The 242,803-nt window shown below is 37.1% G+C and overlaps 8 protein-coding genes and 2 long non-coding RNA genes across 14 annotated transcripts; 5 read left to right on the plus strand and 5 right to left on the minus strand.

Annotated features, from left to right (window-relative positions):
• Positions 1-11,953: 11,953 nt before the first annotated feature.
• Positions 11,954-19,822, minus strand: LOC137406458 (uncharacterized). The gene is made up of 3 exons (XR_010979874.1): positions 18,969-19,822; positions 12,518-12,642; positions 11,954-12,329 (listed from the first exon to the last, which is right to left on the minus strand). It is a non-coding gene; the product is annotated as an uncharacterized lncRNA (long non-coding RNA).
• Positions 19,823-46,374: 26,552 nt separating this feature from the next.
• On the plus strand, positions 46,375-51,109 carry LOC137405798 (RING finger protein 37-like). Its single transcript, XM_068092206.1, has 4 exons — positions 46,375-46,567; positions 47,654-47,803; positions 48,050-48,174; positions 49,779-51,109. Exons 2-4 carry the CDS (start codon positions 47,674-47,676, stop codon positions 50,865-50,867), a joined length of 1,344 nt encoding a protein of 447 aa, XP_067948307.1. The 5' UTR covers positions 46,375-46,567; positions 47,654-47,673; the 3' UTR covers positions 50,868-51,109.
• On the minus strand, positions 50,936-83,113 carry LOC137405800 (uncharacterized). The gene is made up of 6 exons (XM_068092207.1): positions 83,072-83,113; positions 59,993-60,210; positions 57,160-57,555; positions 56,576-56,751; positions 54,815-54,911; positions 50,936-51,563 (listed from the first exon to the last, which is right to left on the minus strand). The coding sequence occupies exons 2-6, from the start codon at positions 60,171-60,173 to the stop codon at positions 51,550-51,552; spliced, it is 864 nt and encodes a 287-aa protein (XP_067948308.1). The 5' UTR covers positions 60,174-60,210; positions 83,072-83,113; the 3' UTR covers positions 50,936-51,549.
• LOC137406967 (general transcription factor II-I repeat domain-containing protein 2-like) lies at positions 63,091-64,339 on the plus strand. Its single transcript, XM_068093567.1, has 2 exons — positions 63,091-63,650; positions 63,751-64,339. The coding sequence occupies exons 1-2, from the start codon at positions 63,091-63,093 to the stop codon at positions 64,337-64,339; spliced, it is 1,149 nt and encodes a 382-aa protein (XP_067949668.1).
• Positions 83,114-84,002: 889 nt separating the features above from the next.
• On the minus strand, positions 84,003-85,004 carry LOC137406968 (general transcription factor II-I repeat domain-containing protein 2-like). The gene has a single exon (XM_068093568.1). It carries the CDS (start codon positions 85,002-85,004, stop codon positions 84,003-84,005), a length of 1,002 nt encoding a protein of 333 aa, XP_067949669.1.
• Positions 85,005-89,451: 4,447 nt separating this feature from the next.
• Positions 89,452-123,386, plus strand: LOC137405698 (tetratricopeptide repeat protein 29-like). 5 transcript variants are annotated; one of them, XM_068092054.1, is made up of 13 exons: positions 89,452-89,550; positions 90,101-90,245; positions 90,889-91,194; positions 91,322-91,476; positions 100,063-100,314; positions 100,847-101,070; positions 102,586-102,768; positions 105,046-105,258; positions 111,038-111,123; positions 112,438-112,529; positions 120,472-120,595; positions 121,091-121,325; positions 123,003-123,386. In XM_068092054.1, the coding sequence occupies exons 5-13, from the start codon at positions 100,079-100,081 to the stop codon at positions 123,050-123,052; spliced, it is 1,443 nt and encodes a 480-aa protein (XP_067948155.1). In that variant the 5' UTR covers positions 89,452-89,550; positions 90,101-90,245; positions 90,889-91,194; positions 91,322-91,476; positions 100,063-100,078; the 3' UTR covers positions 123,053-123,386. The 5 variants fall into 5 exon arrangements, with proteins under 5 accessions (XP_067948155.1, XP_067948157.1, XP_067948158.1 ...); XM_068092056.1 differs by having other exon boundaries at positions 90,889-91,179; XM_068092055.1 differs by lacking the exon at positions 89,452-89,550 and having other exon boundaries at positions 90,069-90,245.
• Positions 123,387-123,510: 124 nt separating this feature from the next.
• On the minus strand, positions 123,511-211,916 carry LOC137405873 (uncharacterized). Its single transcript, XM_068092310.1, has 14 exons — positions 211,871-211,916; positions 210,554-210,703; positions 204,536-204,619; positions 204,271-204,384; positions 199,403-199,558; positions 195,542-195,619; positions 185,062-185,253; positions 179,925-179,992; positions 176,734-176,850; positions 174,014-174,203; positions 163,439-163,538; positions 132,267-132,373; positions 126,228-126,359; positions 123,511-124,031 (listed from the first exon to the last, which is right to left on the minus strand). The coding sequence occupies exons 1-14, from the start codon at positions 211,880-211,882 to the stop codon at positions 123,906-123,908; spliced, it is 1,626 nt and encodes a 541-aa protein (XP_067948411.1). The 5' UTR covers positions 211,883-211,916; the 3' UTR covers positions 123,511-123,905.
• LOC137406116 (carboxypeptidase N subunit 2-like) lies at positions 142,383-158,407 on the plus strand. The gene is made up of 9 exons (XM_068092648.1): positions 142,383-142,430; positions 149,836-150,175; positions 151,140-151,315; positions 155,637-155,773; positions 156,646-156,804; positions 157,002-157,117; positions 157,522-157,685; positions 157,973-158,179; positions 158,321-158,407. The coding sequence occupies exons 2-9, from the start codon at positions 150,079-150,081 to the stop codon at positions 158,405-158,407; spliced, it is 1,143 nt and encodes a 380-aa protein (XP_067948749.1). The 5' UTR covers positions 142,383-142,430; positions 149,836-150,078.
• On the plus strand, positions 158,608-160,829 carry LOC137405874 (uncharacterized). Its single transcript, XR_010979819.1, has 3 exons — positions 158,608-158,693; positions 159,116-159,308; positions 160,513-160,829. It is a non-coding gene; the product is annotated as an uncharacterized lncRNA (long non-coding RNA).
• A 6,102-nt stretch (positions 211,917-218,018) lies between the features above and the next one.
• On the minus strand, positions 218,019-240,269 carry LOC137405707 (regulation of nuclear pre-mRNA domain-containing protein 1B-like). The gene is made up of 7 exons (XM_068092066.1): positions 240,001-240,269; positions 239,561-239,693; positions 236,178-236,284; positions 235,686-235,795; positions 233,054-233,180; positions 228,523-228,698; positions 218,019-218,234 (listed from the first exon to the last, which is right to left on the minus strand). The coding sequence occupies exons 1-7, from the start codon at positions 240,146-240,148 to the stop codon at positions 218,088-218,090; spliced, it is 948 nt and encodes a 315-aa protein (XP_067948167.1). The 5' UTR covers positions 240,149-240,269; the 3' UTR covers positions 218,019-218,087.
• Positions 240,270-242,803: the final 2,534 nt, after the last annotated feature.

The following is a 242,803-nucleotide window of genomic DNA, read 5'->3' on the forward strand; positions in this document are numbered from 1 at the left end:
GTGTATAGCAATAGAGTGTGTATAGCAATAGAGTGCGTATAGCAATAGAGTACGTATAGCAATAGAGGGCGTGTAGCAATAGAGTACGTATAGCAATAGAGTGCGTATAGCAATAGAGTGCGTATAGCAAAAGGCATGTGCAGAGATTAATTATATTCTAGAGCAGATGGGGCCTGCAGTGTGAAATGGCATATAAAACAGAGGGCTTCTTTAGGTAAAGAGAGAAAAGTGTTGAATAGTGGGGGGCATATTGGGTGTGAAAAAGTTGTAAATATAGGACATTTAGGAAAAGTGGCAGGCATATTGGCTGGAAAAAGGGTGCAAAATACATTTAGGAAAAGTAGATTAATATAGAAAGGTGATACAGAATGAAAGCAAAAGTTCAAAGCTAGTTGTCAATCTTTAATCATCAGCTGACGCCTGCCCACTACGTATATAATGTATTTCACCAAACATCCTGTGTGAGATTTATGGGGTAAAACATCACGCAGGGCTGCTGATAACCATTTTGTGTAGCAAATATGACTTGAAACTATAAAAATGAAATCCAAACTTAAATTGTGGGATACTGCGAGTGGGGTGTGGACTGTACATTTGGCGGGAAATATAGGACATTTAGGAAAAGTGGCAGGCATATTGGCTGGAAAAAGGGTGCAAAATACATTTAGGAAAAGTAGATTAATATAGAAAGGTGATACAGAATGAAAGCAAAAGTTCAAAGCTGGTTGTCAATCTTTAATCCTGACGCGACACTCGCCAGGATTGCAGGAGCTAAAGTTATCACTAAACTTGTTGCTAATTCTGGATATTATCAAATATTGCTCTCAGAGAAATCTAAACTGTTAACAACATTTATCACTCCATTCGGACGCTATTGTTACAACAGAGTACCCTTTGGCCTAGTGAGCACAGGAGACATATTCCAACACTGCATGAGAGACATCTTGAAAGGATTAGACGGGGTTGGCTGCCGTATGGACGATCTGCTTATAGTACCGTCAGCAAAAAGGAGCATGACTAGACAGGATCAAATCAGCAAGCATGACTCTGAACCCTGCCAAATGTAAATTCTCAGTACAATCCGTCATTTTCCTCAGACAACAAATCAGCAGTGAAGGCATATCACCCGATCCTGATCGTGGTAGAGATATTCAAGAGTTGTCTGATCCTACAGATACAATTCAACTACAAAGTTTGCTAGGTTCAGTCAACCAACTAGGCAAGTTCTCACCTAGAATTACCGAACTAACCCTACCATTACGTGCATTGTTAAAATAATTGTTGCAATAAAATTCACATTACAGTTATTTGGTAACAAAAGATTTTCCATGGCTTACTCTGCTGTGTTGTAGGTGCCAAATATGTGGAAATGTGATTACAAGCTCTTAAAAGCGCCAAAACTAAAAGCTGTCGAAGATTGGAATCTCTTTATTTTGATGATGTAGCTAAGAAATTTGGTTATTGTCTTGTCATGTGATGTTCTTACGTGAATTGAAAGGCCAATAAAAAGCTCAATATAAAACTTATCGTAGCACTAGTTTATGACAAACACTTCGGGTTTTACCGAAGACCCCGTATCAAATATAGATGCTCGCTACTTTACAGTTTTGTTTCGGTTTGGTCTAATCGGCAAGTCATAATCTGATCATGTGACCCAATACTTCGCAAATAATTTCTGCAGCACTTTTCGATTATCACAAGTGACCAACAGACTCGTCATGATTATCAGACAATGATATGTACTCCTTCAAGCTAAGGCTAAAAAATTAAATGAATTTTTACGGTAAGTTATAGGATATCACTGCTAAAAGTGACAGCATTACGATGGCAATAAAACATACGCGTAAGAACAATAGACATGATTTTATTGAATGCGTGAAGTATATTTATAAAAATATTTTAACGAATAAAGTTGCATGAAAGTGTAAACAGAAACCATCTTTCACATTTGAGCCATTTTGGAAAGAGAATATAAGCTACGGCGGTCTCGTGTAGCTGCGATTTTCTGTTCGTTTTTGAGCTTTTAGGAGCTTGTAATCACCTTTTCATGTATTTTGCACCTACAACACAACAGAGTAAGACATGGTGAATCTTTTCATATCAAATAACTGTAATGTGAATTTTGTTGCAAGTCAACCTTTAAAGAAAAACACTCCTTGGTTGTGGGATATTATGCAGAAACAAGCTTTTCTGAACCTGAAACAAAAACTCTGTAAAGCACCATGCCTAACTTGGTACAATATAAAGCTACCAATCATAATCATGTGCGACGCATCGAATGCCGGACTCGGAGCAACAATATTCCAAATCCAAAAAGATGGCAATAGCCGTTCAGTAGCATCCAAATCTAGGTATCTAACTGATACAGAGCAATGCTGGTCCCCTATAGAGAAAAAAGCTCTTGGTATCGCCTGGGCTTGTAGCAAACTCGAAATGTATACTTTAGGCCATCATGACGTTACCATCGAAACAGACCATAAACCTTTAGTCCCGATATTCAACTCCAAAGCCGTCAATAATCTGATCATTCGTATACAACGTCAACGCCTACGTACTATAAAATTCGCATTCACCACTGTCCACATCTCTGGGAAAATGAATTACGTAACGGACTTATTATCTCGATAACCAGTGGGAGATAACCGATGAAGATGTTAAGTTGTCGCAAGCCATCAAAGTTAGCGCGATAACTGACATTACTCAACTACCTATTACAGAAAATCACCTACAACAATTGAAAATCAAATAATCGAATGACACCATTTGTCACCAGGTCATCGATTTTCTCAGAAGCAGATGGCTGACATATTTGTCAGATACTGACACCGCCCTTAAACCATACTGGAATGTTCAAAGTAACCTATATCTCGTTGATGGTTTAGTATTGAAAGATAACCGACTTGTAATACCTATCTCTGAACGCATGGGCTTGATGAGACGACTCCACAATGGCCACCTCAATATTGAGAAATGCCGAGAAAGAGCCCGACAATCAGTTTGGTAGCCAAGAGTGTCTATAGAAATAACTGAAATGATCAAATCATGTAACATTTGCTAGAAACACCTACCCAAAACAACAAAGCCACTACTACTAATCGCCTACCCCGATTGACCCTGGCAGTGAGTAGCGTCAGATCTCTTTTACTGGAAAGGCCATGAATATTTACTTCTTACTGACTACTATTCTAGATACATAGAGATTGCCAAACTCGACTCAACAGATTCGCGAATGACTATAACGCATTTGAAGTCCATCTTCGCTCGCCACCGAATACCCGGAATTCTTGTATTTGACAATGGTCCACAATACTGAGTAGCCAGTCATTCAACGAATTCACCCAACTCTATGACTTCACACATGTAACAAGCTCGTCACATCATTCCCAAAGGAATGGCAAGGCTGAGAGAGCCGTTCAGACTAATAAGAACATTCTGAAGAAAGCTGAAGATCCGTATCTAGGTCTATTGGCATACCGTAACACCCCAATCAGAAATGGGAAATCCTCAGCGGGACTGTTCATGAGTAGATGATTACAGCCAAACTTAACTGTTCACCCATCAACTTTACAACTGAAGCTCGCTGATCATGCTGACATAGCTTTCTGCGAACTCATTTATAAGGAAAACATGAAACGGAGTCATGACGACCGTCACAACACCAAAATGAAACCCAGTTTTCACGTCGACGACCCAGTCTGTATACCAGACCTCGACCGAGCCGAAACTGTTACCCAACCATTACCTGGACGCTCATATAACATCAAATCTGGAGACAAAATATTACTCCGCAATAATGGCGACCTCATCCCGGTTACCCCATCAACACCAAACAAATCGAACGCCCCAGCCACTCCTGATTCAGAGCCGATAGAACCCATCCGCTGTAATAAGTGCAACCACCGGCCACCTCAGAGACTTTGTAATGTGATTTTTTAAAGCCTTGCCTGTTTGTGACAATCATAAATAGCCTGTTGTTCATTCATGTTAAAATATTTATCAACCCGAATGTAAAGGGAGATGTAGCATTATCAATGACATTATGTTGAAGTTTGTTAGTTCACTATTTACTCATTTGTGTATACTGTGGTTGAGGAATGACCCCGCTTCCGTTTTGATGATAACGTGACTTAATAAATATTATCGTCAATTCATCTGCTCATTTAAATCTGTATACATCTTACAAAGAATACATCACCATAATAATCCTACAGGTTTCACCGTGTTTGAAGTTTAAACACTATTCATTTTCCCATCACTGTTATTATTACTTAGTTTCCAAACTTTATTATTAATCTTTCATTAGACTATTTTTGGCAGACACTGTTCTACTAAAATTTCAACTACAAAATACTACCATATTCTGTCACATCTTTATCAATCTGTTAAATACATGTATTCTCAGAGGTTTTATTGAAGGAGGCATTGTCTACTGCCTCCAGAGAAAAGAACCTGTCCTGCACAAAATCGTTTCCTCATGATATGAAGTTTGAAAGTTATAGCTGTTTGACAAAGTTTTAAAACCTTTACAGTTGTTATTAATTTTCTCTTAATTTATTTCAACTACCAAAACACTTCTATCATGATATGTAGTTTAAAAGTTAAAATGGGAAATGTTGTTATATGTTAAATACAAATCAATTTTCTGTCTCAAGACTTTTTTATTACCCGGGCAACGCCGGATAGCACAGCTAGTTGTACTATAATTCCAACTTTGTTGCTGAGTGGAAACGTTGTAATCAATACTGAGACAATGTTTCCCAAGTCACAGCTTTTGCTGGAGACTGTACGGGCGCAGGTAAAAGGAGAACACAATGTTCAGGAACAATTGTTGTTGAGCTTTGTGTTCTTCTTCTGTGATGGACTAGCCTCTATACAAGCCAAACAGGGGTTTATATACAGGCTAGTGATATACTGGTTGTTGTTGTTTCATCAATTTACAACAAGACACCACTTAGCAGCTACTCACCTCAGCTAGAGCTGGTAGCAAAATGAAGTTGGCGCACTATTTAAAAAACCATGGTTATTTGTTATTTTCTCAACCAAGTTCACGCAAGATGGGTGAGAGAAATAATATTGCGAGTAGTTGCGAGACTTTTCTGATGGGAACTATATTTTACCTCCAAACCGAGAGCTTGCAAAAACTAAGTAGACTAAGTAGTAACTATTAAACTTAAAACCCCTGGAATGGCAATCACATGACTTTCAGATTGATAGCGATACGTAATGCATGCACCGTATTGGAGAGCTAATAGTGAATTAAATCTGTATGTAAACGAACAGTGAAAAATGACAGAAATGTACATGTTGAATAGCTATTTTCCACCTAGGTGTTAATGAAAACTCCTCCTAAACAACGTTTAGAATGCCCTGATAGAAGAAAACCTATTTATACCATATGGAGTAATATATAATAAATGATATGTGGATGTAAAATAGATTTTCGTGGACCATGTTGTTCATAGAAACTGTTGTATTACATGTACATAAACCCAGCAAATGATACCTATATTCAGTCAAATAACAACTGTTTCATTATATTAAACATGATATTACATATGCATAAACCATGATGGAGAAACTTATCAAATGAAGTATTTCGATAAAAAACAACACATGCTACCAAAACAGAAACCGTTTTCAAGATTTAGGTGATAATAGCTCATAAATGTATGATATGTATAATACAGTATCTGTAAAAGATGGAATAAAGAGAAATTAAAAACAGTTGTAATAGAGGATAATTAAAATAATGCAAACAAGGAAATGCAGGAATTAGTGGAATCAGATGATTAAACCAATACATACGCGCACTGTATAGCACTGGATATTGAATTGAGCCACGGTGCATCAGACTTTCTTAGAACTACATGTAAATCAGATTAGGAATAACAGCACAACAACAGCTGCAGATGAATATTACAGTGATTACATTGTTACAGGCCTTTAAAAGGTACTACTTTAGTATTTCATGCCGCAAAGATGCACCTTGCAGTTTGAATGTAAGATTTTAGCATAATGATGCTGTCGGAGATCATAAAACGGCTGAATGAAGTTTTTTATCAATGAAGCACAGTAGCTGGACATGCCCTCCGCTGTGTCCGTAAGGTCTTTCCCAAGGCGTAGCACATGACTAGATCCTACACTACTGATAACATACACCACACAATGGAGTGTGTCTGACTTTGCATTAATACGAAAGTATCAATCTGCAACTAGCAGGATCCTGATGACACATCTGAAAGGCAATCCTCTATTGTTTTGTAGCTCGAGTAGAGTATAGAGATGATGGTACTTGATACTCGATTTAGTGGTAACCAGCGACTGACGGCCAATGTCACGCGGCAATACTTTAGTTAGCATTCACACAATGTAGCCAGCTATATAGACTATGCTGTTACCTGTAGCAGAAATGAATGTCAATGAATAAAAAATGAATGTCTTATTCACATAAAGCATAGTACCCTTAAGATACAACAACACAGCTAATAAAATAAGCAAAAATAAAATAGGTCAACATGCTACCATATCGCTACGTAAAATGAAAATGTTGCAATTTTCATTGGAAGTCGTTCACACACATCTTAGGCATGAAGCTTAATGAAAATTTCTTAATCAAGCATGGATCAAAAATGGACTGCATCCATGAGATTATTTCAATATAAATGACAACAAACAAATTGCAGAAATACTGCAAAGAAGTACTAACCATTGCCACAGATGCATAATGCATTATTAGAGAGATTCACATCAACATCTTCTGCTTAGCTGCAGACATTCAGAAGCACTTGCTGTGGCAGCTGTCGCTGTTGCGTGCTGCTTGAAGTTTCTGAAAGAAACTTGGATATATCTATGTTAAGTTGAACAACCTAGCAACACTGAGCTTGACAATATTGTTTTGAATTCAATCATTGAAAAGAACTATTCAACATTGAGAAATAAACCTTTAAATGACCGGGCAGTGTAAACAGTGTGGGCACAGTATCTGGTTTCAGTCGAACATTTTGGCCTGTTGTCAAAACATGGATCATTGAAATGTTCGTTGCAGATAAGTGCCCAAGGACCAGGCTTATTCATTCTTCCGCAGTTGCGATACCATTGTAAATAACGAGAGTTCTCAGTTACTTAGTTTGGAAATCTAAAAATTAAAATGAATCTTTAGTAGTTAGTTAGCAACAGTAGTAATAACAATAGTATTATTACTCTTATCTCCTTACTGCTAGATATATCCAGGTGCAACAATAAATAATATTATAGGCACTACAAACATTGTTTCCAAATATTTATTTAGAAATAACGCGATGGTTTGTAGTTCCTAAATATTAATATAATAAAAATGTCAAGTTTGAATAATAAAAACCTTCATTCTGAAGGAAGAAAAAGTTCACTCACTAGCTTATAAATTTATTTAAGCACCGACAACATACAGCCAAACTCATACACTCAGTAGTGACACCGATCTACTCTCATACCTGCCAACTCTCACGCATTGGGCGTGAGACTCACGCAATCACCCCAAAGAAAAAATGAGAATGCGTGAGAAATGCGTGAGATTTTTGCCCCAATTTCCACAATTTTATACATACTATCATTGATACATCAATTGCCCCAAAACCAAATCTCATCATTGCCCCACTCTTGGGTTGGCATATCTGTCTACTCTCACTCACCCATTGACTAGTGTAGTGGAACTAACCAGTGGCAGTAGTAACTAGTAGTAGCACAAGTCCAGACCTGCCAACCCAGGAGTGGGGAAAGGAGTGAGAGTCTATTTTGGGGGCAATGAAAACGTGAGGATTTGATAAGTGAGGTAAATTTTCATCGCGTATAAAAACACCACGGCAAAAGATAATATAACTCCATATGGAAACTACATGTCGTGGAGGTTATTGATATATGAGAATGCCACAACTACGTTTATACATAGTTGTTTATTAGTGGCCATTAGTAGTAAGTATATGATTACTACTCGAAGAATGGAGCAAAAAATAGGTTTGCTTGGGTAAAAGGGGCAATTGCATGACACCGGCGTGAGATATGGGACAATTGCGTGGGTCTCACGCCCAATGCGTGAGAGTTGGCAGGTATGAGCACAACTAGGAGTAGACTAGCAATAGTAATAGAAGTTAGAACTAGTAGTAGAAGTGACTAACTTGTGAAATGTCATGCTCATTCCTTTGAAAGTCCATTCTTGCGGGTTTTGCAGTTCATGGAATAGCAATAGCACTGTGCACCTACACCCTTCTGTCTCCTACATAAATTATCAGTAGTAATTTCAGTAGCCTGTTCCTTTGATTTAGCGGTGTACCCGTGATCTTCGGAAAAATCTAGTTCCTATCCAAAAAGTCCTAGGGGAGAGCCACGGTATACGGCATATACAGTAGAAAAATTTCCGTTCCCAACCTAAAAGCCTAATTTCCCTTTAACTCCCTACAACCCGCGAAATTCGTTCTCGTTGCCATTCCCGCTAGAACATTGTTGAGCAAATAGGTAATAACTAACGATCATTTATTGAGAATACTCGGAATACATAGTGCACCATCTTCATTGTTAATTAAGAGTGGTATATTGTTAATGTTGAGTGGCGTATTGTTGACCTTGAGTGTTGTATTGTTGACCTTGAGTGGTGTATTGTTAACTTTGAGTGGTGTATTGTTCACTTTCAGCGGTGTATTGTCGACTTTCAGTGGTGTATCGTTAACTGTGAGTGGTGTATTGTTGACTGAGTGGTATATTGTTAAGTAGTATATAATTATCATTTCGCCACCAGCCTGAGGTGAGTAGTTGTTGGGTGGAGCATTGTTGTAAATTGATAAAACAACAACAACTAATGCATCGCTAGCATTTATGGCTAGCGATACAACTGCCCTTGCATGGCTTGCATACAAGCTAGTCCATCATAGAAGAACTCAAATTTCAGCAACAATTGTTAGTGAACTTTATGTTCTCCTTTTTTGGTGGGCTGGTTTCTTCTTGGTGTTCTTGTTTGTCTTTTTCTTAGGCCTAGTTATCACAAGAATTTTTACATTACAAAATATTTACATCAACATCACGAACATCCACTCCTCTTTTTCCTTGTTAATATTATTGTTTGTTGTGTGATAGGTTGACTGCAGTGGAAAAATTTTGATTGTGACTGCACAGGTTTATTAAGACTGAAGGTTGACTTGCAACAAAATGCAATGTAACAGTAAATATACCCTGCACAACATTACCCACTTACATTAAAAGACCGCAGCTGTACCTTTTTGTCAGCACCACTCTTTAGAACAAGATTGCATAGGTCAGTACATATGCAATAGGCTTTGATGTTTGTTAGTAGCAGTCGGAGCCAAATACCGGTATTATTTCCTAAACTACTGTTACAGTACCCATTCTGTTTGTTTACAGCTAGAAGACCAGTGGCTATTCCATTACCATGTACACGGTATGTGCGTTCAGCAATTTAGATGGTGTTCAAGCATATATAGAAGAGCATGAGCTGAGATACACGGTGAAATATGTGGTCATAAAGCAAGACAAGAGCTTCACTGCTCCACTCAATGCCGGTACCTTCTTAAAGCTCTAAAACTGGTTAATTACAGGCGTAAATATGTAGTATATGTACCTAAATATATATAAATACATGTATATATAATGTTCAAACAGGCCTGTCTGAGCTAGAATAGAATCTCGGTGATAGATTTTATTGCATGTTTAACAAGCATGATTGATCAGCCTTCTGTTTCTGTTTAGTGATATTACACTAGGTTTTTCAGTTTAGTTACTAATAGCGTATGAATCAATGAATCCTTGAAAGATTATGCAATATATATATATATATATATATATATACATATATATATATATATATATATACATATATATATATAATATATATATATAATATATATATAATATATATATAATATATATATAATATATATATAATATATAAACTTTGCTTCTGTTTGGAGTGCTATAATTTTTTTCATTTCCTTAATCTTCAGAAAGTCTTGCAAAGAAGTTCAGGCGTTTCGTCGGAAAGATTCCGAGTACGATTATTGGTTCGAAGATAATGCTATGCAAACATGGCTGAGACATCAACAGAAGAAGAAGCAGCAATACAAAGTGCAAGTGAGTGACAGCAATATCTTTGTGTATAGGGCTGACGCATTGCACTCACGGTAGATGTCAATGGCAATGCTACTTTCCTACATGTATCAGGCTCGTCTGCTTTTTTCTTACCCAAATTATAATTTGTTGTTTCAGCGTAATCTTTGTATCTGCTTCACTCAGTGAGTTAGTTCATGCTTAGTTGGGTCATATAAAATATCTATCCAACTGTGTTGTAGAAAAAGATTAATTCTGATCATCCATCAGTGAGAAAACGGCGAAATCTGGTTCAGGACACGATAAAGATGATTGCACTGACAGATTGACAATAAAGAGAATAGTCAGTTATCCTGATTTCAAGGTTGGTGTTTCAAAGTTGTCCAACATTTAAAATGTCAATATCGCGCCAATGCCAGTATAAAATGATGATGAAAGAAATACAGTCAAACATGGATAACTCGAACTTCACAGGACCGAGCGAAAGTGTTCGAATTATCAGAGCGTCTAAGTTATCAGAGCACTGTCACAAGTCCATGTATTTACTTATTTATTAGTAGATACATGTACATATACAAACTATAATATAAATCAAAAGCACAAATGGCTTGTTTCAAATTAAATGCTTCTAATGTAAAGCTTAAAACGTTTTTATCAAAAAGTATAGAGATTTTTCTATCACTTGAGATTGGTTCGTTGTTTGAGGTGATGTTATTGCCAGGACGTTTTTTAGATTGACATTGGCAAAACTTGATCGTTGTTGAAATGCTCAAAAGAAAAGACATCTTTTTCTTTTGAGCGTTTTACCCACGATCAATTTTGTTGATTTTTCTTGAAGTTTATGCAAAGAATACCTCACTTTACCTTGCTTCCGAAGGGCGATCGCTAAACGGATGTTTGGTATAAATCAAATTTCACCAAACCCTTAGAAAAGTCGTTGACAAAAGTATTTTGCCGATTGTGGTAGTAACGACGCTTATGAATTACGAAAAGTTGAGGTTTACCTCTATGGCTTGGAATAAAGTGATTTTCTAAAGCGATAACAACCGTTTCGGTAGCCGTTGGGCAAAAAACAGTTCGAGTTAACAGTGTTGAGTTCGAATTATCTATAGCAATTTATCATTACGTGGGAATGGACCAAAGAAACCGTTCGAATTAACCATGTGTTCGAGCTATCCGTGAGTGAGTTATCCATGTCTGACTGTATTTATAATAGGATTTCCATACTTTCTGTTAACAAGCCAGACTATGTTCATTTTAGCTATTCTGCACAAGCCGAAGGCCTCATGACAACACGGGTTTGGATACGCCTGGTGGAGAGATGGTACTGTGTGGCAGTTGCAACGAATGGTTTCATCGTCGGCGCATCCTTTTCAAACCTACAGATTTGGACCCTGTTACTGGAGCTGTGGATCATGAATGGCAATGTAGAAGCTGTGATCCCTTATGTTAGGCTTTTACTTATTTACACACATGATGCAAGATTAACGTTATGGCATATGTATAAAGATGTATAAACTTGATCTACAGTCTAGGTAACAGTTCTAAGTTTTACAAACACGTATATGCTCATGATGAAGCATGCTTGTGTCAACAGCCACTGTATCCGTTTATATTTTGTAACTAAAATGTCTCATTTATATGTTGAGAGTTGTCTCATTTATATGTTGAGAGTTGTCTCATTTATATGTTGAGAGAGGTGCTGTTTTCTGTTTCCATTATGGCAAATTAGCACCACAAGCCATCAGGGTGGAATGTTTTTATGTGGTTCTAGTATGTACATGTTGAGAGATATTTGAATACTTGTTTATAGATTTATTGATATTTTAATTTATAATGTATTTTGAATTTTTTATGAGTGAGGTAGTGAATAAAGCCCTTTTATTGATATCAAAGATAATGTGGATATAACACAGATCTTGTGTCAGTTACGCTGGCCTAACATGCATATTCTATTTCAAAGCGACTGATTTTGCATATTATGCGTGTGCACAAACAAAAAAGAGACAATGTTAAGTTGTAGACACTACAGTAAAAACATTTAGCTGTTGACAATGATATCGTGGGTCCCTGTTGCTCACTAAACCTATCATTTGGCTATGGGCCACAATGACTCCTCTGTAAGTTTTGAGAAGCACAATTCTGACTTATTGTCAATCTGTCAGTGCAATCATCTTTATCGCGTCCTGAAGCAGATTTCGCCGTTTCCTCACTGATGGATGATCAGAATTAATCTCTTTCTACAACACAGTTGAATAGATATTTTATATGACCCAACTAAGCGTGAACTCACTGAGTGAAGCAGATACAAAGTGGGATAAGAAAAGAGCAGACGAGCTTGATACATGTAGGAAAGTAGCATTGCTATTGACATCTACCATGAGTGCAGTACGTCAGCCCTATACACAAAGATACCGCTGTCACTCACTTGCACTTTGTCTTTGTATTGCTGCTTCTTCCTTCTGTTGATATCTCAGCCATGTTTGCATAGCATTATTTTCGAACCAACAATCGTACTCTGAATCTTTCTGACGAAATTCTTTGCAAGTCTTTCTAAAGATTAATGAAATAGAAAAAATTATAGCACACCAAACAGAAGAAAAGTTTATATATATATATATATATATATATATATATATATATATATACGCGTGTGTGTATATATATATATATATATATATATATATATATACAGTGACACAAGGATAACTCAAACTTCACGGGACCGAGCGAAAGTGTTTGAGTTATCAGAGCGTTCAAGTTATCAGAGCACAGTCACAAGTGAATGTATTTATCAGTAGATACATATACAAACTACATGTATAGATAAAACTAAAGTATAGGTTTTTTGTTGTAAGTTAAAGGGCATCTGATGTAGAGTTTTAAAGTATTTATCAGAAAGTATAGATATTTTTATACACTTGAGATTTGTGTGTTGTTTTTGGTGATGTGACTGCCAGAACTTTTTCAGATTAAAATTGGCAAAACCTAATAGCGGTTAAAACGCTCAGAAGACATTTTTTCTTCTGAGTGTTTTACTCGAGATCAATTTTGCCAATTTTAATCTTAAAACGTCTTGTCAGTCACATCACCTAAAACTGCAAACAAATCTCAGCCCAATAGAAAAATATCTATTCTTTCTGATAATTTTTAAAACTGGACATAAGTAAACATTTACATGTATAATACATGTATATTTACACATCTGATCAGTTGTTTCATTTAAAAAACTTATCGAGTGTAGTCTGTGACAAGGTATTTTTTTGACAAAGATCAACAGTGTGACTTATTGTAGAAATAGATTTTAAACAGTTATTATAGTCCTTAAAAACTTGTTAGCCTTTTCTAACAAAATTGGCCCATCGATATGTACGCCTTCACTACGCACTTAGCTAAACCAAGTCAATAATACACCATCCAAATCATCGTGCGACGTTGAACGATCTCTTAGCCTTGATGAATTTTGGTCACATAACGATCTTATTCTTTTTTTTTGTTTAATCCATGTTGACACTGTACTTTTTGGAAGATTTTCTCTTTTTGATAATGCTAATAGCTTTTGTCCTGCTTTGATTTCCTCGAGTACTTTAAGTTTGTCAGAAGGTTTCCACGCTTTTCTTTGCTTGCGTGATGCCATCGTAAAGCGGATGTCTGTTGTAGCGGACGCCAAGCCACGAGCCTATTTGTGACATTTTATTTTTATGTATCCGCATATAATCACTGTTAAAATATGTATTTTGCATGCTGTGTCTATCTTTATTAAATTTTTATCGCTAATACCTTCTAACGTTTATAGCTTGGCCGTAACTAAGCGAACGTCTTAGCGACCCTATTAATCATTTTTATACGATTTCTTTTTCGGTTCCATTATACGGTACGGGGGAAATTATATGTACACTATACGCGTATAAAAAGCGCTTTCGCCAAGAAAGAAGTAGTCTCAGCTCCGCGACTAGTGGAAACTCCTTCGAAATAAATTGAACGGAAACCACGTTTGTGAATTCGGGAAAAAACTGTACGAGTTAACGGTGCCGAGGTCGAGTTATATAAAGCCATTTATCATTGCGTGGGAACGGACCAAGCAAATCCATTTGAGTTAACCATGTGTTTGATATATCCGAGGGCGAGTTATCCATGTTTCACTATATATATATATATATACTCATGCTACAGACAGTACTGTTTCGGCTATTGAAGCCTCATCAGTGCAGCTCAGAGCTTAGGCAAGGGACACAAATCCCATTACCAATGAGAGTTGACTTCCTGCCATGAAACAACAATGTTACCTCACAGACTTTAAGAAAGTCAATGTGCTGGCACCAGAGTGCTCAAATCACAAAAGTGATGAGCTTTGCACAAAGGCTAATAGTGCCGCACCTCTCAAAGAGTGCTCAACCAAACCGAAGTAAGGGAACATATACTCATGCTACGGACAGTACTGTTTCAGCTATTGAAGCGTCATCAGTGCAGCTCAGAGCTTGGGAAAGGGACACAAATCCCATTACCAATGAGAGTTGACTTCCTGCCATGAAACAACAAAGTTGCCTCACAGACTTTAAGAAAGTCTATGTGCTGGCACCAGAGTGCTCAAATCACAAAAGTGATGAGCTTTGCACAAAGGCTAATAGTGCCGCACCTCTCACAGAGTGCTCAACCAAACTGAAGTAAGGGAGCATATACTCATGCTACGGACAGTACTGTTTCAGCTATTGAAGCGTCATCAGTGCAGCTCAGAGCTTGGGCAAGGGACACAAATCCCATTACCAATGAGAGTTGACTTCCTGCCATGAAACAACAAAGTTGCCTCACAGACTTTAAGAAAGTCTATGTGCTGGCACCAGAGTGCTCAAATCACAAAAGTGATGAGCTTTGCACAAAGCTCATCACATATATATATAATATATATATATATCTACTATATAAACGGCAATCGTTGTCTGTGTATCTGTGTGATTGAGTGTCCGCCTTATAGAGCGGTCTTTCCTTTTATCGTCGTACGAAGTTCGGTGGTACGAAGCAAACTGAATTAATATGTGTAGTAACAGTAAATAAATTATAGAGCGGTCTTTCTTTTTCTATTCGGTCGTACGAAGCCAACTAAATTAATATGAGTACTAAATATCGTAATTTCGGACTATTAGCCGCTACTTTTCTCTGACGATTTGAGCCAAGCGGCTTATATAAAGGTGTGGCGATTCTGTTGTTTTTCTTTCACCACTAGGGCGCATTAACCGAAATCCCCGGTTAGCACGCTTTTTAAACAGCAAATTTTCTGCCGTGTTAAAAAGCACCTTCCTGAGTTCTGCGGCCTATACAAAGATGTCTATACAGCTATACAAATGTACTATTCATTAAATAAAATAAATTGAGTAGTTATTTACATGCAATTAATATTTACTGCCAACGTGTACCGAGGTCACGTAAACGTTTGTTTCTTGGAGCCACTAGAAAAACGCAGTTCTCACCTACTAAATTTCCACATCAAAAAGGTAAGTGTTTCTTATACAATGTTGCATTGTCTATGAATTGCCACATCTCCACTACTTAATAACGTTGGATTTGCCGCTATTCGTGATAGTGGGACATGTTCATTTCCTTCAGCAGCTGAGTTACTAATTTTTTTCCAGCTACGAGTAGGCCTACTGTCAATTACTATTACAGAACTTGCACGAGTACTCCGATGGTTGCGATACGCTATTGTGAAAAGAAAGAGAGCAGCTGCTATCGACTTACTGTCACCCTGCTTCAGCCATGACCAGCTATACGTCGCCTGCTCAAAAGTAGGCGCAAGCCGAAAACTGTTTCTTCATACCCCCGACAGAAAAACCAAAAATGTTGTTTATCCGCAAATGTTGCGTCCGAACTGTTGCATTGTTATTGTTTTATGTTCTTCATGTTCTGCTATACCACATGCAGCATTTTCTAACATATTTTTCAGTATATATATCTTTTCATGCATTTGTTTTCCTTATTGTATCTCATACAAAGGCTATCATGTTGGCGCTTTGCTTTATTATTGTAAGGTGCTAATGCTGTATCTGCCTTGACATCATACTGTCTGTGCTGTTATACATACAAATTTTATTGACACAACCTCATTACTGTTTGTATATGCCATGTCAAAACACAGGCTATAGACGAAAAACTGATGAGCTATGATTAGTGTTTCAAGAATGTAGAAGTCTCCATTCAATAAATGCTGGCGATAGCAAAATATTTTGTGTAATTTTTAAAAGATGTAAAACTTTTCAGTACTGCCAGTTTGAAGAACTTCAGTTTGCCTAGCAATGTCAATTTCGTTATCAGTTCTCTGTACACAAATAGGGCAACTCCGATTTGAGCGGTTTGAGACAGATGCACTGTAGGCTAGCTGTAAAATGTATGGCAGGTTTACATTGTTCTCCCCTACATTATTGACCTATATGACTGCATGTGTGTATGCATAGTGTGATCAGGGCAAAAAAATTCAGTAAACTGCATATTTGGAGTTGTTTTACAGTATGAAAGACAACTCTCAATAAACCTCTTGCTGTACATGAATCTGTTTCTGTGGACGGGTAATGCAGCTAGCGGTTTGGGGCCGTGGCGTCACTCGGGGATGCGCTGGAGACCTTTTTCGCCCCGAGTGCAGCGAGAGTATCCAGGCGCGGCTTTCCAGATGAGTTGGCGAGTGCGAGGCGGTTGATTGCGAAGCGATTGAGTGCTAGGCAATTGATTGCGAGGCGATTGATTGCGAGGCGATTGATTGCGAGTGCGAAGCGATTGATTGCGAGTGCGAGGCGATTGATTGCGAGTGCGAGGTGATTGATTGCGAGTGCGAGGCGATTGATTGCGAGGCGAGTGTGAGGCGATTGATTGCGAGTGCGAGGCGATTGATTGTGAGTGCGAGGCGATTGATTGCGAGTGCGAGGCGATTAATTGCAAAGCGATTGAGTGCGAAGCGATTGATTGCAAAGCGATTGAGTGCGAGGCTATTGATTGCGAGACGATTTATTGCGAGGCGAGTGCAAGGCGATTGATTGCGAGCCGATTGATTGTGAGGCGATAGAAAGCGAGGCGAGTGCAGGATCGCGATAGTCAACTGCTTGGCGGGTAAAGACTGGTCAGCCAAGGCGGGTAGACCCGCCATGGACGGGTATGACGGGCCAGGCCATAGACGGGTATGAACGGATGCATGAATCTAGACACATGAATCTAGAATATTTACTAGATTTTACACGCATCTAGCTGTAAAACACATTGTAGATTTCCATTGTTTTCCCCAACATTATTGACATCATAATATGTGTATGCATATTCAGGGCAACAATTTCAGTAGACTGCATATTTTGAGTTGTTTTACAGTATGAAAGACAACTCTCAATAAACCTTATGCTGCACGTGAATCTGTTACCGTAGGCGGGTAATGTAGCTAGTATATATATAGTATATATATATATATAAATATATATATATATATTTATATATATATAAATATATATATACAGTCAAACATGGATAACTCGAACTTCAAGGGACCGAGCAAAAGTGTTCGAATTATCAGAGCATTCAAGTTATCAGAGCACTGTCACAAGTCCATATATTTACTTATTTATTAGTAGATACGTGTACATATACAAACTATAATATAAATCAAAAGCACAAATGGCTTGTTTCAAATTAAATGCTTCTAATGTAAAGTTTAAAACGTTTTCATGAAAAAGTATAGAGATTTTTCTATCACTTGAGATTGGTTTGTTGTTTGAGGTGATGTTATTGCCAGGACATTTTTCAGATTGACATTGGCAAGACTTGATCGTTGTTGAAATGCTCAAAAGAAAAGACATTTTTTTCTTTTGGAGTTTTACCCACGATCAATTTTGCCGTTTTTTCTTGAAGTTTATGCAGATTACCTTACTTTACCTGGGATTCGTTAAGAGCAACACTCCGAGGCAGTTCAATTAAAAGTTTTACGAGGTTTTACGGTACATTCTATATCACTCACGCTTTTTCAATAGATACTTATTGAATGTACACACGTATTCTGTGTTTAGGTCAAACGATGAATAGTTTTTTGTAGCTCAGACAACGTATACGTTTAATTACAACATTTTGTAAGACGTTTTAAACATTCAACATTCCGACGTTGATTCAACACGGAATCAACGTCGGAAAACTATTCATCACGGGCTAGCCGAGTCACGCACTCAAGGATTTTCGCCACGCACATACAAAACAACATGCGATTTTTGTTTTGTATGTGCGTGGCGAAAATTCTTGCGCGCGTGACCCGGCTAGCCCGTGCTATTCATCGTATCGCAGTATAAATCAAATTTCACCAAACTTTTAGAAAAGTCGTTGACAAAAATATTTTGCCGATGGTGGTAATAACGACGCTTATGAATTACGAAAAGAAGAAGTTTACCTCTATGGCTTTGAATAAAGTGATTTTCTAAAGCGAAAACAACCGTTTCGGTAGCTGTTGGGCAAAAAAACAGTTCGAATTAACAGTGTTGAGTTCGAGTTATCTATAGCAATTTATCATTACGTGGGAACGGACCAAAGGAAATGTTCGAATTAACCATGTTTTCGAGCTATTCGTGGACGAGTTATCCATGTTTGACTGTATATATATATACACACGTATGTATATATATTGCGTAATCTTTCAAGGATTCAATGATTAATACGCTATTAGTAACTAAACCAAAAAACCTAGTGTAATATCACTAAACACCAACAGAAAGCATGTTATAAATGCAATAAAATATGTCAACCCAGACTCCTTGCTAGCCCAGGCAAACCTAATTGAACATTATATATATTTATACAAATAATATATATATATATATATACATTTAAGCCTGTAAGTAACCAGTTTCAGAACGTTAAGAGCATACCGGCTTTGAGTGGAGCAGTGAAGCTCTTGTCTTGCTTTGCAACCACATACTTCACCGAGTGTCTCAGCTCATATTCTTCTATGTATGTTTGAAGACCATCTACTAAAGTACTGAGTACATGTACTGTGTACATGGTAATGGAGTAGCCACCTTCTTCAGGCTGGGAACAAACATAATGGGTACTGTAACAGTAGTTTAGAAAATAATACCAGTATTTGGCTAAGACTACTACTAACAAACATCAACATCTATTGACCAATGCAATCTTGTTCTAAAGAGTGATGCTGACAAGTGAAAAAGGTACAGCTGCAGTCGTTTAAAGTAAGTGGGTAATGTTGTGCAGGGTATAATTACTATTACATTACACTCACTTTTGCCTGGGCCTGTACTGATTATTGATTGACTGAGATTTATGTTAACCTTTATTCCTAATAAGTCAACATAGTCACGATCAAAAGTTTGTCACCACAATCAGTCTGCCACACAACAAGCGATAATATTAACAAGGAAAAAGAGGGTGGGTGTTTGGGATGTTGACGTAAATGTTTCGTAATATAATAATTCTTAATATAAATACGCCTAGTGAACAATAAAACAACTCAGAAGAAACTAGCTATCACAGAAGGAGAGCACCAAGCTCAATAACAGTTGTTGCTGAACTTTGTGTTCTCCCTCTGTGGATGGTCTAGCCTGTATGCAAGCCAGATTTGGTGTTGGTTTATTATTTTAAAGCAAGGTTCCACTCACTAACTACTTATCTCACTTCAGGCTAGTAGCAAAATGAAGATGATACACTATTCTGAATAAATTACGGTTATTTATTATTTCCGATATCAATTACACGCAGGATTGGAGTGAGACGCGGGTCGTTTCGAGACTTTTATGATAGAGCGACAAAGCTCATACAAAGCGACATCAAGTGGCACGAGCATAGTTTAAACATTACTAAGAAAAGTAATAAGGCACTCGGACTTATCCGACGCTGCCTTTTTAATGCAAGCATATCAACAAAAATTGTCGCCTATAACACAATTGTTCGACCATTACTCGAATATGCCTGTCAGGTATGGTCACCGCACGCAAAAGGCTTAACTGACAAATTAGAAACAATTCAAAGACGGGGGGTTCGATGGATTTTCAGACTCGGGCCTATGGATAGTGTCACAGAGTGCATGCGTGTAAATAACATCCAAGAACTAAAAGATAGAAGAGAAGATTTGGATTTGAAATTTTTAAAAAGAATTGAGTTTGGTCTATATGAACTAGACCTCAATAACTATATCTCTTTTAACCCATCCCACCAAACCCGTCATGGAGTAGTCCACCCACATTTTAGGATAGACCAATATAGGCACTCTTTTTATAATAGAATGGCACCGAATGTTGTGGGTCAGGGCGTTGATGACTCCCTCAGTTTTTAATACGATCTTAGTGTTGCAACAAATTAGGTTTTAGCGTTCTTATCAATCATTTTATCTCAAATTTTATGTTCATATAATGCCCTCGGGCGTATTGGACAGATTCGAATATATATATATATATAGGAAATTCTTCTACCGTACATACCGTATACCGCGATCGCAGGGCTTTTTGAATAGATTTTTCCGTGATCTTCCATAGCAGTGTTATGGATTTCCGGATTTAGCGAATCGGTGAGATTTTGTGGCTTGATGGCCGTGATCCCTCTACTGCTGGTTAAATGCCATGTCCCCGCAGTAGTCTGCTTTTGCACTAAGGCTAGCTTTCTTAAGAAAGTCTCGCAAAAACTAAGACCGATTTGTTGTGTTTAGACTTTGAGATTTAAATGAGAGAGAGAGAAATCTTTATTTTATATATAGAATTAAGAAAACAACAACGCCTCTATTTGCAGGCAAGATAAAAAGAAACTGTTATATAATATTATAATATATATATGAGTATTTGTACTGTAATGTATTACTCTATGTGGCATTTGATAAAAATGTGCCAAGTGATTGTCAGATAATATGCTAATAAAAATGAATATATTGTTGCACTAAAGCTATATAATGAAATTGTTCGGTTTGAGTATCTATATATATTACTACTATGTTGAGTATTCGGGTCTTTGATGAGATTTCAGGTCCTTCTTATTGGTCTGTGTCCGCGGCCCTAGTCACCGCATACCCAAACCTCAAGCACCCGTTCATGACTATGTAGCTGATTTCACTGATAGCCAATCCAGGGTGGAGGTAATAGTCCATTTTTTGCCTGATCAGGGGCACATCTATGTGGGGTTAGTCAAGGTGATAATCTTTTAGTAAGACTTATGTATTCAATAACTGTTTGCCAGTTGTTTACATCTGGACTTGTGCGAGTTCTGACTACTTTGTAGTCCTTACAGTGATAGAGGAAGTGTAATACTGTTTCCTCATCTTCTAACATGTGCACACTGGGCTGAACGTTAGTTTAGCTTTGTATTGAAACAGTTGTAGGGCACAGTGACCTGTCAATAGGTCACATAGTGTTCCTAGCTCTTCTCTTGTCTTGTTAATTGGAAGTGGCTGTAATGTCAAGTGATCAATGGGTAGATGTGAAATAAGCCCGTAAGGACAGAGTCCGTTTGCCATTTGTGCTTTATGTCGGCGTGTCCATTCCCGTTGAATGCATTTTTTAATGTTATTTTGTGAAAAAATTTTCAGATTGATGTCATCTAGATTAGTCCCTCTAGGGACAATCTTTTGTGCATCTGCTATGAACATTTTTGTGAGCAGACTCTTGGAAGTGTGAGTCAGAATGTATGTGCACTTAGTTTTGCTTAAGGTTTTCATCAGTTGGAGTCTTTGTTTTGTGTAGAGTAGATCTATTGGTGGAATGTTGATAAGTAAGTGTAGAGACTCTGTGGGAGGATTAAAATGTGCTCCAAGAATTAGTTTTAACTGTTGTAATATTGTTATTTTCTTGGTAATGTCCCATAAATATGCTGCATGTAATGACTTAGGCAATATAACTTGGGTGAGAATACTTTTCGCAGTACTACATTTGAGGCCTGAGTATATGAAAGGTTTCAGCATGTTCATTTTTTGTTCCAAGCTTCTGATGCTGTTACCGTATTGTCTTTTGAACGACATTTCTTTGTCTATAACTATTCCAAGCACTTTAGAGTGGCCTGATATCTGAATGGTGTTTGATCCCATAGATGGTGGATTAAGTTGTCCGTTAAATACTACCAGTTCTGTTTTTTGAAAGTTGATTTTCAACTTCCATTTGTTCATCCATGTTTGAATTTGCTGGCAGTTATAGTGGCAGATATTTTGCAATTCTGCTGAGTCTTTACCAGACATGAGAATAGTGCAGTCATCTGCATATTGCAAGCCTGTTCCCTGCACATTCTGCAGCATATCTCTTATGTAAAGAATAAATAAGAGCGGTGATAGTACGCTTCCTTGTGGGAGGCCTACCTCACATTTCACAGGGGTGTGCAGGTAACAGTTGACTTTTAACTGTATTTCTCTAGTTGTTAGGAAAGAAGAGATTACTTGGAGGAAGTTTCCATTAACTCCTATCTCTTTCAATCTGTATATCATTTCTTGGTGTCCAACTGTGACAAACGCCTTTTGCAGATCTAGGAAGAGAGCCGAGCAATGTCTTTTGTTCTTTAAGAGATTTAAATACAATTTTGAATTGCAGAGCTAGGAAATGGTCTTCTTTTGACTGAACGTGGATTGATTTACTATTTTACCATATACTTTGGTCTGATAACTTATGTGTATTACCGACTTTTTTTTAAAGATTTTTTGTAATAATGATAACCCTAGTAAGCTAACTTTCATATCTATTTGGTGCTTAACCCTTTCAGTCCTAAATATTTTCCAGTTGACGGCCTGTCAGGCCTAATTAATTTTTCACACTCGTTATTTAATAAAGTGAGTTGGGATTAGATTGGGCATAAATAATACTGCGTTTAAGATAATTTAAAATGGCTTTTTGCAACTTGTTGATAACATTCTTAGCTGCAATTTGATACCAATATATGCCTATCAAGTTAACTTAAAGTAGATGTTATTGATGAGATTCAAATCAATATATGCTTTGGAAATTGAAAAGTCTGTTTTGTTGCTACTACCAGCCAGTTTTTTGGTTGATAACACTCCAATAGCATATTAGAATGACAGGAAAATGTGTTAGGAGGATGTTGCAAAAAATTGTTTGGAGTTCTAACCAGTAAAACTGAAGTTATCAGCCTATATGCAATATCGAAGCATAAAATAGCTTCTGATACATAGTTTGATTGATTGGTTTACTATGTCTATACATCATAATTACCTTCTATATAGACAACGTTTACATTCTAATGACTGCAAAAAACCATTATTGCAATTATGATAATAAGACACACAATATGCAAACAATTACAGTACAAAACTGATATCAACTAGAAATGCATGAAAGTGAGTAAAATAATTTGTATCAAAAGAAGTGTAAAATGAAAGTTTAACAGAAAAGGTATAAAATAAATGTTCATAAATTATAACTATCTGTTGCTGGTAATCACTGACAGGTGTGGTCGCTCTGGGTAGACCATCATGGTCACTAGTAAAAGAATTATCACTTACATTTCCATCCTCACCTAAAGGTAACAACAAAACGATAATAAAAATTATTATATAAAAATGGCATAACTTTATTGCTTCTAAAATTCTTGCACAACATTATTCAAAATTAAATGCATTTACTATGTCATTTGTATCTACTAAAATTATGAAAAGTTTTATCGGCTAAAAAAATATTTCAAAATAATAACTATAATAATTCAATAATTTTCCTGTAGTACATTTGAAACTTACCTTATGCTGCTGATAATTTATCATTCTGTTGTTGTGAATCGCTTTCACTGATGAATTGTTCACCTGAACTTACAATTAGTTAGTTAGATTGACTCAGAAATCTAGCAATGACTTTTGGTAAATGTATTCAAAATGACAACCTCCAGAGTTGAAGAAGTTGAAGTCTAACACAAGATTTGCCTGGTAAAATGTTTTTATCCAACTAGAATTCTGGTATCAAAATAAACCTCAGACTGTTATCTTTTGAAATCAAGCTTCAAAAAATGATATACAGCAAAGGAGTATCAATAAAGCTACTCAGATTCTGTCCTGAAATAGTAGGATCAGGCCAAAGTGAACACAACTTCTCCCGAAATAGTCGGGATCAGGGCTCAAAGGGTTAATAATTTAACTTGTCTTTATGTTAATTGTGGTGTTATTCTTTGGTTATTGCTACTGAATCTTTAACGTAGGCTCGTAAGACAATAAGAATAAATAATCACTGGGAAAGGGACCCCATTTACCGAAATGTGAATTGTCTGCCCCTAACCAGATCGAATTCAATTTCTTTGGTGGCAGCAGTGGGATTCCTTATTTCTCAGTGTTATAATCATCGCCATACTAAGTCGTTAGGTTATAACAGTAGCAATCTTTTAATGACTGAACAATTCTTGTCCCATTCAACTAATCCTTTTGTTAGTCCAACCCAATCCAATGTCTGTGTGAGTAGTCCTTTTGCTGAATTGAATCACCTGCCAAATTCATTCACTAACCCTTTTGTTGAGTATCTCATATGACCTGTAAGGTTAAGCTACTGCCATCCCGATTCGATGGACATGGCGACGTACACCTGTTTATAAAGCAGTTTGTAGAAGTCGCTAAGCTGTGTGGATGGGATGGCCATGTTGCCCTGGTGCAGTGGCGGAGTAGCCTAGAAAGAAAAGCTAGGGATTGCGTCAGGGGAGATTCTTTGAAAGAGGTGTTTAGTAAGTTATTGGCGATGTTTGGGTTGACCCCCTTTGCAGGCTCGGGAGAAACTCCATAGTCTCGAGCGCAAATCAGTGAAAGCTATTGCGCTTTTGGTGATCATATTGACCAGTTAAGTCAGTTGGCGTACAGCGGTCTTAGTCAAAGTGGAGAAACAGCTGGCTATTGAACATTTTGATCGTGCTATAGCTGACCCAACTCTCAGGCGACACCTACTTGCAGTGAAGCGGGAAAAGTTAGAAGATGCCATATAAGCTGCTGCAGAGTATGATTGAGTTGGGCCTTCTCCTTCGATGGTACTAAATAAGCCAAGAGTAGCACTCGTTATAAAAGAACATAATAGAATGCCTCAGCAATGCAGTTGGTTTAATGACACAGAAGAGGTGTTAGGTTGTTCAAGTACACAAAAAAATTCTATATCTCGTTGTCTTGAAGCATTAGAAGGCTTTTCTCTGCAATAGCAAAGAAGTGTGAAAAACTTTTTCTACTGCCAAAAGCCAGGTCATTTCAAGCGTAATTGTCCACTCTTGAAAACAGATTCTAGGGTGTCAAGAAAAGCTGATGGATCGGCGACTACTAAGGAAAGGCAGGGAAACTAAATGCGTCAATTTCCTGGTCTACGGGAAAAGGGGATGGATGTGATTTAAAGTCCTATGAATCTGAAGCCCCACTACTTTGCAATGCTACTGATGATTCAATTCAGATTAGTGTAACTTCTTCCGTGTAATCCTTGCACATGTCAGGCAAAGTAGAGCGCCTGCCTGTTTTGTTTCTTATAGATGGTGGTTGTACTCTAAATTTGCTAGCTAGTAGGGTGTTTGAAAAGTTGTTTCCTGATTGTAAGCACAGTCTCGAGCCATTCCAGCATCAGGTAGGAACGCTGGCTGATGGGTCAAGTTTGCAGTTTCTTGGGCAACTTAACCTGACTGGTCGGTTACGGTCTGAGTTTAAGATCTCTTTTGTCATAGCAGATATTGATTCGGAGGCCATATTAGGAATGCCTTTTCTGCAAAGCCAAGACTGCCATGTTCGATTTGCAAACTCTATCCTGTCCAGCAAGGTGCAGGTCATTCATAATTTCAACATACCCCCTTACACTGAACAACTGGTTCCATGCAAATTGTCGAACCCTGTCAGTTCTGATATTGGAATGGTAGAAAGCTGCAACGCTGCTGCGTCTTCAGAAATAGCATAGCATTTATTCAATAGATCATAGAAAAAATTTTTTGGCTAGGTGTCTAAACCCTTGTGATTGGCCAACCTCACTGCGATCTGGTTCTCTCATTGGTCGCGGTAACAGTGTGATGGAAGCGCAATTAGTGGAAGACAGCCAAGTTGTTCAAGTCTGCGAATGTGTTGCAGGCGTGCAACCTTATCAGGGCACACCAGAGCCCGCCAGAGCACACAATCTTTGTACCAAGAGGCATGTTGTCTCTTGGTACCAGAGTTGCATGTTCTCAGCCTCACCAAAAATAGGACATCCGGAAGATGTTGATCTCCTACAGCGATGTTTTTTTCTATTGGTGATAATGATATAGGATTGACAAAATTGGTATCTCATTCAATACCAATAAAAAGTGGCACGAAACCTATTAAACAGGCACCACGCCGTTGAGGGACGGAAAAGGAAGCGGAAGTTGATAAGCAGATCCAGAAGCTGCAGCATCAGGGCTTGATAGAACCAGGGCAGGGAGCTTGGAGCTCACGTGTGGTCTCATTTAAGAAAAAATATGGCAGCTGGAGGTTTTGCATTGATTACTGTCGCTTGAATGCCGTCACTGTGCATGATGCACATCCGCTTCCGAGAATTGACTAGAGCCTTGAAGCATTCGCCAGTACTTTACTACATTAGATTTAATGAGCGGGTACTGGCAGGTACCATTAGAGAAAGATGCTAGGGATAAGGCTGCATTTTGCACTCGTAATGGCTTGTAGAGATGGAAGGTCCTGCCTTTCGTTTTGACGGCGGCACCTGCCAATTTTTAAACGATTGATGGAGCGAGTACTACATGGGTTACACTGGAAGTCATTACTCCTTTACCTAGATGACATTATCCTCATAGGAAACAGCTTTGATAATCATCGAAACCTGAAGGAAGTACTAAGTCGACTTCGAGCAGCTGGGCTGAAACTGAAACCATCCAAATGCCATTTTTTTCAAACCAAAGTTGCGTACTTGGGTCACGTTGTAAGCTGTGATGGTGTGGCGACAGATCCTGATAAAACTGCTGCAGTAGCTAACTGGCCTTTCCCTCGGATTTGTCAGAGCCACAAGCTTTTCTTGGAACTGTTGGCTGCTATCGCCAGTACATACCAAGTTTTTTCCAGTAAAGCCCGACCCTTGAATGTGCTCACCTCAAAGCACGTCCAATTTAAATGGACTGTGGAGTGTCAAGATGCTTTCCAATCCTTGAAGCATTCTCTCATAGTTTCACCTGTGTTAGGATACCCTGACCCTTCCCTCTCATACACTCTCGACACTGACGCATTCTTCGATGGCGTAGGTGCGGTTCTGTTTCAGGTGCAGAATGGTCAAGAAAAGGTTATAAGCTATTACAGTCTAAGTTTGTCCATACCTGAACGAAACTATCGTGTAATTAGATGCGAATTATTGGCCGAAAGCTGTGGCACACTTTTAGCCTTACCTCTATGGTAAAGAATTCGGAATTAGGACTGACCATGCTTCATTGCTTTGGCTTTGTAGGAGGAACACTCCTGCTCAAATCGCCAGATGGCTGAAAATCCTAAATGAATTCAATTTTATCATAGAGTATCGGGCTGGAAGTAAACGCGAAAATGCTGATGGACTGTCCAGGCAAACCTGTCACGACTGCAAACAGTGCGACGGAATCACGCGCTTGAATGGATGGCCTAGCATAGATAAGCTATGTAATGAAATCAAACAGCAACAGTGTTTTGAGGAACTGGTAACTTTGAAAATCAACGGTGAACAACTGTGCGCTTTTATTATGGAGTCGACGGGCCATTCTGACGGCATGTTATCTCTCTCTCTGCAGTTCTGTTAAAGATCGCCGAGATGAGGTACCATCAGTTTACCTGTTGACTCAACGCCTCCTGTTGATCAGGGACTATCTCACCAACCAAGGTTGGTCATGACCTGGCATGGTCATGACCAACTACACTCTGCCGGAGATGGTGACCATGCATCCACAATGATGGAAAAACAGAAGCTGTCCGAGGATGTAGCAATGATCTATGATGCTTTTCTCAATCAGCAAGAGCTTGATCAATCAATTGTTAATTTGGGTAGTTTTAAGTTGAAGAAATTTAGCATGATGTTCTCTAATGAGAATAAGTGAGGACGGTGTGTTGGTAATTCGACTCATTCATCGTAATAGACCATGGAAGCAATAGTTTGTCCAAAGGATATGAGGACGGCAGGTTATGTGGTCCACTCACACCCTTGCTCATGCAGGAGTTTGGAGAACATTGCACCGGTTATGATTGACAAGGTACTAGCCAGGAATTACTGCTGATGTAAGACGACTAGTGAAGAGTTGTCAAGTTTGTCAAATTGCAAAGACAGGTGGGCTCAAGTGGTACAGCTGGTTATGTTAATGGTACAGCTCTCTGTAAGTAATAAGTTTCTTTCTTCTCTCACTATCAATGTAGCCAGTTGGACTGAAGAGGGACTCACTTGCCACAGATGATCGAGGACAGGCTAAATACCGATAAGCCACTGAGGTTGCCGTATTTTGTACGATACGAATGATACATTGTATCGTCAGGATCAAGTAAATGATAGATAACTTTATGCATCGACTGCTTAAATTACTTTCGTAATGCTAGTAAATAGAAATATTACAACGCATTCTTGTTTCGCATCTTTGTTATTTTGATGGTGATTGGCTGCAATAAATCGTATTGCTGTAATTGCGGAAATACCACACTTTGTGATCACGTTCTGACTAAAGCAAAAAGGTTCCTCAGCGGTGTTGATGTTGATCAGTATATAGTAGTGTTGGGCCGGTATTGGGTTATCCGCTCTTACCGATACCAAGGGATTATCGGTATCCGAGGAAACCAATCACTTTCGGTATCAGCTAGGTATCCGCAGCCGGTTTGATATGATCGGTATTTATCCGTAAAAGCCTATCAGTAAATGGTTATACGGATATCCGGAGAGATTTTTAAAACGCTTCATGACGAACATGCCAATCTGAGCATGCATTGGCGAACAAATTCAACGAAAATTTCCACGCTTACTGTATCTACTATTATATTACGCTACATTGATAATGCCACCAGCCTCGAAGGTTTGGGAGTTCTACACAGATGGGAGGACGTATAAAGACTCTAACGGGACTGGACTCTAATTAGACTGCGTATAATTATGTGATTACATTACCTGATTACAATATGTGATAGTAAGATTTTTTTAAACTGTTTCAGTATATTTAACAAAGAGAGCCCATTGCCATTATCTATCTGTTCTTTGTTATACATAACGTTTGTATCAATAACGATATTTTTTAATCGAATAAACAGTAAAAACATCTATCATGAAAATTATATTTCCATCTTTGTTGGCTTTCTAAAACAAGGAGTCTCTTTGCCGTAACAATATACTGCTGACTAAAGAATGTTTTTTTGCACAGGCTACTTTTTGCACAACGATAAAAATTGTTCGAGACAGCTATGATTTAAAGTTTAAACCATTTAAAGACACACTGATAACCACATACCGAACAATAGTACCGACAATACCGAACTTTCTTAGTTGGCAAAGGATACCGAAGATGGTAAATTCCGAGGATACCGATACCGGAAAAACTGATAAAAATGTGCAAGGATATCCGATCCGGCACTAAATTAGATACCGGCCCAACACTAGTATATAGTCATGAAATAAATTGTGTGACAGGCCCGGAATTCATTAGGTAATAGTAAGGCACTTGCAGCTGATGATTTTTATTAGTTTCGCGGGCTAAAGTACTGGTTTCGGATAAACAGTTGACCTGTAAAAAGTATCTGAAGTTTCAGATTTTTTAAGAAAAGATCGATCTGAAAAGATTCAGATACTTAACACCTATATCGGCACCGATTCCGATACCAAAATCGGCGCAACTCTAATACAGATGTTATACAAATGTTATACAAATGTCATACAAATGTTGTAAAAGTTATACAAAACTATTTTCTTACGTCCATGGTACTACTTACTCGATTTACTTACTCATTTACAAACTTTAGCCCGAGTGGCCTTGACAAAGTGCTTCAGAAGTGAAGCTTTGGTTAAGCTTTTGATTCACCTAGAATCCAGCGTTAACCTGAGTTATGTTTCAGTCTGAGAATTAAGTCTCAAGTCTCTAACGGTTTTGGGTAAGAAACTTTTATGAATGAGGTGAGTCATGGCCTATATTGATGTCGGTTCACCACGGGCAGCAGCATGTGTAATTATGGCAGTATCCTTTCTGTCAGTAGTAAGCTCATCATAAGCAGAAAATAGAACATGATACTTACTTTCATGTGCTAGGATCTTCATCAGTAAAGCTATTATCTGACTTCTGAATTCAAGCAATTGTAAACCTAGCTTTTCACAGGTGTTGCTGACACTATCTCTACCTTTAAGATTGGCTATGAATCGTGTTGCTCGGTTTTGAACTATTTCCAAGTTGTGTACTGTCTGTCTGTCACTCGGATCTCATACTGTACAAGCATATTCCAGCACAAGACAACACAAAGCTGTATAAGCAAGTTGTTTAGACTGTTATGGTGGATCATATAGTGTGTTTGATGCATCTAAAAACCTTGGAAGCTTGGTTGGTTTTCTCAGTAATGTGTGCATTAAAGCGTAGGTTAGGCTGTAAGGTTACACCAAGATATTTTACGGTATCAACACATGTAAGAGTCCTATCACTCAGTAAATATTGTGGCTGTTGTTGCTCCAAGTTTCCAAATATGATCAGTTCACACTTGGTTGAGTTGAAGGCATTTTCCATTTTGTTGACTAATCATAAACTGCATCAATATCAGCCAGGAAATTTCTTAGGTTTTCTGCAGTATTTACTTCTGAGTAAAGCAGTGTATAATCCGCATACAGACTGACTTTGCACTTCACAACTGCAGGCAGATCGTTGATATAGACAAGGAATAGTGTGGGTCCTAGGACAGAACCCTGCCGGACTCCTGAAGTTACTGGGAGTGGAAAAGATGATGTTCCTCGAAGCACTACGGCTTGGTTTCGGTTTGTTAGAAAATCTTGAACCTAATTTGCTATTTAGGAATGAAGTCCTACAATTTGTCGTATTTTAAGCTTAAAATACGACAAATAGTCGACAATAGCCGGTGTGGCACCTTATCAAACGCCTTTTTAAAATCAAGGGCAACAGCGTGGGTACAGGACCAAGTCTCAGCAGTCTTAACTAAGTCATGATATGTAGAGCACAGCTGTGTCTCACATGAGAGACCTGAGCGGAAACCATGCTGGCGATTGTGTAGCACTTTATCAAGAACATTATTTGGATAGTGGAGAACAATATGCTCTAGCATTTTACAAAGAATGCTAGTGAGCGAGATTGGTCTATAGTTTGATGGTTCATCAGTCAGGCCTTTCTTGTGAATTGGGGTGACATGAGCAGACTTCCACCTATTGGGCAGCTTGCCACTATCAATAGAAACCTGGAACATGTGTGATAGACACTGTGCAGTAATGTCTGGGGCTGTGAGCATGTCATGCTTTTTTATATTATCTGGTCCAAGAGGTTTATTATTTTTCAAGTTTCCGATGAGTGTTCTTACTCCTTTTGCTGTAAGTTCCATAGTTTTTTTGTGGTGCGTCCATCAAGGTGAGATCTGATATCAGCTCGTCTTGGCAAAACTTCATGAAAAAAGGGGTTCAAAGTTTCTGCACACATTTCTCATCGCTGGTAGTGAGATCATTTGGTAAATTCAATGACAATAGGATGGATTTGGAGGTATTTTGAGATTGTCTGACATGCTTATAGAAAGGTTTGCAATTACCCTTTTTAAGAGGCTTACAGACTTTATATAAGAGATAGTCTTTCTTGAGTGTTTTCAAAACATTTTTACTTTCCCGTCTCTCCTGCTGGTAACGACAAAAAAAGAATGGATCCCCTGTTGCCTTATATTTTAGATGTGTTTTTCGTGGTTTAGCCAGCAGTTTTTCCCATGCTTGTTTAGCCATTTTGGCTGACTGTTTTGAGCTGGGAGTGTTTTAGTGGGTACATGTAGTGTGACATCTGATCGAAATGAACTAGAAAAAAGATCCCACATTGCCTCCACATCATCCATAGTAGACAGTTGTTTTTCTACCAACTGCATATCATTTTCAACAGCTTCAACAAATGATCAATAAGCCCAGGCATATAAATGTCTGTAACGGTGACACATGCAGCGTTGTTAGTACACAGGAGATCAAGTATGTTACCCAACACATGAGTAGGTCCTCAAACTAGCTGACATAGGTTGTTTTCATTCATCATGCTAATGAAGTTACAATAAATTTTTTTTGTACTGGGCATTTGGCTTTACAGAAAGAGTTGTCCAATCAATTCCTGACTGGTTCATATCACCAGCAAATACAACGTCATGGTTTGGAAATTTCGCATAGACATCGGTGAATATGTCATTTAGGGTATTAATGTTCGTGATAGATGCATATGGACGATAATAGCAGCATATTATAAGCTTGGGAGAAATTTTCATAATCATTTTTCCGTCATAAGTGTTAATGACAAGACTTGAGGCTTGGAGAGACTTTTTAGCATCTATCAAAACACCACCACCATATACTTTACGGTCTAGTCTAAACAAGTCAAGGTCAGTAGAAACTATAATATTGTGATTATTAATTGTACAGTCAACATACATTTCAGTTATACAAATAAGATTGTACTTAAGAGTGAGACTAGAAAGTTCTGAACATTTCAGAGACCTTTTTTTTCAGAAACATTTAGACCCTAGTTGAATATCTGTTGTCCGCCATCAGAGCCACCCATTCCCCCGAGTTTGGTGTTTTTTCCTGAATTTTTTAGTTTCTTGTTCTATACTCAGTATTGTTGCCATTGCTGTTCTGGTTAAGGATGCCTATGTTCTCTCCAAGTGCAAATTCTCTATCACGACTTTGTTTGCAGAGGTTCAGCTTACAAAAAATGTTTTCATCGCGAAAGCCAGAGTAAGCTCTTTTGAAAATTTTTCATTTGTCTTTTTCATCAGAAAAACGTAACTTTATTCGTCTTGCTTTGTCATTGTTTTTGCGGCCTAGGCGAATAGCCTGGAGAGGTTTATTGTGGCCCTTGAACAACTCTTTTTTCATCAGCTGATCCACCTGATCAATTACAGATTGGTCAGACTCAAGCAAACCATATAGAATGACATTTACCACCCTACTTTCATTGTCTTTGTTCTCTAAGTCATGGGAGATCATGGCTTGGGTGTTGGTTGAAACTGCAACTGCTTTCTTTACTTTGTGAGCCAGTTCACTTTGATTAGATTTTGCAATATCTGCCCACGAGGTCTTAAACTTATCGACACTTAGAGATGATTCTTTTGGATATTTTGAAAGTTTCTCATTCAATGTATTGACAGCATGTTCATTAGAAGTTAGTTACTGAAGTGTTGTGTCCTCTGTTGCTGTGCTTGTTAAAGACAAACCAAGAGCACATCTTTTACAGTGCCATCTCACACCACGTTTGTTTAGTTTGGTGATCATAGTGACTTGCTCTACTTCAAGACTTTGACATGTTCCATAATACCATTGTATGCATGTGTCACACTCAATTCATTTAAAGGGAAGTTTTTCTTTGTTTTTGATTAGCTGTTGTGGTACCAAAACATTCTTCACTCTTGAATTTGAAGCATATCCTATCTTTATCGTTCACTTCAGCACTACTGGCGTAGTTAGTCTTTTTAGCAGCACCCCCTCTTGTCATGATGTAATTCTTTTTAAATGAATCGAATTGGTTTGCCTAGCAATGTAACTCTAATGTGAACTTAGGTAACAGAACAAATTCTGAGAGCCTACGGAAACCAATTGTGTCAAGTGTACTATCACACACGAGTCAACGGTAGCTCCGATAGCTAACCATCGGTGTCTATCCACACTGTCTATCCACAACGTCTAAAAGTTCTAACTACTGACATTATTACATATAATTGCCAAAACAGCTACACATTTTTCAAACTGGCAGGAACTCGTTGCCTATTATCTCACAAAGAACTGTCCTAATTATACCATACCTGTGTTCAATGGTAGTACCTAATTGCTGTCACTGGGGCCAAATAGCTGTCGTATAAAAAATCTGTCATATTTTTGTGTGTAAACCTGATTGGTTGATTTGGCCAATTTTGCTTCGCAAAAGCAAATATTGTTCACTCATTCTAGTCACCCTTCAAATTACTAATGATTGCTGTTTAACAATGGTATTACACTGGTAGGTATGATTAAAAAGGTAAGTGATGCTCCGACCTACCTGTTAATTCTAAAACTCGTTATACCCCATGGTCCTGCCTCCTTAGTAAAAGAATGACACTACAATGCCCTGTGCAAACCGGACTATTTGGAGTGATGAAAGTTTTTGTTGCAAGGTTATTTAGGGTGTATTTTTCTGATGAGAGCATCAGCAAAAGTTTATAATATTGTATGAATTACATATAGTTTTAAATACCACTATTTCTTCATGATACGATAGTGCAGTGTGTCTACTGTAACTTGGCGTCCCGTACCCTCGTTTTGACTTGTCTATCTCTCCTCTGATTACCTTTATTCCACATTTTGTCACCGATCCTAATGACCTGTAAGCGTGGCCCATGCTAGTTATGAGTTTGTGTGTATACGTTATATATAAGAAAAGAGCTAACACTTGTGTTTTTTAAATTTGCTCATAGTATTTTTTCCATAGGCTAACTGCTAGACATAACGATAAACGTGTTCATTTTTTTGCTTAGTTTAGCTTTTCTGTAATGAATCTGTTAATACTGTAGTTTAGTTTATGCTGAAACTACTACGAAAACCAGGCTACAAATATTATGTGTGTTTTTGGAAGAATCATATTGTAGGCCTACACAATTGTTCCGCATACACAGTTACATCAGTGTTGAATTTCCTTTGTCACGTTATTCTATTTTCAGCTATGTTTAGTTTGTGCACCTTTGCTTAGGTTATGTGAACCAACTTGATTAATATTGGTTCAGACGCAAGTGAAATGCTAAGCAATTTCTACAAGTCCAGCACTTTAAATATACAAAATAACAAAATTGTAAAACAATATTAATAGCTACTAAATATTAGGAACAGTAAATAAAAGTTGCAGCCTTAAGCGAGCAGTTGTCTCTTTTGCTCAGTCTCGCACCTTTTTGAGTCTCGACAATCACAATAGGCCATGACACAACGCCATGATAGTGGTAAAAAGGCCATGAGAGTCAAAGGAGAAAACTGTTTTTTTAAATGTCTCTGTGAGCCATGTAAAGATGTTTAGGTGCTAAGGTTCTGTTCTTTTTGTTGGAGAGGAGAGGTAAATGATTAAAGTTGCCTTGAGTGCCAATCATGGAACTATTGTAAAGGAGTTTACTAGCCCTTTACTTTTGGCATGATCTAGACTATTACATAAAGACGGGAGAATGAATATGGTTTCGTTCACTTTTATTAAGGAAAGAAATTCTACTAGCCGAAGAGCGTACGGCTATTGCTCTGCTCAACTGAGTGAGCGCGTTCCTTTATATACATTCATGTCACCCATTGTGGATAATTGAACCGAATAAAAACCACAAACAATAAATGTAAATGGAGTCGCTAACACGTTGGCTTAGTTACGGCCAAACTAACAAAGTATTAGAGATAAGACACAATAAAGACGAACACAATATGCAAAATATATATAAGAGTAATTATATGCGAGTATATAAAACATCAGAAATAAATTCGTGGCCCAACGTCGTCGGCCATAACATTAACATAGCATTTAATTTACTAACAAATACATATTATGACAAGCAACACTTTCTTACCAATTGAATAAAACCATAATTATTTTGCACTCAACTATGAAAACACTAAGTGAGTCGCTAACATTAAACTTGTTTATACAATACAATGCACAAGCGCCGTGCCGATCTAGCCATAAGCGGCCATGTTGTTAGCTGTTGAAACATGTTTCTCGGTAATAGCAACAAAAGCGATTTCAGTATTATTTAATACTTATCTTAGTCTTTTTTTTTGTTTATTTTTAAAAACTTTCTCAAGTAAATTATATACGTATTTTAATTTTTTTTAAAGTTTGAGACTTTATTGGAACATGAAAGCAGAAAAAATTCTTCCATCTTAGGCAGCACATTTCTGTAAGTTGTTGGAAGCGTAAACAAGAAAGCGAAGTGCAGTATATGCCAGAAAGAATTTGCTTACCACCACAGCACATCATCATTAAGATTTATTTTAACTAATTCTCATCCTACCGCGCAGAAACCATCACTAGCTGTTGCAGACGATAACTACTACTACCGCCCCCTGCGAGTGACTATTCTCTAAAGCTGGCAATAATGCATGTAGGAAGAGAGCATCTCTTTATTCAGATAATGTGAATAAACTGTGCTGCCTCAACTCTTGGCTGACTTAATTATAGACTTTCATAGACAGTTTTCATACTCATAATAATTATTACATTGTAACTTATGTACATTGTACATAACATGTACTACTGCTAACAATTGTCTCAAATATAATTAATTTATATGTAGCTGTATTATTTGTTTTTGAATATGCAGGTTTTTGCTAGATAAATTCTAAGATTAATTGAAGATTAACTGGTTCAGACCAGTTATTAATCGCGATTAATTTTTATAATCATTGTGCAGCTCTAGTAGTAACACACATAATAATGAAATAACATATTGATATATGATAAATATCAGTGGAATAATAAAAAGTAGGTTTTACTGATTTTATGCTTGTGTCCTGGCAGTTTTTTCTTCTGCCGTAATAAATATATGCTAGGACATTTTTTTGCTGAATAATCCTGTCTTGTCACAATTAAAAACTTGATTCTATGTCATTAACAAGCTTTTCAAACCCTTTCACAAACTTTTCAGCCATCTTAATATCAGCGCTAGAGGCTTTGCCATGATGAATTACTGAATGAACGCCAGTTCTTTGCTTAAAACTATCAAACCAGTCGTAACTGGCTTTGAACTGTCAACCGCCGATGATTGCGACTATTATTCCTCGGTCTCGACTGCATCATGCCTAAGGCCGTGGAAAATGAGGCCAGTCTTCGCACAGAAAATATTTTCAGAAACAGAGTCACCAGCCATTTCCCTGTTTTTGATCCATAATAAAATTAACCATTTCATTTTATCATGCACATTACTTCGTAACTTCGAAATAAGGATCATACCTTCGGAAGGCTACAGCTTCTTTATGGCATCTTTCTGCTTAATGTCTGTGGATACTGTAGAAGGATTGCGGCTATTTCAATTTGCCAAGTTGATGATGCGAACACAACACTCATGCTTCGCTATAATTTCATGCTTGTCCTTCACCGATATCAATTTTTTAGGTTTTTTCTTTTCACTACCTTTGTCTTTAGCTTTGAGACCCATGGTTCATAACATAATAAGGGTAGATAATCCAAAATAAAACACAACGAATAAGCACGGACATGTGAATAGAGCAACGGCGACAACCTAATAGGCTGAACAAACGCGCAGCTGCCTAGCAGCACTCAAAATTTTCATCATGTGTCAGAACATTATTGTTGGAAATTTTCATGTCGAATCTCAAATAACTCCTATGTCCGAGCAATCATTCCTCAAGGTATGATTATATCATCAATCCTGCACTGGTTTGCACTAGCACTCTGCTGGCGCCAACAAACTTAGCTCATAATTTGGCAGGTTGCACTTTTGTAGCTGGTTATCTTCTTTGTCTTAACCTTAGCTGAAAGTGGCATTGTTCTTCAAGCCATATTTGAGTTACTTTCCTCTGACAAGAATATCGCTGATGATTCATACATGCAAGAGAAAATTATGACCATTTCACATACATGTATATCATTTAATTTTTTGTGTTTACAAGTGTAACTGTTCAGATATTGATTATTGCATACTCATTTCAACCTTATGGTTCATTGTATTTGCCTGCATTTGATTGTTCTTTTGCTGATGTGCCTGTCCTTCATTTACAGTAAGGCTTGACTCTTGAGGCCACTTTCGTTTTTTCCTTGGTACAATTGTGCACAAAAGCTATCACTCACCCACTTGCAAGTGGTTAGTCAAAGCAGACTTCTTTCCTCTTTACATAGTACCACAAACGTAAAAATTTGATACCATCAACAGAAATTATCAATTACACAACACGAAAATAAAAAACCATTTAACATCATTTTATATTGATATTATTGTATTTAAATTTCTCTTTTGGTAGTGGCCACCAGAGTGTTGTGATTGATCGATACAAATTATCTATGCCAAGCTAAATTGCTTTTGTAATATAAACACTGGCAAGGTTGTGACGCTGTGATGCTAGTTGGTGTTTTGTTCTCACTCTCAACAGACTCACAAGAGACTCTTAAAGATATGATTGCACAAGTTTTAGTAGACTTTAAAAGATGGACTGTTTTTGTAAATCAGTTGATATGTTGTTTGTTGTGTTAGGCGATCTCATTGTCAAGATATTTGAAGATTAAAATCAAAAGAAATTGTTTGCGGTAAAAACACTCGGGCCAAAATAACATGCCCAGACTTGCCCAAAATGATGTAACGAGTGATACAACCTGTCTATCTCTCGTATTCACATCGGCTATTGCGATAAAATTCTAGCGCTACGCGGCTCTATTGGCATATATTTTATTTTGTATTTGCTCGTGTTGGCTAGAATAAAATTTTAAATCCAGCTACAGATACATTATTATGAATGTCTCAAATGCCTCAAATAAGGGAAATTAAAAACTTGTCATATTAGCTTCCTCTAAATGCTGTGTAAACATCTGAGTATTGACTATGATTCTGCCGGTCTACGGTAATTAAGGCGTCCAGTTAACTTGTTTCATCAGGGCATTTGTATAAGCTAAGTTTTCAGTTGCTACCCACACAGGAAACTAGCTACTAAACAAAATAAGCATGCCGCCATTTCTAAAAAGAATTTGTTAGAATATATGGCGAAACCAACTGCATCCCAAAAGTCATGTATAGTCAATGTTATTTAGTCATTATCAGTATCAATTTGTAGAAAAAAATTTACTGGTCACCTTCAATTAATTAATTCCAGTACAAAACAAATGGTTTTATGAGTTGATCGAAATAGTGAATGCGAAACAACATCAATTCAGTTAAAATCAATTAACCCACCGATTCTGGCAAAGGATTACTAAAGCCATTCTTGCACCTGGTTGGCGGTTTGTGGACTCACCTGTTTTCACTTAGCAGGGTAGAGCATAACATTTTTTGATTTTGATATTTGGTCCGTTGGAATTGAGTCGAGCTATGCAGAGGTACCTGCCAATACAGCTCTGATTACACTTCATAAATCCATCTATCAGAGAAGATTTCGGCACAGATGGCAACAGGGCTATGATGTGTTCCATGTTCTGCAAATCATGTTTTGCATTGTCTTCAACAATATTATTTTATTATATAATTTTTACAAACCAAAAGTTTTTCATCGCAGCATAAAGTTTTTATTAAAACATCCATCCAAGGTGTGGCCATTCACATACATTGTAGTTTCAGCTCATATAATAGGACAAATTAATCTACTGCAGCAAACTCAAACAAAACATATTATGGTTTGTGCAGCACACATTCGTGTCTCTTTTTCCCCATTTATGGCAGTTTCCAGACCGACACGACTGCTCCATTAGTGAACTGCATAAACATCCTGTAACAATAAAACAAATGTGATAAATGTCATTTATATATTTCGTTCTAATGTGTATCTACTAAAAGCTTTCAATTTGAAATTTAGATTGATTGGGAGTGTAATTTTCAAAATGAATAAATGTTTAATAAAAGCAGAAATATGCAAAGCCAACAATTCGAAGCTTTGTTTTTGAGAGTTAAAGATGAGCATCGATCAATCGATGTTCCTCACTTTCTACAAGTGAGAAATGAAAATAAGTTCTAATCATAAATCTAATTTACTAGCTAAAACGCCAAAGAGAATTTTAAGCAAATGTTATAGCTAGATGAAACAACAAAAAGTTGTGAAACGGTTAAAAAGTTAAGGAATGACGATTCGTGATAGCAAAAAGTTATAATTTTACTTATTAGTAGATGTATTCATGAGCACTAAAATTATTACTGTTAGTTTATGTAAAAGATACCAAAAGTTAAAGATAAATTTACCTCCATTCTCCTATCTTTCTCTGCAGCATAACGCTGCTGACGCCTGTCAGCTCTAACCATAACCTGTCTGCCCCAATCTTTAATCAACTGACGCTCAGAGAACTTTGAGTCACCTTCACTGAACATTGTTACAATTCTGTTGTTCGCCAATAAAACGTGTAGTAATTCAGTAAATTAACGATGTCAATTAAATCAGCAAATTAAATATTGATGTCGATGCACGTGGCCACTAGAATCTACTACTAGTCGATGCGCGTGACTAACTAGTAATAGAGTAAAATCCGTAACAAAGAAAATCTTCGAAATCACAGACAAACTGTTTTCGAGCGATAACATTTAATTTGACCTATATAAAGATTTTGTGCTGATGATTGACTAATGAAGAGATCTTATATTTATCGCTTGTGGACTCTTTTCACATGTATTACTCGTTACATCACGAATGAAGCACCCGCTCGAATCTGAGTTTTTTAAAAGATGGCCTCATTCAAACGCATATATCTCTGGAGAGGGTTAGTCTATAAAAACCAAAATGACATCAAATTGTAGCTGATGTTTTAGCCTTTTATTGGTCTTAATTTCATTAAATCAACCTTTTTGACACAATCACATCTTTAAGCTTAAATGGACTATTTTATTCCTTGAAGAATCTTGCAAATTCCTTGAATATTTTCTCTAGGAAATAATAATAGTACATTAGTACATCAAGGCAAGAATTAGCAGGTGATTAAATTATTCTAATGATAGCTGAGTTCCCTCCAATTGGGTCTAGCAGGTTGTATTTTAGGTATGCTAGGGTGCAGCCCACTCTGTTATATGTTTGGTTGCTCGCTTTTAGGTTGGGTTGATGGTAATTGGTCATACTTGATAAATATGCGACGTATTTAATACATAAGCTTTAGGAGAACATCAAGTGAAAAGAGCAAGATCATAATGGAAAGTGAGCATAAAAAGTATATGAATTTATAGTTGTGGTGGCTTTTGGAGGCATAACTCTGTAATTGTGAATCCGTGGTATGGATTTTTATCTTGACCCCAACCTTTTTGTCTGCATTTAATAGGAATGCCGATTATCATAAACAATACTGAGATTTTATAATATTTAATGGCTTAGACAAGCATTTTATATGATAAATACATGTATATAAAATAACTAGAAATTCCACTGTCATACAGCCCACGATCAAAGTGATATTGGGCAAAAGAAAGGGTACTGATGGTTGAGAAATGCAATATTAGCAGTCAAATAGGATAACTGCAATGGTAGCTGTAATGTACTGGGTGTGGGTGTTATTATATACAACAAATAGCAATAATGAAAGGAAAATATTATATGTTTATATCTCTCCTCCTGCAAAAAGAGAAATGCAATATTGGCCAATATTAGAAGGAAAATGCACCGATATTATTAGAATAACCAATATTATTAATATAGTAATAATAGCAAACCAGTGCACAATTTTGTTTACATTTCAAAACGTCATAGCTAACAATATCACGAAGTTGTGATATTTATATAGATTTTTAGAAAAGCTGTACTACGTAGTCATTGTTCTGTAGTCATCCAAACTTATAATTAATTATTGTAATAATCTCATTAGAACCGTTAGAAAAAATATCATCGAATATCCCTTTACTTACACTGCGTTTGATTTTTAGAAAATCTGTACTACGTAATCATTGTTCAGTAGTCATCCAAACTTATAATTATTGTAATAATCTCATAAGAACTGTTAAAAAATATCATCGTCATTTCCTTTACTTATACTGCGTTGGACATCAGTTAGAATACCAAAGTACTCAACTGTGTCGGCAAATGAAATTGAAAATGAAAAAATTGAAATCGGCAAGAATGAAACGATTTCTGTACTCCTATATTAATTGCCGAAACCTTCGGCAATTCAACAATGCTATAGACTGCTGAAAAGTGCACGCTTTTTTTCGTGAAATGCGCAAGACTTTATCGTTATATTCTCTGTCGCTCGGCGTTTCAATTTCCGGTTTTAACTTTTATTAAACCAAGCTTTTCAAGCGTTTTCTGGCGATTTTCGTCCAAATTAATCTGTATATTTGTGTATAATCCGATCAGATGGGTTAGTTTTAGGAATTTGCGGTAACATTTCAAAGGCTTGGTAACATATTTAAATAGGTTTATATGCGTTTTGTATGATTATTATACTTAAACGACTTTACTGAAAAATAGTTAAATTTGTTGATAGGATTTCGTTGCAAGAGTTTGATGACGGCCGTTAACGGATAATTTTTCGGGAGTTGTGTGCACATGTGCATTTATCATAAATCTCCCAATCAATCGCTTCACTCTTGTTTGGTCGTGGGAATATGTCCTGTCAGCAACAGGGTTGGCTTGGTTTAAACCAATGGTTTAAACCGAGTAATTTAAACCAGGTTTAAACCGGCCCGAAAAAACCAGTTTTTGTTTTTTTTCGGTTTTTCATTATTTTTTGTGAAAAAACATAATATTTTAAGCTCCTAGTAGTTCATGTGCGGTAGAAATGCAATTAAATGTAACTATCAGCTGTGGAAGTTTATTTAGGACACAGTTGACGGCAGAGCTCAAGTTGAAACTACATGAAATCCTAGCACAACAATGAATTAGTGAATTTCATTTTCAATTGATATATCAATTCAATTTATCAAGTGATATGATGATCTCTTTACTGATGAAATATAAAAACCACATGAAATATACTAATCCAATCATCGTTTCTAATAATGAATGAATACTTTCTCAAGTCTGGCTAGTGAGAAAAGATTACTTATAATTAGAAATTAAAACAATAAGATCCTTTTGGACAAAAGCTTCAAGTTTGCAAGCTAATATTTCATTTATTGGGCACAAGCCAAAGTCGTTGGATTGTTAGAATTCAGTTTATCAAGTTTGTTGTGTTTTTAAAAGTTTTGAAAGGGAAAGGCTTTAAGGCAAAACGTAATAGGTGTGCTGTCGTAGTGCGAGGTCACGCAGATAGGCTTAAAGCTCACGTAGCAAAATGTCAAGCTGAAAACACCAATTAGGCAGTGATGCTAATATTCAGGTGATAGAAGTTGAGTCATCTGCCACTGCTGCAAACACTAGCAATGCATATGCATTATTGCTCTGCTCTACACTACCACACGACTAATCACTGGGATTAAAGTTGGTACTTATACATAGAGCTGTATGTAAAATATTCACTTTATGTGATAAGATTTCTGCTCTGTATTTCATCAAGCATGTTTGATTTAAGACTCATTCTGAAATTCCCATGTTTTCTCTCTTTTTTCCCATAACAACTCCCACAGTACCATCTTTAACAGATGATTCCACATATGTATGTTCAATACTCAATCATGCAGTTATAGTAAGTGATGTTAATTAGGCTTAAAATTGCAAAAACCTTGGTAAAATTATAAAAACCATAAAAACAGGTTTAAACCATAAAAACTGGTTTAAACCGAAAAAACCTGGTTTTTTTCATAAAAACCTGGTTTTTTCATAAAAACCTGGTTTTTTTCATAACCTGGTTTTTTCATAAAAACCTGATTTTTTCATAAAAACTGGTTAATTCATAAAAACCATGGTTTTTCCGGTTTTTCATAACCATGGTTTTTTCCAACCCTAGTCAGCAACTAGATTATTTTATCCTTGATATTATTAGATTAATGTACAGTATTTAAATTTAAACTTTTATCTATTAACCCAATGATATGAGCCCAATGATATGAGCCGAAAGCAATGTCAATGAAAAACAATTCGTTAAATTTTATTCACCAGTTTTGAAATGCAACTTTGAGAAAAAGATTCTCAAGTCATGTTTATAATGGTCTAGTATTTGAGGAAGGAAAAAAAGTACTAACCCTTAATAGCTAAGTTAGGCACCAGGTATGATTTTACCTGAAGCAATCCGATAAAATATATAGATGCTCTGTTAGGACTCATCAATTTGAGACCTATAAATTTAACATGGGATCCTCAATGGGATTCAATGCTTCCAGTAATAAGATTTTCTGAAAATCAGTATTATATATTGTGGTGGCTTTTTACAATACTATGTAGCAGCATAGCATGTACATTTGTTATCGGGGTTAATCCTTCTATCATACATGTATATTGCTTGTATTTGTCACATACTATCATTATCAATCATACAGTGCTGCCAAAGTAACTACATGTACCTATAGTTTTTACTTTGTGCTGTTTTTGTCTATTCGCTTACTTGAATGTGTGAATGCTTGGATTTAGCATGTAACATTGATATAATTAAATTGTTTACGCATAGAAGGAAGATTGGAAGATAAGTGACAGTAATATTGAAAGTAAATCTACAAGCCATTATGTCTCTAAAATGATTAAAAGGTAGCTGTAAAACTATCAGATATCGTCGGCGAATGAGATGACAACAGGTCAGGAAATTTTATCGAATGGCTCGAGGCGCTTGTTACAAAGCTGCAAAAAGTAAATGAGCTTACATCCTTCCTGCCACTATTTTTGCATGGACCAGTCTTTGCTATTTTCAAACAATTAGGCGATGAGAAAGATACTTATGAAAAAATGAAAGTGACTTTGCTGTCAGCATTTGGCATGAACAGCTATGCAGCTTATGATCATTTGCAAAGAAGAATATTGCAAGACAGAGAGACTGTTGATGTCTATTTAGCTGACTTACAAAGGCTCGTGGCCATGATGGGACAAGAGCTCACTAGAACCACTGTTAAAATGTGCATTTATGGTAGGTCTCCTACCATTCGTGTATTGCCAAAAATATGCCTAAAAGAGCTCTTCTCAGTGTGTAGCAAATTAGTTGAATACTACTCTGTATATGGATGGCTGAGGGCTGCCTGCAGTTTTGTTAAGATGACTGCAAATGATGTTGGCTAAGATGAAAAGATACCAAACTATGCAAAGCATGTTATGAAGGAGGTGGTGTAAAAAGAGGCAGATGAGGATCCAGTAAAGTGTGTGAGTACGAGAAGTTGAGAATGCCAAAACTTGCAGTGTGATGCAACAGCAGTAGGTTGTCAATTAATTGGCTGTTCTCTGGAGATAGAGGGTCATGTGGTTGAAGACTGCATGACTGAGAAAGGATGCTTTTCACATCGATGTATTGGGGCTTGAAGCACCCATCAAGGGAGTGAGCCTTGCTTTGAAGTGGGAAGCGAAGGAGGTAGCTTTAGTTACAGATTCGGTGAGTGTTTATGGTTGTCTCCGCTCAATTTTGGAGGACATGAAGAGACCAAAGGTTAGTGGGCTGTGTGAGGTAGTCATCAAAAAGAGATTGGAGATGGTTACTCAGCTGATTAAAGAGTATGGGCTAGCGCTGTCAATAAAGCTAGTTCTATCATAGAACAATGCATGTATATTCGATGCTTTCACCAGTGTTCCTAAAAAGTAGCTGCAAATGGTCCCCAAAACTGGAAATGATAAGGTTGCTGCACTATACATTATAGAGGAATCAATAGCTCTTACTGAATTGCATAACAGGCACCACTTGGAAGTGAAGTGAACCTTGTGTCAGGATGCAGTTATCAGTGGACCGAGAGGTTGTTGCCGAAGTTGTTAAACCCTACCAGGTGTACAGGCAGATAGAGCCGGCACCAGTCACTTGGGAGCATGAGCTATTTAGATGTGAATCTGATTTTTTAGAGAATAGCAGCAAATGCAGAATTTGTCAACGGCAAACCGTATCTGGCTGTAGTAGACTGAACCTCGTAGGTTTGCAATCTGGACGACGTTGAGCAATGAAACTGCAGCCTAGGCAATCAAACACTTGTACAAAATCTTCCTTGGGAGGGGTTCACTCCAAGAACTGCTGTGATTATGGGCTGTGCTTCAGGAGCAGTAAAACTAAAAACTCTAGAGAACTGGGGTGTGTCACTGGCATTTTGTCGCGCATACAAATATTCCGGAAATGGTATTGTGGAAAATAACCATAGAAAAATAAAGCGGATGGTAGCAAGGACAGATATCTCCTAAAGACATGTGTTCTGATGCACACCCACCTCTGCCAACATTGCAGCTACCAAAGTTGCAGCTACCTAAGTATACTAACCAAGGTTACCAGGAAAACCTGCAGTAGCAGGTTTACCAGGAGTTTTTCGTGATGTTTTGAACAAAAACCAATTGCTACCGAGCCGGGAATAGGGTTTTTGTGATTCTTGTCTGGGCAAGATGTAACAAAATGTAGGCAAGAAGCGGTCACAAAGCTTGTGTCAGATAAAGTACTCAATAGATGGTGTCAATAGGCACATCTCTCATGTGAGACTAGCCAATGTGGACACGCAGGTGTCACAGACTGATCATGATGCTGTTAATGGTGGAGTCCAAGATATCTATGGACAACATGGTCGGTCAATATGATCTACAGGGTGATGGAGATGGTGGCAGCGATTCCAGTAAAGGTGACAGTGACAATGATGGTCAGGGGGAAAGGGAGTCAGAAGCACTTCCAATCAGAAACAGAAGGCCACCCAGATAGCTAGCAGACTTTTATGCTGGGGGATTTACATGTACATGTATGTCATTTGTATTAAGGCTTTTTACAATACTATGTAGCAGCATAGCATGTACATTTTGTTATCGTGGTTAATCCTTCTATCATACATGTATCTATCATACATGTATGCTTGTATTTGTCACATGCTATTAATTATTATCGATCACACACTGCTGTCAAAGCAATCATCTGTGGTTTTTACTTGGTACTGTTTTTGCCTGTTTGCTTGATTCAATGTGTGAACAGTTGGAGTTAGTTTGTAGAATTGACATAATAAAGTTTTTACACGTAGACAGACTCGAGGTAAAAGTAGATCACTCGGTTGGAATATAAATGGCAGTAATGTTGAAAACAAATCTTCATACAGTACACCCCTGGATTATGGCGTTCTGTTTTGTGGTTTTTTCGCCTTACGATGTGAAACAAGATGTTTTTTCGTCCCTTGCATGCAGTGTTTTTTTTCATCACACAACATCAACAAAAATGTCTATGGAAATTCAAATTTGGCGGTCAGTGTGCTGAATACGTCGGGAATAACGAAAATGCCGATATGCTAATTAAAATTTTATGCTAATTAATGTGGCATGTTATGACAACTTACATGCGCCGATGTCAAATATTTGGTTTACCAAATATTTGGTGTAAAATATTTGACATCGATAAACCGATGTCAAATTATTTATCTTATTATTATATTTAACTTTAAGTTTAGTTAATAAATGTTTGAGTTGTAGTTGTTAATACTTCGCCAGCATAATTTTGTTTCGTTTGCTTTGAGAGTTACCCGCTTATAAGCTAAGTCTTGTAAAAAAAATTTGCGTTTTAGAATCCGCTTACATGCGGAAATACATGGTAAGCATTACTGGATAAATATATATTTATATATACATGTACATATCCAGTAATGTGTCTACTGGCACAATTTTGTGGCATTGGTGCAGGCTGATTGTTTCCTTGCTGAACATGGGTGAGTCAAAACATCTGAACAATGTAACAGCTATTACCGAGTGTAAAATCTGTCTGTACTTGTACTGTAGTACTGTAGTGTACCGTCTGTACTTTTGTATCAATGTCAAAAAGGAAGAATGACCTTTTATGTTTTTAGGTTTTCTGCGAACCTGAATAATGGCTGTGGCTGTCAGTCCAAGCTTTCCCATCAACCTTCTCCCTGTTATGAAATGTATAAAGATTAGTTGTGATAAACCACACTATGATGGATTCAGTCCTTCCAATCTGCTCATTCCAAATAGCAAAGGTATGGCTATAGAACGACTGTAACATGGCTATAGCATGTCTATAAACCATGTCTATAAACCATGTCTATCAACCATGTCTATAAACCATGTCTATAAACCATGTCTATAAACCATGTCTATAAACCATGTATTGTAGCTTTTTATGAAAATTTGCTTCAACACCCTTAATATACCCTTAATGTGGACTAGAACTTTGAATTAGAGATCAGGTTGGGACTCTTACAAGCCGAGTTGTAATTTTGCAGGGTTCATGGCAGAAAGATTTGTCAAGCCACCTGTGAACCTGACAATAAGTTTTCCCTGCTCTATTCGTCTTCACGCAATTTCCTTTCACAACACCGTTAGATCTTTCACATCAAGCAGTTTTGAGGTAAACTACAGGCTTGGCAATAGATTGTAATATGGGGTTCTGAACCAAAATTTTCGCCCTAGGTATTTTGGTAGCAATAATGCGTGAAATATTCATAAAGTGTAAATTCTTTTATAGCCAGAAAAGGTTGTGAAAATAGTGAGAAATTGATAGAGAACTGTAATACAAGGTTTCACATTGCTAAAGATAAGTGTAGGGCTAAAAATTGCCAGTTAGGCTTGCTGTTTGTATCTATTTAGTATGCTAATTTATAAGCATACATTTCGCGTATAGCTGGCTGGTTGATTGGTGGGTGAAGAAAGTGAATTTTGGGTGGGTGAATGATGGGTGGGTGAATGATGGGTGAGGGGCGTGAGTGGTGGGTTTGGAGTGTGAATGCTGGGTGAGGTGCGTGAATGGTGGGTGAGGTGCGTGAATGGTGGGTGAGGTGCGTGAATGGTGGGTGAGGTGCATGAATGGTGGGTGAGGAGTGTCAATGGTGGGTGAGGAGTGTGAATGCTGGTTGAGGTGCATGAATGGAGGGTGAGGAGCCTGAATGGTGGGTGAAGAGCGTGAATGGTGTGTGAGGAGTATGAATGGTGGGTGAGGTGCGTGAATGGTGGGTGAGGAGCCTGAATGGTGGGTGAAGAGCGTGAATGGTGTGTGAGGAGTATGAATGGTGGGTGAGGTGCGTGAATGGTGGGTGAAGAGCGTGAATGGTGTGTGAGGAGTATGAATGGTGGGTGAGGTGCGTGAATGGTGGGTGAGGTGCGTGAATGGTGGGTGAGGTGCGTGAATGGTGGGTGAGGAGCCTGAATGGTGGGTGAAGAGCGTGAATGGTGTGTGAGGAGTATGAATGGTGGGTGAGGTGCGTGAATGGTGGGTGAAGAGCGTGAATGGTGTGTGAGGAGTATGAATGGTGGGTGAGGTGCGTGAATGGTGGGTGAGGTGCATGAATGGTGGGTGAAGAGGGTGAATGGTGTGTGAGGAGTATGAATGGTGGATGAGGTGCGTGAATGGTGGGTGAAGAGCGTGAATGGTGTGTGAGGAGTATGAATGGTGGGTGAAGTGTGTGAATGGTGGGTGAGGTGTGTGAATGGTGGGTGAGGAGCCTGAATGGTGGGTGAAGAGCGTGAATGGTGTGTGAGGAGTATGAATGGTGGGTGAGGTGCGTGAATGGTGGGTGAAGAGCGTGAATGGTGTGTGAGGAGTATGAATGGTGGGTGAGGTGCGTGAATGGTGGGTGAAGAGCGTGAATGGTGTGTGAAGAGTATGAATGGTGGGTGAGGTGCGTGAATGGTGAGTGAGGAGCGTGAATGGTGGGTGAGGTGAGTAAATGGTGGGTGAGGTGCATGAATGGTGGGTGAGGTGAATGAGCATAGCTGTCATATGTTCGAGCTTGATATATTTCTTTGAAAAGGAATAAAATTGAATCATGATAGTTGTTATCGACTATTTCAGTCAATCACAACGTAAAATAAACTATAAGAAATAAGATAATTTATTAGGTTGCTAGATATCATGGCAAGTTGTTGCTGTAGCTAGCTTGGTTCTCCGTACTATTTCTGAAGAATTGACTTGAATGCACAAACTTTTGATAAGCATTGTTAATAAATCCTTTGTAGATCATGTCATATGGCCTAGCTGAGGGTGAAGAACCCTTGCAGTCTCCTAGCTATAAACAAATTGGATGGTGTCGCAACTATGAATCTGCAACTTTATGCTTTATAAACCGTAAATACTCGACGGGTAGAGATCATTTATTCAACACTGCAGCTCAAAAGTATTATATTTCCTCTTATAACAGCACATTTTTAAATAGTGTTCGATGTCTGGCAATCCGTATCACACATACCCTCAATGGAAGCATGCCTGTTCTCAAAGATTTGAATGTTATAGGCTATCCATTGTCATATGACCATCTCATATCTCATCTTGATCTCATGCCAACTCAACCAAATCATAATAGAGTATCCCCCGTGAATGGAGGGCAGATTGACGGCCTAGCGGAGCAGCCCACATTGTCAGGCTTATCAGAACAAACGCCCAAAGAATTTATTGACCCTTTGACCTGTGATTTGATGACTCTACCTGTAATACTTCCTTCGGGTTACACCATTGACCAGCTCACATTGCACAAACATATAGAAGCTGAAAAAAGTTGGGCTAGGAAGCCATCTGATCCATTCACTGGTATGTATCTGACTGATGCTAACTCCCCTGTCGTAAATCATCTTCTCAAAGAAAGGATTGATCGTTTCATTTTGGTAAATGACATTAAGACAGGACGAGCAGTTGGGGTTAAACGATGCGCCCCAATGAGTGATGGTGGAATGCCGAGAGTCACTCCGAAGCAGTCATGTACAGGCAACAGCGATTTAAATTCAGTGGATGCCTGTGACAGCCAGAGTGATAACCATAATAAAGCCAAGTGTCTCGCTCAGTCTGAGTCGAGGATATCAAATCGCCTCTGTAAAGTCTTGGAGAAGTCGACTAATCTTCGAACTGTCAGATTGTTACCAGCTGCTAGCGGCGACTGCTCTTCCTGCTCATCTACCAACTTGAAAGGCAGGATTTTTTATCAACTGGCTGGTTGCCAACATCTGTTATGTAAGGAGTGTTTAGGGCTTTGTGCTGCCAATGCTATAATTTCATGCCGCAAATGCATGGCGGTTACATTGGGATCACAAATCACACGCTATCATTCAGCATGATTCCACTAAGCAATTTTCTGTACTTCGGTACATCAATATGGCTTATCATCCTGTAATTTGGTACATCAGTATGGCTTATCATCCTGTAATTTGGTACATCATTCTGTATTATCATTCTGTATTTTGGTACATCATTCTGTATTACCATTCTGTATTATCATTCTGTATTTTGGTACATCATTCTTTATTATCATTGATGCAGCTTCTTTACTTATTTATTAATAAAATACTCAAGAATACAGCATGACAAAATCTCTTTACTACAAGATGCATCGATCTCACTTTTAATTTTCCAAAAATTTTTATGCAGAAGTACAATTAAAATAGACCTGGATACACATCTATATGCAATAAATAATATGTAATATAAAATATGATTAACAAAAACAACAGATGTAACAATATAATATATAAAATAAATATAAGAAAAGTGTGCAAGATTTCATCTCATCACGAAGCTGATTGGAGAATGGAATGCGACTTGTTAAAGCTCTTGCGCACACAATTTATATGGAGCTGTATATTATATGGGCCGCAGAAGGAAACATCTTGAGAAAATGATAGGAATACAATGGTTGTTGAACAAACATTATTGCAACCGAAGGATTTTCTGTGAAATGTAGCAGTAGCAGGCACTTGCTTAGTAGTAGCGGGCACTTGCTTAGCAGTAGCGGGCACTTGCTTAATGGTCATCTTCTACGAATAGACACGAATACATCTACAAATACTGAGTAGAAAACATGAAACATGATTATAATACTCCTTCACAACATTAATTTGAGAGATATTACGTTTAACAAAAAAACAGTCTTAACTGCTCCAATTTTATGACAGTAATGCTGGATGATAGTACGAATTGTTACAAGATAGTATTATGATAATCATAATGATAATAGTGAGCAGTATATTATACATATGATAATAATAGTGAGCAGTATATTGTACATATAATAATAATAGTGAGCAGTGTATTGTACATATGATAATAATAGTGAGCAGTATATTGTACATATGATAATAATAGTGAGCAGTATATTGTACATATGATAATAATAGTGAGTATTGTATATATAATAATAATAGTGAGCAGTATATTGTACATATAATAATAATAGTGAGCAGTATATTGTACATATAATAATAATAGTGAGCAGTGTATTGTACATATGATAATAATAGTGAGCAGTATATTGTACATATGATAATAATAGTGAGCAGTATATTGTACATATGATAATAATAGTGAGTATTGTACATATGATAATAATAGTGAGCAGTATATTGTACAGATGATAATAATAGTGAGCAGTATATTGTACATATGATAATAATAGTGAGTATTGTACATATAATAATAATAGTGAGCAGTATATTGTACATATGATAATAATAGTGAGTATTGTACATATGATAATAATAGTGAGCAGTATATTATACATATAATAATAATAGTGAGCAGTATATTGTACATATAATAATAATAGTGAGCAGTGTATTGTACATATAATAATAATAGTGAGCAGTGTATTGTACATATGATAATAATAGTGAGCAGTATATTGTACATATAATAATAATAGTGAGCAGTGTATTGTACAGATGATAATAATATAGTGAAGACAGATAGGCGATAAAGTTTTAGCCAACGACAATGTTGAAGTTTTGTTTAGGAAAATACATACTAAAACTTAGCTGAAGTATGTATTGTACATAGTATGTATGTACATGTATGTGCTCAGTAAGCTAAATTCTTTTAAGTTAAATTCAACGTATACTTTATAACCTTTAAGCGAATGCCACCTTCATTTGACCGCTACCTCTATTTCGCCTTTATAGGAGAAATAGAGAGAACACTTTATAGGAGAATGGTTTAAAAATAGAGCGCAACCCTTCAATTGAACGCCACCTCCACTTTGACATCCTTTGATTTTCGCAAACCCAAAATAGAAAGTGATCAGTAGAAGTGTCCCTAAAATCGCGCTAATAATGACTCGGCTACATAAAATACAATTCTTTCGATGTGTCTAATTGTATCAAAGTCCTTTTTCCAACTTCAAAGCTTTCCAGTTTGTTTATTGAAACTTTGACAACAGAAACAATTAAAAAATGCATCAGACTAATAGTAATTCCTTGTTTAACGTCATCGTGATACTTCAACATATGTGAAAAACGGTTTACATTAACAATAGCATCTGAATAACTAGTTACAGGCTACAAGTTGTGCTTAGCGAGCAAAACTTTTAAGCATTGCATTTGTGTGGAATGCAAAGCGTAAAGGTTTTGCTGTGCTAAAAAAGTGTTTGGATGTTAATATCGATTAGATCAGCAGTGCAAAAAAAAAGTTGAGATCAGCAAACATGTGGAAGGCAATGAACAAAATGTTTGTTCCATCGAAAGTAACAATCAGAACGTAACTGGCCGAGCAAACGATGCGAATATTTTTACTTCAAAAATGTTAATTTCTGTTTCTGCATGTATTATAAGTTTAGTTCCTTTACATCACTTGTTTTCGAATATACTGTATATTTGTAGCATGTGATAGATTATTATTATATAACATACAAATTTTCAGCATATTATTTCATAGCATTCTGATGTTTATCTCAACTGGGCTTCTCATGGATCGACGCTCATAATTCCTCTTCTATTAATATAAATCTAAATGTTTGTGCGTTTTGGTTTGTCCAGCTATAGCTATTACACTATACACATGTAATTTCCATTTCATGCCGGATTTGATCTCAGAACCTCTGGATCACCAGGCACATATCTTACCAATTAAGCTACACTAGATTGATGGATTTATTATGAGATATGTCCCTATGTGGGTAACAATACGTATACCGCTTATGTTTGCTCTCGCGGTTATCATTGCTAACTTTAGCAATAAGTTACTAGCTTACTCAAATTAACCATCGACAATGCGCCAGGCTAATGGCAAGCAACTACATTACCTGTCACTGTTTATAAGCTGATTTTTAACGCTGCTGTAACGTTGGCCATTCAGCTATTTGCACCTAAAATGCTGGTCTTTGCTGCTTGTGGAGCTTATATGCAACATTATTAAACAAAATAATAAAATAAAAACATGCTTTCAAATTTAGAATGACATAAAAAATTGAAAGCTCCAACAAATTGCAAAGCAGGACACAAGCTATAATATCATCGCAGGTTAATTGCAAACAATAGATATCAACTGCTAGAGATATTTCTCAGATTCCCAATGCATATTTATTTAGAGATCTTTGACAAGTTCGAGGTAAGTTAGCAGATTTATTCCATCCAAAAAGATTAATGTAACTCCGTCCAAAAGAGGGTGCAAAATATAGGTGGCATTCACTTCGAGGATAAAAGGGCTAAATTAATCCTTCCAAAATTCTTACAAGCTATTTAAAAAATATGCTGCCACCCTCTATTTGAAAGCCACCTCTATTTGACCGCCACTATTATGGGGAAGGGTTAAAAATAAAGTGCAGTGGCCTTCAAATAGATGTTTCATGGTTATAGGTCTGTCTCGAAGGTAAGAACTCCCTACGGCACGTACTGCACGTAGTACAGTGTAATGTAACATTTTATTGTAGATCATAACCACTAAATACTCTAAGTTACTGTAGGTAACTATAGTTATTAAGGTTAACATATTATTTTATTACTAAATTTTAATATGTACAGCACATATATACAGTTACGATGATTTTTACCGGGAAGTGTTTGTATTAAGTAATTACTACGGGTTTCTAAAGCCCTCCATACTACATTTTTGCTTTACGATGCCAACATTGGAATGAATTAAAATCGTATGGCGAGGGTTCACTGTAGTGAATTGCAGAGATAAAACTGATGGGATGCGCTGTTCAATTCAACAGTATAGGCTAGTATAGACTAGACAACTTTAAACTGACTCGTTGTTCTAAGAAGCTATAAAAACAAAGAAAAGATCGACGAACCTTGTGCCAAGTCAATGTCTTCATTAACTGAGAGAGAAGGCGGGCTTTCAGACACAACCTCAATATCTTCTTGGAAAACTGTACCGTTTCCATTTACCTAGCAAACACACATATCGAGTATAGTTGGCTTACATGCTTCAAGGTCATTAAGCCACCTAAGGTCACATTTGTGTTGCTCATTGTTGAGCATCTTCAAAGAGGCTCCTGTAATCTTCTGACATAAACATGGCAAAAAATAAACATGGCAAAAATAAACATGGCAAACGTAAACATGGCAAACGTAAACATAGCAAACATAAACATGGCAAACGTAAACATGGCAAACGTAAACATGGCAAACGTAAACATGGCAAAGAGAAGATAAAAAACACTGGGAATGTATTGAATGTTATTAGCCTATTTAGCTAGCATTTGGCTAGCATTTAGCTAGCATACATCTACATGTATTTGGTGTGAGTGTTCAATCAACGTCCTCCTTATTCAAACAATGAAAAACATTAGATCCAGCAAGTTACTGTCACGCGTTAATATTTTATTAGCTATTAAATCAATCAAATTAATAAATGTAATCAATGAGCACATATTATAATTACAGTAAAATAAAGAAACACTGGAGTTAAAACATGCTGAATCTCATCTTATCAAAAGATCTACAGCCACAACATTTGAATATTCTAATGCAACCATGCATCTTCCATCTGGCAAGTGGCTTTTCGCTGAGTGCGAATCTGTGAGAAAAGATTGTGGGCATCGAGTACGGGGCTGAATCACGCATAGAGTACAGGGCTGAGTCATACATCGAGTACAGGGCTGAGTCCCGCATAGAGTACAGGGCCGAGTCAAGCAACGAGTACAGGGCTGAGTCATGCATCGAGTACAGGGCTGAGTCACGCATCGAGTATGGGGCTGAGTCAGGCATCGAATACCGGACTGAGTCATGCATCGAGTACAGGGCTGAGTCATGCATCGAGTACGGGGCTGAGTCACGCATAGAGTACAGGGCTGAGTCACGCATAGAGTACAGGGCTGAGTCACGTAGCGAGTACAGGGCTGAGTCGCGTATAGAGTACAGGGCTGAGTCACACATAGAGGAGAGGGCTGAGTCATGCATAGAGTAGAGGGCTGAGTCAAGCATCGAGTACAGGGCTGAGTCACGCATTGAGCACACACAGGGCTGAGTCATGCATCGAATACAGGGCTGAGTCACGCATCGAGTACAGGGCTGAATCACACATAGAGTGGAGGGCTGAGTCACGCATCGAGTACAGGGCTGAGTCACGCATTGAGCACAAGGCTGAGTCACGCATCGAATACAGGGCTGAGTCACGCATAGAGTACAGGGCTGAATCACACATAGAGTACAGGGCTGCGCCATGCATCGAGTACAGGGCTGAGTCACGCATCGAGTACAGGGCTGAGTCACGCCTTGAGCACTGGGCTGAGTCACGCATAGAGTACAGGGCTGAGTCACACATCGTGTAGAAGACTGAGTTCACGCAAAACTCAAACCCACAACTGAATGCTAAAAACGCTGGTTTTCATCTTTGATAGCATGCCAAAAATTTATGTTAAACACCAAATAAACTCCAATCATATAGTAATGCACACATCTGCAAACTGATGATGGACTAGAGGACTATGAACTAGTAAGAATAGGTAGCTATGCAGTGAAAATTTCTCTTATTTCAGTTTTACAAGGTGACCAAATTTCAAGAAATGCACAGGCATGACATCAATGACAACACAAAAACCCAACATTACTTTGGATAAAGACGCTTGAGGAGTGTCGCAGATAAGATTACGATCAAAGGTGGAGCTTGGTAGGGTTTCAGCTCTCAGCCTCTCCATCTCATACAAGAGCAAAGAAACCTGAGATTTGAGTATCTGATTTTCCTCTGCGAGCTCTCTTATTACACGGCAGCAGTTCCTGTGAGAGTCTGCAAGCATAGCATGGTCAGATGCAACAATGGCATTGGCATTACAACCAGAATGTTGGTCCTTGCTGAAAATAATTGTCTGTCTCTTTTATCTAATTACTAATTCTATTAAGGCTATGCACTCCTATTTCTGTCTCTAACTCTTATCTGAAGCAACAAGCCTGCCACTACAATAATTCCTTTTGAAGCAAATAGGAAGCAAAGGCTAATCAAAAATAGCCTTGCACACGCAATTTCCATAGTCAAAATGTTTCCATTACAGGACAAGAACTACCTAAAATTAGTGCGGCGTTATTAGCCAAAGCATGATTGCTTATGCTTGTCCTTGTCTCACTGGTTCACAGGCCTTGAGAAGTTAGCTTCATTCCCAATTTCAACCACAATGAGCATCACAATTAGGTTGCCTACCTTGATGTTCGCAGAAGTGATTAGATGTGAGTTTAGGTGAGCTGGACCACTTGTCCTGCCTCCGGCGAGACATTTTTCGAGGCTTTGACTTGAGTGAGCTTGGCATACTACTAAATTGACTAGAGGTGATGCCTATGATAGGTACCCTTGATGTCGGAAGACTGGATGAATGCTGACTTGAGTTGACACCTTCGTCAAAGGTCAAGTGAGGCGAGCTGTTACAGTTCCCTAACGCAGAAGTATCTGTACTGTCAGGGCTATCAGGTAGAATTGAATGGTCCAAAATTGGAGTGTCTGAACTGTCATTGTTGTTGGCCCCATCCACAATACACACCTCTTGCCTCATCCCTTTTGTCGGAATGTAATCAATATGGTTTGGATCTGAATTCCAAGTACCTGTAAAGTTTCGACAAAGTCAGACAATAGATAGTGACAGACCTTGGCTCAAACAAGTACCTCTTAAAATTATTTTGTTATAAAGCTAGCAAATTATCTGGTTAATCTTAGAGCAACAAATATTGGCTAGCGTTGTATAAATCATAATTATAACCCAGAGGTATGTGTATAAACCTATGTGATGGTAGCATTCACCAATTTACCTCAATGTCTAACTCATAAAATATTGTTAATTGAATGGAGTTGGTTTGATACACGTTAACAGTTGTACGGATTAGCTTTATCTGATGCTATCATGGAACATTGTTTACGGTAAATAAATATCGGTGAAATTAATTACTAATCAAACTCTATGTGCTTTGTTGATGACCTAAACATCTTAGGTGGTCCTTTCTTACAAACTGGAATCTTCTTTTCCTATGATTACAACAGTGTTATGGACGCAATTCAAATGTTAGCCATATTCATAGCTCTAACCTCACCTTTCACCATTATCACCTTTCACCACACTATCAACTAGAGTAGAATATAAAAACTGTAAATCCTTTAAATACTGTTTATTTAGGCTTATACGATATATTTTTCAGGCATTAGTAGAGCTTGCATTCATAAATTTCAATGAAATTACATTTTCACAATGTTCAGACAAATCACAATGGTCCAATGGCAATAGCTGTTGGGCCTGTTGATGAAGAGAGTTGAATGTCTGTTAGGCCTGTTGATGAAGAGAGTTGAATGTCTGTCAGGCCTGTTGATGAGGAGAGTTGAATGTCTGTTAGGCCTGTTGATGAGGAGAGTTGAATGTCTGTTAGGCCTGTTGATGAAAAGAGTTGAATGTCTGTTAAGCCTGTTGATGAGGAGAGTTGAATGTCTGTCAGGCCTGTTGATGAAAAGAATTGAATGTCTGTTAGGCCTGTTGATGAAGAGAGTTGAATGTCTGTTAGGCATGTTGATGAAGAGAGTTGAATGTCTGTTAGGCCTGTTGATGAAAAGAGTTGAATGTCTGTTAGGCCTGTTGATGAAAAGAGTTGAATGTCTGTTGGGCCTGTTGATGAAGAGAGTTGAATGTCTGTGAGGCCTGTTGATGAGGAGAGTTGAATGTCTGTTGGGCCTGTTGATGAGGAGAGTTGAATGTCTGTCAGGCCTGTTGATGAAAAAAATTGAATGTCTGTTAGGCCTGTTGATGAAGAGAGTTGAATGTCTGTTAGGCCTGTTGATGAAGAGAGTTGAATGTCTGTTAGGCCTGTTGATGAAAAGAGTTGAATGTCTGTTAGGCCTGTTGATAAAAAGAGTTGAATGTCTGTTGGGCCTGTTGATGAAGAGAGTTGAATGTCTGTGAGGCCTGTTGATGAGGAGAGTTGAATGTCGGTTGGGTCTGTTGATGAGGAGAGTTGAATGTCTGTTAGGCCTGTTGATGAAGAGAGTTGAATGTCTGTTAGGCCTGTTGATGAAGAGAGTTGAATGTCTGTTAGGCCTGTTGATGAGGAGAGTTGAATGTCTGTTGGGCCTGTTGATGAGGAGAGTTGAATGTCTGTTGGGCCTGTTGATGAGGAGAGTTGAATGTCTGTTAGGCCTGTTGATGAAGAGAGTTGAATGTCGGTTGAGCCTGTTGATGAGGAGAGTTGAATGTCTGTTAGGCCTGTTGATGAAGAGAGTTGAATGTCTGTTAGGCCTGTTGATGAGGAGAGTTGAGTGTCTGTTGGGCCTGTTGATGAGGAGAGTTGAATGTCTGTTGGGCCTGTTGATGAGGAGAGTTGAATGTCTGTTAGGCCTGTTGATGAAGAGAGTTGAATGTCGGTTGGGCCTGTTGATGAAGAGAGTTGAATGTCTGTTAGGCCTGTTGATGAAGAGAGTTGAATGTCTGTTAGGCCTGTTGATAAGGAGAGTTGAATGTCTGTTAGGCCTGTTGATGAAGAGAGTTGAATGTCTGTTAGGCCTGTTGATGAAGAGAGTTGAATGTCTGTTAGGCCTGTTGATAAGGAGAGATGAATGTCTGTTGGGCCTGTTGATGAGGAAAGTTGAATGTCTGTTAGGCCTGTTGATGATGAGAGTTGAATGTCTGTTAGGCCCGTTGATAAGGAGAGTTGAATGAGCTGTTAGGCCTGTTGATGAAGAGAGTTGAAGGGTCTGTTGAGCCTGTTGATGAAGAGAGTTGAATGTTTGAAATACTTGCCTGTCATTTAGATGATAGTATCAATCGCGGTTGGTGAATGTCCAACTCTTGGGTGATAAGGTAATGTTTTAGTTAAAGTAACATTTTATATGAACAGCACGTGAAATGCTTAAAACAGAGCTGTAAGGGCAATAAGTAATACAGACATGTAAAACTTTTTTATGAAGGATTGAAATAGATTGCTTATTTTATATACACGAAAAATATCTCACAACATTCATATTATATGACCACATATTGCTTCATTTGTCAAACAACTGTTACCTGTTACAAAGTGTCGACTGCAGATCCTATGATGAGCTTTTGGGGTCCAGCCATTTCTCTTTAGTGCTAATATCCAAGCATTTCTCTGCATTTCGGGTTTACTGGATATCCGAAAATAACTAACACCTCCACCTTTCACAAACTTCTCGCTGCATCCTTTAACGCAGCAGGAGCTCACCATCACTGCTCTCTTTGCCGTGTGCCACGAATGGTCTCTACTACAAAGTAATCAACATTAGTTTGAGAAATGTCATGTCAGCATGATATAATGGCAAGCACTGTGGGAAACAAGCTTAAATCAGGGTAAGAAATATTGGCTATTAAATACAAGCCCAAGGCTGTACTTGAAGACAATAAACTAGGAAGTAGTAGCAGTAAACGAACTACTGATGACAAATGACAGAACCCATGACCGTACACAGCCTGGAGCTAATAATAACTTTGCATGATAACAGCAAATACAAACCAAACAACTGAGTTGGTCTCTAGCAAATACTTACAGAGGAAAACACCAAACAACTGACCTGGTCTCTAGTAAATACTTACAGAGGAAAAGACCAAACAACTGAGCTGGTCTCTAGCAAATACTTACAGAGGAAAAGTTGACATAAAGCATAAATAGGATACAACATGATATAGCTTTTCCATAAGACAAGTAAAAAGGAGTCTGTTAATTTGAAAAGCCTGAGTGGATTCTGGAAGCTTTTAAATGCACATGATACGGTAAGGTGAGAGCTAGCATGGTGTTGAGATACTTGTAAGCAAAAAAATCAATTATTCTATTATTGAAAAGTTAAAGATTAGATTTTTATCATTCATTAAAGCTTTTTGATACTTACGCTTTTTCTAGCTATAAAGCTAGCAAATTGCTATATAAATGAAATCATATTCTGTACTCAACAGTCTAATCTCAAGTTATGAATAAATTATTACTGTTATTTAAACACTGGAAGGACTTAGTATTTCAAACCTTTGAAATGAAAATATTATAAACTTTACGTTACTGAGAAACATAACACATGGTCACGCTACATTGCTGTTCCATATTAAGAAGAGGTGGGTTTATGAGCAGTAGGGTTTAGCCAGCGTTGAAGCTATCCTGACGGTTCTACCAACCAATCCAGGCAATCTCGCAAAAACGTGCAAGTCGGTATCTCACAAACCCTTCTTTTGCAATTGAGCAGATGAGGAACCCAAAAAAGGTTTCACTCATTGGCTGATTTTCAAAGTTCACGATAACAGAGGCCATGAATCATGATAGTTAAAATTACACAAATTAAATATCAACTGAAGAAACACTAATTTATTATTATAGTACACCAAATACATCAATATGAATTAGATTATGATAACTAGAATGGCGCCAACATCCACTGTATAATGGAAAAAGGTATGTGATTGAAACCTCACAGTAAGGTTTGATTGTTGAAGCACTGGGTAACCTACATGTACTCATCAAATCAATCAGTATGCGGGTGACAAATAGTTGGATAACAAGGACATGACCGACTAGCTGCAACTTTTGCTTTACAGCCACAATTATTTAAGTGTTATGGGTTAGTGACGCATCATTTTGTTAGAGTAAATAGCAGAAAGATTTTGGCTGCCAAAGGCTTATAATTACCTTGCAGATTCCTATGATAGTTGTTTAATTATAAAAAACAACAAAAGTCAGTAGTCACTGCAAAAAATCAATAGGGCTAAAAACAATAGACCATGATGGATTTATCAAGGCCGTCTCAACACAAAATTTTTCTAATCCATAATAATTGAAATAAAAATATTTTTCATACCTTCTGTAGCATTGGAAGCAATTTTTCAGTGTTTTTTAGTGTCAGCACAATATGATTATTTTATGCAATCATATTTTTTAATGCTCTTCAAATACTCATCCACTTTTGCTATAGCTTGTTTACTATTCACCATTATTGTATTAATATTTATGTACTAAATGTTATTATATTTTTATCATATTATAGACCCCAGGTGCCCAAATGGAGGCCCGTGGGACTGATCCGGCCCTCCAGCTGTTTTTATCAGGCCCCCCAGCTGTTGTAATTTTTTTTAATGTTTTGCAAATTTTAAAGGGTTTGTGTGGCAATGCATTATTGTTATTGTATCAGTAGTAATTATTACTGGGCTTTCGGACTATTAATCGCACCTCTATATTGGCCGCATCTGCTTTATTTTCAAAAAACGGTAATAAAATAATACATAGGCCGCACCTTTTTATAGGCCACAGAACTCAGGACTGTGCTTTTAATACAGCAGCAACTTTGTTCGTTAAAACGGAACAGTGCCTTTAGGCACTGTTTCGTATTAACCGATGCTTTTTAACCCAGTGCCTAACGGAACAGTACCGCAGTAGGCATTGTTTCGTTTATTTCACCGCTAGAAGCACATTAACCACAGAAACCGGTTAATGTGCCCTAGCGGTGAAAGAAAAAACTGCAGAGTCCACAGCCTCTAAATCAGCCGCATGGCTCAAAACATCACAAAAAAGTAGCGGCTAATAGTCCAAAAGGTACGGTAGTTATCTGAAGTCACCTGACCAGCATTATCGACAATACTAGGGTTTAGTTTTGCGTTAGTATGAGGGATTTCTCAGCATACATTGTTTGATTGTATGACTAATGACTTAAAAAAATAATTCGTAAGCAATCATGGCTCAGAGATTGGTAGACAGAGAAAACCGACGTTTAATCCAAATTGGACTACACAATTTTTTTTTCATGAAGTAAAAGGGAAACCTATGTGTTTGATATGCAATAATTCAGTCGCTATAAACGAGGTAGCAAATGTCAAAAAGCATTACAATCAAAACCATCCTGACTATGACGGAAGATTTCCTCCAGGGACAGCTAGGAGGCAGGAACAGCTTGATAGATTAGCAAGGCAGGCTAATGGACAAATGGCTATGGTGAGGGAGCTACAAGCTTGCAACAAAGAGACTCTACTGCTGGTTATGAGGTTTGTTATAAAATTGCCAGGGCAATGGCTCCATACAGCCACAGTGAACTGTTCAAAGAATGCATGGCTTCAGCCGTTCAAGCGCTCTACCCTGAAAAGCTGTTCAGCCAGTGCCGCTATCTAGGAATATGTGTGCCCGACAGATAGAAGCTATTGCCAATCATGTGACTGAAGGTGTCATATATAACTTGAACTGGTGTAAATCATTTTCAGTTGCAGTAGATGAGAGTACTGACATAAAAGATGTTGCTCAGCTGAGTGTGTTTGTTCGGCATTATCTCAACAACAAGTTTAGTGAGGACCTTGCAGCAGTTATTCCACTGACAGAACGTACGACTGGAGAAAATATATATCAGGCATTCAAGGCTTACATAGACTCCCATAAAGTGTCAATGCATAAGATAATTTCTGTAGCAACAGATGGCGCCCCAGCTATGGTGGGTGTATATTCTGGTTTTGTTAATCGCCTGAAAGAAAACAATCCTCAGATGATTGCATTTCATTGTATCATGCACGAAAGCATTCTCTGTGCACAACTGAAAGATGACTATGGAAGTCTTATGCTGGACATAATGAAACTAATAAACTTTCTCAGATCAAAATCATGTCTACGACACCGCCAGCTTAGAAAATTTCTGCAGGAGTCTGATTCTCAGTATGACGAATTGTTAGTACACCACAATGTCAGGTTAGTACCATACTGCTATCTTCGAATTATATTTCACAGCTAAGTTGTGAATATTGTCAATTATTTTTCATATACAATGTACTTTAATGTATTTTTGCAGATGGCTGAGTAAGGGTAGAGCTTTGCAAAGAGTATGGACTGTAAGACAGAATATTGAGCAATTTCTTAGTGAGATTGGAGAGGATGCAGCAAAACGATTTTTAGAGATTTTTAGATCGGAGCATTCACTGAGAGACATGGCTTTTCTGACAGACATTTTGGCTCGTCTGAATGACCTAAATTTGAAATTGCAGATAGAAGGTCGTAATGTGGTAGAACTCTGGCAGGCAGTAACATATTTTAAAGACAAACTCCACTGCTTTTACGAGGACATAAACAGTGATATGAACCACTTTCCAATCATCAGAGACTTTGTGAATGGTCGTGATAATGTCGTGGACCTTACAGCAGCACGCGCTTTTCTCATTGATGTTTCTTCAGAGATGAAGCGTCGTTTTGCTGCCTTCGATAGTATCAATGTCATTATTGCGTTGGTTGCGTGCCCATTTCAGACACATCAGCTTTGGAAAGCCCAAGTTAATAACTTTCCTCATGTTCAGAGAGGTGTGGCAGAATTAGAGCTGTGCGATTTAAAGGCAGATATACTGGCTAAAGCTCAATTTGCTGAGCAAACTATTGTAGGGTTCTGAACGCAACCTGCTGTACAGGAGAAGTATCCTATGCTATGCAATATGGCAGTGCACTTACCTACTTTCTTTGGTACAACCTACTTAAGTGAATCAATGTTTTCAAAGCTGACATTTATAAAAAGTAGGTATCGGAGTGTACTGACTGAGGAACATACTTAACAGCTCTTAGCTGTAGCAGTAACCAAAGATAAACCAGATATTGCAGCAATAGCTGCAAAGCAAACTCGCTTCCATGTGTTTCTTTAACATTCCAGATACTTATTCTGCACAGTAAATTTTGTTGAGAATAAACCTACGTATGTTATTATGTTACACCTTGTTACTTTCATGTTTATGTTCATGTATATATGTTTACTTACACATTACTTAAAATACACATACATTTACATATATACATGCATTCATGTCTGGCCCTCCTGATAAGGCCTGGTTACCTGTTTGGCCCTCCAGCAAAAGTATTTGGGCACCCCTGTTATCGACTGTTAACTTTCTGGGGGACAAATATATTAAATTTAATTGGCCATGACACAATAACACATTTCTTTAATGTCCAATAATAGGTGATGAAGATTGATGGCTGCAGTAATAATAATGAGATTTTAATCTACAGCGTTTTCATGATGGCTGTGATCATCTGTTATTTTATTAGTTTTTAAGAGCTTGTAATCACATTTCCACATATTTTGCACCTACGACACAGCAGAGTAAGACATGGTTAATCTTTTGATACCAAATAACTGTAATGTAAATTTTGTTGCAAGTCAATTTTTAAGACTTGGCTCATGACTTTTTGCAATATTTGTCGCATTACACAGATGGAGAGGATGGCTTGGATTATTGCGACACCGATATAAGATCATTTTTCTTTAATTTTGTATTCAACCGAAAACGCATGTTAATCCTAAGACATGAATAGAACGTGCTTGTTAAATGCAAGAGTTGTCTACTCTTAATGCAAAGATAAAAGTGAGAGGAAAACTCGCACTTGTACTAATATCATTACAGCATTCCCTCACAAGCTCGAAAGCTGGCATATCTAGATAATGATCTGCAAAACCAAACGGGCACATAAACCCTGAGTCAAACAAATAAGCTATAACAAATTTCTACGGGCAAATGCAACACAAGTAAACAACCAGAGTATTTTTCAAGATTAATAACTTGTCAAAAGATAATATGCAATAGTGATTGTCTAGAGTTCAGTTTGTTTGTCAGCAATGTGATGTAGCAGCATGTCGCAGTATGGTAGTTACTCTACTCATAAGCTTATGCCTCATATTTATCTGGCTGTTGTCTGAGCGGCACGCTCATCCTCGGGGTTGCTGTGTTAGCTGATCTGACACTAAATCTGTGTCTTTCCGCATTCACAGTAGAGTCACTAAATGAGATTACTGCTGACCTGTTCCGTACCAAGTGCTGACCCTTATCTCCCTCTATAATAATCTTTCAATCTCCATCTTGGTTAGCTCTGACTACTGTGCCCTCCTCGCTATTATCTCTCACCATAACACGATCTCCACCACATACTGCTGAAAGATCTTTTACCTTGGGATTAATATCGTGATTCATCTTCATTCTCGCTTTGTAAAGCTCATTCTCGGCTTCAAACTTCTCATGATCAGGTAGCTTTGGCATAAGGCTATCAGGATGTACTGTCACAGTTGTCTTCAGCATCTGTCCTATAAGCAATTCAGCGGGAGAGTATACACCTAACTGTGGTGATGTAGGCAAGGAGAGCTATATATGGATCTTTCTCCTTGCTGAGCAAGGATTTTACTGTTGCAACCGCTCTCTCAGCTGCACTGTGCCGCGAGAATACTTCGGGCTACTTGTGACATGAGTGAATCCATATGCTTTTGGAAATTTCTGAAAGTCTTCAGATGAATAGTGCAGTCCGCTGTCAGACACTAAGCAATCTGGATTACCGTGCCTGGAAAATATACTTCTCATGTATAATATGACATTGTTTGATGTAGTATCTCTACCTAGCAAAGCTATTAGGGTATCTTGAATAATAATCTTTCACTATTTGGTAGTTGTTTCTTTCTAGCTGAAACAAGTCAGTGCCTAACATTTGCCAAGGGCGATCAGGGGTAGCAGAAGGTCTTAGGGGTTCATATGTGATATTCAATTCTCTCTTACACACTTCACAGTTAGCTATCTGTACATGCATCTATATATTGCCTTTGCCATAGGCGGACACCACAAATTGTTTCTAGCCATTGCTTGGCATTTAGTAATGCCTAAATGCCCCTTGTGTATATCCTCAAAAACCTGACTTGTCTGGGATAGGAGAACTACCAATCTCATACCCAGCATCAGCAGTCCCTTGTTCATAGTCAGTAGTCCTCTCCTTTCAAAGTAGGGCCTCAGGATTGTGTCCATGGTTGAAAGGTAAACTGGCCAACCCTGTTCAACATAGTGAATAACCTGTTTCAATGTTTCATCTTCCCTTTGTTCCACTGTGAATTTCTCCAATCTGTCGCAGCTCCCACTCGTATTATATCACTCTGTTCTGGTTCTCTAGTGTTATATCATCTAGCGCATCTCACATGTTTGATATCATAGTAGAATCTCTGTAGTCGCAATTTGAAGCCTTGAATTCTGGGAGGCAACTTATCTAAAAACTGATTACCAAACAAGGGCTTTGTGATCTGTTTCAATCGTTACATATTTCATTCCTAAAACATACTGAGAAAACTTCTCCATTGCCCAGCACACTCCTAGCGCCTCCTTTTCTATAATTGCATAACGTTGCTCAGTTTCATTAAGGGATCTACTAGCAGCCGCCACTAGCTTGTGGGTGCCGTCACTTTGAACTTGACTCAGAGTAGCTCCTAGTCCTTGATTGCTGGCGTCTATGGTCACAAATATGTGCTTTTTTGTACTGTATGGAGCAGAGACGCTTGGTCCGCTAAACAGCTTTTTGGCTTTTTGAATAAATGCACTTTCCTGTGCATAGCCCCAGTGCCATTCAATACCTGTCTTCAGCAAAGCCCTCAGAGGGGCACTATTTTCAACCAGTTTCTCTGAGAAGCGTGCATATTGATTTGCAAGACTCAAGAAACTTCTTACAGCTGTCACAGAAATGGGTCTGGGAAAGTCTTGTATTCCCTGTACTCGCAGTCCAGGAGCTTATACCCTCTTTAGAAATGATACACTTAAGAAACTCCACACTTTTTTGTCCAAACTTACATTTTGACTTGGTCAGTGTCATACCGGCCGTCTTGATTGCGGCCAAGACCAGCTCTAAACTTTTGTCATGTTTCTCTTGCGTTTCTTCAAAAACACACACATCGGCCATATGAACTATCACTCCTTCAATCCCATTCAATATTCTATTCATTTCGGTTAAGAATATCTCCGGGGCACTACAAAGGCCTTGGAGAAGCCTTTCATACCTTTATTTCACTTCATGAGTAAAAAAAGTAGTCAACTTTTTTTACTCTTGACCAAGTGGTATCTGAAAAAATCCACTGCTGGCATCAATTTTTGAAAACTTTACATCTTTTCCTAGACTGACAAGACTGCTCTCTACTGTGGCCATTGGATGAATTTCTCTCATCACATATTGGTTGAGTTGGGGGAAGTCTGTACAAATTCCAACTTTGTCTTGGCCATTTTTTGGTACAACGACCATTGGTGCAACCCAAGGTGTTGCTTCAGTAATTGGCATGATGACTCCATCTTTTACCATCTCATCTAATGCTAGCTTCTTTAGTGGGAATGCTATTGGTCTAGACACGTGTATGGCAAAAGGTATGGCATCCTCCTTTAATGTGATCACTCTTCACTTTTCCTAGACCCTTAAACAGCTGCCTGTCCACATTCACATCACTCACTTTTCATCCGTCAACATCTATTGATACTAACTGTAGTGTTTCACAGGCTTTACTGCTCAGCAATAGCGTCGGTTGATTCTCAACTACATATATATCTTTTTTGTGGCAAATTAACCAGCTTGGATGCTGCATCTTATAACCCCTAAGCAAGTTAACTGTGTTTTACCTGCCCCATATAATCTTTTAGTTGAAGGCTTCAATCTCCCTTTAAAGTGATTCGGTCCACAAACACTTAGTGCAGCCCCAGTGTCCAATTTAAAGCTGGATGTTTGCCCCTTCTTCAAGCTTGTGTCTACTTTAATTGTATAATGCCACACTCCTGTGTTGATGGATTCGACTAGGTCTATTTCCTCTAAGTAAACCTCCTGAACCTCATCTTCATTTAGATCATTTATGTCTGCTCTTCCTCTGCACTGTCTAGAAAAGTAGTTGAATTTATCAGTTTTTGCATTTTTGACCCATAGCGGGGCACTTTACTTGCTTCCTATGATTCCTCTCACATTTGCCACAAGTGCCTCTACCAACGGTTTTTATTGCTGGTTTGGTCTTCTAGTTTTTTCTCTTACTTTTTGCTACCTCAATATCTCCATCCTTGGTTTCCTGCTTGTCTTGCTGTGGGGTGGCAGTCACATTTTTCTATTTGACTGTCATTTCCTACACTTGAATTGCCTTGACAATGTACTCTAAGGTGAGCTCCTCATCAGTCTCTCTCATTACTTTATCACGAAGCTTAACATCATTCATACCCAAAAGTAGCTTATCTCTGATAAGCAAATCCCTCTGTGTTTCAAATTGCAACCCCTCACAGCTAGCTTCTTCAGTCTCATAAAATATACATCACATGACTCACCTGACTTAGTGCAGCTGCGGAATTGATATCTGTTCACTTAAGTTTCAGACCTTGGATTACAATAATCGGGAAATTTCTTTAACATATCTTTCAACTTCCTTCCCTCCGTTTCTTCCTCTATCTCATGAATCGGACCATTTTCATTGGGGTAAGTTGTAAATTCCAGCTGTGCATATACTTCCCTTACATCTTCACCTCCAACATGTCTGAACAAAGCAAGCTTCTTTTTTTTGCAGCCTTGTTTGTTGCCAATAAATCTATGGCCAGAAAATAATCTTCAAATGATCTGGATCATTTTCACCACTCTCCAGAGAGATCATCAGCCCTCAGATCTAAGCTATGTGGAGGCGAAACACCTTGCATGACACCCAGGAACAAGTTCAGACCGCTGCCACCATGTTGTATTACACAGATGGAGAGGATAGCTAGGATTATTACAAGAATGATATAAGATTGTTTTTCTTTAATTTTGTGTGCAGCTGAAAACGCATGTTAATCTTGAGATATGAATCTAATGTGCTCGTTCAATGTAAGAATTGTCTACTCTTAATGAAAACATAATTATGAAAAGAAAACTTGTACAGTGCAACCTCGGTTCTCGAACACAATCCGTTCCAGAAGGTTGGTCGAAAACCGAGTTGTTCGAAATCCGAAACAGGTTTTCTCATTAGAATTAATATGTATAAGTTTTAATCCGTTCCAAGTCGATTTAACAACCTCGGTAATTTATTTTTTAACATTTTACACCATAAACTGTACTGTATACTGCATACTATAAATAAAAACAGGTAGATGTAGATCGTGTTTAACTTTAATAAAAGATTTTTTATCTATGAGGATTAAAAAAGAAAACAAAAAGTAAACACTTTATATGCTTTGCTCGTAGGACATCAAAAACATTAAAGGTTACGATAAAATACAAAAAATCACAGAAATTAATAATAAAACAGCAAAAAAAATGCAACAGATCAGTTACATCAAAAATCGTGTGAAAGAAGAAAATAGAAACATCAATGGCAGGTTTACTTCACATCTTTGAAGATGAATCTTCCTCCAAAACAATTTAGAGTAACTCGACTGGAGGAGTTGTGTCCCTAGAAAATCTCTTCGGTAGAGGCGATGTCCTCCCAGATGGCTTCTTTTTGTAAAGAATTAATGACGTGAAACTTCTCCCTTTTTTAGAACCTTCCGAAAGTGGCTCATAACAACGTCGTTAAACATATAAACATGCTGTTTCCGGAACTGTTGCGAATGTTTAATTCAAATGCGCATGTCTCGGTTTGGTGGAGAACCGAAATTATGGTCGAAATCCGAGACGAACAAATCTCAAATTTTTTGGTCGAAAACCAAGTTGGTCGAGAAGCGAAGCGTTTGAGAACTGAGGTTGCGCTGTACTTGTACTAATATCATTACAACAATATTGATAGGCATAGCTTGAAACCGCCAGTTCGGCAACCGGCTAGAAGATAAATTGCTATATAGCATGTTAGAATCTGAGTAAAAAGGAAATCAATGTGAAATAGAACCACTTTGATGCCAATAGATCAGTAGCAGAAAAGAAAAGCTACGAGGTCTGATCCAAAAGTTCCCGGAATGGCGTTGTGTACACTTGCATATTTGCACAATGGCAAAACCAATTGCAGCTTTTGCAGGGAAACACATCCGGAGTATTGTCACAAAATTTTGGGTTGCTATGACATTGCGTTCTCCCGTGAGCCGACGATATGTGAAGGTCTGTCAGGTGCTCCGTCGTTTTTTAAACAAATTTATTGTCATGTCTAATCAATCGGGAACAGCGTATTTGCATTAAATTTTGTGTGAAATTAGGGAAAACAAGAACTCAGACAGTTAAAATGTTACAAATTACTTTTAGAGATGCTGCTCTAAACAAAACACAAGTTTTTGGATGGCACAAACGTTTTCGTGAAGGTAGAGACAGCTCTGAAGATGATGCGAGGTTTGGCAGACCAGCCTCGGCAAGAACTTGTTCCTCAGTCGACGGTGTGAGGTCACTAGTCATGGCAGTTCGTCGTTGAACCATTACAGAGATTTCTGAAGAGACTGGACTTGGTTTTGGAACTATTCAAAGAGTTTTAACTGATGATTTAAACATGAGAAGAGTCGCAGCAAAGTTTGTGCCATGTTTGCTAACTGATGACCAAAAGGAGCTTAGGATGCACACTTGCAACGATTTCAAGGAAGCTTAAAAAAATGATAAAAACTTTCTTTCGGAGACAATAACTGGAGATGAGTCTTGGGTGTATGGTTATGAGCAGAGACTGAATTCCAAAGTAGCCTGTGGAAGTCTCCGAGCTCCTCAAGACCAAAAAAGGCGAAGATGTCTCGGTTGGGTGTAAAGACCATGCTGATTGCGTTTTTTGATATTCATGGACTTGTACACCATGAGTACTTACCACGGGTACTACTGTGAATCAGCATGTTTATATTGATATTTTGAAACGTCTTAGGCAGAGTTAGGCGCATAAGACCTGAACTGTGGCACACCGGTTCATGGATGCTGCGCCATGATAACGCACCCGCCCACACTGCGTTCTCTGCGAAGCAGTATTGCGCTAAGAACAACATGGCTGTTCTACCACATCCTCCATATTCACCAGATCTAGCTCCCTGTGACTTCTGGCTATTTCCCAAGTTAAAACTTACCATGAAAGGAACCAGATTTGGCAGTATAGAGTCGATTCAAAGTGCAACTACGAGAGCTAAACAGCATCGACGCCGAAGGCTTTCAGCACTGTATGGCATCATGGTAGAAGAGGTGGGACAAGTTTATCGGTAGCCAAGGGAAGTACTTTAAAGGGGACTAACTAAATAGGTAAATTGAAGCAACGCATTTTGAGTTATAGCTCCATTTCTGGAACTTTTGGATCAGACCTCGTATGCTCGATGAAAAACTGGAACAGCATTACCTTATCAGAAGGTAAGCACATAACAACAAATTAGACAATGCCAAAGGAATTTGTGAAAGTAAAAAGTGTTTTAGGCAGACCACATTCTAATGTTATCAGCTAAAGAAGTACTAACATGTTTCACCATATTGCAATGCTAGAGCAAAATAATTCCAAACTATTGGACAATTTTCAGGACCCAGATTCTGCAATCAGCACTAATCATAAAATCAGCGTGATGTACCCACTGTGTAGAACAAACAAATGCGGAAAGATGCAAAATAATGTGGTGACTGAGAACTCTCAATTGTCACAGGCAACACAGTCAATTGCCTCTGAAGATTTAGGTAGCCAAAAAGAGATGACTGTGGTGGGTGAGACAGTACCATTTTTCATAAATGCTTATGTTATGAGTTGTTAAGAGAGCCAGATGCTTAGCGAGTTATAGCTTATGGTCTTCGGATTTGGAGTGAGCAAGAGTGAAGGTACAGTTGACCGAGAGAAAAGCATTAGATTGGGCTCGTATTTTCAGATTCGTTTGTTAGTCATAGAATTTACCATCTTATCTTTTTAATAGGGCAATATCAACTGCGTATATAGACCAGCACACACAAAGTGTTCAGGTGTAATGTTAAATATCATCCTGGCAGCCAAAACATTTCTGATCTGTTGTCTAAGGTGTCTAAGTCTAAGCTCTGTCTTGCTACAGACCAGAAAGGTCTGTAGCAAAGGTCTGGTCTTGCTACAGACCAGAAAGGTCTGTAGCAAGCTTATTACTGAGCATTACAAATCTGTCATCACGTTTATGCCATAGCAGAGTATCGCGGAAAATCAAATGATTGTCCAGAGCTTTGGAGTGAATGCCAAACTAAATGACACAATGATGTTGGAGCCAACAGCATACGGTATCAGGCAATTAAAATGGAGGTAGGTGTGGTAGAGAATGTCATAGAATCGTGATGCAAGTCAAGCTTAGAGTAAAGATATTAGATTTAGCACATGAGGATCATGAAGGCATTGTATAAACCAAGCGGAGATTACAAACGAGTGTGGTTGCCTGACTTTCAACATGTTGAAAAGAGTTGAGTAATCAGTAAACAGTACTTCGCTTAAAGCTTTTAAAGTTGCTCACTTGAAGGCAATGACTTTGGCAAAAAACTAAAAAAATTATTTTAAAAATACTGGTCTACCCTTCACTCTAGCGCTGAGGTAGCCTGTTCCACATTGCTATTTGGTAAGGAGTGGCGCGCAAAGTCACCATCGCTTGAGCCTACAAAAACTGACTCGATGCTACAAAAAAGTCATCAGAAAATGATGCTGTCATAAGCTCAGCGCCAAAAAATATGCTGACAATAGGAACGAGCAAAGGTACCAGTAGACCAAATGAGTGATTTAGTACTCTTTAGTAGATCAAATGAGTGATTTAGAACTCTTTAGTAGACTAAATGAGTGATTTAGTACTCTCTAGTAGACCAAATGAGTGATTTAGAACTCTTTAGTAGACCAAATGAGTGATTTAGTACTCTCTAGTAAACCAAATGAGTGATTTAGTACTCTTTCGGCAATAGAAAGGAGCAAAGGTACCAGTAGACCAAATGAGTGATTTGGTACTCTTTTGGCAAAAGGAAAAGAATATTGAGATGTAATTTTTGCAGTAAATCAGCAGGCTTCTATTGCAAAAAATAGAATCTGATATTGTGCGTCAAAATAGTGAAGGTAAATTGATGAGACGGAACTTGAGGTTCGCTAAGTGGTTGATGGTCAACAGAGTTTAAGCATTAATGACCAAGATGGCAAACACAAAGATCACAGTAGGCTAACTAACACAGACACCAACTTTTCGTGCCTTCAAGGTCGCGCCATCCGTGTCCGCAAGGTGGCTGCCATTCCGTGCCTGCAAGGTGCCCACCATTCGATGTGGAAATTTGTAGTCTACGCACGGGTAAATTCTGGTTAACTTCTTATTACTGTGTTTAAGGCGCGCACGTAGGTTTTTACCTTTAGTACCATATTTCATTGAACTACTATTCCATTCAATTCTAACAACTAAAAGGTTAACAAAACCTTTGTGGCTATTGCAAATGCTATGATAAGAATAAACTAAGCATACTGTAGGTAGTTTACTGTAGGCAATAATAAAAATAGCTCCTAAAAAAGCTAAAAACACGCTCAGCCAGACTATCTAAAATTCCTTCTATGCAAGGCTATACTATAATTAGGTCCGAAAGTGAATTATTGACATGTAAGTCTACATTTTGTTTTTCCTGTCTTAAGCTGGCTAAACAATTCATTAGTGTCTTAAGGATAACTGACTGCATTTTAAAATTAGATCTACTTATAACATCATAATCATAATAATCGGTATGAAACAGTCTAGAACAAAAAACCTCATGATGCAAGCTCTAACCTTAAAAAATTTGCTATTATTAAAAGTCATCTATTTAAAACCTGTTAATGCATACTCTGCAGAACAGACAATCAGATAATCTAAAAACAACAGATAACCTAGTTCGAAAAACGAGCAGTTTTAATATAATTATATAGCATGGCAGCTGTCTCTAGTTGAAATTTTTCAAGAATACAAAACTTTCTGTCTTTTCACATGACTTAAAAATATTAATAAATTGTTAATGGTCAAAATTATACACAAATATTATTCAGTACAATCTGTAATAATATCTGCTACTGTTAATGCAATAATATTTTAATCTTCATGGGTGAAGAGATCTCCAAATTTCTGGAAAAAAACATGTTAGAGCTTTTGACAAGCTTCAGGCAGAACACTGACCTCTCAAATTTAATGAGACCAATCAGTGTAGTAATAATAAGGTTTCCCTCGATAACCTCTTATTACTTGATGTTACTGAGTGGGTTACTGAGTGGGTGATGGTGAAAATGTATATTCTTAAAATAACTTGCTTCATGATATTAAAACAATTAGTGTAACTAACTCACATGTATAATAATTTGACTGAACACCAGAGAGATGTTGAGTGTTATATCGGTATCCCAACAAGCTTAGACAAAATATATTATACACTATGTAATCAATTAACACATAGAAAAATTAGATGAACTGCATGTTAAAACAAGGAGTCAATTAGATGAAATGCCGATATAAGCATTGATAAGTGGTAGTGAAAACAACTAACCTAGAGCTTAGAGCAATGGCTGGCAGATTAAGGAAAGAAATGTACAACAAATTTTAATGTATAAATGTCTTACATCCCTATTAGCCATGTTATAGTTAAAATGTTACAGCAATACATGCTAACTACTCAAGGAGAAAGCAAATAAGAATATGACAATAATGTAATAATGTAAATAATTTAAAAAGTAATAAGTATAACGTAAGCAATTCACCACTAGATGCCACCACTCTGTCACAACTAGATGCTGAGAGCCTTATAATATCTACAGTCATGTGCAAAAGCATGGAGCCGCCCTGTGAATTTGCCTGAACTCAAAGTTCAATTTCAAATAGAATAAAGAGAACAATTTCAAATATAACAAAACAAGGTATAATTTTAATCCTCAGTCTTCTCTACACGATGGTGCTATTTAAAACATAATTAGACAATTTACTTCACTTGTGTAATCTCCTAAAGGACATGGCACTCTCACTCAAATAAGTTTAGTATTCAATAATAATAGGAAGCAAGTACAAGTAATTATCATAATTCAATCTCTTGAAGACATTGTTTCAAAATCTTTGAAGTTTTGCAATTTTTGTGTAGCTAAGGATATAAAAGTAAGAATTTTTACCATTCTGTGCATTCGTTGCACAATATTTTCATTAGTAACATCCTCACTATGAAAACTACCGTAGAACAGCGAGGAACCATTATTTGACTTCATAAAGAAGGAATGTCTATGCGAAAAACTGCCAAAAGAGTTGGTTGTTAAAAAAAGTGTCTGGTGTCATTCAGAGATTCTACAGGACTGGCAGTACTGAAGATAAACCACGCTCTGATCGCCCAAAAAAGAGAAATTGTAGAGAAGACAGAACTCCTGTGCAGATTTCCTTGACAGACCGTAAAAAGTCTAGCAGTGAACTAATCAGAGACTGGCAGAGCACAAGCAATATTAAAGTGCAACCATCTACCGTTAGAAGATGCCTAAATGTTGCCAGGTTGAAGGGCTGTAAAGCAAGAAAGAAGCCAATGGTGACAGAGAAACAATGGCACAAACGATTAAAGTGGGCATGCCAGCACAAGACATGGAGTGTGGACCAGTGGAAGAGAACGATTTTCTCTGATGAATCTACCTTTTCTGTTACTAACCACTCTGGTTTGCAGTATGTTAGAAAAAAACCAGGAGAAGCTTTCAAGCCATGGTGTACTACTCCCACGGTAAAGCACGCTGCATCAGTGATGGTTTGGGGCTGTATGGCGGCATCAGGGGTTGGACGGGTCGACTTTGTACTTGGCATGATGAACAGAAAAAAATATATCAAAACCATGCAGAGTAAGGTGTTACAAAGTTCTATGGCGTTGTTTGGTGAAGGTTCTACTGACTGGTGGTTCCTAGATGACAATGCCCTCTGCCACTGTGCCAAGAAAGTCAAAAAGTGAATGCAACAAGAGAGAGTCGGCACAGTGCCATGGCCAGCTCAGAGCCCAGATCTGAATCCCTTGGAAACTGTGTGGCAGCATATAACAGCTATACTAAACAAGACTTAACCCAAGACTAAAAAAGAGCTGATGGAGCCTTTTGAGAGCTTGGCACAGCGTAATTGAGCCATCAGAACCTGAAAAATTGGTTGCATCAATGACCAACCGCTGTTGTCTTGTCACAGAGAACAAAGGCTGACTAATAAAGTTCTGAGACTACCAGACTTCAAAAATCACCTCCACTCTCTTATAGAGAATATTTATACAACCTACGGCCTTTTTCAGGGCCACCAACTTGTTCCAAAAGTTGTTCACATTTGAAAATTATTTAGTAGATTGCATAAATCCATACATTAAACATTAGAGGGCAGCCTGTCGTTTTAATTATTAATTTAGAAAGTTAATAATTAAAATAATCAGATAGAGGACATCCTCAGTGTTAAAATGATACTAATATATTTGCTGTAGCTATATTCTAAGCTGAGTAACAACAGCTTGAAGTTTGAAATTGTAAATACTTTAGGGGCGGCTCCATACTTTTGCACATGACTGTAGAAAATGCTTGATTGTTATTTTATAATTTAAAGAGCTACATGAATTTGCAACTGTCAAACAAAATGATGAAAATACAAAGGATTGAGACAAAACTAACTATAAATGTTAATCTTGACTTGTCAGTAGACATTTCCCTTTGACGTAATCTTAAGTCTAATTTACGAAACTTAAAGTTGTGTACTGCAATCAATTTTTTCTCACATGGTCTTTCAGAGGAGATTTAGGCCGCCTACTGCACCCTCCAAATAATACTATGCACAGCCACTATGAAAATTTTACGACATATCACAAAATTTTAGGCCATTTGAAGCATGCAATGCACTAAAATACACATGCATATTTGGGCACAGCTCAAAGAACTATGAAACAAACAGACATTTGATACTGTACATAAAAACTATACATTGTTTATAAATAGCTTGTTTAAGTTGCTAAATGCTTCAACCAATCACACTCCTAGTTCAGAGTAAATATTTTTAGTAGTAACACATGCAGATATTTCAAGTGACACATTTGCGCTGGCATGAACAACTACTAGTGGGACTAGTGCAAGATTTGGTCTTGAATTCCAAACTCAGCTCACACATCACTGTTTTACTTTTTAAGACTATGAACTCATTGATAAGTGATATTAATAGAAACGATCAGAGGAGATCCAAATAAAGGTAGTGCGTTATTTGATTCGACGATGATTTAGCTTTAATCGATAACATAACTGAGTAATTCAGGTACCGGTTTTTACAAGATAATTTTATATGTAAGGTTTGAATACTGTTAGTTCATAGGTCAGGTGCCCTAATAATTGGCCAGATGCCCTAGAAAATAATTGCCAAAAAACTTCTTAAAAATGTTATTTGTAGCAATTAAAGAGAATTATCTATGCAGCTGAAAAACGATTTCAATGGCGAATAGCCAACATAGACTTGACCTCTGGAATAATTACCAGAATAATGGCAACATCATCCTTAGATATCCACTTTTATAAACTCAATTAATTAAGTAGTATTATTTCTACATTTCCTGAAAAAGGAAATTGTATGTATTATTTATGGCCATCAAAATATGCCTTCCTATTATCCAATGTGCTATGCTTATGGATTCATATGCAGTTTTTTATAAGTTCTCGATGGTACCTATTTTGTTGCGCCAGTGTTACAACACTGGCACAGTGTCGCGTGATAATTCGTGTAGTGAAAATTTTTACAAACCGTAGAGGTATGTGGTTGAATAATTCAAATAATTGCTGTGAAGATTACTTTTAGGTGTTCATTAGCCAAGCTATCATCACAATCGTAAAGCAACCAGAGTGCAAATTGTGTTATTGTACAGGTGGGAGTCAACTGATGATTTATGAATTAAAGCTTGGAACAATTAAAACGTATTTTTACCATTTTCGCATGGCAACTCAGCAGTTACTTCAAACATAAAACCAGTCCGCACCAGAATGGCGAACAAAGTAAACAGTATCATGCACTAATGCAATGCTTAGGCCTATATGGTATTTCACACCCAATGTTAACTTTAGTAATAAAAATGTCTATTTTCTGATTAGATGTGGTTTCTTATTTAGCTGAGCAATTATAATAATAAATATAGTAATCCAGCACATTATTATAAAGACAATTTGAAGCTAAAGAAGTTCTTGTTCCATTTATGGTTGCAACAAGTGGCACAGCCGTAAGCCTTCTCTCTCCTAATGACTTCTCCCTCCTTCAAAAGTTGTATGATAAGAAGCGTTGTAGAAAGCAACATTGGTTTTTTTTCTTCCGCAATGGTGAGTTAATTTCAGCCATCCTGCTTGCTTCTTCCGCAACTGTGAGTTAATTTCAGCCATCCTGCTTGCTTCTTCCGCAACGGTGAGTTAATTTCAGCGATCCTGCTTGCTTCTTCCACAACGGTGAGTTAATTTCAGCCATCCTGCCTGCTTCTTCCGCAACAGTGAGTTAATTTTAGCCATCCGGCTTGCTCTGCCTAGTAGTAATCTAGTCGCGCTCAATTTTGAGATATGAACTCAAAGGCAAAAGGCGAGCGGTATCAGTTTTCAAGTCTTATAAACTTTCTAAAACTTTTTTGCAAAAAAGCATCAATTGTGACTGTGGCGTTGGTTTGAGTTGGTCTTGAAGCTTGTAGCTTACTAGTTTTAGCAGTTTTACACTAGCTGGACATCTGTGAGATTTGCTCGACATTAACTTGATCCTTTAGAAATTTATAAATTGGCTAAATCCATATTTGAAAAACCTGGGCAGTCTAATAGTCGGTATATCAAAAATGTCACCAAGAACATCAACACACGGCAAATAGAACCATTAATGGCACATTCATAGAAAGCTAGCTAGCCACATGATTTAGTACTCACATTACCAGTCTTATTACAAGTAATAGTAATACTACTAAATATTGGTGTAGCTGCTTTGGTGACCTTTTCAGTCACTTGCCAAGATCAGCATGCAGTCACGTATGACGGGTGCAGGACAACTAGTGTTCGTAGAAACGTGATTTTCAAAATTTGTAAAGATCATGATAATTTAATAAGTTAAAATGATTCGTATGATTAAGTTATTTAGAGCATTACCAATGTACAAACAAGACCTGATACAAAAGCTTTTACATGCACTCAGGGTTGGCTCGGTTTAAAACGATTGGTTTCAACCCGGTTTAAGCCAGCCGAAAAAAATCGGGTTTTTCATTTTTTGTGAAAAACAATATTTTAAGCTCTTAGTGGTTCGTGTGCGGTAGAAATGCAATTATATGTAATTATCAGCTGTGGAAGTTCATTTAGGACACAGTAGTAAAATGATGGCAGGGCTCAAGTTGAAACTACATGAAATCCTAGCACAACAATAAATTGATAAATTTCATTTTCAGTTGGTTTTATCAAGTGATATGATGATCTCTTTACTGATGAAATATGAAAACCATGTGAAATATACAATTCCAATCATCGTCTCTAATAATGAATGAATACTTTTTCAAGTCTGGCCAGTGAGAAAGGATTACCGTACTTTCAGACTATAAACCGCACCCCTATATAAGCCGCATCTGCTTTATTTTCCAAAACCAATAATAAAACAATATATAAGCCGCACCTTTGTATAGGCCGCAGAACTCAGTACGGTGCTTTTTAACATGGAGGCAACTTTGCTGTTTAGTACGGAACAGTGTCTAATGGCACTGTTTCGTATTAACCGACGCTTTTTAACCTAGCGCCTAACGGAACATTATCGTTAGGCATTGTTTCGTATTGTCTTTTATCGCTAAATGCGCACTAACCGTAGATTATGGTTAATGCGCTCTAGCGGTCAAAGAAAAAGCCACAAAATAGCTGCACCCTTATATAAGCCGCATGGCTCAAATCATCAGAAAAAAGTAGCAGCTAATAGTCCGAAAAGTACGGTACCTACCCTAGGACACTTATGTATTCGCCTCATCTAACTTTCGCGTTTTCGCGGAGTCATCAACTCGCGAAAACTTCATGAGCGAAACTAAACTATCATAACAAACGAGCAAAAACACGGAATTAAATAGCTTTGGTCATTGATATCCACAATAAAATCGTCATATTAGAAATGCAGGCATTTTTTATGTGTGGTTGGCTCATTGGGCAATTTCTGCTAAACTCATTATAGCTAATACACCGACTGAGTAGCATGACAAAGCAAATTAAGATAACAGGTTTTTTTGGAAAAGCCAAGACAAATGTGGAAGATGATGATATCAGTTTAGTCACTGAATTTGTAACTGATGAAGATGAAAGTCTGGTATGGAAAGTCATAAAATTGAATAATAATTATCGTAGTGATGAACTTTATTACCAACCAAAAACAATAACAACCCGGAGCCATGACCACCGCGTGCTATAAATACTTGAGATCCCATATTGGTACCGCATCAGTCTTGGCTGGAGGGACCTTGACGTCATTGATAGTCCAAGAAACAAATGGCAGCAAGCGATCAAATTGCATTATCGATCTCGTCCACACAATTCTACCTGCGGTTTACAAATACAAACTAGTCCCAAATTGAAAACAATGTAGTAACAGTGAACTGGACCTGAGGAATCTAATAATGCTTGTTCCACCGCATTTATGTTCACATCACTATATTTTCGCACTTATCAAAGCTGCAAAATTAAGTTGCAGCGAAATTGTACTCTGTATGCTACTCACGAAACTAAATACTAGCGAAATATAAGTGTCCGAGGGTATAATTACAAATTAGAACAATAAAATCCTTTTGGGCAAAAGCTTCAAGTTTGCAAACTAATATTTCATTTATTGGGCACAAGCCAAAGTAGTTGGATTGTTAGAATTAAATCTATCAAGTTTTTTAGTGTTTTGAAAAGTTAAAAAGTTGTGCCTCAAATTTCCAACATGCCTCGCAAACAGGACCCCGTTTGGCAGTTTTTCACTTAAGCTGCAAAAGGCAAACGTTTTAAGGCAAAATGTAATAGGTGTGCTGTCGCAACGCGAGGTCACGAGGATAGGCTTAAATCTCACGTAGCAAAATTTCAAGCTGAAAACACCAATTTAGACTGTGATGATAGTAGCCAGGTGATAGAAATTGAGTCATCCGCCACTGCTCCAAACACTAGCAATGCATCTGCATTATGCTCTGCTCTACACTACCACACGGCTAATCACTTGGATTAAAATTCCTACTTATACATAGAGCTGTATGTAAAATATTCACTTTATGTGATAAGATTTTTGCTCTGTATTTCATCGATCATGTTTGATTAAAGACTCATTCCGAAATTTCCATGTTTTCTCTCTTTTTTTTCCCATAACAACTCCCACAGTACCATCTTTAACAGATGATTCCACATATGTATGTTCAATACTCAATCATGCAGCTATAGTAAATGATGTTAATTAGACTTACAATTGCAAAAACCTTAGTAAAATTATAAAAACCGGTTTAAACCATAAAAACGGGTTTAAACCATAAAAATGGGTTTAAACCATAAAAAACGGGTTTAAACCATAAAAACGGGTTTAAACCATAAAAACGGGTTTAAACCATAAAAACGGGTTTAAACCATAAAAACCGGTTTAAACCAAAAAAACCTGGTTTTTTCGGTTTTTCCATAAAAACCGTGGTTTTTTCCAACCCTACATGCAACACTGATAATTCCTTTTTCGCTTTTTACCGCGCACCACTAGGGAACTTGACTAAATTGACACCGTCTTATGAAATTCTACATACAGCTTTTTATGCTTTTCATGTTGCTACTAGACTTAACTAATGTCCTATGTTTTATTGTCAGCCATTTTAGTAAGAACCGCCAAAGAGATCCTTCCCTTCCCCATCAAAAGGGTGGTCTAAAGGATAAATAGAAGATAAGCATCTAAATAAAGAGTAAAGTAAAGATAAATAGTAATTTATGTGTGTATGATGTGTTAGAGAGCAGCAGTTTAAATGAATTTCAAATTTCATTAATATATATAACAATATGTAAATATTAACTCCGTGATATTCTGCAGCTCAGCTACAAGCTCTAACTTGTCACACCACTCAGAAAAGTCACCACTCTTCTCTACGTCTTCATAGGTTTTAATCAAGACTGAAAGTTTTACTGCCATTATTGTCACAGTTTTGCCGAAATAGCTTGTGGTATGTTTATCAAACACTCAGTTTGTTCAAATTCAAAACGCAAGTCAATCTCAAACACAAAGTCATTGCATCAAGCATGACGTAATGTAAGCATTGCAATAGGCTGTACATTCTACATAGACAATAGGCAATACATTCTACAAAATCTACACGACCTGGCAAACTGTTACGCCGATAGGAAAGAACAAGGTGATTTCAATGCAAGGAAATGAGCATTCCAAAAAGTATGCAAAATTTGCTTTAGATAAGCATTCAAAGGGAGTACTATCAAACGTGTAAGTGCAAACGAGATGGTTATAGCCAGATATTGTATTTGAGAATGGTTGACGCCTTCACGATAAAATATGCATTACCCAGGAGTGAATAACGAAACTATTAGCACTAAATAAATGAGCGCACAGTATTCGGTTTGTAGACGGTTAGGCGACAGTAGCTAAGGCGACATACGCTTGGGTGAAACTTTTGGTTCAAAAGACGGTCACTTCAGACAGAAAAGCGACACAGCAGACCGAAAAGCGATAATTCCGGTAAACAAACAATTATTGTAATGAACATGTTTATATGAGAGCCAGAGATTACGCCTACAAGTAATTTTGCCTACAGGAGATTGCACCTACAAATGATTTTGCCTACAGAAGATTACACCTACAAGTGATTTTGCCTACAGGAGATTACGTCTACAAGCTGAGAGACTGTGCTTACCATCTAGGGTTGTGTGGGCAGTTTTTTCTCAAAGAGCCAAATTTCAAAGTTGCAAGATTTTAGGGAGCTGCATAATATGTGTATCAGTATAACAATTCATACTGATAATACAAGTTTGGTAGTGGTTGTAATAAAATTTATTTATTAGAATACTTTTACAATAGCATTGAATAATGTTGAAGTGAGCCTAAAGAGCTTTGTATAACAGTATAATATTTCATGAAGAGCTACATTATAACATTTCATACTGCTAATACAAGTTTGGTAGTGGTATTGTAATTAAATTTATTTATTAAAATACTTTTACAATAACATTGAATAATGTTGAAGTGAGCCTAAAAGAGCTTTGTATAACTTAAAGTTTAGTGAGATACATGAAATTGTTTACGGCTGCTCATTATCTCTTGGTAGTCTGGCTCTCTACTGCAGCATGCTATTCTTAGGAGCTGACACAAGTGATCTTGGGTCAAAGTGGATCTCGACTTGCTCTTGATATTATTCATGTATGAAAATGCTGATTCACTTAGGTATATATGTGGCAGCAAACACAGTGTACAACCATCTTCCTAGTTGAGCAAGCTGTCAATATTCAGCCTTTGTTGAAGCTTTCAAGTAGAACCCCTTCTCAATTTCATCTATATCTGTACCTCTGAGGTTACACAACTCCAGTTGCAGAGATGAGACATTAACACTTTTCAATGGCAACTGAGAAACCCACTCTCCATTAGGCTTTGCCTTCTGAGGTGCTTTTATGAGTTGTATGATATGTTTCAAAGATTGAAGCTGACTAAATTGATTGCTAAACTCTTGTTGCAGCTTTTCTATAAAGTGAGTGTACTCAGCTGTACAAGGCGCCATTTCTTCATCATCTAAAAATGCTTTTAGAGTAGGAAAGTGAAGCAAATCACTTTGCACATCCACCAGAAACAACTTCAGCGTATGGGAGAAGGCTTGAACAGCTGGTAGTGTATTAATAATAGTCTTGTTCTTCCCTTGATGCTTGAAGTTCAAATCATTCAAATGGCCACAGATGTCAACAAGGAAGGCAAGGTCACTCATATCTTTAGAAGAGCTCATCATCTCTTGAAACTGTTTTGCATTCAGGCTTCTGCCTGTATTTAGAAAAGAGGTTAGCTCCTGACGAGTACTCCACAACCTCGACAGAGCATTTCCCTTACTTAGCCATTTAATGTTATTGTATGTTAGTAAATCTCCACAAATGGCATCACCTTCTTTGAGAAACTTCCTTAAGTTTCTGTGTCTGAGAGATGATTGACTTCTGAAGAAGTTGAAAATCTTCATAGCTTTACACAATAGTTGTTGAAAGTGATCATTTAGTTTTCCGCATAAAACAGTTTGGTGGATGATGCAATAGAATGCTAGCATTGATGGCATATCCTTCTTCAATCTAGCTATGAGCCCTTGATCTCTTCCAACCATGGCTGGTGGGCCATCTGTTGTTACAGATATGCATTTGTGGAGAGGTATCTTCATCTTGTCAAGTCTTTTAACGAGGGCATCATAGGTAGCCTGACTGGTGGTTTCTCCTTCTAATCCAACCAAAGTAAGAAGCTCCTCCTTCATTTTTTACCATCAAAGAATCTGCAACACAGGGTATATGACTAAAGCACAATACTATGCTTTATAAAGAAACATACTGATGCTTCATAAAGAAGCATGTAGTATAAATGTGTGGGTTAGTCACTTTGAAACAAATATCATAAAATAACTGCAACATTTTCTACTTGGAATTGTGTTCTCTCTTTACTGTCTTTTAAAATGCACTTGTATGACTTCAGCTTGCAAATGCATGGTAAAAATGATTACCAGTTGTCAGTGTACACACAGTAGCCTACATACCTTACGAAGACTGCTAATTGAGCTACATCCATTATATCAGTAGATTCATCAATGGCGATTGAAAAGTAATCTATGTTCTATATGGGTTAGCAAAGTCATTCTGAGATGATCATTAATGCTTTCAATTCTACCAGTGACAGTTTTCCTAGAAAGTGGTATTGCCTTGACTTTACCAATCACATCATGCTTATCTAGAAAAAGTGTTTTCATAGCCTCAACCAAGCATTCTTGTACAATCTCAGCATGAGAATAGCAAAGCATCGCTTTTGCTAGAATCTTTGAGACTCGTAGAGAAGCTTCTGTAGCGCGTTGATCAGTAGCTTTGAAAGAAACTAGCATATTTTTTGAAAATGTTAGTGATTTTTGAAGTTTATTTAGCTTTTGATGTCTAGCTAAAGATCCCAGTGGAAATGTCGCAGTAAACTCTCTATGCTTCGTCGCATGATGCCGTTTGATGTTCGTCTTTTTGTTAGCGGAGATCGTTTCCTGGCACAATAGACATTGCGGTTTGCCATGCCTAAAAATGAATGCATATTCCAGGGTCTACTCATCTTGGAATTCTCTTGTAGATTCGTTTCTATTTCGTTTACTTTGTGAGGCTCCCATTGAAACTCTGGAAATGGTTCGTTTTGTTGAAGATGCCATTGCTACCCCCACTGTATTAATTGGCTCAATTGCAAATGACATCTTCAACTAAGGCACAGCATCTTATATAAGCCAGCATTATGAAATCATGATGAAATGACTTCTTGATGAACCTTTCTTGAGCATTCTATTTTGTCCTCATTAGATCAGCAGCGGAAGTTATTACATCAGAAAAGCTACATGTACATGATGTCGTGAATTAAGACTCATGATGCATGTGTAGGCTATATATATAATGCAGTAATAGTGCATTTTTAGATAAGCCTAATATGTCAAAATGCATGTAGTTTTGTACAGTATATTATAAGGATATTTTTATATACGTCAAAAGAATTCGAATTTTTACAGAGTTGAAAGAGCCGCAACAAAATTTGCAAAGAGCCGCACATTTGCCAGCCCTGAGCTAGGATATTAGGCCTCTTCAATTCTGTGATGCAAAAAATAACAAATTTTAGTTAATTCTTTATTTTAAACAAGAAAGAAAAACAAAAATTGACTAAATTTTCAGCCTTGATATTGCATATTATTTATAAAATAAATTTATATTTACACTCACATATGCAGATATTATTTCATGAGTATATTTACGTAGCGTAATTGTATTGTCTTTACACAAAGGAGTTTTAATAGTATAGGCGTTCTGTTTTGTTGATGAATTTAACAACAGTATCCCATTTCATAGTGTTAGGATGTATCTGTTGTCGAGGAGTATTATAGTCTGAGCAGTGGTAGAGGTAGTGTATACTAGTTTCATCTTCCAACAAACGTGCATGTAGGTGTATTGGTTGCTCCAATAGTATATTGGAATAGTTGCAGCTTGCTATGACTAGTCAGCAGATCATGTGGTGAAGTGTTGTTTAACCACAGATCACACAGTGCAGCAAGTGCTTTCATTTCTGTCTCTAGAGGTATTGGGTTATTGAATAAATGATATACTGGGAGAGTTGCAATTAGGCCTAGTGGGCAATTCCCATTAACTAGTTGCATCTTCCATCTTCTCAGCCATTTTGATTTTGTAAGATTGTTAATGTTTGTAAATAACGAATGGCATGATGAATGTTTGTTATACGCGTGTGTCAATGTACTTTATATGTACATGTAAATGCATTATTTTCATGTCAAATCCTATTATCATCCACATATCAAATCTTTGCAAATATATAAATTTAATTCGAGGTAATTATTGGGAACGATGGGGATTCAACAGCCATTTATTTACAACAAAGTGAAAGCTGTTATTTACAACAAAGCGAAAGCTGTTATTTACAACAAATCGAAAGCTGTTATTTACAACAAAGCGAAAGCTGTTATTTACAACAAAGCGAAAGCTGTTATTTACAACAAAGCGAAAGCTGTTATTGAAGTTAAAACCACATTTTATTGAATCATAACAGTGTGCCCACTAAAAGTATGCTATTAAATATATTATATGGTTATTTACCAGGATGCTGACAACATCGATAAATTGGAGTTTACCAGGAGAGAAAGTGCCATTGCACAGAACCTAACTATGAATATCTCATAAGCTGAGTGTCTAAACAGAATTTCAATGTACTAGAAATTCCACTGTCATACAGCCCACGACCAAAGCGATATTAGAAAAAAAGAAAGGGTACTGATGGTTGAGAAATGCAATATTAGCAGTCAAATGGCACTGCAGCACAACAGGATAACTGCAATGGTAGCTGTAATGTTCTGGGTGTGGGTGTTATTATGTACAACAAACAGCAATAATGAAAGGAAAAGATGTTTATATTTTCCCCCTGCAATAGGAGAAATGCAATATTGGCCAATATTAGAAGTAAAATGCACTGATATTATTAGAATAACCAATATTATTAATATAGTAAACCAATTAATAGAAAACCAATTAATAGAAAACCAATGCACAATTTTGTTTACATTTCAAAACGTCATAGCTAACAATATCGAGAAGTTGTGGTATTTATATAGATTTTTAGAAAACTTATTTCAAAAGTGTTTGGTCATGACAAACAGCAATAATGAAAGGAAAATATTATATGTCTATTATAATCTCTCCCCTGCAATAGGAGAAATGCAATATTGGCCAATATTAGAAGTAAAATGCACTGATATTATTAGAATAACCAATATTGTTAATATAGTAATACAGCAATAATAGAAAACCTACGAGCGTTCACGCGTCTGGAAGATTTCTGCAAACTGCAGCAAAATAAAAGCTGCTATAAAAGTGTTATAAAGCTGTAGGCCTAATCTACTGTAATGTATGTAATTCAACAACAATAAAGAAATATGTTTATTATAACTCTGAAATGCAAAATTAGAAGTAAAATGGCAAGCTACTGTGTACTATACACAGTTTGAAAGTTGGTTGCGTTGAATGTAGAATGGTTTTGATAAGCGATCTTTAACAGAAAGCGAGTATGAGCATTCACACGTCTGAAAGTTTCATGCAAACTGCAGCAAAATAAAAAATGTTCTTGTCATAAAGGGGCGTTGTAGTTCGGCCCTAGCTTGTACATAAGTTGTAAAGAATTTTGGTTAACGCTTTAAAAAATGAAACCTTTGGTGATTGGACAAAAAACATAGGCTGATAAACTGTGTACCACAATTTCGTACCTATAAATCGGTCAACGCCTCAAACAGTCTACGTTTATTACAGAAACCTTCGAATAAATTCGATTACAAGTAAACAATGCCATAGACTGGTGAAATGTGCACGCTATTTTTTCGCGAAATGCGCACGACTTAATCGTTCTATTCTCTGTCGCCCGCCGTTTCAATTTCTGGTCTTAACTTTTATTAAACCAAGCTTTTCAAGCGTTTTGTGACGATTTTCGTCCTAATAAATCTGTCTATTTGTGTATAATCCGATCAGATGGGTAAGTTTTAAGAGATTTTCGAGAATATACAAATACTTGGTAACATATTTAAATAGGTCTGTATGTGTTTTGTATCGTTATTATACTTTAACTAATCTACAAAACGATGGTTAAATTTGTTGATGAAATTTTATTACAAGGGTTCGTCTCATTGTTGATGAATAATTTTCGTAAGTTGTGTGCACATGCATTTATCATAAAAATTCCCAAACTTCGCATCAGCTCGTTTGGTCGTGGAATGATTTGGAGGATTTGTGCTGCTTTTGTACACACTACAGTTCGTATGCTAAGTACACATCCTTGTAGGCTTCTTTACTTGCGGAAGTTTTATATTTCATCAATTAAATCGATACATATATTACAAGTTTAGGATATATTCTGCAAAAAATACAAACATCCAATACAGATTTATTTGTTCCATTTTCTCATTCATCGCATATAAGCACCACCATGTCAGCGATACATCTTGAAATGGTAGTATTTGTACTTGTACTAGTATTTGTTCAATAACGTATGTATCTTCATATCACTTTCATCTGACTGTTATCATTCTATCCCAATCGGATGCTCTCTCAATGTTCTACAAAGTAAAGTAGAAGGACATGAAATGAGCAATATTGTTTTTTGAGAATATTGGAAAGTATCATTATGCAATTTACTTTCTCTAGCTTGATACATCAGGAACCCAACACTGAGCACAAGATAATAGGATTTGTACAGAGTGATGAGGAGAAAGATGGCAGCAATTATAAACAAGTATTGTGAGTGTTTTGGCTCACCATAAATTAATAAGTTAACTGTACATGTGATAAAAACAATTTGTAAAATTGGTTTCGTTGGTAAATATAAATTTGGTAAAAGTTCACTCAACAGAACCTTAACCGTAGAGTTCTAAGTGCTAGAGTACGGGTTGCTTATCTGTGACTGATTGTCCACAGATTGGTTGTGTACTATGTCTAAAGTGAGATCACTGCAAAAACAAAAAAATTGTCAGTGAGATTTACTGCTTGTTCGATAGCGAGACTGATAATACTGAATAATGAAATCATAGGCTAGATCATGGGGTGGGTAACTCCCAAGCCAACAAACCATCTACTGACTATCTAAACTTATGTATGACTGTTGTAATAAATTAATAATATATAATAATAACAAATAATTATATTTGTTATAAATTCAAAAATTTATAACAAATATAAATATTTGCTATAAATTTTTGAATTTATAACAAATATTTACGGCGCTGTAACGATAACGCACTACTTTTTGTTTATTATGCCAATCACCCACATTAAGAATATAATTTTATAGTGCAGAAAGAAAGATTGTACACCCATACCTCTGGCAGAGTCACCTGTCACTGGGATGATCGCCACTGCTGCACCTCTCATTGACAACGTACCACCTCAGGTGGAGCAAGATAGAGCAGCCACCAAGATACATGTATCTCTGCGAGGTATAAAACAGTAACATAGCAGTTTAATCGGTACATTTCAGATCAAATTTTTGGAGTAGAATTATTTAGAAATTTTCACTAGCACCAGACTTTACAAAATAACTGCAAGTATCTACAAATTAGGAGTGTACTGATTTAGGTAATCAATGAGTGTTGATGATGAAAAAAAATTTGTCATCATGTACATAACATAAAATTAATAGTTACTTGCACATAATTTTTTGGTAAAACCAGTGAAGAAAAAGAAATAATTTATATCAGCAATAAATTGCAGATACAAATTGTCACTTTACTAAGACGATAAATTAGATGTAGTCACTCTCAATATGAAACATTTGATGTGGCTCAACTGTATACCATGGCTTCGACTCAATCAATTTCAAATGTATCAAGTTTGTTTCATTAATCTCTACGGTACAACCATTTTTGGCAGGAGAGATTAATTCGTGGAACATTTAAGCAATAATATTTATATATACATGAACTTGACTAGTTTTTTATATGCCTGTACTTGACTTAATACAGCAACTTTTAAAAGCATCGAGTATATGCAAGCTTGAATTTGTGCCCACACTAGTGAAACGACTCCAAATTACATTGAACACCATTTTGATGTTAAATTGATTAACCAATGAAAATGTAGGGCGCATGTGGCGGAATCAGATGACCTAGAAAGTACAATAGAAGGTTTTCAGGCAGAAAGAAGCTTCCAGAGGCCACTTATTCATATTGAGAGGTTGGTAGTGAGTGTCATCTGTTAAAATTTCACAGATGCCTTGTTATATCTCATTTTTATCTAGCATTTCTTTGCATTTTGTCAAAAACAGCAGTTAATCAATTTAATGGAACTCCTTAATGTTTGCAGATCATTACTTACTGGTGCCACAACCACACCCGGGCCAGAAAATCAGGAAGATATCATTACGCATGAAGAGTTAGTAAACCCTAGGCAAGACATGTGTCATATAGATTATATATAAATGTATATATATTCATCAGGTGTCAAATAATGTGAATTCATCAGTTAAACTAACCTTAATAATAAAAACTCTTATAGATCTTTTTCATTTTTGTAGACAAACTTTTAAAGTCGTAACAGAAGGGAGTCAAAGAGGTAAGGATCTTCTTGTGAGCAGCACAGGTTATAGCTTCGCGATGACCAAACAAGCGCCAATGAAGACCTAGTGGCAATGTAGTTGGAGGAGCTGTCCTTCAACAGTTATTCAAGAAGGTGCTAATTTGATACTAATTCCCATATACGGATGTAATTTCTACTGGATCCAAGTTGCCTACAGAAATATACAGACACTAGGCTTGGTGACTCTATTAAGAAATGACAGTCATTCTTAAGAGAGAGAAAATTATCAAAAGATATCTCGCCTTACCTATGCTGTCTGCTCAACATGTTGAGGAATGTTGGACCAGATTGGCAAAGAGTGATGATAAACTGACAGATTTAGCCGAATATATCAGGTTCGCCTAGTTCATATCAACTACATGGCCACCCACTTCATGGTCCCAGGTCATGAGGCCTACTTATTCCAAGAACGAACAACGTTGTGGAAAGTTGGCACCTACGGTTTAATCACAGGGTATTTATAAATGGTGCCCCAAATTTCTATAGATTAATCACAGAACTGTATAGAGAATCAAAAGTGACAGCGATTAATGTAAAGTTCATTTCTGCTAGAAAATAACAAAAAGGGTGAGAAAATCATTCGCAACAGTTCAGCAAAAGCTGATGAAACTGTGGAGAGATTACGATGAAGGTGACTTACAACTTCGAGTCTGCTGAAGGCATGTAGTCACCTTGTAGGTAACAACCACATGTATTTTAGTTGATTTTCGTTTGTGGTCTCCATAAAAGCTGCAAGACTCTCATTAGTATGGAAATGTGCCAAGGTTGTACCAATATATAAAAAGGGTGCTGAGATTGCTGCAAAAAGAAGCTGCTGAGATTAATCTGTCTTTAATCGTCCAACTATTCTTCTGATCATCCTTTTCCACAAATTTAACTCTAGAGTTTGTCAACTCGACACGCTCAGAAATCATTTAGACAGTCACTACTTTCTTTTTCACTTCCTTGCATGCTTGTGAAAACCGGCAAGTTGCTTATCGGTGTGGCAAGAGTCTGAAATTCCTTACCACCTAATATATGACATCATGAAGGTAACAACTTTTTTAACCCCTCTGAAGCAATGTGTCAACGGAAAAATGTTATTGTTTTTGTTATGATAATTATTTGATATTTAAATAATACATTTGACAATTTAGCTTTGTAATGATAATAATATTGATGTATAATGTTTTGATTTTTGTGTTTCCTCTGAGTAAAATACTACAATGGTTCTATCGTTTTTTGTGTAATGGTTAGCCTCTCGACCTTGAGTTCAATTTCTCCCAAGACAAATTTTGACCGCAGACAAAGTGGCACTTCTGTCCCACAAAATCACACAGTTGCTATAAAGCAAAGTTTTGCCAACAAATCAATCAATGGAGATGGGCACCCCTATAATTTTCCTTGGAATTGTTCAAAACAAGTGGTGTTAAGATTGTGAGGTCTACAGCTGTCTGCAGGTAAATATCTTATAATCATCAATAACATGCTAGTGGTTTGTTTCCAAGTGGCTGTGAACTCTATTTTCTTCAAAAGGTCAAAATAACAGTTATTCTGTCAAGACTCACTGGCTCAAGCAAAAATAACAAGATGCTGGTATACTTAGCCCTATTTGCTATGGCCTTTCTAGGTTCAAACAGTACGTGTCTATTAGGTGTGTAGCTGTAGCTCTTTCTGTTAGCAGGGGCGGCTGAATAAACTCTTTCCTCTTAGGGCTTTATGGCTTCCTGCCTTGCCACCTCTTTGGGTGAATTGTGTTTGCTGCGTATTTGCTCTTAGATGAGTCGATCCTCGACAAGCTGTTTGCTGCCGGCTCCTTGGCTATCTTGGGCTTCTGTTAAGTCTTCTCCTGTCTTGGCTTCTCTCTCTCTCTGGGCCTCCTCTCATCTGTCTGACTGGCTGCCAGCTTCTCCTCGATTTACCATTGATTTTGCCCCTGTTTTATGCTGATCCATGAGTCATTGCCAAATGTCATTGGTTGGTTGTGTTTTACTTGCGGTTTTTGCATCATTTTTTGCGTAATATTTATTTCAAAATCACAGCGGTGAGCTAACATTCTTTACTGATGTTGGAATCCCATGACGGCAAGCAAAAGGTATTCTGTCCAATAACCAATTGTACAAAACTGGCCATAACTCAAAAACTATGAGTAACATGTGAAATTGATTTTGCAGTAATCCTTATTCTGAGACGGCACTAGCTAGCCAACTCATATGAAGCTAGAAAAATATTATCATTTTATACCATTCTTTTCACAGCCATTTCGTCAATCTTTTCGCATCAAATGCATGTACATTATCCGAGTACATGAATAATTATGCTATACGGTTCTTCTGCTGTACAATACAACATTGTCTAGAATAACATGATGTTATAAGCTATAGACATAGAATTTACCAAGTGTAACTGAAAAAACCTCATAGTCTCAGATTTTGATGATTTTTTAATAATTTCTATGTTGTTGCCCATGTTGAAAAATGCTTAAATCCCAAATTTTGATCTTCTAGGGTCATCGGTTCAGGTGCTATGAGGATTTGAACTTCGACCATTTGTCGCCCGAGTTTGAGGGCATAGCGCATCTAGCTGACTTTAGACTCAAATAAATTCAAGAATATACAAATTAAAGGTCTAGATTTTTTTGCGTCCTCACAAAATTTCCATATGTACACAAACAAATTGGTTTGAAATTTTTCGGATGATTAATGTGGGAGATAACTCCGACCAAAAATGCTATTCTAGCAACTATTCAAAAGCAATTATCACCCCTAACATATAATTTGCCATTGTTTCTGTTGATATTTTTGAATTTTGCCAGGTCTCAGCTATCCAAAACTAGTCTCATCTTCTCTGTAGATGCATCGGGTCAGCGTCTAGAAATCATACAAGATGAACGTCTTTGTCTAAATACTGCAAAAGTAGAGGTCAAGGTCAACCTGTGGTTTCAACAAAGTCACATATTTTTCATGTTTCACACCATTTAACATTATGCAGATTTCATTAAAACCATCAAAACTTTGTGTTTCAGACTGTAAAATGCTTAAAATTGAGTTCCAAATGCCCTCCAAACACCTTTGTAAATCGCCTTAATTAAATGAGATTATCTCCTCTTGTCAAGCTTTAACTTGGCTGATTATTATCCTATCAAGTTCAAATTTGATTTGTGCTTGTGGTTTGTGATTGTGGTAGTAATGAGCCTTAAAATATTTTTTTAACATACATTCCTCAATTTTATCCATTGTCGTAGCTTCAAATGCATGTTTTACGCGAGTTGGTGGTAGATGGCGGCGCCACAGCTGATAGAACATGCTCTTGTGGTACCCAGCAGATGTCATCTCGCTTTGGCCATGTGAAACTGTTGCTTGAGCCTTTGTGCATTAATCTCACATCAACATCATTGTTCTCTTGATCAAAGCCAATTGCCATCCCCATATACCACCGACCATCATATATACAGGCCAGATATTGTCCAGGTTGAGATGTTAAGGTATTGCTGGTAACATGCGAGTCATCAGTCTTTCCAACTTTGTATCCTTGTAGCATACATTTTTCATCAACCAGTGGTGAAAGTTTGCAAACTTCAATGGCTGTTCTACTGAATGGCTTGAACCAATGCTGGTCCCGACAACCAATGACTCGTGCTGCTTTGAACCTTGGTTCCAAAATCACTGCTTTTCTGCGACTTCTTCAATGGGTACATAAAACACCTCCACCACAGCGATGTTTTCCCTAGCATACTTGTACAGCTGCTCAGCACAGAGCAGTCTTTCTTTCCCTGACTTAACTAGCTGCTTAGAGTGGCGGGTGGCCAGTCTCTTGACTGCCCCGCCAATCCCATCGCACGGACCTTTTCCATGTGAAGTGGCAAAGAAGCTTCAAGATGCTGTAAGATTGAAATCAAGCTCATGGTGACATAAGTTGGCAAAGTTCTTGTAATTCTTGTATTGGGCACTAGATCCATCTCTACCACACCTCCACTACTTAAAAACGTTGGATTTGCAATTGTTCTAGATAGTAAGCATGTTCATTTCCTTCCGCAGCTGAGTTACTTTTACTTTTTTTCCAGCTACGAGTACTACAGAACTACAGCTACTACAGAACTTGCACGGGCCCTCCGAGCGTTGCGATAAGCGACAGTGAGAAGAAAGCGAGCAGAGTATATTACAAAAAAGCACACCATCTCATTCACTTTAGAAAACGCTTGAAGCAGTACAATGCCTCCCAAAAAGCTCCGCTGCCCAAACGCAAGAACAGATTGATTCCCATAGAGAAAGAGACCAAATTCGCAAAGCAGCAGCTAGACGAGCAGAAACTGCAGAGCAAACACAGCTAATCCCACAATGAAACAGAACTGCTACTGCAGCTGCTAGAAGTGCAGAAACTGCAAAGCAAACACAGCTACGCCTACAACGAAACAGAATAGATACTGTATCTGCTAGAAGAGCAGAAACTGCAGAGCAAACACAGCTACACCAACAACGAAACAGAATAGCAGCTGCTAGAAGAGCAGAAACCGCTGAACAAACACAGGTACATCGAGAGCAGACCAGAATAGATGCTGCAGCTGCTACAAGTGCAGCGACTGCTGAGCCGACCTAGCAGCGACTCAAACGGCTCAAAGCAGCCGCTACAGCGGCCAGACGTGCAGAAACCTCCGAGCAGATGCAGTGGGACAAGAACATGATGCACTAGCTACAACAGCTACTCGGCAAGCTGAATTTTCAGAGCAGACGAAACGGCGACAACAGCAATATGCACTAACTACAGCAGCTGCTACTAGGCGCCGTGTATGGGCAGAAAACTTCGCACTTGACTACAGTCCTGCAACACAGTACAGGGCCAAATTTTTCTATGGGACGAATGTCCAAAAATGCTCCAGATGTAATGTCTTACGTTGGAAAGGGGAAAGGCCATATATGTAGTTTATATAGTAGATTTTATTGATTATAAACTTTATCAACACAACCATATTACTGCTGCACAGTTTGTAAATACCATGTCAAAACACAGGCTATAGACGAAGAACTGGTGCGTCATGATTATTGTTTTAAGCATGTAGAAGTCTCAATTCAATAAATGCTGGTGATAACTTAGCAGTGCAAAAGCAAAATATTTTTTAGAATTTCTTAAAATATGTAAAACTTTTCAATACTGCCAGTTTGAAGAACTTTAATTTGCCTAGCAATGTCAATTTCGTCATCAGTTCTGTGTACAAAATTAGGACAACTCCGATTTGAGTGGTTCGAGACTGATGCATTGTAGACTAGCTGCAGATTGCATTGCATATTTTCATTTGTCTCTCCAACATTATTGATATGTACGACTGCCAATGTGTATGCAGTCTGATCAGCACAAAAATTTCATTATATTGTATATTTGGAGTTGTTTTACAGTATGAAAGACAACTCTCAATAAAACTATTGCTTTCCGTTAATCTGTTCCCGAACACGGGTAATGCAGCTAGTTATCTATAGAAAAGAAAAAGGGCGCTGTCGTTTTGCCGAAATCGGTCTAGCTTTTCTGAGTATCGCACTACCATGTAGGAATTCGCCCAAGATACGTTCTTGTCGACGTTTCTTTTATTCTTTTTTCCAGACTCGCTCACACAAAAATAACGATTCAAAATACATTTATGTATACTGTACCTATTCGGCAAAAACACTTCGGCCAACTTTCGGAGACTGCCTCGGTCGAGGTGTCCAACCCAATCATATTTTGCTAGTTGCGTAGCAACTGTTCGCCATTACCAAGGTGGATCGCCATTAGTTGCTGGGTTGCTCGCTGGATTGCTCATTGAAAATTATTTTACTATGTCATTTACCTCATACTTACTTGATCCGTAAAAGATACGTATTAATTTAAAACAAATGCAACAGTTTTAAAAGGTAAGCTCAATCACAAAACTGAGAGAAAATACTGGTATTGAGTCCCTGAGGGATAGACGAATGCACGAAAGGCATAGACTGTTTGTTAGGTGTGCGGCTGAAGGTATTGGGCCACCGTTCTAGTGTAATAGCATAGGTTATAATACTCGTCAAAAAGCAAACACCTATACAGCATATATAAAAACCAATATATGGCAATCTGTTTTATCAGTATTTTTGACCTCGTGCACTATATATGAGCAATCTTTATTGTTGTAATCAATAGTCATATTTTACAACATGTTTTCCACAAGGTACGACAGCAAGTAAACTAACTAAAAAACAGTGTACAACAAAAAACGCAAATAAACTGTTGTCTAAACTAGATAACTAGTGAATAATCTAGCTAATATAATAATGTTGGAACTGAATGCATAAAAGATGTAAAACGCAAGCTTGAAGATTGATATGAGTGTTGTTTAAACAAAAAGTGGACAAATAAAAGCTCTGTGAAAATAGTTATACATATCTGTGACAACAAATTTCTAGTTATGAAAACAAGGTGTGATATAAAAATGTTAAAATAGGTAAGGCTATATGGTGAATGGTATTATTGGATAGTGGGTAGAGGATACTGGGTGTAGTTTGAGTTTTGTTTTAAAAGATTGCAGAGGAAGAGTTTTCAAATGATTACAGAGGTTATTAAATGAATTTAGCAGGTTACTGTTGAGTTTGTTATGGTTTATGGCACTAGGTAATTTAAATCTGGTCCTGGTCTGCACCGAGTGAGTTAAGATCTTGAAAGGTGTTCAATACTGTCATGGGTGGATATGGAAAAATGGATGTTATACATAACGAATTCGAATTTACACACAACATCCGTGTTGATTTTGCTTCATCAGTTTATTATATTTTGACTATGTTCAGTTTGTGCACTTTTGCTTAGCTTGTGGGAACTGAATTGATTATTACTGGTTCAGGTACTAGTAAAGGTGTTAGGCTATTGTAGGCGATACTGATATTTACCAGTGAAAGATACTTTTATATTCTATAAGTCAAACAATTAAAATACACAGCTAACAAAATCTTAACCAATAATATTAATGATGAAAGGTTAAAATAGCCAATAAAGGTTACACCCTTACTCGAACGTTCATCCATGTTTGCTTGCTCGATCCCGCATGGCTGCGAGTTTCAACAGTCAAATGAAAGCCATGACAGTCTATAGATGGAAAAGCTCAGCAGTTGAAATAGTCAAGTAAAAGAAGCTCAGCTGATGATGTAGGAGGCTCCATTCGCAGAGGGCAGGAGAGGCTGTGCAGATGCAAGAGAAGGAGGCTGGTAGAGGCTCCACAGGCAGGAGAGAGCAAGGGAGGCTTCAGAGGCAAAACAATGCGCCTCAGCAGGAATTGGGAAAGAAGGAGCTTCAACAGGTCTTTGTGAAAAATAGAGGGCCTGAGTTATTGAAATGGTTCTCTTTTATAAATATATCTGTTGGCCTATGAAAATGTGTTTAGGTGCTCAGGTTCTGTTCTATAAGTTGTAGAGGGTTAGCAATTGAGTGGACTTGTCTTTAGACGACATTGGAGTATAATGATTGGAAATGATGACTAACTTTAACTGTTTTGGTCAGGTCTAGTAAAGATATAATGACATTTGATGGTTTTTTTCCGGCAGGTCAATTGATGTCTATTTTCTCATGAGTTACTTCCACGGGAGGGTTCTAATCCGCTTGTAGATAGGTATAGGATGAATGTCTTTATTGCTTGTTCTCTGAAGTCATGCTCATTGTATTATTGCACATATCTCCGGTGGTTCAGGCGTTTCTTCATTATGCTATCTGCTTTCGCTCATACTTTTATACAACATTACATGCATATAAAGTTAAAGACATCGACAAAACAAACGCATCTAAACAAAGTTCTTATTTGGAACTGCTTTGCTTAATTACTAAGTTGTTGTGTTCCAACACGCAAAACGATTATGTCATCCATGTTTGGAACAAGTATGCTATGCTCGTTCCAAACTGTACTGCCTCTTTATATCAGAAAATCTCTGTGAAATTTTTTTTTATTCAACATTGTAGTCTAGTTTAAACTTGTAATGTTCATGTAGCTAAGGTTGATTCATGTGTAGACTTCTTCGAGTCTTTCTAACAATTTATTTTTGTTTGCGGTGCATATTTGACAAGACTATTTACTTTTATCATGACGATGTGTTTTCAGTAACTTTCTCAATCACACAAACACTTACCATTCATGTATAAACACTTACCATTCATGTATAAACACTTACCACTCATGTATAAACATTTACCATTCATGTATGAACACTTACCACTCATGTATAAACACTTACAACTCATGTATAAACACTTACCACTCATGTATAAACACTTACCATTCATGTATAAACACTTACCATTCATGTATAAACACTTACCACTCATGTATAAACACTTACCACTCATGTATAAACACTTACCATTCATGTATAAACACTTACCATTCATGTATGAACACTTACCATTCATGTATAAACACTTACCACTCATGTATAAACACTTACCATTCATGTATAAACACTTACCATTCATGTATAAACACTTACCATTCATGTATAAACACTTACCATTCATGTATAAGCACTTACCACTCATGTATAAGCACTTACCACTCATGTATAAACACCATTCATTCACGCATAACCTTGCCGAAGTTGATCTATAGTGGGCTATTTAGTTGTTTTTTTGTTTCCCCTTTTTTGTAGGACTAATTACTGGTTTGCTTCTAATGCATGGCAAATTAGGTTTGAACAGGCGCTTAATTTGCTTATACAGATTATCCATTGGTAAAATGGCAACAGTGTTACCACATGTTCGCACACCGAACTCAGCCATGTCTAGAGTAGATCATAATGAGCATGCGCTGGCAAAATCTCCCACGGGATCTTCAAAAAGTCGACCAGGAACAGCACTAACTGTCAAATCATTCAAGTTGAAAAATGCTAATAGAAAAGAGCAAGAGATTATGCTGAGACGTGAAAGGTTGCGAGATCAACAACCATTCTTGAGCAAAGCTGAAACAGCCGCGTAAGTTACTCTGTATTTTGAATATTTTGCCTTCCGATTATTAAAAATGTCATATGTTTGTTATAGATGTGGTAGCCTTTTTATTATTATGCTGTTATAAGTTGCAAACAAGGTAAAAATGACAATCAAATATAGGAAAGAGCATTTCATAATATTTAAGCATGTTCTTCCTTGATATAAATGGTGGTTTTGAACACATGCAATATAATTATTAGTTTTCTGGCCTCTTTTAGTGCTCATCTAATTTCTTATTTTTGAATGAACTGTAATGTAGAACTAAACAAAATGTAGAAAATATTCTATTGAGGCTTACGCTTAAACTAGGTATAGCAAAGAGTTTTTGTATGTTATATAAAAAGCCATTTCCAATACCAGTGAAAACTCTCCAGAATGTGATGGGTGGCACAGAAGTAAACGACACAAGACTTTCCGATTAAGCAAAGATTTCTCTGATGCCATAATAATATTCAGTAAACAGAGTAGTGAGCTTGTCAACACTCATTTAATTTTAAACTGTTGAGGTTGTTTGTAGGTACCGTCACTCGTACAAACACAATTTGTGTCTTGACATGTTACAAGCTGGCTTTCATAGAACATTCAGTGAACTGCATGCGCTCATGCTGCGGCAATCAACAATGAGGGAGGCTGCCGGTCCAGACTCTGTTCTTTGGAACATTCCTCTTCTAGAGACAGAACATGATAAGCTCGACTCCATCAAGTTTTATTTGACAGAAGCAGAAGAGGCCATCAGGGAAGGTAAACGCTTCATATGAATTTGCATAAATGAAACATTCACCATTTTAATCCATCTAGTAGCTTGGTAGTTTCAGGATGAGCTTGAGCTGGGCTGATAGTCTTTTATCTGTATGATTGATTATAAAACAGAGACTCGAGTTAAAATTACATGATGTGCTCTAAAACTAAATGTAATGCAGAACTCGCATTACAAGATTATGACTGTTTTTTTACCATTTCTGTTAATAAAACTACAAACTAATATTAGCATTACTACTACTAGCATTACTACTACTAACATTACTACTACTAGTATTACTACTACTAGCATTACTACTACTAGCATTACTTCTACTAGCATTACTACTACTAGCATTACTACTACTAGTGTTGCTACTACTAGCATTACTACTACTAGCATTACTACTACTAGTATTACTACTACTAGTATTACTATTACTAGTATTACTACTACTAGCATTACTACTACTAGCATTACTACTACTAGCATTACTACTACTAGCATTACTACTACTAGTATTACTACTACTAGTATTACTACTACTAGTATTACTACTACTAGCATTACTATTACTAGTATTACTACTACTAGCATTACTACTACTAGCATTACTACTACTAGCATTACTACTACTAGCATTACTACTACTAGCATTACTACTACTAGTATTACTACTACTAGCATTACTACTACTAGCATTACTACTACTAGCATTACTACTACTAGCATCACTACTACTAGCATTACTACTACTAGCATTACTACTACTAGCATTACTACTACTAGCATTACTACTACTAGCATTACTACTACTAGTATTACTACTACTAGCATTACTACTACTAGCATTACTACTACTAGCATTACTACTACTAGCATCACTACTACTAGCATTACTACTACTAGCATTACTACTACTACTAGTATATTAAAATCAGTCTCATGACGTATATAAGAAGTAAACTAATCACTGCATCATTTCCTCAATGAGTTTAAACTGATTACAGCATTTTGTATGAAGTATATTGAGCGCTATTACGACTCGCCATTGCACTACAGAAATGAGGGAGAAGCTGACAATATCAACAAGTTCTCATGAGTAGTGTTTGTAGCACATCTATCACCATATGTTAGCATTTGCCAAGGAGCTGGAAGTTTAATTATAACTTGATAATCTATGGTCACGTTTAGGTCCCTTGGTTCTGTGAGCCTCTTCATGCTGGTTTTTTAACCCTCTGAGGCCCACACACAAAAGCTTTGCTCTAAAAATTTTCAAACTTTTTGGATAGTCTCCAGATATATATATGAGGGTATTTCTAATTTTTTTATTTTCCACAACGACCCTGACCTGAGATATTAAATGTTGCACTCACTTTTGCCTGACTTCTTTTGCCTGTTCTATCAAACTCTTCAGAGTCGGAAGACGCCACACCTCCTAATTCATCCTCTACCAAAAGGATGTTTCTCCGTCAATTGATCAGAGGTTGCTGTTTATGTGTAAGTGCTGTTGGCAGGGGATCTGAAGAGAGTCTACAAAAACAGGTTTGGACTCGCGTTGTACTTTCAAGGCAGGGGTGACAAATGGCTGTCAGACCACTTTTTTCAGACTTGCCTCGAGGTGAGCTCAGATGAGGAGGATGGTCAACAACGTCTTTGCGAGGCCTTGTGCTTTGTAGGTCTGGCTATGGAAGAAAATGGTTAGTATTAAATTGGCTGAACATAAACCTTTTAATTATATAATTTAAGTTTTTTTTCTAGTGCAACACATAAAAGGCACGTCTTACGTTACTAGCTCATACTTCCTATAACTTCCTTTAACGCTTAACTGAGAAGATAGTCACGTCCCTTTTACAGAGTAATAGTTGTGATATGTGCTACAAAGTTTTGAATTTTAGCTCAATTTTTGCGTTTATTTGTTCTGAGCAATGAAATTTTTTTATTCCAATTTCTTTATTTGTAAATCTTATTTGTCAAGTCATAGATTATGGCAGATTATGCTTGTGAGAGCACAGACCTAGGAGTTTATGGCGTGCTTGTGAGAGCACAGAGCTAGGAGTTTATGGCATGCTTGTGAGAGCATAGACCTAGGAGTTTATGGCGTGTTTGTGAGAGCGTAGGCCTAGGAGTTTGTGGCATACTTGTGAGAGCATAGACCTAAGAGTTTATGGCATGCTTGTGAGAGCACAGAGCTAAGAGTTTATGGCATGCTTGTGAGAGCACAGACCTAGGAGTTTATGGCATGCTTGTGAGAGCATAGACCTAGGAGTTTATGGCATGCTTGTGAGAGCATAGACTTAGGAGTTTATGGCATGCTTGTGAGAGCACAGACCTAGGAGTTTATGGCATGTTTGTGAGAGCACAGACCTAGGAGTTTATGGCATGCTTGTGAGAGCATAGACCTAGGAGTTTATGGCATGCTTGTGAGAGCATAGACCTAGGAGTTTATGGCATGCTTGTGAGAGCACAGACCTAGGAGTTTGTGGCATGCTTGTGAGAGCATAGACCTAGGAGTTTATGGCATGCTTGTGAGAGCACAGACCTAGGAGTTTGTGGCATGCTTGTGAGAGCATAGACCTAGGAGTTTATGGCATGCTTGTGAGAGCATAGACCTAGGAGTTTGTGGCACGCTTGTGAGAGCATAGACCTAGGAGTTTATGGCATGCTTGTGAGAGCATAGACCTAGGAGTTTGTGGCATGCTTGTGAGAGTACAGACCTAGGAGTTTATGGCATGCTTGTGAGAGCACAGAGCTAGGAGTTTATGGCATACTTGTGAGAGCATAGACCTAGGAGTTTATGGCATGCTTGTGAGAGCATAGACCTAGGAGTTTATGGCGTGCTTGTGAGAGCACAGAGCTAGGAGTTTATGGCATGCTTGTGAGAGCATAGACCTAGGAGTTTATGGCATGTTTGTGAGAGCATAGACCTCGGAGTTTGTGGCATACTTGTGAGAGCATAGACCTAGGAGTTTATGGCGTGCTTGTGAGAACACAGAGCTAGGAGTTTATGGCATGCTTGTGAGAGCATAGACCTAGGAGTTTATGGCGTGCTTGTGAGAGCATAGACCTAGGAGTTTATGGCATGCTTGTGAGAGCATAGACCTAGGAGTTTATGGCATGCTTGTGAGAGCATAGACCTAGGAGTTTATGGCATACTTGTGAGAGCATAGACCTAGGAGTTTATGGCGTGCTTGTGAGAGCACAGAGCTAGGAATTTATGGCATGCTTGTGAGAGCATAGACCTAGGAGTTTATGGCATGTTTGTGAGAGCATAGACCTAGGAGTTTGTGGCATACTTGTGAGAGCATAGACCTAGGAGTTTATGGCGTGCTTGTGAGAGCACAGAGCTAGGAGTTTATGGCATGCTTGTGAGAGCATAGACCTAGGAGTTTATGGCATGTTTGTGAGAGCATAGACCTAGGAGTTTGTGGCATACTTGTGAGAGCATAGATCTAGGAGTTTATGGCGTGCTTGTGAGAGCATAGACCTAGGAGTTTATGGCATGCTTGTGAGAGCACAGACCTAGGAGTTTATGGCATGCTTGTGAGAGCATAGACCTAGGAGTTTATGGCATGCTTGTGAGAGCACAGACCTAGGAGTTTGTGGCATGCTTGTGAGAGCATAGACCTAGGAGTTTATGGCATGCTTGTGAGAGCACAGACCTAGGAGTTTATGGCATGTTTGTGAGAGCATAGACCTAGGAGTTTATGGCATGCTTGTGAGAGCATAGACCTAGGAGTTTATGGCATGCTTGTGAGAGCATAGACCTAGGAGTTTATGGCATGTTTGTGAGAGCATAGACCTAGGAGTTTATGGCATGCTTGTGAGAGCACAGACCTAGGAGTTTGTGGCATGCTTGTGAGAGCACAGACCTAGGAGTTTATGGCATGCTTGTGAGAGCACAGCTAATAAAATTAAGCTAACGCGAAGCAAGCTACCTGTGTCAAAAACCGTATTGTTTGTTGTTATTGCTTCAGGAGAGCTGTTTGACACTGCTGAGAGGTTTGAGGAGTACTACACTTTGTCGAAAGAGAAGAGTGACTGGCGTACAGAGACAGGAAAGGCTTACCATACAGATGCCTGTGACCACCTCACAAGAATATACACGAAAATCTCAGACTCGCTAGCTGCTGATGAGAAGGAGCTGAGAGTAGAATACCTCCTCAAAGCATACAACACAGCCAAAGAAGGTGGGTGAATTCATACGGATTTGTACCTAAAAGCAAATCGGTAAACATGGAAAATTTTGACAAATGTATGAAATTTGCCTATAGTTGTTTAAACCATTTAAAATTAAAAGAAATATTGTGTAATGTAAATGTGCAAACACACTAGGCGGTTTTATCGCGTGCGCCATGAGGCGAGCGGAGATATCGCACTTCAGCGATTCACTAACAAACAATAAGGCGGGCATGCTCACAAACATCCAATAAAGTTCCGTATCATTAGTTTTTTTGGAGTTTTTAATAGATTTAAGTCAATATGGCGCCTTCTAGGCAACGCCGTAAACAACTTCCGCTTTTTTTATTAGGCCTCTTTCATTTTCACGGATTGTACACTACAAGAAGACAAAAGGAAAAAGCGGTTCTTGTATTTTTAACAGTAGTATTTTATGATTTTTGTATATAGTTTACTTTATAGTAGTTTTTTCTATTTGATATATTGAATATTTACCATTCTCAAGATGGTCAACCTACGCAACGATTGACACCAAATGTTAGTTTTCAGCTGATTTTTTTTGTAATTTTTGTGTGTTGTGTCATACAGAACTGGAAGTGCTTTTATTAAATTTATGAACAATTCAGTGTTCGTTCTGATGATGTTGCAATCATAATAAAATAGCAAAATGTTGCTGCTGTACGTTAGTGAACATCAATACGAAATAATTACCCCCATAAAATTGCATTCTGGGAAAAACCAACCAATCGAAATGCATCTCGCTCGCGATAAAGTTTTGATACAGAATGCCTAGCGTTATCCTTCTGCATGAGCTCGCTGAGCGAGTTTTATGACAGAGTAGCGCCACACAGCGCGGTATCGCACTAAATATCGCCAATTGTGTTTGCACCTTTAAGCACATAAATTATATCAGTGCTTTTATCATATATTTCAATACATCAGAGTCTCGGCTTTCGAATGAGCCTATATTCAATACACAAAGAATAATAGAACTATGAAAAACAGGGTGTCAAGAGTATGTCCTGCAATAAAAAACACTTGGTTGTGGTTCCCACAATGTGATGTCATAATTATCATTTAGCCTTAGGTCGTCGATCCCTTTTGCTGCCATTGAGGCTGCGCTTTTCTGTGACAATCGGTGCTCTTAAACCCAGTGAGCGCTAATAATAAACTAAGATTCTAGATAATCAACAATGCCCGGGGATCGTGCTAACGCCCGACCAATACAAACACATGTTCTGGGTTAATAGATTCAGGTGATTTGCTTTTTTTGTGAGTTTGCTTTTTTCATCCTTTTGTTCATTTTAAACATTTATAGTAATTATTATCACATCATTTTATATATATGATTCTAAATGCTTTCTAAACATGATTACGCGTCAATAAATATGCTGTCGCTGATAAAGATAATGAATCACCTCGATTAAATTTTGACCTGCAGTGGCATGGCCTTAGGATTATATGTAAATTGCACTTTCGCAGATCACTCAATGCTTGAAATTAATTAGCCTCAGTCGTGCCCCTCAACATCACAAGAAAAAGAGAGAGCTCGTGCATAATATCATCGGGAAAATATAGTATGGTGCTTGGAATCTGAGCTATTTATCATAGAAGTAATCTGTACATGGAGAGCTAATAACGCTGATTCCTTTGTCATCTTCATTGGCTTTCTGGAGTTGTTCTACCTTCACCTGCCACTAGCATCATTATCATAGTTGTTAAATAAGCGGTAAGAGCACACAACACCGAATATGAAGATTGTAGCGTCATAATTTCCGAGGCTATGCCATTGAACATTTCTGCGGTAGAGCTCTGGAAAAATCCTATAAACACCAACTGACGTCTGTCTCATCATGTCAAACAATGGCTCATTTGAAAGCCAAGATATTGAAGAACCTGAATAAGCTGAAACAGTACTTACGGTATATAATTGATGTGCTTTAAAGGTTGACTTGCCACCAAAATCACATTACAGTTATTTGGTACCAAAAGATTCTCCGTGTCTTACTCTGTTGTGTTTTATGTGCAAAGTATGTGGAAATGTGAATGCAAACTCTTAAAAGCTAAAAAACGAACAGTTAACCTGAAACCGCCGTAGATTGGAATCAATTTATTTCTCTGACATAGTCAAACAATTTGGTTGTTGTTTTGACACGTGATGTTATCACGTGAATTGAAAGGCCAATAAAAGGCTCAATATAAAACGTCTCGTAGCGCTAGTTTAGGACAAACACTTCAGGGGTTTTACCGAAAAGCCCGTATCAAATACAGATGCTCACTACTTTACAGTTTTGTTTCGGCTTGGTCTAATCATCTAGTCGTAATCTGATCATGTAACCCTACTTCTTGCTAAACAGCCCGAATAATTTCTGCAGCATTTTTCGACTATCACAGGCGACCAACAGGCTCGGCATGTTTATCAGAGGATGATATGCACTCCTTCAAGCAAAGGTTAAAAAATTGAACGACTTTCTGCGCTGGGTTTTGAGATATCAGTGCTCAAAATGACAGCATTACAATGATGATGAAAAAGATGTGTAAGGACAATAGACATGGTTTTATTGAATGCGTGAAGTATATTTGTGAAAATATTTCGACGAATGAAGTTGCATGAAAGTGTAAACAGAAGCCATCTTGTTCAGCTATGTCCCATTTGAGTCATTTTGCAAAGGGATTCTAATCTACGGCGGTTTTGTGATGGCGGCGATTAACTTTTCGTTTTTGAGCTTTTAAGAGCTTGTAATCACATTTCCACATATTTTGCACCTACAACACAACAGAGTAAGACATGGTACATCTTTTGATATCAAATAACTGTAATGCGAATTTTCTTGCAAGTCAACCTTTAAAGAAGGCTGCTATAGTTATAAAGGAATTTACTAGTCTGTGTTTTGGCCATTTAGTTTTGTTAATGTTCCTAAGCTATAATGATGTTTTATATTAAAATCATTTGACTAATATTCTTTGAAAATCTAAAATTTCTATTATTTCAGTTGTGTGTTTCCTTTCCACCAATAACAATTTTGGTTTGAACCTATTGTTTCAAGCTTGACATTCTTACCATAGAGTGGGTCCTTTTGCAAATAATCGGTCATTAAGGTATGGCCATTAAGATACGGTCACCAAGGTATGGTCAGTATGGTATGGTCACTAAGGTATGGTCACTAAGATGTGGTCACTAAGGTATGGTCAGTATGGTATGGTCACTAAGGTATGGCCACTATGTTATGATCTTCAAGATAGGGTCACTAAGATATGCTAGATACGGTCAATAGTACAATGGCCAAAATTAAGGAACTCGGCTGGGAGGTATTAGTACACCTCCCAGCCCGGTTCCTATATACAAAGAGGGGTTAATACATCTTCCATAGATAGGAATAGGCATAAAACCTCTAATTGAACGCCATGGCGCTCTATTTTTCACCCTCCTTGTATAGTGATGGTCAATTGGAGGTGGCGTTCAAATAGAGGTTGACCTTGTGTTTTTCAAATGACACATCAGAATTTTGGGAAAATAAATTTAACCCTTTTACGGGCGAAGCAAATATTGCTTATATTTTGCCCTTTCTCTCTGGTGGATCGATATTAAACCTTTTGGGTGCAATTAATCTGCTAACTTACCTCCGACTTGTCAAAGGTATTTTAATAAATATGCATTGAGAAACTGAGAAATATCTCGACCAGTTGATATCTATTGCTTGCAATTAACCTGCGGTGATGTTATAGCCTGCGTCCTTTGCAATTTGTCCGGAGCTTTCAATTTTATTTCAATCTAAATTTGAAGACATTTTTATTTAATATCTATATTTACCAATGTTGCGTAAAAGTTCATTCCACTCATTGATATGTTTGCTACAGTTTCCAGCCAAAACTAGTTTTTTATGTGCAATAAGAGTTACGAGCGTCGATCAATTGTTAGATCAGATTACCGCAATGATGCTATCAAATAATACGCTATAAGTCTGCAAATTTATAAGTCATATAATGATAATCTATCAGATGCTACAAATTCGTGAACAAGTGCCATATACAAACCATACTTATATTACATGCAGAAACAAAAATTAACATTTTTAAAACAAAAATGTTTGCATTGTTTGCTCTGATAGCTGCGATGTGATTGTCGCTTTCGAGGGAACGAACATCTTCAGGTTGTCGAATATCTTCCACAATATCTTCTGACTTCAACTTTTTTCTGCACTGCTGAACTAGTCGATATTAGCATTCAATTTTACACAATTCTACAAACTTTTATACAAAACTTTTTAGCACACATTGCATGGGTGCTAAATGCAACGCATAAAGGTTTTGCTCGCTAAACGTAACCTTTGGCCTAAAACCAATCGTTCATCTATCATCGAAAATGTAAACCGTTTTTTATACATGTACTTCGAAGTCTTAAGACCGGGTTAAGCAAGGAACTACTATTAGCCTGAGCCAGTTGTTGATTATTTCTATGGTGTTGCTTTCAAAGTTCTAATGAAAAAAACCAAAGGCTTTGGAGTTGGACAATGAGAGAATTGATTGTGATTAAAGGTGGCATAAATAAAGGTGGCGTTCAATTAGAGGTGGCAGTCAATTAAAGGTGGCATTCAATTAGAGGTTTTATGGTATTCTATATTTTATGTATATATATTATATATATATTCCCATGACCAAATGAGTGGATGCGATGTTTAAGAGTTTTTATGATAAATGCATGTGCACACAACTTACGAAAATTATTCATCAACAATGAGACGAACCCTTGTCTTGAAATCTCATCAACAAATTTAACCATCGTTTTGTAGAGTCGTTAAAGTATAATAACGATACAAAACACATATAAGCCTAGTTAAATATGTTACCAAGTCTTTGTATACCGTCGGCATTATCTTAAAACTTACCCATCTGATCGGATTATACACAACTAGACAAATTAATTTGGCTGAAATTATTCACAAAACGCTTGACAAGCTTGGTTTAATAAAAGTTAAGACCGGAAATTGAAACGCCAATTGTCCAACGCAGTGTAAGTAAAGGAAATGACGATGATTTTTTTTCTAACGATCCTTGTGAGGTTATTACAATATTTAATTATAAGTTTGGATGACTACAGAACAATGACTACATAGTACAGATTTTCTAAAAATCTATATAAATATCACAACTTCTTGATATTGCTAGCTATGACGTTTTGAAATGTAAACAAAATTGTGCATTGGTTTTATATTATTACTATATTAATAATATTGGTTATTCTAATAATATCAGTGCATTTTACTTCTAATATTGGCCAATATTGCATTTCTCCTATTGCAGGGGCAGAGATATAAACATATAATCTTTTCCTTTCCTTATTGCTATTTGTTGTATATAATAACACCCAGTACATTACAGCTACCATTGCAGTTATCCTATTGCACTGCAGTGCCATTTGACTGCTAATATTGCATTTCTCAACCATTAGTACCCTTTCTTTTTTTCCAATATCTCTTTGGTCGTGGGCTGTATGACAGTGGAATTTCTAGTTATATATATATATTTTATGTAGATATATTATATATATATTTATATATATTTTATGTATATATAAATATATATGTAAATATATATTTTATTTTATATATATATGTTCTATAGCAGACATGATTGTGAAAATCAGCTGCACATACCGTTGCTTTAACTCTTTCTGGCTTGTATATATATGTGTAAATGTGTATATAGCTGTGTTGGGCTCCTCGAAGTCTTCTTAACTCCACTGCTGGCTATAAACATGCATACACGTCTTAGTTATTGTTTCTTTGCTAGGAGGCGATGAAAGCTCAGCCGGTGAAGCTGCCTATCGCCTTGGCCTTGCCTACATTAAGATGAGTGATGCCAAGACTGCGCAAATGGTTTGTTAAAATGCACTGATTAACTGGCTTTTGCAATACATTCTCCTTTTCTGTTTTCCTAGTCTCTCATTTGTACAAACAAAGTGATTTATTGCAAGATGAAATTTCACTGTGTTAAAATGATCTTCGCATTAAGCTACATACATGTTGATATAGATAAAGATTAAAGAGATATAACATATGATAAAGATTAAAGAGATATAACATATGATAAAGATTAAAGAGATATAACATATGATAAAGATTAAAGAGATATAGCATATGATAAAGATTAAAGAGATATAACATATGATAAAGATTAAAGAGATATACCATATGATAAAGATTAAAGAGATATAACATATGATAAAGATTAAAGAGATATAACATATGATAAAGATTAAAGAGATATAGCATATGATAAAGATTAAAGAGATATAGCATATGATAAAGATTAAAGAGATATAACATATGATAAAGATTAAAGAGATATAACATATGATAAAGATTAAAGAGATATAACATATGATAAAGATTAAAGAGATATAACATATGATAAAGATTAAAGAGATATAACATATGATAAAGATTAAAGAGATATAACATATGATAAAGATTAAAGAGATATAACATATGATAAAGATTAAAGAGATATAACATATGATAAAGATTAAAGAGATATAACATATGATAAAGATTAAAGAGATATAACATATGATAAAGATTAAAGAGATATAACATATGATAAAGATTAAAGAGATATAACATATGATAAAGATTAAAGAGATATAACATATGATAAAGATAAAAGAGATATAACATATGATAAAGATTAAAGAGATATAGCATATGATAAAGATTAAAGAGATATAACATATGATAAAGATTAAAGAGATATAACATTTTATAAAGATTAAAGAGATATAGCATATGATAAAGATTAAAGAGATATAGCATATGATAAAGATTAAAGAGATATAACATATGTTAATATTACATTGCATTGCACCTCTTATGCAATCAAAGTTATTCTGGTAGATTTACCATCTAACCATGCTGATAGGTTTAAACTTACACCCAATCATATTGTTCTTGTGATCTGTCCTTCACTCCCTCTGCTTGTTTGGACAAACCATCCGATCATAATGAGGTTTTTAAGTTCTTCAAAATAGTTCTATTTACAATGAACAAGAGCTGCTAAACTGAGAAAATTGAATAAATGCAGACTTGGCCACCCTTGACAACAATAAATAGAATACGAGTTGATCGATATTAGCGTTCAATGTTGATCCAATTGCTTTGGATCAACACCCTTTGTCTCTTTTTTGTTCATAGTACCTAAAGATGTACATGGAGACCTGTGAGTCACGCAATGACGATATCGGTGTGGGAAAAGCCTGTGAGGCCATTGCAAGAGCTTATGACAGGTGGGCTCTAGTAAACCTTCAAAATATTTAAGAAAGAAATGGACAGATCTGAATGAGCAAATATTAAGCTTGTGTTCTTAAGCATGTATGAAGATACTCACCAATTATTACTTCCTGCAACTAGGTATAGAATTGTAAACAAAGGTTTGAACTGTTTTTATCCCTTGGTGTTACTTTTTTATCATTTTTAGTTAATATAACGTTACAGTAGGCGTAAGACCATCTGTGTTATAAGACAATAGATTTATAAGGGTCTGTATTTAAAAATATGGTGATTAGCTCAAAACTCACCGCCTCAGAACTCTCTGCATATTCTTTTCATATTCATATTCTTGCAGCATTAGTAATTTTCAAATGGGCTGTTACATTCATATTTCTGGTTTCAGTAAATTTGCAAAAGCTAAATGCTTTTCACGTGGAAAATTGTATTATCTAAAGTAGGAATTGCCTCTACATTCTCTTTCCGTTCAGTAAGACAAACTATCACACGAAGAAAGTCGATATCTCATTGTTACATTTCTACCAATATCAAGAGGTACCAGTATCGCCCATCAAAACTTCAAATGGAACGAGCTTATGTTGCAACAGTAAACCTTTTTTATACACACATGGCTAAATGTGTGTATAAAAAAGGTACTCATTGTTATGTTAAAGGTACTCCATGTACTCATTGTTCATTCCTTATGAAGTTCAAAAGTTAGAATGGTAAATGTTGTATATGTTAAATAAAAATAAGTTTTCTGTGCAAAGACTTTTTCATTGCCCGGGCAACATCGGGCATTCACCTAGTATCCATCATACATCTATACAGTGCACTCTCAGGGTATGACTTTGATCCGTTCCAGGGTTGGCATCGCATGGTGAAAAAAAATTGTATGTAGGAGTATAGAAACAATAGTAATTATATAATACGAACACCCCTGGTAAAAATCGTCAAAATTTTATATAAGTGCTGTACATATTAAAAATGAGTAACAAAGAAGTATGTTAACATTAGTGACTATAGTTACCTACAGTAAATTCACTATATTCAGTGAATTTATTGTTATGATCTGCATTAAAATGTAACGCTACATTGAGCTACGGTACTACGTACCGTAGTTCATAGCTTTAGCCAGACATACCGAAGCTTGTCTGTCTTTCGGTATGTCTGGCTGCAGCTATTAAAATCTTGGAATTAAAAGCTCACATTTGCTGGATTTGAACTCTCAAAGATTGAAACCGCAAGGTTCAAACAATGCATTTAACCACCCGGTACGATGTTCTTACGATTCTATCGCTCTTATCACACACTGTATACCATATGTACACGCTGAATGTGCACTTTTGATTATTAACTAATATTACTTTTTGCATTTGTTATTTTTTGAAATTGTTTGAAAACTAATTTTTTGCTACAATTACGTATTTTTTTATTTGTAATTTTTAAATGTGTTGTTTCAATTTCAAATGTTCCAATACACTTCCATTTCTGGTTTTTCATAAAGTTCGGTTGCTAAATCGGTAAAGGCTAATACTTTTCACTTGGACAATCAAATTATTTCACGTAAGTAGGAATAACCTCTACATTCTCTCTGCTTGTTCAGACAAAGTACCATACAAAGACAGTCTGATAGCTCATTTTTTCTCCGGTATCAAGATGTACCAGTATTGTCGTATTCAAAGCTTTGATGGATAGCTTCTGTTGGAACAGTAACCTTTTTATGCACACACACTTCTATGCACGAATTATTAATTCAACATATTCAGGATTTTTATTTTGTTTTCTCAGTTCGTATTAATTGTTTCATTACCAAATCATCTTTTATTGTAATCGTAGCAAAACAGACTTAATTTAGCTATTACTTGCTAATTATTTCACATTTGCGTTTACACGCTTTCATAGTTGTTTTATTTTGTTTCTTACTTTATTTGACCTGCACAAAACACTTTTCTCATGATATGAATTTTGAAAGTTATAATGGTAACTGTTGTTATATGTCGAATAAAAATAAATTTTCTGTACAAAGATTTTTATTACCCGGACAACATCGGGCATTCACCTAGTATTGTATGCATATGTATCGTAAAACCTCTATTTGAACACCACCTTTATTTGAACGCCACCAATAATAAAACGCCACTATAGAAGAAGGGTTGAAAAATACAGCGCCACCCTTTAATTGAATGCCACCTCTATTTGACCACCACTTTGACATTTTTTGATTTTTCCCATAATAAACCCATATGAACCCATAATAAAAAGTTTTCTGTAGAAAACTGTGCACAAAATAGTACTAATAAGGACTCGATTACATCAATAATAATTAATTCATTTGTTGTTGCCGTAGCGGTAGCCATGATTTTAGTGATGGTGTACCTGAGAAGATCAATCGGCACAATTATCGTGAACTGCACTCTGATTCAAAGTCACTAATGTCAAAATCATCAAGGTCCAAATTATATCCCTTGTTTTCAGATTCACCCATTGTGTGGTTTAAAATCTTACTTGAAGACTTTAAAGCGTTTTGATGAATGATGAGAATACTCTTTAGGAACAACATACGACATAATAGCAGCCATTGTTATGGCATATTTTATTTTTAAAATGTTAAAAATGACTTCAAAAATTGAAAATGTTATGTATTATGTTAATGTCGTTTTTCCAACTCCAAAGCTTTACAGTTTTTTCTTAAACTTTGAAAGCGTGACACCATGGAAATAATTGATATCTGTATCTCACTGTATCATGACTTGTCTATGTACAGTCAATCCTTCCAATCAGTCACCAAAGTTGATATAATGCTTAGTATTATTCGCTACTTAATACAATCTGGGCCATCCGGGCCTTTCGTCCCACACTGCTAGAATCTGGGCCATCCGGGCCTTTCCTCCCACACTGCTAGAATAAGACCAATTGACAGTACAGTGGACCCTTTGAAATACAGTCAACCCTCGCCATACGATTTTTATTCATACCAGTGTTGACATCCTATAGCGAAGATGGTGTATAGAGGACTATGAAAGCCCATAGTATATATCTAATGCAAATACCCCCTGGTAAAAAACATCAAAAGTTTATATACATAAATTTTATGTTCGCATTAAAAGTTAGTGACAAACTAGTATGTTAATGTTATTAACTATAGTTACCTACAGTAACTTTAGTGTAGTTAGTGGTTATGATCTGCAGTAAAATGTAACATTACAATGAACTATGCGTCGTAGCAGCAGTACGTGCTGTAGGTAGTTCTTACCTTCGAGACAGGCGTATGACATAAACATTGAATTTAACCTAGATGACTCTAGCTTACTAAACACACGGTTAAAGCTAAGTTTTAGTATTAATTTTACTAAACTTCAACTTTGTCATCATCTCAAATGTTATCACTTATCTGTTTCCTGTTTTGTTTTCACTATAACTTATGACAAATAACGCTGACCTGCAAAAACAAGCATCATGTCTCTTTCAGACATTGTGAAAGGGATTTCAGCAAATAGCAAATCGGAATCTTCGTTATTTCGATGTATTCAGCAGATCAACTGCCAAATTTTAATTTTGAGAAATGTTTCGCTGATATTGTATGGCGAAAAAAAGTTGTATGGCTGAGATGAAAAAAAACATCGTGTGTGACATCGTAACACCAAGAAGTCGAATAACAGGAACATTGTAACCCTGGGGCACACTGTACTATCAGTACCATCGATGCGTTTTGTCCATTTGTCCATTGTTGCTGTCTTCAGATGCTTTCAATCTTTTTCTTTCTATTACTACAGTAGTATTACTATTACTACAGTAGTATTACTATTACTACAGTAGTATTACCATTACTACAGTAGCATTACTATTACTACAGTAGCATTACTAATACTACAGTAGCATTACTATTACTACAGTAGTATTACTATAACTACAGTAGTATTACTATTACTACAGTAGTATTACTATTACTACAGTAGTGTTACTATTACTACAGTAGTATTACTATTACTACAGTAGCATTACTATTACTACAGTAGTATTACTATTATTACAGTAGTATTACTATTACTACAGTAGTATTACTATTACTACAGTAGTATTACTATTACTACACTAGTATTACTATTACTACAGTAGTATTACTATTACTACAGTAGCATTACTATTACTACAGTAGTATTACTATTACTACAGTGGTATTACTATTACTACAGTAGTATTACTATTACTACAGTAGTATTACTATTACTACAGTAGTATTACTATTACTACAGTAGTAATACTATTACTACAGTAGTATTACTATTACTACAGTAGTAGTACTATTACTACAGTAGTATTACTATTACTACAGTAGTATTACTATTACTACAGTAGTAATAGTATTACTACTGTAGTAATACTATTACTACAGTAGTATTACTATTACTACAGTAGTAGTACTATTACTACTGTAGTATTACTATTACTACAGTAGTATTACTATTACTACAGTAGTAGTACTATTACTACAGTAGTATTACTATTACTACAGTAGTATTACTATTACTACAGTAGTAATAGTATTACTACTGTAGTAATACTATTACTACAGTAGTATTACTATTACTACAGTAGTATTACTATTACTACTGTAGTATTACTATTACTACAGTAGTATTACTATTACTACAGTAGTAATAGTATTACTACTGTAGTAATACTATTACTACAGTAGTATTACTATTACTACAGTAGTATTACTATTACTACAGTAGTAATAGTATTACTACTGTAGTAGTACTATTACTACAGTAGTATTACTATTACTACAGTAGTATTACTATTACTACAGTAGTAATAGTATTACTACTGTAGTAATACTATTACTACAGTAGTATTACTATTACTACAGTAGTATTACTATTACTACTGTAGTATTACTATTACTACAGTAGTATTACTATTACTACAGTAGTAGTACTATTACTACAGTAGTATTACTATTACTACAGTAGTATTACTATTACTACAGTAGTAATAGTATTACTACTGTAGTAATACTATTACTACAGTAGTATTACTATTACTACAGTAGTATTACTATTACTACAGTAGTATTACTATTACTACAGTAGTAGTACTATTACTACAGTAGTATTACTATTACTACAGTAGTATTACTATTACTACAGTAGTATTACTATTACTACAGTAGTAGTACTATTACTACAGTAGTATTACTATTACTACAGCAGTATTACTATTACTACAGTAGTATTACTATTACTACAGTAGTATTACTATTACTACAGTAGTATTACTATTACTACAGTAGTATTACTATTACTACAGTAGTAATACTATTACTACAGTAGTAATAGTATTACTACAGTAGTAATACTATTACTACAGTAGTATTACTATTACTACAGTAGTATTACTATTACTACAGTAGTATTACTATTACTACAGTAGTAGTACTATTACTACAGTAGTATTACTATTACTACAGTAGTATTACTATTACTACAGTAGTAGTACTATTACTACAGTAGTATTACTATTACTACAGCAGTATTACTATTACTACAGTAGTATTACTATTACTACAGCAGTATTACTATTACTACAGTAGTAATACTATTACTACAGTAGTATTACTATTACTACAGTAGTAGTACTATTACTACAGTAGTATTACTATTACTACAGCAGTATTACTATTACTACAGTAGTAATACTATTACTACAGTAGTATTACTATTACTACAGTAGTATTACTATTACTACAGTAGTATTACTATTACTACAGTAGTAATACTATTACTACAGTAGTAATACTATTACTACAGTAGTATTACTATTACTATAGTAGTATTACTATTACTACAGTAGTATTACTATTACTACAGTAGCATTACTAATACTACAGTAGTATTACTATTACTACAGTAGTATTACTATTATTACAGTAGTATTACTATTACTACTGTAGTATTACTATTACTACAGTAGTATTACTATTACTACTGTAGTATTACTATTACTACAGTAGTAGTACTATTACTACAGTAGTATTACTATTACTACTGTAGTAGTACTATTACTACAGTAGTATTACTATTACTACAGTAGTATTACTATTACTACAGTAGTAATACTATTACTACAGTAGTATTACTATTACTAGCTGTCTCATGCTTATCTTGTTTCATCCTTATCTTATCCAAACTTTCCGTATATTTGCGCAAGATTCTCTCATGAAAACATAGTTCACAGTTATCTGAAGAAAATTGGTGCTGACGGCGGTGGTGCTAGCCATTGAAGCTTGCTACATTTTTCGCTCAGAGATATATGAGGGTTCAAGCTATCGAAAAAAGACAATTTCAATACTATTTGTTTGAGCGATTACTCACACTCAACTAGTCGTCCTTTCTCATTACCTTCTCATAGACTGTTGCAGCGAGCAAGCTCACTTACAACCTCGTGCAGTTACACTTAGCATTTGATGATTTTCATGCTATGTCAGAATATGATTTTCAGCCATATAATTCATAAGCAAGTTGAGATGTTGCCATATGCTTCTAAGTTTGGGTCAACAGATTTTTTGATTAATTGCTTCAAAGGTACGTAACGGTCAGAGTATCTAGTCCAGTGGGTATATAGTAGGCTTTAGAGGTATGTAACATCTATTCCAGTAGGTGTATAGAAGGCTTTAGTGGTATGTAACATCTATTCCAGTAGGTGTATAGAAGGCTTTAGTGGTATGTAACATCTATTCCAGTAGGTGTATAGAAGGCTTTAGTGGTATGTAACATCTATTCTAGTGGGTGTATAGAAGGCTTTAGTGGTATGTAACATCTATTCCAGTAGGTGTATAGAAGGCTTTAGTGGTATTTAACAGCCATCGTATCTGTCCAGTGGGTGTATAGAAGGCTTTTGAAAAATACAGCTTCACTCTATAATTGAACGCCACCTCGATTTGCCCGCCACTTTGGCATTCTTTGATCTTTCCGAGCCGATCATAGAAAGTGATCCATAGAGGATTGTCCACAAAATGGTACTAATAATGATTCAGTTACATCAATAAGCTAACCTTTAATTTTTTCGATGTTGCTGTAGTGGCTGCCGTGATTTTAGTGACGGTGTACCTGAGAAGATCAATCGGCACAATCATCGTGAACTGCACTCTGATTCAAAGTCACTAATGTCTAAATCATCAAGGTCTAAATTATATCCCTTGTTTTCAGATTCGCCCATTGTGTGGTTTAAAATCTTACTTGAAGACTTTAAAGCGTTTTGATGAATGATGAGAATACTCTTCAGGAACAACATACGACATAATAGCAGCCATTGTTATGGCATATTCTAGCTTTAAAACATTAAAAATCTCGTTAAAAATTAAAAACATCATGTCCGTTTTTCAACTCCAAAACTTTACGGTTTTTTTTAAACTTTGAAAGCGTCACCATGGAAATAATTGATATCTGTATCTCACAAATGTTTATAATCAAGGTAGCACTTGTTTAACTCGATCTCATACTTTGACATATATAAAAAGCTGTCTAAAAATGCTGACACGATTAGCATTGATTTCATTCTGCCTCTGGGAGAGTCTAAAATGCTGACACGATTAGCATTGATTTCATTCTGCCTCTGGGAGAGTCTAAAAATGCTGACACGATTAGCATTGATTTCATTCTGCCTCTGGGAGAGTCTAAAATGCTGACACGATTAGCATTGATTTCATTCTGCCTCTGGGAGAGTCTAAAATGCTGACACGATTAGCATTGATTTCATTCTGCCTCTGGGAGAGTGCAAAATATAGACGGCATAAATGTCGCTTCACCCATCAAAGGGTGAAGGTCAATATCTTCCTACAATTTGAACTAACTAGTCGAAAAACGGAGGGCCCCTCTAATAGAAAACCACTATAGAAAAGTCGAGGTTTTACGGTATATACATGTACGTGTATGTATATATGGTTGATGGTTGTAGTGAAGGTAAGACTGCGGAAAGCCTCAAGTTTCTAGTTCGATTCGTCGAAGTTGCTGAAAAAAGCGGTCAAGATTTGGCATTGGCCACCGCTTGTCAGAACCTTGGATACATCTACAACTCAAGGGTTAGTCAACAAGCTTGTTTCAACCTCTCTCGAGTTTTGGTTGAATATTTGTTTTAACTAGTTTTCCTATTACCATATCGTTACTGGTGAGTTGCTGTGAGATTTTAATTTCTTGTTAATGTTACATTTGTTTATTTTAAAAAGAGGTAGAGTGTTTTATAGAACAGAACACAAGGCGAGGATTGCTTCTGTTAAGAATTATATTGTCCAAGTCGTTTTGCGCGTGGTTTACAACCGTGTACAGCAACCTTGTACAAGTAAAGCTTTCTAGCTTTTACGCCTTGTTGCTTTTGCTAAGAGCCGAGTATCTGTATTGCTATTTTCATATTACTGGCTCCAACAATTTTTTCAATAACTTCTACCTGAGCTAGCATAAAGACTGTTCAATATCAAATACTGCCAATCATCACCACAATTTTAATGTATTGGGCTTTGTGTCATTGCTATCTCCTGGCAAACACGGCGCTTTGCTAAGCGTTTCCAAATTTCTTTCAGGGTGACTACGCGGAAGCGAGGAAATACTTTAGCAAAGCCTTCAGCCTGTCTCAAGCTAAGAACAACAGAGCTGCAACTGAGTCATCTAGTGTCTACTTTGGCATTGCCCATGCTCTAGGCATGATGCGAGGGGTGAAATCACACCTTACCATGGAAGGAAAGCTTCCAATGTCTAGACTGATTGGCTGGAAAAACCAAAGGCAAGAAGAATTTGCAAAACCATTTGTTATGCAAGGTTTGTTTGCTATCATACTCTAAAAAATATTAAAGATTTTGTGCTAAAATACCAAAAATAATAGCTTTTCTTGATGGCATTCCATTAGAGAGCTAATGTACTATTCTTAGGACAAGGGACTTTCTCTATTAGATAAATAATGTACTATTCTTAGGACAAGGGACTTTCTCTATTAGATAACTAATGTACTATTCTTAGGACAAGGGACTTTCTCTATTAGAGAGCTAATGTGCTATTCTTAGGACAAGGGACTTTCTCTATTAGATAAATAATGTACTATTCTTAGGACAAGGGACTTTCTCTTTTAGATAACTAATGTACTATTCTTAGGACAAGGGACTTTCTTTATTAGATAACCAATGTACTATTCTTAGGACAAGGGACTTTTTCTATTAGATAACTAATGTACTATTCTAAGGACAAGGGACTTTTTCTATTAGATAACTAATGTACTATTCTTAGGACAAGGGACTTTCTCTATTAGATAACCAATGTACTATTCTTAGGACAAGGGACTTTCTCTTTTAGATAACTAATGTATTATTCTTAGGACAAGGGACTTTCTCTATTAGATAACTAATGTACTATTCTTAGGACAAGGGACTTTTTTATTAGATAACTATTGTACTATTCTTAGAACAAGGGACTTTCTCTATTAAATAGCTAATGCACTATTCTGAGAACAAGGGACTTTCTCTATTAGATAACTAATGTACTATTTTTAGGACAAGGGACTTTCTCTATTAGATAATTAATGTACTATTTTTAGGACAAGGGACTTTCTCTATTAGATAACCAATGTACTATTCTTAGGACAAGGGACTTTCTCTTTTAGATAACTAATGTACTATTTTTAGGACAAGGGACTTTCTCTATTAGATAGCTAATGTACTATTCTTAGGACAAGGGACTTTCTCTTTTAGATAATTAATGTTCTATTAGGGCAAGGGACTTTCTCTATTAGATAACTAATGTACTATTCTTAGGACAAGGGACTTTTTCTATTAGATAACTAATGTACTATTCTTAGGGCAAGGGACTTTCTCTATTACAAAGTATAGCTAATATACTATTTTTATGGCAAAGGACTCTCTCTATTAGATAGCTATAATGAACTATTCTTAGGACAAGGGACTTTCCCTCCCTGTTTTCCATCCTAATTGTCATACTCCTCATTGCATGCATAATTGTTCCTCCATTTGCTCTCACTCAGTTTGTAACTGGTACAGTACTCTCATGTACACCTAAAACTCACCTGCAACCAATAATTTCTAAAGATGGTTTTGCTACATTGCCAAACCGAGCTACCATTGCATTCTTCTAGCTGAGTAGCGTTTTAATCCAGCTCGTATCTATTTGTTTATGGCCCTCCCTAAACTTACAACGATTATGTATCTACATATTTGTTTATGGCCCTCCCTAAACATACAACGATTATGCATCTATTTGTTTATGGCCCTCCCTAAACATACAACGATTATGTATCTATTTGTTTATGGCCCTCCCTAAACATACAACGATTATGTATCTATTTGTTTATGGCCCTCCCTAAACATACAACGATTATGCAGTCAGTATACTTGACACCTTTTCCATATTTTACAAATAATGTATTTCGGATTGGTTGTTTGTTAAATAATCATAATATTATAATTATACCAACACCATTTCTTTTAGTAAAGGATGAATCGAAGGAAGCAATTGCGCCACCAGAAGATACCTTATAAATATGAATCATATTTCTTATCTTTTTTGAGTAATATTAGAAAACTTTGCATATGAATGTAGCATCTTGTCGAGGAAAATTTAAGGTATGCAAATTGTAACAATGCTTTCTTTATCTTTCTTACTGAGAAGTAAAAGAATCTGTGATTTTACCAGTGAATGTGCTTCAGACCACGTTGTTGTTGAATCATTCGTGTGTTACTTTCAATCGGTTTGTTTTTATCTGGTACAAACGATCGGTCCAATACATCATTTTCTATGTATATATGCATCTGAGTCTACCATATCCTTATAAAACAACAATTATTTCATACCTAATTTAATAAATTAATGCCAATGCCCAAGTACAAGTTGGTAAATGACTGTCATTTTTATTATGTATTCCGATTCATTGTAAGTTACACATCTAATAGAGTGTACACCCCACAATAGACATACCTCTTAGAATGCATTCTTTGTAAGTAGTAAGTCATACATTTATTAGGATGGAAACTCCGCAGTAGTTAGTCATACCTCTAATAGAATGTATACTCCTTTCAGCAGAACCCAAAAACTGATTATTAAACATTTACCATAAACGCTGATGCATGATATTATTCGAGATATAACGTGCTATAAACATATCAACAGAATTTAACTTTAACACCACCAGTAACAAAGTAACAAAGAGATTTTTGTCGTCATAACATTTAGATAATAGATAAAAAATATGAGGTATCAAAATATACTATCAAATCTACTATGTAGTGTTCATAATCAGCAAAGATGATTCGAAGTTGTTCTATCTTGTCATTAATGGGAATGACAACTTGTTAGCGATACGAAAAACAACACTCTCCGCCACAACGTTGGTAGTTAGAAGAGCCTTCCAGCAGGTCCGACATAGAGACTCGTCTGGAATATGAGCAGAAGTGTGAAACTGATCACTATGATGGCGCCCAAAAGATAAGATGGCTTCACCGGGATGTGAATTAGCTTAGCCTGTAAAACAAAACTTTTTCATACATACATAGCTAACAGGAGCAGCAGGATAAATCGCAAATTTTATGCATGCTTGACAGCTGCCCCAAAATTCTCGACTTGCTGTTAGGTGTCATGGCATGTTCGATGCCTTTGACTATGCATTACTCACATAAAAACAATAGATAAAAGCAAATAGGATTCATTGCAAATGTAGTATCGCAAAAAGAAACACTCTGAAAAAGGGTATGAATGGATAGGTATGAGCTTGGGTAATTTTTTCCATACATGCATTTTCACTGAGCCCCTGATACACCAAGTCTCAATGGCAAACAGGACCTTGAAGGCCGCGTCCATTCCGCGTAAATAAATACAACATATATAAATTTATACACTAGTTGTGCTATCCAGCATTGCTCGGGTATTAAAAATCAGCTTATAAACAATGAGAGGGAATGGGAGTTGCCTGCCACTTGCCATTAACCTGGCACATTGCCAATATATAATTTGAGTAAGCTTACTAATAAGAGCTACCGCTTCTCATGAGTTACGCCATGACTCTGTGTCATGACGGAAATCGGTAGCGTATTTGCTCCCATATACTGACATATATCGCCTAGCAAATCTATGAAGCTCGTGTGGCTTATTTATTCAGGTGTTAGACTGGTGAACGGGAAATTCTGAGATCAAATCTTCTGCGATACAGCATCTTTATTGTAATATTTTAATAGCTATAGCTGGAATGACACATATACCAACTTTGAGAAATATATACATATAACATATATAATAGACTAGGTGAATGCCCAGTGTTGCCCTGGTAATAAGTCTTTGTACAAAAAACTCATTTTTTTATTTAATATACAACAACAGTTACCATTTTAACTTTCAAACTTCATATCATGAGAAAAGTGTTCTGTGCATTTTAAATAAATCAAGAGAAAAAATAAAACAACTGTAACTTTCAAAATTACTATCAAGAGGAAAATGTTTTGTGCAGGTCAAATAAATTAAAAAACAAAAGAAAACAATTATAAAAGAACTATGGTATGTCAACAGACACACATCAGTTGAGGAACTATGGTATGTCAACAGACACACATCAGTTGAAGAACTATGGCATGTCGATAGACACACATCAGTTGAGGAACTATGGTATGTTGACAGACACATCTCAGTTGAAGAGCTATGGTATGTCGATAAACACACCTCAGTTGAAGAGCTATGGTATGTCGATAAACACGCATCAGTTGAAGAACTATGGTGTGTTGACAGACACATCTCAGTTGAAGAGCTATGGTATGTCGATAAACACACCTCAGTTGAAGAGCTATGTATGTATGTAACTGTTCCTAGGTATAACCGAGTCAATTTTACTTTATGTTGCTTAAGTAGCTGTTAAGTATGAGAGCTTACCCTAGACTTCACTAGAATCATAAATTGATTCTGGCTGAAGGGGGGAAGAATACACTCAAAGGCAATTGTTATTTTAGCCTCAGCTCTTTTAGCATTTAATAGGACTGGTTAACATTGTATTTATTTTGTAAACAACATTTAAGCGCTATTGACTAGTATTTGAGGTTTAGAGTGAGTTTAGAGCATCAGCGACAGAAGCAGTCACCTCTATTACCTAAATCAACAGCTATTGACTTACGTAATAGAGGTGTACATAGAGGTGTACACAACCAGCGCTTGACAGGCTCAAACATTCAAGGACTCTCGTTAGAACACATAAAATTAGTAAATATATAGACTGAAGAGACTGTACATGTAAACTGCGTGCACTTCTCAAGCATAACAGTGTATTAATACTATTTCTTTAAGTCTGCCTGCCGCCAGAGACTCGTACTAATGTACACTCCTCTGATAGCTGCTAAGAATTAAAACATATCTAGCATCTCGGATAAAGTGACACTATGCAAAGCTTGGTTAACAGTATTGTTGTTGGTTAATTGTCGGGATTTCATAAAGAATTCTATCAAGAAAGGACAAGCGCATTTCTATGGGAACAACCAATCAACTATTGTTACGTCTTTTTACATGTTCTAAAGTGGGCATAGGGGGAGGTAATTCCATGGAGCATCCTCATATCCCACATATTTCTACCCACAGAGATGAGTAATAAAAATTCAGCCTATTTTTATGTTATTGCTGCTCAGTTTTACAAGAAACTCTCTCATCCGCTTACTAATGCATTCATAGTAAAGAGCTACTTACTCTCAAAGTTGTGTTAGAGATGAATATTAGGAAAGAGTCAAGGTCATTATCTGTGCTGTTTTGGTAGCCGTAGACTCGAATATTTAAAGACACCGTCTTAAACTTGCCACATGCCGCGTTCAGACTGGCGGCCTAAAAGAATAATTGACAAGCTGATGGGCAAACGCAATAAACACGACTTTGTGGCAATATGACAGAAGAGCAGATGTACGTAATATTTCAAAGAAACTTTTTCAAAGGTTTTGTCAAAAGTTTCTACTCAAAGGCTTATAGTTGGAAATATAAAAGATTACTTACATATAGGTGAGAGCTACTTTTTTATAGAAGCATTTGATGATTGAAATGAATAATAAGCCAAGGCTGAACTAATAAACGGCTAAGGCTAAGCTAATAAACGGCTAAGGCTAAGCTAATAAACGGCTAAGCTAATAAACGGCTAAGGCTAAGCTAATAAACGGCTAAGGCTAAGCTAATAAACGGCTAAGGCTAAGCTAATAAACGGCTAAGGCTAAGCTAATAAACGGCTAAGGCTAAGCTAATAAACGGCTAAGGCTAAGCTAATAAACGGCTAAGGCTAAGCTAATAAACGGCTAAGGCTAAGCTAATAAACGGCTAAGGCTAAGCTAATAAACGGCTAAGGCTAAGCTAATAAACGGCTAAGGCTAAGCTAATAAACGGCTAAGGCTGGGCTGTGATGGCAGACCTTATGATAACCTCTTCAATCACAGCCTCTGGATACTTTTCCTAGCAAAAGTAACTTTGCTACCTGCTACTTTACGTTACTTGCTAGCAAAAGTAACAAAGCAAATAGTTCAAAAGTGAAGATCAACACCAAAACCACTGTCACATTGCATAATTGTAACTAAAAAAATATCATCATTTTCAGAGTGCCAAAATGTCAGCTGTCCATATGGAAAGAATCCCAGAATTAAAACACGTTATGTACGAACATAGCAAGATAGAGAAATTGTTTATGCTATCTGAATAGCGAGGGAGGAAGTTATGATCACACATGGTGCGGATATGATTACAATACTTTGGATGACTAAGCCGAATTAGAGCTCGACAAGAAGCATGATAATTTAGTGATAAATAAAAAGAGTGGTCAGAATTAAGGGAAAAATAAATACACAAGCAGTGAAGGAAAATGTGAGAAATGAAGAAAGTAGAAATCTTGGTATAGGAACTAAATCTCATCATAAAGTTTTTCAAACAAAAGAGAGCAAGGCATTCTTTAAAAAAATGTAGTAACTCTTTTACGATCTTTATGTGATTTCACCAAACTATGGTTTTCAGTCCAGTAAATTTCGGCAATCAATTATTTGATTGCCATGTCGGTTTGTAGCCTAATTTACAATTTGCCTCAGCAAGGAATCGGCCTGTCAACTGCATCGGACAGCAAGCGATTACATCAGCATAGCCGATAGATTGTAAGAAAAGTTGATAAATCCCTAAAGATAGGAAGTATGAATGGTTAAGCATACAGCAATCAAACTGGAGGTTCCTTATCCTAACTGAGTCAATCCAACTTTGCAATGAATGAATGAATGAATGAATGAAAGAGCGCTCATCTGAGAGCATTTTTAGCGGATAAAAACACTTTCAGTGAAAAACAATTATACGGTTTAGCTTTTCTCATCAATGTACTATTGTTGTTTGTGAGTAATTTTTTCTTCTTGTAAACATCCATTGTAATGCATGAGCCAAAAATATGATGGTGGGAAAATAGAGTGACAGTTGCATTCAGAATTATTGAATTATCGGGTATCCAATCAACATTAAGTGTTGATGCCATACACCAACTAAACCAGACTTGGTTTAGTTGGTGTATGGCAGCCCTAAGTAGTAGGTGAGATGAGTACTTACTAGTAATAGGTGAGATGAGTACATACCAGTAGTAGGTGAAATGAGTACTTACTAGTAGTAGGTGAGATGAGTACTTACTAGTAGTAGGTGAAATGAGTACTTACTAGTAGTAGGTGAAATGTGTACTTACTAGTAGTAGGTGAAATGAGTATACTTACTAGTAGTAGGTGAAATGAGTACTTACTAGTAGTAGGTGAGATGAGTACTTACTAGTAGTAGGTGAGAAGAGTACTTACTAGTAGTAGGTGAAATGAGTATACTTACTAGTAGTAGGTGAGATGAGTACTTACTAGTAGTAGGTGAGATGAGTACTTACTAGTAGTAGGTGAAATGAGTACTTACTAGTAGTAGGTGAAATGAGTACTTACTAGTAGTAGGTGAAATGTGTACTTACTAGTAGTAGGTGAAATGAGTATACTTATTAGTAGTAGGTGAAATGAGTACTTACTAGTAGTAGGTGAGATGAGTACTTACTAGTAGTAGGTGAGATGAGTACTTACTAGTAGTAGGTGAGATGAGTACTTACTAGTAGTAGGTGAAATGAGTACTTACTAGTAGTAGGTGAAATGAGTACTTACTAGTAGTAGGTGAGATGAGTACTTACAAAACCTGAACTCACATGTTTTATTTAATGGGAGTTCATTAAATTTACTCCTGACAGTACACATCCTAAATTTTAAAAGATAGCGTTTTTACCCTTACAATATCAACGTTTAAAGGACAAATTGCTATGCAAAAGTCTAATTCACGTGAATCGAATGCTACGAAATTCCTAAAAATGGTTTTTAAAAAGAAGCGAAACACTTAACAAAAATACTCTCCTAGATTCCAGCTTACAATTACTTTTTGAAACTTGGCATTTTTCTGAGAAGTTTTGTGGAAAAGAATCTTTGAAAACGGTACTGCCACATTAAAAAATCGTCATTGCCAAAGCTTCTAGACCAATTGAGAAATTCCTTCAGGAATAAATACACTGTATCTAGCAGGTACTGCCATCAGACTTTAGAATAAATACTCTGTATCTAGCAATTACTGCCATCAGACTTTAGAATACATATACATAGATATATATAAAAAAAAAATTGTTTCCTCACCCCGGATGGGTGGTAAATTCTGCTCTAACTCGGGTCTCCTACCAGAGGCCTGGGAGTTTGAGCACTCGCCTCAAGATCTTAGCTGTTCCCAATAGCGCACTTTTCTGCAACCCACCTGAGTTGATTGTTGTTGGTATTTGGGCAAGCCACATTTTATGCGCCGGTGTTATTGCGCCCAGTGCCCCAATGACTACTGGGATTACAGTTGTTCTTACATTCCAGCATTTTTCAATCTCTTCTCCAAGAGGAAAATATTTCTCTACCTTTTCTTTTTCTTTGCTGGCTATATTGTAGTCATTGGGTACTGCTATATCTATTATAGTAGCCCTCTTGTTCTCCTTGTCTACCACCACTATATCTGGTTGGTTTGCGAGGACATGCTTGTCAGTTCGGATGTAGAAGTCCCAGAGGATCTTAGCGCGGTCATTTTCATTGACCTTACCAGGAGTTTCCCACCAGTGTTGTGGTTTATTAAGGCCATACTCATCACATAGACTTCTATACACAACACCTGCGACATGATTATGCCGCTCAGTGTATGCGTTTCCTGCTAGCTGCTTGCATCCACTGATGATGTGTTGGATGGTCTCACGTGCATCTTTGCACAGTCTGCATCTAGGATCGTCTCTAGTGTGATATATATATATATTTATGTATATATATATATATATATATATATACATGTATATATATATATATATACATGTATATATATATATATATATATATTTATATATATATATATACATGCTTGTCAGTCCAGGACATGCTTGTCCGGACTGACAAGCATGTCCTGGCAAACCAACCAGATATAGTGGTGGTGGACAAGGAGAACAAGAGAGCTACTATAATAGCTATAGCAGTACCCAATGACTACAATATAGCCAGCAAAGAAAAAGAAAAGGTAGAGAAATATCTCCCTCTTGGAGAAGAGATTAAAAAATGCTGGGATGTAAGAACAACTGTAATCCAGTAGTCATTGGGGCACTGGGCGCAATAACATCGACGCATAAAATGTGGCTCGCACAAATACCGACAGCAATCAACTCAGGTGAGTTGCAGAAAAGAACGCTATTGGGAACAGCTAAGATCTTGAGGCGAGTGCTCAAACTCCCAGGTCTCTGGTAGGAGACCCGAGTTAGAGCAAAAACTACCACCCATACTGGTTAACCGGGGTGAGGAAACAATTATTTTTTATATATATACATACATACATATATATATATATATATATATATATATATATATATATATATATGCATATATATACTAGTAGCCACTGTCACTCTCAATTGACCGCCACTGACATTACTTGATCTTTCCGAGCCCATAATACCAACTGACCAGTAAAAAACTGTCCACAAAATCATATTAATAATGAATTGTTTATACAAATAATAATTAACTTTCACGTTTTCCAATTCCAAAGTTTTTAGTATACAGTCAAACATGGATAACTCGGCCACGGATAGCTCGAAAACATGGTTAATTCGAACAGTTTCTTTGGTCCGTTCCCGCGTAATGATAAATTGCTATAGATAACTCGAACTCAACACTGTTAATTCGAACTGTTTTTTGCCCAACGGCTACCGAAACGGTTGTTATCACTTTAGAAAATCACTTTATTCAAAGCCATAGATGTAAACCTCATCTTTTCGTAATTCATAAGCGTTGTTATTACTACCATCGGCAAAATAATTTTGTCAACGACTTTTCTAAAGGTTTGGTCAAATTTGATTTATACTGCTATACGATTATTAGCACGGGCTTGCCGGATCACGCGCGCAAGGATTTTCGCCACGCACATACAAAACAAAAACAGCATGTTGTTTTGTATGTGCGTGGCGAAAATTATTGAGTGCGTGACCCGGCTAGCCCGTGACGAATAGTTTTCCTACGTTGATTCCGTGTTGAATCAACGTCAGAATGTTGAATGTTTAAAACGTCTTAAAAATGTTTTTATTAAACGTATACGTTGTCATAGCTAAAAAACTATTCATCGTTTGACCTAAACACAGAATACGTGTGTACATTCAATAAGTATCCATTCAAAAAGCGTGAGTGATATACAATGTACCGTTAAACCTCGTAAAACTTTTAATTGAACTGCCTCGGAGTGTTGCTCTTAACGAATCCCAGGTGAAGTAAGGGATTTTTCTTTGGTAACTTTTTCTTGAAGTTGCATAAACTTCAAGAAAACTCGGCAAAATTGATCGTGGGTAAAACGCTCAAAAGAAAAAGATGTCTTTTCTTTTGAGCATTTCAACAACGATCAATTTTTGCCAATGTCAATCTAAAAAAACGTCCTGGCAATAACATCACCTCAAACAACAAACCAATCTCAAGTGATAGAAAAATCTCTATACTTTTTGATAAAAACGTTTTAAACTTTACATTAGAAGCATTTAATTTGAAACAAGCCATTTGTGCTTTTGATTTATATTATAGTTTGCATATGTACATGTATCTACTAATAAATGAGTAAATACATGGACTTGTGACAGTGCTCTGATAACTTGAATGCTCTGATAATTCGAACACTTTTGCTCGGTCCCGTGAAGTTCGAGTTATCCATGTTTGACTGTATATATATATACTGTGACAGTATATATATATATATATATATATACTGTATATATATATATATATATATATATATACATATATATCACTTCTTATGGTAGCTACAAGTGTGTCATTTAAATACATTACTTCATGTTGTAGCTAGAATGTGTGTCATCATGTAATTTATAAATTACTTCATGTTGTAGTTAAGATATATGTCATTACATAACTTCCATAGGTCTGAGTATATATCATCTACCTAATACATGTAGATGCCAATAAATCCGAGTATCGCCATAGACTGCCATTAAACTGGGCTAAATGAAAAACTTCAACTTCTTATCAAAAAGTTTTTTACAGACAAATATAATAGACGAATAATTTCACTTTGAAAAGGTTAACTGTGATAATTATGTTCAATTTTTTGCATATATTTAGTTTCATTGCAGAAAGTGTAGAAAGACCTGAAATGTCTAGGCAGTTAGCTACAGAAAAGTAATGACTTTTTACCAACCTGGATGAGGGGAAACGATAGGATGGAGGCCCAGACAAGAGAGAATAGAGATCTGTAGACCCATATCTTTGACTGATTGTCTTTGTTGAGGACGACTAGACACAGACCTACACGAATGAATACAACCTATATAACCTATAAGACCTACATGACCTACATAACCTATATGACCTACATAACCTATATGACCTATATAACACGAATGAATATTTAGTTCAACTTACAAATCTTCACCCAATTTTACATTTTGTTGAAAAGATCAAATATAGCAGATGAAAAATTTGTTGAAGATCCATAAGCTTTGGCTTAATATCCACTTAATATCCACTTGACAATCTATATATATATTTTTCTCAAAGTTTGTCATATGTGTATTAATGTATTTGTCGTTGTTTTGGTCCAGCTAGAGTTATTATTTTAGCATTGCGCCAACGCGTTACGATGCCCTTGTTTTTGGCACCTCCAAATAGTTTGGGAAAAAAATATTTTGGGAACTAAGTATATGCAACACGATGCTTCTTCGTCTTTTTCTCGTTAAAGCTAATTTGTTCCGCCCCACGGTATCGACAAAAATTTACTTACGAACTTAAAATTTGGCGATTTGTGTACTGATTATATATCCGATTACAAGATATACGTCGCTGAACTCGCCATGATGGGTTATCCGTTATCCTGTATATCTGGTATTCGTTATAAGAACGATTCGCGAAATTTTTGTTAAATGTTTGAAGTTTACTGAAATACATATTAAAACTTCCTTCAAGTATGTTTTTAGTAAACTTAATTAATTTAATTTAGATTCGGCGTTTATGTTACGCGTCTGTCTCAAAGGTAAGAACTTGCCACCTAGTACATTGTAATGTTATATTATCTCGGAGATCACAACCACAAAATGCACTAAAGTCATTGTAGGTACCTATATAATAGTTACTAAGGTTAATGTAGTATTTTGGTACTATTTTTTAACGATGATAATTTTTACCACGAGGTGATTGCATTAGATAATGACTATGGGTTTCTTTAGATAGACTGTAGATGTACTTTATGTACACCTACAGCCTACGATATTTTCGCATGCCAACACTGGCATGCGAAAATTGGCATACCAATTTTTGCATGCCAACACTGAAACGAACTGAAATCATATAATTGTATACTAAATAATTTTTTATTGTAATCGTAGCGAAATAGACTATATTTAGCCATTACTTGCTGATGATTTCACATTTACATTTAAGTACCTTTACATTTTCATTTTCTTTCCAATTTATTTCAACGAAACACTTCTTTCAAGTTATGAAATTTTAAACTTACAGTCGTTTGAAAACCTTTATAGTTGTTTTATTTATAATTTAGTTGTCCTGCACAAAATCTTTTCCTCATGATACGCAGTTTGAAATTTACAGTTGTTGGACAAGGTTTGAAAACCTTTACAGTTGTTTTTATTTTCTTTTTTAATTTATTTCAACTACACAAAACACTTCTCTCATGATATGTAGTTTGAAAGTTAAAATTACAAATGTTGTTATATGTTAAATACAAATCAATTTTCTGTCCAAAGAAGTTTCTATTACCCGGGCAACGCCGGGTAGCACAGCTAGTATTAGTAGAAAGACGATTTACATTGTTGAGGGCATTTTCAATACTACTTTCATGCATTTACTTGTTAAAAAACCTGAGTGAATAAGTCTTCATTATTCTATATATAGTATACAGTGTACAGTATATAGTGTACAATATATAGTGCACAGTATATAGTGCACAGTATATAGTGTACAGTATATAGTGTACAGTATATAGTGTACAGTATATAGTGTACAGTATATAGTGTACAGTATATAGTGCACAGTATATAATGTACAGTATATAGTGCACAGTATATAGTGCACAGTATATAGTGTACAGTATATAGTGCACAGTATACGACTTCGACTTATGAGCTTAACGCGTTCCGAGACTGAGCTCGTATGTCAATTTACTCGCATGTTGGTGGAATTTATTTATATATAGAACATATAAATATATATTGATTGGTTTCCATACTCTAAAAAATGCAAATAAAACACTCAAAACAAGATATTGTAACAGAAAGAACATGTTGGTCATTGTCCTAATTTACCACACGCTTTCAAAAAGCAACAAATAAAAAATAATGCAAGGAAATGTGATTAATTAAAATGTAAAATTAAATACATACAATAGCAGTTAACGCTAGCATTTACCAGGGAGGGAGATATAAGTTATCCTTCATTACAACAGTTGACTTTAATAAATTTGGTTTTTAACAAAGTCTTAAAAGACAAACTTAGAAGCAAACCTAAAAGCAAACATTTTTAACTTAACGTAATTAAAATTTCTTCGGCGTTCATAGTTTGAAGTTTCTCGCTGGTTAGCTAATTTTTCCTTTGTTTCGCTTTCACGGCTAGCCGGCCGTTTTAAGATAAACTTATCTAAGGACGTTTACCTGTGTCGCCCTTTCAACGTGTTGCGATTAGGACGAACACAGGCATTGTCACAAAGGGTTAATGCATGACCACTAGCCAACTTGTCCGAATGTCTATTTTACAGTTTTGATAGATAGCACCGGCCTTTTCACATAGCATCGTTTCAGTTACGCTGTCACCGGCCAATTGTTTATTTAATGCCATCAGCGGTCGTGAAGATCGCTGCGCCGTTTAGAAACTATGGTTAGTCCTTTTGCGAACTAAATGCCCTGAATATAATCCTTCTGTTTGATAATTGTGGATGTATTTCTGTTTTATTGCTGAGCTAGCTCAATCACGCATACACATTTTGCATATTTTTCAATAATTTTCCTTTTAATATCAATTGTTATCATTTGCTTTTTTTTTGTATTATCTTTCATTTTACTGGCAAACTTTCGGTCTACGCATAGTACTTTCAATTCACATAATTCCGCACTGAAAATTGTGCACAAAAAAACACGGTACAAAAGTATAACCTGAGCAGTTGAAAAATACAGGGTGATGCTGTTCTCATAAAACACCTCTGGCATACTTGGCAACTGACTCACGTGCTCGTATCTCAAACATGGCTCGTATGTTAGCGCTAAAACTTGCTTAAAAGCTGGCTCGTATCTCAAGTTTCTTATACGTTGGGCACTCGTAAGTTGAAGTATTACTGTATAGTGCACAGTATATAGTGTACAGTATATAGCGTACAGTATATAGTGTACAGTATACAGTGCACAGTAAGGTCTCCTACTTTGTGAGGGTTACGAGTCAGAATCACTGTGAATTAGGAATCTTTGCAAAATAGAAAATAGTTTTTTAGGAATGCGCGATAACCTCAGAACACTTACGCTGCTTTCAAAACTCGCAATTTTCATACATGCAGTTACATGCACATGTCCTTCTACAAGCTACCAGCTGATGAGGTAGCAAATATAGCTAGCTGATGAGGCAGCAAATACAGTTAAATGATGAGGTAACACATATAGCTAAATGATGAGGTAGCACTATAGTTAAATGATGAGGTAGCACATATAGTTAAATGATGAGGTAACACATATAGCTAGCTGATGAGGTAGCAAATATAGTTGAATGATGAGGTAACACATATAGCTAGCTGAAGACGCAAGAAATATAGCTAGCTGACACGGTAGGAAATATAATAAGCTACAATCTACCTATAAACTAGCGGAAGAAGTATGAAGTGGTGATGAACCCAACCGATACTGTACTCAATAAAGAATGTTAAAAGGAGAGAGTTTGCTATGCTAACAGCTAGGCCTATCACCGATCACCCGGCTTAGTATGCAGCTGTTGGATACAGTTTAAAATCACAGACCTCATCTACTTCTCATGAACAATTTTTCAATATCAAGGTTTGCTTGGAAAGAAAACAAGCAGAAGAAAGCAATAGCGTTCTTACTAATGAGCTGATTATACAAGCCCCTTAACAATTAGTCAAGGCAGATCAATCCTAATTCATTTCAGTTCAATTCAGTTAAAAACAATAGGCCAGTATTCTGTATTCTACTAAGTGACTATTTAACAAGATACGCTTGCGTGAGTAGAATAAGAGCCTTTATGCCAGGCGGTATTTAATTAAATACTCTTACAAATGCTTATTAAATGCAGCAAACCAGTTGATATGTTGTCGTCATGAGGCCCTTCAACACTACGTTCAAGTTAGCTTAAGAGCTTGGCTGACAGTTCAGGTATGTTTGAAACACAAAATTGTCTAGCATCGCTTCTATAGTTTTACCTCGCTTTGATATTTAAAAATTTTGAAAATATTCTCAGCAGATATTGTCAGTCATGGTGGTATAGGTTAGTGTATTAGCGAACATGCTTATCAAATATGAAAGGTTTTTGGTAGTTTATTTCAGCGCACTCTTTTAAGATATCGGTTACAACAAGGACTAAATTCACAAATGGGTTGTAGCCACGAGCACCAGTGGTTTAGATGCCTCAATATTCCTCTATAGCATCATATTAATTGTGCGCTAGAAATAAACATATTTTAATTCCAGAGCTCATGAGCGGTAGAGCTCATGGTAATTTTTAACAAGGCATATATATATATACGATAAAACGCTGCTAAAACCATCTTGCAGTGCCCTAGCAGACATAAAAACATAGTGATAGTTTTGAATAGATTGGAGAGACTATTGTGTTAAGTGATAGACGTAAAACATGTGCCCAAAAAGCTCCTCACAGTACACTGAGAAACGAATGTGTTAGGATTAATTGAAAAGTGCTCTAGTTATAGCACAATATGAAATGCAAAAGCAAACAAAAACTTGGTATTTTATGGCTGGTTTAAAGATTGAGGTACAATCCGTTGTCAGTCCCTAGTAATGATTTTATGGCTGGTTTAAAGATTGAGGTACAATCCGTTGTCAGTCCCTAGTAATGATTTTATGGCTGGTTTAAAGATTGAGGTACAATCCGTTGTCAGTCCCTAGTAGTGATTTTATGGCTGGTTTAAAGATTGAGGTACAACCCGTTGTCAGTCCCTAGTAGTGATTTTATGGCTGGTTTAAAGATTGAGGTACAATCCGTTGTCAGTCCCTAGTAGTTATTTTATGGCTGGTTTAAAGATTGAGGTACAATCCGTTGTCAGTCCCTAGTAGTGATTTTATGGCTGGTTTAAAGATTGAGGTACAATCCGTTGTCAGTCCCTAGTAGTTATTTTATGGCTGGTTTAAAGATTGAGGTACAATCCGTTGTCAGTCCCTAGTAATGATTTTATGGCTGGTTTAAAGATTGAGGTACAATCCGTTGTCAGTCCCTAGTAATGATTTTATGGCTGGTTTAAAGATTGAGGTACAATCCGTTGTCAGTCCCTAGTAGTGATTTTATGGCTGGTTTAAAGATTGAGGTACAACCCGTTGTCAGTCCCTAGTAGTGATTTTATGGCTGGTTTAAAGATTGAGGTACAATCCGTTGTCAGTCCCTAGTAGTTATTTTATGGCTGGTTTAAAGATTGAGGTACAATCCGTTGTCAGTCCCTAGTAGTGATTTTATGGCTGGTTTAAAGATTGAGGTACAACTAAAATATGAATGTGCTCTTCTGTGCTAGTATGTGCTAGTCTTCGCTATTCCGTGCTAGTCTGTGCTCTTCCGTGCTAGTCTGTGCTATTCCGGGCTAGTATGTGCTATTCTGTGCTAGTCTGTGCTGTCTCAGCAATACCCTAGGACACTTATATTTCGCTTGTATTTAGTTTCGCGAGTAGCATACAGAGTAAAATTTCACTGCACCTTTATTTCGCAGCTCTGATGAGTGCGAAAGTATAGTGATGTGAAAATAAATGCAGTGGAACAAACATAATTAGATTCCTCAGGTTTAGTTCATCGCAGGCCTGTATTCACTGGTTGCAAGTTGGGGCGGCTAATGTTAGGCGACTAGTTATGAACACCTGGGGGTGCTGAGGGGGCGGTGTAAGCCCCCAACAGGTTTTTCTTATGTAGGGCCTCAGACGCTCGTATGAAGCTTTAAAAATTTTTATCGGAAAGTATCAACATTTTTCTATTTTTTGAGATTTGTTTCGTTTTAGGTGATGTGACTGACGAGACATTTTAAAATTAAAATAGGCAAAACTTGACCGCAGTTAAAACGCTAAGAAAAAAGACATCTTTTTCTTTTGAGCGTTTTAACAAAGATCAATTTTGCCGATATTATTTTAAGTTCATACGGAAGTTTCCACGCTTTCGATGGGACATGGCCAAGCTGATGTTTGGTAAAACTTGATATTTTGCAAACCTTTATAAAGGTTGTTAACAAGAATATTTTGCCACTGATGATGATAATAATGACGCCTAAGAACTACTAAAAGTTGATGTTTGTCTCTATGGCTTCGAATAAAGTGATATCCTACAGCGATAAAAACTGTCTCCATAGCCGTTGGGCAAATAACTTTTCGAATAAATGATGTTGAAGTCGAGTTATTTGAAGCAATTTATCATTGCGTGGGAACGGACCAAACAAATCCGTTCGAGTTAACCTTGTGTTTGAGATGAAATGTTACATTTTATCCGAGGACGAGTTATCCGAGTTTGACTGTACTTAGCTGCAGAAAGTTCCTAAAAAGTTGGGACGGCTCAGCCGGCTAGCTGCCCTAGGGAATGCGGGCCTGGCTCACCGATAAGAAAAAAAATTCAATTTGGGACTAGTTTGTAATTGTGAACCGCAGGTAGAATGGTGTGGGCGAGGTCGATAATGCAATTTGATCGCTTGCTACCATTTGTTTCTTGGACTATCAATGAACAAAGCTATTTAATTTCGCATTTTCGCTCGTTCGTTATGGTAGTTCAGTTTCACATATGAAATTTTCGCAAGAGGATGACTCCGCGAAAACGCGAAAGTTAGATGAGGCGAATACATAAGTGTCCTAGGGTATATTACTCGTGTCTCAATATTGTTTTACTAAAACCAAGGTTTCTCTCAAGACTCACACATGCCTCACTGAGAGTGAACGAGTGTGTAGTTGAACAAAAACTAACACATACTTAATTGTATGTTAGTATTTAGTCCAAGAACCACCAACTATCTCAAGTAATGTATGCTCTCCTCTTTAAAACATGTGGCACTGAGTATGACTTCTTAGCTGCCTTTGACACTAAATGTCTGGCTGTGAGGCACTGGGTATGACTTCCTAGCTGCCTTTGACACTAAATGTCTGGCTGTGAGTCAATGAATACTTTTCTTCAAGAGCTTTATTAGGCAGGAGTTTTGTGTAACTACATAGCCATAAGCTATTCATGGCAGTTCACTCCCTTTTAGTCAGCTTAAATCTGACTTGGAATCTGCCAGTGACTCGATGTTCAGGGCGGTAGCAAGGCTCTCCTGGCCAGTTGATGAAGAGACTATTCGTGGTGGAGCTTTTAAATGTTCAATGTAATCAATTACTATACATACATGTAATAGTAACTACAAGAATAACTGTTGGTTTGGAATCAAGCATTCATCGCCTCTTCCTGTGAAGGTCTTTGGAGACCGTTAGGCCTTATACATTAAAGATCTTACTTGAGTACGAAAGAGCTGACAATGCTTGAGGAAATCTTATACCGAATACAGAAATAAACAAAAAATTATTGTTTCATCTTTACCACTTGGCACACCAACATGTAGTGGGCAGTTTCTACCTTACAAGACTCGTGTAGTATACATATTTGTAATAATATTTGTTTCTATTGAAAGTTGGCATGCGTGTATGCTGCTGTGAGTCCGACGCGACTACAGTACTGTGAGTCCGACGCAAGTATGCTACTGTGAGTCCCGAGCAAGTACGCTACTGCGAGTCCGACACGAGTACGCTACTGTGAACCCGACGCGAGTACGGTACTGAGAGTCCGACGCGAGTATGTTACTGAGAGTCCGACGCGAGTATGTTACTGAGAGTCTCGAGCAAGTACACCACTGTTTGATATGGAGAGCATTTAAGGTTTGATAAGATGATCAATCGAGCGTTCAGATTGTGTAAGATAAAGATGCACAATGAACCAAATACCGTAATTATAGACTATAATATGTTACAGAAGTGATGAAAATATGGCTGATTCAATGTCTGTTTTTAAATGCAATTGCCATTATCTCTTTTCAAATCATTCGGCATTTGTTGTAGATTTGGTTCTACATTCTACAACCACGGTTGTAGATTTTAGGTTTGTCATTATCTATTTTGGGTGACACTTCTGCTATTAGTGGTAGATTATTAGTGGTAGATTATTAGTGGTAGATTATTAGTGGTAGATTATTAGTGGTAGATTATTAGTGGTAGATTATTAGTGGTAGATTATTAGTGGTAGATTATTAGGGGTAGATTATTAGTGGTAGATTATTAGTGGTAGATTATTAGTGGTAGATTATTAGTGGCAGATTATTAGCGGTAGATTATTAGTGGCAGATTATTAGTGGTAGATTATTAGTGGAAGATTATTAGTGGTAGATTATTAGTGGTAGATTATTAATGGTAGATTATTAGTGGTAGATTATTAGTGGTAGATTATTAGTGGTAGATTATTAGTGGTAGATTATTAGTGGTAGATTATTAATGGCAAATCAAAAAGGAACATATTCTCTGTTGTTGTTAATGTTCAATGGATTTCTAATTTCTAACTTTATCACCAATTTACAACTATATATATAGTTTGCTAATCACATTCATAGTTTGAGTTAAGTTTTTGTTCGACCATCTCATTGGTGCTTCAAATAAACATTAGTACAGTACCTTAGTTATATTGGATCTCATTAGTGCTTCAAATAAACATTAGTATGGTACCTTAGGTATATTGGATTAAAAATTGCCTGGATTGAAATGCCTACATATTTTACTTTTATTTCATTATTCGTCGCTACAATATTGACCTTTTTCTAGAGCAGCGGTGAACTGTCTAGCCGTTTGTTTTATGTTTTTTGCAATTATTCCAGACCAGTCATCTACTAGACTAGCCTGTCTTGACAAACTGTTGTTTTTGCGGAGTTGTTCCCCCGTCGAGTGGGCGAGCAACACAACAGCGTGTCACAAGACGTACTGCACCTGATGCATCAGCTGCACTGAAAGGGAGTTGTTCTCTTCCGTCTATGCGGCGTGGCTGCGATGTTATGGCGGTCGCTCCATTGGCAATCATAACGTATTTCGCGCAAAGTTTATGTAGAAAAAAATAAGATTACAACGTTTAACCAAAGACCAGTTTCTGTTGTGAACGTTAGTAGAATTTAAGAATAAAATAAGTTGAAAGTAAAATCCATAAGAACAAATAAAACTGACTGATACAAAAATAGAAATAAAACTGACTGAGCGCACAAATAACGACATGTTTAGTCGCTATTGTTGCCTAAGTTCTCAGGTTCTACTAAAGTTTACCGCAGAGACTGGTCGCTGGTTACACGTTGTTATCTTATTTTTTCTACATAAATTTTTGCACGAAATTCGTTATGATTACTAATGGAGCGACCGACGTAACATCGCGACCAAGCCGCATAAACGGAAGAGAACAACTCCCTATAAGTGCAGCTGATGCATCAGGTGCAGTACGTCTTGTGACACGCTGTTGTGTTGTTCGCCCGCTCGACGGGGGAGCAACTCCGCAAAAAACAACAGTTTGTCAAGACAGGCTACTACTAGACTGGCAGCCACTACTACTACTAGAATACGTGTGGATGACATCATCATTTACATCATTTTACATCATGTTATTATCAAGACTACGACAGATCTAATGCCAAGAAATGCAGCAATGAATCTTTATGTAATTACAATGTTAAACCTGAATACAATTTAAGCAGTGTTAAAATTAATCAATTTACAACGTAAATAAATGTTTGCCTAGCAATGTCGGCATTCATTTCTGGAAACAATGACGATTTCATTATTTTTTCTTATTCGATTCACTCTAAAGCTGACTCCAAGGCTATTGTTTGGTCAGCTAATCAGCAATTGGATCTTGGCATTGCTCGTGGAGGGTGCAAGTCGCTTTAGTTTTCAGAGAATTATACTGGCCCCAAGCCACTTGTTGCTAGGTTCTTGCTGTTGGCCAATAACAATCGCGGAATTATTTACTCAACCAATGAAAAGCTTAGGCAGTTAATGGATACACTGCTCACTTAAAATGTATGCTTGGGCATGAGTGTAAGTTTGAAATCATAGGCAAGTGAAAGGGTTACATTACCATATAAGAAACTGCAGCTGCCAAGGTAAGTATAGATCAATGTATTCAGATCTGCATGAGACAGGTATTTGCTTAACTTGTGCAAAATCTGAGAAACCAAATCTGAAAGTTGTTTTCATACATGTATATCAAATCCATAGCACAAAATAATTAATTTCACATTTTAGTACAAAAAATTCATAATAAGTGTAGTAAGGATGTTAGCTATAAGCGAAGATATAATTTAATGGTTTGTGGCGCTACAGTGATATTTTAATAAAATTGCTTTATTTCGCAGTAGCAAGGGTCTCACCAACTAGTTTTTCTTTATCACTAAAAACTATCTTAGTCATTCAAGTATAACAATTAAAGAAAAATTGAGTTCAATTTAAATATACGTTAACTACAGCATGTTTAAACCAAAGTAATACAATATTAAAAAGGAAACTTTAACGGTATTATTTGAATATTTAGTTTTAAAACTTTTTGGGTGATCATTTGAGTCAACTCAAATGATCCAATATGTTACTAGGGAAATACTGACTATTATCAAATATTAAAGATGTGATTGTGTCAAAAAATTTGATCAAATGAAATTAAGACCAATAAAAGGCTAATACATCAGCTACAATTTGATGTCATTTTCGTCTTTGTAGACTAACCCTGTCCAGAGATAAAAGCGTTTGAATGAGATCATTTCTTAAATGCTCAGATTCGAGTGGGTGCTTTATTCGTGACGTGTATAGTGAGCATATATGAAGAGTCCATGAGCGATAAATATACGATCTCTTCTTTAGCCAATCATCGGCACGAAATGTTTATATAGGTCATAATAAATATTATCGCTCATAAAACGTGTTGTCTGTGATCGTTAGAGATTTTACTAAATTACTAGTTCGCGCATTTTTCGTTATTTAATTTACTGGAGGGGGACGATAGCAGGACAATAGCAGGGACGAAAGCAGGGACGATAGGAGGGACGATAACAGGGAAGATAGCGATAGAAGGGGAGATAGCAGGGACGATAGCAGGGATGATAGCAGGGAAGATAGCAGGGACGATAGCAGGGACGATAGCAATGATGATAGCAGGGACGATAGCAGGGATGATAGCAGGGACAATAGCAGGGAAGATAGCAGGGACGATAGCATTGACGATAGCAGGGAAGATAGCAGGGACGATAGGGAGGAAGATAGCCTCGTTAAAGACTGTCCTTCATACCCAACAGAAGGCACCATCAGAAGGCACAGAGTATGTCAAGTGTCATGACCTGAGCATAGGGTCACCTTATCAATTCAGACCACAGGCACTAAGCTATGGCAGACAGGGAGGCAAATGTAACAAAGGCAGTAAATTGTTGTGTTTACTCTTTCAGGAAGTGTCCATTTATATTGCTTTAATACGCTTGCTGATGGGTCGTTAAAGGTACCTGCCACCAGATGCTATCTCGGTTTCCTTTACACAGTTAATTAACAATCGAGGCTCCAATTATTCTCAGTACGCGTAATGCATCCGATCAACCGTAATATGATTTTAGCATGCTGATGCTATGCACACAATCTAGGATTATATGGAACAGGTTGATTTTACTTTCTCTAGATTTTGATGCTGGACGAACAAAAACCAGTTTTGGAGACGAAAACACTCAACGATGCAAACTCCAAACTGTGACATCGGGCGGTCATAGGGCAGTCATTTGTCCAGCTAGCCGGACTCATAAGATTACGAAGCCAATGCCAACAATTTGCCAATGCATGACAAGACAAAAGCAATTTTGTTGGTTGTAGTTGTTTACAATTTTTCCCAATCTAGGTGCCGCACTACGTTGTTATGGTTACCCAAAATGGCAGATAGTCATAACGGAAGCGCAAGACAGATTTTACAAATACCAAAAAAGTCTTCAGACTCATTTATACATCCCGCGAGAACTTTCGAGCCGATGGTTCTAGAGTCAGACCATAAAACCAATCGACTTGTCGGCACATCTTGTGGAGAGCTTCAGCAAAAAACACTTTCTTCACACAAATAGGAAATTAAAAAAATATCTGTAAAAGGTGAGTTATTCTCAGAAGCTATCTGTTTAAACTTATCCACACAAACTCTACTTTCATGAATAAGCATTTTGAACAAATAATTTTTAGATAATTTAGTTTAGAACACGACTGATTTTAATATAATTATATAGCGTCGAAGCTGTTTCCGATCATGAGAAGATAACAAATTTTTCTGTCCAATCTGTCGATCCAATAAAACCTGAGATTTGGTCAAAATTATACAATATTATTATATAAAACTCAAACCGTAATGCTATTCGCTACTGTTAGTACAATAAAAATTTATGTTGTCAATTAACGTACGTTTTAAGCATGCATCAGCTTCTGCTGTCACCAAGTCCAACACTAAAGCTTGCAAAGCGGAGAGTAAACCTAGTACAAGGTATGCATGCTGATTCAGAATAGTCAGCTATGAAAGACGAAGCTCCCAGCGGCTATAAACCTTTTTTGACTACTCTTAGATGCTTTAGAACCAACACTGAGAGGCAACCTGTATTTTTCCACTAGAGCACAGGCGTTGACAGTGTTCTCATCCCTTGCCTCGCTCAATCCCTTTGAATCGTTTAAATGCTGTTTGTGACGATTTAAAGCAAAGCTATCTTTTCTAATGCTGTCTGTGACTTCATTGAATATTTAATAATAGCCAGTATTTATGATAAAGGCAATGAAGAGTAGATGTCGCTCGAGATAAAGGTATGATACTCCAGTGACACCCTAATAGCCTTTTGTCACTGGCTAGGGTATGAAGAGCAGATGATCAACAATCGCATCTGAACAACAGGCTACTTGCTGTTCAATAAATGTTCACTCGCAGGCCTCGCAACGATTACTCAATCATTAAAATGAGTAAATTGAAATCATACCAAAAGTATCTCTAGAGCGGATCCACAAATTGGTACAATCGGCCATGTGCTAAAAATGCTATATTGTCAACAGTGGCAGGCTGTAAATTTTGGCTGTGTATGTGTATGAGAGGAGTGGTGATAGAGATGAACAGTGTGTAGAGAAGTGGTGATAGAGATGAACAGTGTGTAGAGAGAAGTGGTGATAGAGATGAACAGTATGTAGAGAGAAGTGGTGATAGAGATGAACAGTATGTAGAGAGAAGTGGTGATAGAGATGAACAGTATGTAGAGAGAAGTGGTGATAGAGATGGACAGTATGTAGAGAGAAGTGGTGATAGAGATGAACAGTATGTAGAGAGAAGTGGTGATAGAGATGAACAGTATGTAGAGAGAAGTGGTGATAGAGATGAACAGTATGTAGAGAGAAGTGGTGATAGAGATGAACAGTGTGTAGAGAAAAGTGGTGATAGAGATGAACAGTATGTAGAGAGAAGTGGTGATAGAGATGAACTGTACATTTTGGGAAAGGTTTTCGTGTTTTTCATTATTTGTAGTCTGAATGCCGAGAAAGCATTGCTCTCTGCCATTTTTGCAAATATTACCAGTGGCAAAAGCCTTTTTGGAATTCATGAATTTAAAACTAAACAACACTCCAAACTACATGTATATCAGATCCTTCGAAATGAGTCATACCTTAGGACACTTATGTATTCGCATCATCTAACTTTCGCAATTTCGCGGAGTCATCTTCTAGTGAAAATTTCATAAGCGAAACTAAACTATTATAATGAACGAGCGAAAATACAAAATTAAATAGCTTTGTTCATTGATATCCACAATAAAATCATCATTTTAGAAATGCAGGTAATTTTCGTGTGGTTGGCTTATTGGGCAATTTCTGCTACTCATTATAGCTAATACACCTACTGAGCACCATAGCAAAGCAAATTAAGATAACAAGGTTTTTTGGAAAAGCCAAAGAAAATTTGGCAAATGATGATATTAGTTTAGTCACTGAATTTGTAGCTGATGGGAATGAAAGTCTGGTAGGGAAAGTCATAAAATTGAATAATAATTATTGTAGTGATGAATTTTATTACCAACCATAAACAATAACAACCTTAAGCCTATAGTGCTATAAATACTTGAGATCAATATTGGTACCATATCAGTCACAGCGGCAGGGACCTAGATATCATTGATAGTCCAAGAAACAAATGACTTCAAGCGATCAAGGTGAATCAAATTGCATCGATCTCGCCCACACATTTCTACCTGCGGTCCACAATTACAAACTAGTCCGAAATTGAAAAACTTTTACTTACCAGTGAACTGGACCTGAAGAATCTAATTGTGTTTGTTCCACTGTATTTATTTTCACATCACTATATTTTCGCACTCATCAAAGCCGCGAAATTAAGTTGCAGCGAATCAAGTTGCAGTGTTACTCTGTATGCTACTCACGAAACTAAATACTAGCGAAATATAAGTGTCCTAGGGTACTATGATTACCTATCATAAATTATTTCTTATCTGCTGTTGAAATTAAGAATACCGAGTAAGGAAATGGCTTAATCACCACCAGAGTAGAATATGTTAGGATAGCTGCTGGAAATAGCCCTTCAATTGGAATGATGGCCAAGTGACTTATTGGTAACCTAATCACATGACTGAATAGACACGTAATGACTGATAGACCATTAATTTTACAATCGAATATGCCTGCAAGTATTTCAAGTCTGTGACACTCATAGCATCATTTAATTATCAGTGCTTCGTGAACATGCCAGCTTGACATAATACTATATGTTTAGGGGAAAAGTCGATTACATCAGTAAGATGAGGCGTTTAACTGACTGTTTGAAAGTATTTGCGCTTAATTATTGTGTTATTATGTTGCCTTCAGGCAGATATTAACTCCCCAGACACTGAGCTTATGAGTAACGCAATTAAAATGCTTGCAGCTTTCAACTAGACTAGGGTATCAGCTTGTAAGGGTTGGCTGATCAACTTTACTGCTCCAGAGGTGCTTGCTTTTCTCTCATACAAGGCAATCCATGACATGGTCGCCCTTGAACTTCCATGATCTTACGACGACTGCACCTTCATTACGCACCTCCACTACACACCTCCACTACACACCTCCACTACACACCTCCACCGCACACCTCTACCACACCTCCACTACACACCTCCACTACACACCTCCACTACATGCCTCCACTACACGCCTTCCCTACACACCTCCACTACACACCTCCACTACACACCTACACTACACACCTCCACTGAAACACCTTCACTACACACGTTCCCTACACACCTCCACTACACACCTCCACTACACACCTCCACTACACACCTCCACCGCACACCTCCACTACACACCTCCACTACACACCTCCACTGAAACACCTTCACTACACACGTTCCCTACACACCTCCACTACACACCTCCACTACACACCTCCACTACACACCTCCACTACACACCTCCACCGCACACCTCCACTACACACCTCCACTACACACCTCCACTACACACCTCCACTACACACCTCCACTACACACCTCCACCGCACACCTTCACTACACACCTCCACTACACGCCTTCCCTACACACCTCCACTACACACCTCCACTGAAACACCTTCACTACACACGTTCCCTACACACCTCCACTACACACCTCCACTACACACGTTCCCTACACACCTCCACTACACACCTCCACTACACACCTCCACTACACACCTCCACCGCACACCTCCACTACACACCTCCACTACACACCTCCACTGAAACACCTTCACTACACACGTTCCCTACACACCTCCACTACACACCTCCACTACACACCTCCACTACACACCTCCACTACACACCTCCACCGCACACCTCCACTACACACCTCCACTACACACCTCCACTACACACCTCCACTACACACCTCCACTACACACCTCCACCGCACACCTTCACTACACACCTCCACTACACGCCTTCCCTACACACCTCCACTACACACCTCCACTACACACCTCCACTGAAACACCTTCACTACACACGTTCCCTACACACCTCCACTACACACCTCCACTACACACCTCCACTACACACCTCCACTACACACCTCCGCTGAAACACCTTCACTACACACCTTCCTTACACACCTCCACTACACACCTCCACTACACACTTCCACTACACACCTTCCCTACACACCTCCACTACACACCTCCACTACACACCTCCACTACACACCTCCACCGCACACCTCCACTACACACCTCCACTACACACCTCCACTACACACCTCCACTACACGCCTTCCCTACACACCTCCACTACACACCTCCACTACACACCTCCACTACACACCTCCACTGAAACACCTTCACTACACACCTCCACTACACGCCTTCCCTACACACCTCCACTACACACCTCCACTACACACCTCCACTACACACCTCCACTGAAACACCTTCACTACACACCTTCCCTACACACCTCCACTACACACCTCCACTGAAACACCTTCACTACACACGTTCCCTACACACATTCACTACACACCTCCACTACACACCTCCACCGCACACCTCCACTACACACCTCCACTACACACCTCCACTACACACCTCCACTGAAACACCTTCACTACACACCTCCACTACACACCTTTTAGATGAACCTACCATTCTAATGACATATTCAATAGTATTTAAAGACAGGGATGCTGTAATCCGGGGTTTAGTATACTTGTAATGCAGGCGGATAAAATAAAAAAGGCTAGATCGTGTCAACAGTAGTGAGACGCATATATTATATATTAGCGGTTGAAAAGTAGCACAAGCTCTAAATATTTCTTTAAACTTTAAGGAAATATTCAAAGATCGCTGTAAGAATCATAGGCAATCATAAGTGAATCACAGGTGAGTTGAGACGAGTTGAGCTCACACGGGCGTTTTACTGATAAGACTTCAGTAGAAGAATCAGCTTATAAAATATATTAGAGATTTTCTTGGCCATGCAAATAGATTGAGATTATGTTGGTAAGTTCTAACATACAAGTTTTGAACGAAAATGAGAGACAAATGTGGCCATATTCTAGAGTGAGCTAAAGTTGCTTCCACGACAGAGCAAATAATTAGTTTCTTAGAATTGGTAATAGCAAATAAAAAAATGAAAATATTTATGTGACTATTTGATAGTCTCGTAAATCTCTTCATCGTTTCATCTGTTCACAAACAGAACCCACAATTGTTGTTAATATAGAAATTAGAATTGAGGCTTATGGTCTCATACTGTTGAGCTTGGTGAATGATTATGGTCTGCGTTAGAAAATGGCATCTACAACCATAGAACAGAACTCACAGATTTAGTAGTGTTATCTTCTTATGTCATCAACTAGTTGACTCGTTCTCTATCTATTTGTCTAACTGGTACAAAGATCTCCCTAGTCATTACATCGATTGACTGGCGCAGCAGACTACTGGTTGCTGCCCCAGCTCATCTTGTTGTACATTCTATTCTGTTTGTCCCACAGAGAAAGAGTTCAAAAGGGAGCAAAGGCTGACAGCATTGAGGACGAAAGGCATAGAGAACGAAAGGCACAGAGGCACAAAGGTATAGAAGACTCGAGGCAACCAAGGGGATCCGCAGCGATATCTAACATTGGAATTAACTATAACACAGGCCAGCAAAGTTACAACGCTGGTGAGGCTGCAAGGGGCTACGATTTCTATTTGAATCAATTACCGGCAGAGTGGGAGAGACAAAAAGCCTGAGGATGGCTACAAATAGACAAGCTATTATATGGAAACATATCCAACTTTTTATACTTGCAACTAGCTTCGCTGCTGCAACTGGACAGGAGCTGTGTGAAGGTGAGTCAGTTATCATGGCAGCCTGTGAGTAAGATGACGCATCGGTTTATTATCTCTATGGCTACATTTATTGCATCTTGTTGATTTGTATAGCTGCATCTACAGAGTAACTACCAGCTGATTAAAAATATGGACTATCACTAATAGATAACATAGCAACTGAGGGTTTTAATAACGATTCATGAGCGATTTTGACTACATATTACCTTTTAACAATGTTTTACAATAGCAAAGTCTGGCACAAAAAATTTTAACATTTAGAAAACGTCAACAGAAAACAAAAACAACCCTATATAGTCGTATTAAACCATTTCAGTTTTGGAGCTAGAATATCTAAATATTGGCCATGTTGAAATCTTTGTTTAGAAGCGAAAGAAGCATAGATGTGTTTTTAATGTATGACTTTCAAGAGGAAACAAAAAGTGATTTGTACAATTTATAAGACGCACTCAAGGACCAACGATGACGTTGTCTAGTACCTGTATCATGGTTTTCACCTTGTTCTGTATTTGAACTAACTGGAAAGTAGTTCATCATTTTGAAGTGCGTACATAAGCAAAAGTAGATATGCTAGTTGCTATCATTCTTTAGGTATAAATATGCCGGTACTGCGAGAAGAACATAGTCTGTATGGAACTCAGGGATAATGTCAAACAAACAGGCCATCTATTAATATTACCACTTTACTATAGTAAATGGCCTCACATAGATTCTATTGCACCAACTCAGACCCGTCATCTTAAAAATACACGCTCATGCCAATAATAAAAACAATGCGAATGGTTGTCTTGCATTTTATCAAGAAATCTCCTAGGCAGGCGTTTATTAAATAGCCACAAATAGAATGCATTCTAGTTCTCAAAGTTTAGTCGTTTTAGACCAACCCCTAACTCCCTTATACTTTTGAAACAGACTTTTGATTAGACTCTTGGTGAAGGGCTATCACTTGCAAGTATATTCACAGAATGCACATGCGATACAACGTTGAATGGTGTAAAGAAACTCGCTTGTCAGCCTGTAACGAAAGCTCTAGAAGAGCTTATCTCACAGATCCCTGACGAATATGGAGAACTGGAGATGAGACGTGGGAATTTTCCGACTCTAACAAATTACTCCTTTGTTTCCCTCAATAACTTGAAGGTGAGGGAACAACAGCTTTGATTAGTATTTCGAATGACTAATGGGTGGCTTCCTATTTGGTCTGGCAATCTCTATCTGATATCTCTGAACGCAGGGAAGTCTTTCAGATCGTAACAACTTAGATCCAGGCATGATGTCCACTATTTAATTAATAACATATTATATAACATATAGTATATAACATATATTTAACTAACTGAGAGAGCTAGGCTTCTTGATCTTTTAACCACCTTTTTGACATGATTTCAGCGCCACATAAAAATGATCAAACAAAAAGGATTTTACTTGATTCAGAGAGCAATTACGATGAAGTTGTTATGAATTATTGGCAATACAAACACGATATCTAACTATTAGTAATAATTCCAACTAGAAATTAAAAAATTTGTTCTCTTTAAAACAGCAATGTTGGCTGTTGCAAGCTTAAAAAAAATGATGGATACTCAAATGAGGGACTCAAACCGACTTAAGGTAAAACTTGTTTTTGTTTGACATTTCCTCAATGAAGCTCAACAGTCAGCAGAAAATTTTTATAAGGTTGGGATTTATAAAACCTTAAAAATTATTAAAGCATTTTGAGTTGGTCAAGCTTACAAATGTTGGCTGTATATCTTCTATATATATATATATTTCTCAATTTTAGTGTGTCATTCCAGCTATAGCTATTAAAAAACTTGAAATAAAGATTCCATATCACAGAAGGTTTGATCTCAGACCCTCAGGTTCACCCGTCCAACTACCTTACTAACTCAGCCACACAAACTTAATCCATATCTAAGGGGGGTCCTACCACACAAAGTTGTCGTCAGAATAGTCACTTTTAAAATCACTGCCGTCACTCTTGAAATTACTGCCGTCACCTTTTTTAAGTTGGTAACCGAAACAACCTCTCTCTTCACATTCGTTATTTTAATACAAATATCCATTCTGGTGGCACTGGGTTGCGTTAAAAACCTGGAACTTGCTCAGCTTTAACTTCTGCTAATCAAAAGCATGGCTCAACCAGCGACCTTCACAAACTTATTAGTGATGTTTGGGAGCGTTGCTGATTACCCCACGAAGAGTGACAGCCGTCTTAGGTTTTTATGGCTACATTTCTTGTACTGAAAATAGACCGAGATTGTCTTTAATAATCACTCTCAGTCACAGACTTGGAAACTGGATTTGCTGTCAGTGTCCTAGCATTTCATTTCTGTTTACTTTAATTACCTGACAGTCTATAAATGCTAGGTCAGATGCTTCAAACCAAAACTAGTGAAGTTTCATTTGATCGTGTTGATTTATGGACAAATAATAATCGTAAAGGTACGGCCACACGTAACTAATTTTTTGTTGGTTCTGACCGAAATCACGAAATGAACGAAACACATAGAATTATTCTGTGCTGCTAGGATCGTGCTAGCGAGCACGATTCTAGCAGCTTTTGCAATTATTATAGTCCAAGACACGGATAATGACACACAATAAAAGTATGAGTGCAATTCAACATAGTACACACGATGCAACTGCTTAGATTGCGCTATAATTGTATGTATTTATCTTTTGAACACTATGGCTACAAATTGTTTATTTTTTAATAATAAAAATTTTCTTTGTTGCAGCAAAAGTTTTGTTGTAGAAAATGATGCCATCTTTAGCGCAATCAAGTCGGTTGCGTCGTGTTTACTATCGTATATCTATATATATATCCATATTTTATCTATATATATCTATTATATCTATATATATCTATATTTTTCTTGCGTGTCGCATTATGTTCTTGGACTACATAAATTTTAAAATTTGCTAGATTCGTGCTCACTAACCAACAATAGCCCAACATAAACAATTACATCGTGTGTACTGTGATGAATTGCCTTTGTATTTTATTGTGTGACGCAATACGTGGCTTAGACTATACTAATTGCTAAAGCTGCTAGAATCTTGCTCGCTAAGAATTTGTTTAGTCTGTTTAGAATAGCGTTTCGTCGACGATTTCGGTGGGCATGCACAGCTCAAATAATTCTGTGATTTTTGACCGAATAATTCTGTGTTTTCGGCCAGAACTCAGCACCAACGAAAAATTCGTTACTTGTAGCCGTACCTTTAGTAATCCTACTTACACAATCATCGTCACCTCATCACCTACATTGATAAATGGTCGTCTCGTCTGTCACTTTTCAATTATCCCCGTCGTTGGGTCGTCAGAATCGTCAAAAAAACATGGGAGGACCCTATCTAGGTGATATATATGTCGCTATATGGGAGCAAATACACAATGGCTTTTCATTACTACACAGGGTGATGGGGTAATGTCACGAGAAGCTGGTAGCTCGTATTAGTAAGCTTACTCAAATTACCCATTGGCAATGTGTAATAATAATCCGATAGCAAGTGACAGGCAACTCTCATTGTTTATAAGCTGATTTTTAACACCCGGGCAACGAAGGGTAGCACAGCTAGTATAAACAAATAACAAAGAGTTGGAAAGTTACTAAGGTGCCTATAAAATATCATAACTAAAAAATTATTAATAGTAATTAAATGCCATGATTCAAGATCAATATCAGTGCACGTTACCAAAATTTAATTATCGAACTAAAGTAATAATAGCTATGATATATATACACACACACTAGCTGTGCTACCCGGCGTTGCCTTGGTAATAAAAAAGTATTTGGACAGAAAATTCATTTGTATTTAACATATAACAACATTTGCAATTCTAACTTTCAAACTACATATCATAAAAAAGTGCTTTGTGTAATTGAAATAAATTAAAAGAGAAAGTAAAAACAACTGTAAAGGTTTTCAAACATAATCAAACAACTTTCAAACTTCATGTCATGAGGAAAATGTTTCGAGCAGATTAAATAAATTGAAAAAAATAAAACGACTTTAAAAATGTTTAGATGTAAATGTGAAATAATTAGTAAGTAATAGCTAAATTAAGTCGGTTTTGCTATGATTACAATAAAAGATGATTCGGTCATGATACAATTAATACAAACTGAGAAAACAAAATAAAAATCTTTGAATATGTAGAATTAATAATAACAATTCTTGCATAGAAGTGCGTGTATATAAAGGGTTAATGTTCGAGCAGAAACTATCCATCCAAACTTTGAATACATCAGTTCGGAGACAATATAACTGACTTCGTGAGAAGAATTGGCCTTGACCCCAGATATATTAATCGAACCTTACGAAAAATATTGTAAATCAGTGTGCACTATAGATGGAATGACAGACAGATATATCCACACACATACTTTGAGAAATATATATATATAGATGTACCATATATAACCATGAACTAATATAAATGTGGAAGTATTGTGATAAATAGAACATACATGTATGTTCTCTACAGATGAGCGCAGTCGTTGCACTAATGAGGCGAGCGAGCACGGTTTTAGATGAATATGAGCAGCACTCTTAGGCAGTGGGTGGGGGTTGAGTGGGTGGGGGTTGAGTGGGTGGGGGTTGAGTGGATGGGGGTTGAGTGGGTGGGGGTTGAGTGGGTGGGGGTTGAGTGGATGGGGGTTGAGTGGGTGGGGTTTGAGTGGGTGGGGGTTGAGTGGGTGGGGGTTGAGTGGGTGGGGGTTGAGTGGGTGGGGGTTGAGTGGGTGAGGTTTGAGTGGGTGGGGGTTGAGTGGGTGGGGGTTGGGTGGGGGTTGAGTGGGTGGGGGTTGAGTGGGTGGGGGTTGAATGGGTGGAGGTTGAATGGGTGGGGGTTGAGTGGGTGGGGGGTTGAGTGGAGTTTGAGTGGGGTTTGGGTGGGTGGGGGGTTGAGAGAGTGGGAGTTGAGTGGGTGGGGGTTGAGTGGGTGGAGGTTGAGTGGGTGTTGGTGATTCATGAACCATCGGTGATCCATGGGATGATCAACTAGGAAGGCCAACTGCAACCTTTCCATGAATCACACTATAGTTGGAAAACATGCGAAAAATGTTTGGTTCTTGACATTTTTATATTCCAATCTACATTAAAAAGTTTGTACAAAATATTGAATGTTTGTTTTGTAATTATAGTATGTTTTAGTTTTTATCATGAGCGGCCTAATATGATTTTATAGTGACTTCTAAGATTGATGTACTTTCTTTTATCTTTTTCTCTTCTTTAAAACATACACATTAACATTCAGCAGACAATCGGAAGACAGTCGGCAAACAATCGGCACAAGAAAGCAGCAGGCATTAAAATTGAGCAGTGTTAACAAATATAAATTGTGGTCATTTAATACTTCATCTGCCAACAAGCCAATACCCAAAATCGCAGTTTTTAGATGCGGTGAGTCGGCATGCTTCATGCACATGCTAACATCTTCTGGTTTTTTTTGTAGAGACTTGTAATAGACAACTGCAATGTGAAGACTATCGAAGTTGGGGCATTCGCTAGTCTTAAAAACTTAGAAGAACTTGAGTTAAAGGCAAACGACTTCTTTACTCTACCTGAATCTGTGTTTGAAGACTTAGCCAGGTAGAAAATAAAGTTAGATGTTACTACCTGCTACTAATAGACTTTTACTTATAATGCATTACCTTGCTTTCCTCTCTACTGTAGCATTAGGCTAGATGGACAACTGCACATTGCGCAATCAAAATTGAAGCCTTCACGTGTATTGGGCAGCGGGCCTATTGCACTGTCTTATCAAAGTACTGTACAAATTCAATCAGGCCATTAGCTCTTTTTCAACATCTTGTACCCTTGTGGTTAGCAAATGACTACCTTACCCCTGTCAATAGCAATTACCATCTTGCCTAGCCATTCGCAATTGACAAACTTACCTTGTCATTAGCAATTGACAATCTGACCTTTGTGATTAGCAATTGACAATCTGACCCTTGTCATTAGCAATTGACAATCTGATTCTTGTGATTAGCAATTGACAATCTGACCCTTGTGATTAGCAATTGACAATCTGAACCTTGTGATTAGCAATTGACAATCTGAACCTTGTGATTAGCAATTGACAATCTGACCCTTGTGATTACCAATTGACAATCCGACCCTTGTGATTAGCAATTGACAATCTGACTCTTGTGATTAGCAATTGCCGATCTGACCCTTGTGATTAGCAATTGAAAATCTAACCCTTGTCATAAGCAATTGACAATCTGACCCTTGTGATTAGCAATTGACAATCTGACCCTTGTGATTACCAATTGACAATCTGACCTTTGTGATTAGCAATTGACAATCTGACCTTTGTGATTAGCAATTGACAATCTGACCCTTGTGATTAGCAATTGACAATCTGACTCTTGTGATTAGCAATTGACCATCAGTCCCTCGTGATTAGCAAGTGACTACCCTGAATTAGTAGTAGCTAAGTGTCATGCGTTTGACAGGTTGAAAAAGCTAACGCTTGCGGACAACCTTCTCACACATCTCACGACGGACATATTCGTTGGACTCACAAATTTGGAAATTTTGGATGTAGAGAGAAACTTTCTTGAAGACATTTCTTATGACTCGTTTAGCTCACTGACGAGCCTCAAACAACTAATGTAAGTGCTAGTCATCCTATCTCACCATCGGCAAGAGCTAAATTATGTTCATATTGGCTTCTTTTCTACGCATTTCAACTTAACGGGTGGCCAGAACAGCTAAACGCATAATAATTGTGCACATCCCCTTCCGCAACAACATTGTATATTGTGCACCCTTCTATATCTTGTGCTCAACAATCTCTACCTCCTTACAGGTTAAATAAAAATATGATCTCTAGCCTGCCATCAACGATCTTTGAATTTAACCAACAGTTAGAAGAGGTGCACCTTAACAAGAACAAACTTCAAGAGTTACATCCAATGACATTCAGTAAGACCAGCAAATACATCTCATATAGTCTCATTGTAAAAGGCCTCAACATCGCCACATATTACATTACGTGCATGGCGACGCTAACTGACTTCGACTAACGATAAGGTGTTTACACTGAGATGATAACTCCATAATCTTGAAAACAGGTCATTGATCTATTTCCAAAACTATGGAGTTATCAAAATCATTTAGTTATGGAAGTTGATTTACAATGTTCACACCGAGACAATAAATCACTTCTACTGCAGAGAGCAGTTGATGAAGTAAAATATTAGAAGTTGTGCTTTAAAATTTGAATTTTGTCTGTTGCAAAATTATGGTTATGAGAGTTGATGTGATGAATTTAAAGATATCGCCATTTAGGTGTTGCTCATATGTTATTATTGAACCTTTGTTTATAGATACTACACCGCTTCTGCAAAAAGTCTACCTGGAAGAGAACAAGATTACCACTCTTTCTGAACAATTGTTTGTTGGCAATAATGAGATTACAGTGGTTAGCCTTACAGGCAATCTATTCACATGCAACTGCGAGATGGCTGGTTTCCGACTTTGGATGGAGCTGGTAAGTCAACTAGCAAACAAAGCTTGACACTTTTTGTTCTATGGGCGGAAAGATTACTCACGGTAACTATTTATCTCCAGTATTTAGCTTCCTTTCTTACATTTTAAGATGGCAATATGAACTGAGTTATTGCTACATCAGTAGAGCTACATCAATGTTCATGTGAGCCATCATTAGACAAGCCAGACAGGTACTTGCAACTGCATTAGAAGGAAGCTTCTCTGATACCTAATAAGTTTCAAAGAGGAATAATATTTCACAAATTAATAATTTAATTAATACTACAGGATGAAACACTGAAGACTGCTGAAGTAAATGGGAAATGTGGCTCACCAGACAGTCTAAAAGGCACAGATCTGCTGGATGTACCGCATGCAGATCTTGTCTGCACTACTACAACAACTACGACCACAACCGCTCCAACTAGTACAACAACTGAGACATTGCATACATCATTCCTCAACATAACGAGTCATAGCCATGATGGAAGCAAGGTGGGGTGTCCCACTTGTCTAATTCATTTAGAGTTATCTTACGCTAAAATAAATTTTGACTTGATATGCTCAGTAGACGCGCTATTTCACTATCGTGTGTAGAATACTATCTAATTTCTATACATCTAATCTGATGCTTAGTGGATGCATGTCGACTGTGTTTATTTGAGAAGTCACCAGTGTTCTAGAACAGCACATGATGTCTTAGAGCAAAAGAATACGGATTGAGTTTAACACAGTTGCATGTCTAAAAGCTAAAACAATTGACTAGTTTACGTGGCTGTTGAAATGCTGTCAAATGTTATAGGCGGTCATGACTCCTAAGATGGATGACGAGACCATTCAAATCATCATTGGCAGCAGCGCAGGAGGCTTAATGCTGACCGGTATTATATTAGCTTCAGTTTTATGCTACTGCCGGGCAAAAAACCAAAACAAGCCAAGACAAGTGAAGTATATATTGAAGCCAAACACAACAGACGAATTCGCCAAACCGATGGATAAACCAATGCATGTAAGAAAACTACAGTCCCAATAACAGGTTTAGTAGCAAATATGATTTTATAACCACTAGGCACATTGAAAGACTGTACCCACTACAATGAAGCAGCAAGTGCTAGCAGGTCACTGTACATCGTATCATGTTAAAATAACAACTGTCAGATTGCAGCAGTCAATTGTGAGTAACAGGTAATATTATTGTATTGCAGTGAACGATATCAAATACGACCATATAGGCAATATATTTATGTTTTAATAACCTGACAGCTTTTAATGCAGGTTTGCTTATAGCACATTTAAGGTTTTGAAAAGCTTTCTTTTTAATAAGGCGTGACTGCAGGACGGCTATGTCAAGGTTATTTTACACTGACAAAAGTAATTCATTACAGGTGCATACAAACATGAACATCACAAATGGCGTTCTTATATTTTCAGAATGGAAGCAATATAAAGTTAGTTAATGCAGATGCTGTGGACAACGGTGCAGCAGAAGGCAACTCCTACAGATATGACATGACTTACAAGCCTAATATTTTACCTGCTGAAACCAACTTAGACGATGGTCTACCATATGGATACCTCAATGGTACGTACACCAACCGACCTCAAACACCAAACACCTACCCAGGTAAATTTTAGCTTATTCAGTTAAATTCCTGATAGTGCTTGCCACAGTTTTACGTTCATGGTGTTGTTTCATTATACAGACCATTCAACTTCATAGTAACACAAATCCCTTCGTTCCACAGATTAGCGCTGATTGCTTTTCTTGCACACTTGGACAGATTTTAAAATGTTATTCCTCTATTTCTTTAGCTATTACATCATAATGTATGTCGGAAAATCTATATACGGCGGAACCTCGGTTCTCGAACGCTTCGGTTTTCGACCAACTCGGTTTTCGACCAAAGATTTTGAGATTAGTTCGTCTCAGATATCGAACACAAAGTCAGTTCTCGACCAAACCGGAGCATGCGCATGGAATTAGAATAGCTTCCGAAACAGCATGGAAACATCCGTTAACAAACGGAGAAGCAATCTACGCTTCATAAATTCTTTACAAAAACGGAGGAACCATCTGGTACGACGTCTCCTCTACCAAAAAGATTTGCTAGGGAGATAAACCCTCCAGCCGGGTTACCCTAAATTGTTTTAGAGGATTCTCCTTCAAAGATGTGAAGTAAACGTGCTACTGGTTTATATTTTCTTGTTCCTACGATTTTTGATGTAACTGTTATGGTGCATCTTTTTGCTGTTTCATTATCAATTTCTGCAAATTTTGGTATTGTATCTAAACCTTTAATATTTTTGATGTTTTAAGAGCAGAACATACAAAATTTACTTTTGTTTTCTTTTTCCATCACCATAAATAGAAAACCTTTTATTAAAATTAAACACGATTTATATTTGATCTCGCAACGGGGTTTGATCTCACAACCTCCAGTTCTGGGGAAGCATTGAGCTTATCGATTTGACTGGCATTCAACTGGGCATGGCAATCTCTAATAGTGAAGATATTCATTACATCAATTAAAATATGACGTGCAATCAATGCATCATTACATCAATGCGTTATGACGTTGTGTCACACGTAACAATTAGCAACTGGCCTTACTCAGTGAATGCTTGGCGTTGCCCAGGTAAATAAAAACAGCTTATAAACAGTTGCAGGTAGTGTAGTGTAAATGTAATACAGTAGGTAAAGCTAAGGTAATGTACCTAATGTTGTAGGTAATGCAAAATTTATAAGCTGCTTTTTATTTACCGTGCAATGCAGGGCATACATCCAGTTTTTTTTTATAAAATACCAACTTTCTATCAATCTGTTTTAGCAAATCATGAAACCGATGGGATGCACTTCTATAACAGCTTGAGCAGATCTATGGCAGGAAGCTCTATAGGACGAGGGGGACAAACTCCGCTAGGTACCCTACATAGAGCTACACCAGTCAATCACACTTTAACTACAGGGTCTTACCCGGACCACCGAGAAACAAGATATTCACCTTACAGTATGACCAAACCTTGTACTTCTAGCAAAGAGGGGCTATACTATGATCAATCTTCATATGGACCTCAGGCGACAACACTAAATTACAATGTTAATACTTTGCCTTCAGATGTCTATTGCGAATCTACATATCCTGGCTACCAGTCAGATAAGGACTGCAACGGAAAATATTCAACAGGAAGTGCTGACTCGGGTGTCCATTCCAATTCTCCTTTACCCAAATCAAGGACACTTACAGATTACCCTTATCACCGGGACCCTAATGGCCCATACTGCTCCAGCAAGAAAACTATCAAGAATGAAACATATGTTTGAGTGATCGCTGCAACTATTATATCACTAGTGTGAAAATAGATATATTGATATACATGTATAGTTTCATCAGAGACAGAATAAGCTAATGTCTTACATTTATGGCTGTGAAACCAATCAATTTAGCAGCTAGTTAAAAAAGTTCCAAAAGGAATACGAATAAGGTAAATGAAATAGAATAAGGTAAAGCGAATTCAATGTCTTCTATCAACAGTTGCAAATAATCACCAGTAAAATATACCTAGTTGACAGATCGTTTCTCGTAGTGGAAAATAGCAAAGCGTGTCTACTGAGAAAAATATAATTAATGGTTCATCTGTAAATTTATATATGAATATTCAAATGTTTTATACATGTAAATCTTTTCAACGAAGTGCTCTAGTATTACATGATCTCCATCTACTGTAATCTACTGTAATCTACTGTAATCTACTGTAATCTACTGTAATCTACTGTAATCTACTGTAATCTACTGTAATGTGTCCCATAAGTGTTTCTTAAAGTAGAGTGAAATTGAAGAGATTGCTTTTTATCCTCAAATAAAACCCTGAAGTTATATATCCATATTATTGGGCAGTATGATTGGCTGAAAGTTGTATGATTGACCGGAAGCTGTATGATTGGCCGGAAGCTGTATGATTGGCCGGAAGATGTATGATTGACCGGAAGATGTATGACTGACCGGAAGATGTATGATTGACCGGAAGATGTATGACTGAACGGAAGATGTATGATTGACCGGAAGATGTGTGATTGACCGGAAGCTGTATGATTGACCGGAAGCTACACGATTGACCGGAAGATGTATGATTGACCGGAAGATGTATGACTGACCGGAAAATGTATGATTGACCGGAAGATGTATGATTGACCGGAAGATGTATGATTGACCGGAAGATGTATGATTGACCGGAAGATGTATGATTGACCGGAAGATGTATGACTGACCGGAAGATGTATGATTGACCGGAAGATGTATGATTGACCGGAAGATGTATGATTGACCGGAAGATGTATGACTGACCGGAAAATGTATGATTGACCGGAAGATATATGATTGACCGGAAGATGTATGATTGACCGGAAGATGTATGATTGACCGGAAGATGTACACTTTAGAGAAGCTTCAGACTAAATGTCTGTCGTGATAAGACATATGCTACTTATTTTGAGAATCCTGCTTTTGTCTGGAATCCTCTAGACTATCAGAGTGGTTTATAATCTAGAAATAGCTTGACACTACACAGACCTATTTTACTAGATAAAGCTGGGAGCCGAGCACTGCTTTCATTATCAGAGTTATCTATCACCGGTACAAAGAGTCATCTCCTCTGCCACCGGTAGAAAAAGTCATCTCCTCTATCACCGGTAGAAAGAGTCATCTCCTTTTTCATTGGTACAGAAAATCTACTCATAAAAGTTTAAGCGTACTCAGTTTGAGAGTTACAACTTTGTTGTTTGCCAATCCAAATAGAAATAGGAGATTTCTATTGAAAATGACAAATTTCATAAAAGTGAATGAGTTAACTTAATATCCTAGTACATACTGAGCAGCAGACATTTATGTTATTACTATTCTCTACACATGCTACATCATCTAATAATATCGCGTGGTAGATATGGTCATATTGTGTGCAAGCCAAAAACAGCATAATTTCTGCAACAAAATCAGCAGCGGATTGTTAGCAGTGGAGATGATTACCAGCGGACCGTTAGCGGTGAATTATTACCGGTGGATTATTACCTGTAGATTATTACCCGTGGATTATTACCAGTGGATTATTACCAGTGGATTATTAGCAGTGAATTATTACCAGTGGATTGTTAGCAGTGGATTGTTAGCAGTGGATTGTTAGCAGTGGATTGTTAGCAGTGGATTGTTAGCAGTTGATCATTACCAGCAGATTATTACCAGTGGATTTTTACCAGTGGAATATTACCAGTGGATTGTTACCAGTGGATTATTACCCATGGATTATTATCAGTGGATTATTATTAGTGGATTATTACCAGTGAATTATTACCAGTGGATATATTTCCCAGTGGATTATTACCAGTGGATTATTACTAGTAGATTATTACCAGTGGATTATCACCAGTGGGTTGATACCAGTGGATTATTACCAGTGGATTATTACCAGTGGATTATTACCAGTGAATTGTTACCAGTGGATTATTACCAGTGGATTATTACCAGTGGATTATTACCAGTGAATTGTTACCGGTGGATTATTACCAGTGGATTATTACCAGTGGATCATTAACAGTGGATTGTTACCAGTGGGCAATTAGCAGTGGATTGTTACCAGTGGATTATTACCAGTGGATTATTACCAGTGGATTATTACCAGTGGATTATTACCAGTGGATTGATACAAGTGCATATAGTGAATCTCATAAAATATACCAGTGAAATTAACATAGTGATGACTTACCAATAATGCACAACTCCCCAAAGCGTATAATGGCCAAAGAGGTCATTCTTGCAATGGAACTGTTGAGCAGGCTGATGGACTCCCGAATATTAAGCACATCCTTTAATTAGAAAACAACAAAAGTTTCAACTAGTAGCCTCTACCCCACATCTACCCATATAAAAATAGTCGATAAAGAAGACAGGCAGTTGACAACCGTTAGAAAGTCAAAAAACGGTTTAGTTAAACCCAAACAGTCAGAGAGTCAAACTTGTCAACTGATTGAAGCTGAAAGTCGACTTGGGTTTGCAACTAGGCCTTCATCAACCTACTAAAGCCAAAGTATACCAAGATACTTCATTCCTACATCAGCTTTACATGTTACAGGTTTTAACATGTAAAGATAGCATATGTAATAGGTAAGCTTGTACAAAGATAGCATATATAATAGGTCAGCTTGTACAAAGATAGCATATGTAATAGGTCAGCTTGTATAAAGATAGCATATGTAATAGGTCAGCTTGTATAAAGATAGCATATGTAATAGGTCAGCTTGTACAAAGATAGCATATGTAATAGGTCAGCTTGTATAAAGATAGCATATGTAATAGGTCAGCTTGTATAAAGATAGCATATGTAATAGGTCAGCTTGTATAAAGATAGCATATGTAATAGGTCAGCTTGTACAGAGATAGCATATGTAATAGGTCAGCTTGTACAAAGATAGCATATGTAATAGGTCAGCTTGTATAAAGATAGCATATGTAATAGGTCAGCTTGTACAAAGATAGCATATGTAATAGGTCAGCTTGTATAAAGATAGCATATGTAATAGGTCAGCTTGTATAAAGATAGCATATGTAATAAGTCAGCTTGTACAAAGATAGCATACGTAAAAGTGACAGGTAACAAAGACACCGAAAAGCAGGTTTTTAAAAATGTCGACATTTGCCGGGTTTTCATCAAATGTTTCGTCACCAGAACAAATTTTAAAATTGGAGGAGGATACTTCAAGGTGTAAATATGGTTTTTTCTTACTAGTATATTCTGTATAAGTTTTTGGCTTATGTAGGTACAGCATAAAGGCCTGGCTAAACAGAACAACAAAAATTTCACCGAGGTGTAGATAATGGCTGTGACTACACACACCAAAGTGTAGATATTGGCTGTGACTACACACACCGAGATGTAAATATTGGCTGTGACTACACACACCAAGGTGTAAATATTGGCTGTGACTACACACACCGAAGCGTAGATATTGGCTGTGACTACACACACCGAAGTGTAGATATTAGCTGTGACTACACACACCGAAGTGTAGATATTGGCTGTGACTACACACCGAAGTGTAGATATTGGCTGTGACTACACACACCGAAGTGTAGATATTGGCTGTGACTACACACACCGAAGTGCAGATATTTGCTGGGGCTACACACACACCGACGCTAATAATGCTTTGCGTTAATAAATAGATTAATCAAGGAGAAATAAACTCAATTTTGCAAAAGTCATGATGCCCTTGCTGGGCTTTCCAGGACCATCATTAGAGCATCTCTACTATAGTGCACCCTCAGGATACCATTTTGATCCGTTCAAGGGTTGGCATCGTATGGTGAAAGAATCGCATGTAGGGGTATAGAAACCATAGTAACTATATAATGCAAACATAACCTGGTGAAAATCGTTAAAATTTTATATAAGTGCTGTACATATGAAAAACTAGTAACAAAATATTATATTAACCTTAGTAACTATAGTTACCTACAAGAACTTTATTGTATTATTTGTATTTAGTGGTTATGATCTGCAATAAAATGTAACATTATAATGTACAGTAGGGAGTTCTTACTTTTAAGACAGACGTACGTGTAACAAATTTTGAACACCTCAAATAAGTTTAGCTTACTGAACACACACACACACACACACTTAAAGCTAAGATTTAGTATTAGTCTGGTGGCCACAAGGCATTTTCATGTCGTTTTATTGCCAAGGAGGCACGACAATGGGGTATAACGAATCTTAAGTTTAATAGATAGAATAAAGCATCTCATAACTTATTTACCATACCTACCGGAGATACTGTTGTCAAGCAGTGATTATTTGCTATTAAAAGATGGGTAGAAATACATAAATCAGATTTTCTATGCGCAATTAGCCAAATCAGCCAATCAGCTAGGTAAACATGAATTTGTGCAATTTTTTAATAAGGGGCGTATTTGCTTTCACCGATAACATTTGTGTCCATAGTCTGCCATCTGCCATCTGCCATAAACTGCCGTCAATGTTGATCAGTAGCAGCAAAAATTTGGCATCTTCTATTTAAATTGATTACCACAGCTAGCTATTATGGATTACATAATTCATTATAATCAAGTTCTACATGCTAATAAGCCAACAAAGTTTTACTAACGGAAAAAGGCGATAATCAAAAGTTTTTATGAGATGTAGAGCACCATCTACAAACAGTAAGATAGGTCCGTAGCAAACCCATTAAAGTCATCGTTGCAACTCGCTCTGTATATCGAAAGCAAATGCCACACTGAATGCTTGATGAAGATTGCTAGTGAGCCGAAATAACCAAGAGCTTCTCAAGCTGCAAAGAATCTCAAACCCCTGAAGCAAACTAAGGTGAGATGATAACAAACTCATTTACTTAATACTTCGATAAATAATCAAACGATTTATCAATCAAAGATTAAATGCGTCGCTTTATTGAAAATCTTGTGTTTGCTTCACTGTTCAATGTAGTCAGTTGGGTCAATGAGTGATAGGTGTTGATAATGAATCAAACTCTCAAGTCAAACTTCTCAGTCCAGATTTTACATATTGGTTACAAACTATACAATAAACTACTCTCTGTCGTAGGTATTGTTGCTGTGTCTTTAGCCACTCAGTGTTTCATACACTCAATAGCTTAATTCAATTTGTTAAATTTTAGGTTAAGACGGTAGCACTACATGACATTATAAGCTACTTACATTATTGGGCTTCATAAATAGAATACCTAGATTGTGTATTTTTTAAATAAACCAGTAATACTGAACTGGATTATAGCATGCCTCTGCTGATCTTTATTAAAACTTAGCTCCCCTATTTACAAAATTGGAAGCTGTATTTCTCTTTGAGACATCAAACCAATATCAACACAAAGTGTAGTACCTTCATGCAACTGTATGATTATTATTTAACTGATGGTTTGGTTAGTTTTAAGTTATTATATTGTGTCATGCAGAACTTCTAAGTACTGTATTATTGTGTTATTACACTATATTCTGGTGTATTGTATTATAATAACTGTTTTATGTTGTATTGTATTGAACTGCGTTGCGTTGAATTGTGTTATAGGATTGATACATTGCATTATGTTGTGTGATATTATTTATTAATACATATTTTGTTGTACTTTGATCAATTGAGTTATATTGAATTGTTATAGCGCTCACATATAAACTATTACCTTATAGAAGTATGCGATGTATGAGTTAACTAAGTATTGTTATGGTTACAGCTACATTATTATTACAATATATTCTGGTGTATTATATTATAATAACTGTATTATGTTGTATCGAACTCTGTTGCATTGTGTTATAAGATTGATGTGTTGTATTATGTTGTGCGATATTGTATATTAATACCTATTTCATTGTATTTTAATCTATAATTGAGTTATAATGGATTGTTATAGTGTTCACATATCAATTGTTACCTTACAGAAGTATGCGACATATGAGTTAACAAAGTATTGTTGGGGTTAGAGCTAAAGGGTGTGCATCTACTTCTTTCATGTATGGCTATGTACATTGCCTACACATCCAAATCAGTCCTGTACCTCTTCCTATTTTAAAGGTTTAAATTTATAGCCACATGTTTTGATAGATCTTTTTTATAGGTTATCATGAATAAATATTGCACCACAAATGTAATCTCTTATATGTCTATATGATCATTTTGTATTTTGAACTCATTGTCTGTAATGGGTGTGATTCCTTACTTTGTAGTTGCTGCCAGGTACTCAATATGACAGACAATTTTCGCCATCACCTTAGCCACTGATTTGCCAGAAACCCTCTTCATACTTTTTACAATGAGACCTGTACAACTACTGATTGACCGGCTATACTGTATACCTCATTGGGTACACAGGTTGTGACGCAGACTAACTAACGAATCTAATGTTAACCTAATCTTTGAAATGAAATAATTATATCGCTGGGCAACACGTGACAAGAGTAAAGCATCTATTATGGTTATTGTAGGACTTTCCGTTGGTACATGTTATTTTTTTCTATTTAACTGACATTTATTTGCGAAATTTCTTGCTTAGTTTTAGATTTATTGTACTGGTAGCATGTTAAAAAAATATTGGTGCAGTATGTTCGATGACAACCAACTTTCTGGATGATTAATTAATATCATGTTTTTGTATGTGTATCTAGATTCTAGAGAGCATATTCCAAAGTACTCAATAAAATAATTATTATCATAGATAATACTTATAAAGAAGTAATGGAAATAATAAAGATTATAATTCTATTCATAATTATAATCTTAAAGCTCATCATTACTGTCTATATGATTACCATCCTCAATTTCATCAGTCATTTTATTACTGCTGTATTATTATTATTATTTACACACAGTCTACACAGCCGCATAGACTTGTGCAAACTCTTTTTGTATGAACAACTGGTCTATTGGACGAGCTGCCTGAGAACAGCTCTGTGCCCATCAGGAAAGCAATACCCAGAAATCTCATCCTCGTCTTCACTCTAGCTATGGTTTGTGGGATTTGAGGGCACCATTAATGGTTGAATTGCCCACTGCTGTATTGCTGCTTAGTAATTGGCCCTCATTAAATGTTGACAGAGAGAACCCTCTCATCCTCTCGCGAAAATTTCATGAGCGAAACTAAACTATCATAACAAAGGAGCGGAAATTTAAAATTAAATAGCTTTGTTAATTGATATCCACAATAAAGTCGTCATATAGAAGGACCTAGACGTCATTGATAGTCCATGAAACAAATGGAAGCAAGCGATCAAATTGAATTATCGATCTCGCCCACACATTTCTACCTGCGGTTTACAAATACAAACTAGTCCCAAATTGAAATTTGTTTCTTACTGGAGAACTGGACCTGAGGAATCTAATCTGTTTGTTCCAATGCATTTATTTTCACATCACTATATTTTCGCACTCATCAGAGCCGCGAAATTAAGTTGCAGCGAAATTTTACTCTGTGTGCTACTCACGAAACTAAATACTAGTGAAATATAATTGTCTTAGGGTAACTAGTAAATTAAAGTTTTCGATCATTACTACCAATGCTGACGGTAGCTAGGCGAGACCGGAAACTGACTACAAATCTAACTGTTATCTGGGTAATTTAATACCCCCGTACTACAACATGACATAAATGTTGGTCTACGGTTCTGATTAGCTGGTTCGACTGCACACGGCTTAATAAAAAAATTTATTTATGTAGTACTACTCACCATTTAATGGCCAATTACTCTTAGCTTATCAATTAAAATCGCGGTAGGAAACCGGATTAATAATGAATAGGTTAGAAACAAGCTAAATATATCAAGCTACAATAGACCCCATCTTCTGCCACCTGTTGACACGATAATGCCCTGTGGCCACCAAACTATATGTATTTTCAACTATTTTACTGAATTTTAACTATTTAGCACTAAAATATAATCACAGTTTATGTTTTGGTCGTCAATTTCACTATTACTTTTAGCGAGCCTGTTTAAAACTAAATTGGGAAGAAAGTTAGAACGATGCTGTTTTCGTAATGAAGTGGATTTTTGTTAATAGGTTAAAAGAAATTGTCTGATTTTCGGTTTGAAGAGATTGCGACTCCAACTTTGTAACAGGTTTCAAAAGGAAGGTATTCCCACTTTACACACGAGTATTGCTGAACCGAGAGAAATCGGTCATTGTGTTTCTTTCAGACATCGTAAACTATTTTCGGCGAACAGCATTCTGGTGTCTTTGCTATTTTGACTTGAGTAATAAGCACACCGACTGCCAAATTTGAACTCGGACGAAAATCTTGTTGAATTCACATGGTGAAAAAAGATTCGTATGATGAGGTGAAAAAATCATCATGTTCTACTTCGTAAAGTGAAAAAATTGTATATTAGGGTAATCGTATCCTGAGGGTGTACTGTATATTATATATATTAGGGTAATCATATCATGAGGGTGTACTGTATATTATATATATTAGGGTAATCATATCATGAGGGTGTACTGTATATTATTTATTTCAGGGTACAGTCATACTTCGACTTACGAGCTTAATGTGTTCCGAGACTGAGCTCGTATGTTAATTTACTCGCATGTTGGTGCAATTTATTTATATATATAACCATTAAATATATATTGATTGGTTTCCATACTCTAAAAAATCCAAATGAAACACTCAAAACAAGATATCGTAACAGAAAGAACATGTTGGTTATTGTCCTAATTTACCAAATGCTTTCAAAAAGCAACAATTAAAAAATAATGCAAGGAAATGTGATTAATAAAAATGTAAAATTAAATACATACAATAGCAGCTAACGCTAGCACTTGCCAGAGAGGGAGATATAAGTTATCCTTCATTACAACAGTTGACTTTGATAAATTTGGATTTTATCAATGTCTTAAAAGACAAACGTAGAATCAAACCTAAAAGCAAACTTTCATTTTTAACTTAACATAATTAAAAGTTCTTCGGCGTTCGTAGTTTGAAGTTTCTCGCTAGTGAGCAATTTTTCCTTTGTTTCGCTTTCACGACTAGCCGGCCGTTGTAAGATAATCCTATATAAAGACGCCTGCTTTTGTCGCCCTTTCAACGTGTTGCGATTAGGACGAACGCAGGTGTCGTCACAAAAGGTTAATGCACGACCCCTAGCCAACTTGTCCGAATGTCTATTTTTATAGTTTTGCTAGATAGCACCGGCCTTTTCCATATAGCATCGTTTCAGTTACGCTGTCACCGGCCAATTGTTTATCCAATGCCTGAGCAGTCTCTCCATCAGCGGTCGGGAAGATCGCTGCGCCGTTTAGAAACTATGGCCAGTCCTTTTGCGAACTAAATGCCCTGAATATAATCCTTCGGTTTGATAATTGTGGATGTATTTCTGTCATATTGCTGAGCTAGCTCAATCACGCATACAAATTTTGCATATTTTTCAATAATTTTCCGTTTAATATCAACTGTTATCATTCGCTTTTGCTTTGCATTATCTTTCATTTTACCGGCAAACCTTCGGTCAACGCAGAGTACTTTTAATTCTGCACTGAAAATCGCACAAAAAATACGGTACAAAAGTATAACCTGAGCAGTTAAAAATACAGAGTGATGCTGTTCTCATAAAAAACCTCCGGCATACTTGGCAACTGACTTACGTGCTCGTATCTCAAACATGGCTCGTATGTTAGTGCTAAAACTTGCTTAAAAGCTGGCTCGTATCTCAAGTTTCTCGTACGTTGGAGCACTCGTAAGTTGAAGTATTACTGTAATCGTATCATGAGGGTGTACTGTATATTATATATATATTAGGGTAATCGTATCTTAAGGATGTACTGTATATTATATGATGACGTACATAATCAAAGATCAGCTATTTGCTTTGCTATTCATTGTTAGAAAATGCTAGACACCAATGATGCAAACAGCTAAGTACAAAGATTTTTGAAATTTAAGAGATAAACTAAAATATAGAAAAAAATAATTTAAACGTATTTAGTTAACAAAAAATTATCTGCAATGTTTTATAAACAGTTCCAACATTTACTAGTTGCTCTTGTATATGTGTTACATGCAGAGATGGGCACTCGAGTGCTTGCTCGCTCGAGCAAGCCTTAAGGCTCATCTCCCAAATGAATTGAATCGAGTCTATGGTATCTTTTACTTACTGTAGAATTGTATTGACTCGGAGCATCCTTACAAATAAAAATTGAATTGAGTCTTTACTGTTACCATAAAAGAATTGAATCGATTCTCTATTCCCACGACCAAACACGAGCGAAGCGATTGTTTGGGAGATTTATGATAAATACATATGCGCACACAACTCCCGGAAAATTATCCGTTAACGGCTGTTACCAAACCCTTGTACCGAAATCTCATCAACAAATTTAACCATTTTTGTGTAGAGTCGTTTATGTATAATAATGATACAAAACACATATAAACATATTTAAATATGTTACCAAGTCTTTGAAAAGTTTTCGCAATATCCTAAAACTAACCCATCTGATCGGATTATACATAAACTAGCTGTGCCACCCGGCGTTGCCCGTGTAATAGAAGAGTCTTTGGACAGAAAATTGGTTTGTATTTAACATATAACAACATTTGCCGCAACAACAAGTCAGCCACATTATCGCTTGCATTACAGAAGCCGAGTTGCGTAAGTGCATCCAACAGCTTAGAAAGGAGCTCAAAGCGTATATAAGGAGCAAAAGAGAGCACTTGCGAGTCTCTCATTATGCAGTTTAGGACTATTGTATGTTTATTGCTTCTTCAACTCTACTCTTACATATATTTACAGCGAAATATAGATATAGATATAGATATATATTCATTTGCTTTGCACTCGAGTGGTTTGGTTCTTGTGGAGCAAGTAGAGGAACTCGGTCGGTTCCTTTACACTTTAATATTACAGCGTTGACAGAAAATCCATGATGAACAGTGATATCCAACATAAGTAACCCAATCTGTTATCCTACATAAGTAACCCAATCTGTTATCCTACATAAGTAACCCAATCTGTTATCCTACATAAGTAACCCAATCTGTTACTGGAGCCAATGCAAAGATGTCAAAACAGTCCCATGTTGCCAGCTGCACACGTTTTTGCAAGACCTCGATATGACTTTGTACATTTTATTGGTGTATAATATCTGCTATGCACTAATATGGTATAGCTTTATGGTATGTCTGCTATGCACTAATATGGTATAGCTTTATGGTGTGTCTGCACAGTGATAATAAGCTTATTTATAAGCTTTATGACTCCTCGCGAATATTCATTCAGCCAAAAAGCCTTTATAACGACTTTTCTTTGTACCTATACGAAAACTACGATCACAGATTGCAGTATTAACAGATCTATCTAAAACTTTGCCTCTGTAAAACTTAGGAGATTACGATATCATTTTGCCAAAAAGATCAATTACGTCGTTTTTCCTCTACTCACAAAACACAGCATAAATCGTGGTTTCAATTATTTTTAATTTCGGTTTAGAATGGATGAAACAAAATATTGTAAACAGCTACCTAAACGTATCTCTGCTTCATGACTGGACCAAAGATAACTTTGATTACTACATTTTATATTAAACAATGTGTGTCAGTGTTTTGGTCAAACTGCCAAAACGATAGCGTTTTTCTTTTGCAGCCACTTTCAATGAACTAAATAATTATTAAACATTTATTCATTTTTAAATGCATCGATTATTGTGCAGAATATTTTGCTGACTCTATAAAGCTTTATAGAGTCTGTGATAGAAACTCTGCCTTTACAACAAGAATACTGAGTGTACGCCAGCCATTGTCAGGATGGTTTAATTCCATCTGAAAAAGCAATGAAATCCGTAGTTTAAAAGTTAATACTTGCTATACAAACAGCCAATGGACTAAGGCTAGGCTAAGGCTAGGCTAAGGCTTGCAGCTAAATTAGCAGTTGCTAATTATTATTTTGATATATTGCCAAAAGCCGAGCTTTTATTAATTGATAAAAAATTCATTTTGTTTATTTGGGACAATTGAATTGAACTGAGTCATTGAAGTTAGGATAGCTGAAGAATTAAACATTGAATTGTGGCAAGACATGATGCAAAAGAATTGGGAATCGAAGTGTTAATTTTTTGATGAGAATTGAATTGAATCATTTTTTACAGCTTTATAAACATCTCTGGTTAAATGCAAGAAAATCCGTGTTCACATGTAAATAGTAGTTTGTGTCAAGTATTGTTGTCATCGTTGTTCAAAAGTCAAGAACGCAACTTCCAAGCGTTGGAGATGACCAAAATTGAACCGAGATCGTTATGACCATTTTATTAACGTTAGCCATTTCAGCCAATTACAGATGCATTGGTTTTATTGACGTAGAGGCCGACAGGTTTGTAGTGAAGCGACATCAACAATGCACTGTCAGTGTATCGACAATTCGTTGACAACACATTATAGGTGCTGCAACTTGCCGTATTTATATGCCCAAAGCAAACTAGACATGACAGTAGGACCTCAATGCATGTGTTTAGTGAGAACGCATACTCCTGGCAGTTTTCTTGAATGCTTATATCGTATGACAAGTCAATTTGTCCCAAACCTAACATACTAAGCGGTTTAGCGGTTTAGCAATTGGCTTATTCTAATCAATGGTGTTCAGTTGACAAGCCTCTTTGACCAGTATTAAAAATCCTTCAACTTATTCTACCGGCAAATCAAATGTGATCGGTCGCGGCTATCGAGTGCTTGCTTATGATTACGGGTAAACAATATGTCTGTTGCATAAATAATTTGTGAGGCTATGTATAAAGATTCTGAAAAGGTTAAATGAAAAAGCTGCATACCCTCATAGCGGTCTTCAGACTAGCAGATCTCTCTTTCAACCTTGTCCCTATCGCTTTTATGTAGTACCGTAGCATCTCACACTGTATGGAGTAGTTGAGCACCACTGCCAGGTTAATACAATTAGATAGGGCAACTCCAAACAGATCAACCGCAAACAGCCCCCATAGCATTATTAAATATATGGATGAGCTAAAAACAAAAGAGACAAAGATTACATGAACAAGAGCGCTGTAGCGCATAAGTACTTTGTTTCTATCTACATGTAGGTGAAAAAGAACCCTCGAGGAAAATGATGTGCGTTACATATTTAGGACTATATAGCGCATAACACTGTAGTGTTACATATTTAGCACTATATAGCGCATAACACTGTAGTGTTACATATTTATCACTATATAGTGCATAACACTGTAGTGTTACATATTTAGCACTATATAGCGCATAATACTGTAGTGTTACATATTTAGCACTATATAGCGCATAACACTGTAGTGTTACATATTTATCACTATATAGCGCATAACACTGTAGTGTTACATATTTAGCACTATATAGCGCATAACACTGTAGTGTTACATATTTAGCACTATATAGCGCATAACACTGTAGTGTTACATATTTAGCACTATATAGCGCATAACACTGTAGTGTTACATATTTAGCACTATATAGCGCATAACACTGTAGTGTTACATATTTAGCACTATATAGCGCATAACACTGTAGTGTTACATATTTAGCACTATATAGCGCATAACACTGTAGTGTTACATATTTAGCACTATATAGGGCATAACACAGTAGTGTTACATATTTAGCACTATATAGCGCATAACACTGTAGTGTTACATATTTAGCACTATATAGCGCATAACACAGTAGTGTTACATATTTAGCACTATATAGCGCATAACACTGTAGTGTTACATATTTAGCACTATATAGCGCATAACACTGTAGTGTTACATATTTAGCACTATATAGCGCATAACACTGTAGTGTTACATATTTAGCACTATATAGCGCATAACACTGTAGTGTTACATATTTAGCACTATATAGCGCATAACAATGTTCTAGATATACCAAGATAGGGAATCCCATCAAGCTCTTCCAGTTCAACAATACAATTCAAGAAGATAAAACTTTTATCAGTGCTATAACACTTAACACTAAAATATAACACTTAACAATTATATATAACATTTAACACGCATTTATAACACTTGAGACCTATATATAAAACTTAAACATTTGCTCTCTGATACATTAATTTTATTATTTTCTATAAACCGCACTGAATGCTGTCTGTAATGATATTAATATTCATATTGAAATCATATTATCCTAGGACACTTATATTTCGCTAGTATTTAGTTTCGTTAGTAAAATGCAGAGTAAAATTTCGCTGCAACTTAATGTCGCAGCTCTGATGAGTGCGAAAATATAGTGATGTGAAAATAAATGCAGTGGAACAAACATAATTAGATTCCTCAGGTTCAGTTCACCGATATGAAAAAAAAATTCAATTTGGGACTACATGTAGTTTGTAATTGTGAACCGCAGGTAGAATGGTGTGAGTGAGATTGATAATGCAAGTTGCTCGCTTGCTGCCATTTGTTTCTTGGACTATCAATGAACAAAGCTATTTAATTCCGCGTTTTTGCTCATTCGTTATGATAGTTTAGTTTCCCACATGAAATCTTCGCGAGAGGATGACTCCGCGAAAATGCGAAAGTTAGATGAGGCGAATACATAAGTGTCTTAGGGTATCCACAAAAACATCCGACTTACAGTAGACTTGCTTGACTCACATTATGTTGAGATTGACTCTTTATTTACCTTGTGACAGGCTCTTTGTATACCTCATGATTGCATGAGTTTTTGGCTTGTATCAAACAAAGGCAGAGTTGAAATGGCAAAGCAGCTGCTTTTGCTACCGATAATAAGAAATTGGTTAACGATAATAAGATATTGGCTACCGATAATAGGATATTGGCTACCGATAATAGGATATTGGTTAGCGATAATAGGATATTGGCTAACGATAATAGGATATTGGCTACCGATAATAGGATATTGGCTACCGATAATAGAATATTGGCTACCGATATTAGGATATTGGCTGCTTCTGATGGAGTGATTTGTCAAAGATCTGCTGAGCACCAGATTTTTAACTTAAAAAACGATAGATTAAAAAGCCACATACATTCCATCTAGAGTGCGACGCCAAGGCTAATGTCATCACTGCTTTTCTCAACTGACAAATTCCAACGTTTCTTACATGGTCTTCAAACCATTCCTTAGATCAAAATTCCATGTTGTTTCACAATGACCATATTTGCCACTTAAACCAAATGGAATGGACAGTTACAAGTTATATGCAAAAATTTTGCGAACCTGTGGGAAAAATATGATGGAGATTTTAGGTGTATATGTAACTTGTGTTTAAAGCAGTATCAACACTTAACATGCACACAGGCATTCGGCGATAATACCACTGTGAAAAACTAGTATCGAAAGAGAAATGTACTTCAAAACATTCAGTGCAGATATGTGATTGGCGCTAAATATAGTAAAATGCAAATATAAAGAGAAATTATTCATCAGTGAATGCCTTAAAAGGGAAAGCAATTGATGAAATGTTGAGAGCGAAAGCAACAGTAGTTGAAGTGAAGAAATGGTGCAATGCAAACAAAGAGACTGTGCGCTAACCTACCTGTTTGAAGTCATGGCGGACAAGATGTTGTCTCTCTCCATCCCAAAGGAGTATATGAAGAGGCCTTGCAAGCTGATAGTTGATAGCACCCACGCTGCACCCATCACAAAGAATGACCTAAATTATAAAATTTGTAGCCCAGGCAGTTTTGGAAATGGGGACTAAAGACAGAGTTTCAGACTTGAGATATTAGCCCGCAACTCTGCTGCGGTCCATGGTGCTACAGCCCCTAGACTGCAGCCCATAGTGCTACAGCTCCTAGACTGCAGCTCATGATGCTACAGCCCCTAGACTGCAACTCATAGTGCTACAGCTCCTAGACTGCAGCTCATCATGCTACAGCCCCTAGACTGCACCTCATGATGCTACAGCCCCTAGACTGCAGTTGATGGTGCTACAGCCCCTAGACTGCAGCTCATGGTGCTACAGCCCGTAGACTGCAACTTATGGTGCTACAGCCCCTAGACTGCAGCTCATGATGCTACAGCCCCTAGACTGCACCTCATGGTGCTACAGCCCCTAGACTGCAGCTCATGGTGCTACAGCCCCTAGACTGCACCTCATGGGGCTACAGCCCCTAGACTGCAGCTCATGGTGCTACAGCCCCTAGACTGCAACTTATGGTGCTACAGCCCCTAGACTGCAGCTCATGGTGCTACAGCCCCTAGACTGCAGCTCATGGTGCTACAGCCCCTAGACTGCACCTCATGGGGCTACAGCCCCTAGACTGCAGCTCATGGTGCTACAGCCCCTAGACTGCAACTTATGGTGCTACAGCCCCTAGACTGCAGCTCATGGTGCTACAGCCCCTAGACTGCAACTTATGGTGCTACAGCCCCCAGACTGCAGCTCATAGTGTTACAGCCCCTAGACTGCAACTCATGGTGCTACAGCCCCTAGACTGCACCTCATGGTGCTACAGCCCCTAGACTGCAGCTCATAGTGCTACAGCCCCTAGACTGCAACTTATGGTGCTACAGCCCCTAGACTGCAGCTCATGATGCTACAGCCCCTAGACTGCAGCTCATGATGCTACAGCTCCTAGACTGCAGCTCATGATGCTACAGCCCCTAGACTGCAGCTCATGATGCTACAGCCCCTAGACTGCAGCTCATGATGTTACAGCCCTTAGACTGCAGCTCATGGTGCTACAGCCCCTAGACTGCAGCTCATGATGCTACAGCCCCTAGACTGCAGCTCATAGTGCTACAGCCCCTAGACTGCAGCTCATAGTGCTACAGCCCCTAGACTGCAGCTCATGGTGCTACAGCCCTTAGACTGCAGCTCATGGTGCTACAGCCCCTAGACTGCACCTCATGATGCTACAGCCCCTAGACTGCAGCTCATGGTGCTACAGCCCCTAGACTGCAGCTCATGATGCTACAGCCCCTAGACTGCAGCTCATGATGCTACAGCCCCTAGACTGCAGCTCATGGTGCTACAGCCCCTAGACTGCACCTCATGGTGCTACAGCTCCTAGACTACAGCTCATGATGCTACAGCTCCTAGACTGCAGCTCATGATGCTACAGCCCCTAGACTGCAGCTCATAGTGCTACAGCCCCTAGACTGCAGCTCATGATGCTACAGCCCCTAGACTGCAGCTCATGGTGCTACAGCCCCTAGACTGCACCTCATGGTGCTACAGCTCCTAGACTACAGCTCATGATGCTACAGCCCCTAGACTGCAGCTCATGATGCTACAGCCCCTAGACTGCAGCTCATAGTGCTACAGCCCCTAGACTGCACCTCATGGTGCTACAGCCCCTAGACTGCAGCTCATGGTGCTACAGTCCCTAGACTGCAGCTCATAGTGCTACAGCCCCTAGACTGCAGCTCATAGTGCTACAGCCCCTAGACTGCAGCTCATGATGCTACAGCCCCTAGACTGCACCTCATGATGCTACAGCCCCTAGACTGCAGCTCATGATGCTACAGCCCCTAGACTGCAGCTCATAGTGCTACAGCCCCTAGACTGCAGCTCATAGTGCTACAGCCCCTAGACTGCAGCTCATGGTGCTACAGCCCTTAGACTGCAGCTCATGGTGCTACAGCTCCTAGACTGCAGCTCATGATGCTACAGCCCCTAGACTGCAGCTCATGATGCTACAGCCCCTAGACTGCAGCTCATGGTGTTACAGCCCCTAGACTGCAGCTCATGATGCTACAGCCCCTAGACTGCAGCTCATGGTGCTACAGCCCCTAGACTGCAGCTCATGGTGCTACAGTCCCTAGACTGCAGCTCATAGTGCTACAGCCCCTAGACTGCAGCTCATAGTGCTACAGCCCCTAGACTGCAGCTCATGATGCTACAGCCCCTAGACTGCACCTCATGGTGCTACAGCCCCTAGACTGCACCTCATGGTGCTACAGCTCCTAGACTGCAACTTATGGTGCTACAGCCCCTAGACTTCAGCTCATGGTGCTACAGCCCCTAGACTGCACCTCATGGTGCTACAGCTCCTAGACTACAGCTCATGATGCTACAGCCCCTAGACTGCACCTCATGGTGCTACAGCCCCTAGACTGCAGCTCATGGTGCTACAGCTCCTAGACTGCACCTCATGGTGCTACAGCCCCTAGACTGCAACTTATGGTGCTACAGCCCCTAGACTTCACCTCATAGTGCTACAGCCCCTAGACTGCAACTTATGGTGCTACAGTCCCTAGACTGCAGCTCATAGTGTTACAGCCCCTAGACTGCACCTCATGGTGCTACAGCTCCTAGACTACAGCTCATAGTGCTACAGCCCCTAGACTGCAGCTCATAGTGCTACAGCCCCTAGACTGCAGCTCATGGTGTTACAGCCCGTAGACTACTGCGATTCTGTATAATAGCAATTGCACTTTTAGATGTTTTCGTTCTCAGAGCAAAGGAGGCTGCTAGTCCTAAAGCAACACAGCAAGTAGTCTTTGCTAATATTATTCATGCCAAACCATTTTTAAAAAAAAGTTGTTTAGGGCAAAAGATGAAAACAGTTCATAAAGAGCCTATGAACAACAAGCTAGCTGGAAAACTCTGATTGACAATGCATTATTACTACGATATTTTTAGGAATTGTCACTTTTAGTATAATTATAAAAGGTGGCTTAACACTAACCAACAACGCAAATCCAAATATCATTTACTGAGCATTGGGTATTGCTGACTATTGATTATGTACTATTGATATGAATCTAGCACTACTCTACCTTAACTTGGTGATGAGATTGGCCTGCGAAATACATCTCGTTTGCAAGTTTGCTGTCTGCAGAAACACCTGAAAACACCGTAAGAGCAACATCTAAAAAACTTGAAAAATTTGTTAATCGGTACTCGAGGAAAAAGTAACGGACGTCATTATAAAATACTATTCATAATAAAACAATCATGGTTGACCCAGTTGATATCAGTAGAAATAATAGAAATAGGCAAACCTATTTCAGAAAAAATTTGTGGGGCTCTCAACACTGACATTAGATTCTGGAGAAAAACACTGACATTCATACTAGAGAAATTAGATTAGCGAATTCACATTGTAAATCTATACATGGTGACCAGCATTTTATTACCTTCTTTGTCTACCTACAATGATATTAATTTACAGCGATATTGAAGCTTGTTGTAATAGAATTGTGTTTGTATTATAATTAGCGCTGCACAACGATTATAAAAATTAATTGCGATTAATAACTGGTCTGAACCAGTTAATCTTCGATTAATCTTAGAATTAATCTAGTAAAAACCTGCATATTCGAAACCAAATAATACAGCTGCATACAAATTAATTATATTTGAGACAATTATTGTTAACAGGAGTACATGTTATGTACAATGTACATAAGTTACAATGTAATAATTATTATGAGTATGAAAACAGTCTATGAAAGTCTATAATTAAGCCAGCCAACAGTTGAGGCAGCACAGTTTATTCACATTATCCGAATGAAAAGATGCCCTCTTCCTACATACAATATTGCCAGCTTTAGAGAATAGCTGCTCACAGGGGACAGTAGTACCAGTAGTCAGTAGAAGTAGTTATTGTCTGCGGCTGCCGGTGATGATTTCTGAGCGGTAGGATGAGAATTAGTTGAATGATATCTTAATGATAATATGCTGCGGTGGTAGGCAAATTCTTTCTGGCATATATTGCACTTCACTTTCTTGTTTATGCTTCTAACAACATATGGAAATGTGCCACCTAGTAAGGAGGACATTTTGCTGCTCTCATGTTACAATAAAGTGTCAATCTTCTACATGCATTATTATTATTACTGCTATTATTACTTACTACTCTTACTTATTACTCTTATTATTCTAAAGCTGAAATATGATGGTGATTTTTTTGAAAACTAAAAATACAGTGAAACATGGATAACTCGCCCTCGGATAACTCGAATACATGGTTAACTCGAACGGATTTGTTTGGTCCGTTCCCACGCAATGATAAATTGCTTCAGATAACTCGACCTTAACTCCGTTAACTCGAACATATTTTTTGCCCAACGGCTACCGAGATGGTTGTTATCGCTTTAGAATAACACTTTATTCCAAGCCATAGAGATAAACAACAACTTTTAGTAGTTCTTAGGCATCATTATTACCACTAACGGCAAAATATTTTCATCGTGACTTTTCTAAAGGTTTGCAAAAAATCAAATTTTACCAAACATCCGCTTGGGGATAGCCCTCCGCAAGCAAGGAGAAGCGAGGTAACCTTCAGATAATCTAAGAAAAATTGGCAAAACTGGTTTTTGTTAAAACACTCAAAAGAAAAATATGTTTTTTTTTCTGAGAGTTTCAACCACGATCAGGTTTTGCCTATTTTAATTTGAAAACGTCCTGGCAGTCACATCACCTAAAACAAACAAACAAATCTCAAGTAATAAAATGAAAATATTTATACTTTCTGATAAAAATTGTTAAAACATTACATGAGAGGTCCCTTAGCTTGCAACAAGCAATCAATGCTTTTGATTTATATATAGTTTGTATATGTACTGATAAATACAATAATACATGCACTTGTGACAGTGTTCTCATAACTTGAACGCTCTGATAACTCCGAACACTTTCTCTCGGTCCCGTGAAGGTCGAGTTAGCCGAGTTTCACTGTACTTGTATAATTTAGCTTAAAGGTTGACTTGCAACAAAATTCACATCAAAGTTATTTCATATCAAAAAATTCACCATGTCTTACTCTGCTGTGTAGAAGGTGCAAAATATGTGGAAATGTGATTACAAACTGTTAAAAGCTCAAAAACAAACAATTAATAGCTGAGCCATCATGAAACCACCGTAAATCGGAATCAGTTTATTTTCCTGACGTAATCAATCCATTTGGTTATTGTTTTGAAAGGCCAATAAAAGGCTCAATATAAAACGTCTCGTAGCACTAGTTTATGACAAACACTTCAGGTTTTACCGAAGAGACCTTACCAAATATAGCTGCTCACTAGTTTACAGTTTTGTTTCGGCTTGGTCTAATCGTCTAGTCGTAATCTGATCATGTGACCCATACTTCCTGCCAAACAGCGCAAAAAATTTCTGCAGCATTTTTCTGCTATCACAAGTGACCAACGAGCTCGCCATGTTTGTCATAGGATGATATGCACTCCTTCGAGCTAAGGTTGAAAAACTAAATGAATTTTTACGGTAGGTTTTGAGATATCAGTGCTCAAAATGACAGCATTACAATGATGATGAAATAGACGCGCAAGAACAATAGACATGGTTTTATTGAATGCGAGAAGTATATTTGTGAAATTATATCGACGAATGAGCTTGCATGAAAGTGTAAACAGAAGCCATCGTGTTCAATTACGTCCCATTTGAGCCGTTCTGGAAAGAGATTCTAATCTACGGCGGTTTCATGATGGCGCCGATTAACTGTTCGTTTTTTAGCTTTTAAGAGCTTGTAATCACATTTCCACATATTTTGCACCTACAACACAGCAGAGTAAGACATGGTGAATCTTTTGATACCAAATCACTGTAATGTGAATTTTGTTGCAAGTCAACCTTTAAAATTCTTTTTTAAATATAAACAAAAAATAGACTGTAAGATATTAAATACTACTGAAATCGCTTCTGTTGCTATTACCTAGAAACATGTTCCACCAACTAATAACATGGCCGCTTACAGCTAGATCAACACAGTGCTTTTGTCATTGTAATGTATAAACAAGTTTTATGTTAAGGACTCACTTACCCTAGGACACTTATGTATTCGCCTCATGTAACTTTCGCGTTTTCGCGGAGTCTTCCTTTCGCGAAAATTTCATATGCGAAACTAAACTATCATAACGAACGAGCGATAACGCGAAGTTAAATAGCTTTGTTCATTGATAATCCAAGAAACAAATGGCAGCAAGCGATCAAATTGCATTATCGACTTCACCCACACCATTCTACCTGCGGTTCACAATTACAAACTAGTCCCAATTGAATTTTTTTTTATCGGTGAACCAGGCCGGTATTCCCTGGGGCAGCTGGCCGGCTGAGCCGTCCCAACTTATTAGGAGCTTTCCGCGGCTAAGTTCAGTCAAACTCGGATAGCTCGCCCTCGGATAAAATGCAACATCTCATCTCAAACACAAGATTAACTCGAATGGATTTGTTTGGTCCGTTCCCACGCAATGATAAATTGCTTCGGATAACTCGACCTCAACATCATTTATTTGAACAGTTATTTGCCCAACGGCTATAGAGACGGTTTTTATTGCTGTAGAAAATCCCTTTATTCGAAGCCATAGAGACAAACATCAACTTTTAGTAGTTCTTAGGCGTCATTATTGTCATCATCAGTGGCAAAATATTCTTGTTAACGACCTTTATAAAGGTTTGCAAAATATCAAGTATTACCAAACATCAGCTTGGCCGTAAACTTCCGTATGAACTTAAAATAAAATCAGTAAAATTGATCTTTGTTAAAACGCTCAAAAGAAAAAGATGTCTTTTTTCTGAGCATTTTAACTGCGGTCAAGTTTTGCCTATTTTAATTTTAAAATGTCTCGTCCGTGACATCACTTAAAACAAAACAAATCTCAAAGAAATAGAAAAATATTGATACTTTCCGATAAAATTTTTTAAAACTTCACACGAGAGGCCGGACTGAGGCCCTACATAAGAAAAACCTGTTGGGGGCTTACACCGCCCCCCTCAACACCCCCAGAAGTTCATAACTAGTCGCCTAACATTAGCCGCCCCAACTTGTAACCAGTGAATGCAGGCCTGCGGTGAACTGAACCTGAAAAATCTAATTATGTTTGTTCCACTGCATTTATTTTCACATCACTATATTTTCGCACACATCAGAGCTGCGAAATAAAGGTGCAGTGAAATTTTACTCTGTATGCTACTCGCGAAACTAAATACTAGCGAAATATAAGTGTCCTAGAGTAGTGTTTTCATAGTTGAGTGCAAAATAATTGTGGTTTTATTTAATTGGTAAGAAACTGTTGCTTGTAATATTATTTATTTGTTAGTAAATTAAATGGTAGTAACCTGCTATGTTAATGTTATGTTGTGGCTGACGACACTGGGCCATGAATTTATTTCTGATGTTTTATATACTGGCATATAATTACTCCTATATATATTTTGAATATTGTGTCTGTTTTTATTAAATGGGTCGTATCGCTAATAATTTGTTAGTTTGGGCGTAACTAAGCCAATGTGTTAGCGACTCTATTAATCATTTATTCTTATACGGGTTCTTACCCGGTTCCATTATATGGTCAGGGAAAAAAAAACATATATATAGGGAGCGCTCTCGCTAGGATAGCAGAGTAGTCGCAGCTCCACGACTAATGGAAATTCCTTTCAAATAAAACGACCAAAAAACCATACTCTCTTCTTCTCTTAGAATTTGTGCAACATTTATTGCAATCTAGATCGTGCCTGAGTAAGGACCGGGGGGGGGGGGAATCCTTTACAATATATTAAACAATTCAAAGGAACCACATCATGATCATCACCTCGGTTGCATTTTATTTGAAGATTAATTGGCTCAACTCAGTTAATCGTGTATTTGTATTGATCACGGTTAATCGTTTAATTAACGCGATCATTGCGCAGCTCTAATTATAAATAAGGGTTCCACATTAATTTTGGAGTGTTGGTTATACAAGTATAGCTATGGTATTACTTGGCTCACCTTCCGGAATGAGTTAGCAATACATGTAAATGCCTCCTGTACAATCAATAAAAACATGAAAAACTCTGCAATGAGCAGCCATTCTTAAACATCACTTTTCAAACCTGTCAGCAGATGCTCTGCCTCCACAAATACTTTTTAATATCGACATGCGTAAAGAGCAGAGCAAATGTTTTATGCAAACTACCTACTTTCTCCATGAGCGCATATAGGTGCTCATTCTCCTTTATTCTAAAATGCCATAGCCCTAGGAGGTAGGCAGCAACATGTAGAAGGTCAGGAATTATGTAGGTGGTTACAATATGACCACAAGTCCTTGTTCTATTTGTGAGTTGCTCATAACTTCTGGGAGGAGCAAGAGGGGGGAATATCTCCACATCAGACTGCATATAGAAAACAGGTTTGATATTTGATAGCTATAGAACTTAACACCAGTAGATATTATGCATGCGTGATCATAAGTTGTAGCCAGCTTGCTACAAGCCAGACAAGTTGTAAGGCTTGCTACAAGCCAGGCAAGGTATAAGGCTTGCTACAAGCCAGACAAGTTATAAGGCTTGCTAGAAGACGGGCAAGGTATAAGGCTTGCTAGAAGCCAGACAAGTTATAAGGCTTGCTAGTAGACAGGCAAGGTATAAGGCTTGCTAGAAGCCAGGCAAGGTATAAAGCTTGCTAGAAGCCAGACAAGGTATAAGGCTTGCTACAAGCCAGACAAGGTATATGGCTTGTCTGTAACATATTTTATATATACACCCCATTTTGATGGGAGAAAGAATTAACCAACATCTCGAAATTATAATCGTGATCTGAGCAATCGAGAAGACACGCTTGGAACAGCACGGACTGTTACATTAAAAAGTCATCCCAATCATACTTATTTTGGAACGTAAAGATGGCAGCTAGTATAATGTGGAAAAGTATCAGGTGTGTCATTCATCAATAGAATTCTAACTCTGTATTGAATGGTTGTTATACATCTTGAACTCTGTATCGAATGTTTGTTATACATCTTGAACTCTGTATCGAATGTTTGTTATACATCTTGCAGCTATCGCAAAACCTGTATCGTGGCTAGTGTATATAGCCAATTGATAACTTCTTGTTATAAAGTTCATTTGAAAATGACAATTTCAAATTTACAAACCAAAAGTCAACTTGGAGGCATTTGCTGAACTGTGGTCGACTCTTTAGAAGAGAAACTTCTGAATGTACTTCCTTAAAGGAGAATAAAACCTCAATATCTTTGTAATATGTAAGTTTAACAAATAGTACCATGTAATTTCATTCTGGTTTGATAAAAAGTCTCAAGCTGGCAGTGTAAGCAAGCACTGCCAGCTTGATGTAGTACTATCAAGCTACTAGATGCATTAAAGATGTGGTTGCCTCAAATTTAAGTTGATCTTAAAAGAAAGCATTTTTTTCTCTATCAGTTGATATGTTGTTTGTTGTGTAACGCGATCGCATTGCCAAGATATTTGAAGATTAAAACCGAAAAAATCTGATCGCCGTAAAAACACTCAGGCCACAAAAACGTGCCCAGACTTGCCCAAAATGGTGTCACGCGTTAGACAACCTGTCTCTATCTCTCGTATTCACATCGGCTATTTGCGATAAAAGTCTAGTCTTACGCGGCTCTATTGGCATATATCTTATTTTGTATTTGCTCATGTTGGCTAGACTAAAATTTTAAATCCTGCTACAGATGCATTATTATGAATGTTTCAAAGGCCTCAAATAACGAAAATTGAAAATTTGTTCCGCTCACTTTCTCCAAATGTTGTGTAAACATTTGGGTACCGACTACCAATTCTACCGGTCTACGGTAATTCTGTCAAGCCAACTATGTAGAACGAGGTCTTTGTATCAGCACAGTTCCGCAGCTACCCATACTAACGATATACAGCCTCCCATAAGTCCCGCCCACATTATGTCTGTTGCTTATCCTTGGGGCGGGGCTGTATATCATTGCCTACACCGTCTACGTACTAGTTTCTTATTAGTAGTATCCTTACCGAATACTACCGAAGTGAAATAAGCAAGCCACGTCTTTGAAAAGAATATAGATAGGGATAGAGTTTCAAGGATGAGAAGTCTGCTGCAAACTGGATTTGAACTCACATTCTCCAGTTCTGCAGACATCCATATACCATATCCAATTCACTACAATATTCTGCAAATCATGTTTTGCATTATCTTCAACAATATTATTTTATTATATAATTTTTACAAGCAAAAATATTTTCATCTCGGCGTAAAGCTTTTATTAAAAATATTTATCAAGTCGTGGCCGCTCACATAGTATTAGCTGATACAATAAGACAAATTCATCTACTGCAACAAACTCAAACAAAACATCATGGCTTATGCAGCACACATTCAAGTCTCTCTTTCCCCTTTATGGCAGTTTCCACATTGACAAAGCTTCTTCGGCTGGTGGGACGACATAAACATTCTGTAATCAGTAAAACAAATGCAATAAATATATGCAATTCATAGATATGTCATTCTAAGCGTATCTATTGACAGCTTCCAAATTGGGAGTTAAATAGATTGCGAGTGTAATTTTAAAAACGAATAAACATTTAACAAAAGGCACAAGTACGCCAAGCCAACGATTCGAAGCTTTGGTTCTGGAAATTAAAGATTTGCATTGATCAATCGATTTTCTTCACTTTCTACAAGTGAAAAGTGAACATCTAATGTCAAATCATAAATCTAATTTACTAGATAAAGATGCCACAGAAAATTTGAAGCGAATGTAGCTAGGTGAACCGATAAAAAAATATAAAACGATGATTAGTGATAGCAAAAAGTTATAATTTTATCAATTAGTACATGGAATTAGTATTAGTACAGTTAATTTACCTCCATTCTGTCTTCCTCTGCAGCAAAACGCTGCTGACGCCTGTCAGCTTTGACCATAGGCTGTCTACTCCAATCTTTTACTAAAAGTTGCTCAGATAACTCTGAGTCGCAGTCGCTCGAACTTGAAGCCATTTTAAAACTATGTATAATTTAGTAATTGTTGAAACGCGTTGAATCAGTAACGATGAGAATTCTCTAACGAATGAGAATGAATTCTCTAATGATGAGAATCTTCGAGTTCACAGACAACGCGTTTTACGAGTGATAACATTTATTACGGCCTATATAAAAATTTTGCGCTCATGATTGGCTAACGAAGCGACCTCATATGTATCGCTCGCGGTTTCGTTTCAGATATCATGCTTGTGACGTCACGAAAGAAGCACCCGCTGGAACGTGAGCTTTTTAAAAGAGGGCCTCATTCAAACGCATATATCTCTGGACAGGGTTGGTCTACAAAGACAAAAATGGCATCAAATTGTAGCTGATGTTTTAGCCTTTTATGGGTCTTAATTTCATTAAATTGAATTTTTTGACGCAACCACATCTTTAAAAGGCTGGCAGTGTAAGCAAGCACGGATGGTGCTACTAGATGCATTAAGAGGCTGGCAGTGTAAGCAAGCGCTGATGGTGCTACTAGATGCATTAAAAGGTGTTGCAAGAGAGAACCTAGTGAAACCTGCTTTAACTAGAATTCACAGCTCTCTTCGGAGAAAACAAAGTTCACTGGCTAAAATAGAGTATGCTAGTGTTTAATTAGCATGCTTTGGTGGTTGAAGGTTTCCAGGTATTGCTTTAAATTGCCTGCTGCCAGTTTTTAGGTATTGCTTTAAATCGCCTGCTGCCAGTTTTCAGGTATTGCTTTAAATCGCCTGCTGCCAGTTTCCAGGTATTGCTTTAAATCGCCTGCTGCCAGTTTTCAAGTATTGCTTTAAATCGACTGCTGCCAGTTTTGAGGTATTGCTTTAAATCGCCTGCTGCCAGTTTTTAGGTATTGCTTTAAATCGCCTGCTGCCAGTTTTCAGGTATTGCTTTAAATCGCCTGCTGCCAGTTTTCAGGTATTGCTTTAAATCGCCTGCTGCCAGTTTTCAGGTATTGCTTTAAATCGCCTGCTGCCAGTTTTCCCACTCAACTATAGAACTACCAACACATCATGCAGCATCACTGCATCTTAAAACAGTGAATGAGTAGGCAACATAAAATGTCCCAGCTGCGAAAGGCTTTCAATTATTCTGCAGAATCCTAAGGTACTCAGTCAATTAAAAAAGCAAAAAGTGCAGTTTATCATACTGGAAAAAAGTAGTAAACTATTGATAGAGCTAAAAACAATAGAAAATGATGGACTTATCAAAGCTGTCTCAACACAAAATGCTTCTAATTCATGGTAAGTAGAATAAAAATCTTTTGCAACGTTTGGGGACAGTCCAACCACAGTTGCGTTATCGTTTCATACTTTTTGACGAGGGTATAGAGTAGCAGCAATCAAGTTCAGATAATTGCCGCAAAATGTTAATCGTTTACACGAACAGCAATAGTGATGAAAAAAAGAATATGCAGAATCAATCAGATTCATAACAACTCGCATACTACATGTAAGAGAATATGTAGAATCAATCAGATCCACAACAACTCACATACTACATGTAAGAGAATAAGTCGACTCAATCAGATCCATAACAACTCACATACTACATGTAAGAGAATAAGTACAATTAATCAGATCCATAACAACTCACATACTACATGTGAGAGAACAAGTGGACTTAATCAGATCCATAACAACTCACATACTACATGTAAGAGAACAAGTGGACTCAATCAGACCCATAACAACTCACATACCACATGCAAGAAAACAAGTGGATGCAATCAGATCCATAACAACTCACATACTACATGTACGAGAACAAGTGGACTCAATCAGATCCATAACAACTCACATACTACATGTAAGAGAACAAGTGGACTTAATCAGATCCATAACAACTCACATACCATATGTAAGAGAACAAGTGGACTCAATCAGATCCATAACAACTCCCATACCACATGTAAGCGAACAAGTGGACTCAATCAGATTCATAACAACTCACATACCACATGCAAGAGAACAAGTGGACTCAATCAGATTCATAACAACTCACATACCACATGCAAGAGAACAAGTGGACTCAATCAGATCCATAACAACTCCCATACCACATGTAAGCGAACAAGTGGACTCAATCAGATTCATAACAACTCACATACCACATGCAAGAGAACAAGTGGACTCAATCAGATCTATAACAACTCACATACTACATGTACGAGAACAAGTGGACTCAATCAGATCCATAACAACTCACATACCACATGTAAGAGAATAAGTGGACTCAATCAGATCCACAACAACTCACATAGTGCATGTACGAGAACAAGTGGACTCAATCAGATCCATAACAACTCACATACTACATGTACGAGAACAAGTGGACTTAATCAGATCCACAACAACTCACATACCACATGCAAGAGAACAAGTGGACTCAATCAGATCCATAACAACTCACATACCACATGCAAGAGAACAAGTGGACTCAATCAGATCCATAACAACTCACATACTACATGTACGAGAACAAGTGGACTTAATCAGATCCACAACAACTCACATACCACATGCAAGAGAATAAGTGGACTCAATCAGATCCATAACAACTCACATACTACATGTACGAGAACAAGTAGACTTAATCAGATCCACAACAACTCACATACCACATGTAAGAGAACAAGTGGACTCAATCAGATCCATAACAACTCACATACTACATGCAAGAGAATAAGTGGACTCAATCAGATCCATAACAACTCACATAGTGCATGTACGAGAACAAGTGGACTCAATTACATCCATAACAACTAACATACCACATGTGAGAGAATAAGTGGACTCAATCAGATTCATAACAACTCACATACCATATGTAAGAGAACAAGTGGACTCAATCAGACCCATAACAACTCACATACCACATGTAAGAGAATAAGTGGACTTAATCAGATCCATAACAACTCACATACCACATGCAAGAGAACAAGTGGACTCAATCAGATTCATAACAACTCACATACTACATGTAAGAGAATAAGTGGACTTAATCAGATCCATAACAACTCACATACTACATGTAAGAGAATAAGTGGACTCAGATCCATAACAACTCGCATACTACATGTACGAGAATACCTCATCGCATGTTGCATGAAAACTTCTGCAACTAAATGACAACTGTGTATACTGCATTTTTATGGTAAATATGATAGTAAGTTCTGCATTTCACAAATTACTGCCCAGCTGAGGATTTAACAGTTAGGTCTAACATGAAATTATTGGCTGCTAAATTACCGCAATTACAATAGGGTGTTAACAATCTGTTTGAACATGTGTAAAAGATGCTATTCGGTCTTTTACGGCACACTAACCAATTCTCTTTTTAGGCTCAGAAATAAAAACGCATGATAATGAAACTCTGCCATCTCAGAAAAAGTCCCAGCCTTTTATATGGTTGGCCTACGACAACAACAAGTGCTACATAAGATAGCACGGTCAAACCAGTGATGGCAATTACATAAGTTATAGTAAGACATTCCATACACATAGAAAATGATATAATATGTGGCTAAATATAGATATGCATACATGACAACTACTGCTACTGAGGATCACTAAAATAAAGTGTAAGTTTTTAAAATGTGAGCGATAATATCTGTGTGCTATGACCACCACACACTATCCCATTTGAGGTACCGGCAAGCCTTCAATCACGGCTCGGTGAAGGCCGTAGTAATTTACTAGGCATGTGTATCGTTTGTTCCAACAGTCTAAATAGTCTACTTTCTGAGTCACCATTCGGTTACTGTCAGGGGTAAGTGTCTCGTCTCTTACATCTCTGGTTGCGTCTCAGGCTTTTCTCCAATGGACCAAATCTTCTAGCAACTGTCAGTGGCGTCTTCCATGTCTTTTGCCCATAGTCTGGCTGGGCGACATTGTAGTGTAGTGGTAAGTCTCCTGGGTAGTCGGAGACACTGTCCTCTTCCGTAGCCTAATATTGCCCCTGGCCGGTTTTTCTACCTGCACTTTTAAGGCAGGCCTAGGCGCCGCCACTTTCAAGGCCGGCTCCGCACCCCCAACCGATACCGCCACTTTTAAGGCAGGCTCAGGGCTGGCAGTGCCAGAGTCCTCTGTGAAGTTGGTGTCTTCAGCATGCGTGATGATGCAGTATGCCCAGTCTCCGTACCGATCTGGTTTTGCAGTAATCAGGGCAGTGCCGTACCAGCAAAGAAATTGGGTTAGGCTCGATTCGTCTCGGCAGTGAACTTGAGTTGGGCTTTTCAGCCTCTCTTTGTCTGTTGTTCCCTTCCTCAGTTCCTGAAGTTGTCTCTTTTCTTTCAGAGGGGCTTGCTTCTTCAGGCAGAGTTAGCATCGTTAATGGTCACTCTCTTTCAGACAGAAAAGGCTGCCGGGCCAATCGGGATGTCATGGTTTCCCTCTATTTTGGTTTTCTCCTCCGCTTCTCGTTATGTGTTTGCCCTATGGCAAGCCTGGCTACTTGGAGAAGTTCTTGTACATCTTCTAACCTTCTCAGCTTTTTAGCACATGACGAGAGGTCGGTCTAGGTTGAGTGAGAAGGGGAAGTGACAACCCTGCTAATTTAGAAGCCGCAGCTTTTCTCCCAGTATCATTCTGTGGGTGGTTTTCCAGTCGTTGAGCGTGGTGTTCCATGGCGAGCCCTTTTCAGCAGTGGCCACTGCTCTTTCCATTTCTCTTGACCTCCAGAAATCATTCGAACATTTGACCGGGGCCTGCCACTTTTAAAGCAGGGCCACTGCTGGGAACCACCCTTTTTAGGCGATTTCCCTTCTTAGGTCAGCCCGGGGTCATACCCGGTTCTTATTTTTCCAGGTCGGTTTGGGCACGGTCGGGTCTGTCCATAGGGGCTGAGCCTTGATCCTGTCAGCTCCCTTCGGGGCTTCCAATACTCATTCCTGCTCAGAGGGCACCGGTGAACTATTCTAGGTAGCTGGTATAAGGCAGCACCATTCCTCGTCTTTCAGCTTGCAGCGGTGTCGGCTTGTTCGACTCCTGGGCTCTCCCTACAAGTTCCAGTATTCGGCATCAAGTTGACCGTTTCCACTGTTTCTAAAGAAGGACCAGGTTTCAGAGAGCCAACTGTCTTGCGCGCAATCCTGGCAACCTCAACCATTTTTTTTTGCAGATGAGGAGTCTGGCCCGGCATACTCCAGGTCATCCCCTGCCCAATGCCGGGAAAACTTGGCGTGGCTTTTGTCTGCAGCAATGTCGGCTTGCTTAGCTCTTGGGCTTTCCCTACAAGTTCCAGGGTGGCCTCAGCTAGCCTCGAGTCGACCGTTTCTGCTATTTCTAAAGCAGGACTGGGCTTCAGATGGCCGACCATTTTGCACGGGATCCTGGCGACCTCGGCCCAGTTTCCTTGCGGATGTGGAACCTGGCCCAGCATACTCCAGGCTGCCACCTGCTCAATGCCATGGATTCTCAGGGAAAAATTGGCCGGCCTCAAGTCGACTGCGTCCGCCACTTTTAAGACAAGACTGGGTCTCAGAGAGCCAACTCCCTCCTGTGTGATCCTGGCTGTCCCAGCCCAGTTTCTTTGTGGAGGAAGAGTCTGGCTTGGCATACCTCGGGCCACCACCAGCTAAATGCCAAGGAATACCAGAGTGACCTCGGCCGGCCTTGAGTCAAGTGTGTTCGCCACTTTTAAGGCAGGACCTGGTCTCAGAGGGTTCTCTGGCCTCGGGGATTCTGTGTGGCTTTATTAGCAGAAACTACGTTCCAGTTCTTACTGCATCGGCTATTGTCAGCACGGCCAGTAAGTGCTGAGGGAGAGCTGTGTTGTTCAAGGAGTTTGTAAAGTGCTTCTTGGCCACATTTCTCCTCAATGGCTCCAGAAGCTCTGTGTTTGCGATGCATAACAGTCTATTAATCTCTGTTGCATGAACCTGCAACGAGGTTTAGCTAGCCTTCTTCAGGGTGCCGAGTTTGACCTGTGCTTTTAGAGCAGACAGCCCAAACCGGACCCGGATGGCATCAAAGATGCCTTCCACTCTTTGCGTTTGCTCGCAACTGTCAGCTTCCTCCTTCAAGGCTTTCCGCAGATGTAAGGAAGCCGTGGCCTCTGTTCATTCATTAGCCTATGCCACTTCCATAAACTTGGTAATCAAATACTTCGGGTCTTCTGTACCGGAGTACTGAGGAGCCGGAACTGTGGTGCCGGAGTTCTTGGTGCCGCCAACTACTTTTCCAGGGCGTCTGCTAGCCGATCTGTCTCTCGATCAACACTGCGTGCCCTGGGGCACATCTTGCTTCGAACTCCCGAGCCCCATGTGAACGCAGAGTACTACCAGAGAGAAGCTTGGGTTCCAACCTTTCTTCGGTCACTCACAGTTTAATGTCCCTAATCTAACAGGATCTCAATGAGTTCATGTTACAGCCACGCATTTGCTTGAATCTCAATCTTCATTCACATATCACGGTATGACGACTAGGTACTGATTGATTCTCGAAAACTGGACGGATGTTCAACTAGCACGAAGCTTGGTCTCATCATGGTTCGAGGCTTCAGCTCTTTTCTGTCTACTGTACTTTTCAGACGATAAACCGAACCTCTATATAAGCCGAATCTATTTTATTTTCCAAAATCGATAATAAAACAATACATAGGCCGCACCTTTATATAGCCCGCAGAACTCAGAATGGTGCTTTTTAACACGGCAACAACTTTCCTGTTTAAAACGAAACAGTGCCGTTAGGCACTGTTTCGTATTAACCGATGCTTTTAAACTTAGTGTCTATTGAAATAGTAGCGTTGGGCATTGTTTCGTTTTTTCTGTAACCGCTAGAAGCGCAATAACCGGAGATTTTGATTAATGCGCACTAGCAGTGAAAGAATTAGCCACAGAAAAGCCGCACTCTTATATAAGCCGCTTGGCTCAAATCATCAGAAAAAAGTAGTGGCTAATAATCCGAAAAGTACGGTACTTCGATCTTCTCCCAACTGCAACTTTTAAGGCAAGCTAAGGATATTCATCGAAGCCAAATCGAATCGCTGCTAGTGTAGCCTTCGGATCTGACTTGATCCCACCGCTGCCACCACTCTAAAATACGCTGCGTGGTATTTTACGGCACACTAGCTAATTCCCCTTTTTCAAGTTCAGAAAAAAAACGCATGAGAGTTGAATACTTTAGTGTATATTTGCATATAACAGGCAGTCGCAGCCAAAGACTACTCTGTCATCTCAGAAAAAAAGCCAGCCTTTTATATGGTTGGCCTACAACAACAAGTGTTACGTAAGATGACGTAGTTAAACTCGTGATGGCAATCACATAGGTTGTGGTAAGACATTCATTACACAAGGAAAATGTTAGTGGCTAAATACAGATATGCATACATGACAGCTACTGCAGCCAAAGATCATTAAAATAAAATCTGGGTTTTAAAATGTACCCGATAATGACTGTGTGCTACGACCACCACACAAAATCGACTATTGATATAGATATCATTATTGATATAGATGACAGTTCTGATAGTAAAACAAGTTTCATTCTTATTTGAGTTTTAGTAAACTTGAATAACATTGTCCCTCAAAGATAGCGTGGCAGTGACAATAAAACTAACAATTTACGTTTTTAATGCAGGTCAAGGTTTACCAGAACTTATCATAGGTTTGGATGCCTCAACTCAAACAAAAAAGTAAAGAGAGGCAAATTAAAGAGTACATACCTCATTTATAAGATAAGCATTAGTGAGATTTGGTAGTATACCCATAGTGGAAGGGCGCTGAGTGCTAGTCAGTAGAGTCTAAAAGTAGACATGGCTATTAGAAAAGGAAGAATGCATAGGCAGTCATGTGGTTCTGTCAGTCTTCCAATAAAAGGATAGATCTTTTACATACATTATTGTGGTTTGTAGTTCAACCTCAGCAAACTGCTATAACATGTTGTCATTGGATCAAGGCTACTTAGTCATTGCTTTCATTACATTGACTTAGCATAGAAACGGAACCTGATCTTCAGTTTGTCTGCATCACGTAAATCAAGGAAAAATTGTGTTTCTTTTGGACATTTACTCTAGCTAATGATGAAACCAATGATACAAGTGATGAAAACAAAAAATCTGACAGTTTATACATCATATACCCTCCTGTTATAGCTCCTATGTCATATACCTTCCTATTATAGGTTATACATCATATACCCTTCTATTATAGTTTATATATCATATACCCTTCAGTTATAGTTTATGTCATATACCCTTCAGTTATAGTTTATGTCATATACCCACATATTATAGTTACCATAGTTATAGGTTCTATGGTATCTATAGGTTCTATAGATACCATAGAACCTTACAATCGATCAGGTACCGTAGAACCTTACAAAAGATCAGATACCGTAGAACCTTACAATAGATCAGATACCATAGAACCTTACAATTGATCAGATACCATAGACCCTTACAATAGATCAGATACCATAGAACCTCACAATAGATCAGATACCATAGACCCTTCCAACAGATCAGATAACATAAAACCTTACAATGAACAAGTACCATAAAACCTTATAATAAATTAAGTACCATAGAACCTTACAATAGATCAGGTACAAGAGAACCTTACAATCGATCAGATACCATAGAACCTTACAATAGATCAGGTACCCTAGAACCCTACAGTAGATCAGGTACCATAGAACCTTACAATAGATCAGGTACCAAAGAACCTTACAATAGATCAGGTACCATAGAACCTTACAATAGATCAGGTACCCTAGAACTCTACAGTAGATCAGGTACCATAAAACCTTACAATAGATCAGATACCATAGAACCTTACGATAGATCGAGTACCATAAAACCTTACAATATGTCAGGTACCATAGAACCTTACAATCGATCAGATACCATAGAACCTTACGATAGAACAGGTACCGTAGAACTTTACAACATATTAGATATCATAGAACCTCACAGTGGATCAGGTACTATAGAACCTTACCATAAAACAGATACCATAGAACCTTAAAATAAATCAGATATCATAGAACCTTACAATAGATCAGGTACAATAGAACCTTACAATAGATCAGATACCATAGAACAATACAATAGATCACGTAACATAAAACCTTACAATATATCAGATACCATAGAACCATACAATAGATCAAGTACCCTAAAACCTTACAATAGATCAGATACCATAGAACCTTACAATAGATTAGATACCATAGACCCTTACAATAGATCAGGTCACATAAAACCTTACACCAGATCGGATACCATAAATCAGAAAGTTCATAAATAATATACCCTTCTATTATACGTATTTTATATATACCCTTCTATTATTATTTACATATACCCTCATATTATAGTTTATATATACCCTCATATTATAGTTTATATATACCCTCATATTTTAGTTTATATATACCCTCATATTATTGTCTATATATACTCTCATATTATAGTTTATATATCCTACAGGATGAAAATATTCGTTGGTTATAAAAATTCGCTATTTCGCGAACAGTCAATTCCGGGAATTATTGAATTCCGTGAATAATTAGTTCTATTTTTAATCACAAGGGAAAATAACTACTGCATCAAATTAAAAACTAGTCGCTAAGCTAGTTTTTAATATAAATACTAAACGTAGTTGAGTTACAAAACATTTTTAAAATCATTGCCTGGGCTTTGAGCTAACACCATTGCCAATGCATCACATTTATTTACAAAATTATTCAAGGTTGTCACAAGATATGCAGAATGGCGTCATCGCGAAAATAGCCGCTAGGCAGAAGTACTAAACGTAGCTGAGTTCCAAAACTTCTTTAAAATCATCGCCGGGCTTCGAGTTTTATTGCCATTGCATCAAACTTTACAAAATTATTCAAGGTTTTCACAAGTTATTCGGCATGGCTTCGTCATAGCAAAACTCTCTCCTAGTCTTTTTACATTGAAATCAACTCCATCAATCTCTAAGACCGAAGTTGAGGACGATCATGATTCTGATCCGGACATTATGGTATGTATTTGATTTGCAGTGCAGATACGTTTTTCCATAATTAACTGCATTAGTTAATTCTTTTGTTTAAAAACTGATCGCTCTCATTAAATACTTCAGCTATGGTTTTTGTACTTCCGTAACATTTATCACTATTTTTTTTCTTGTGTTTACTGCAGATTGAGAATGAAACAACCTACTCCGATTACGAAAACTAGAGACAAGTAGTAATATTCATCAAGGCAGGAATATTGGCAGAGAAGCAACCAGTCAACCTAGACCCCCTTCATCGACAACAACTCCTTGATATCGCTGCAGCAAACATGATTAAATTATATATTTTATTTCATGTATAGATAGATATATTATAATTTATTACAAACTTGAGTGTACAAATAAAATATTTCAAATTGTGTACAAATTAAATTTTACAAACGATGAATGGAGTAAATAAAAACAGTTTAGTCTATATGGCGGTTGTCTAGCAATAAAATTAAACTGGTACTCTTCATAAGTGAATACTAGCGTGTAATGGTGCTCTCTGACTAGTTATTTTAGTAATAGCAGCTCTGTCGCTGTCACTGTCTTGGGTAGATGTTAAAGGCGATTCTCTCGCTACTACATGACTGGTAAGGAAGTTATCATCAGAACTCTCCTCGTGGCTTACTATTGCAAAGTTCTGCCGGTTGGCCAAAGATTTGTGCTCGTAAAGGCGTTTTTGTTCCTTTTTAAAACAGATATATTTTCCTCATTAGCAGCTGCGGTCACTTCTACCTCAATTTTAAGACCTTCCTGAATGATTGGTGATCTTCTAAGAATGACATCTACCACCCTTGCAATCATTGTGCTTCCGTGTATGTTGAAAAATGTCTCTCTCACACTAAAACAAATAATGAAGCGGTAGGGATGGAAAAAATAAATATTGCGTTTTACCGAAGAACCAAAGTAAAATTCAACTAATTTAGTAAATGTGAAAAACTAATTACTTACCACAAAATGTTGGTTCATCAAAGGCCTCTAAAAATATGAATATTCGTGAAAACCTCTGAATGCAGATAAAAATTTATAGCTTAGCACGATCGACCCGTACATGTAGTTGTAAGCTAAACAGAAAACGAAACACGCAATGTGCGCATGCATGTGGTTAACTCTATTGCTAGACGTAATAGAGTAAACTCTTCATAGAGAGTGACAGTTTTCAGCCACGAATAAATTAATCCGCGAATATGCATGAAATGGCAATTTTCGCAAAATATAACTCCGCGAATAAATTCATCCTGTAGGGTATACCTTCCTATTATAGTTTATATATACCCTCATATTATAGTTTATATATATCCTCATATTATAGTTTATATATACCCTCATATTAGTTTATATATACCCTCATATTATAGTTTATATACACCCTCCTATTATAGTTTATATATACCCTCCTATTATAGTTTATATATACCCTCCTATTATAGTTTATATATACCCTCATATTATAGTTTATATATACCCTCGTATTATAGTTTATATACCCTCCGATTATAGTTTGTATATACCCTCATATTATAGTTTTGACTGACCACAACATCGTATTTGAGGTCTAGTTTCCATTGGCAAGCCATGATGTCATATACATAACTGTAGATTACAAGTAGCAGAACGAGACAAGTGTAGCTCCCATTGCACAGCCTCCAACCACAGTTCATCGTTTCTTTCCCTAAAGCCTTCCAGCCAATCTAAAAGCAGCAGTTATATCTAATCACTGATATTAGTGGCTTTTGACGGCGTGTCAAGATTTCTTGCTACTCTACTTGCCTTTAATGTCAAATATTTTTTCATTTGGCTGATTTCTATCCTTTCTATCCTTGAATCCAATCTAAGGCTTGAACCTCATTTCTAGTCTCATTTCTAACCTTGAATCTAATCTAAGACTTGAACCTCTCAACGAATAGTATGATCATGTCATGCTCAGCCGTCAAAGTTGGCGAGATCAATTGTTGGCAAATATAACCATTAAACCTTTATATGAAAGCTCTAATTTTCAACCTTTGCCCATAGTGGCGTTTAATTAGAGGTGGCGTTTAATTAGAGGTGGCGTTCGAATAAAGAGTGGCACTGTATTTTTTAATTTGCTCGTCAAAATTTCAAGGAGATAAATTTAACTTCTTTACGGGATAAACTAATGTCGCCTATATTTCACGCTCTCCTTCGAGTGGATCGACATTAATGCCGTCGGTCTCAGCATTTTTACTAAACCATTTTTCATATAAGTCGTAGTAACAGATCAATTTAAACGAGCAACTAAATTGATTATAAAATATTAGCATAGTACAGTTATTAATTATTTTAATGGTGCCACTTTCAAAATTTCAAAGAAAAAACTGTAAAGCTTTGGAATTAGAAAAAGGACATTAACAAAACACATAACATTTTCAAATTTTGAAGTTATTTTTAACATTTTAAAAATAAAATATGCCATAACAATGGCTGCTATTATGTCGGATGATGTTCCTGAAGAGTATTCTCATCATTCATCAAAACGCTTTAAAGTCTTCGAGTAAGATTTTAAACCACACAATGGGCGAATCTGAAAACAAGGGATATAATTTAGACCTTGATGATTTAGACATTAGTGACTTTGAATCAGAGTGCAGTTCACGATAATTGTGCCGATTGATCTTCTCAGGTACACCGTCACTGAAATCACGGCAACCACTACAGCAACATCGAAAAACTTAAAGTAAAGGTTAGCTTATTGATGTAACCGAGTCATTATTAGTACCATTTTGTAGACACTCCTCTATGGATCACTTTCTATGATCGGCTCGGAAAGATCAAAGAATGCCAAAGTGGCAGGCAAATCGAGGTGGTGTTCAATTATAGAGTGAAGCTGTATTTTTCAAAAGCCTTCTATCCACCTACTGAAATAGATACCCTGGCTGTTATGTACCACTAAAGCCTTCTATGCACCCACTGGACAGATACGATGGCTGTTAAATACCACTAAAGCCTTCTATACACCTACTGAAATAGATGTTACATACCACTAAAGCCTTCTATACACCCACTGGAATAGATGTTACATACCACTAAAGCCTTTTATACACCTACTGGAATAGATGTTACATACCTCTAAAGCCTACTATATACCCACTGGACTAGATACTCTGACCGTTACGTACCTTTGAAGCAATTAATCAAAAAATCTGTTGACCCAAACTTAGAAGCATATGGCAACATCTCAACTTGCTTATGAATTATATGGGTGAAAATCATATTCTGACATAGCATGAAAATCATCAAATGCTAAGTGTAACTGCACCAGGTTGTAAGTGAGCTTGCTCGTTGCAACAGTCTATGAGAAGGTAATGAGAAAAGATGACTAGTTGAGTGTGAGTAGTCGCTCAAACAAATAGTATTGAAATTGTCTTCTTTCAATAGCTTGAACCCTCATATATCCTTGAGCGAAAAATGTAGCAAGCTTCAATGGCTAGCACCACCGGCGTCAGCACCAATTTTCTTCAGATAACTGTGAACTATGTTTTCATGAGAGAATCTTGCGCAAATATACGGAAAGCTTGGATAAGATAAGGATTAAACAAGTTAAGCATGAGACAGCTAGTAATAGTAATACTACAGTAGTAATAGTAATACTACAGTAGTAATAGTAATACTACTGTAGTAATAGTAATACTACCGTAGTAATAGTAATACTACCGTAGTAATGGTAATACTACCGTAGTAATAGTAATACTACCGTAGTAATAGTAACACTACCGTAGTAATAGTAATACTACCGTAGTAATAGTAATACTACCGTAGTAATAGTAATACTACCGTAGTAATAGTAATACTACCGTAGTAATAGTAATACTACCGTAGTAATAGTAAAACTACCGTAGTAATAGTAATACTACCGTAGTAATATTAATACTACCGTAGTAATAGTAATACTACCGTAGTAATAGTAATACTACCGTAGTAATAGTAATACTACCGTAGTAATAGTGATACTACCGTAGTAATAGTAATACTACCGTAGTAATAGTAATACTACCGTAGTAATAGTAATACTACCGTAGTAATAGTAATGCTACAGTAGTAATAGTAATACTACTGTAGTAATAGTAATACTACCGTAGTAATAGTAATGCTACTGTAGTAATAGTAATGCTACTGTAGTAATAGTAATACTACCGTAGTAATAGTAATGCTACCGTAGTAATAGTAATGCTACAGTAGTAATAGTAATACTACAGTAGTAATAGTAATACTACCGTAGTAATAGTAATACTATTGTAGTAATAGTAATACTACTGTAGTAATAGTAATACTACTGTAGTAATAGTAATACTATAGTAGTAATAGTAATACTACAGTAGTAATAGTAATACTACTGTAGTACTAGTAATACTACTGTAGTACTAGTAATACTACTGTAGTAATAGTAATACTACCGTAGTAATAGTAACACTACCGTAGTAATAGTAATACTACCGTAGTAATAGTAATACTACCGTAGTAATATTAATACTACCGTAGTAATAGTAATACTACCGTAGTAATAGTAATACTACCGTAGTAATAGTAATACTACCGTAGTAATAGTAATGCTACAGTAGTAATAGTAATACTACTGTAGTAATAGTAATGCTACCGTAGTAATAGTAATGCTACTGTTGTAATAGTAATGCTACTGTAGTAATAGTAATACTACCGTAGTAATAGTAATGCTACAGTAGTAATAGTAATACTACAGTAGTTATAGTAATACTACTGTAGTAATAGTAATACTACTGTAGTAATAGTAATACTACTGTAGTAATAGAAAGAAAAAAGATTGAAAGCATCTGAAGACAGCCAATGGGTCATTAACTTGGGCTTAACATCAGAAAATAATGGAAAGCTGGTCTAGGCAGGTTCAGTAGCAAATGGACAAAATGCATCGATGGTACTGATAGTACAGTGTGCCCCAGGGTTACAATGTTCCTGTTATTCGACTTTTTGGTGTTACGATGTCACACACGATGTTTTTTTTCATCTCAGCCATACAACTTTTTTTTCGCCATACAATATCAGCAAAACATTTCTCGAGAGTAAAATTTGGCAGTTGATCTGCTGAATACATCGAAATAACGAAGATTCCGATTTGCTATCTGCTAAAATCCCTTTCACAATGTCTGGAAGAGATACGATGCTCGTTTTTGCAGGTCAGCGTTATTTTTCATAAGTTATAGTGAAAACAAAACAGGAAACAGATAAGTGATAACATTTTAGATGATGACAAAGTTGAAGTTTAGTAAAATTAATACTAAAACTTAGCTTTAAGTCTGTGTTTAGTAAGCTAGAGTCATCTAGGTTAAATTCAACGTTTATGTCATACGCCTGTCTCGAAGGTAAGATCTACCTACGGCACGTACTGCTGCTACGACGCATAGTTCATTGTAATGTTACATTTTACTGCAGATCATAACCACTAACTACACTAAAGTTACTGTAGGTAACTATAGTTAATAACATTAACATACTAGTTTGTCACTAACTTTTAATGCGAACATAAAATTTACGTATATAAACTTTTGATGTTTTTTACCAGGGGGTGTTTGCATTAGATATATACTATGGGCTTTCATAGTCCTCTATACAACATCTTCGCTATAGGATGTCAACACTGGTACGAATGAAAATCGTATGGCGAGGGTCGACTGTATTTCAAAGGGTCCACTGCACTGTCAATTGGTCTTATTCTAGCAGTGTGGGAGGGAAGGCCTGGATGGCCCAGATTGTACTAAGTAGCGAATAATACTAAACATTATATCGCCTTTAGTGACTGATTGGAAGGATTGACTGTACATAGACAAGTCATGCAAATAGAGACAATGTCTAATGGATGGATTTCAGGTGCTTCAACAGCTGGTTATTCCCTAAAATTACGGTGAGCAGTTGAGAATGAATCAGGAAGTTTGCTAAGATATAGAATTAGCTATTTAGAAGCCCTATGAAAACCGTCGGATGGCACGTCGGATGGCACGTCGGATGGCACGCGTGATAAAATATCTAAAGATAATACTTCTTCCTTCTATTGTGGAATGTGGCTGGTAATGGAGTATTCCTTCTGTTCAATAATAAAGGGCTTATTTTCTGCAAGCTGCTTCTGTTGATGTTCTGTTGATGTTTGACTTGACATGCTCATTTCATTTTTCTATCGAAGACCCACCAACGAATTCATTAACCCCAGCTAACATTGAATATGTCTTAGTGATACGCAATAGTAAATAACATTAAATATGTCTTAGTGATTTGCTATAGTAGATAGCATTAAATATGTCTTAGTGATACGCTATAGTAGATAACACATTAGCGTTAGCTCATGATAAGACAATGATAAGACAAAAAATTAGACAAACTAGAGAATCACCAACTAACTTATTTTATCATTTATACCTACCAGCTTGAGAAGTCTAGAATATGGTACCAATATGTGCGTTTTGCATTTCCGCAATGAATGTGTAGTGGCGTTCATCATGCTTTGAGATCCGCTGAGTCCAACAAAATCCTCTATCTGTTATATAAAAGGTGCAGAACATATAGTAATAATACTAATCTGATGTAATGTAATCTCATTTTTAACGCTAGTCAAGTCTTAGAACATTAACCACCTGCCTCAATAAAATCTCTGCCAAATCAAACTTAGAAAGTTAAGAAAGACTCACGTCGACTCTAACTGCACTGGTGGAAAACATAGATTCCTGAGAGTCCTCCTTTTCATCACTTTCAGCAAAAGACTTTTCACTTACCTAAAAAATGAATCATTCAAAAATTAGAAAATAATTTTGAAACTACAAACGTTATTAGCGGGTAACTAACAACAAGACAACATGACAAAAAACAGGCAAAAAAAAAGTACAGTGCACCCTCAGGATAGGATTACCCTAATATACCATTTCTTCACCTTACAAAGGGGAACAGAATGATTCTTTCACTTCACTATACAAATTTTTTTCACCATACAAATTCAACAAAATTTTCGCCCGAGTTCAAATTTGGCAGTCGGTGTGCTTATTACGTACGTACTTATTACGTACGTACTTATTACGTACGTACTTATTACGTACGTACTTATTACGTACGTACTTATTACGTACGTACTTATTACGTACGTACTTATTACGTACGTACTTATTACGTACGTAATAAGTACGTACGTAATAAGTACGTACGTAATAAGTACGTACTTATTACGTACGTACTTATTACGTACGTACTTATTACGTACGTACTTATTACGTACGTACTTATTACGTACGTACTTATTACGTACGTACTTATTACGTACGTACTTATTACGTACGTACTTATTACGTACGTACTTATTACGTACGTACTTATTACGTACGTACTTATTACGTACGTACTTATTACGTACGTACTTATTACGTACGTACTTATTACGTACGTAATAAGTACGTACGTAATAAGTACGTACGTAATAAGTACGTACGTAATAAGTACGTACTTATTACGTACGTACTTATTACGTACGTACTTATTACGTATGTACTTATTACGTACGTAATAAGTACGTACTTATTACGTACGTACTTATTACGTACGTACTTATTACGTACGTACTTATTACGTACGTACTTATTACGTACGTCAAAATAACTAAGATAACAATAACAAAAATATTTTCACGCCTGAAAGAGACACGATGAGCGATATCTCTCAGTTCAGCAATTCTCGTTTGCAAAATGGTAATAGATTTTTTACAGAACAAGCAGCAAAGTTGGAGTTGCAATCCCTTTATACAAAAGGCCCACTGGTCAGACAACTTCTTTTCGCGTGCTGACAAACATTCACTTTGTCACAAAAACAGAATCATTCGGGTTTTCTTGATGAATTATGTCAATGATATACAACCCCCACAGGATAGGCGACGGGCATTATGTTGGGATGAACCCGAACACAGCACCCGAATAAATAATATGCTGAATAAAGCCCCTTGTAAATTTACAAATATTATGAACAATAGTGGTTATTTTACTGATCTTTTAGTTTTATTTTCTTGTCAAGCAAATATAGTTTCCCACTATAATTGTCATCGTTATGATCAGTCAGTTGCCATTCACAAGCATTCGTGATATTAATAGTCGCAATAGGAAAATTACCCAAACTCGGTTTTATATTTACTATATTTATATTAGATTTTGACTATGAAAACTACACTCCACAGCTTTGCTTTCTGTCCCCTCTTATTGGCCAAATGAAACAATGTGACAACGATAAAAGACTTTGTCATTTTATATTAGGGTGGCAAAATATTAATCAGAAACTAGGGAAAAAAGGCCGTTGTTCGGATGATTTTGGGTAAACTATATTCAACTTTAAGCATATACCACGACCCCTACCAATTTCGAAATTATTAAAAGTAGGTAATTTGAAATGTTTTATTTTCCATGGATCCATTTTTTTGGTTAGGTGTTACCCCTACATTGTAGAAATTCAAGGTTTGCTATTGTGAACAGCTGCGTCTACTGAACAAATGAGCTAATGACACAATAACAGCGAGTCATATTTTCCAGAACCTAATAAGGCAACACGACCGCCCCGCGTGAATTGTGTTAGCCCCGAAACCCAGTCTAGCACAATCCGAACAGAGCTCGATCATTAAACCCCGTCCATATAATAGCCGTCGCTTATCCTGGTGGTTTATATCATTGATTAGGTAGGAAATGTTTTAAAGAGGGCCCTGAAAGTTATAGCGAAAGCAAAGAAAAAATCGATAGAAGTAATAAAATTTTAGTGATTAAAAGTTAACTCAGTAAAATGTGTGTGCGTATTGATGTCTATATGCGTGTGAATGTCTGTGCGTATGGATGTCTATGTGCGCGTAGAGATGTCTGTGTGCGTGTTTAGTAAGGTAAAACTCATTTGAAGTGAATTCAAAGTTTTTGTTTTACGTACGTCTGTCTTGAAGGTAAGAACTTCCCACGAAATTAGTAGGAAGTATGTGGTATGTACTGCTAATAGACATTGTAACGTTACATTTTAATGCAGATCATAAGCAATAAATACACTAAATATAATAAAGTTACTGTAGGTAACTATAGCTACAAAGGTTAATATACTATTTTATTACTAATTTTTAATACCGGTATGTATATGCATTATATAATTACTATGGTTTCCATACCCCTACATACGATTTTTTTAAGATATGATACCAACCCTGGAACATATCAACATCGTATTCTGAAGATGCAGTTTGGCTTTGCTTTACATTTTGCCTTCATATGCTCTCTTGTAATAATGTGGCCAGAACTGACTACAGAAACTAAAAACTAACAAAAATCTGTATATATCATTTGTTAATAAGTATATTGTATGAGTTTATACTGTATGTTAATAAGTATATTGTATGAGTTTATACTGTATGTTAATAAGTATATTGTATGAGTTTATACTGTATGTTAATAAGTATATTGTATGAGTTTATACTGTATGTTAATAAGTATACTGTATGAGTTTATACTGTATGTTAATAGGTATATTGTATGAGTTTATACTGTATGTTAATAAGTATACTGTATGAGTTTATACTGTATGTTAATAGGTATATTGTATGAGTTTATACTGTATGTTAATAAGTATACTGTATGAGTTTATACTGTATGTTAATAAGTATATTGTATGAGTTTATACTGTATGTTAATAAGTATATTGTATGAGTTTATACTGTATGTTAATAAGTATACTGTATGAGTTTATACTGTATGTTAATAAGTATACTGTATGAGTTTATACTGTATGTTAATAAGTATACTGTATGAGTTTATACTGTATGTTAATAAGTATACTGTATGAGTTTATACTGTATGTTAATAGGTATATTGTATGAGTTTATACTGTATGTTAATAAGTATATTGTATGAGTTTATACTGTATGTTAATAAGTATACTGTATGAGTTTATACTGTATGTTAATAGGTATATTGTATGAGTTTATACCATCTCATAATACAGTGAAACCTCGGTTCTTTAACGCTTCAGTTCTCGACCAACTCGGTCGGACTTTGACCAAAAAGTTTAAGATTTGTTCGTCTCGGACCTCAACCATAAATTCGGTTTCGAGCAAACCGGAACATGCGCATTGGAATTTAATATTCGGAACAGCTCCGGAAACAGCATGTTTATACGTTTAACGACGTTGTTATGAGCCACTTTCGGAAGGTTCTCAATATACATATATCAATATATATATATATATATATATCAATATACATATATCAATATATATATATACATATATCAATATATATATATATATATATATATACTCAACATCATAAGATATATAATGGCATGCTTCTGTCATGTAGTGACAATGCTTGGTAGAGTTGTCATGTTCTCTAGTAGAGAAACACACCGCCAGGACTAGGTTTTTATAAGCTACCTTGGGTGGTCCTAACACTTATCAAGGGCTTCTTCTGGAACTGTCAGATTAACCTGAAGGGATACATTTTTGCAACACGTCCAGTCCGACAGAGCCAGGTAGCCATTTCACTTGTCCAATGTGCGAAGGACAGAGGTGGATCTTTAACGTGCCCACATTGTTAGTGTGGTACACGGGGCCTCCAAGTTAAACCATAACTGTCACGAACAACTTTTATCGTATTTGCTAAGTAAATCAGACACGCTGATTCCGATTTTGTACTCAAAATGAAGATTAGTCCACAAACCTTCAAAGTCATTTAGGCTTTTTCAAAGCGTTTCAATATCCGTTTCGAAAACAACACAATCGGCATTAAAAGCTCCGCCCATAAATATGTGACGAAACCTAGCTTTTTCAGAAACGGAAGTTAGGAATGTTTAGTCCGATTTAGAATAATAGAGATGGGTGTCTTAAAACCCAATATTATCTAAATCCAACCTGTAAAATAATTTCAGTTTTTTATTAAAGGGATATAAACTATTTAAAATTGCTCTCAGCTTGTTACATGACGTTTAAATGGGCTGGACGCCGAGAAAAATGAGCTCAAAAAGCGCGGTTTTATCACAAGCTAGCGTTGTTATCGCGCTTTTTAAATGTGCAATGATAAATAGCTTATCTACCTTTCAGAAAGGACTGAGAATATTTTTAAGGCTGAATTTAGATATTAATGGATTTTAAAACACCCATCTCTATTATTCTAAATCGGTCTAAACACCCCTACGTAACTTCTGTTCCTAAAAAGCTAGGTTACATCACGTATTTACGGGCGGAGCTTGTTATGCCAATCGTGTTGTTTTCGAGACCGATATTAAAATGCTATAAAAAATCCTTCATTACTCTGAAAGTTAGTGGCCTAATCTTTATTTTGATTACAAAATCGGAATCAGCATGTCTGATTTACCTAGTAAATACGATAAAAGTTGTTCGTGGCAGTTATGGTTTAATGTCTAGATCCAAAAGACCCAGCAATTTAGGGTTAAAAGCTTGCTGAGAGCTTTTTGTCAGATTGGCATTAAGCAGAGCTCGAACAACCAACCCCATGGTTGACAATCAAAGATGATACCACTAAGCCACCCTGACACCCTTGCTGGAGGTTACATCATAAGATATACCTGACAATACTCAACACCATAAGATATACCTTAATATACTCAACATCATAAGATATACTTTAATATACTCAACACCATAAGATATACCTTAATATACTCAACATCATAAGCTATACCTCAAGCTTAGACAATTATTGTTTTCGCAATTTTTTAAACTAAATGTTTTGCATATGAACATGTACGTATATTGAAAGAAAATATCCATAAAAGAACATGTTTTGTTTGAACAACATAACGTACACTTTTTACCTTGGGATTTTGGTAAAATTATTGCCATTTTTCACCTTGTACCAGCTTATTTATAGGTAACTAGGTATAGTGTTAGCTAGGTGTTACCTATGAATGTATCTAAACCTACTGCAGGAGTATATAGGTTTAGGTACATAAACCCAGATGAATGCCCATGGTTGAGCATACAAGGATATAGAGCTGCATATAACTTATAGGCCTACATGTACATTTAGTATGTTCAGATATACATGTATACGTAACAGGCTTAATAATACATGTACATGTAGCAAGTTTAGATATACATGCACATGCAACAGGTTCAGATATACATTTACATATAGCAGGTTTAGATATACATGTACATATAGCAGGTTTAGATATACATGTACACGTAACAGGTTTATATATACATGTACATGTAGCAGGTTTAGATTTATATGTACATATAGCAGGTTTAGATATACATGTACATGTAACAGGTTCAGATATACATGTACATGTAACAGGTTTACATATACATGTAGCAGGTTTAGATATACATATTCATGTAGCAGGTTTAGATATACATGTACATATAGCAGGTTTAGATATACATGTACATATAGCAGGTTTAGATATGCATGTACATATAGCAGGTTTAGATATACATGTACATATAGCAGGTTTAGATATACATGTACATATAGCAGGTTTAGATATACATGTACATATAGCAGGTTTAGATATACATGTACATATAGCAGGTTTAGATATACATGTACATATAGCAGGTTTAGATATACATGTACATATAACAGGTTTAGATATACATGTACATATAGCAGGTTTAGATATACATGTACATATAGCAGGTTTAGAGAACAGACATCATACTTAACAAAAACTGTTCTTACCTGTCCCAAAATCCTTTCATCTTCAAATGCCATGGCAAAGCTGTTGAGACTGGAAGAGGCTTCACAACTGCGCTGCTGCATCCACAATTGAGCAATATTTTTTGTATTTGACATTCGTCTGTATAATCCAGTGGGCCTAAGTTGTGTCGCCTATATTTTATAATATATTATATATATTCCTGTAATATATTCTCATATTATACAGAAACTGCCAAATATGCCTAAACACTAGAATTCCAAAGATCAACCTAATTTTGCGCAAGATCGAACGGGCTGCAGGAATGTATGCGAATGACTCCTAAATTTATGCACTAGGTCTTAAAATCTAGTCTTCTTCATCTATAAGTATTTTTATTCTTATGTACATTCTTGTATTCTTATGGAATAAAAATAAACCAATAAATGGCTTCATTATAGTCAGATTTGTCTACGATCAGCTTTGGATTGCCTCAATGTCTGTCCCAAGTGAATGATAGAGGAGCCTGCATCATTCGTCAACAGGCTAGTTGTAAAGGTGTTGACCTTTTTACATATACATTACAAAGCATCATTTCGCTGAAAGAATGATGTTTTCTGACACAATCTTTGATATCTTATACTAAAAATGAAGAAGACAATTAGTTATGAATGAACTTTCTTGAAAAATCCTACTGAAAAGCATTACTTTGTTGCTTGAAAGCTTGGGATCCTAGTAAATGGCATTTTCATTGATAAAACATTACAGAATAAAAACAGAAGCTATACAATCAATACCATGAAAGCGCAAAAATATTATTTGTTGATCTAGATGGCTCTACCTTACTGATTAGCATAAACTACCTACTGATCAGCATGGCCTACCTGCTCATCAGCATGGGCTACCTGCTTATCAGCATGGACTACCTGCTGGTTAGCATAGACTACCTGTTGATTAGCATAGACTACAACGAGCCAAAAGAATGTCAAGTCCGTAATGGTTATAAGCAGATAGCTATCCTTCGGAAGCCTTAATGTAAAAAAATTACAAGTGAACACTTATTTTCTATCGTAAAGCATTGGCGCTTATGTGTATTGACTAAGCCATTTCCAAAATGCCTTTGAAGGAGGCTGTCGACACCAATGTGTCACCCATTCAGGTATCTTACTCTTTTTTTTTAAGTATTAGCAAGCGTGCTCGATTTCGTTTAATGCATAACTGAACACAGAGAAGTAAAATCAGGTACACATAATATCAAGTTACTATGAGCTAAGGAGCCGAAGGTCATTAGCTAAATTTATAAAGAATCTTAGTTTACTTGAATGCAATAAAAATCTTAAGCTATATAGGTGCGTACTTACTAGTACATGCATTTACTAAACGCTGGGCATCAGATGGACTCTTACGACCTGTTATGAAGTCCCACAGGATGACAGCTTGTCCGCGGACGAGTGCCCTTCTGACCTTTAACCGATTGGCCAAGACGAGATTAAACCAGCTATCGGTTGCGTTACTATATTTAGCCGTAATCACTGTGTCAATCACCTCTCGCGAGCAGTCAAAATTTGTCAAGGATTCCTGTACCAAAGTAACAAATTTTGCTTGCCACCTGAATATAATTTACAGGAGCAGAAACAAACAAACAAACAACCGAAAATTTACCATTTTGTGATGGTTGTGTGAGCTTTGCTTTTGCATTGATTGGCTACATGACAACTACCGGTATTTCTAATCTTTGCAACATTTTAAACGAGCGAGCCTGAAGTATGCTAGTGCCTGCACTCAATTTTTATTGTGTTTGCTCAGATATCGACCCAGATGTACCCAGACGTGTACATTGCTAGATAGCAAGTCAGATGCGCTAATTTGTAGCATAAACATATAACTCCAAATTATAATGGCTCACACGCCTGCCAAGCCTTCAGCAATATTAATTATTAAATGTTAGCAATTTTAAATAATTTTGTAATGATAAAAAGCCATAATCTTAAGAGAATGTCAAGGTCAGGTGAACCCTCCCAACAATTTCAAAAGCCCAATTTACAATAAAGGACCTCTCTAAGTTCTCACCTAGAATATGTCTTCTGATCAGCTGAACCTCTCCAAGTTCTCATCTAAAATGTTTTTTGACCTGCTAAACATCTCTAGGTATTGCAACAGTGAAGTGAGTTTAAAATAAAATTAACTGCGTAATAAACTTTGCTGGCTTTTGAAATTTGATGATATTGATGATATTCTCATATTTATCTATGTTAGTATTATATGCCATCAATGACTTTATCATATCTATCTATGATATTATCATATGATGTCGATGATATCATTATATGATATCGATGATATTATCATATGTATTGATAGATTTGTGTATCGGTAGACAACAGCACTTTATATACGTAAATTTGTAAGCAACATGTCTTTGCGAAAGCAAGGTTCGATAGCAAAGTATCCATAATTACTTCATATTGGTAGTAGATTTTGTTTTCTTGAAAATTTCATGTTATCATAATCAAATCTCTACGAAAAGATTTTGGATAAATAGAAATGGTAATAAATGAGGCATTGCTAATCAAAGTCAGATAGTTGAGTTGATAGTAACCCACGCTATATCCTTGACCCGCCCTACTGGTCGAGCACAGGCGTGCTAGCAAGTAAAGTATATTCTATACAGAAACTAGAACATGCGCTTGCATCTTGGACAATGTATCAATCTTCGATGGATGTAGCGCAGGCAGTTTTAGTCCTAGAGTTATCTCCCCCTAAAGTGATAACTGCGCCTTCAACAACACTAGCGTTTCCCGTGCCAACAAAGAGCGTTTAGGCCACGCCCCTTTTTTGAGCTAGTTAATCGTAGTGATTGACAGAACAATAACATCAGCCATGAGAATGATCATGAATTTCCAGTTAAGATAGTAATTATTGCTCATATTAAAGAATGATGATTATAGTTTATTACTCTAATACATGCATATGCTTTTTATTTAAAGCAATTCCAATGCCTACATGACATGCAAAGGCACTAAATAGATAGTGTTAAGTAAGTGAGTTAATGTAATCAGTTACTCATAGATAAGATAGATAGTCCTACTGGGGTTGTATTACATTGGTGTGAATGTGATGGGAAGCTAATCGACTGCCATCGACTGAAAGTATTGACATTGTATGGTGATACAGTGAATCATTGACACCACTGTCCACAAACAGCCCTTGCATGTAATATTAGATTTCAATACATATCAATCAAATACATAGACTAGCTTGAAGCAAAGATGTCCACTAGTTAGTGGACATCTTTTTTTGATGTAAGTAAGCAAAAAGTTTCAAAATTAGAGTGGCAAATGTTGTTATTTGTTAAATACAAATAAATTATACTTAATTATACTAAATTATAATTATTTAAAAGTAAAATAGATTTTTTTACTACTTTATTTATTAAATAATTTTTTATTGTAATCGTAGCTAAACAGATTATATTGAGCCATCACTTGTTAATTATTTTACATTTAAATTTAAACACATTTCCGGTTTCATTTTTGTTCCTAATTTATTTCAACAAAACACTTCTTTCATTATATGAAATTTAAAAGTTGTAGTTGTTTGAAGAAGCTTGAAAACATTTAGTTGTTTTTTATTTTCTCTCTTCTCTTCATTTATTTCAATTACACAAAACACTTCTCATGATATTTAGTTTGAAAGTTAAAGTGGCAAATGTTGTTATAATTATGTTAAAAGAAAATAAATTATACTTTAATTATTCTAAATTATAATTATATAAAAATAAAAAAGACTTTCTATTACCTTATTTATTAAATAATTTTTAATTGTAATCATAGCTAAACAGATTATATTTAGCCATTACTTGCTAATTATTTTACATTTAAACACATTTACAGTTTTATTTTTCTTCCTAATTTATTTCAACAAAACACTTCATTCATGATATGAAATTTAAAAGTTGTAGTTGTTTGAACAAGCTTGAAAACCTTTACAGTTGTTTGCTTTTTCCTCTTAATCCATTTGAACTGCTGAAAAATATTTTCTCTTGATATGAAGTTTAAGTTAGAATGGTAAATGTTATACAAAAATAAATTTTCTGTCCAGACTTTTTTATTACTCGGGTAGTACAGCTCATAGTTGATAGCAGTCGATTAGCTTCCCATCAAACTAATGTAATACAACCCCAGTATGACTATCTATCTATCTTAGCTATGAGTAACTGATCGCATTAACTCACTTACTTCACACTATCTATTCGGTGCCTTTGCAAGTCATGTAGGTATCAGGGATTACCTGTATGTCACAATTTCCATTTCCATAATTCATTTCCATATTATTTCCATAATTAATCTCCATAATATTTCCATTTCCATAACTCATTTCCATAACATTTCCCTAGTTCATTTTTATATTATTTCCATTTCCATACCATTTCCATATTTCTAAAATAAAATTTCCATATCCATTTCCCTAAAATTATGGAAATATTTATGTTTATGGAAAAGTAAACATTTTCATATGTTTAGCGATCCCTGGTAGGTATTGAATTGCTTTAAATAATAAGCATATATTATAGTAATAAACTATAATCATCATTTCTTTAATATGAGCGTTAGTTACTATCTTAACTGGAAACTCATGATCCAGTTAAGAACATGATTTAACCTTGGCTGATGTTATTGATCTAGTCAATCAATACGATTGACTAGCACAAAATAGGGGCGTGGCCTAAACGCTCATTGTTGGCACCGGAAACGCTCGTGTTGTTATCCCTCTAGGAGGAGATAACTCTATGGTTTTAGTTCAACTGGAAATATCCTATGAGTTAATTCTAATCATTCAGTAGCACAGGTTAAAGGCCAAACACCCTCTACTACTATCAATGCTACCTAATCGACTATCGACTCTAGCAACTCACCAGAATAAAATTACTACTGTCAAGATATTCGTAAAATCTTCTAGTTGAGACTAGAAACTAATTTTGCTCTCATCGCAATTGTTTTTGGTCTACAGACTCTATTTCCTTCGGAATGCCACAGAGTTTTATGTCTATGATGTGCAGGACTCTATCCTTATGTAATTTTGTAATCAGTAATTCTGTTAAGCACATACAGAATAAATATAAATATATTTTACTAACTTATATAAATAAAATATCCCAGAATAAACAGATCTACCCAAAACTTTGCCACAAAAATTGAGGATGTTGGGTTATCATTGTACCAAACAAAAACAAACCAGTTAGTTTTTCCTTTACTCAGAAATCACAGCATAAGATCATGGTTTCCAATTTCTTTTTATTTCTGGTATAGGATGTATGAAAAGACAAATTATAAACAGCGATCTAAATTTATTTTTGCTAGTGAAGTTTTTTAACACTGGACCCAAGATATTTTTTCTGACCACTACTTTTTTATATTAGAAAATGTGTCTGCGTTTTGGTCAAAATGCAAAGACAATAGTATTTTTCTTTTGCTGCCAGTTTCACTAAACTACCAAAAATATTAAAGATGCTTTTGTTTGCCAAATGCATCATTTAGTATGCAGAATTTTTTGCTGATTTTAAAAAACTTTAAAGTTGCGACAGAAATTCTGCTTTTACAACAAAAATACCGAGCGTATGCTAGCAAAAAATTGTCAGGATGACTTCAAGGAGTACTTCAGTACACTAGATCTGTTTATTGGCTACTAGCAAGGACCCTGGGACACCAATGCACAGGAGAAGGCGGCGTTTGCTACCCGCTCTAGTCTCTTTGAGTGGCAGGCCTTGTCCCTTGGTCTTACCTTCGCACGGCCACCTTCCAGAAACTAATGGAGTGCATGCTACACGACTTGAATTAGAAGACGTTGTTGCTTTACTTGGATAACATCCTCGTCATTGCCCTTGACTTCGACACCCAACTGCAGTGATTAAAGGAAGTATCCCAGCATTTGAAAGGAGGTTCAGCTGAAACTGAAATTTTCTAAATGTGAGCTGCTCCAGTCAAAGGCGCGTCACTTAGGCCATGTGGTTAGCGCTGAAGGTGTATCTACTGACCCAAAAAAAATGCGGGCAGTCCGAAAATGGCCAACAACCAGAGGGCTCAGGATGTGGCAAGGCTTCCTGGGTACGGTAGGCGATTACTGGCTGTATAAACCTAGCTTTGCTACCACAGCTCAGCCTTTTCACTAGTCGACTGGCAAAGGCGAGATTTTGATCTTGATTTTAGATATTGGGGCAAGGAAAACCAGACGGCCTTCAAGGAGCTGAAAAAGCATCTGTCCTCAGGGCCTGTACTGGACTCCCTGATCTGGACCGGCCGAATATAATGGATGCGGATGCCAATGGCTGCGGAGTGGGTGCTGTCACAAGTTCAAGAAGGGACTGCTTTCTTCAGCAGGACCATGGCCCCTGCAGAGAGGAATTACTGTGTAACCTAACGAGAGCTGAGAGCCGTGGTGAAGTCTGTGAAGGATTTCTGGCTGTGAAGGATTTCTGGCTCACTCTTTACAAACTGCCGTTCCTTTTGCATGCAGACAATGCTTCTTTGCAACGGCTATGCCGACATACAGAGCCCTCCAACCAGGTGGCCAGAGATCCAAGCTGAGTTCTAGTACATGCTGAAACTCCGAACCAGACTCCATCATGAGAAAGCTGATGGGTTCAGCCAACATACCTGTAAAGACTGCCGAGAGTGGAATCACATTAAGCTGTGAACCGACATGGAGGCTCAGATCTCATTGGAGGGACTGGACAAAAGCTGTGTCAGTGGTCACCAAAATCACACGCAAAACGGTCGATTACATGGGTGCGCTCGTTTCCATGGCAGCCGAAGAGGCTGGTCAAGGACTGACAGAGGATCAGACAGAGGACTAGACACAACTCTGGTGATGACTCAAGATAACGCTGACAAGGAGCTGGCCCAGATGCAAGCTGCTGGCCGAAGACTGGTGGCATCCATGTACCATGCTATCATTTGAGCAAAATAATTGACATGGAATCAGCTAGAGCTGAATCAAATTAGTTTATGAAGTGTGATACACCTAGCTGTGGTTAAGGAACGTTATCCAAATAACTGTGTGGAGGGAGTGTGATACAATTGTGTGGAGGGAGTGTGATACACCTTATTGTCGGTAGGGAGTGTAATACACCTAACTGTAGGTAGAGAGTGTGTCACAAATAACGGTGGGTATGAAGTGTGATACACCTAACTGTAGGCAGGGAGTGTAACACACCTAACTGCGGGTAAGTATGGTACACCTAAATGTGGGTAACATGGTGTAATATCCCTAACAATGGATAAGTAAATGTGGCAATATTCTTTTACATGTACATGTATATTCAATACCTTTTCGCCGAAACTAAATAGTATTTGCGGCAGAAAGGGGAGAATAATGTAATATGTCAGGCAGACACTCCTAAAATGCTGTACCATATTGTACAACTGTCTGCAGGTTCATATTCATGAACAAGTTTTAGGATGTTTCTACATCGCGCAAGTATACTTTATTCTATGCAATATAAGTCGGTAATACACATAAGTGTACTTTATTCTATACAATATAGGTTGGTGATACACATAAAGAGCCAAAACATATTGATTACACATTGAAAAGGTCGCCAGCGGAAGGAAGTGGTGCTAGGCCTGCACTTTCATCCGGCAGCTTAGAGAGGTCAGGCAAACTCTTGATGTGGTGTTCTAACTCTTTTCGAGCTGCTGCTACATTCTCAAGTTTCTCCTTGTGCTCCTGCAATCACACTGCCATATTATACCTCATTATTATTGTTCTTTTCACGATCTTCATTCAATTAGATATTTCCATTTAGACTTGTATATTTGATCAGTATTTACTGTCAACTTGGAAAATATACTACGAGTACAGAGAGTACGGTATATTACGAGTACAGTGTTATTATAAGTACAGAGAGGTGGAGTACAGACAGATGGAGTACAGACAGGTGGAGTACAGAGAGGTGGAGTACAGAGAGGTGGAGCGGAGAGGTGGAGTACAGAGAGGTGGAGTACAGAAATGTGGAGTACAGAGTGGTGGAGTACAGAGAGGTGGAGTACAGAGAGGTGGAGTACAGAAATGTGGAGTACAGAGAGGTGGAGTACAGAGAGGTGGAGCACAGAAATGTGGAGTACAGAAATGTGGAGTACAAAGAGGTGGAGTGCAGAGAGGTGGAGTACAGAAATGTGGAGTACAGAGAGGTGAAGCACAGAAATGTGGAGTACAGAAATGTGTAGTACAGAGAGGTGGAGTACAGAGAGGTGCAGTACAGAAATGTGGAGTACAGAGAGGTGGAGTACAGAAATGTGGAGTACAGAGTGGTGGAGTACAGAGAGGTGGAGTGCAGAGAGGTGGAGTGCAGAGAGGTGGAGTAATATTCTCAAAAATAATCTTTTTACAAAACGATAAAGCGTTTTGATTAAGCATAACTAAAGATTTGAAATGAACAATGCCTAGACATATGTATGTAGTATATATGCCTAGACATACAAGTTGAAAACTTGTATGTCTAGGCATACATACTACATATAAAGTAGTTTTACATACTTTTATGTAAGACAATATCATACTTTCAAATTACTAGCAGTAATTTCCTGCAACGTAAAACACTGTAACGGCAGAGCATTAGGATCAGGGCCGACGAGACCGACCCTATGAGCGACGGAGTGACCAAGACAAGTCTTCTTATCACTGAAGGAGACCCGGCTGCCAGTGAGAGAACTCGGCAGGCCGAGATGAAGAAACAGAGCAGACAAAGAGATCACATCAAAAATAAAAGGTGGAGCTTATCGCAATTCGCTTTTATATAAGACGCTTGTTGCTTATGCTAAGCAGAGCTAGCACAGTCCCTTTGCATGATTATTATGCACACATTGCAGTCACGTGTGTATATATATATATATATATAAATATACACATGAGTATATACATACTCAAAATTGTATATATATATTTTATATATTTTTTTTTATTGCTCATAAATACATATATATATATATATATATTTATGAGCAAATACATGTATATATTTTCTTGGGGCTAAACACTCTGTGTTTATTCTTATTTTGTAGAGATTAAAGGGAACCGGTAGTTTCCTTTACAACACTAACATTGGTAATGAGTAGTTACAATGATATATTACATACAATATACCATAAAACCTCTGATTTAATGCCATTTCACTCTATTTTTCAACCCTTTCTCAATAGTATTGGTCAATTGGAGGATTCAAATTGGGGTTGGCGGTGTATTTTTCAAATGACTCAATAGAATTTCGGGAAAACCAATTTATGAAGCTAATGTGGCCCGAATTATGCTCTTTTTTCGGTGGAGCGATATTAAACCTTTTGGATGCGATAAATCTGCCAACTTACCTCCAACTTTTCAAAGGTCTCTTAATAAATATGCATTGAGAAACCGAGAAATACCCCTACCAGTTGATATCTATTGCTTGCAGTTGACCTGTGTTGATATTATAGCCTGCGTCTTTCTTTGCAATTTGTTGGCACTTTCAATTTTCAGTACATTCTAAATTTAAAGAGGTATTTTTATTATATATCTATATTTAACAATGTTGCCAAAAGATCTCATTGTACTCATTGATATGTTTGCAGCCAAAACTACCTTTTAATGTGCAATAGAAGAGGAGTTACGAGCGTCGATCAATTGTATGATCAGATCACCGCAAAGATGCTATCAAATACTATGCAATAAATTTGTAAATTTATAAGTTACATTATGATAATCTACCAAATGCTACAAATATATATTCATGAACAAGTGACATAAAGGAACCATGCTTATATTACATGCAGAAACACAAATTAAGGTTTAAAACAAAAATATTTCCATCATATGCTCGGATGGCTACGTTCCGATTGTTGCTTTCCATGGAATGAACATCTTTTAGTTGTTCAATAGGTTCCACAATGTTGTCTGACCTCAACTCTTTTTCTGCACTGCTGAACTAGTCGATATTAACGTCCAAAAATCTTTTTGGCAGAGCAAGACTTTTACGCACAAATACAACGCATAAAGGTTGGTTCGCTAAATGTAACCTTTGGCCCAAAACTTGCAAACCATTTTATATGCATAGTCTTCAGAGTATTAAGACCGCTTTAAACAAGGAACAACTATTAGCCTGAAAAATTAGTAATTATTTATACGGCATTGCTTTCACTGTTCATCTACCATCGTAAATTTGAACCGTTTTTTATATATGTAAGCTACATGTACTTCGAAGAAGAGAGACCACGTTAAACCAGAAACTACTACTAGCCTGAGACCATCATTGATTATTTCTATGGTGTTGCTTTCAAAGTTTTAACACGAAAAAGCGAAAAGCTTTGGAGTTGGACAAAGAGAGAAGTGATTGTTATTAATGCAAAAGATTCATTATTTATATGATTTTGTGTACACTTTTCTGCTGATCACTTGATATTATAAATTCACAAAGATCAGAGATAGTCAAAGTGACGGTTAAATGGAGGTGGCGTTCAAACAGAGGGTGTCGTTCAAACAGAGGGTGGCATTCAAATAGAGGGTCGCGCTGTATTTTTCAACCTTTTTTTCATAGTAGCGTTCAAATAGAGGTAGCATTCAAATAGAAGTGGCATTCAATTAGAGGTCTTATGGTATTTTCTTATATATAAAACACAAAAGTTCGCTTGTCTTTCAGTCTGTTTGCTCATAGAAATGAAACTAGATATTTAGGTAAAAGGAAACATAGATCTTATAAAACTTTTCCCATGGAAGCTAATTACGCTATTTTGATTTTGAGCAGCATATACCTTGTGAATCTACCAGCTAATTTTTGGAGTACAGTGTAACCTATATAAAAAAAACACAAAATAACTGGGAGTTATCTTCACCTCTCCATGAAATAACTTTAAGGACTCCATACAAGGATTTTTATTACTTACTTTTAATAGGTCAAAAATATTTCATTATATCGGAATAGGATATATATATACAATATACTACCGGTTCCCTTTAATATATACATCGTTTTCCTTTTTTAATAAATCACCTCCTAAACTCAGACCACTTGGTCATTTTATACAGTAATCTATATATATATATATATATATATAATCTTTACAATAATAGAAGTAATATGACTTCCAAAGAAGGCCCTGATCAAAATCAAGATAGCGTAATTAGCGTCCATGAAAACAAATTGTATACAATCCATGTTTGCTTTTACAAAAATATCTGCAGCTTCATTTCGATAAAGACACAGGCAGAAGGACAAACTGTGTCTTATATATAAAGATTTGCTAAGACATAATCGTCGTTTGCAATTCCTCGCTTAACGAGTATGATGTTTGCTTGCTAGCTAGTGTACTCTCAGAAGCTGGTGAGTCCAATCCGAAATCGGCAAACTTTGTCACATAGAGGGCAGAGACAACCGTCTTCAATTACAAGGGTTGCACTTTGACTAGTTTTACATGCAGCCCTTTTCAGCTCCCTTTTAGCACCTTAGTTCTTTTCAAATAGTTTCACGCCATTGTGAACGGCGTTCCGCTACGATTTCCGGTCATTGGCTAGCTTCTTTCAAGTCTCGGTACGGATGAAGCACTGCTTCAAGCTACAATGGAGGGTATCTTTGTACCGTTTTCTCTGGCCTCCATGAATGCGCTTGTCTTCTTTGAGTTCAGGATACATCATTTGTTTTGGTAATTGAGTGTCATCCATCCAAACTACGTGGCCTGGCCACCTCAGCTGGTTCTTGATAACTTTAGCCTTAATACTTGTGGAACAAGCTATCTCAAAGACGCTGTCCGTTGTTTGCGGATCCTGCCACTTGATGCCGAGGATTCTCCTCACAGTGTGATCATGATACTTCTCTAGTGTCTTCAGATCGTGGCTGTAGGTAACCCAAGCTTCAGACCCATACAGGAATGTTGGTAGTACAATGGCTTTGTAGATCATCAACTTTGTGTATTTGGTGATGTCCTTGTTGTTGGAGACTCGTGTCTGCAGTTTTTCAAGTGCCATGCAAGGGGCCTGAAGCCCTCTGTAAATTTCTGCATCGATACTGGCTTTGGCGGATAGAATCCATCCAAGGTAGTTGAAGGTATCAACACAAGCGAGCTCTTGTCCATCAGTCTTAAATATGTGGTTGCGTCAAAAAAGTTGATCATATGAAATTAAGGCCAGTAAAGGGCTAAAACATCAGCTACAATTTGATGTCATTTTTGTCTTTGTAGACCAACCCTGTGCAGAGATATAAGCATTTGAATGAAGTATTCTTTTAAAACGGTCAGAGTCGAGCGGGTGCTTCATTCGTGACGAATCGAGTGATGAAAAGAGTCAATGAGCAAAAAATATGAGATCTCTTCTTTAGCCAATCAGCCCGAAATTTTATATAGGTCATATTAAACGTTATCACTCGTAAAACGGGTTGTCTGTAATTCTCATTGTTAGTGATTTTACTTTATTACTAGTTAGTTACATGCACCGACGTCGATATTTAATTTACTGAATTAATTGATATCGTTCATTTTTGAATTACTGCACCAACACGTTTTATTGATGAATAACAAAATTGTAACAATGCTCAGTTCAGCGAAGGTGAATCAAAGTTTTTTGAGCGTAAGGAGATTAAAGATTGGATTTCTGGTTATTCAGATTTTTCATTAGCCTATCCATCATTATCCAGATATTCCACGCTGCTAATCTCATCAGTGCTTTTTGGCCACAGATAGGTGGATTCCGCTGGTTGCAGTCTCCCAGCCAAGAGTATGAGGAGACAGGGTATATTCAGGGCACCTTTTTTAGCCCCCTGCCCTGATTGAGGTGAGTAGAGCGGATCTTAAATAGGGCTGCTCAGTAATGGAGACCCCGACCGTAAAGCTTTACTGTCACCAATCCTACGCTGAGCGATTGATAAACTTTTATCACCTATGTGCTGGTTTGTAACTATATTAATAATATTAAGACTGTATACTCTGGATTCATGCCTTATCGATAAGACTTAAAGTGCAAAACAACAATACAGTTGCTGTTTTGCACTGTAAGTCTCATCGATCTCATCTTCAGTCTCATATATGATAGTTGAAGCCGCCCAGTAGGAGGGGTTAGTCTACCACCAACCCACTTTGCTGTATCATCTTGCAATATTTGTATCATCTAATCAACCAGCTCATTGCAAGATCACTGTGCACTTGGCATTCATGCTTTGTTTTGTGCACACTTTGTGGGTTTCATAGAGAGGAAATAGATGTGTTAAGGATGATACGTATTTGTATATATGAGAGAGAGAGGGGATAACCCTCGATTGCCACAATGTATAATTAACAAACAGCTTAAGCAATGAGACTTTCATTATATTGCTATACTAGATGAATGCCTGGCGTTGTTTGGGTAATAAAAAACTATTTAGAAGAAAAATTTATTTTCATCTAACATATACAACGATTGCCATTCTAACTTTTAAACTTCATATCATGAGTAAAAGTTCAGTTAAAATAAATTAGAAGAAAAAGTAAATCGAAAGAAAAAATAAAAAACCTGTAAAGGTGTTTGAATTTTAAATAACTAAAGGGTAATGGCTAGATAATCTGTTTGGCTACAATGATTACAACAAAAAATAAACTAAAAAAACAAATATAAATCATGAATACGTTGAATTAACATTGACAATTAGTATTATTGTATAGGAGTGTGTGTAAAAAAGCTTACTGTTCCAGCCAAGGTTAGCCATCAAAACTTTGAATATGACGATACTGGTTCTTCTTGATACAGGTATAAACGTAAGAATAAGATATCGAAATTAAATACATCGGTGATGTTCACAAAGGTACTTTGTCTGACTGAATGGAGAGAGAATGCAGAGGCAAATCCTACTCGAGAGTTTCCGTGGGAACAGTTTTTAGTTTTGCAATTTTTAATTAATGCTGTTTGGAAAAACCAAAATTGATGTTTGAAATTGTGCCGAAATCCTAATCTACGGCGGTCTCGTGATGGCGACGATTAACTGTTCGTTTTTTAGTCATATAGCCGTTATAGCCACACATTTGAAATTGAAACGGCATATTTGAAAATTACAAATTAAAAAAGGTAATGATTAAAATTTGAAAAGATCTTTCGAAAAAAACAAATGCAGGAGGTAATCTACATAAAAAGGCAGACTTTGTTTGTATTTAATGATTGTGGAACACAAGGTAAGTGCCAAAAAATCCCTATAAATTAATGTGCTATAATCAGAATCAAAGAAAATTTAGCGTAGCTGGAAAGCTTTCTGAGCAGATTAAATATATTAGGAAAGCAAATAAATGTAAAATAAATAGCATGTAACCTACAAAACAGATGGTTTGGTAATGATACAATAAATACAAACTGCGAATATAAAATAAAAATTGTTTGTATTTTATAACAGGGGCATCATAACCCGTAGGCGCAATGAATCAACTAATACGTCACTTAATGTGCGCAATAGAAAAAAGGGTGTACGATATATAAAAAGGCCGATAGACCTCTAAGGAATGTGTAGCTCAGTGGTTAAACGTGTTTAGGAACTTGGAACTCAGTGGTTAGGAACTTGCAGTTGCAATCTCCATGAGTTCAAATTCAGCAAGAAGCGAGCTTTTCAATCCAACATTTAATAGCTATAGCTGGACGCATCGATTTACAAAATCACAAAATAATAGACACGCAAACTTTGGGATTTATATATATAAATGTATCTGAATGAAGTCTACCACATCTGTGCAATACTTAAAGGTTGACTTGCAACAAAATTCACATTACAGTTATTTGGCATCAAAAGATTCACCATGTCTTACTCTGCTGTGTTGTAGGTGAAAAATATGTAGAAATGTAATTACAAGCTCTTAAAAGCTCAAAAACGAACAGATCATCGCCGCCATCGCGAAACCGCCGTAGATTGGAATCAGTTTATTTCTCTGATGTGGTCAATTCATTTGGTTATTGTTTTGGCACGTGATGTTCTCAAATGAATTGAAAAGCCAATAAAAGACTCAATATAAAACGTCTCGTAGCACTAGTTTATGACAAACACTTCGGGTTCTACGGAAAAGCCCGTATCAAATATAGATGCTCGCTATTTTACAGTTTTGTTTCGGCTTGGTCTAATCATCTAGTCATAATCTGCTCATGTGGTCCATACTTCCTGCCAAACGGCGCAAATAATTTCTGCAGCATTTTTCGACTATCACAGGTGACCAACAGGCTCGTCATGTTTATCAGAGAATGATGTGCACTCCTTCGACGTAAGGTTAAAAAATTAAACTAATTTTTACGGTAAGTTATAAGATATTAGTGCTCAAAGTAACATCATTACAATGATGATAAAAATAAACATGTAAGAACAATAGACATAGTTTTATTGAATGCGTGAAGTATATTTGTGAAAATATCGACGAATGAGGTTGCGTGAAAGTGTAAACCGAAGCCATCTTGTACAACTACGTCCCATTTGAGCCATTGTAGAAAGAGATTCTAATCTACGGCGGTTTCGTGATGGCGACGATTAACTGTTCGTTTTTTAGCTTTTAAGAGCTTGTAATCACATTTTCACATATTTTGCACCTACAAAACAGTAGAGTAAAACATAGTGAATCTTTTGATATCAAATAACTGTAACGTGAATTTTGTTGCAAGTCAACCTTTAAAGTGACAAGTAAAAAGGAGTCCGTCGAGCAATCATCTGCTGAAAGATTTTATAATAAAATGTCCATTAATAATCTGATTTGTTTATTAAATCCAAATCATAAATCACTTTATTTTCTTAAATCTTACCCAAAATCGCTTTTGCATTTGCCCATAACAAATCAATTGGAAACGGACTCAAATCACTACAAAAGGGAATAGTTTCAAATAACTTGAATATTAAAATCACCACCGAATTGGACAAAGCTCTGGAAATTGTACAGCAATATTAGTGGCAATGCAACTTATAAAAGCAACTCCTACTGCCAATTTGTTGTACTCCTTGGTGCTACAATGGTACACACTGTAGCACGCTACAATATTCTGAGGTGCTACAAGCAACAATGGTGTACACTGAAGCACTCCCGAATAATTTTGGGTACTGCAAGCAGCAATAGCGTACACTGGAGTACTCTAGAACTTTCTAAGGTGCTACAAGCGACAATGGTGTACACTGGAGTACTCGAATGATACAGCAAGGTACTTCCGTTACACTTGAGTACATCATGGATGTTCAGGAGTTAGGTACTGCTAGTTGAATGTACAGTGAAACACGGATAACTCAAACTTCAAGGGACCGAGCAAAAGTGTTCGAGTTATTAGAGCGTTCAAGTTATCAGGACAGTCATAAGTGCACGTATTTATCAGTAGATACATGTACATATACAAACTATATATAAATCAAAAGCATAGATTGCTTGTTGCAAGTTAAAGGGTCTCTCGTGTGAAGTTTTAAATATTTTTAATCAGAAAGTATAGATATTTTTCTATCACTTGAGATTTGTTTGTTGTTTTAGATTATGTGACTGCGAGGACGCTCTCAGATTAAAATATTGGCAAAACTTGATCGCGGTTAAAACGCTCAGAAAAAATACATACGTATTTTTCTACCAGTCAGTTTCTATCTAAGTCAGTTATTACAAAACTGCTTTACTATTAAAAACCCATTATCAATTTTGCCGATATCACTTTAAAGTTATCCAAATTTTACCTCGCTTTTCTTGCATTCGGAGGGCTTATCGCTAAGCGGATGTTTGGTAAAATTTGATTTTTGCAAACCTTTAGAAAAGTCGTTAATGAAAATATTTGCCGATGTTGATAATAACGAGGCCTAAGAACTACTAAAAGTCGATGTTTATCTCTATGGCTTGGAATAAAGTGATATTCTAAAGCGATAGTAACAACCGTCTCAGTAGCCGTTTGGCAAAAAACTGTTCTAGTTAACAGAGTTTCGGTCGAGTTATCTAACGTCATTTATCATTGCGTGGGAACGGACCAAGCAAATCCATTCGAGTTAACCATGTGTTCGATATATCCGAGGGCGATTTATCCGAGTTTCACTGTACTTAAGTATGCTAGCCTTCAAATAACTGTTATGGCGACTACTGTCATGGTGACTACTGTCATGGTGACTACTGTCATGGTGACTACTGTCATGGTGACTACTGTAATGATCACTACTGTCATGGTGACTACTGTCATGGTGACTACTGTTATGGTGACTACTGTCATGGTGACTACTGTCATGGTGACTACTGTAATGATCACTACTGTCATGGTGACTACTGTCATGGGGACTACTGTCATGGTGACTACTGTCATGGTGACTACTGTCATGGTGACTACTGTCATGGTGACTACTGTCATGGTGACTACTGTCATGGTGACTACTGTCATGGTGACTACTGTCATGGTGACTACTGTCATGGTGACTACAGTCATGGTGACTACTGTCATGGTGAATACTGTAATGATCACTACTGTCATGGTGACTACTGTCATGGTGACTACTGTCATGGTGACTACTGTCATGGTGACTACTGTCATGGTGACTACTGTCATGGTGACTACTGTCATGGTGACTACTGTTATGGTGACTACTGTCATGGCGACTACTGTCATGGTGACTACTGTAATGATCACTACTGTCATGGTGACTACTGTCATGGTGACTACTGTCATGGTGACTACTGTTATGGTGACTACTGTCATGGCGACTACTGTCATGGTGACTACTGTAATGATCACTACTGTCATGGTGACTACTGTCATGGTGACTACTGTCATGGTGACTACTGTCATGGTGACTACTGTCATGGTGACTACTGTCATGGTGACTACTGTCATGGTGACTACTGTCATGGTGACTACTGTCATGGTGACTACTGTCATGGTGACTACTGTCATGGTGACTACTGTCATGGTGACTACTGTCATGGTGACTACTGTCATGGTGACTACTGTCATGGTGACTACTGTCATGGTGACTACTGACATGGTGACTACTGTCATGGTCACTACTGTTGCGATCACTACTGTTGCGATCACTACTGTCGTGGTCCCTGCCTACCAGTAATTTCTGCTGTGAGTCTGCCAGTTTTTCCTTCTGAGTGGCTATAAAAGGAGCCAAAGATTTGAAGAGTTTCTTTCTGTCAAAGAGCTCCTGAGTGAGCCTTTCATTGTAATCATTGAGTATTGTAGTTGCTTCCTCCACAGTCTTAGCAAGCCGCTCTGCCTCAGACTTGTCTACAAAATGGTTATATCTATCCTTTTAATATATGGTTATATCTATCCTTCTAATATATGGTTATAACTATCCTTTTAATATATGGTTATATCTATCCTATTAATATATGATTACATCTATCCTTTTAATATATGGTTATATCGATCCTTTTAATATATGGTTATATCTATCCTTTTAATATATGGTTATATCTATCTTTTGAGTATATGGTTATAACTATCCTTTTAATATGTGGTTATACCTATCCTTTTAATATATGGTTATAACTATCCTTTTAACATGTGATTATACCTATCCTATCAATATATGGTTATATCTATCCTTTTAATATATGGCTATATCTATCCTTTGAATACCCTACAAGACAAAAATATTCGATGGTTATAAAATTTCGCGATTTCGAGAATAGTCAATTCCACGAAAAAATAGTTTTATCTTTAATCACAAGGGAGAATAACTACTGCCTCAAAATTAAAAACTAGCCACTAGGCATAAATACCAAACGTAGTTGAGTTCCAAACCTTTTTAAAATCATTGCTGGGGCTTTGAGTTAATCCCATTGCCAATGCATCACATTTCTTCACAAAATTATTCAAGGTTGTCACAAGGTGGGCAGAAGTACTAAACGTAGCCGAGTTCCAAAACTTTTTTAAAATCATCGCCGGGCTTCGTGTTTTATTGCCATTGCATCGAACCTCTTTACAAAATTATTCAAGGTTTTCACAAGTTATTCGGCATGGCTTCGTAATCGCAAAAATCTCTCCTACAGTCTTTCGACATTGAAATCAACTCCATCAATCTTTAACACTGTAGTTGAGGACGATAATGATTCTGATCTGGATATTATGGTATGTATTTGATTTGCAGTGCAGATACGTTTTTCCATAACTGCGTTAGTTAAAGAATTGGTTGCGTCAAATTTGAGTTGATCTTAAAAGAAAGCATTTTTTATTCTCTATCAGTTGATATGTTGTTTGTTGTGTTAGGCGACCTCATTGCCAAGATATTTGAAAATTAATATCGAAAAAGTCTGATCACGGTAAAAACGCTCAGGTTAAAAAAACATGCCCAGACTTGCCCAAAATGATGTCACACGTGATTCATCTGTCAATATATCTCGTATTCACATCGGCTATTTGCGATAAAAGTCGAGTCCTACGCGGCTCTATTGGCATATATTTTATTTTGTATTTGCTCATGTTGGTTAGAATAAAATTTTAAACCCCGCTACAGATACATTATTATGAATGTTTCAAAGGCTTCAAATAACGAAAATTGAAAATTTGTCCGACTCACTTTCTCCAAATGCTGCGTAAACATTTGAGTACCGACTACCAATTCTACCGGTCTACAGTAATTCTGTCAAGCAAACTATGTAGAATAAGGTCTTTGTATCAGCACAGTTTCGCTGCTACCCACACTAACGATATACAGCCTCCCAAAAGCTCCGCCCACGTTATGCCCGTCGCCTATCCTTGAGCGGGGCTGTATATCATTGCCCACACCGAAAACTAGTTTTTTACTACCGTAAGTAAAACGAGCAAGCTGCATCTTCGAAAAGAATATACATAGGGATAGAGTTTCAAGGATGAGAAGTCTGCTGCAAACTGGATTTGAACTCACATTCTCCAGTTCTGGGGACATCCATATACCGTATCCAATTCACTACAATATTCTGCAAATCATGTTTTGCATTATCTTCAACAATATCTCGGCATAAAGCTTTTATTAAAATTATTCATCAAGTCGTGGCCACTCACATAGTTTCAGCTGATACAATAAGACAAATTCATCTACTGCAACAAACTCAAACAAAACATCATGGTTTATGCGGCACACATTCAAGTCTCTCTTCCCCTTTATGGCAGTTTCCACACTGACAAAGCTGCTTCGGCTGGTGGGACGTCATAAACATCCTGTAATCTGTAAAACAAATGCAATAAATATATGTCATTCATAGATATATCATTCTAAAGCGTATCTACTGAAAGCTTTCAAATTGGGAGTTTAACAGATTGCGAGTGTAATTTTAAAAACGAATAAATGTTTAACAAAGGCACAAGTACGCCAAGCCAACGATTCGAAGCTTTGGTTCTCGAAGTTGAAGATTTGCATTGATCAATCAATTTTCTTCACTTTCTACACGTGAAAAGTGAACATCCAAAATCAAATCATAAATCTAATTTACTAGATAAAACTGCCACCAAAAATTTGAAGCAAATGTAGCTAGGTGAACCGATAAAAAAATATAAAACGATGATTAGTGATAGCAAAAAGTTATAATTTTACTAATTAGTACATGTATTAATGAGTACTAAAATATTACCTTTAGTATATTCATCAATCTAATCCATTGTATTGCTAGATGCTAAAGATTAAAAAAAAGCCGTGAAGAACTCACTGTACATACGTATCTCGCACGCGCAGGAAACTACATTTTAGCCTCAAACAGGGAACTATAATCTGAATGTAAACTCAACAGGAAACTCTATAGGAAACTCAAAGTAAAAGATAAATTTACCTCCATTCTCCGATCTTCCTCTGTAGAACTTTAACTACCTGAGGCCAAGAAAACTTGGAGTCACCTTCGTAGTAACTTCACAGCAATTTTTACAATTATGTTGTTCGCCAATAAAACGTGTCGATCGAGTAATTCATTAAAGTAACGATGTTAATTAATTTAGTAAATATCGATGTCTATGCGATTTAATAATAGAGTAAAATCCCTAAATTTGAGATCACAGACAACGCGTTTTACGAGTGATAACATTTATTACGGCCTATATAAAAATTTCGCGCTGATGATTGGCTAAGGAAGCGACCTCATATTTATCGCTCGTTGTTTCTTTTCAGATGTATTGCTTGTGACGTCACAAAAGAAGCACCCACTGGAACGTGAGCTTTTTAAAAGAGGGCCTCATTCAAACGCATATATCTCTGGACAGGGTTGGTCTACAAAGACAAAAATGGCAACAAATTGTAGCTGATGTTTTAGCCTTTTATAGGTCTTAATTTCATTCAATCTAATTTTTTGACGCAACCACATCTTTAATTCTTTTGTTTAAAAACTGATCGCTTTCATTAAATACTTCAGCTATTGTTTTTGTATTTCCTTAACACTTATTAATATCTTTTTCTTTTTAGTGTTTACTGCAGATTGAGAATGAAATATAACCTATTCCGAAAACTAGAGACAAGTAGTAATATTCATCAGGGAAGGAATATTGACAGAGAAGCAACCAGTCAGCCTAGACCCCTTCATAACAACAACTCCTTGATATTGCTGCAGCAAACATGATTATATTATATATTTCATGTATAGATATATTATAATTTATTGCAAACTTGAGTGTACAAATAAAACATTTCAAATACAAATAATATTTTACAAACGATGAATGGAGTAAATATAAACAGTTTAGTCTATATGGCGGTTGTCTAACAATAAAAGTAAACTGGTACTCTTCATAAGTGAATACTAGCGTATAATGGTGTTCTCTGACTAATTATTTTGGTAATAGCAGCTCTATGTCGCTGTCACTGTCTTGGGTAGATGTTAAAGGCGATTCTTTCGCTACTACATGGCTGGTAAGGAAGTTATCATCAGAACTCTCCTCGTGGCTTACTATTGCAAAGTTCTGCCATTTGGCCAAAACTTTGTGCTCGTAAAGGCGTTTTTGTTCCTATTTTAAAACAGATATATTCTTCTCATTAGCAGCTGCGGCCAAATCTATCTCAATTTCAAGACATCCCCGAATGATTGGTGATCTTCTAAGAATGACATCTACCACCATTGCAGTCATTGTGCCTCCATGTATGATGAAAAATCTCTCTCTCACACTAAAACAAATAACGAAGCGGTAGGGATGGAAAAAATAAATATTGCGTTTTACCGAAAAACTAAAGTAAAATTCAACTAATTCAGTAAATGGTTTTGATGAAAACTCATTACTTACCACAAGTTGTTGGTTCATCAAAGGCCTCCAAATCGATGAATATTCGTGAAAACCTCTGAACGCAGCAAAAATTTTATAGCTTTGCACGATCGGCTCGTAGTTGTAAGCTAAATAAAAACCGAAACACGCAATGTGCGCATGCGTAAGGTTAACTCTATTGCTAGCCGCAATAGAGTTAACTCTTCATAGAGAGTGACAGTTTTCAGCCGTGAATAATTTAATCCGCGAATATGCATGAAATGGCAATTTTGGCGAAATTTAAATCCGCGAATAAATTCATCCTGTAGGGTATATGGTTATATCTATCCTTTTAATATATGGTTATAACTATCCTTTTAATATATGGTTATAACTATCATTTTTATACTAATAGTCATATCCAACAACGTGCATCATACCTTTTATCTTTTTGAGACCAGATGCATCTGAGACAGCCTGTGGAAGACCAGCAATTTTTTGCCTCACTTCTGCATCACTCGATGCCGACTCAATCAGACCTTTCACCAGCTTCACCATCTCATCTGCCTAAAAGAGTGACTGACAATAACTGGTAAGCATACTGCAGTTGAAGACACACTTGAGAAATATAATACGAATGGCAATGCTTCTTGCATCTGTACATATATTCTAACTCATTTTAACTTGAGATTTATTTTAAAAGGCTGTTTGTGAATTACCTTTTGAATTACCTATGGATGCCCTGAAAGGGTACAGGCAAGCAAATACAAATGTATCTATCGTTGACAAGGCCAAGTCACCTTATCTTACATACCCCCTACACACAGGGAATCAGAACAGCACATGCATACCCCATACACGCCACCCCTAAACATAGGGAATCGTAACAACATGCGCCTACTCCATACACGCAACCCCTAAACATAGGGAATCGGAACAACATGCGCCTACTCCATACACGCAACCCCTAAACATAGGGAATCGGAACAACATGCGCCTACTCCATACACGCAACCCCTAAACATAGGGAATCGGATCGAACAACACGTGCCTACTCCATACATGCAACCCCTAAACATAGGGAATCAGAACAACACGTGCCTACTCCATACACGCAACCCCTAAACATAGGGAATCGGATCGAACAACATGTGCCTACTCCATACACACAACCCCTAGACATAGGGAATCAGAACAACATGTGCCTACTCCATACACACAACCCCTAAACATAGGGAATCAGAACAACACGTGCCTACTCCATACACGCAACCCCTAAACAAAGGGAATCGGATCGAACAACATGTGCCTACTCCATACACACAACCCCTAAACATAGGGAATCAGAAAAACATGTGCCTACTCTATACATGCAGCCACTATGTAGAGAGTCTTAAAACATCTAAAAAGCCTAAATAATAGAACGTAATGAAAAAAAATGAAGCCGACTATATCCAGAATATCGGCAGGAATGAAATAAAAACAGGAATGGAATATAATAATAGCTTAAATTACACCATGTCTAGTGACTGTAATTGAACCAGCAGTTTTACAGAATGATATGAGCTGCAAACTTAAAAATTGACCTGCAACAAAATTCACATTACAGTTTTTTGGTATCAAAAGATTCACCACGTCTTACTCTGCTGTGTTGTAGGGGCAAAATATGTGGAAATGTGATTATAAGCTCTTAAAAGCTCAAAAACGAATGGTTAATCGCAGCCATCACGAAAACGCCGTAGATTGGAATCCGTTTCCAAAACGGCTCAAATGGGACGTAGTTGAACAAGATGGCTTCCGTTTACAATTTCATGCAACTCAACTCGTCGAAATATTTTCACAAATATACTTCATGCATTCAATAAAACCATGTCTATTGTCCTTACGCGTCTATTTCATCTTAATTGTAAAGTTGTCATTTGAACACTGATATCTCAAAACCTACCGTATTTCTTTAACCTTAGCTCGAAGAAGGGCATATCATCCTCTGATGAACATGAGGAGCCTGTTGGTCACCTGCGATAGTCGAAGAATGCTGCAAAAACCGTTGGCGCGATCTGGCACAAATATGGGTCCTATGATCAGATTACGACTATATGATTAGACCAGGCTGAAACGATAAGTACTGTGAAGTAGCGACCATTTATATTTGATACGGGGTTTCTGGTCGAACCCGAAGTATTTGTCATAAATTAGTGCTACGAGACATTTTATATCGAGCCTTTTATTGGCCTCTAATTTCACGTGATAACATCACGTGTCAAAACAATAACCAAACTGTTGGAGTACATCAACCAAATAAAGAGATTCCAAACTGCGGCGTTTTTGTGATGGCGGCGATTACCGGTTTGTTTTTGAGTTTTTAAGATCTTTAATCACATTTCCACATATTTTGCACCTACAACACAGCAGAGTAAGACATGGTGAACCTTTTGATACTAAATACCTGTAGTACGAATTTTGTTGCACGTCGATCTTTAAGGCTGATTCACATTATTTCGTCGTATGTCGGAGTTGTCCTTTTCATCGTCGACTATGGGCACCATGAACCAATGGCATCGTCGAAAAAATGTCGATACATCGGGAAAGTTTGCAGCTATCAAGCTTTTCTTATAATTCGCCGAGCACCGACGACAGCCTGTATAATGTGAACCAGTTTAACGATGATGATTTGCTGTCCCAGATAAAACTATCTATATTTGCATTTGTGATAATCGTTGGGAGACTAGTAGTTGATTTGAGCATGCAGCAAAATCGAAGTTCTTTCAGAAAAAACTTAAAAAAAGTGAAAGGAAGCAAAGAACAACGTGTGTTTATGATAGTGTGAGCATTGTTACCACCGACAATCGCCAAAGTATTTTGGTGTCAACACTGAGGTACAGCAGGCAGGTATGGTAGGTATATAGTGTGAACCAGTCTATAACTAATCAGCAAGACAGCAAGCTATTAGAATTAGCCATCTTTATTTGATAAATCAAGTCCCTGTACCAAATACATTTATAAACGCTAAAGCTAAACAAGTATCGATAAAAGTAATTTAACATGAAGACCTGAAGCAATGATTAATCTCACATCGAGTACTTCCTCAGATGACTCATCAGGAGAATCTCTCGCCATTTGCTCTTGGAGTGCGAGCTTTACCTCTTCTATTCGCTTTTTCTTGGTCACCGGAACTGCTACTCCTGTTCAACATGTTACAATGTTACTTAGTCACTAGCACTGCTACTTCTGTTCAATATGTTACGTACAGTGTTACTTAGTCACTAGCACTGCTACTCCTGTTCAACATGTTACAATGTTACTTAGTCACTAGTACTGCTACTCCTGTCCTGTTCAACATTAAGTAGCAAGTTTAATAAACAAAGGTAAAGACTTTATTAAACATAGGTAGAGAGTTCATTAAACGTACATGGAGAGTTTACCAATAATTGAATGAGATTTGCAAGGTTCTTTGATTTCACGTTGACCAAACGCAATAAAATAATTATGGAGAATAAATATGAGCTGTGAGTTCAAATAGAGCATGGTTGCAAGAGCAATGGCAGCGTAACCAACTTGACTCACCCAAAACTCCTTTCAGTTCACTTAATATTTTGGCGTCAAAAATTTTTCTGTCTTGCCAAATGGCTACAATTCTCTGAAGTTTGCTTATCGTTTGTTCATCGGTCTCACTGGAATCATAGAGCATAATGGCATCAAAGGCGTTAAATCTGCAGTATACCTCTAAATAGCTCTGAGACAATAGGACACTCTAAATCACTAGGTGCAAGTCAGTACAGCATTATTACACAGAGCTGCTTTCAAATCATGGTGATTTGAATATTTGAAACAAATCATATTGTACTGATTTGACACAAATGGTGATTTGATTTGATAAGTTTTGGAAGTAACCTGATTTGATTTGAAGTTTCGGGCTGATTTGAAGTCTTGATTTGAAAAAGAAATCAAATCACATCGCTATCGATAGCCTAGTCTTCTGTAACTGATCGAAACATTTTTACGACGTTTGCAAAGTTAGCCCAAACTTTGGCAAAAAATGCGCACCTTCGATACCGAGGCTGAGCAACCGCGTGTGTGTCCCTTTACAGAACAAAGAAAAGAACCGCGTGTCGTGTGTGTAAAAGAAATCAACATGAGCAGCTCTGGTAAGCTGTGGAAAAGGCATGTTTGTAGTTGTGGTGCTGGCATTGAATACTTTGATGTCAATTATTTGATTGCTAGAAATTGGTTGTGACTATCCCACTCTAACCTCACAGTCGCTAGTCAAAATAAAAATTACTTGTGCTGTGCCTACGGCATGAATGAATGAATAGAGTTTTATAATATATAATATTCGATACAATTTTATTCCATGCTGCAGACACATTCAATATTAACAGTAATGACATTGTTCATGAATATAAATATGCATTATATTATAATTGGGTAGAATTTAATTAATAAATTAAAATTTTATTTGTTATATCAAATTTATTAGAATAATATTAAATAAAATTTTGATTTAATTTATCATTTTAAATTATAAATGAATAGCATAACAATAACATTCTATCCAAGTAAGTATGGTAAATGTAATAATTATATATCATCCATAGCTTTAACATTACCATTTATGTAGTATACATTTTTATTATATAATTAATTATATTATATGTATGATATTATAATTAATAATAATTTATACACAGTCACTTACTTACTAAGTGAAGTCAAATACTTAAAACGGGATTTCGATTTAAAAGGACCATGTACAGAAAGAGGAAGTCACATGCACTCAGCAAATACAAATATGTGATAATGAAGATATGATGGCTGATTTTTTGAAAAGAGCACTTTAGCTAGTACAAGCAACCTGGATTCAGTAAATCGGGAGATTGAAAAGTATATGGCGAAAATCAGATCTTCTTGTAACACTCTAAGCTATTGGCAAGGTGAGACACTGTTACTGAGGCTTAGCGAGCTGGCGCTGAAGGTCCTTTCAGTACCAGCTTCATCAGCTCCCATAGAAAGGGTTTTGAGTAAAAGTAGCTTCATCATGAGGCCACACAGGAGCTCCTTAACATTTGAAAACTTGCGCAAGCTAGTTTTTCTAAAACGCAACAAGTGTATTTAAGTAAATGTGTTAATATTATGTAACAGTTAATTATAGGCTCAATGCTTAGTTTCATATCTTTCAAGTTCAAGCCTCAGTAACTGTGTTTCACTTGCCAATATTTTCAGGTTTTATCTTATATTTGTATCTTATATTTTGTAACTTTAAACAAGTATCGAAAGTTTTTTTTTTACATTGGTACATTCTTGCTTAAAAGCTTCAATAAAAGCAAAGTCACAGCCATGACCATAAACCGTTACATAACCCTCCACTCATTCATTGTATCGAGTATCATTGTATTCATGTATCGAGCCAATGGTATGATGTGCTCTGCAATGATGTTTTAACATACCTCGTATAACAAAGAACAAAACTGTATCTAGTGATGAATTTAACATACACAATACATATAGTGGTACAGAGATACAGCTATACTATTCCTATCCATAGAACCAAAAATGGGCAAGGGGGGGCAAACCCCTTACCCTTTCTCTCTGGGTCAGGTCCTATGAATAGGAGTACAGGCTACGCCGCTACAGCTATACTGTAGATTGATCATATTATGCAACAATTGAGCGAACAATTTGAAACAGTATTTCAAATCATTCTCAAATGATTCGAGATTTGAATTCGTTATTGGACTGATTCGACTTGATTTGATTTCTTTCGAATCTGCTGACAAGGGCCGGGGGTTTGATTTGTAGTTCGCGGGATATGATTTGATTTGAGTCATAAAAAAGTCATTTGAAAGCAGCTCTGTTATTACATTGTTATGGCGCGTAGCTGTCTAGTGATTATGCAGTTTCTGGTAGTACTCTCATGTCACATATAGCTCTGGATAAAAAGCTGTTGTGAAGTATACTGAAGGTTACGTATATTGAAGTGAGTTCACAATGGCTGGCTGCGCGTGTGACTTGTTGTTTCAGATCTGTTTCTGATTGTCTCATCATAACTGGATGAGAGAACACTATGTCGATCCTCATCTTGGATGGTGTTAATGAGTAAAGCTACCCTGTGGTTTTGCTTTTGCCTAGATAGGGTCAGAAGACAACTGTTCACAAGCTTCTGTTATACTATCACGACCTTTCAGACTGCTCACGAACCTAACAGATCTCCACTGTTTGCCTTTCGATTGAGTTTATTATAGTTTTGTTGGTAAGGTCCCATTTTGTATGCGCATACTCCAAGATAGGTCTACATAGGCGGGTGTATGCGAGCAGTCTGATGTTTTTGGGTGCACTACCGAGTGAATATTTGATCACTCCCCAAGAGTTTACTAGCTTTCACAGTTTTTAAGGCACTATGCTGGTCGAAGTGTAGATATTGTTGCAGAACAACACCTTGATATTTGGTGTTTTCTACCCTTAGGACATGCGTAGAGGAGCAAACATGCATTATTCCGTTAGCAATGGTGTAAACAAGACAGAAACAGCTGGCCATTACACAACCTTGAACTAAAGCATTAGTATTCAGCTGCTAATACTTTGACCCATTTAGAACATGGTAGAAGAAAAGAAATACTATACAGAGCATCAAAAAACAGTGGCAAGAAATCCTGATGATTCATAAGATATCTGACATACTCGGTCACATACCTGCCAACTCTAACGCATTGGGCGTGAGACTTACGCAATCACCCCAAAGAAAAAATGAAAATGCGTGAGAAATGCGTGAGATTTTTGCCCCAATTTCGAAAATTTTATATATGCTGTCATTGATACATCAATTGCCCCAAAATTAAATCTCACGCATTGCCCCACTCTTGGGTTGGCAGGTCTGCTCGGTCAGACTTGAGCTCATGTTGCTTACAGCCATTCTTTCCAAGGAGTACCTAAGGCGCATAAGCATGACTTACATGGCTGTGTGCTTGAAGGCATCAGGCAAAACTGAAGCAAACTGTGATAATAGCTCAGGTCCACCCTTTTTCCGTCCATTTTGTAGAACATCATTAGCTAGGTAAATGAATATGAGTTTTCGCTGCCGACTTGCTGCCAAGCAAAAGCAGATCGCGTAAATGGGCTTATTATATGTTATGCAAATGAGAGATAAACTTACTACAGCAGATAAAAGAGTAGCTACTATGTAATGAATGTTTCTTCTGTTTCGTATTTTCTCTAGTTTTGCTATTTTCATTTGAGGTAAAACTTAACAACTTTCCATTTTTTAATATATAATTTTATACTGTGTATGAAGGGGGTAGCCTATAGCTATACTACAACTATCTTTAAAAACCTGAAACTTATTCATGGCAACAAGTATAAATCTAAAACAACAATCCTGTTTCATGATAGATACCTTTTCGAAGTTCATTGTTCCACACACGAACATACGTCTCTGCATGTTTTCTGTGATGAATTAACCACAACGATAAAGTTTGTATGCTTTGTTGGGTTGAGCTTAACTCGGCTAGCTTTCCTTGCAAACTCTGCTCTGTAAACGCCATGTTACTTAAATTGTGGGCTAAGCCTCCTAAGAATGATGATATACCCTGGTAAAGCGACTCCTATTTATAATTCGTAACATTTCGTTTTTACAAATTTAAGCGCTACGAAGGCTGTTGTTCTCCCGTGCTGAAGGGAACAAGTTTTCACCCTGAGCTCTCTTCTATTATTTCTGTGACGTTCACGTTAACGTCAACCGACCGCCCCCGTCCTGCATTAGAACGACGCCGCGAACGTTCAGGCAAAGTTTAGTCAGATGAATCATTTTCACTCATATAAGTAGCCATGGTTTCAAGACAACACATATCTTCGTTTATATAAAACAGCTGTTAGTCGTTACTTAAATACAATGAATTTGAATTTTTCAATCTAAATTATTGCCTGACAATTTGAAAAAATGTCACCTTGTCTTATGGTACACTCCTCGCTAACATATGAGTTTACTAAAGATGTAGTAAGAGCAATGATATACAGCCCCCAGTGGGGCTGTATATCATTGGTAAGAGCTTCTATAGGGCTTCTATATCTAGTAGACGATGTCATTACATTAAATTAGCACTTAGTTGCTGATATGGTCAAACTAAAACTTCCAATATCAGCTTCTCTGGCCACTTACAATTGACCACATAGATTGGTTGAAAGAAATCAACTCACTCACATTTATTATACTCACATTAAAATACAGTACCAACTAAAACAGTACCTACATAGAAACTTCACTTTGTAACACTCCTTACCAAACCATGGATTGCTAGCAACATCAAGCCTTTTTATGTCCGGCTCATGTAAAGCCTGGTCTTTTATTGTTTTATTTTAAAATTTGAATTTTTATATTAATCATTGATCAATTTTGTATGAATGTATGCATGCACATGAGTCAAGGTCCATATTGACAGGCGCTAGTGAGGTAACTCTCACTATGTCTGCTGGTGCTAGGAAAAAAGTTGACTGTGAATACAGTCTTTTCTAGATGTAGACTGGCTAAACGTTTCTTGAGAAAAGGCTGGGGAAAAGAGAATGTTTAGTCTGTGGTGCACATTTCATTGTATATAAAAATGTAAATAAAATCACCGCAGCACAATCTAAAATGTACAAATGTGATATCTATCTAACTATGACTACCTTGTTTTTATTTTCTCAGTTCATCTGTTAAGCACATATTCACATAACATACATGCACAGTGCTATTCCATCAACTGCAAAAACCGCAGGAATGGACTTTTAAAGGAAAGGAACATTTCACAAGTGAGTCACTTCTACTACTAGTTTTATTACTATTGCTAAAGTCTTTTGCTAAAAACAATTATTTTACTTTAGAGGTGATATCAAGTGGCTACAAGTTGGCTGCATGGCATTACAAACAATGGAAAAGTGCGGTTTTATTTTTTCTGTTCCGCTCAGCTATGATCTGCATTTCAAATAGCATTCTTAGGGTAATATCAACTGTTGTTATATTTATATCTCTGTTATTATATTTATATCTCTGTTGTTACATTTATATCTCTGTTGTTATATTTATACCTCTGTTGTTATATTTATATCTCTGTTGTTATATTTATATCTCTGTTATTATATTTATATCTCTGTTATTATATTTGTATTTCTGTTATTATATTTATATCTCTGTTGTAATATTTATATCTCGGTTGTTATATTTATATCTCTGCTGTTATATTTATTCTTTACTAGCAGCAAGTCTGTCAATGCCCGGGGTATTTTTAATTTTAAATCAGAATCTTGAAGGTGGGTCTTTAAAAGGCTGGTTCTTAGAAAAAAATAGTAAGTTATTGTAGCCAAATATTTTAGTAACTTGGTACGCACGCACACACATATGCGCCCAACACACACCAGGCATACACCACATACATACCACAGTATCAATTTGTAAAGATTTGTGTTTGCATGTAGCTCGTAGGAGGTAACTCAAAGGAGGTAACTCGTAGGAGGTAACTCGTAGGAGGTAACTTGTAGAAGGTAACTCGTAGGAGGTAACTCATAGGTGGTAACTTGTAGGAGGTAACTCGTAGAAGGCAACTTGTAGAAGGTAACTCATAGGAGGTAACTCATAGAAGGTAACTCGTAGGAGGTAACTCGTAGGAGGTAACTCGTAGGAGGTAACTTGCAGAAGGTAACTTGCAGGAGGTAACTTGTAGAAAGTAACTCGTAGGAGGTAACTCGTAGAAGGTAACTCATAGGAAGTGACTCATAAGAGGTAACTCATAGAAAGTAACTCGTAGGAGGTAACTCATAGGAAGTAACTCGTAGGAGGTAACTCGTAGGAGGTAACTCATAGGAGGTAACTTGCAGGAGGCAACTTGTAGAAGGTAACTCATAGGAGGTAACTCGTAGGAGGTAACTCAAAGAAGGTAACTCGTGGGAGGTAACTCGTAGAAGGTAACTCATAGGAGGTAACTTGTAGATGGTAACTCATAGGAAGTAACTTGTAGAAGGTAACTCGTAGAAGGTAACTCGTAGGAGGTAACTCGTAGGAGGTAACTTGTAGAAGGTAACTCGTATAAGGTAACTCGTTGGAGGTAACTCATAGGAGGTAACTCGTAGAAGGTAAGTCATAGAAGGTAACTCGTTGGAGGTAACTTGTAGAAGGTAATTCATAGAAGGTAACTCGTAGAAGGTAAGTCGTAGAAGATAACTCGTTA

Source organism: Watersipora subatra, chromosome 10 (genome assembly GCF_963576615.1).
Source record: "Watersipora subatra chromosome 10, tzWatSuba1.1, whole genome shotgun sequence".
NCBI lineage: Eukaryota > Metazoa > Bryozoa > Gymnolaemata > Cheilostomatida > Watersiporidae > Watersipora > Watersipora subatra.

What these genes read in the sequence shown, in the direction of transcription:
- LOC137405798 (XM_068092206.1), top strand. Translation starts at nt 47,674, where the DNA reads ATGGCTGTGGCTGTCAGTCCAAGCTTTCCCATCAACCTTCTCCCTGTT. An exon ending in GCTCATTCCAAATAGCAAAG is followed by an intron (nt 47,804 to 48,049) that starts GTATGGCTATAG and finishes GTAATTTTGCAG; the next exon opens with GGTTCATGGCAGAAAGATTT. An exon ending in TCACATCAAGCAGTTTTGAG is followed by an intron (nt 48,175 to 49,778) that starts GTAAACTACAGG and finishes AATCCTTTGTAG; the next exon opens with ATCATGTCATATGGCCTAGC.
- LOC137405800 (XM_068092207.1), bottom strand. Translation starts at nt 60,173, where the DNA reads ATGGTGAGCTCCTGCTGCGTTAAAGGATGCAGCGAGAAGTTTGTGAAA. An exon ending in CAGTCGACACTTTGTAACAG is followed by an intron (nt 57,556 to 59,992) that starts GTAACAGTTGTT and finishes GAAACTTTACAG; the next exon opens with GTACTTGGAATTCAGATCCA. An exon ending in CTCAAGCGTCTTTATCCAAA is followed by an intron (nt 54,912 to 56,575) that starts GTAATGTTGGGT and finishes TGTGTTTGCTAG; the next exon opens with GTAAATGGAAACGGTACAGT.
- LOC137406967 (XM_068093567.1), top strand. Translation starts at nt 63,091, where the DNA reads ATGTGTGCCCGACAGATAGAAGCTATTGCCAATCATGTGACTGAAGGT. An exon ending in TTAGTACACCACAATGTCAG is followed by an intron (nt 63,651 to 63,750) that starts GTTAGTACCATA and finishes GTATTTTTGCAG; the next exon opens with ATGGCTGAGTAAGGGTAGAG.
- LOC137406968 (XM_068093568.1), bottom strand. Translation starts at nt 85,004, where the DNA reads ATGAAGGAGGAGCTTCTTACTTTGGTTGGATTAGAAGGAGAAACCACC.
- LOC137405698 (XM_068092054.1), top strand. Translation starts at nt 100,079, where the DNA reads ATGGCAACAGTGTTACCACATGTTCGCACACCGAACTCAGCCATGTCT. An exon ending in GATACATCTACAACTCAAGG is followed by an intron (nt 120,596 to 121,090) that starts GTTAGTCAACAA and finishes AATTTCTTTCAG; the next exon opens with GGTGACTACGCGGAAGCGAG. An exon ending in AAAACCATTTGTTATGCAAG is followed by an intron (nt 121,326 to 123,002) that starts GTTTGTTTGCTA and finishes CATTTCTTTTAG; the next exon opens with TAAAGGATGAATCGAAGGAA.
- LOC137406116 (XM_068092648.1), top strand. Translation starts at nt 150,079, where the DNA reads ATGGCTACAAATAGACAAGCTATTATATGGAAACATATCCAACTTTTT. An exon ending in GTTACATCCAATGACATTCA is followed by an intron (nt 157,118 to 157,521) that starts GTAAGACCAGCA and finishes CTTTGTTTATAG; the next exon opens with ATACTACACCGCTTCTGCAA. An exon ending in TCCGACTTTGGATGGAGCTG is followed by an intron (nt 157,686 to 157,972) that starts GTAAGTCAACTA and finishes TTAATACTACAG; the next exon opens with GATGAAACACTGAAGACTGC.
- LOC137405873 (XM_068092310.1), bottom strand. An exon ending in ATGAAAGGATTTTGGGACAG is followed by an intron (nt 204,620 to 210,553) that starts GTAAGAACAGTT and finishes TTCATTTTTTAG; the next exon opens with GTAAGTGAAAAGTCTTTTGC. An exon ending in TCTCTAACACAACTTTGAGA is followed by an intron (nt 124,032 to 126,227) that starts GTAAGTAGCTCT and finishes TTTGTTTTACAG; the next exon opens with GCTAAGCTAATTCACATCCC.
- LOC137405707 (XM_068092066.1), bottom strand. Translation starts at nt 240,148, where the DNA reads ATGGCGTTTACAGAGCAGAGTTTGCAAGGAAAGCTAGCCGAGTTAAGC. An exon ending in GCCTTCAAGCACACAGCCAT is followed by an intron (nt 236,285 to 239,560) that starts GTAAGTCATGCT and finishes CTATGATTCCAG; the next exon opens with TGAGACCGATGAACAAACGA. An exon ending in TGGTCTCAAAAAGATAAAAG is followed by an intron (nt 228,699 to 233,053) that starts GTATGATGCACG and finishes ACCATTTTGTAG; the next exon opens with ACAAGTCTGAGGCAGAGCGG.